The sequence below is a fragment of the Pelodiscus sinensis genome, chromosome 10 (assembly GCF_052426305.1).
Source record: "Pelodiscus sinensis isolate ZL-2025 chromosome 10, ASM5242630v1, whole genome shotgun sequence".
Classification (NCBI taxonomy): Eukaryota; Metazoa; Chordata; order Testudines; family Trionychidae; genus Pelodiscus; species Pelodiscus sinensis.
In genome coordinates this window covers 39,691,866-39,975,714 of record NC_143061.1, presented here as the reverse complement: position 1 = coordinate 39,975,714, position 283,849 = coordinate 39,691,866, and the positions used below count along the sequence as shown (strand labels likewise).

General features: G+C 43.5%; 1 protein-coding gene across 3 annotated transcripts; it reads left to right on the top strand.

Moving 5' to 3' along the window:
* Positions 1-51,709: 51,709 nt before the first annotated feature.
* LOC102450210 (uncharacterized) lies at positions 51,710-226,555 on the top strand. 3 transcript variants are annotated; one of them, XR_012906209.2, is made up of 4 exons: positions 51,710-51,990; positions 52,449-53,011; positions 109,027-109,094; positions 207,803-207,891. XR_012906209.2 is itself a non-coding variant. In XM_089780862.1 (4 exons), the coding sequence occupies exons 1-4, from the start codon at positions 137,801-137,803 to the stop codon at positions 224,854-224,856; spliced, it is 333 nt and encodes a 110-aa protein (XP_089636988.1). In that variant the 5' UTR covers positions 137,414-137,800; the 3' UTR covers positions 224,857-226,555. The 3 variants fall into 3 exon arrangements, 2 of the variants coding, with proteins under 2 accessions (XP_089636988.1, XP_089636987.1); XM_089780862.1 differs by lacking the exons at positions 51,710-51,990; positions 52,449-53,011; positions 109,027-109,094 and adding exons at positions 137,414-137,834; positions 219,425-219,596; positions 224,819-226,555; XM_089780861.1 differs by lacking the exons at positions 51,710-51,990; positions 52,449-53,011; positions 109,027-109,094 and adding exons at positions 183,085-183,298; positions 219,425-219,596; positions 224,819-226,555.
* The last annotated feature ends 57,294 nt before the right edge of the window (positions 226,556-283,849 follow it).

Here is a 283,849-nt window from a genome sequence, read left to right as displayed (position 1 = left end):
GTGGTATCTTGCTGCTGTAAAGCAGTAGCTCTGTTGTTCTTCATATTGAAATGCACCCATTCTCCCAATAGGTCTTTGGTCTCCATGGCCCTTTTAGGGCAGAATCACTAAATGCTAAGCTGTCCTGCTGAACAAGTGACTTGCTTGTTTTGACATTCATTGTGAGAGGTGACCAGACTCCTCCTGGTACACACTTGTATTCAAAACCTCGTTCAAAGATACGATTTTAAAAACTGATTTTTTTTTAAGTTTAAAACTGAGTCTAGATCATTTGACTTTAGCTACTGCAAGGCCTTAGGAAATCAATTAAACTATCTGCAGGAAGCTCTTTGGGTGATAAATTAAATAAATAGATGTGAAAGACTCATATTGTGAGAGCTAATCTACTTCTGGGTACTAAGAATGGACACAGAATATTTTATCCTTATGTAAAGCTTAATGTTTATGTGAGTATCATATTAAGGAAACTGCCAGGAGATGATGACAAACACATGATTAGAAAAATGGATACAAGCTGAATGGATGAATGGGCGCACAAAACTGGAAATCTATGTTCCAGTGAGCTATGGTGACAAAAGGTAAGGGGAAAAACCCAAGTGGCTTAAAAGCAATAAACCTGTCATTCAGGAAAAATATTGCAGATTTATTAAAATAAGGAATTCTGATAACCTGTGATGTGTGGGGGGGTGTCTGTGTGTCTCTCTCTCTCTCTCTCTTTACCTACAGTTAGACTGAAAACAATACCAGGGGTACAACTATGCAACTGTCTGTGAAGCATCTTAAGCCAGGAGTTGTGGGCCCGCCTGGGTAAGCCACTGGCAAGCCGCAAGATGCTTTGTTTATCTAAGCGTCCATAGACATGGAGTCTTGCAGCTCCCAATGGCTGTGATTCACTGTTTCCAGCCAGTCGGAGCTGTGGGATGCAGCGTGCCTGTGGATGCTTAGATAAACAAAACATATCACGGCCCGCCAGCAGCTTTTCTGGGCAGGCCTACTACCCAACTTTAAACCTCCCTTTCTTAGGCTTTGTCTACACTGAATTTAAAACCCAAGACCAGTAAGTCTTGGAGCTCAGTTTTACGGACTTGGGTTTGTGCGGCAGTGCTAAAAATAGCTTTGGAGCTGTTTTGTCTCAGGCTGGCATTTGAGCTCTGAAGCTCCAGGAAGAGCTCCAGCCCAAATTGCAATATCTACACAGCTGTTTTTAGCACTGTAGTCCAAGTCTGTAGGTCTAGGTTCTGAGACACACTGCTGCAGGCTTTAAAACTCAATGTGAACTTCTTCTTAGGATACATGTACATAGCAGCTGGAGGCTGTGTTTCTACTGCATCTGGGTAGGTGCTTGCCAGCTGAGGTAGACAGACCCACTAAAACAGCAGTGAAGCCAAGAGCAGCGTAAGTGTCAGCTTGGCCTAGCTGCTGGAGTATGTTCCTAAGGGCTCTAGGTGAATCTATGCTCAGGCAGTTTGCCCAAGTTGCCATAGTACCACTGCCAGTTCCTCTGTGATTTTGAGCACAGAAACATGAGCAGAGTCAGTGCATGTCTCCCTTCCAGAGCTGGAAATCATATGTTCCTATGCTTACATGAATCCAGACTAACTAGAGCTAATTAGTAGTTTTGAAAGCACTGGACACGTTCCCTTTATAATTGGTTGTAATGTTGTGGATTGGCCCCTTTCAGGCCAGAGGGTGGGGTCAACACTGCACTTAAACACCTGTGGCTGGCCTCTGTCATCTTGCTTGAGCTAAGAGACTGTTTCGTTGCGGTACAGCTATTTGGGTGTGGGCTGGAACCTGCATTCTAGGACCCTACAAGTGTCTGTCAGCCGTGGCAAGTTCTGAGAAAGGGAAGGCAGCATATTGTGTACTACTTCCTCTGTAATGAGCAGGTCCCTGGCAGGTGAAGGACTGCTTGCCTGCCTGCTGACCTCTTCTAGGGCTGGGTTTGACCTTTTCACCACAAAGTTAGCAGTAATTGGCCGACTAACATAGTGAACATTGGTGTAAATGGTAGGGTCTGAGGCTAAAATAGGAAAAGAACAAGAATTACTTGGACAAGTTGGATGTCTTCAAGTGGGAAGGCCCTGATGAAATACATTAGGATACTTAAGGAAGTGGCATTAGTGATTACCTTTGAGGATTTGTGGAGAATGGGAGACATCCCAGAGGACTAGAAAAAGGCAAATGTAGTACCACGGGCGGGAGGTTTGCAAAAAGTTGGCTTGTGTCCAGAATGCCCAGAGCCTGTACACCTCCCCCACTCATACCTCTCCTCCTCCCCCCTCCACCTTCCTAAGGCTCTGGGAGGGAGTTTAGGTACTGGATGTAAGCTCTGGGGTGGGGCAGTGAATTAGGAGGATGCAGAGTCGTAGAGGAAGCTTGAGTGCTGGAGGGGTGAGGGAAGGATCTCTGGGGGGAAGTTTGGGTGCAAGAGTGGGCATGGGATGCAGGCTCTGGGATGGAGATAAGGAATTAGGGTGCAGGGAGGCAGGGTTCCAGCTCTGGGAGGAAATGTGGGTGCAGGCTTGAATGAGGGGTGCATATTCTGGCCTAGGACAGGAGATGCATGAAGGGGTCCTGTGCGCAGGCTCTGGGAGAGAGTTTGGGGGCTCCAGGAGATGTGTGAGTTTGGGGGCAGGCAGCAGGGTGGAAGGAGGATGTAGGCTTTGGAGGGAGCAGGGTATGTGAAGGAGTGTGGGGGGAGAGCATTGGGGAGGTCACACTTACCTGGGACAGTGGCTCCTGGAGGGTGTCTGCGCACACTGCTGCCTGCCTGCCGCTCCTGGGCAATGTAAAATGCCCAAGGGCCCACACCATCAACACCAGCTGTTCAGCGGAGCCACAGCAGCTTCCTTCCAGGGAGGTGCAGACAGCTGCAAGTAGCTAGCAGCGGAAAACTGCTCTAGTCCTGTTATACTCCTGCTGGTGGTAGCAGGGATTTCTGGGATGTTTTTGGCCAGGGGATGCACAGGGGAGAGATTCTGAGATAGCCGGCGGGCCAGGAAATGCAGGGAGCGGGGAACCTACTGGATGGGCTGAAGAGCGACCCAGCCCTGAAATCTGTGGAGCCCAGCCCTGGACCAGGAATATTCCTGGTGTCGGGACAGCATGGGACCATAGAACTTGCCACCTATGTGCAGTACTTATTTATAAAAAGGAGAATAAAGACAACCCACGGGATTATAGATCAGTCAGTTCAACTTTGGTATCCAGATAATGGAGCAAATAATCAAACAACTGGTTTGTAAGCACCTAGAAGAAAATAGGGTAAGAAATAGTCAACGTTGATTTGTCAAGAACAAATCATGACAAACCACTCCAATATCCTTCTTTTACTGAGTAACAGGGCCATTGCCAGGAGGTAAGGTGGACAAAGGGGACAACAGCTATGGTGTTTGGTGATTAGTGTGGCTGTAGCCGCATCTGGAGCCTCAGCCTTTTAAATAGCCACTGGAGCACCGTAGTGTGGGCAGTACTGAGGGCTGGCTGCTTCCATCCCACCTCTTCTGCTTGAGGCCCCACTCCTTCCAGGAGCACAGAGCTCTCCCCCCCCTACCCTTGTCTGGGGTCTGCTGTGGCTGTCAGCTCCCCTGCAGACGAACAAACCTTGCGGATGAGGTGAGGCAGTAGATGTGATGTATCTCAACTTTAGTAAGCTTTTTGGTACTGTTTCACTTGCTCTTCTCATAAACAAACTAAAGCAAAACAGCCTAGATGAACTTAGTATAAGATGAGTGCACAATTGGTTGGAAAAGCCTCTTTAGAGATTAGTTATATATGGTTTACAATCAAGCTGGAGGGCAGATCCAGTGGGGTCCCGCAGAGATCTATCTTAGGTCCGGTTCTATGCGGTACGTGATTTGGATAATGACATAGAGCAGAGGTGGCCAACCCGTTACAGGCAAAGAGACAAAATAGTGGTGGACAGAGTGCAAAGAACTGAGGGGAAAAAAGTTGTCGAGGGAGGGGAGGGGGAAGGACATTGCCCTTTAAAATGAAAACTCCGGTTTGGCTTTTTGGCCACATCAGGCTCCCGCCAGCCAGTGCCATCTTGCCAGCGCCATTTTGCTTCACTGCACTGGATGGCTCCCCTGCACTCAGTAAACACAGGGAACTGTGGGCCGGGGGGCCTTTGTAGGAGTGCAGGGGTGGCTTTGCAAGCCACGGGGTACGCTTCGCTAACTGCACTTTCTGCGAAGAGCTGCAGGTTGGCCACCCTTGACATAGAGAATATTCTTACAAAATTGGTAGACAGTCCCAGCTGGGAGAGGTCGGAAGTGGTGTGAGGGCTGGATTAGGATTCAAAATTATCTGGAGAAATTATCTGAAATAAATAAGGTGAAAATCAAGAGGAACAAATGCAAAGCATTGCACTTCAGTTGGAGTAATCCATTGCACAACTACAAAATAGGAAATGACTGCCTAGGAATGAGAACTACAGAAAAGGCTCTTGAGGCAATAGTGAATCCCAAAAAGAATGAGTCAACTAGAGAATACAGTATTCAAAAAAATAAAGCACAAATCATTCTGGGGGAAATAGTAACAGGATGGGATGAGGGTTGTAAGCAAGATGCAATAGAAGTAAATCTCCCACTTTATTCAGTGCTGACAAAACTTTAACTAGAATACTCCATATCCGGTTCTGGGCACCATACTTCTGGTCCAACATGGACAAATTGGAGAGAGCCCAGAGGACAGCAACAAAAATAATTAAAAGTTCTAGGAAATGAGCTACCAGGCAAGACTGAAAAACTGGATTTGTTTAGTCTGGAGAAGAGAAGACTGAAGGAGGACATAACAGTTTTTAAGTATGTAAAAGGTTGCTATAAAGAGGATAAATTGTTCTCCTTACTCACTGAGAATAGAACAAGAATAATGGACTTAAATTGCAGCAAGGGAGAATTAGGTTAGACATTAGAGAAAACGTTCTAACCGTAAAGGGTGGTTAAAGACTGGAGCAAATTACCTAGGGATGTTGTGAAGTCTCTGTCATTGGAGGTTTTTATGAACAGGTTAGACAAACATCTGTCAGGGATGGGTTAGATCCTAGGCACCAACTCCATTGATGTTCCAGGGCTGGAGTGGAGCACCCATGGAAAGAATTAGTGGGTACTTAGCACCCACCAACAGCCAGCTCCCCCCTTCTTCCAAGTGCCTCTGTCTGCTAACAATCCCACCAATCAACTTCTCCCGCCCAATGCCTTCTGCCCACCACAATCAGCTGCTCAAGAGGGGGAGAGGGCATAACTGGGTGGGAACATATAGGGACAGTGTGGGGGCGTGGAAGAAGGCATCAGATGGGGATGAGACCTAGGGCAGAGTGGGGGGGTTGAGCTCCTTGGGGGCTCACAGGAAGCTAGCATTGTGGTTCAGATAATACTTAGTCTTGCCTCAGTGCAAGGGACTGAACCAGATGATTTACTGAGATTCCTTCCAGTCCAACATGCCTATGATTTCTGTGAATCTTAGTGAGATGAGGGTAGTCTTGTGTGTTCACTCTTCGTAGCTGAAGTTCTTTAGATTGTGCCCACATTAACGTTTCCTAACAGACCATTCTATATTATACGTGTCCACGTCTTCGTGCTGCCTCCAAAACCCAGCTCTCATAGCTCCATTTTTAGCTAAGGACATTCCACTTTATCAAAAGCCTACTTGGTCAGCTTTGGACTATGCCGACTCTAAGAAGTTCCCAGCCTGCATACACACACTAGCATTAACTTTCATCTGAGTTATCACGTTAAATTAGTAGTGACACCCTGGTAGCACACGCAGTGACTGTCAGTGCAGTTTAGGGGCCTTAAGTACAAACCCGTCTGAACACAGGGGATACATGTTTGGGCTGAGTAGCCCATGCTGCTGTAAGTGAACAAGCCCTATTTCGAACTACCTGTTGTTCTTCCTGCAATGAAGTTTAACAGGTAGTTCGAAAAAGGGCTTTATTTCAAACGCCCATTTCACTGCTGCGTGTAGACATGGACATATTCCGGGCTTGTAAATGTCAAAAAAGGCGCCTGGCCAGGCAGATACAAATCAAGCGTGGGATATTTAAATCCCAGGCTTGATTTGCAATTCCGAATACCTACATTTGCAGCCCTATTCCGAAATAGGCTGCAAGTGTAGACATACCCTAAGGCAGTGTTTCTTAAACTTTTTAAGACTGAGGAACACCAAACAATTTTTTTTTTTATAGGGAACACCAAGGATTTGGGCAGGCATTTGAACTCTCTTCTCTCCGTGTATAGTGACCATATTTTCTGAACCAAAATTAGGGACCCATTAGCCACACCCCCTGACCTCTGAACCACACCCCCTGACCTCTGTTAACCATGCCCTGATTCTCAGGGTCAATACAGACACATGACCAGAAGTAAAAAGTGTTGTGTGACCCCCTCTAAGAACTTTTCCCACCATCCTCCTACCAATAAGGATGAGTTTGACTCCCACTGAACCACCCCCCTCTCGTGCAACTATCCTGAAATTGCATTAACCCAATTTGTATCACATTAACTTGGGGAGGCGGGGGAGGGAGAGAAGAGGTTGGGGAAAGTTTTCCCTCTAAGATTTTCTTCCCATGAGCAAAATGAATTTTGTGTTGTGCACTAGTATTGAGTTCATGTGGCATGTTTGGATGTGCCACTGTGGCACCTAAGTTATTAATAAATATCTTATAAACCTCTACCTTTTCCCTGTGCTGCCATGTCTCCTCCCCTTACTCAGTCAGCTCCCCTGGTGCCTGCTGCCCCTCAACCCCTCACCCTCCTCTGCTGTTGTGACTCCTGCCTTTCTCACTGCCCCCCTGAACCTGCCCCTCTGCACCAGCCCTTCTCTTCCCCCTGTGCCCACTTCTTCAGTAGCCCCACTCTGATCATGTGTAGCTACCCCTCCTCATCTCCTCTCCTAACACCTCCCTCTACACACCTGCCCTGCCTCTCTCCTCTGGTGCTGATCCCTCCCCTGCAGGTGTCTGCCCTTCTGCTTCACACCCAGAATCCGCTGGCACCTACACCTTCCCTTATCCCTGCACCCTCCTGGTACCTCCTCCTTCCCTCGCTGCCCCTGCCCCTTGCCCTCTTTCTCCCTGATGCCTATCCCCTCACCACCCTGTACCCCAGTTTCTCTCATGCTTCTCTGTGCCCTCACACATGACTTGCTCCATCCCCTCCTTCCTCATGCCCACCCCTCCTTTCAACCCTTCTCCCAGCACCTCCTCCTCCCCTTCATTCCTCTTGCCCCCAATGCTCCTACCCTCTCCTCTCCCAGAATCACCCAGTCCCCTTCACACTCCCACCCACACTGACACCTCCCCTCCCTCCTCCTGCCCTTTTCCTCATTGTCTCCACTTGGCCCCCTGGCATTTGTCTCTCCTCCACCCTGTCCCTTGGTGCCTTCCCCTCTATTCTCCTGCCCTGTCTCCCTCCCCTCAGAACAAGTCCCTTCCTCTCCCCCCCCCCCCAGTTCTCTCCATGCCCCTCCAGTTTGCAGGGCTGGAGTCTGTCGTCAGGCCCCAGAAGTCCCTGCAGTCCTGGCCCCAGCTGCTTCCAGGGCAGGACAGCTTGCCGGGCCTAGAGCTGGGCTGCCCATGGTGCTAATTTTAGTGTAGTCCAGTGACTGCACCAGCTTTGACTCCCATTAGGAGAAGCATGCGCGGGGGGTGGGGGGAGAAACCCCCCTCCTTGCCAGACCTGGCTTGGGTGGGAAGGGGCCGGGGGAGAAAAGGCCACGTGCAGAGCACACCGGCAGAGCTCAAACGTACCCTCTGCAGTGCTCCAGCCAGGCTCTGCGCGTTCCCTGCCAGGACTCTGGCAGCAGCTCCCAGGAGTGGCTTGCCGGGTTTGACCACCAACCAGCGCCCCTCCCCCGCCGGCAGTGGTGGCGGCCACCCGTGGATGGAGAAGTCCGGGTTGGCGGCCACGCACGGCGGAGGCAGTCCCTCAGTGAGAGGGAGGCCATGTGGGAGGGAAAGGGATGGGGGGTTGCCGGATGGCAGCGTGTGCTGCATGTGAGCTCGGAGCTCTGGACACTGCACGCCACCGGCAACGGCCCTGGCTGCCTGCGCAAAGCACCAAGGGAGTCGCTTAGGTACTGGGTAGAGGTGGGGAGTTGTTGCTTCGCCGCACGAGCACTGGGTGTCTTTAAATCTGTGACTTTCCTGGGGAAAAAAGGGCCATATGGTCACCATATCTCTGGCACACAGTTGTGCCACGGAACACATTTTAAGAAACGCTGCTCTAAGCTGCCACAGGACTACTCATTTTTATAGCAACTAGAGGGCAGTCTAACCACTAACTCCACCAATTGAATTCTGGCATTCAGGTTGAACCTCTCTAGTTTCTCATTTACCTCTAAATGTCTTCTAAGAGCCTAGTAAGCAGTGGAAATGTTGGTAGGTAATGCTGCTAGACAAGGTTGACCTCCTGTGGTTCATCAAATTCTCTGGTTCCGCACCAGCTAGGTCCTGAGAGTGCCAGACAGAGAAGTCCAACCTGTAGTTGTATTTGCTCTACTGAGTCTAAGAAAGAAAAGCATTTTTGAATATATTAAAGATCTGTGCAATGCATCTCCCTTATAAACCACTTTTACAGCATGCACAGTTTATTGATCTTCATTAGCTGGCTTTCTATTATGTATTTCTTCCCTGCATTGATTACAGTGCAAAACCTCTCAGGGAGCAAGAACAATACGAGTCAAGAATCTGTTTGCAGACTAACCTTCACATTTACCACAGGAGAATTTTAATGATGATCTACATTGAGCAAATAGCCCAGTGCCCAGTCTATCTTTATCAGTCTTCTGTGTATTCTTTAGCTACCTACGTACGTAGGTTCATATTTCTATGATGTACAATGTGTACGAAGGATCATTTTACTTCCAGTCCAATTTCCACACAAACCTTCCTCTTTTTCTTCTATAATTTCTTGTTCTTTCATCCATCAGTAGCACTTTCAGTAAGTAGGTCAGAGAAAATGTGGTCATCTGATGTGAGAGCAAGCGTGAGTCAAATAACTGCACATAGTCTTACGTGAATCACATGTCTTGAGAAGCTTGCAGAAACAGACAGTGATATTTACCAGATGAGAGCAGTAGGATCCTTTGTAGGGCTTTTTTTCCCAAAAAACGGCACATGCTGCAAACTCCTCTGCTCTGATTATGTTGTTTGGATGGAACTGAGTGTATATTCTGTAGATATAAATTCCAGATTAGTGTGTTTGTGTAGCTGGGCAGACTTGTGCAGGAGAATTCAGTCGACAGATGCTGTATTCCATACATTAACTTTTAGTTGGTAATGTCATAATCAGGATTTGTTCTATTAAGGAGGAGCATCCTCCTCTTTCAGTGGTTCTCAATTCTTCCCAGCCAGCCCCCACACACCTTTTTTTTAACCTCAGATTCTGGGCAATAGAAAGAAACAAGAGCTGGCTTTGGATGGTGGATGGGAATTGTTTTGTGCTGAGTGGGAGACAGGGAGGAGAAGAGAGGTGCCAAATAGGGCTGACTAAGAAGCTTCTGGTGGAGAAAGAGCTACCTCTCTCTTTCCACACCTGAACAATGTTCAGCTGTGGGATAAGTGGTGCCTGTAGATGCTATGGAGCCTCTGTCTCCTGCTGTGTAGATGGAACAAGGAGAGGAAGGCAGGGAGGAAGAGCTGCATGTGGCCTGATTGTAGATTGGGAAGGGGTGGTGCATTAGCAGCAGGAGAACAAAAGGAGAGTGGAGCATCTTCATTAATGCTCATCTGGGTCTTAGTACCCATATGATTTTGCCACCATTTTCTGGTCAACCTGTGGAGTGTGGCTCCTTGCATCCCTGGTGGATCATGCTCTTGGAAGTGACAAACAGCTCTCTCCGAATGAATATTATCAGGGTAGGAGATTGCTCAGTCTCATTTCTTGCTCTTCTTCTGAAGGTGTTGACATACTTTGGACCAGTTCCCGTGATGTATTGAGCACCTCCCCCTTTCTTGCCGGGCAAAAGGAGCAGAGCATGGCGAGCACGTTACAGAGTCAGGCACATTGCTTGTCGCTGTTTTCACTCACAGTCTGAAGGGCCAATACTTACCATTCGCTCACATTTCCAACCATATCCCACTGTCCTAGTGAGTGTGTGTGGGAGGCAACCGCTGTTGCCACCTGTGCCAGGCCCTATAATCCCTCGAGCATCTCCTATCCATAGGACTGTTGAGGTGGCCACCACTGGTCCTGCCCCTTCCCCCAAAGCATGGGGCCTAGGCAACTACTCCAATTCGTCCTATGGATGGGATGGCTCCGCATACACAATGGAAATAATTATTTTTAACACAGAGGTTCTTCTCCTCAGCTTACTTTGTAGAGGCTGAAGAAAGGAAAACAGCCTTTACAATGCCAAGGAGCATGGAATGAAACAGGAAAAGCACAATGTTCATTTCCAAAGGAGTTCCTTTTTCATATAGTTTGAAGAAACAATCACACAGTGCTTTGGTCTTGTGCTGCAGGTCAACAGCTGCAGAGAGAGAGAGAGAGAGAGAGAGAACTTCCTTGGATACTATTGCTAGTTTCTGTTTGCCTGAGCTCAGAACACAATATCTGGCACAGCAGACATAAGCTGCAAAAGATTGGCTTATGTCTGCTGTGTAATTCTCAGGAGGAATGACTTATCTACCATACCCACGCACACACACAGGACTTTGGGGATGTTGGGGGTGCTCTAGAGTCATATACTTGGCATGCAAATCTATGTATTTGTACATTTCTCTCTAGCTCTGTGTGTGCGTGCATGGGGGGTTACCCTTACAGCTCTCACAAAAGCCACCTCTCAATTCATGACAGATATTGGAGCCAGTCATATGCCTTGGATTGAATTCACAGCTGGCCTAAATGTGACGTCAAGGCAGCTGCACTTGCTTACGTCAGTAATGTATTTTTTCTATTATCTAGACATTGGATCACGCTTAAAGTCCTAAACTGATTTGGGATAACTAAGAACTGCTATTCCCATCATTTTGTTTTTCTGATTTTTATTATTTTCATCTTGTTTACCCTCTATGCACTTTTCCAAAAAGCTCCAGTAATTCTTAACATAGCTTTATTATGCAGGTTTCAGAGAGGAAGCCATGTTGTCAGGTGCGTCTGCTGAAGTGGTTTTTCCCATAAGAGCTTATGCCCAAATAAATCTGTTAATCTGTCAGGTGTCACAGGGCTCCTCATTGTTGTTATTATGCAGGAAATTACATATGCTCATAATATTCCAACCAGCTGTGGTTTTCAGGTTCCTCCTGTGATTACATACACCAAGGACATGAAAAATCTGTTGTAGCCCGCAAAGTGGGAGATTCTAAAGTTTCCTGTTATAATTTTAACTAGGATAACAGAGCATCCTTTTTGAATGGCTGCATAATCATAGCAACAGGCAAGAGCCTCAATCTCCTGACCAGATTTGAAGATAACCTTTTTAAAGTTCAAAGAAATTTGATCCCTCCCCCTTTTTTTTTCATTTTTGCACCTTCTACAGTTTCAAGTTTTACCAAAGACTGGAACTGTGAATGCCTGAATAACTCAATACCATAAGAAATACTGGTTTTAAAGTATTAGTAATCTAACATTAAGATTTTTTGTTAGCGTGAGATTTTTCAGATCAATATCAGCTGTTCAATAAATTTGGGTTGGGACTTTCAAAGGAGACTAAGTTCTTAACTCCAATTTAGTCTAATCCCCTTGGAAAATCTACTCCTTGTTTTGTTTTAGGGTTTTTTTTGGGAGGGTGGGGGGTCATAATTCCTCACACAACAATTTAATGTTCATTACTGTATTGGTTACCATACCATTGTTTTTTTTCTTCAGCTAATGTTTTGCCATTGTTTGCCTTAATCATAATAATCTGACTACATGGCTTCAGACCATCTGATATTTCTCATCATCTCAATGATTTATAAACTGAATTTAGTTAATCTCTCTAATTTTGGAAGAATAGCACTCAGGGGCACATAGTACATCAAGTTCCATCTACAAATACTTTGTAATCTTTTTAATAATTTTCCATTACAATGACTATGTTTACTTAGTATCTGATTCTGCCACACACAATCATGCTGATTAATAAGCTACTATGTGACTCGCCTAATTACTTCAGTTGTACTAGCTGCATAGGAAGGTCCTACTCGACCTATTTTTAATGGGTAAGGGAAACTTAAGTGGTGCAGATTTTGTGCATGGATGTGAACTTCATGGTTCTAACATTCTACATGCTATGTAAAGATTAAAAATGAACAATAGTTAACACAACATTGAAATCATAAGCACGAGTATATTATTTATTTGAAAAACCTAAATAAAACCCAGCTGAAACTAGTCTAGTTCTGGTAGACATCAAGTATATGTCATTCTCAGAAGCATAATTAAATACGGGTTGAACCTCTCAAATCCGGGACTCTGGTCTGTCAACATCCATGGTCTGTCAACATCCATGGTCTTGCAGGATCATGGATATTACTGGGCCTGAGAGCCCCGGCTGGCCATGTTCAGAAGCGCAGCCCAGGCCAGGCTGGAGGTGGGGAGCACAACCCCAGCAGGGCCGGCATGGTGGGGAACACAGCTCTGGCCAGGGTTGGAAGCAGCAGAGCCAGCAGCTGGAAGTGCAGCCCTGGCCAGGGCTGGTGGTGGGAAGTGCAGCTCCAGCCGAGGCTGAAGGCAGTGGGGCTGGCTGTGTGGAGCGCAGCCCCAGCTAGAGCTTGACGTAGCGGGGCTGGCAACTGGGCACGCAGCCTGGACCGGCACTGTGTAGGATGCAGCCCTGGCCAGGGCTAGAGGCAGCATGGCCAGAGCCTGACGGGCTGGTGCAGTGGGAGGCTGAGGAAGTGGGGCAGGTGGCAGGGAGGGCAGCCCCGGCTGGGGGAAGAGCCTACAGCTAAGTAAGGAGCCTTGATCTCCCTTGGTCTGGAAGACTCCTTGGATTGGGATCACTTAGGTCCTGAGGGTGCCAGACCAGGGACGTCTGACCTGTAGTCCAAAATCTTCAAGAGGGCGTCCATTAACAATATTATTTAATCTCTAAAAGGAAATACATTTTAATGTCCCTAAGATAGCGAATGGGAACAATTTTTTGTGTTGTTACATGGGCCTCACTGTGTAGGCAAGTCCCTGGGATGAATGGTGTGCATGAAGTCCATGGTGTTCACCACTGGATGCATGATCATGATCATAAGAATAGTGGAGAAGAAGGGAGCTCCGGGTCACCAAGTCCAATCCACTGCCTCTCCTGTTACCTGGTACCATGTCTTCCTGAGGCAACATGAGAGTGGAAGACATGCAGGGTCCCATTCCCAAAATTTCTGCCAGAATTCACACCAGAATGAGGCCAGCAGCAGCCTGTTGGCAATGTGTGGGAGGCTAGGGATGGGAGCTACTTCCAGCCACAGGGAAAGGGTGGGAGGGATGACTTGGCACTTGTCTGCAAAGGCAGAGCTTGTCTATTCTTCTTTCCTTACCCCCCTCCCAGCCCTGTACTAGTAAAATAAAAGTTAATGTTTATTTACATCATTATTTGCTAAATAAAGACACAACACTTCACAATAGCTTTACACACAAATGAAAAATACGATCCACACAGAAACACAGTTTTGCCCCCAGTTTTCCTAGAAATGTGGTGAGGGAAAGAGGAGAGTAAATGTATCTTCGGGAAGCATAAGGGAAACTAGTAATGAAGACAGTAAATCAAGGAAGAGCAAATCCAGAACCACACAGCCATCCCTTGCACATCTGCTTTCCACTGAAATCTCTTCAAATCTCTCTTTAGATCTGCTGGCCCCTCCCGTTCCTTAATCCGTACTTACTGACCTCACAAGCCTCCCAAAAGAGTATTCTGTGATGACACTGATGTCACAGCTGGAACTTGAGATGACTGTAGTTCTGAGTAGGAACAGGCCAGCTCCTTCACAATAATAAACATCAGCTGTCCGAATAAATAACATTCCCAGTAAATTCTTGATGTTGGGGAAGATCAGAAATTAACAGCATGAAGGCTATTGTAAAGCCAATTCCCCAGGGAGATGAACAATCATAGAATACTAGAACTGGAAAGGACCTCGAGAGCTCTTCAAATCCAGTCCCCTACCCTCATGGCAGGACCAAGCACCATCTAGATTGGGGTGAGGAACCTTTTTTGGGTCGGGGCTGCACACAAATGAAAAACAAAAAACCCCACTCTTCATGCATGAGCTACCCAATGCTAGGGGGGAGCCCCAAGCCTTGGGGCCAGATTGAGGCAAGATGGGGGCTGCATCTGGCCCCCAGGCCTTAGATTTCCCACCCCTTCTTTAGATCATCCCTGATAGATGTCTATCTTACCTGCTCCTAAATAGCTCCAGTGATGGAAAGTCTACAACCTCCCTAGGCAATTTATTCCAGTGTTTAACCACCCTGACAGTTAGGAAGTTTTTCCTAATGTCCAACCTAAACCTCCCTTGCTGCAGTTTAAGCCCATTGCTTCTTGTCCTATCATTAGAGGTCAAGGCAAACAATTTTTCTCCCTCCTCCTTGTAACACCCTTGTAACAATGTGTTATTAGAGGAGGAAATCAATACCTAAATCTTTCTGAGGGTAAAATGATAAGTAGATTTGTATGTCCCAGGGTAATGATCTCAAGCCCTGGTGGTTTAGAAGCATGTCATTGTTAGGGCATGTCTGCACAGTAGGGCTTAATTCAAAATAAGCTCCCCAAATTGAGCTTCGTCAATTGTGTAGCTTATTTCAAAATTGGGCTCTTTTTCGAAATAGAGCACTCTTCCTACAACTTCCCTTAGGCTACATCTAGACTACAATGGTTTATCAGAAAAAGGTAAGCAAATTGCTCTCTGCAATTTACGTACCTTTTTCCGATAGTTTTTCCAGAAGAGGCTTTTCTGAAATTTGGCCGGTCTACACTGGACCAAATTTCTGAAAAACTTCCTCTTTTGGAAAAGCCCTTCTTCCTGTGAAAGGGGGAAGACAGGGCTTCCAAAAGAGCGCATCTGCTCTTCCTCAAACAAAAGTGGAAGAGCAGATGTGTTCCCTGGATGTGGCAGAGTTTTTCCCAGAAAAACCCTGTAGTCTAGACATAGCCTTACTCCTCATACAATGAGGTTTACAAGAGTCAGAGTAGGCAGTCCTCTAGCTTGACAGTATTTCAACATTATGTAGAAATAACTGCCTTCTGTGTAGACGTGGACTAAGTAAGGCTAGTTATTTCAAAATAATGTGGTGTGGACATACCCTTACTGAATCCCTGTAGTTGAGCATGTGACCATCTCAAATGAAATTATTTGAAAAGCGTAGGTTACAATCTGAGCATCTTTGTGCACTGCAGCTATAGTGGGGAGGGGGGGAGGAGGCGACGGGAGGTAGAGGGGTTAAAGAAATTTTTTTTCCACAATTAATGTTTTACTCTAGAAGGTGTACAAAGGAAGATATTTCTCATTTCTATTTAGTTTAAAACTCTGTGGGGGTTTTTCTTATCAGAAGCATTTTTAAGGATGAACACTTGGGACTACAGTTGCAAATACCCTCCATGTAGCCTGCTGTGTGCATGTGGTTTTAATTACACTTTAAATGTTATTTGAAGGGGTCATGCGCCTTCCTCTTGTTTGCTTTTGGTCTTGCTTTTAGTCTCAGTTAGTTGAGCACATACCGCACTATATCCAGTAAAAATCAGAAACACAATATGGGTTTACAGTCTCTAAGGAGTAATTTATTGTGATGCATGGGATTTGGTTACATGATTCAATCCAGTTTCATGCATCATGGATAAATATTTCTCCTTAACCTGTTCTGATTTGTTTTACTTTTAAGAACACCAGCAATGTACAATGTTTGTATACAGAGCCTGTCCTGATTTTACCTTCTATTAATTACTAAACTGTTCTCTGTCTGGTTGGAAATACACATCCCAATACTCACATCAGATCTAGATCACAAAGCTGTGATACATTTCCCCTTTCTGATTTTCAGCTTTTACTGCAGCATCTTTACCATCTATCCTAGGTGTTTCTGTGTCCCCCAACCCTTCCATTATCATAGTATTTACTAAGCACCTCACAATCTTTAATGTATTTTGTATCACAATGCCCGTGAGAAAGTAAGGCAGTGCAAGTATCCTAGTGTTACGGATGGGGAATTGAGGCAGAGGGACAAAGGGGCAAACCCTTCACAGTTCAAATTTAGCATAGCTCCAGTGAAGTCAAGTGCTAAGTGACATCACCAAAGTGACATAATGGAAGTCTGTGATGAAGATGGTGATTTGAACCCTGAGGTGCTTCTCTAACTACTGACTATCCTTCTCTTTGACGGTTCCTTTGCTTGAGAAGTGTAAGGTTTTTCTTAGCTGGTGGATAAATAATTTATTATTTGAAGCTTTATCTTCTGGCTGGATGGGGGCAATTCAGGGAGCTGGGTGATGAGTGGAACATGCCCCCAAAGGTTGCTTGGTTGTGTCTGGACCTTTTTTGTGTTGATTTTCCATGACTATGGCAGGAATGTTTGAAAAAATAGCAAATTGTCAATAGATATTGCTGAATATTTGGGTGCATCTACACAGTACCCTAAACTCAAATTTATTTTAAAACGCTTAATATGTTGTGGCTGAAGTCATTATCCTTATGGTAATTGCTGCTCCTGGAAGTGGATGGCAGAGAGAGGCAGAGCAAGGGGTCTCCACATGCCATTCTTGCCTGCAGACACCACTGCTACAGCTCCCATTGATCAATATCATGTAACCATGGCCAGTAGAAGTTGTGGGCTCAGTGCCTGTAGATGAGGGGCAGCACATGGAGCCATTGCTGTCCATGCCAGATGCTTTTAGGAGTGGCACAGGGCCAGGACCGAAGTAAGCCTGCTTTACCTCCACTGCTCCACCACCTGGAAGCTGTCTCCGTTAAATGATACCCAGCCAGACCCTGCTTCTTCAACCCGTCCCAACCCTGAACCTTCTCCTGCGCCCAGCCTCCTTTACTGCAGCTCTGTGGGTCACTCTCAGGCTTGCTTTCCTCAGCTTGCCAGGGGTCAGGCGGCTCTGTGCTTGTGCTGAGCCACCCCCACCTGAAATATTTCTGGCTCGCTCAGTCCCTCTCCCCAACATCCAGGCCTGGGAAGGGAGGGAGGAGGTGGCAGTGACAATACATGGGCGAGAAAGAGGATTCCTGGGTCTGCTCAGATGGTGCTTGGCTTGTACTGAGCATGCTCAGTAACACTGCTGAAGCCAGCTACCTTCCCTCTGCTCACCCCCACTATCATCAGTCATGGGTAGTCTCTGGGCGGAGGGAGGAAGGAGCTGCTTCTCCTGCCACATGAGGATCGCCACGCCAGGTAACTGCCTCTGTGCAGTGTGGCGCTTGCCTGTGAGAGCTTGCTTGGGGATAGAGTTGCCAACCTTCCTGGTTTTGACAGGTGTCTCCTGGAACTGAACTCAATCTCTGGGAGATTTTAGGCTGCTAAAAATCCACTGGCTCAGCAGGGCTAAGCCAGGCTCCCTGTTTGCTCTAGCCCTGCGCTGCTCGCAGAAGCAGCCGGCATGTCCCTGCAGCCTCTGTGGGGGGGAGGGGGCAGAAACAGGGGGAAAGGGGTCTCTGTGAGCTGCCCCACCCAGAGCACTGACCCCGCAGTTCCTTAGGTTAGGAACTGCAGCCAATGAGAGCTGCAGGGGCAGTGCCTGTAGGTGGGTGTAGTGCCTCCTTTCCCACCCATCAGGGGTTCAAGCATAGCCTGCCTTAGCCATTAATGGGGAGCTGTCCAAGGCAAGTGCCACATAGCTGGATTTGTCAACCTCTGCCCCATCCCTGAGAGCCTGCACCCATTTCCGTATGCCAGCCCTGAGCCCCTTTCCTGTACCCCAGCTCCCAGCACCCAAACTCTGCTCCAGCCTTCACACGCCCACCCCCTCTTCCAATCCAGCCCTTTGCCCCAATTCTGAGCCTTCCAAGAGCCAGCACAGAGCACCCACCCCTGCACCCCATCCCAGCCCTGAGCCCCTTCTGAGAATCAGCACCATGAACCCCCTCCTGCATCCCTACCCTGGGTCCAGCCCTGAGCCTCTCCCAGAGCCAACACTCTGCACACTTTCTCTCCCCTTTCACCTCTGCCCCAGCCCTGAGTCCCCTCATGCACCTCCAGACTCCTTCCCAGATTCCGCACTGTCCCATCATCCTCTGCACCGGAACCTACTCCTGCACCCCAACCCCTTGCCCCCACCCGGTGAAAGTGAGTAAGAGTGGAAGAGAGTTGATGGAGGGAGAGGGGATGGAGTGAGTGGAGCAGGGCCTCAGAGAAGGGGTAGGTCTCAGGCAGGGTCTTGGGGTAGAGGTAGGGAATGGGATGGAGCAAGGGTGTTTGGGTTTTGTGTGTGGTTAGACAGTTGGCAGTCCAAGCTGCGGAGGCAGCAATGACCCACACAGCAGGTAACCCTGGCAAGGTGGGGGAGAGCACAGCAGTGGCCCTGGCTAGGTTCAGGGCAGGGAGTCAGTGGGGAAGATGTTGGGAGCAGGTTCCTGTGCTCAGCCTGAGTTATGAGCATTACCTGGACCCCTATCCCAGCTGAGGGTCAACAAGGGAATGAAGGCTTTCGAATTAGGCTTTCTAACTAGGCTTTCCACGAGGAGTAACGGTAGTTCGAATTAGAAAGCCTAATTCGAACTATCTACTCCGTGCTGCGTGTAGCCGCAGGCACAGAGTCCGCACTAACAGGGATTTAAAAATGGCGGCGCCATTTAAATCCTGGGCTTCATTTGCAACTTCGAATGACTACATTAACCACCCTAGTTCGAACTAGGGCGGTAGTGTAGACACCCCATGAAAGGACTTAATACAACAAACTAAAGACTTATTACAATGCAAAAGGACTTAATACAAAATTAAAATAAAATTTTCCTTGAGAAAATGATTAATACAGAGATTAATGAGATTTACCTACAGTTGCATTGGTATGGAGGGAGCTGGGATGCCTGCTCTGGGGAAGGGGTGGTTGCATTGGAATGGGGGGTGCCTGGCTCTGGGGCAGAGGTGAGTGCATTGGGATTGGGAGCACTGGGGGACCTGGCTGAAGAGGAGGAGTGAGTGTATTGGGGTTACCTATAATTTTTTTAAAATAAAAGATACTTTATAACAAAAGGAAAAACTTAAACAATAGTCTGGTAGCACTTTTTTTTCTGACTTAGAAATAATAACAGATCCACAGTAATAAATTGTTGAGGGGGGGGGATGCAAATTTGGTCTTTGCCCCCGGGTGCATAACACTCTCGCTACACCTCTGCTCAGTTGTGTTGTGGTGTTTTTGCTCCTGATTTGTACATGGCAGGGTTTTGAAACAAAAGAATAACACATTTCTGGCTTGAATTGTCAGAGGAATGGCCAACTGTGCTAAGTGTGATTTGTGACCATTTTCATGAATCAATTAAATATTCAAAAGCAATAAATGGTTCTATGGGTAAATTTTCCAGGTTTTTGTATTGTTTTGCCAGCTCAGAGTAAGACCAAAGAAGCTGTATGTATGTTCTGATGACATGAACAAAAGCTCACACCTCTTTCTTTTTCCTTTTGGATCCAGATAGGAAGACTCTTCCAGATAAAAAACTAGGTCAAATTCTTATTTAAAGTGATCCAGATGTCTGACCTTAATGCATTGTTAGGTCAGAGGGAGGATAGACAGTCTCCCTCTTCAGTTGCAGAGTTTAATTGAACATTGCCTCGAATGCTCCAAGAGCCTCATTGGGTTGTTTAAGCTTTTTTCATTTATTTTCTCATCTTTATTCTCTGAGTCCCAAGCTGCCCCCTGTGATGAAGAACTGATGTAGAGGCCCTACAGTGATACATCTAAATGTTTTCGTCCCAACCCTGATTTAGTTATTTTTAAATGGTTTTAGTGTCTTTATATTGGCCAAAAAGCAATTCCTCTTCTACCCTGTTTTTGATTTAGACCAGAACTTAGGAACTCCATAACTACCAGCAACAGTCAGAGATAGAGTGAGTAAATATCACTTTGCCTTTTATTTACAGCACCTTCCATTCAGGGATCTCGGAGCGCTATATAAACCTTATTTAGTGAAGCCTTGCAAGGTTTCCACCCAGTTGATGAGAAAGCTGCAAAACAAAGAAAATAAAGCCAAACTTTGAACTGTAGCCTGTGATTCTGGGTGCCTCAGTTTTGGTGTGCCCAGCTTGACGCAGGTTGGTGCTTATATACTGCTTTGAGATCCTTGACAATGAAAGATGCTTATGCAAAGGGGAAAAAATATTTATTCACTGTGGTGCCAAACTAGTTCCTACAGCTAACAATAGGAGTCTTTCAATAGGCACCATTGGAACAGGCTCTAAGTTTCCACTTGCTGCTGGTATTTCACGGCACCTGAAATCAGAGGCTTCTTATGAAAATATTGAACCAAATGATTTGTGTGAATTCATACAGTTTGCCACTTCTAGAGTGTTACCCTGTTTCCAATGTGAGGATGTAGGGCTCCTAGAATTGGACCCATGGGTCCTGCTGTGGCCACAGCCACCCTCTGGCTCTACCAGTGACTGGAGACTTAGGAGCGCTGAGGCCTTAAGTGCCACTAAAATGCCACCCTCAGAGAGCTCATCAGGGTTGCTCCGGAGTTCCTGATTGGGCTGGGTACACCATTTAAGCTAGAGAGAGACACAGGAAGTTACCTGTTACATGGATCCTGAATTGTAGTTGCCACAGACCCTACCATCTGTTACCAGCTGCCTGGTCTGGTTCCTTCCATCAGCCTTGTTCCAGTCCCTGAATCCTATCGCACTGCTGTCTGACTGCTCTGGATTCAACTCTACTTTTTGACTGCTAAACACTGATCCTTGGCATTGGCTCATTTCCTGTCTGACTTTGGCTCTGACTTTCAGCTTTGATCCCTGGCCCTGATTAGGGGCTTACTCATTTGCCTCTTGTTTCAGAACACTGCACTAACCACCAGGCCAAACTGTTCATGTCCTGATCACTGTACTGATCTTCCACAGACCCTGACACCCAGTCCCCAGCATTAGTCACAAGCCACGTTGACGGCAAGAACAAAATATAACGGTTAGATGGCTGGTCACTTCTTCCTACTCCCTCAGGGTATGTCTACACTACAAAGTTAGTTCGAACTAACGGACGTTAGTTCGAACTAACTTTCCTAGGCGCTACACTAGCGCTCCGTTAGTTCGAACTTAATTCGAACTAACGGAGCGCTTAGTTCAAACTAGGTAAACCTCATTTTACGAGGATTAAGCCTAGTTCGAACTAGCTAGTTCGAATTAAGGGCTGTGTAGACCCTTAATTCGAACTAGTGGGAGGCTAAGGCTTCCCAGGTTTCCCTGGTGGCCACTCTGGCCAACACCAGGGAAACTCTATTGCCCCCCTCCCGGCCCCGGAGCCCTTAGAGGGCCACGGGCTGGCTACACAGTTTGTGCCAGTTGCAAGGCTGCAAGCACCCGTGCCAGCAGACCCTGCACCTGCCACACGATGAGCCAGCAACTCGATGACACCCAGCCCTCCACTGCTCCCCAGGACCAGCTTGGTGGCTCCCAGAAGCCTGCCCGGGGGCGCAAAAGGCGGGCGCCTGCTTGGTCAAGTGCAGAGATCGTGGACCTCATCGAGGTTTGGGGGGAAGCCTCCAATGTCCACGATCTCCGCACTAGCCACAGGAACGCGGCAGTCTACAGCTGCATGGCTGCCATCCTGGCCGCCAGGGGCCACCAGCGCAGCCGGGAGCAGGTCCGGTGCAAAATTAAGGACTTGCGGCAGTCCTACTCCCGGGCCTGCCAGCCAGGGGCCGACCCGGAGGCCTGCCCCCACTTCCACGCCCTGGACCGCCTCCTGGGGACTCATGCCATCCCTGCTCCCCGGGACGTGATTGACCCCGGGGCAGAGGGCCCGCTCCTGGAGACGGAGGAGGAGGAGGAGGACTCTGAGAGCCAGGAGCCTGCCGCCAGCCTGCCCAGGACCCGGGACCCCCGAGGCACCCCACAGAGCCACTCGCCTGTGTCGTCTGAGGCCGGGGAGGTGTCCACCTGTGAGTACCATCGTGTTCCCCTTATGTGTACGGGGGGGCTGGGGCGAGAGGGAGCCCCGGGACTGTGCGCCTGGGCCTTGCCCACCAAGGAGCAGCAGCTGGGGATCCTGCAGGGGCCCTGGCCTTGCAGAGGGGAGCTGGGTTTCACACACCTGGGCCCCTGGGGTAATTGACCGCTGGTCTTGTTGCACCACAGCTGCAGCACCTGGGCCTGCAGGGCGTACCACACCGCCTGCAGCAGCTGCCCGTGCCCGGGCAAGCAGGAGAGCCAGGAACGAGGAGGCGTACCAAAGGCGGCACCTCCGGTTCATGGACCACCAGCTCCGCACCCAGGACCACTGGGTCCAGGAGGACCTGAGGCTGCGCCGGAGGAGTCTGGAGGCCCTGGAGGAGCAAGGCCGTGCCCTGCGAGGCCACCTCCAGAGCCTGCTCGACAGCTTCCCATTTCCTCCTCCCCATGCTCCTCCTGCTCCCCCTGCTCCCCCTGCTCCTCCTGCTCCCGCTACTGCTTCCTCCACACCCCCTGTCCCTCCTGCCCCCCCCTCCACAACCATTTCCCACCGACGCCCCCAGACCCGCAGTGTGGCGAGACGGGAGAAGCAGCCGGACTCCCACCCCTGAGCTTTCCTTTCCCTTCCTCCCTTCCCTCCCCTTCCAGCTCCCTCGTCCCAGCTTTCCCCCTCCCCTCTCCCACCCTAATTTCTCCCTTCCACCACCCAGTTATGTGAAATAAACAGACATTTTTGTTTCAAAAACAGGTGTCTTTATTTTACAGTAGGTAGGGAGGGGAAAGGGGAAGGGGGGTAGGGTGGAAGAAGGCCCCAGTGGGGCATGCAGGGAGAGGTCAGTCCTCCTCCTCCACCAGGAAGCTCTCCCGCAGGGCTTCCTGGATCTGGACGGCCCCCCGCTGGGCTTCCCGGATGGCGGCGGTGTGGGGCTGACCGTAGTGTCCAGCCATGCGGTCAGCCTCAGCCATCCAGGCTGGCAGGAAAGCCTCCCCCTTTCGCTCACACAAATTGTGGAGCACACAACATGCTGCCACCACGGGAGGGATGTTGTGCTCGGCCAGGTCCAGATGGGTGAGAAGGCATCGAAAGCGGGCTTTCAGACGCCCGAAGGCCCCCTCCACCACGATGTGGGCCCTGGTCAGCCTGGCATTGAAGGCCTGGCGGGAGGGATTGAGGTGCCCCGTGTAGGGCTTCATGAGCCAGGGCTGCAGTGGGTAGGCGGCATCCCCCACCAGGCACACGGGCATGTCCACGTCCCCGACCCTGATGTGGCGGTCGGGGAAGAAGGTCCCGGCCTGCAGCCGCTGGCACACGGAGGAGTTGCGGTACACCCGGGAGTTGTGTGCTTTGCCAGACCAGCCCACATTAATGTCCATGAACTGGCCCCGGTGGTCACACATGGTCTGCAGGATCACGGAGAAGTACCCCTTGCGGTTCACGTAACTGGACGCCTGGTCTTCCGGGGCACGGATGGGGATGTGCGTCCCGTCGATGGCCCCACCGCAGTTGGGGAAGATGCGCCGAAGCCCCGGATAACGGCGTCCAGGTCGGCGAGGCGGACCACCCTGTGGAGCAGCACCCGGTTGATGGCCTTGACCACCTGCGGAGAGAGACACAGCAAAGCGCCAATCAGTGGGGCGCCCGGTGGCTGGGAGTGTTTGTGCCCTGGCAGTGCCCCGCGCCCCACTCCCGGAAGCAACCCCCCTGGCGGCGTGTAGCACGGCCGGGACAGCCCGACCCCTCCGGTGCAGGGCGCTTTCGCCTCCTCCCTCCCCTCCTTTGTCCCTGGGGCGGCCCATCCCCTCCTCGCAGCCCCCCTCCCCCGGCTCAGTGGCCGACGAGTGCCATACGTGCATGAGCACCGCTCTGACGGTGGATCTCCCCACGCCAAACTGGTTCCCGACGGATCGGTAGCTGTCCGGAGTGGAGAGCTTCCAGAGGGCGATGGCCACCCGCTTCTGGAGGGGGATGGCGGGCCTCATGCGAGTGTCCCTTCTGCGCAGGGCAGGGACGAGCCACTCGCAGAGCTCCAGGAAGGTGTCCCTCCTCATCCTGAAGTTCTGGGTCCACTGTCGGTCCTCCCAGCGCTCCAGGACGATGCGGTCCCACCAGTCGGTGCTGGTGTCCAGACACCAGATGCAGCGGGGCACGCCGGTGCCGGGGCGCCGCCGCGGCTCCTCCATGGCCCCCAGGGCGGCCAGGCAGAGAGGCAGGGGGCTGACGTTCACCAGGTGGAGCCAGGCAGCCTCGAGCCATTGCTGGCAGGCTTGAAGCAGCAAGTCCAGAAAGTGCACCAGAAGGTGCAGGGCGAGCTCTGGCTCCATGTTGCCACCTGCGGCGGCCCCCCCGAAGGGAAGCACCGACACAGACGGGCACAGAGACCAACGCTTTGCTGTCCCTCGGCGAGGTAGGCAAGCAAGGAGGAAAAGCTGAGAACCGGCTGTCCAGGGGGGTCCCTTTAAGCACGAGCCTCAGATAGCCTCAGACAGCAGCCATACAAAGCAACTACTGACCTGATGCTCTGCCAGAACCGGTTTCAGCTGCCCTTAAATGCCCCCCTGCGTCCAATCAGTGTGGCTAGTTTTTAGTTCTAGATGCGTTAGTTCAAATTAACTTAGTTCGAATTAACTAATTCGAACTAAGTTAGTTCGAATTAGCGCTGTAGTGTAGACGTACTCTCAGTGGTTTTCCATAGATTTTTCAGTTCTTTGGCTTATTGCTTTCTCTACCATGTTCCAGGCTAACATCTGGTTCTCTCTCTATATTACAAAGTGTGTCTGTCTGCGAGTCTGTTTGCTGAAGAACTCCTCCTAAATGGTAAGAGTTAGGGCCACCAAATTTGGTAGGCAGCTTCCTCTGAGCCTAACTTAAAGCAAGGACAGGGTTTGGTTGTGCTAGGAGAACCAGAAGCCCCAGGAAAAGGACAGTTTTCCATGACATGGAAATCAAGGGGCTTTTTTCAGAGGGATGTGATATGAGAGGGCTACTGGGGACAGGAAGCCGGCAGGGGAGAGCTATCCAGCAGAGTGTCCACTGGGGGCAGCTGCACCACCAAAGTAGTGGCCAGCAGGGCTAGGCCTCTACCATCTTGCCTGACCACCCACTGGTAAGTAGCCCCCCCTGCCCCAAACCCTTTCCCCCCTCCCGGCCCTTCACTAGAGAAGGGGAGAGAAAAGGGCCGTAGTAGCTAAGGGGCTGGAGAGGAGAGAATTGGCCTGTGCTGGATGGGCCCTCCTACCTCACGCCTCTCCTCATCCACCAACGCTCACTCTTATACTTTCCAGCCACAGACTAGACTCTGCAGGTTGCCGATCAGTGGAGCAGATAAGCGCCCCGCCCACCCCAAATAGTGCCGGGTAAGTTTGCTGTAAGGAAATTATGGCACAGGGCTGGGCATCTGGAGACCTAATCTCAGTTCTGCCACTGACTTCCTGTAGCTCTTGGATGTAACTCTCCATGCCACAATTGCTTTCTACACAGAATAGTATTAACAGGAATTGGATCATGTGGGTGTTCATTAATACTCTTGGAGTATCTCGAGGGCCTTTGACTAGAAGTTCTATATGAGTGTGTGTAAATTATTTGAATGCTAATTGTGGCTGCTAATTGTCCCTGTTTTGGACTCAGACTTTAGCATCTGGTCTCTGCCAAAGTGGGCTAACTGTATGGTAAATTGTAGCATAGCAAGGATTTCTGTGGACCCTCTGTGAAAAACTAGCAAATGTACCCAGCAGTGCTTGGGCTCCATGCAGAGGCCTGCGAGTGTGGTGGGTGCAGGAGTTAGGGAAGAGCTTGGTCCCTGCAGCTGGTCTGGGGGAGGGCCAGGCTCTGGGAGGTGGCCCCTGCCGGTAGCACCCTCCCAGCCCTGTATCTGATCTGGAAGGGGGAGGGGGAGCAGGCTACAGGGGCTGGCCCTTAGATCCACCTCTCCTCTGTCCCCCACACTGACCCTGTGGGGGGGGGGGGCTGGCCTCCAGCGGCCTCCCCACAGCCTGCAGGCTGTCTGCAGGGGGACTGGCTCTGGGTGCTGACCCCCAGCTTCTAGTGGCCCCACAAGGCCTGCAGCCTGTCCAGGACTGGACCATGGTTCCAGGCCTCTTCTCCAGGGAGGGGTGGGGCTAGGCGTGGGGCTCATTCTCTCCTTGGGGGAGGGGGTCTCCTGGTCAGGGCCTGGGGGTTATGGGATGGAGACTGGGGAAGGTCCAGGGGTGGCTCCATTGGCACTATTTGGGGTGGAGGGACACTTCCTGCTCTGTTGGCCACACTATGCAGAGTCCTGTCCGCAGCTGGCCAGTGATATATAGGTGCGACCCCCAGGGGTCACTCTGCAGTATAGCTGTCTCCTGCGCACGCTGCTCAGTAGTCACTGGCTGTGAGTATCGCGTCCCTCCTCTCGGCCCCCTCCCTTTCCATGTTCTGGAAGACAGGAGAGATGTCAAAGTGTAGGCGGGGGCGAGGATAAGCCTAGGCCATTTTAGCCATCAGGCTTTCTTGTGCAAGAAATTCATGTTGCCTGTCAACACTGGCCTCTTGCTCAAGAACAGTTGTGCAAGAGGGCTTATTCCTGAGCAGGAGCATCAGAGTTCGTGCACAAGAAGCACTGATTTCACACGTTAGAATGTCAGTGTTCTTGCGCAAGAACTCCCCGCCAGAGTAGATAGGCAGCAAGTTTTTGCCAAAATCTTGCCAATGTAGACACAGCCTGGCTATGTCTACACTGGCATGATTTTCCGGAAATGCTTTTAACGGAAAAGTTTTCCGTTAAAAGCATTTTCGGAAAAATTGCATCTAGATTGGCAAGATGCTTTTCCGCAAAAGCACTTTTTGCAGAAAAGCGTCCGTGGCCAATCTAGACGCGGTTTTCCGCAAAAAAGCCCCGATCGCCTTTTTCACGATCGGGGCTTTTTTGCTGAAAACAGTACTATGCTGTCTACACTGGTCCTTTTGCACAAAAGTCTTTCAGAAAAAGACTTTTGCCCGAACGGGAGCAGCATAGTTTTTTCAGAAAAGCACTGATGATTTTACATGAGATCGTCAGTGCTTTTCCGGAAATTCAAGCGGCCAGTGTAGACAACTGGCAAGTTTTTCTGCAAAAGCAGATGATTTTGTGGAAAAACTTGCCAGTCTAGACACAGCCCTTGGCTACGTCTAGACTGGCCCCTAATTCTGGAAAAGTCATGCAAAGCAGGTAAGTCAGAATAGGGGGATTTAAATATCCCCCGCGGGATTTAAATAAACATGTCCGCCGCTTTTTTTCAGGCTTGGGGAAAAGCCGGAAAAAAGCGTCTAGACTGGTGCGATCCTCCGGAATAAAGCCCTTTTCCGGAGGATCTCTTATTCCTACTTGAAAGTGTAGACTTGAAAAGGGCTTTATTCCGGAGGATCGCGCCAGTCTAGACGCTTTTTTCTGGCTTTTCCCCAAGCCGGAAAAAAAGCAGCGGACACGTTTATTTAAATCCTGCGGGGGATATTTAAATCCCCCACGGATTTCCCTATTCTGACTTACCTGCTTTGCATGACTTTTTCGGAATTAGGGGCCAGTCTAGACGTAGCCCTTGAGTGTAGGAAGGAAACATTTAATGAAACACAGAGAGAAGTCATACGGCATTAACTTAGGAAAATACCACAAACAGAGTTCATAACCCAAACATGAGCTAAGTCCCCCGCCCCCAGCTAAGAATCACCCGAAGTCCCAAAGTCTGACACCCCAAAAGTCTCTGTCCCTGGTCAATGCCACCCAGAGTCCAAAAGTTCACCCACAGGGTTTCACCTCCCAACCTGGGTAGAAATGGGGGTGGAGGGATAGATAGGGGGCATGTTAAGAGCCGCTCTAGTTGCCTGCCGCCGCTCCTACCAGCCGCGTCGCGCCACACCGCTGGTTTCCTGCCGCCGCTCCTCACCTGCTGCCGCTCCATGCCACGCTGCTGGTCACCACTCCGTGCCTGCCGCTGGTCGCCACTCCGCACCTGCTGCCGCTCCATGCTATGCTGCTGGTTGCCGCTCCTTGCTGGCTACAGTGGGTCTGGCTCCCAGCCAAACCAGTGATTTCAACTCTTTAGCCACCACCTGGACTGGCAAAAGATTCCAGGTGCCACTGGACTACTCATGGAGTCTGATTTAGGGCTGTCCTTAAAACAAAGGGGCTGTGTCTAAACTTGCAAGTTTTTCCGGAAAATCAGCTGCTTTTCCAGAAAAATTTGACAGCTGTCTACATTGGCCGCTTGAATTTCCGGAAAAGCACTGACAATCTCATGTAAGATTGTCAGTGCTTTTCCAGAAATACTATGCTGCTCCCATTTGGGCAAAAGTCTTTTTCCAAAAGACAGCACAGTACAGGCAGTCCCCGACTTACGCGGATCCGACTTATGTCGGATCCGCACTTACGAATGGGGCTTTCTCGCCCCGGAGGTCGAGGTGGCGGATTGCTACCTGCGAGCTCCGGGGCGAGAAAGCCCCATTCGTAAGCTGCTCCGGTGCCCCTGGTCTGCTGGAGACCATCTCCAGCAGACCAGGGGCACCGGGCGGGTTCCCGCGCTTCTGAGGCTTTGCCAGAGCAACCCAGCAGCACCCCAGCTGCTCTGCCCCAGGCGTCCCCAAGTCAGCTTCTGTTGAAACTGACCAGCGCTGACTACAGGAAGCCCGAGGCAGAGTTGCTCTGCCCCGGGCTTCCTGGAATCAGCTGCTGATCAGTTTCAGCAGCAGCTGACTTGGGGACGCCTGGGGTTCTTAAGTTGATTCTGTATGCAAGTCAGAACTGGCGGTCAGTTTCAGCAGAGGCTGAATCTGGACGCCAGTTCCGACTTACATACAGATTCAACTTAAGAACAAACCTACAGTCCCTATCTTGTACGTAACCCGGGGACTGCCTGTACTGTTTTCCGCAAAAAAGGGAGGCAGGGCTTTTTTGCAGAAAACTGCATCTAGATTGGCCACAGACACTTTTCCGCAAAAAGTGCTTTTGCAGAAAAGCATCCTGCCAATCTAGACGCGCTTTTCCAAAAATGCTTTTAACAGAAAAGTTTTCCATTAAAAGCATTTTCAGAAAATTATGCCAGTATAGACATAGCCAGGGGGAAAGGGACAGGTTGGGCCAGTCTTACTGCTCACACCTGGCACATGTGAAGCAAGCTGACTCAAGCCCTTTAACTCTTCCCCCCAGCTTAGTTCACTCAACTCTGGAAGGGGGGAAGCTTGTTCCTTGGAGACTTCTTACAATGATGGTGGTGTCTCTCCTGCAAGCACTGGTGGCATGTTTTACAGTTCCCACATTTAGGGGTAGCATGATTAGTGACCCCCACAACAGCCCCAAACGATTTACAATGCACCACATTCCATTCCAACACTGACCCTCCATCTGCCCTGGCTGAATTGGATTTACATAACCACACCTCAGATTCCTTCCCCCTCCTGGCATGAGCTGTATTTACATATCAACAGTTAACAGTTAATTATCTTGCACAGCTAAACAATTGTAGTGGGCACACCCACTCTAGGTCAGCTCTTTCCTTTTAGCTGGCTGATAGCAAACAGCAGTTTAGCCCCTGCTTACATATATATTAAAGTTTGACAGTTCCAGTCATGGAAAAATAATGAAGTAATATCAGGTTGGAATTTCCAACTTTCTCTGGTCTGTTCTATGTAACTGCTTTGTTTCACAGAACAGCCAGCTGTACAATACTTCAAGTCATGCTGTCATACGCACTGGCCACAGCTCTGGTAAACTTTTCCCAGTCAGCTGCAGAAAAGCCTCTGCCTCACACTTTTCCTAGAATGACTAATTCCTTTTTGTCCTTGTCTATAGGCTCTACTCATTTCCTGAAACACCAGGGAAATGTGGCTGAGAAATGTAAAGGCTCTGTTGCAATCTTCAGGGAATAAGGACAGATTCAAATGAAAAATAAACCTGAATAGGCAGGGGAGAGGAAAGGGAGCACAGACAAAATTTGTCCGCTTCTTTCTAAGAATGTTTTTATTGCCAACCCAAAGCAAATACAAATTGTGAGTCAGAGTTCCAAAAAAATAAATAAATTCAGATTTACAAATGAATATTGTTGGGGGTCCTTTCATTTGACATCTCATGTTGAAGCACTTTGGGGTCATGTTTTCAACTTTCCTCCCACACTCACTGGCTGTGTCTAGACTGGCAAGTTTTTCCAGAAAATCAGCAGCTTTTCCGGAAAAACTTGCCAGCTGTCTACACTGGCCACTTGAATCATCAGTGCTTTTCCGAAAAAACTATGCTGCTCCCGTTCGGGCAAAAGTCTTTTTCCGAAAGACTTTTGCCCAAAAGGGCCAGTGTAGACAGCATAGTACTGTTTTCCACAAAAAAACCCCAATCGCGAAAATGGTGATCGGGGCTTTTTTGCAGAAAAGCGCGTCTAGATTGGCCACGGACGCTTTTCTGCAAAAAGTGCTTTTGCGGAAAAGCTTTCTGCCAATCTAGACGCGCTTTTCCGAAAATGCTTTTAATGGAAAACGTTTCCGTTCAAAGCATTTTCAGAAATTCATGCCAGTGTAGACGTAACCCACGAGGGCTAGAAACAAAGTGTTTTTCTTTTATTTTTTTAAATGAAAACTGAGATTCTCAAGGCATAACTGGGTGCCAGCAACTGGGTCTTTAAGGAAAAAAAGCAAGGTGGTCTGCTGGTGTAGCTTGTCAGAGCTCCATGTCAATTTACACCAGCTAAAGATCAGCTCCCCAATATCATGCAACTCCCAGTTACATCATAAGACTGGGCAATGCTGGGGTTTATCAGGAGTATCTGTGAATTATTTCAGGTCTAATCCTGTATTCCATAGTCAGGCAAAACACCCACTAATTTCAGTGGCTATCTGCTTCTCTGCCAATACAGACTCAGGTACCTTGTTGCTTTCAGGAATACATGACTGGGCATTACTCAGCCGATCTCAAGGTCTCTTTTCCCACGGTATCAACTGATGTTTGCAGAAAGCACTGGGAATTTCAGCATAATTTCAGTGCTTCATCGGTGTGCTCCCCATACAGTGTAATTTCCTTCTGTAAAGCTTCTTGTCTTCCTTTTTGGGAAGGCAAAACTGCATATTCTAGGCAGATGGGGCCCGATTCTTTTCCCATATACACTAGTGCGAAGCAGAAAGCTACTATGTGTTATATAGATATACAAACTATTTTATATATTTTAAAAGAATTATTCTCTGTCATTTATGTTTATTTAACAACATCCTGTCTTTTTTGGGAACATCCTCAATCTTAATTTCATGGTAATTCTTTCAAAGCCATGGATTAGCTAGATCAAGGGGTTTGCAGTATATTTCTTTATTAATTAGAATGTCATCCATCACCCTGAACGTGACTTCTTTATACAATAACATCCAGATGTCCTCAGTTCCATGGTAATTTAATTTACATAGCGGCATGTGTTTCTATCCATTGCAGGTAACTATGACAACAGGCAGTCAAGCAAGCTCCAAGCTGGCCATTGTTAGGGATGTGATAGCTTAGTCCAATACAATCATTGTTGTTTTCTAAGTACAGGCAGTCCCGGGTTACGTACAAGATAGGGACTGTAGGTTTGTTCTTAAGTTGAATCTGTATGTAAGTCAGAACTGGCGTCCAGATTCAGCCGCTTCTGAAACTGACCAGCGGCTGACTACAGGAAGCCAGAGGCAGAGTTGCTCTTCCCCGGGCTTCCTGGAATCAGCCGCTGATCAGTTTCAACAGGCTGAATCTGGACGCCAGTTCCGACTTACATACAGATTCAACTTAAGAACCCCAGGCGTCCCCAAGTCAGCTGCTGCTGAAACTGATCAGCGGCTGATTCCAGGAAGCCCGGGGCAGAGCCCGGGGCAGAGACCAGCAGACCAGGGAGACGGGGAGCAAAGCCGCGGAACACGCGGGCAGCGGGACAGCCCAGACACGCCGCGGCTGTCCTGCTGCCAGCATCCTCTGGGCTTTGCTCCGTATCTCCCTGGTCTGCTGGGGGGGGGCTTCCCCCCCCCCAGCAGACCAGGGAGACGCGGAGCAGATTTTCTTGCCCCGGAGGATGCGGGCGGCTGGCGGCGGGATCGCGGCACATCTGGGTGTCCCGCCGCTCCCGTCCTCCGGGGCGAGAAAAACCCCGTTCGTAACTGCGGATCCGACATAAGTCGGATCCGCATAACTCAGGGACTGCCTGTACTGTAATATAGTCTGTGTCAATACTCTTCTAAAGGAATGACGAACCTATTTGGTTTTAAAAATCTTTTGCTTCTTAAATGCAGGGGACAAGCAAGTGAAAAAGTAACAATTAGCGGCCAAACTCTGCTTGTCTTAGTCAGAAGACTTTAATGGACTGTTCTTGTAAATAGAGCAGTATTTGACTTTAGGTTATATGCACAGTGTGCAGAGAGAAATTTGACATATTGCTAAGGACACATGATGGCAGGATACAGTCCTTTGGTAAATTCTTTTCCTAACTTTCATGAACCAACAACTAGAGAAACCATTCATGGGCGTATCAACCATAAAAGAGTGAATCAATATCCCGACTGTTACCTACATTGAACCTTTTTATAGGTTGCTTGCTGTCTTGTTCTCTTTGGAAAGAGGAAGAGATGTGAGATCTTTTTAACTTTGAAACTGCACCTATAACACCTTTCTATTGTGTGAAATCTTTAAAGCTGTTTGGGCTTGGGAAGGCAAATGGGCCTGAAGGCTTATTTACACAGGGAAATGTTACCAGTTATACTAATCCAGTTATATCAATATAGTTAAATCAGTATAGTTATACTTGTATTATAAAACTTCTTATAGAAGCCAAGGCAACCTGGGAATCAAACCCCTAGCTGGTAGTGTAGATGGAGCCTTATTCAAGTATAATAAAGGAGCCATTTTTCAGTTAGCTTTATGTTGCTTGGCAATGGGATTTAAGCTACAACAAAAAGCCTCTAGTACAGAGACATAAGAGTGTCTACATGGGTTAGTGGGCATGTGTGTGTGTGGGATGGAGTGGGGAATTTATACTGGTATAATAATACAGGTTTACATTTCCATCCTATCATAGTAAAAAAGACGAGGTAAAAATGGCACCTCCCTAATCAAAAGTTCTGCTTCCTCGGTAAAGTCAATGTCTCCTCTATTTACTTTACTTTAATTTTTTCCTGCACAGCAGTTACAAGGAAGAAAAATGGGTTGCTAGTTGACAACTAACGGGACATCTGCCTGTTGATTTCAGGGGGTGTTGGATCAAACATGGTCTGTTTATTTGCAGGTACAAATTTGGTTATTTACCAATTGGTAGCTTGCATACACCTGTCCTCTGTTTGCTCACAGTTACCTTATGTGAATAAATAGGTCCATAAATATCTGTATTAAATGCACATTTTGCTGCAGATTCAAAATGTGATTTATGGCCTTGACTTCTATGATTGCTTATTAACTTAACAAAGGAGGATGAGGAGCCCATGTACTTAAACATCCTCAAATGCAGTGGGAAGAGATGCTATTTGGCCAATGATTGCAGTGCATTAAGATTGAATTTTTCTAACCACCCAAACAAAAGAACAGCCATGCGGGAGAGGCTCATCCCTCTTTAATAGGCCCTGATGGATGGACAGGCCAAGTGGGAGAAATTAGAGACACCAGGTGACTTCACCTCTGAGCACAAAGAAATTGATTGCGCCATGTAGTAATGATTCCATCATCTATGGAGAGGGAGCTTTCTTCTACTTAGTGCGAATTCCCTCCTCCAAGGAGGGGTGGGTCTAGAAGAAAATCAGGATCTGCTGTGTATCCCAACCAGTGTGGGTCACTAGAAGGTCTTGCTTTCTTTGTGAGTTGGTTTCTGCTCCTGTAAGGCTATGTCTAGACTGCAGGCTTCTTTCGAAAGAGGCTCTTTCGAAAGCATCTTTCGAAAGAGCCTCTTTCGAAAGATCGCGTCTAGACTGCAGGCGGATCTTTCAAAAGAGCAATCCGCTTTTTCGAAAGAGAGCACCCAGCGAGTCTGGATGCTCTCTTTCGAAAGAGAGCACCCAGCGAGTTCTTCCTCGTAAATTGAGGTTTACCGCCATCGAAAGAAAAGCCGCGTTCTTTTGAAATAATTTCGAAAGAACGCGGCTTGAGTCTGGACGTAGGGGAAGTTTTTTCGGGAAAAGGCTACTTTTCCCGAAAAAAACCCTGAGTCTGGACACGGCCTAAGAGGAAAACCTATTTGACATGGCTTGTAGTGAAGCATAAATCCTGCATTTAATTGGTTTTAAAATCCTTTTATCTCTAATACTTTGTTACAGCTGCTAAGTATAAACACTTTCTCTGGCCAATATAACTGGCCACAGGCTCTTGAAGAGAGGATCAAGCAGCTGCCTGAACCTAAGATGGGTCTTTAGGTTTATAATTGGTTGGAATAAGCAGTTCTGAGAGTGGGAGACTTGCAAAATTCAATGCTTAGGCAGGTGTGAGCCTGACAGAATCTCACAATCCAGAGAGGGGACAGAGATGCAGCCATGCCTGTAACTATAACAGAGGGATGGACCCTGTAAGGTGTTGTCATATGGAATCTTACAGGTTCAAGCCCATTGTGCTCATTAGAAGTCAACGGAAATTTTCCTTAGTAAGGGTTTAAGATTTAAGCCCCATGGGACAGATTGTGAATGCCTTGCTTCCATTCGTGAACTATTACCTACATGAAATAACTTCTCTATGTTACCACTTTCCACTGGAATAAGAGGTCCTCAACTTGGCCCTGTTTTTGGGTGGCTGATTATCATGGCTTAAGACACCTTCCTCCCCTTAATCGATACACCTATCCTATCATATAAAAACACTATTTTTGGGTGAGACCTTGCTAGCTGCTGACTGCCTCCTGTGAGATATTGAACATTTTCAAGTTCTAATAGAGCCAATAAGTCCAATCCTACTTCCATGGATATAAATGGAAGCTTAGGTATTGATTTTAATGGGGGGAGGACTGAGCCAATGAGATTTAAGTGCCTGCAGTATCCCTTATATTAACTGATTCCCTGGTTCTTGACTTAGCAACGTTCTTTTTTGCCAGAATTCTATAGGTTCTATTAACAAAATATTTGTTTACCACAGAATCTCTAGCAGCTGTTATTCAAAATATACTGAAACAAAAAACAGGACTATGTAGCACTTTAAAGACTAACAAGATGGTTTATTAGGTGATGAGCTTTTGTGGGCCCATGAAAACCAGGGACCCACTTCCTCAGATCAAATAGTGGAAGAAAATTGTCACAACCATATATAACAAAGGATACAATTAAAAAAAATGAACACATATGAAAAGGACAAATCAAATTTCAGAACAGAAGGTGGATGGGGGGGAGGTAAATGTCTGTGAGCAAATGATATTAGAGTTGATAATTGGGGAAGCTATCTTTGTAATGGGTAAGATAATTAGAGTCTTTATTCAAACTTAGGTGTAAAGTGTCGAATTTAAGCATGAATGACAGTTCAGAGGATTCCCTTTCAAATGTAGTCTTAAAAAGCCTCTGGCAAGGAGTTCCACAGGTTGACTACATGCTGTGTGAAGAAGAACCTTCTTTTATTAGTTTTAAACCTGCTACCCATTAACTTCATTTAGTGTCCTCTAGTTTTTCTATTATGGGAACTAATAAATAACTTTTCTTTATTTGCCCTCTCTACACCACTCATGATTTTATATACCTCTAACATATCCCCCCTCAGGCTACTCTTTTCTAAACTGAAAAGTCCCAGTCGTTTTAACCTCTTTTCATATGGGACCAGGTCCAAACCCCTAATCATTTTAGTTGCCCTTTTCTGAACCCTTTCCAAGGCCAAAATATCTTTTTTGAGGTGAGGAGACCACATCTGTACACAGTATTCAAGATGTGGGCGTACCATAGTTTTATACAGGGGCAGTAAAATATTCTGTGTCTTATTTTCTGTCCTTTCTTAATAATTCCTAGCATCCTATTTGCCTTTTTGACTGCCGCTGCACACTGTGTGGAAGTTTTCAGAGAACTATCCACGATAACTCCAAGATCTCTTTCCTGATTTGTCGTAGCCAAATTAGCCCCCATCATACTGTACGTATAGTTGGGGTTATTTTTCCCAATTTGCTTTACTTTACACTTATCCACATTAAATTTCATTTGCCATTTTGTTGCCCAATCACTCAGTTTGGTGAGTTCTTTTTGAAGTTTACCACCTCACTGCTTACCCCTTTCTTCAGATCATTTATGAATAAGTTGAACAGGATTGGTCCCAGGACTGACCCTTGGGGGACACCACTAGTTACCCCCTCCATTCTGAAAATTTACCATTTATTCCTACCCTTTGTTTCCTGTCTTTTAACCAGATCTCAATCTATGAAAGGACCTTCCCTCTTATCCCATGACCATGTAATTTACACAAGAGCCTTTGGTGAGGGACCTTGTCAAAAGCTTTCTGAAAATCTAAGTATACTATATCTACTGGATCCCCCTTGTCCGCATGTTTGTTAACCCCTTCAGATAATTCTAATAGATTAGTAAGACATAATTTCCCTTTACAGAAACCATGTTGACTTTTGTCCAACAAATTATGTTCTTCTATGTGCCTCACAATTTTATTCTTTACTATTGTTTCGACTAATTTGCCTGGTACTGAAGTTAGACTTAGAGGTCTGTAATTGCCAGGATCGCCTCGAGAGCCCTTTTTAAATATTGGCTTATATTTAAGCCTTATTATTGTTTGTTCTCTGATTGGATGATTTATGTAAGCAGCCATCCCACCCGAACTGTTGATTTTACTATACAGTTCAAATTTTTCAGGAAATATCAACACTTACTCTCCACAAAATCCTACTCCATTGCCTCATTGTGGCTTGGAGGTGACTCTAGGCTCTGGAAGGCTATGCCAGTGGAGCATAAGCTCTGGCAGGTTCTACCAAGCAGGAAAAATTTCAAGTTTGGTCCTGGCAGTGGACTATGTGTCCACTGTCCAAGGGCCCACCTAGTGAAGTGCGGAGAGGTTCATCACCAGAAGGTTGGTCACCAGGCGATGATTTGGCCACAGCAACTATGAACACAATAATACAGCGTGACCTCCAGTCCTGTGCAGTTCTTCCTCGCTTCCACGGTGATGGTGATGGTGATGGTAATGGTGATGGTGATGGTGGTGGAATGGTGGATATGGAGGCAGAGGATGCCACAAGATGTAAAAAGAACAAGAGAAAGGCCTCCAGCACATTGGGTGGATCCTTTATGGAAGATTTATGGAAGGACACGGATGAGAACTGCATAAAACAGGATGGCATGGAAAAGTTGTGGTCTGCGTCGGTGGTGAGACTATTCACATCGATGAAATCACGGATCTTCCAAGTAAATATCAACATATATTTAACATTTTCTATTCACTAGGACTTCCTTGAAGCTTGAATATTCATATGTTCATAAACTTGGACACAGTAATATTCATGAACACTGCTCACATGCAAATTCTCTTTATAATACAAGTGAATATTAATTGAGCCTTTTACAAGTCTTTGTTCATCTCTAACACATCTCTGGAAATATTAAAGAACAATGTCCCAATCAGGAATAAATATCTGTCTCCAAATGCACTTCACTTGAAGAGACTCTTGTGAAACTGTAGAATCCCCTTTTCTTGCATCACTTCCTTTCACTGAATTTTTTTTGACTGTTGTGAAATAATAACACTTTCCTAGCATGTAGAGCAAAAAGATCACACACACTTCTGTGTTTCAGCAGTGTCTTGTTTACATTGAGTGGCTAATTACATGTTGTTAGCCAACAGATACAATTTGAGAACAAAATGTTCCATTGGATTAACAATATTCCATTGGATTAACTAATTCCATTGGATTAACAATATTATTGTTCAACTGCACAAGGACTGATGATTTCTTACCAAATTTTTCAGTGTAAACATCTGAGCCAGGGAAGCGTCTCTGTCCCTCAGAGAAACATTCTTGCTGCCAGAAGAGATCCAGACTTTGTAATACCTTTCTGATAGGGTTTTATTTATTCTTACAGCATAAAAATATGAATTTTTACAAATATTAGCTCATATTCCTTCCTTCTACTTGCATAGACCTGGTTTACATTAGAGAATTGTATCCGTATCACTCGCTATTTTTTGGTGGGGGGGATGACAAACATGGTGACAGCTTTCCATAATGGAGGGTATTTGAAGGCAGTGCAGAGGAGAGTGGGATGTCTACCCACAGTGCAATGTGGTTTTGGCCTTGTAACTTGACTGGTGGTTGTGTGAACTACAGTGTGCCAGGACAAGCATGTAAGAGTGAACTCACTCTGTCAAAATAGTTGTCAGTGGCACTTTGTTAGTTCAGCTTTTTGATTAGTCAAAGCCTGTATCTTGAAATTCTGCTACCAGTTGTCAGCTTCCCAGAGGGAGAAACTCACTCACCTTACTTGAAGGCAATATTTGTACTGTCATTCCCACCCAGCAATTCTGATGTAGGGGAATAGGCTTGACTTGATTATGGGAGTCCAATGGACTTTTACCTATGGAGGCAACTTGAGGCTATGCTGATTCAGGGTATGAGTAAAAGAACCTGTCTGTCACTTGGAGGAGGTGTGGATTGTCTTCAGTCCAGTATTTGGAATGTAGTGACACATTCTCTGCTCATTTACATTGTTGAAACCTGTGACCATTCCAGGCTGAGGCAGCATGCCCCCTTGTAGGTAGATACAGTGTTTCAGATGATCCATTACTTGTTTCCTTCCCCCGTCCACCATGCAGGGTATCAGCCTTGCTGGAGTGTCTCTTATTAATGGAAAAGCCAATACTGTACAGAAAATAAGACTTTCATCCTAATATCCCTGTGTACTCTATTTACTAATCTCCTCTTGTTGTCCATGGACCTGGTATGAAATCCTGGTGCCATGATAAAAAACCCAATGAATTCAATGGGGCCAAAATGTCAGCTTGGAGTTGGTAATTTGCTGTTTAAGACCCTTTTCACTGGCATGCAGAATTACAATACATATGTCTACGTCACCTTCTAAATTGGCGTAATTCATTTGCTCATCTATGTGCTCTCTTCTACACACCTGAATTTACTTACACACACATCCTTATTGTGGTCGTCAGTCTTTCTGCTGTTGGTGTTAATGCAGACTTTTGGGATAATGGAGAAAATTCTGAGGATTTTCTAATGCCAAAAATTAATGCAGTCCTTACACTCAATCACCTGAGCTACAAAATTATACACGCTGGTGTATTTATACCCGGGCTTGGAAAGGGCCACATACAAGAAAGACAGCAGAATCCTGATCTGTATTTACAATCACAAGTAGATAGAGGATATTAGTGTCGTTCGGACCTTAACGAATCATGGCATTTCCCTTGCCACAGCTGCAATAATTTGACTATCTCAAGAAAAAATCTTGGAGGAAATGTTACAAATGCATTTGATATGTCTGCCTTATGTTGAAGGAAAGCCCGAATGCCTCATATGTTGCAGAGATTGTTCAACATTTGTTATCTATGTGAAACTAACATCTGTTATGCTATTAAGGTCGTAGTGACCTGGGATGCTACACTGCGATTGCTATGAAACAACTTGAAGAGCTTTTTATTTTATAAACCATTTTGTCCAGGACTAAAAAAGAAAAGATAATGTAGCGAAATGCAACATGTTCATCTACTGCTATGTGTCATCCATACACCAACTGGGTGTGGTTCACTGTCCCATTTAGTGGCACTTATACCACTTACAGAGCAAAAGAATGAGGGTAGGTATAGACTGCAGTCCTTTGTCGGAAAAAGCTATGCAAATTGCACTCCACAATTTACGTAGCTTTTTCCAATAGCTTTTCTGCCATTGGCCCCATCTAGACAGGGCCAAATAGCAGAAGAGCTTCTTCTTTCGGAGAAGCCCTTATTCCTTATAGAATGAGGTATACAGGGCTCCCCGCAAGAGTGCGTTTGCTCTTCCTCAAAAAAAAAAAAAAAAAAAAAAGCAGAAGAGTAAACATGTTCTCTGGATACAGCAGAGTTTTTCTGGGATACCGGTATCCCGGAAAAACACGCCAGTCTAGACATACCCTGATTTTCTTCTACAGCTTTAGCTGAGAGCCATTTTCCTTTTAGCTCAAGCTGTAGAGGCTCATGCAGTAAACTCCGAGCTCCCAGGTTAGGTTCTGCCTATCAGTGTTACACATGCAACCTCAATGAATCAGTGGGATTTTGAGTGAAACTGAGAGAACACAATTTACCCTAACCATGCACCATTTTCTTCAGAGAGAGGACTGACTATTCCTCTCACGGCTTGGTTCAGTGGGGAGGGAGGTCAGGATGATGTTCCTGTTGAGCTGTTAGGTAGGGATGTGAACAACTAGTCGACTATCCAGTAAAGAAAGAAGCAGCAAGGGGGGAGGGAAGAGACGGGGTGCTTCAAAGTGCCACTTTGAAATGCCACGTGCAGCCTTGGGCCAGCTGGGAGTCCTCTGCTGGTCCAAATTGCATGGGCATTTCAAAGCAGCAGCACCACTTGGAGCCTGGGGTCTGTTACTGAATTGCCACGTGCAGCCTGGAGTCCCCACTGGCCCCGTGCTCCCCACAGCACTTTTGCATTTGAAGTGTAGCAACAGCCCTGTTTATTACACTTCAAAGGAGGAAGTGCCCTTATTGACTAATTGAATAGTTGATGTAGATTGCATCGACTGTTCTATTAGCCAAATAATCGAAATTTTACATCCCTACTATTAGGCACAGTTGCTTGTTGGTGCCCTTGGAGAGGGATTATGCTGGTTTGAGTATTTTCTTTTGCGAAGGTGTAACCCACACACCTTCTGAGTGTGGTGTACTGACTCTTCTAGTGGCACTGAGACCACTTAAAGAGAAAGTAATGTGTCTTCTCTACAGCTTTAGCTAAAAGCCAGCTAGCTTTTAGCTCATGAAGTAGTAAATCATGTACTAAGCTCCAGAGGTCTTAGTTCGTTTCTGTCTGTCAGTGTTACAAAGGCACCATGATGCCCTTATTAGAGTGGTTTATTTTGATTCTTGTGTAACACTCTGAGTCCTTCCACTAATATTATTATTGTTAATGACAGGAAATGTTTCCTATGTGTTAGGTATTTTAGATCCCAGATAGGTAGAAAATGAGGCAGAACACATACTCACTCTATGAAGAAAACACGCAGAGGGCCGTATGCTGTATTCTTTACACATCCTAAATTTACATTCATTTGAGTGGGAGTAAGACAGCATTGTACTAATTGGTCTAAAATATTGGCCTCTTCGCTGTTTCTTGTAACATGAAAACTGTAACTGAATTGGATGGCTTCAGTTGAAATCAAGCAACAACTGTCTCCTTGACTTAAGAGTATTCGATTTCCCCAGTGATTAATTTCCTGTCTTTTTTAAAACCTTCTTTGAAGTATTATAGGCCATGAGAATTCCCATTGTATCTTTGCCAGTAAAGTACAGTTCTAAAGCCACTGCATCCACTGTCCTTACGATATCATTTCATGGCTTGTGTGCAATACAACCGTATAAAGTGCATCACTCAGCTTTTCTTCTGTCTTTGTTACAAATGTTATTTCTGCAAAAATAATGCAAATAACCATGCCTGACTTCCACTGAACTAGCAGAAGTGAAAAGCAGAAGGAATAAGTGCGATTAGAATTGTAAATGAACGATGACAGCTTGTTTCTTTTTCAGCAAACAGGGACTTGTTTTGATTGAAGACAAAGTTGAGTTGTAGTCTAGCCTCAGCCTCAGGGCTTTTCTTCACTATGGGCTAAATTAGTTCTGCTGTTATCGATGCAGAAGGGTTGATTTAGGGGCTCTGTTGAAGCCATGGTGAGTCAATGGGAGAGCACTCTCCCGCCAACTTCAGTACTCTCCTTGACTTGGAGGCGGAGTTGTATCAATGGGAAAGTGTCTCCCAATGACATAACATTTTGTAAATGCCTCTAAGAGTTTATCTAAGCTATGTTGACTGACATTACATAACTTGCATAACTTTGATTAACTTACTTTGTTAATGTAGACAAGGCCTTGGTTTCAATTATCTATCTGGACAGCAATGCACTCATTCATTTCTGAGGCTGTGAATACTTTAACTTTCCTCACACATTCTCAAAGCTCTTGTCTCTGTCACGAAAGGGCTTAAGTAAGACTCAAATGTTTTGAGTAGTCTTTATTTCTTTCACTTGCTGAAACGCTGGCACAAGCTTTATTTCTGAGATCATTGTGGATCTTCAGAAGAACAAAAATGTAGAAAGCTGCAGCAAATGCTCATCATTTATGCTTAAGAGGATTCCTGAAAACTCCAAATATTTGTTCACATCTCATCTTCCACTACCTGATGGGAAAGAAGCTGTCTCCAGTGTCACATTGTCAAGTTGATTCTGACTGTCTTAGGTTTCACAGGACATGTGAATGTCTTATCATAAGGCACCTTTACATTGATGGAAGTAAACATTTTTACCAAACGCATGTCATTAAAAGAACATAAACTTATATTTTGTTTTTCTGCATGAGGTTGAAACAGAAAAAGTCCATCTCTAAAACTATCGGAAGATAGCAGCCATCTTAAATTCTTTTTTTGTAGAAAAATAACAATAAACTTGAGAAATTATGCTATTAAATCAGCATTTATAGGCATAATTAAATGTACAGTAATATCTGTAGTATTTTTCTATTCTATATATAGTGCAGCCAGTAAGGAAAATCAATCAATCCTTCCTCTCTCTCTCTCTCTCTCTCTCTCTCTCTCTCTCGCCCCCCCTTTTCTCCCCCCCCCCCCTTTACTTACATCCTCATTGCTATTGCGTACTTTTGAAAGAAAATCAAAAGAACACAAGGGTTTTTCCAATATTGGTAAATCTCATCCTACAAGGAAGAATGCCTTTTCTGAAAGAGCTCTTTTGGAAAAAGGCATTTGTGGATGCAGAAGAAGAGGCCTGCAGGAAAGTGCCCTGGTGGCCACTCCGTCCATAGTAATCACAGCTTACATGTGAGAGAGCATCCGATGGGTGTGGATGCTCTCTTTCAAAAAGCAGAAAGATTTTTCGATGCACTTTTGAAGTGTAGATGAAGAGATCTTCCAAAAAAACCTTTTTTCGAAAGAAGCTTGAAGTCTAGACTTTCTTTCTTTCTTGCCTGCCTGCCTGCCAGCCAGCCAGCATAATGCCATTAGCATGGTGTACTGGCCATGTCTACACTAGACTCACTTGTGCAATTTTTTACCACTACTGTACTATCTGTAAAAAAGATGATGTAGAATGCCACTGCCTTTTAAACTGCTAGGATGCCTAGAACTACCCTGAGCAGCATTAGAAGACTGGTAAAAATTCTACCAACTCCCTATTAGCTACCACCAATTAAGAATGATGGGTCCTAATTTTCCCTGCAAGGGCGAAGCCAAAGACACCAGAGTTCCAATCATCCCATGCTGATTTAGAACAGTGATAGGTAGTTCTAAACACTGCTTGTGAAATTATTTAAAATAAAATTACAGTTAAATAACAAAACAAGAAAACAAACCCAGTGTGGAAATTCAGGATGAATGTCAAACACTACTCCTCTATCAAACTAGTATGTTGCTTCCCTCCCTATTTCTATGCCTGAATAGTCTGTATGTACCTAGTACACTGTGAATATTATAATACAAAGACATTTTCAATATTGGGTTTTTTTAAAAGATGGAACACTTGAAGGCCCTTTTTATATATTTAAAATATATATTTTGACTTAGAAAACAGAGAGTCTATTGTATATTGCATGAATATCTCCATTGTTTCATCAGATCAGTATTAATGGTGCCATGAACACTGGGCTTGTAATATTTGCTGTTAGTGATGATGTTCGTCCATCGTGTTCGAAGAGGACCTTGACATCTAACGAGTTGTGGGCTGTCCACGGTGTGTCCGCAGATGGCTGATAAGGCCAATGCGGGCACGAAATGTTCTGCCACATGTCGGGCAGACATGTGCAGGCACCACTGTTACAGCGTTTGCAACTCTGGCTTTACGGAGTGCTCGCTTCTCTTGTGCTATGGTTGTCCTTCTGGCTTCAGATGTTTGACAGCCTTGGTGGATCAGCATGCGCCATGTCTATCGGTCTTGTGCCAGGGTCTCCCAGGAGGTGGTGTCGATTTCCAGGGACTTGAGAGAGGCTTTAAGCATGTCTTTGTATCTCCTAGTACTTCCCCCTTCCCTTTCTTTCACATCAATTTTAAAATGTTTGCTCAGAAAAGAAGTGTAATGCTATGCCCCTATATTTTTACAGAGATATGTTTTGAATATGAATATGCTTCACTCAGATATGCTTTCTGAAAAACAGGGTTAATAATTTATCATTCAAGAGCCTTTGATCCCCTAAATATGTCCATTCTATTTGTATGCATGTATCATTCTTGTTTGTGAAGTTAGAAATATGAAATACAAATCTGTTTTATTAATTTTAGGTCTTCTAGTGAAAGCCATTAATGGTACAGGCAGACCCCGAGTTATGCGGATCCGACTTATGTCGGATCCGCAGGTACGAACAGGGATTTTCTCGCCCGGGAGGACTGGAGCTGTGGGACGCCTGGTCCCGCCGCCCGGCTGCTCTCCGTCTCCCTGGTCTGCTGGGGGAGCCAGCAGACCAGGGAGACGCTGAGCAAAGCGGCGGAGGACCCGGGGCCCTACCCGCGGCCGCTTCCAGATCAGCTGGAAGCGCCGCGGGTCCGGCCGGGTCCTCCGTGGCTTTGCTCAGTGTCTCCCTGGTCTGCAGACCAGGGAGACGCTGAGCAAAGCGGCGGAGGACCCAAAGCCGGACCCGCGGTGCTTCCAGCTGATCTGGAAGCGCCGCGGGTCCGGCAGACCAGGGAGACGCTGAGCAAAGTCGCGGAGGACCCGGGCCGGACCGCGGCGCTGATCTGGAAGCACCGCAGTCTGGCCCGGGTCCTCCGCCACTTTGCTCCGCGTCTCCCTGGTCTGCTGGGGGGGGGGGGGGGAACGTAGCTAGTGCCCCCCCCAGCCGACCAGGGAGACGTGGAGCAAAGCCCGGGGCCTGTGCTAGAGCAGGTAGGGCGCTGCCGGTTGGTCCCACAGCACCGCTCCTTGGTGCTACTGGACCAACTCGGCAGCACCCCAGCTGCTCTGCCCCAGGAGTCCTGATTCAGCCGCTGCTGATCAGTTTCAGCAGTGGCTGAATCTGGACACCTGGGGCAGAGCAGCTGGGGTGCTGCTGGGTTGGTCCAGTAGCACCGAGGAGCGGCTGCGCTACTGGACCAACCCAGCAGCACCTGAGCTGCTCTGCCCCAGGCGTCCCCAAGTCAGCCGCTGCTGAAACTGACCAGCGGCTGACTACAGGAAGCCCGAGGCAGAGTTGCTCTGTCCCGGCTTCCTGGAATCAGCTGCTGATCAGTTTCAGCAGCAGCTGACTTGGGGACGCCTGGGGTTCTTAAGTTGAATCTGTATGTAAGTCGGAACTGGTGTCCAGATTCAGCCACTGTTGAAACTGATCAGTTTCAGCAGCGGCTGAATCTGGATGCCAGTTCCGACTTACATACAGATTCAACTTAAGAACAAACCTACAGTCCCTATCTTGTACGTAACCCGGGGACTGCCTGTATTTAGAAAATTAATAGTCCGGTGCTCAAGACAATGATCTGTAAATGGTTTGGTTTTCTGTAAACCCAAGCTGTGGTTGACCCTATAAAGACACTTGAAGGATTTTTCCTGAAATAATGGCAAAGGTGAAAAATATGATTTGTAACAGTTTCTCTTAGTGTATTAGGCTTAGCTGGTGTTTTTTGTTTATTTTAGATTAGAAAATTACTTTGATCTGTCTGTTTTCACTTGCAACCACTTAAATCCTACATTTTATATTTAATAAAATCACTTTTGTTTATTCTCAAACCCAGTGTAAATAGTTGTTGCCCAGGGCAGATTTGTGGCGGTGCATATTTTTCTCCAGGGGGCAGGTAGATGGGCTCAGTGGTATGATATCTGTGATCCATTCTGTGATGTACACCACACACAGACCAATATGAGTTGAGCTTGCTTTGGCAGCTCACATAATCAAGCCCTGGGTAATTATGTAACAGTTTTTCTGACTCATAAGCTCAGACACACAAACTCTGCACTGGGAGCATGGTGGGCTCCAAAGGGTTAAGCCTGTATTTTCCACTTGAGCTTGCAGCAATTTTTCTGGCTCTCTGGGGAAACTGCTTGCTGCAGATCACGTTGTACTGATAATGGATTCTATGTTTGTGCCATTCTCTTTCTCCACTCCTAACCTTTATTTTGAGTGTGGGTTCATGTTCAGCTGTCTCCTGGGCCTTGTTACAGCCTTTGTCATCAGATAGATACCTAATTACAGGGACACTGTGAGCCTTAGTGAATATCTGAGTCCCTGGATGAAGGGTATTTAAAGAAGAGCAAGGGCTTGTTGTTATTCTTAAACAGATGCCACTTCCATTCATGTTATTTATTGTCACAAAAGACTTAGCAGAACGTGAGTCCCTTTCCCAGACTAGCTGCTCAAGTCAATCGGGGTGTGTGTGTGTGCGTGACCTTTTCAATGTGTTATAATTTTGCTTGATTGGCTGGCCATCCCGCTCTTCTCCTTTGGTAGCCCTGGAAACCTCTGGGGATGGAAATAAGAGGGACATCAGACTGTTCCTAAACTAATTTGTGTAGACCGTGCTTGAAGTAAGGTTCTCCTCATGGCAAAGATGAGAGAAGATGGGTAGTTACTGGAGCAGGAGTCAACGCCTCTGTTTCCACACAAAAGTCTTTGATTTTTCCCATTTTTTTATTTTGAAATGGAACAAACAAAAAAATATGAAATTTTCCACAAACTGAAATTCTGAAAAAAATGTTTAGTGTTGATCCAAATTTTCATTGTCATTTAAATTTTATAGAATAAAGTTGAAATGACAAGTCATTTGGAAACAAAAGCTAAATGTTTCATGTCAACCTTAGGAAAAGGATTCATTCCAATTGCTTTCAAACAAAACTTCATCCAAACTAACATGACACTACTCACCGAGCACCCTCAATGCCCAGTGATCATTGTGGTGTAAATGCGCACTGTTTGTGTGATGGGAAAGAGAAATTCAGACAGCAAATTGTTCAGCCATCTCTAGAAATAACAGAACACAGAGCCATCACTGTCAACAAACAGAGTCCATTTCTACAATGTGCTGAAAGCATCCTGTCAAATGCACTTCACAGAGCAGGGACCATAATTCCTGCTGTATGACATAACCACAGCTCTGCCTTCATAGCAACAGTTGCTAATGAAACAGTCCTGTGTGATGCCTCTTTAGAGCAAGTCTCTGAAGTTCATACTCAGACCCAACTCCCACTGATATTAGTGCAATTTTGAATTCAATATACACTTTGTATTCAACAAATAACTCCAAGATGCTTCCTGTTTACCGTGGCTTGATCTTTGAAACCAAAGGCAAGGATCTAATTATTACTGTGTAAAAACTGAGGAAAGCACCCTAAGCTTGCCATTACTCAGCTGGAAGGACTTCTCCCTCCACTTACTCCTGCACTCTGATTGCTACGAAATCTACTGCTGTAGCCGACTTGTCCTCAGAACTCTTATCCACAAGTGCAGAAACAACATGGCCATCTAACACCTGACACCATCTTCACCATGTCACTCCACCTCACCTCAGTGTTCTTCTACCTCTCCTCTTAACTGTTTCAAAAGGGGACAGCAAAAATGGTTCATTTGAAAGTAAAGTCTATTTAATGTGGGGTCATCTGGTGTGACAGATGGGGGAATTTTGTGGGTAGCACAGCAGCCAATCCAAGTAACCATGGCTACAATGGCTTTCAAGAAGTGCCCATTAACTCATTATGTACATCAGTTCCCTTCTAAGCGTTCAAGGAGTTGCATAACTCTTTGGGCTGTGATACCTCCGCAGCTTTCTCATGCTCTGATTGGCTACAACAATGTACTCATTAGTATTGTACATAAAATTTCACCACATGGGGAAGCTACCACCACAAGTGGAACGGGAGGCTGCAGAACAGGTGCAACGGGGGAGCGCTACCTCCTGCGTGTTGTGGAGCTGAGCTCTATGCCATGTCTGTTAGTTCAGGGAGTGAAAGCTAGGTGTGATGGGGAAAGATTGGGGACTGGGCAGCTCGGAACCCAAGTCATTTAGGTGGAATAAGAGGCTAAAAGTATCTAAGTAGACAATTCTCTGCACTGGGTGTTTCAACATGTCCCTGGTTCATCTAAGGAGCTTGAGCAGTGACTGCAGAGGCTCTGAAGAGATGCTCTTCTTCTTGTCTCTGTGCCCCCAACCACCAGTTGGTTCCCTGCACAAAACCCATTTACTTGGGTTTTGTGGGCATGAGATTATGCTCTACTAGACTGTATTGCACTAGGTCAGATGTTAAAACTTGGATGCACTTTGTGTCTTCTGTCCAAGTCTGTTGAAGTCTTACATGCTCATCTGAGGGCAGAAAAATAAGACCCATGGGCCTTAGTGTGTTAAATTTTAACTTCCCACAGTCAGGTGGGAAGCCTATTGCAGCAGGATACCCTCTAGTTCTTTTGGCTAGGAGGGAGGTGGTTAATATATGAAGCTGACGGGCTGTATGTATACTACAAAGAAAAGTTGGAAAAAGTTGTAAATTGCAAAGACAGTAAACAACTAAGGATAGGAATAAATGGTAAGTTTTCAGAATGGAGAGAGGTAACTAGTGGTGTTCCCCAATGGTCTGTCCTGGGACCAATCCTATTTAGCTTACAGGCAGTCCCCGGGTTACTTACAAGATAGGGACTGTAGGTTTGTTCTTAAGTTGAATCTGGGCTGTCCGCTGCCCGCGTGCTCCGCGGCTTTGCTCTGCTTTGCTCCCCGTCTCCCTGGTCTCCAGACCAGGGGGACGGGGAGCAAAGCGGCAGAACACGCGGGCAGTGGACAGCCCAGACGCGTCTGGGCTGTCCGCTGCCCGCGTGCTCCGCTGCTTTGCTTCCTCTCCCTGGTCTGCTGGAGACCAGGGAGACGGGCCCCGTTCGTAACTGCGGATCTGACATAAGTCGGATCCGCGTAACTCAGGGACTGCCTGTATTTATAAATGATCTAGAGAAAGGGGTAAACAGTAAGGTGGCAAAATTTGCAGATGATATCACACTGCTCAAGATAATTAAGACCAAAGCAGACTGTGAAGAGCTTCAAAAAGATCTCACCAAACTAAGTGTTTTGGCAAAAAATGGCAAATGAAATTTAATGTTGATAAATGTAAAGTAATGCATATTGGAAAAAATAATTCCAACTATACGTACAATATAATGGGGACTAATTTGGCTTGGAAGCATTGTGGATAGTTCTCTGAAAACATCCACTCAGTGTGCAGCAGCAGTGAAAAAAGGAAAATAGAATGTTAGGAGCCATTAAAAAAGGAATAGAGAATAAGAGAGAAAATATCTTATTGCCTCTATATAAAATCATAGTACGTCCACATCTTGAATACTGAGCACAAATGTGGTTGCCTCGTCTCAAAAAGGACATATTGGCATTGGAAAAAGTTCAGAAAAGGGCAGCAAAAATGATTAGGGGTTTGGAATGGGAGAGATTAAAAGGAATTGGACTTTTAAGTTTAGAAAAGAGGAGACTAAGGGGGGATATGATAGAGGTCTATAAAATCATGACTGGTGTGGAAAAAGTGAATAAGGAAAAGTTATTTACTTATTCCCACAATATAAGAACTAGAGGTCACCAAATGAAATTAATAGGCAGCAAGTTTAAAACAAATAAAAGGAAGTTTTTCTCACTCAGCACACAGTCAACCTGTGGAACTCCTTGCCAGGGGATGTGGTGAAGGCTAGAACTTTAACAGGGTTCAAAAAAGAGCAAGATTGATTCATGGAGGTTAAAACCATTAATGGCTATTAGCCAGGATGGGTAGGAATGGTATCCCTAGCCTCTGTTTCTCTGGAAGTGGGTGACAGGGGAGGAATCACATGAGGATTACCTGCTTTGATCCCTCCCTCTGGGGCATCTGGGCAGACAAGTTACTGGGCTAGATGGACCTTTGGTCTGACCCAGTATGGCTGTTCTTATGTTCTTATGGACCACAATTTGCTTATCTTTTTACAGTTTTCTTTCAGAAAAAGCTTTTCCAAAATTTGTCGTGTCTACATGGTGCCAAATTTTGGAAAAATCTTTTTAGTCATATCCCTTCTTTCTCATACAATGAGGTTTACAGGGATGGTGAAAGAATGCGTCCACTTTTCCAAAAAAAAGTCAGAATAGCAGACGCATTCCTTAGACGTGGCATAGTTTTTTCGGGATACCAGAGGTATCCTGGAAAAGATTTGCAGTCTAGACGTAGCCAGGAATACCAAAGTAAATCCTCAAATATGACCAGACAGTTTGTGGTCCTGCACTGATATGAATGTAAGCCCACTCTTATGTTAGTGCTCTTTGCTCAGTAATCTGTAGGAAACAGGGAGGAAACATGCAGACTTGGCAAGGGGGTGGCTGCTGATAGATTTTGTCAAATGAAATCCCAGGAGACATTTGTCCAATATAAACATCTCCTGAGTGATCATATGGGAATGTGTGAGGAGAGGCTAAAATCAACATGCTAGGGAGCAGATGCTCTTTTCAAGGGGTGGCGAGGCAAGTCATTCCTGCTATCAATGGGCCTTATAGAAAAACGGAACCCAGCAAAGTAGAAAATGGACGGGGCTTGTTTTCTGCATTACTAGGGCTAACGAATTTCATTGCAGATCACTTTCCTTCACCATACTTTAGCATATCCACTTGTAAAATGGGTATAATAATATAAACCAACATCATGTAAGGATGCTGTAACACATTTGGAGCCTTTTGAAGGAATCCTCAATTTACTATGGAAAAGCTCAGAACCTATGAGGAAGGAAACTATAACAAGGGTAAAATATAGCCTGGAATGGAAGTGTCCTGTTACATAAGCATCCTTGAAGAGCTCTGCTATGGGAGACATTCACATAACATGCATGGGGCCTGCCTAACCAGGCTTTGGGGGTGGATGACATAGGGAGGTGAAATTTTCCCAAGATGCAGCATGGGCCTTCTGCTTCCTTGTACTGGAGCCTATGGTGGCATAATAATCTCTGGTTCCTTATGCCACTTATAGGAGATAGTGGTTAGGGTCAATTGATCAGTGAAATTGTAGATAGGTTCTGTGGACTTACTCGCTAGTCTGCACCCCACACTGGGCTACCAGGGGCTGCTGTGGAAACCTCTATGCACCCCAATTTTCATGGAAAGTTACAGTAGCAGCCTGTAATGACAGCCCAGCCATTGGTTTCAATGGTGCAGAGAGCCTTTCATAACATTTTGGATTTGGGGTGAATATCACCCTGTAACAGTGAGTATTGTTGGCTTTTTGGTCCGACTGGAAACTATCATTTATACACAAGGGTGTTGTACTGAGAGAGGTTTATTGAGGGTCCAAGATCTGATGCTCCTTTGCTTTGCCCCTTATGCAAAGTGAGAGCAAAGTATGTGGACGTCACCACCATTCCAATGTGGGAACCCTTCACTCTCCTTTTAAACAAGGTTTGGGGCACCAAAGAATCTGGGCCCACAGACTTAGAAAGCAGTAACTTTGCACATGGCTGCAGCGGGGCTTCTCCCCAGTGTACTATACAATGGTGAATGTGTTTTTCTGTATTTTATGATAAAGAGGAGTTAATGATTAACAGACTTTTCACTGCCTCCAGCAGCTTTTTGGTGTAACGGTTCAAATTTAGCACTTGGGGAAGGGGCGAGTGGTGGGATCAGATTTCTAACCTGAGAGGAAAAAGTAACTCTGAATTCCCAGCCCTTTTTCTTTTCACAGCTGTGAAGAGTTCAGCAGGATGAACTGCAATCCTTTGAGTTCATCTGTTGACTTCAACCCAAAACTATTATAAACTTTGCCTCCAGGACACGTGATGACACATTTCTTAAGAGACTATATATTCTAACTGCAGCAGAGCAAAGTGTTCAGAACACCCGGCATTTGGCAGAGGAAAGATCTCTTGAGCTTTGTGAAGTAAAGGATTATTTTCATAGTAACGTAAGTGTCTCACGTCCCTTTTCTTTCTCCCACACCATTCAATGCAATACCACTTCTAACATTCTTTTTCCTACTGCAAGGTTGGCAGCTAGCAGAATTGCCAGTTTCAGTAACATAAATGTGGCTAGTAGAGTATTTTCCACTTTTACTCCTAATGCTAAAATGTCCGCATTTGGGTTTTGTTATATGTTAAAGCTGTATTTGTTATCATTTAATGTTATGTGCTTTCTGTATAATACTCTCTGTACTGGAACTTTATTTCATTAGAAGATTAGATATTGCCCAAGTACTGCAGACTATGCAAACTTCCGTCTGTTTGGTTCGGCCAGCTTTTAAAAAACAACACACTGTGAGTGACAAAGAGCAGCCTGGGTTTTTAATTTGTGCGTGTCTATAGGGGGTTTGTTTTCAAACATCTGATCTGTCATTTGATATCTAACAAGCGCATTCTCCTCTAGGCTTAAAACTCTGGCAAAAGTGTGTGGATGCTGAAGATGGACCGTACAAACATAACCCTAACCACATTGGCTGCTGATCCCCAGACTCCAGAGATGAACAGTGGCAATGAATACTTCTACATTCTGATCGTCATGTCTTTCTATGGGATCTTCCTAATGGGAATAATGCTGGGCTACATGAAATCCAAGAGGAAAGAAGAGAAATCCAATCTGCTTCTGCTCTACAAAGATGAGGAAAAGCATTGGGAAGAAGCCATGAAACCTCTGCCAACTGTGTCCGGACTCAGGTCTATCCAGATCCCCATGATGCTAAGCGTGCTGCAAGAAAGTATGGTACCATCTCTGTCATGTGCTATCTGCTCCATGGAGGGAAGCAGTGTGAGCTCTGAGTCTTCCTCACCAGATATTCACTTCACCATTCAAGAGGAAGTGCTGGATGATGAGCTGGGGGAAGTGTCAGAAGCCCTTCTGCATGAAAGCAGCGAAGGGTCTTCAGAAAACATCCACAAGAATTCCTAGCACTTGCAGGTCTTTGAAAAGCAGCACCATCAACTAGCAAAAGAGTGAGTCAAATTAATGTTAAGATCTTGCAGTTTTACTTGCCTGCTCAATGAACTCTCAGTTGGCAGTTGTGCTCCAGAGCCTAATATGTTCTTGAAAGCTGGCAAAATGAGGAATTGAATACACAAACATCGGCGTGAAACTTAAAAATTAGGCAACCTGAATGCTGTTTTTACTGTAAGCGCTAAGAACACGGGGAATATTTTTCTGAGTAGGTAACTGTTATTGAAATGTTCTCTGCATATTTCAGAATTCTGCAAATGTCTGGGAAATGTTGAGAGAAGTTACTCAAGTGGAGGTGACTAGTTTTGAATCATCACTGTTAATGTCCATTCTCAGAGATATGTGACCTACTAGATGTATTTTTACTGTGTTTTCCTTGTATCAAGCCACAGAGAGTTCCAGTTTTACTTGAAGATGCCTCAGCGACTTCACATGACCAATTAGAAGTGCACATTTAGCAAAATAGATTTGATTGCAAAAGTCAGAGATCTTTCAGTGCAAAACAAGTTAAAAGAGCTTTGGTACAGACTGAAAGAGCTAGAAATGCTAGCTCTGCTCTGTTACACTGTATTGAAATAAATAGTCTTCCATGGTTTAACTCAGAGCAGAATTTTAACTACTAAGGGTGAAACTGTGGCCCCACTGAAGTCAATGGCTATATTCCCATTGACCTTAAGGGGGCTTAGATTTCACCCTAAGCATTCAGGGCAAAATTCTCCATTGGAACCAATGAAACTGTGTCTATTTGCATCATCAGAGAATTTGATCCTTACATTTTATTGAAACCAAAGTAGATAAACATCAGGCTGCATCATTTGCCTGCTCCCTTTTATTTCACTATTGGCTTGCATGTGGCACATGCTTTTCTCTATTGTGCTAAATATTTTTTTTAAACTACTATTGTAACACTTTTCCTCCTCAAAGGGCACTGTGGTTTTCCAAATGCTCATGCTATGCATTAGCTACTAATGTATGGTTAATGTTGTATCCAAGAATGATTATTTCAATTATGCATTAAATGTTAAAATAACATTATGTTTAGTTCTTACATCTAAGAGCAAAAGAAATGAAATCTTAAAAGCATTGCATGGGAATGTATTTATAAAATGCTCCTGCATATTTCCTATGTTAAAATAGCTCTGTGATTTATCCATTGGCATTAGCACTTGAGAGACATTTTGAAAAACATAAACATTGAACAGCAGAAATTAACTGAGGCTAAAGCCCTCTGCACTTCTGCTGTTTACCAGTGGGAGCTCTATTTTCCCTTTGAAGGGTTAATATAATGTGATAGGCTACACAGACATATCACTTCAGCCTTCTGATACATCAGGAGATTATTTGTAGTTGGAAAACACCTTATTGGTCACCAGGGGCCTGATCCAAAACCTCTTGAAGTCAGTGGTTTTCTTTCCATTGACTTCAGTGAGCTTTAGATCAGACCATATAAAGCTTTTGATAGATTTACGCCAAAGGGGGCTGTTTAAGTTTGAAAGAAGCCAAATTAAGTTTGGCACTTTGCCTGGAATCACTTGAATCCTGAAACTTTCCAATTGAGACTGACATGTGAGTTGTCACATTTTCCATTGCTTTCTCCTCAGACCTTTTATTTTAGTATAAATGTCTTTTGTAGCTGTAAAAATGATGTATATATACTTTATAGTACTGAGTTGTATATAATTGTCTTATGTATTTAAAGTTTATTGTTTCTGTTGGCACTAATTGTTATTTAAATAAAGAAACACCTTTCCTGGGAATGATGTTTGCTTACTACTCCAAACAGATGTCCCAGTAATGGGTCCTTTTCTTAGCTTCTTGTTTAACTGAGTCCCTATATCTAGAAGAAACAATGGACTGAACACAGAACTGGCAATCAGGCATTCTAAGTTCTATTTTTGACTCTGATATTGACTTAATCAACCCTTTCTGTCTGTACTTTTGACCTCCCACCCCCTATAAAAATGGAGTAGGAATTATGTACCTTCCTTTTGCAAAGAGCTTTCAATCTTGACATTGTGTATCTAAATAGAAATTTGTATTATTTATTACTATAGCTAATATCTCCAAACTAGGTAGGCAATTTTGGCTTAGAATACTTTTCTACAATATTTTACCACTCAGACTGAATTAACTTTGGCTTTAATGACTGGGGTTAGCTTTCTCTTTTGAACAGGAAAATTAAATGCCAACAGCTGTCATATTTTCAGCAGTATATTGTAACTGGAATGTTTGCTGCAAATTACAATCACTGCTCTAATGATTTGGGATGTGGTGGGGCCACTCCCATTCAATAGGACCGTAGCTCTACTGAAATCAGATGAGCTACTTGTGGAGTAAGGCGGCTGGCACAGTCTGGCCTTTTGAGATTGCTTCTCATGTATTTATCTTACAAAACCCATAGAAATTAGAGTGTTTTCACTACGACATCTTCTGATAAAGGCAGAGTTACAGGCTTCTGTACTGTGAATGCAGCCAGTACACTACTCTGAGCTAAGCATGTTATGAAATTGCTCACTCCACTAGCTAGGGCAGAGCAGAGTGCAATGGGGATACCCCCTTTGTAGCTCTTGCCCTTCAACTTCAGCATGTGAGGGAATGTTTCTTCTTCTATCCTACTCCACACAATCCTTGTGCTGTCTGGTACGGGGGAAGGGTCCTGGCTCAGGTCTTATTTCATTCACAGTTACAGCCAACAAGGGTGTAACTGCTGGGTGTGGTTCACTCTCCCATGTTGTGGCATTAGACCACTCACAGAGAGACAGGATGAGTGTACTCTACAGCTCTAACTGAGTCCCAGCTGGCTTTTTAGCTCAAGCTGTAGAAGTTCATGCATTAAGCTCCAGAGTTTCCAGATTTGGTTCCACCTGTCAGCATTACACTAGGCTCCTGTGGGGTGTTGATGGTCAAGGGAGGAAGTGTTGCTACCTTGGTGGGGTACACATTGTAGGCTTCCCTGGTTTAGCCCCATCTTTTATGTATTTGCTGGGTCACTGGGAGGGACAACTGGGGGGTAACTTGGCTAATGGACAATTTTTGGGGGGGCCAGAATCGATTTTTATAATTTGGCAAAAATCAGCAAACTGCTGGGTAGACATTTCCCTTTCCACTCAACATTCCGGAAGTCTGGTTTTGGGGGTTTATGCATTGTCCCAACTTCAGCAGAGGGTGTGTGCGTGCGTGTGTGTCAGGGTGGGGGGGAATTAGAAAGAATCTGACAGAGATCCCTGTAATGCAGTGGGCTGCCTGGGCACTGGTTCTGGCAATTCACATGGTATAGTGAGAGTGTTTGTGGCTCGCCTCACCTCATTTCTCCTCCAGCATGGAGGAGGGGAGTTAGTCATGACTCTGGATTCAAGTCAGGGTCCTTCCATAGGCCTGAGGGAGTAGGTTAGACCTGGCCATCATGTTCATCCTTAGGCTAATAGTGCATCAATTATAGGGGCCATAGGTATCAACTATGGGGGGAATTTGGGGAGGTTTCCCCTGTTAGATATGAGGTAGGTTCCAGCTTCCATATTTAATCATACTGCAGTGTCTGTGTCTCATTGCTTCTGTGGCCACATCAGTGAAGTGGATGAATGACTTCTGACAGCACTGGAGATAAGAATGAAAGAAAAAAAACATACACAGCTCAACTTTACACAACTAAAATCAGCTTTTCTCTGGGCTTAAATTGTGATACAATAAATTGAGAAATAAAATATATAGTATAAATATCTCTCTATCTGGGATCTCTTTACACTGAATCCAGCTAATAAGTGTGAAGGCTAATGTGATCGCTTTGACAAAGACCTGATAAACATGGGGGCTGTGTCTACACTGGCACCCTTTTCCGTAAAAGGGATGCTAATGAGACACTTCGGAATTGCAAATTCTGTGGGGGATTTAAATATCCCCCGCGGCATTTGCATGAACATGGCTGCCGCTTTTTTCCGGCTCAGGGTTTTGCCGGAAAAAAGCGCCAGTCTAGACGGGATCTTGTGGAAAATAAGCCCTTTTCTGGAAGATCCCTTATTCCTACTTGAAATTTGCAATTCCAACTGGTCTCATTAGCATCCCTTTTCCAGAAAGGGGTGCCAATGTAGACACAGCCCTAGAATTTTCCTGGTGCTGTGCATAACTAAAGGGAAAATATACTCTATAGTTTTACATGTATTTATGTCCTTTGTTTTTGGGCTTTGTCAAAATCAATACTTAGATTTGTTCAGGAAAACGCATCTAGCTTAAATACGTAATTGGCAATGACACAGAAAGCAAAGATGTTTCACAGACTGCCTGGTGACTTTAAGGTCACCATTCGTTATTATTTCAAAACAAAGGAGGCTGTGTTACTCATCTTCTCCGTGTAGTCACAGGCTGTTAGAGAGAGAGAAAAATCTGACTTGTGTTATATTCCTCAATGGTGTGGCTATTTCCCACAAGTGCATAGGGTCAGATTCATGGTTAATATGCCTTGGCTTGAAGATTGTGATAATAGCTTGTGATCTGACCAATTGTAGAAGTTTCTAGCTCAACACACCAGTTAATTATGTACTCCTGTCTCAAAAGAATACTTTAAATAGGCACACATCTCATGGCAGCACTGAATATTGTATATGTGCTGGAATAGCTAATGGTAGTCTCTTTGGCTACGTCTACACTGCAGGCTTCTTGCACAAGAACTTTTTGCAGAAGAGATCTTCCTCAAAAAGTTCTTGTGCAAGAGCGTGTCCACGCTGCTATGTGCTTTTGCACAAGAGAGTGTCCACATTGCCATGGAAGCTCTTGCACAAGAAACCTCTGTTGTTCATCCACACACTCCTTTTTGCACAAGAACACTTGTGCAAAAAGGCTTATTCCTCATAGAAAGAAGAATAACTCTTGAGCAAAAAGCCCTGTCTTCTGATGATTTACAGGCTTCCCCAACGGGCAACGTGATCAGCTCGGGATAGGTTGCAAGTCAGGGGCATCGTAACTGGAGCCTGCATTTACGACAGGCATTGTAAGCTGTTGTAAATGTGGGGTCAAGGACGTAAGTCGAGGGATTTTGGACCCTTCTGCACTTACGGAAAATGTCATAAACAGGGGGCTCATAAATCAGGCCATCGTAAAGCAGGGGCCTCCTGTACTGTACTTTTTCTTGCACAAAAATGCATTTGTGTGGACAATCCACAAGTTTTTGTGCAAAAACAGCCGTAACTCTGCAATGTAGATGTAGCCTTTGATGGAACCATAAACAGGGAACAAACAGTATGTGGTTTTTATTCATCAGTTAGCTCAGCAATCTCCTTTTCAATGAAATACAGCACATGTAGTTTTGTAATGCTCCTTGAGGGATGCTGGATCCTAAGGCCAATAATGGGTTACACTCACTCTTATAGGTAACTTTCTCATCTGTCACAAATACAACCTGTACAATTAAGGTGGAAATCCTGCCTTTGCCAATATAGAGAGCCCTGCCTACAGCAGAGCTGGTTGTGACTCTGAATTCAAGTAGGGCCCACAGCATGGGGAGCCAGGATGTTTTCAATCTACACAGGCTCCAAATACTTCCTGCACATCAGGAGTCCAGCTCCATGGGTACTTCCTGCTTCTAATTGCCATGGGGATATGAGGATAAAGCTATATGTTAATCAAGTCCCTTCTCCTACAGGCTGGGAAAGATGGAAACTGAGAAGGAGAAATGGTTACTATTATTTCTACTGGTAAATACATGGTACTCAGACGCAATGGTGATGGCAACCAACACCTGAGTGAATATATTATTCCAGAAAATTTGCTACACAGCCTCCCTCATACATATTTCTCTTGAAAGCATAACAAAGGCATCCTACCAGATACTTTCAATCAAGGGAAGGTATCATGACACTTTGCCTTTGTACAGAATCTTTAACCCAAGAATCTCAGAACATTTATACAAATGAAGGAAGGCCTGCTCTGAAGTAAGGGTTGTCATACGTAAGCAACATGGGGCACAGGACACCTCAGCAACATATGCAGTACAGGAGAATGAAACGAGAGACAGCTGGGCTGTACTGTGGCCCTCTGTTATGTCTTGCTCATACACACTATTTAGTTCCTCTGGTTACATCTGAAAGCTCTATACTTCCTCCAAGACTCCATGTTATTAGTCTAGACCTACATTATGCCTTGTAAGAAAGGCCAGCTCTTGGACTGGAGAGCCAGAAGAATGTCTAGAGTGATCCAAACTGTTGTTAATTTAAGCAGTGAGTGAATCCAGCCAATGGACATGTTAGTTAATTATTTTTTCTATTTTTTCATCTTCACATACCTCTGCATTTCCTTTTACACAAGGGCCAGAAACAATCCCATGATCAGTGTTTAATTAGTGCCAGGGGTAGCAAGGATTGAGCCCTGGCATCTTGAGGCTTGGCAGTTTATAGCTCTGGCTCTTCTAGGCTTGCTGCATCAGTTATCAAAGTAAAGCAAATGCTCAATTTTTAAAGCAATCTATTTCATTACAAATTAAGCACTGAGCAAGATCACCTTTTTCCTGGTCTTATGACCAAATAGGGTGGCCTGAGGGTTGCAAATGTCTCTCCAAGAGTTTTTCCACTTGTTCAAAGTTTCATAGGCTGTCATGTCAAAAGGAGAAGGGGACAGGCTCTGACCACTTTTAAGCACTGGTCACTTACCAAATCAGGACAGAGCCATCTGGAGGATTGCTCCAGCTGGGTGGTTTCAATGCCACTCTAGGGCAGCTGGGTCAAATTTTAATGAGTGATGCTGAACCTTCGCACATGGGGATGCAATGCCATAGAAATGTGGCCCATCTAGTTAGATAGAAGGATGGCTGAACTAAAGGATGTTGTGACCTAGTGTATGTTGGAGAGCAGAGGGATCACGGAGAACTTGGCTCTTGGTGGCATCAGCTCATACACAGTATAGGTAGGAGAGAGGGGAGACTCCTTGGTCAAGGAAAATCTGGTTGGTGGCAGTTAACTTACATTGGGCCTCTGCTGGAAGAGAAGGAGGGAACCAGCAGGGACCAGAACTTAGCAGATCCAGGTACAATTTAGTGCTCTGCTACAGACTTCCTGTGTCACTATAAGAAAGTCACCTTTTGTGCCTCCATTCCCCATCTGTAGAATGAGGACAATAACACTTTTCTACTTCAGAGAGGTTATAAGGATAAATACATTTCAGATTGTGAAGTGCTCAGATACCACAGTAATGCTGCCAGAAGATAGACAGACAGTCGCGCTCTATCTCTAAGAAAGAAATCTTTTTAATGGCTCTTTTACAGATGTTTGGTTATTGTGGATGTGAAGTCACAGTTGGGAGTTGCAGCTTTTTTTGATTACTATAAAAGCCAAATCTGGATAGATTTGATCACATCAAGTGCAACTGTAACCTGCACACTTACCAGTACGGTTCACTGCCTGATGTAGTGGCACTTAGACCACTAACAGCAAGAGATAAGAATGAGTGAGCTCTACAGCCTAAGCTGCTGGCCAGCTGGCTTTTAGCTCAAGCAGTAGAAACTTACACAAAGCTCTAGAAGTTCCAGGTTGAAATCTGCCTGGTGGTGGTTACACAATATAAGTAAGGTCTTTTCCTGTTGTCGGTGGCTAATTCCTCATTTTGTATTTTGTCTTTTTGTTCTGAGCGTAGAGAGCCACTGTTTGGCATATCTGTGATGGCTGTCTCCAGACTCCATCCCCAACTTGAATGATCTTTCACTTGGGCTTCTCAAGTCTGTTGCTCAGTACCAATGCATTTTAAAATCTCTCTCTTGCAGGTGTCTTGAAACCTAAGTTTTGGGTGTCCTCTCTGTCTTTGACCTTCCTTTAACTCCTTATATGAGATGATTTTAGGAAGTATTCCATCTTGCATCCTATACACATAACCTTACCAATGAAGACAGTTGTGTTTTGATAATAGCTGTCAGGCTGAAGATTTGGGCCCTTGTTAGCATTTCACTGGTGAAATTATATGCCAGGTGATGCCTGGAAAGGATCTCAGGCACCAGAGATGGAAGCTGTTGCGTGTCTTTTCTTGCCTGTTATATGAAATTCATGTCTCATTGCCACAAAGGAGGATGCTGACTATGCAGGCTTTATAAATCAAGATTTTAGTCTCTATCATAAGCTTCTTGTTCTTCCATGCTCATTTTGAGATACGACCAAAGTTGGTGGCTGCCTTCTGGATACATATGTCCAACTCCTCATCCAACGACAAGTTCTTGTTAATAGTAGCTCTCAGGTAACAAAATGAGTCCATGGCTTGGAGACTGTCTCTGAGGGCACATCTACACTACACAGAAGATCTACGCTGCTGTGATAAATCTTCAAGGGTTTGATTTAGCAGGTGTAACACAGACCTCATAGATCAAACTCAAAGGGTGCTTCCATCGGCACCAGTGGAGTAAGGAAAGCCAATGGGAGAATTTGGTCCTATTGGCCTTCTGCCGTGTGAACAGCAGAACTCCTGCCATGTAATTTATGTAGCTGGAGTTGTGTATCTTACTTCGACCTTCCCATGTAGTGCAGACCAAGGCTGAGTGTAATGGAAGGTGGCATTCTATGCCTTGCCCTATGATTCCTGTTTTTATGAATCTTGGAGGTGATTTGAGCTCCTGTTGGTGAACTTCATTCTGAGACACAAGAGCAGTGTCAACAGGGAATTCTCTCAGAGCAACTTTTTGGATCTTTGTCTTTGTTTTCAGTCTGGCAAGGTTGAACAGCTTGCCATCAGGTCACATACAAAGCTAAATACCATCTTCAACATTTTAAAATGCATAGCTCTAAAGTACTGACAAATATTCCAGACAGTGTTGGTGCCAAGATACATCCTTGTTTTAATCCTTTTTTATCTCTCAACTTTCACAGGAAATGCCTTTGAATTGCACTGTGATTTGCCTAGTGTCATAGACTATATTATGATGAGCACTTTTGGGGGGCATCCATTTTTTTAATCTTTGTACAGATTGGATCTAGTGACCATGTCAAACACTTCGGTCAGGTCAATGAAGGCAATAAAAAGTGGTTTCCCTTGCTCTCTACATTTCTCCAGTAGTAAACAAAGAGAGAATATCGTATCTACTGTAGATCTATCTACTGGAAATCCACATTGTGTCTCTGGGTTGACCCTTTCAGCAAGTACTTGAAGCTGGGTAAACATCACTCAAGTGAACAGTTTGCCAGAGATGTTGAAAACTGAAATGCCGCTGTAGTTGTTACAAACACTCCTGTCTCCTGTATTTTTGTAAATGGTAGTAATCTTTGCATCTCACATGTCTTGAGGAACTTTCTTCTTTCCAGCATTGAAGGAGAAGACTATATAGATGTAGTAAAAGAGTTGGTTTCCCAAATCTGAGTAGTTCTGCTGGAATACTGTCTCTTCCAGTTGCTTATCCAATAACCAGAGAATCTAAAGCTTTATCTAGCTCTTCAATGCTTGGATCTCTATTAAGCTCATTTAGTATATCAAACTTCAGTTATCAGCTATATTGTTATTAGTTAAGTACAGCTCTAATTAATATTCTACCCAATCCATCATCTGCTGTGATTTGTCTGTCAAGACATGACCATCTTTAGTTTTGACAGGAGCTTCTTTGGATATTTTTGGTCCAACAGCTATTTTAATGCCATCATACGTGATTGACAAATTTCTAGCCTCTGCTGCAGTTTGCACACTGTGGCACTGGTTTCTCCAGAACCCATTTGCACAGTTCCTTGAAGCTTTCTGCAGCAACCCTTTTGCTTTTCACAGCTTTTTTTTTTTTTTTTTTTTTTTTTTTTTTGAAGTAAAGGTGTTGTTTCTTCTTGGTATGTTTGCGTAAGCTTCTTTGTTTGCTTGAATGAATGGCTGCAAGTCCTGTTTGTAATGCTCAAATCAATCTTGCTTCCTGGGTTTTTTTTTTTTTAGGACCAAGTGTATTAAGCTTGATTTAATAATTATTTTTCTGCAGGTATCACCTTCAGCATTTTCTCTGTATCACCTTCAGCATTTTTAGGAGTGAGGGGTTTGTTATACTCTGCACACAGTTTAGGATCACATGTTTTCAGAACATTTATTCAAGTATAGTCTTTGTTCTTAGCTTTAGATATCCACTTCGGTTGTATTTTTACTCTGCTAATGATCAGTGCACTGCCTGTATCGTCATCTGCACTATGACAGGAACGAGTGTTGTTAGTACACACTGAAGATCGCTTCTTCAAGTCAGCACCATGTTGAGTTGGTGCAGGTGATGAGGTCTTGGATGCTGCCAGGATACTTTGTGTTGAGGTTTGCCACAAAAATAGGTCACTACAATTGCCAGGCTGAATCAGCTTATCTTGTCTGGGTATCAAATCCAATGTTTCCCAAAGATTGTTGTAGAAATGACCCTTAGGCTCAGGATCATTATTTAATGTGGGTGCACAAACATTAACTATACTGACTGAGCCACACAAAATATGGAGTTGCAATATAATAATCCTCTCACATTTACCTACTGGCATCTGTATTGTTCTCAAAACCATGCTCTTCACTGCAAAAATACTCCATGTTTTCCTTTCTAAAAGAATGCAACTTTTCCCCCTGATTGTACCTATATCAGCCAATCTAGGGTCCTGTAACCCTGCAATAGCAACATTAGCTTCAGCTCCTGATCAATTATAGCTGCATTTCTAATGAAATCTGTCTTTTCTCGGTCATCCATCATACCTGGGCACAGAGTCCTGTCCTTCCTAATTCCAAGTGTAAAAATACTGGTTGATTGTTTATAGTCTGCTTTTTGGATTTTGTCCTAGCCTCATATACCCAGTGAGACAGACAAAACATGGGGGGTCAGAATCCTTTTGGCTGGAGCTGCTCTGCCTTAGGTGGGTGATATCTGACCAAGGAAGTGTGATAACTTCTCCCACTGACTGGTGTTACCCCTAGTACTGTGCTCTACACCAGTAAAGTTGGTTTATCATTGGTGTTACCCCTAGTGCTGTGCTCTACACCAGTAAAGTTGGTTTATCATTGGTGTTACCCCTAGTGCTGTGCTCTACACCAGTAAAGTTGGTTTATCATTGGTAAACTGCTATTTCCTGTTTGTTTGTTCCTCCTGGAGTGAGCAACAAGATGGAATGCCTTCTATTAATAAATGGAGATAGCCTATCTTCTAGAGCTGGAAGGGACCTTGAAAGGTCATTGAGTCTAGTCCCCTGCTTTCACAGCAGGACCAAGTACCATCCCTGACAATTTTTGCCCCAAATTCCTAAATGGCCTCCTCAAGGATTGAGCTTACAACCCTGGGTTTAGCAGGCCAATGCTCAAACTACTGAGCTATCCCTCTCCATTTGTGATGCAGCCAGAATACTCTCAGCAAGTGCTGAGTCAGAAAAAAGTATGGAAAGCATGGACCAGACTCCCCCTCTCAGCTGTACAAGCAAACTCCAGAGGAAGGAAGGCTCTACATCTGGAGCAAGCGATGTTGCAGGGCTTGCCAGAAGATAGTTTATTAAACCTCACTGTCGACTGCCTTCAGGGCTCTACTCTTAGCCTTGCACCCTCTCTTGCTAGCCCACAAGGCAGTGGGGACAGATGCAGGCAGTACTGTGTGCTGCCATCCAATAGCAAGCTGAGCTTCACAGGAAAGCAAAGCCTGACCTACAGTCAGGGAAGAAATCACACATCCTGAAAAACCTTCAGCTGGTACAAATTCAACTCCTAACTGCACTGCCCACCACCACAGCTCTCCATGGGTCACAGGGCTCAGTTCAAGATGTGATGACATTCAAAGTCTCCCATGGGACTGGTTCCTGAATCCTCATTCCCATGGCAGCTCTATTCCACCGAAACAAGGAACGTGTCAATCAATAGATGGAGGTGTGGGAGGCAGAACTTTCACAAGAAGCTCTTGAATTCACTCCTGCATGAGGTAGGAATGGCCACCAACCTCACTCTGCTCGTATTGCTTCAGATTGCTTTCTGACAAAGGGGTGCTCTGTCCCATGTCTACACACAATGCTCATTCCACACACACAATGGCAAGCCAATCCAGCCATGTTTTCTCCAGTCTGGGAAGGAAAGAGCAGAAAGATACTGTTACTATTCTATTTTTAAATCTTTGGAGGTGCTTAGACACTATGGTGAATGAAGCCATATAAACAGTTAAACTGAAATAATGTTCCAAAATATTAGCCACACAGCCCCCAAACTCATTTTGTAATACCCAAGAAAGTACAGATGCTGTCTTCATGGATTATGACAGTCTCTCTCTTGAGACCTTAACAGGGCATTATTGCTGGCATTTATCACACATATACATAACCCTATAAAGTGACCCCTTGCCATTTTCTATCTCAGCAGCAGATGTAGTCTAATGATGCTGATAAATTGCAGTCCAGCCTGTCAGCAGGTTGGAGCTTGGCTGTTAATGTAATAATTGGCAGAGATGTCTCTCTACCAGGGCAGCAGTGGTAGGCAGAGTGAATGAGCATCCTTGCTGCTACACATCTCCACAAACACTGCTACATGATGTTTCTATGCAAGGTTAGTGAATAGCCCTGCTTTTTCTGCCTATACATGTACGGTACCAAAGGAGCCATCGCTACATACACAGGATTCTAAATTGAGCAATACTGTGAAATCTGTCACACAGCTGTTAGATTTGTTCAGCAGCAGTAGCGTTTTCTCTGCAGCTCCAGTGTGGCACATAGGTGTGTGTATATACTAACGGCACATAAATCATAGTCACTGAAGTGCTATTTTCTTAAGGAACATCCATCATATTTTGCCACTGAAGAAACAGCAACGTTATTGCTCTGAGACACTTGCTCTGCATTTTATTAACTGTTCTTAGCCCACTAGGATTACTGTAGATTGAGTCTTTCTATGAAATTTTATCTGGATTTAGCAAGTGGTGGATGGAATGAAAGATACAGAGGTTGAAGAGTAGAACTCTGTGTTTGCTGTGAGTTTTTGTTAACTGTCATTGAGAGTCACTACTGTATTAGCAAGTGATTCTTTAGACCATGGCCCAGTTTCCTGATTTGTGGGCATCTTGCTTGTGATGGCAAAGACGGTACTCAAATTTTTGCTCTTATCAATGAATTGTAGGTGAACATTAAGCACTTGCATGGACAATGGCCTGGTTTGTGCCCTGACCTGCTCTAAATTTGGTCTTACTCTTTTGATTGCCTGTATGCACCCATATCTCTGACTTGTTAAGGCCCAATGGTGAGATATGATGTGTGAAAGGCCCACAATGAGAGGGATGCAAATTATTAATGGAGGAAATTGAAAATGCTGTGGAATTCCTTCTGTTAGTGCAAAGGAGTCTTTCTATAGCCTCACTTGCATGATTCTTTATTTCTCCTGTAAATCATTTTCAATCCATAGAAGTGACAGGGCAGATCATAAGGTGGCTGGCCCCTTTAAGGGCAGCTAGGGCCCAGTCTATTCATGACAGGCTTCTTTAAGGAGATTGACTCCATCTTGGATCACCTGGAAGTATTTAACTGCCTACATGGATGGCTAGCAGCTAACTGGCTAACAAGCCCCCAGGCCTGAGAGAAGGCTACCAGAGCTCGGATGTAAAGACATGCTGCTAAACAGAGAGGAGGCTTCTAAGAAGAGGAGCTGTTAGAGAAAGACAGTTAGGCTCCATCTACACTCGCAGCTTCTTGCGCAAGTATGGCTCTTCTTGCGCAAGAATCCGCAGAGCGACCACACTGCTCGCCCGCTCTTGTGCAAGGAAATTTACAGTATGGAGTGGTAAGAGGGCTTCTTGTGCAAGAGTTATGCTCTTTTTTAACAGGTGTAAGCCCTCTTGCCCAGGAGCTCTTGTGCAAAAGGGCAGTGTGGATGCTCGGCAGGGATTTCTTGCGCAAGAAAGACCTATGGCTAAAATGACCATCAGAGCTTTCTTGCGCAAGAGAGCATCCACACTACCATAGGTGCTCTTGAGCAAAAACACAGCTTGCACATGTCAGTGTGGACATTTTCTTGCACAAGACCTCTTGCACAAGAACCCTTGCACAAGATGTGCTTGCACAAGAAGCCGCCAGTGTAGACACAGCCTTTGGGAAGAGCCTCTCTAAGCTCCCTAGCTTAGGTAGCTGCTGTAGACATAGTCTGTAAGGAGTGGCAGGCTACCAGGAGCCTTAGAAGCCTCTGTATTTGTTACAAATGGACACACAGTGGGACAAGGAGCTGGAATTTCCTGAGAGAAAACATGGCAGGAGTTGCTCTGTGGAAGGAACCTGGAGGCAGATGAAGATAGGAAGTGACTCTGAGAAACACCAGAATTTAGCTGATTAATATATGATCCCTGGGCTGGAAACCAGAGTACAGAGAGCACTCGTGTTCATCTACAGTCCCTCAAGAAAGAAGATGGAAAAGTGCACCTAATGTGAGGGCTGGTAGGACAAGGCCTCTTGGAGATATACCTATCTCATAGAGCTGGAAGGGACCTTGAGAAATCGACTCCAGTCCCCTGCCCTCATGGCAAGACCAAGTACCATCCCTGACAGATTTCTAAATGATTGAGCTCACAACCCTGAATTTAGCAGGCCAGTGCTCAAACCACTGAGCTACTTGAATCCAAGGTAAGGCTGGTGGCCTGAGAGAGATCACTAGACTTCAGTTTTTTGGTACGCTTAATTACCCCAGAAGGTGTTGAGACTATAAGCTATGTGGGCAGAACTGTGAGACAAGACAAACCAGGGCAGGCTTGGAGGAAGGGACTGCTAAGAGGTGCAGTCATAGAGGCTGCTGTTCTATGCCTGGCCAGGAGGGCATGCCCCATCTGGAGAGGGACCCCTACCCAGTGCATCTCAAAGGTGTGGAACTTTGGGATTATAAGTGTCCCATTATCAGGGAGGCTTGTGTGGCGTGTGTAGGAGTAAGGTAGAGACCTATGAATTTAGATGAAAATACTGGAGGCTTCCCCTCATATGTCCTTGATGCCTTTCCAAGCAACGATGCTTTCCTCTGATACTTCTGCTGAGTGCTTTGCTAATTTTAAGGTACAGTGAGTGACTGTTTCTCCTTTTGTGTGTCCTTGAGATGTCAAACTTCTCCTGAGCTGTCGGGCTAGAAATATTTCAGACCTTCACTTCTGTGAACAGAAGTGTTTCCTATTCCTTTAGCACTTCAAATACTGCAATCCCCCTACTCACTGAAGGAGTAGAGTGGGATTTATATACTTTCTGTGTAAGGTCATGCTGACGTGTGGTTAATATTAATTTTATAAGGGGCTGGAAGGCTCAAGGGCTTGATAAACTTCCTATCACCACATGGGATTCTGAATTTGCCAATTCTACTGCAAGTCACCAGTTCACCTGCAAAATCAGGCCAGGAGTAGTAACCATCTGTAGCAGCTTGGTGATCTATGTGACAATCAGTGATTTGAGTGTGGGTTCTGTTGGGTGGTGTCTGCAACTCTAGGACCAAGTGGGGCTAGTGACTGTCACCTCTAAAGTTGGTGGTGGTAAAGACCATTTCCTTTCTTAAGACATTCAGGAAAAGATGTCACCTCTGTCTCAATCCGCAATGGGAGCAGAAGCTTCCTGTAAGTCCGCTCTTGGTGACTGACCCTGTGGTGCGGCATCCCTGGTAGGTGGTCTCCAGTGCTGGGAGGAGGGAAGTCATTGGTTCCTCTCTACTGGGTGTATCAAACCTATAATTTAATCAGTTTAATGTAGATCACAAATTATAGCAGCTCCCAGGCTACAGCTGGGATGAGGCAGAGAATCAGGATTTGAATCCATTCTCTGACAGCCCCTCTTGATGCTGAGCTCAGTGGAAAACAGATGCTGCCAGTAATCTGCCCTTTCATCTCTACTGAGCCTGTCTTTTAGGGGCTGATCTTGTTCCCCCTGAAGTCAATGGAAAAGCCCCACTAGACTTAAACTCGTGCAGGATCAGACCCTAAGTAGGATTGCTATTCACACACAGCACTAGGGACTAGGGTTAGATGCCAGGAGGGCATCTCTTAATTAAGATCCATCCCCCCACATCTTTTAACTGCAGACTCTGAAAATATTCTTACTCTTTATTGCTACATGGAATTCAAGGAAGTTTCCATCTGGGAGATTAATGGCTTGTTGAAGAACAGTCAGGATTTAGGTCGTCATCGAGAGACCCATAAAATAAGCATGCAAAAAGTGTTATGAAAACAGAGTGTGGTCCCTGAACACGGAGCTGCATGCATTCCTTGCATCTGGAACCATATCTCTTTCCCATTAAAGCCATGCAGAATGTCAGCAGGAGTAATTATTTACAATGGAAATAAATTGGATCCCACATGATGTAATTTAGATTAAAGCACTGCTCTTGCACCCTTGCTGGGTTTTTTTTTTTTCCATGATAGCTTTTTCTGTGCTGCAAACATCATTGGGAACACGATAGTGGGAATCAGGAGCATTTCTTTTGGCATCATCAGCTATCCCTCGTGATCCAACTTGAAGCATTGCCTGGAAAATGATTAATTTCTACACTAATCTTCTCTGTCTGTGCTGGGCCACTGGCAACTTATTTCTTCAGACTTCTTCATGATGGGATTATGCTCAGGAATTCTTAAGCAGCAAAGATGACCCGTAGCTGCTGATGGGGACGAAGGAGGAGAGGGAGCTAGGAGAAAAGCAGAATGAGGGCAGTGGCTTCAACAGATGTTACTGGGCATGCTGTGTTCATGAGAGCATGATCAGTACAAACCCAGCAGTAAATCTGGGAAGAGGGTTGCATGTGACAAAATGTGTTGCCCTGCACCCCATGCAACTCCTCTGGCATAACCACTTGCCCTGTCAGAGGAGGAAACTGTTCCAGGTACACACTCGTGTTAATGGCTGTGAAGGCTTTGCAGATCTGCAGGGTGCTTGGAGAAAGACTGCGATGTGAACAGCTAGATTCATAGGGTACCATCTTTCTAGAACCCCTCAGATTTGAAGTGCGTTTTCACTGGTGCACCTGGCTGTCTTCACAAAATCTAAGCAAAAGGCCTCCTTGATACTTCTGTATGGAAGCCATTATTTTATAGTTGCAATGGACATGATTTTTAAGCAAGGTAAGTATAAAACATACAGTCTCTGTCACTAATTGCTTAAATCCTATAGCTGTATGTGCAAATGGCCACCTATAACAATTTGTCCACGTAGCTCCTGGAATAGAATATTTAAACAAAGTCAGATGAAAATCAAGTGCTCAGCTGATTCACACATCGTTTGCTTAGGAATCAGCTCCCTTGATTTAAGATATTTTTTTAAAGTCCTGAATATACATTAAGGATCGTTTTCATCCCAATGCATCGCCTGGTGCTCTCAGCAAAATACTCCCTTCCTTGCTCTGGATGCAGACCAGTGGGTTGCGTCTAGAGCGACATGACTTTGCGGAAATACTTTTAACAGAAAAGTTTTTCTGTTAAAAGTATTTCCGCAAAAGAGCGTCTAGATTGGCACGGATGCTTTTGCGCAAAGGATCCATGGCCAGCCTAGACGCGATTTTGCGCAAGAAAGCCCTGATTGCCATTTTAGCCATCGGGGCTTTTTTGCGCAAAACAGTTCTTCCCTGTCTACACTGGCCCTCTTGCACAAGTATTCTTGCACAAGAGGGCTTTTTCCCGAGTGGGAGCATGAAAGTATTTGTGCAAGAAGCACTGATTTTGTACATTACAAAATCAGTGCTCTTGTGTAAATTCAAGCGGCCAGTGTAGACAGCTGGCAACTTTTGCGCAAAATCTTGCCAGTCTAGATGCACCCCTGGTGTTTAGTATGTACAATAGAATTAAAAATTAAAGGAGTCATTCAAATACGCAAGACCCAGACCCTTGGCTCTGGATACTCGTTGCCCACTCCTATTACCATGCAGAGTCTGCTCACTACAAGAGCTGGATTGCCAGGGGCTCTTTCCACTAGGTGGAGTAGCAGAGCTTATCTTCCATCTAGATAGAGCTGACCAAATTTTTTTCAACAGAACAGTTTTTGGACCAGAGCCACAGCTTTATCAAAATAAAAACATGAAGCAAGAACATGCTAATTTCAACAAGATTCGTGCTGGAGAGACAAAAGAAGTCAAAGAAATGAAACAATCAGTTTAAACAATGTTGAACATCTTTTCAATGGGGGTAAAATCATTTAGTTTTGCCTTTGTTTCCATTAAATGCATTTTTACTCTAATATTGTTTTTTTCTTTTATCAGAATGAAACACTTCAGTGGTTTTAAAATGCTGCTTTTACAGTTACAAAGCAGCTTTTTTATTCTCTGGGGAAATTCAGCTTGTTCCAAGATGGAACAAAAACAAATTTCAAAATGTGGGAAATTCCCACAGAACAGAAATTTTGGTTTCTGACCAACTGTACAGATAGGCATTATTTCTTGGTTAAAGAGAGGGAATCTTCACTCAGCTAGTGAGCTGAGACATTACACTTGTCTCCTTCCATCCTCCTTCCCCAAACTCTGACTTCCATTGCAGTCCCTTGTAACAGTTTTGTGAATAGTTTGCTCAGCAGCCAATATCTATGTGAAATCAGGTTAGGGTTAACTTCAGTCATATTCTAAATAGCACAGAATCACAAAGAAGGTGTCATGTATCCAGAGAGATTCATAACCAGGTGTGCCAGACTCAGGGAAGGCTGTTAAGATCAGGGTAGAGACCCCAAACTGGTGCTATGTTCTAGAATTAGATTTCACCAACTTACGTGAAATGTATAACGTGTGAATTCCTAAAGCACTGTAACAGTCTTACCATGGAATCACACAGTCCCCTAGGCCAAGGATGGGAAACCTCAGGCACACAGCTGCATCCGGCTCATGGTTTGCCTGCATCTATCCCCCAAGGCCTAAGTTCCCCCCCCCCCAAGTATTGGGGAGCCCATGCTGGCACCACACCTGGTGCCCCACCGTAGGGCTGGACCACACAAATCTACTAGCCTGGGGAATATGAGGAATGCCTTTCTCCTTCTCAGCTGGAGGGACCACAACTGGTTGGTGTATTTGTTTTTGCTTCTCGCTTGTGATTTTTCTGTGGGGCAGTGGCCCCCAACCCAAAAAAGGTTCCCCACCCATACTGTAGGCATTCAATCCAGGCAAGCTGGATTTACTGATAGATGGTTGCTATACAGCAAAAATCACAAACGATTTAGGTTATTCCCAGTCCCAAAGGCTCAGTCACTTACTTCAGGTCAATTTGTGCCTTAGATTTTAGGTCAAGACAACACTTACAGCCAGTCCTATTATAAACTATCTAGGGATTTATTAATGAAGAAAACAAAGGAGTTGTTACAAGGTTAAAGCTTATGAGTGTTTATACAGTGACAGAAGTGTAGTAATCTGCCAGCTATGTCAGGCTGGCCTTGGGGATCTTAGTTTCTGTTTTGTAACCCTGGGTCTCACAGGGCTGGGGCATGTCTACCCTACCACCCTAGTTCGAACTAGGGTGGTTGATGTAGGCAACCGGAGTTGCAAATGAAGCCCGGGATTTGAATTTCCCGGGCTTCATTTGCATATTGCCGGGCGCTGCCATTTTTAAATGTCCGCTCGTTCGGACTCTGAGCCCGCGGCTACATGCGGCACGAACTAGGTAGTTCGGATTAGGCTTCCTATTCCGAACTACCGTTACTCCTCGTGGAATGTGGAACTCAAATCCCGGGCTTCATTTGCAACTCCGGTTGCCTACATTAACCACCCTAGTTCGAACTACGGTGGTAGTGTAGACATACCCCCAAAGAGCTAGGAGATGAGAATTTCTTGTCAGCTATATTTATTACCTTCTTCCAGGATTCAAGCTGATGAGTTGGACCCTTCTGCTGGTGGATTCTTCATGAGTGCAAAGGGACAATTAACAAAGACTTTGTACTGTGATGGCCATAAGGGCCCATTTAGTTTTGATAGTCCTGCAGTGGCTATAGACTGGTGCATCTCACCTGGCCCCAAGCTGCTGTGGTGAGAGAGGGCTGGGGTTGTCCTCTCTTCCCAGGGCAGCCTGCATACAGAACCCCTCATCCCCAGCCCCACCCAGAACAATTATTTAAATGAAGAAAACCAAAACTTATTTGAGCGAAAGACACAAGCAACACTGGGTAAATCTTCCCATACTAACATGCAGGTGAAATAGAGTGGGGCAGAAAGGGGTAGTGAGAAGGGCCACAGGTTGAAGAGGCAGAATACAGTCGGGGGGGCCACAGTCAGAGGAGGTAGGGATACAGTCAGAATACAGTCAGGAGGGGGTAGGGATATAGTCAGAAGAGTGGGGGCCACTTTCTCTGGCCCAGGGAACCTTAATTTGTTCCTGTCACTGTTGCATACCATAGCTACTGAGATTTTCAGAGCAGCTAGCAAAATATTTCTGATCCCCAAAAAACACAGGTACCTACCACCTAAGCTAAGGAGGAATCTCTCTTAAACTCAGGACAGTATAATGCCTATGACATGTAGGTGAGCAGTTCTAGTCTCATCCAAGGGAGAAGTGGGGCTGGTCAGAGACACAGACACACACTCTCCCCCCACATACACTTACCAGTTCATTTCAGTGCTGATTCTCAACCTTTCCAAGTTTCACCTCACTTTAAAACTACAGGCAACCTCCAACTTACGACCGTCCGACTTATGACCCCTCGCATGTACAACCATTTTTTTCATGCGAGATAGCTCCTAAAACTCCCCAATTTACACCTGCAGGTTGCATTTATGACAGCGTACGATGCAGACTCCACGCATCATCCCAAAACAGGAAACGCACAAGTCAGTCAGTTTCACCAGTCTGCAGCTACCACTTGAAGTGTATGCATCTCCACCACATTGGTCTTCACTTTTTAGTTATTTTTGTGCATTATTTGAACTAATTAATTTAGTTTTCCTCCATTTCCATGTCAATTTTGGTATTTTTAGGATATGAAATGGATTTCCAGGAATGGAACCGCCATTTATGACATTGTGTCTATGGGAAATAAGGGTTTGACTTACGATGATTTAACTTACGACGGTTCTGTAGGAACCAATTAGGTCGTAAGTGCGGGGGTCGCCTGTACTTGCTTACAGAATCACACAAAAATACAAGTGTCCCAGTAAACTATCACTGAAAAATTGTTTACTGTTCATTTTTACCATATAACTATAAAACAAATAAATTGGAATATAAATATTGTACTTACATTTCAATATAAAGTAAATAGAACAGTCTAAAAAAGTCATTATCGGTATGAAATTTTAGTTTGTATTCATTCCACTAGTGCAGGGGTCTGCAACCTATGGCTCTAGAGCAAAATATGTCTCTCAGTATGGAACCAACTATGGCCCATTTGTTATTCCCATACAACTTTTTAAATTAAAATGAAAAGTTAATTCAAATTTTTAATAAGGCATAATTACACATGACCAGAAGGTCTTTTTTTTTTTTTTTTGTCTATTTCACCTTTACTATTCATTTTACCATCCATCCTCTCCACTCATTGGAGGCCATGGATATTCTCTGTTTATTTGATTGGTCGAGAAATCTTTCCATCATCAGGGCTCGACAAACCGCTGAATCTACTCGCCTGTGGTGAGTAGATTTCAGCCGGTTGCGCAATGCACCCCATTCACCAGCGCTTCACGCACGCGCAGTGCCGGTCTGGCGCATGCGCAGTGCGGGGCTAGCGAGTAGCTCTCGCCGGGGTTTGTCAAACCCTGTCCATCATCATATGTGATGGTGCACTCTGTGGCCCTCTAATAGTAACAATAGTGAAGAGAAAGAGACTTGTATGCCTTTGTGGATAGGTCTGGATTGCCACACTGTCTCATTTGTAGAATGAGACTATCCTCAAACAAAAACAAAAAAATTCAATTTAGAGTGGCATTTCATGACAAAACATTCAGCCTTTGCTCTGAAATACCCTGAGGGTGCTGTGAGGAAAAAAAAGCCTGCCAGGACCTGCAGCGAAAAATGAACATTGGACAAAATAGCCTATTGGCATGATCAAAAAAAGGTAGGAGCTTAAACTCCACAAGTTTTGCAGGCTCATACAGCATTATTCGAGAGGAGAAGCCTTTCACTGACGTGGATTATGTGAAGGGACGCATGCTAAAAATTGGTCATGAACTATTTGATGAGTTTCACAACAAGGACAAAATCTTACAGAAAATTCAAGACATGACATTATCAGCAAAAACAGTTCATGACAGAGCTGTGAAAATGGCCCATCAAATCGACAAGGAACAAATGCACAATTTGAGTACAGCTACTTATGTTTGTTTGCTTTGGACGAGACAACTGACATGTGATGTTTATCAGTAGTGTATTCTGGGATGATATATTTCTGGAAATGCTGTGCATGAAGAAAGGATTGTGATATTACCAATGAAAAATTGAACAAGAGGCGAACACGTTCTTAAAACTGTGATGAACTTTGTAAACGAGAAAGAAAGATAGTTGGATAATCTTGTGTTGGTGTGTAAGGACGGTGCACCTAGTATGGTCGGCAAACACAGAGGATTCCTTACTCTTGTCAGAACAGCTGAATTGCCTGCTTTTGAACTTTCACTGCATTGTGCATCAGTGTGCGCAATCTTGTGGAACCGAATTCAGAAACATAATGGGACTGGTTGTTTAGATTCACACACATAGAGCATCCATTGAAGAACTGGATTTGACAGTCATTCCAGGTATCTCAGTCAGCTATTTGGAAAAGGAAATAGATTTCAAGGAGTCAGATATCTGGGTGGAAAAATTCAACAAGCTGAATTCTGATTTAGAATGCCTTGCTCGACAACATGCAGAATTGGCAAAACTCACAAATGGGCTGACATGAGGAAATTGGAGCATGATGATGATCTGATTCTGCAAACTTGGAAAGAACTTCCTGTCACATAAATACCATGCAGAATTTCAGGCTACGGCTACAATATATGCTTTGCCAAAAGAGGCAATGCAAATGAAGCATGGATTAGCATTTCCTTGTGCTTCGTTGGCATACTCCCTTTTTGTTCTGTTTTTATGCAAGGTTTTTTTTGCGCAAAACACCCTTTTTCCGCAAGATCCTTATGCCAATGTTTTTGCGCAAGGAGTTTTTGCGCAAAAACAAACAGTGCAGATGTTTCTTTTTTGCGCTAAAATCTCTTTTTGCCCAAGATCTTTATGCCAACTTGTATATTTTCAGTCATGCAAATAGGCATTCGTATACTGACCACTTGTTCTGAATTTTGATGTAGTTTGTCTCTTTGAAAAGGCTGCTGTCCCCCTGCATTAGTACTTGTTATATACCTGTTTTGTAAAACTAGGCAAATATTTAGATGACTCAACGTACCCGCTGGAAAACCTCTTTGTATTCTTAGGGGATCTGTGTACCCCTGGTTTAGAACAACTGCATTGTAATACGTATTTATAGTATAAAGGTCTAATATGCCAACCCATACTGAGGGGAACAAACTTGCCAAACATCATCATCTTCTTCTTCTTCATCATCATCATCAACCATGGGCTAGATGATGTTCTATCTGCGATCTCAATTTCTCTGTCAGTATCATCATCAGCACTTTGCCTAGATGATTCGTTAAGGCAATCATTCTATAGTTCTTGCACTCCATTATACTTCTTGTGTATTGTGACTAGCACAGATCTTGTCCATTCCTTAGGTGCCTTTCCTTCTTTCCACGCTCTATTACATAGTCAATGTATTTCCTGAATCATACTTTCTCCGCCGTATTTGATCATCTCTCTTGTGATCTTATCATTTCCCAGGGCTCTTGTTGTTCGTTAGTTGTTTCACTGCTCTTTCTACTACCTTCTTCAAAATATAAGTCTTGCTCTCAATGCACAGAGGTGATATCTCTTTCAATTCTTTGCTCACTCTATCTGAACACTCGGGTCCAACTGTACTTTGTTTGATGCCAGTTTGATGGCGATCAAAGACAAGAATGATATGGTGCTCAAGAACAAGGAGAAGTTTGTGCAGGGATGGTCAAGATATTGTGCCAATCACCTTGCAGTAACAGAAACCCCAATTCTCATGCAAAGGGAAAATTCTGGTATTTTGGAGCAAAAAAATTTGTTGTATCATGTGAAAAGGGTTTGCTTGATGTGCTTTTCAAACAAGTTTGGTACTGATAGAATATGTGACAGTTAAAAAGAAGCCTGAATCAAAGCTCTTGATCTAATATTTTCAACTTCAGTTGTGAGAGGGAATTCAGATCGTGAATCTGTATCTGAATTTGATAGCTGATTTTTATCTTTAGAATGGCCAGCACCAAAACCTAAGACTGGCACAGAGCAATGTGAAATTGGGATCAAGATTTGTTTTTTTAATCTTGGGTCCACTTGCAAATTTAGCTTCTATAAGAAAATATAAAAGAACTGAGCTTTCTGTCCTACTTTGTGCAACAGATCCATCTGAACAATACTAGCTGACCAATAAAGTGATGGGGCAGACAAGCATAACTATGTGACACAGAGCTTTGCTAAATATGCTGAGAAGCCCAAGTAATGCTAAGACCTTGCTTTCCAGAAGTCAGAGTTTGGCCTGAATTGCAGAGTCTTAGGTTTCTCACCCATTTCGGGCTTTCCAGCAATCTAATCTTTTATTCCTGTTCCACTAATGGTACTACAGTTATGATGTTCTTTAAATTAGCATGAAGAGCTTAGAACTTTGGGGTTTTGCATGTATTTCCTCATTTCCTCAGGTACCTCATTTCCTTTTGTATCGGAAAGTGTTAGTCATATTGAATAACTGACTGACTTGGTGGTGGAGGAACTTGCAGTGGTCTGCACAGTGAACCAGGAAATGGCATCCCTTTAGACTTACTTCAGACTAATGAAGTTCAGGAACTTCAGGAAAAGAGTGAGTCAAATGTACAAAAGGAACTGAGTCCTTTTGGGTCTAATGCTGATCTCATATTGATTTCACAACAGAGAGATCATACCGCAGGGGTTATGATACATGGCTTCTCCAAACAATGACTATACTATAGGTTGCTTATGTCTTGGGGTATGTCTACACTGCAATACTATTTTGAAATAACTAGCACTATTCCAAAATAACAGTCAGTGTCTATACAGCAGGCAGTTATTCCAAAATAGTGTCAAAATACTGTCAAGCTGGAGGACTTTTTACTCTGACTCCTATAACCCTCCTTGTATGAGGAATAAGAGAAGTCGGAGGAAGAGTGCTCTATTTTGAAATAAGATACACAATTGACATAAATCAAAATAAGCTACACAAATTGAGCTAAGCCCTGCAGTATAGATGCACCCTACTTTCAGGAGTTGCTTGTTGAGAGGTGACCGCATATTTGTAGAGAAAAGAATAAAGCTGGAATATTACACTGTTCTGGCTCTTCATGCTTGTGCGCAGAATAGCAGGATACTATAGGTAGGAGTGTATATCAGGGAAGCCCTCACCGAGGTCCTGTTTGTAGGGAGCATGCATCTGCAGCATCGGGATGGATGAAAAGGGTACTTGGCTCCAGAATGAAGCAAGGTTTTCAGAATGTATTTATTCTAAGATTACGCATATGGGGGCTGTTCTTGAAGGGTACTGAGCACTTCCATTGATGTTTTTGCTGAGCATTCACAATCAGGATCAGGATCATGGAGCCAGATCTGCCCTTACTTCCATGCAACTCTGTTAAAGCCCAGAGGAGGGGATACACTTGTATAGTGTCTAGCACATTGCAGCTCCTAAGTGCCAAATAATATTGATGGACTGATCACAGAATTTGGCTGTATTGTAGTGTCCTTGCAAATTCCGGTAGTGCTGTGTTTTGCTTTGATGCTGCTACCGTGGGGGATACGAATTATTGTTCATGTTACTTTCATAATGCAAGTGGAGCAATGAAGATAATTGGAAAGCTCCTAGTGTAGCTGTAAAGTGGATCCATTTCAGCTGTTGGCTGAGGCAGTGTTCACCCAGTGAGGTCCCTAAACAGGAATATGTTGGGTCCCTCACACTGTTCATCTACACACTAAAAATACTAACTGAATTATTCCCACAAACAAAAGAAACCACCCCATTGGTAAATCTGGGCTCCTTTGAGTTGCTCTGGACATGAAGCAATTGTTTAGACTACCTATGCCTAGTTCCGCTGTTGGTGGTTGGTTGCCTCTTAATTACACCAAAGTAGACACCATGGGATCTATAAAAATGTATGCACATCAGACAGATGTAAAAATAGCCGTTATTGCCACTAGATGAAGGCTGTGAATTGTTAAATACCTAATTAAAGGCTGCAAGTGTTACTGCAGATTTATAATACCCCAATATCACATCTAATGTTGCCAACAGTAATCCCCTCTTGGACTACGATGATGGAGTCTTTTGGTTTAGACAATCATCAAAAGAAATGTAAAAGTTGTAATATTTCCCACCGTTATTTTTAAACAATCTGCTAGTATGGGTCTACACTGCACCGTAACTCGAAATACGATGCGCACTTTGAGCTATGCAAATTGTATATCTTATTTTGATGCTATTTTGAAATAGCTTATTTTGTCATTTGGGGCTGTGTAGACCAGTGTTTCTTAAACTTTTTAAGACTGAGGAACACCAAACAAGAATTTTTTTTATGAGAAACACCAAAGATTTTTTGTTGATGGGGGGGAAAAAGGTTGGAGGGGGGGAGAAATGGGATCGGGGGGGAGGGGAGTTATTGAGGGAAAGGAAGGGTCGGGAAAGTTATTGACCAAAAAAAAAAAAAGTAGCCTGCCCCTTTAAGGGTGGCCATTTTGAATTCTGTTGTGCTCCGCGGCACACCGCCAACTGCCTCGTGCCACACCAGTTTGCCATGGAACACAGTTTAAGAAACACTGGTATAGACAGTACCAAATTTTGAGATAAAGCGCTATTCCAATACATCCCTTACTCTTCATAGAATGAGGTTTACAAGGATGTCAGAATAGTGAGCCTGAAATAATAGGCTTTCTGAGAAGATGCAGGATAGCTGTTTTGGCTATAGCATTGCAGTGTAGACATAGCATTGCAGTGGAAAGAACAATAAAGTGTCTGTGAGATTATCCGTGAATGGCTCTTACTGTTAGCTGAAGACTTCTTGTGTGTGACATATTAAAACAATTGGTCCTAATTTTGTAAGACCTCTGCATGAGGAATTTCCAGTGATTTGAATGGGAGTGTCCCTCAGAGGTGTATGTAACGAAATCTCTTCTGAGAATGTTCCTGTAAGTATCCTATTGGAATATAAACGTGTCCCATATTGGAATGACAATTGGAATATTCTTCTCTCTGGCTGTGGAGGAGGCAGGTGATAAAACTGGCAGTGAGATTATTGGTAGCTGTTGTAATTAAAGCAACTATTGCATAGTTCACTTGGAATGGGCTGACACATGGGACAGTGGAGTGAGTCTCAAGATACCTCAGTGCAACTCCCAGCTCTGTCACAAAGTCTGTGTGATCTTATATAAGTCTGACCTGTGGCTCAGTTCCCATCTGTAAAATAGGAATAGTTCTTTATTTCTAAGGGGCATGGATAAAACAATAGGAAAGGGGAGGGAGAAATAAGTGGTTTTTAAATTTCTAAAATGGAGTTAGCTAGCTAAGCACTAAGAAGTCTACTTAGCTCTCACTGCGTTTTCTTAGAAATAACTTAGACTAAGACCGTGTCTGCTAGTGTTCACCTACAAGCGACTGGTTTTATAGCTCTCTAGTTAGTTTTAAATATAATACTGTGTTGGGCCCTAATCTAGTATCACTGAAGTCAGATGGTGATTTTCTTCCATTGACTTCCATGAGGGTTTAATCAGGCTCTACAACAAAAAATGAACTAGAATTAAAAGTCAAGTGAAAGCTTCAGAAGGGATTTCACTTTCATAAGCACATCAATAGGCAATAATGGCTGTGGCTGTTTCTTTTATAGAAAGACTGCCCCATCTCATCAAAGATAATGTAAACTGTGGACTTCTAGGGAATTAAGTGGTTAAATTGCATCAGCTGTCAGCCTCGTGCCTTTTAACACCACCTGAAGCACATTATTCCCCAGAAAAGCTTGGCATGTTGGATCTTATTGCTTAATTATGTGTCACAAGTTCCAATTATGTTGCCAGTTGTTAAGCTTGTCAAGTCCTATTTTACTGCTAATGCTTATTTTGCTGTTCAGAAGTCCAAAGGGAGATGCACTGGGCTTGTCAAAGGAGTATCTTACCTTAGGCAAGTTGGTAATTTTAAATAAATCACTTGCTCTAATGTCTGAGAAACAGTTTTTCTGTTCAGACTGATACTTTGCACAAATACCCTCCAGCTTCTTTTAAATGTTTGATACCAACATACAGCAGCTTCTAAATGTTAATGTCCATCATTCTAGATTGTTCATGAAGGATATAATTAAGAGGTATAGAAGGTGTATTGTTTAAGAGCAGTGTTAATCAAAAGTAAGATTCTTCCACTGACTGAGATTATATTCAACTTTAATTATATTTATGATGCTCTGATTAGGTGCCCTTCTGTTTTGCTTTGTCGAAGGATGATATGATCTCTTCCCCTAGTCTCAAGGGTGAAACTTAGTTTTAATATATCAGTGACTTATGAAAAGGGCAACTCTGTCAGACGTTTTGTGACCTTTGCTTTAGGAGAATGTCATCCCTGATGATATTTCTGATCATTTTCTATGTTACTTGCTTCTTCCCAGTTTGATAAGTAACCATGACTACCAGTACTGGTCTTTAACGATACTAGTCATACCTTTAACAGCCTACCAATAAAAGGACAAACTTCAAGTGCATGATGAGTGCCCATGTATAGAGGCTGGAAAGTGGAACATTTAATTTAGGTTTTAGCACTTACGTTGGGATAACAGCTAGTGACAATCAGTCTGGGACCCTGTTGTACTAAGTATTGTACAAAGAAAATGACAGCCTCTGTTCCAAAGAGGTTACAGACTGAAAGATGAGACCTAACAAACAGATGAGACAAACAAGTGTGATCAGGCATAGGATTGGAAGGAGGCAGGGTGCTGAATAAGATCTGTCTGCTTAATTGGCCCACCGTGGTGTAACAAGGGCTCCAGAGTGATTATCATTCTTTAGAACACTTTGGATGATATTTATCAGCTCACCCTGGAAGCTTATAGTAAGAGGGACCTTATATGAGTCTCTTCTGTAAGAAGCATAAGCTGCAGCTCACAAAACAGATTCCACCACCTGGCCTTCATTTCTGTCCCCTGCCTTTCCTGCTTAAAGGTTGTTTCAGCTGACACTTATTTTCTGTTAGAGACTAGTTTCTTAAATTTCATTTCTGGATTGGTCCATCTGGTTTGGCAGCTGGCCTATTATATGGATGGACCCAATCATTTATGGGAGCACTCTTGAGAGTTCTGATGGTTATAACTTTCTCTTTCTTTTGTGGGTTTTTGTTTTTGATTAAGGCATCAGAGAGCCAAGACATTTGAGATGGAACAGAATAGAAAAAATTCCCAGAGAAAGTGCTGCTGTTGAGCTCTAGCTCTTGGACAATTTCAGGAAAAGGTTAAAGCTCATTGTGGGCTATAGTTTTGTTAGTTTTACTGTAGATCAAAGGGCATTTTTATTTTTATTTTTGGCCATCAGAACATTTGTCTCACTTATGCCAGAAAAGCTGGCATAACCTGAATTAGTTTTAGCTTTCAAATGCTCTTCAATTAGTACATACACAAGATCTTTAATTCTCCTCAATAACAGGTCCAGTTAGTTAATAACACAGCACCTTAAAATTCTAGAACTGTTAATCCCAAGAATTCCCAAAGTTTTACATAGTTCTGTGTACACAAGGATTATTCCAGAAGTTTCCTATAGAGTGGGACATGGTAGGCACTATTTAGCAGTAACACGGAAGACAGTTTGGAACAGGAGATGAAAAATACACTTCCCATGATGGGGGCATGGGACTGTAGGGGAGGCAGAATATAGTTATCCAAACTGGAACTTAGCTGGAACGTCAAGTTGATCACTAGTCCAACGTTGAATATTCACTCTGAATTTCAAACTCAAACCTTAAATTGAAGAGTCAGGACTCTTGAGCCCATGTGTATAAATCAAGACATGTTCTCAGAGTGAGGAAATCTATACACCTGTTTCCTCTGCCATCTGTTCCCCAAAAGGCAATATGCCTCCCACAGGACTCCTGGGGGGGAAGAGGAAGTGAATGTGTGTGAGGGGAGATGTCCTCAGAACTTGTTGGAAGGAAAGTGGTGGGTTTATGGCCAAGATCCACAAAGGTGCTTGGCCATGTAAGTCACAATTTTGGCTCCACTATGATCTACAGCAGTGGTCCCCAACACGGTGCCCGCGAGCGCCATGGCGCCCACGGGGGCATTTGCATGCGCCCGCCAGGTGCTTGGGGCTGGCCTGGCCCCGGGCACATGGCGCAGCACTTGCAGGGAGCGTCGCCCCGGGCGCGCGGCGCTTGCGGGGGGGAGCGCCGGCCCCAGGTGCACGGCGCTTGCGGGGGGGGGGAGGAGCGCTGGCCCCGGGCGTGCGGCGCTTGCGGGGGGGGGGCCCGGCCCCGGGCGCGTGGCTATGGGGGGCCCCAGCCCCAGGCATGCAGCTATGGGGGGGCGCCCCCGGTGCTCGGGGCTGGCCTGGCCCCGGGCACATGGCGCGGCGCTTGCGGGGAGTGCTGGCCCTGGGCGCGCGGCGCTTGCGGGTGGGGAGGAGTGCCGGCCCCGGGCGCGTGGCACTTGCGGGGGGGGGGGCCTGGCCCCGGGCGCGTGGCTATGGGGAGGACCGGCCCCGGGCGCATGGCTATGGGGGGGCCCCAGCCCCGGGCATGCGGCTATGGGGGGGCGCCCCCGGGCACGCAAGTGTCCCCTCCCCCTGCCAGAGGAGATTGGGTGCCAGAGGCAGGCTCTGGCTGAGAGGCACTTACTTAAGCATCTCCTCCTGGCCAGCAGCCCTGCAGCACTCCCAAGGCAAGCTGGGGTCCTTGCTGCTGCAGCCCCAGGACTGTTTGAAAATGCAGTCTGCTCCCTCCATCTTGCTCTCAGGTCCAGGAGTGGGGAGAGGCTTGTGCTGCCCAATCTCCCAGGCCAATCTCTCAGCTCCCTTTGGCCGGAAATAACCAACCAATAGGCTGGGAGAGAGATTCGCTGGGGTCAGTTCCTATTGGCCAGTTGTTTCTAGCCAATAGGAGCTGAGGATTGGGCTGTGGGTGGAAGATCACCTGAAGCTTCTCCCTCCCTCCAGAGTAGAGTCACACAGAGCAGTCCTGCACTTAAAACAGCAGCTGCTGCATGCCTGAGGGTCCCAGCAGGGTGGTCTGTGGGACAGATCCAGTGGTTTGGTGGGCCGGATTTGGCCTGCAAGAGGTAACTTTCCCATCCTTGCCCCAGAGCAATCCACGAACTGGGAGAAGATTGGCTTTTGCCTACCTGACTCACATGTGGGTCCCTGTTTGGTAGGTGTATCAGAGGTTGCCCACTTGCTTGGTCCCATTCAAACTCAAGTGGTGCCCAACTTATAACTTTTAAGCCAATATTAGAGGACTAACCTAGGCTGCTCAAGTCCCCCGTCTCTGCTGGAATTTGAGCAGAGAGGGTATCAGCATCTGAATGCTTTAGCCACTGAGATATGAGGGTTTCTCATGTGGAGGTTCTTCAATCTCACCTGTGCATAACATTAAAAGTGATTGGAGCAGGTGGACTGGACCCTGGGTCACCCATCTCCCAGGGCGTGCACTGGTGACTGGACTACTCGGCCTCTTTCTCTGGCCCAAGGACTAGTTCAGTGTTTATCCATAGTGGAACAATGAGAGGGCTATAGAGAGGGTCTACCGTCCCAGTTAGGTTTTGCAACATTAAAGATTGGCTGCAAAAGGAAGATAGTGGCCTGAGTTGAGAAATAGCAGCAGCTGCTATGGGCTCTTAGGAGGTATAGCTGTCAGTTCCACCTCCCATGCTGAGGTTGGCAGGGGGTCAGTGTGAGAAATGTTTCTGAACTGCTTCCATTGTGCATCATGCTGAGGTTTCCTTTGGAGGTCTCCCATACAAGCATTGATCCTGCTTAGCCTGGGAGGTCTGAGATCTAGGCAAAGGCCTGCTCCAGAGAAAATAGGAAATTGAATTGGAGCCAACGAGAAGTAGAATTTGTTTAAACAAACAACCAAACTCCCCACAGTTAACATGCTGGGAGTAATCTCTGTGTGGCTAAGCTGGAACCATTTTGGTTCTACTGTCTACAGTTACAGACTTTTATCTTGCATAAAAACAAACTTGACCAGTTAATCAAGATACCAAGATAGACCAAAGTATAGGTGCTGACTACCCCTCTAGCCAGGGGTTGTTCCACTCACCTTCCACCCCTGTCCTTATCTTCCTACCCCTCTCCCCCAATACACCCTGTCTCTGCTCCTTCCCCTCCCTCCTGGAGTGTCTTGAATGCTGCAAGTCAGCTGTTTGTGGCACTCAGGAACTGCTGGGAGTTTGCCAGCAGGGCTACCAGGGCATGAGAGGGATGCTGGAAGGAGGAGACAGAGGGGACAGCTTGCTGCACACCCACTAATTTTTTCGCATGGGTGCTCCTACCCCTGAGTATCCACAGTTGGTACTTATGGCTCAAAGTTCATCCCACCAGGCTGTCTTATACTTTAAAAAATTACTGCGTATGTCTATAGTTTGCAAATCGCTATATCTCTACTAAGCAGGAGTTTTTGTTCTTCCCAGAATAGAAAGTCCTGGTTCTAGTCCCATGCCATGAGGTATATGATCTTTTAAAGTACTGAGGTAGCTGAAAACAGCTTAATACCTGTCAATTGAATTTAAACACCTGTGAAACAGGATACATTTGCAAATACGGGGAAAGTATGTAATAAACTGGTTTTACATATATAAAAATGATGTTCCTTTCAGTTGCTGATTTATGGGGCAGACTCGGGACCTGGGATTACTGGCAGCTTGAGGATTCACCTTTTTATAAACAAGCAAAAGGAAAGGAATATTGATAGTAACTTTCATAACTGGAAAATCTCAAATGCAGTGGCAGAAGAGAGGAATTAAAAGTCTATAACTTCATTAACTATCACATGATCTTTCTAACTCAGTTTCTAGAGCAGTAGTCAGGAAAGTACCCTGATAACACTGGCACAACAACTATATATAACAAATATCTCCCAGTAATAACACAAAATTGCTTACAGATGTATCAAAAAGGAATCTGCTAGATTTCCAACTCCTTCCCCTTCTAGGCAACACTAATGGGATTAGTTTTAATAAAAGATATTGGCTATGATACAGATTATAAAAAAAATTATAGATGGGTGAGACCAGCTACACTGTAGGCCACAAATGACAATCGTTAACTTTACCTTACCTTAACAATCTAAGCCTGGATTGTGGTTAGTCCTACAAAGACATGTGACAATGCCATGTGGTGCTGGAATCCATCTTAAATTTTGTATTTTTCCACAGGAGTGTGAAGAATTCCTCCTCACAAATGCATACTCTTTTATGATCTAGAAAGAGGCTAGCCAATACAGGATATGCACCCAAGGCCACCCTCCCCCATTATGTGGCTGAAAAAAATGCTTTTATGCACATTAAAGCAGCTGTCTCAGTCATTAGTTGAAATGTAATGTTTGACATATGGAATATCCATCTCTATATGGAATACTCAATTGTCCTTCAGGTGAAAGGATTGAGTTACAGATAAACTATATGTGGGTGATATGGTAGCCACGCCATAGATAATTCTGTTTTACAGAGATTCCATTTTAACAGGAGCTTTATTTAAACTTTTTATTTTTACTTTACTGAACTTTTCATGGTGGTTTGATGGAAAAATAAATTGATACAGCAAATAAGCATATGCCATCCCTCGGGCAACTTCTCACTTGCGTGTCTCAATTTTATTATGTCCCTTTGACAAGAAATTTAAAACTCTGTCAGTCCAAGATTCCCTGTGAGGTGTAATCTTCACCAAGAAGAATGTTGTCCAGTGCTAAATATTCAAGTTATGAAAGACATTTAATTCAAACAGTTTTATTATCTTCTGAAATAACAAATCATTGAAGTGACTTAAATGAAAATTTAAAAAATGAAGAGCGGGGATTACCATACATTTTCTGGATTTGCAAGTCACAGATATGAAAATATGGTCCCAGATACCTTTCCATGGAAGAAAAAAACATGTTACTATGGCCAGAACTTTCAGAAGTGCTTAGCATCATAATTGGGGCTAGATTTTTTTTAAAAAGAGAGCTTTGGTCTCCTGTAGATACCAGAACAACTCTCCAGACATTCAAAAGAGCTTGACATTTTGAGCATTCACTGTCTAAAAATGTGGCCATAAATGTCACAAAGGGAGATGTTAAGGACTACTGAAAATGTCCTTTGCACAGAATGCAAGCATGCTGGCAGGAGCACTTACTGTGCATACACCCAAGAGAATCTGGCATTGCCCTAAATTGTGGAACTTTATGGGTTATTCTGAATAAGCCCATAAAGGGGTTCATGGATGTCCAGGGGATTGTGTAAATAGAGATTAAAATCTCTTCTGGAAGCTTCTGCCAATCTATTACTCTTACTTCCATAGCTGCAATGGCTCCATGGCAGCAGAAGTGGTGACTTCACAGGGCAAGAAGGAGGCAGCTGCGATGCTTCACCCCCCCCCCCCCCATAATTTTTATGGAAATGTGTTTTAATGTGAATATGCATAACTCAAATATGCTTTATGCAAACCAGGGCATGTGACTTATCATTGGAGAGCTCATAATCCCCTGAATGTGTATATCCTTATTCTAACTTCATATACAAGAAGTATAAGCCCATTTATATATCTAGATGTGCTAATGAAGATCGTTAGCAGTACTTATGGAACCTAATGGCCCAGTGCTCAAGGCAATAATCTGTGAATAGTCATGTTTTTCCTGTAATCCTGGATTATAATTGGTCCTACAAAGTCATGTTACCAAGCCACTTGGTGCTGGAACCCATCTTGGATTTTGTACTTTTCTACAGGGATAGAGAGAACAAAGACTTTCTGCCCTGGGTAAATTGTATATAAGGAATGGGAAACAAACAGTGATTCTCTTCAGCTGGCTTCATAGCTCCCCACCCTGAGAGATACATGAAAAGACCTAGAAATAAAAGCACTCTAAGGGCAAGGGTGGAGAGTAGATGCTAGACCATGGTTAGAAAAAAGATCACCCTGGCCTGAGAAGGACTTTACCCAAAATAAGAACTAGGGTGAAAAATTATGATTTGTAACAACTTCTCTTAATGTATTAGGCTTAGCTGATGAGTTTTGTTTTATCTTAACTAGTAACTTACTTTGATTTGTCTGTTACCATCCGCAGCCACTTAAATCCTACTTTCATACTTAATAAAATACTTTTGTTAATTATCAAACCCAATGTAAATAACTTTTATCTTTGTGAGGGGAGGGATGCGGGGGGTGGGTTGGGGACAACAGCTGTGCATCTCTCGTTCATTGATAAAGGGGGGTAAACATTCAATGATTTCACTCTGTATATACATTATGCATAGTGAGAGGTTTTGGGATTCTGGGGTTTTGGTCCCATTGGGGCTGTGCATCAGAGTGCTTCAAGTTCCTATGACTTAGCCTTCCCAGAATTGAGCTCTTCTCAGTGTTTGTATTGCTTTGCTGCTGGCAGTGACCCCAACTCTGTTCCTTTGCTGGGGGAAGACTAGAGCATCTTGTTTAGCAGGACAGCATGGTGATGTGCCCAGAGGGCAGATAGAGGCAGGTTCAGTGTTATGATCAGCCCATCAGGTAATAGTCTCAAGGGGATCTCTGTGACCGAACCCAACACAGCAGGATATGGGAAGGGGCTATCAAAATAGTGGTAATGTGCTGTGTGGCACAGAACCAACTTCTTTAGGGGCTTCAAGTGTGAGTTCATGCAAGGAGTGTTAAGAGCAGAGCTGGAGTTCTGCCATTTTCTAAAACCCTCCAGCCACTCACCCTGTGGTAGGAACCTGTACAGGGCATAGCTTCGTCAGGCAGTGGCTGTCAGATGCGTCTTTGCCCTCTCAGAACTTGAAGAAAACTGATTGCTCAGGCAAGAAATGTTATGAGTTTTAATTCCTTATTATTAGCCAAGCTCCTAGGTATTAAACAAAAATGCTTCTAGAATGTCTTCTCTTAAATGTCTAAGATATATAAAATTCGTAAGTTTCTTTTATATCTACGAATGACCCACATGGCCTAACTATGTAGTATTGCTATTTACAGGTCATGTGAACAATATATTGATAGGGCTACTTTATTTCATAGCTGTATCTGTATTTTTGTGTTGTTTGTTTTTAAATGGTGTGCAAAATTGCATAATGCTGACCTTTTGATGTGACTAGTGTCGGTATAATTTTTTTTAACTTGCATCTGTTTGACTTGTTCTGAGCTACAGAAAAACTATGTGGAACAGAAGCAAAACAGTAGCTTAGAATGGAAAAGTACAAAGTGTCTTAATAGGAGCAGAGAAACTACTGGCATAGATTCTGTTTTTAGGATTGCTCCAAAATAGAAAACTTTAGCATTTTTTCTCTGTTCTGTTGTTTTGGGGTTTGGATCAAGCTGTAGAATAGACTTCCTTATGTAAGACTGAAGTCAATAGGCATTGAGTCTGGCTCCTAGTCCACATGAAAAATGCTGGATTTGTGCTCTGGAAAACAATCCTTTATCTACAGAACGGCTGTGTCTACATTGGCAAGATTTTGTGCAAAATCAGCCGTTTTTGTGCAAAATTTTGCCAATGTAGTCTACACTGGCCACGAGTTTTTGTGCAAGAACACTGACGTTCTAATGTATGAAATCAGTGCTTCTTGCTCAAATACTCTGATGCTCCCGCTCAGGGATAAGTCCTCTTGCGAAAGTATTCTTGCACAGGCAATGTTAATTTCTTGTGCAAGAAAGCCCGATGTTTAAAATGGCCATCGGAGCTTTCTTGCACAAGAGAGCGTCTACACTGGCACAGATGCTTTTGCACAAAAGCACATGCCAGTGTAGATGTAGCCAACAAGTGTATCATGGCTGGTGTTGGTGCAAGTTTTCTTACACTAATAGACAGTATCCCGAACTAGAGGTTGGATGGTGATAGAAATGTAGCCGTGTTAGTCTGGGGTAGTTGAAGCAAAATGCAGGACAATGTAGCACTTTAAAGACTAACAAGATGGTTTATTAGATGATGAGCTTTCGTGGGCCAGACCCACTTCCTCAGATCAAATAGGTCTGGCCCACGAAAGCTCATCATCTAATAAACCATCTTGTTAGTCTTTAAAGTGCTACATTGTCCTGCATTTTGCTAGAGGTTGGATGGAATTTTATCTTCCATTTTTGCCCCCTCAGTCCTTGATCTGCTCACCAGGGTAACAGTGGTGGTTATGGTTTTGATACAATAATAGCATTTAATCATGACCAAATGGACTGGGCACCATTTCACTTCAAACTGATCTCTGTGGAACTGTAAGATGGAAACAGTTCATTTTTTCTTAAAACAGAGGAGCCGCTCTTGGGTCTGTTGAACTCATATTCCAATGCAGCATCCATAGGAGTAAAAGGGAAAAGAATAAAGATTGTTTGGCACATTGACTCTTACAGCTCTCTGGCTAGAGAAGACTGACAGTTTGTGGGCATTGTTGACAGTTGCTACATTTGGCCCTACATTTTGTGGAACCCTGTGTCATGTAAACTGTGTGGGAGTGTAGTAGTGTGGTCTCCCATCTCCAGACATAAAAAGAATTAAAGCTACCCTGGGAAATGTCTGAAGATAGGGGTCAACCATGCGAGGCTTTGTGGAAGCCAATCAGAGTGCAGGAGAGATGTATAAAAGAGATGGCTGGGTAGGCTGAGCACACTCTCTCTCTAGCTCTGAAGTGAGAAGGACCTAGTTGTCTGCTAGCTGAGGTACCACAGACAGAGCAGTGCTGGCAAAGGCAGGGTGAGCCAGAGATGCTCCAGCCTGAGTAGTCCTAGGCTGAGGTCTAGAGCAGTGGTCACTAACCTGTAAATCAGGATCTACTGGTAGATCCTGGAGCCTCTGACAGGTGATCCTGACTGGCATGGCCAGGAAGCTATCGAACGCTGGCCCTTCAGTTGCCCCTCCACCCACTGTCATGCTGCTCCTGCCCTCTGCCTTGGAGCTGCCCCCCAGAAGCCTCCTGTTTGCTGTGCAGAGTGTGGGAGAGAGAATAGGAGGAGTGTTGATGTCAGGGTGTTCCTCCTCCCCCCACTTCTGTACCCCACCTCCACACAAAGAGAAGGGGATGGAGGGAGCTTGGCAATGCAAATCTCTGTCACTCTCACACACTGTGTGTGTCTCTGTCATTTACACACACACACACACACACACACACACACACACACACACACACACACACACACACACACACACACACTGTCCTTCACTCTCATGTCCTGACCCAACATATATGTGGAGGGTTTTTGTTGTTGTTACTTTTAGTGCTTGCTAAGTGGGTTACTTTTGGTTTTGACTGGTCTGTGCATTTCATAATTTTCATTTCTCTCTTATGCTTAAATTTAATTCTTTGAGTAGTGAGATCTAAAATGCCTAACCTGTTGTGGCTGGAGTCATTATCCCTGTGGTAATTGCTGCTCTTGAATGTGGCTGGCATATCCCTGTGGCCCCTGAGAGAGGCAGATCAGGGGGTCTCCACGTGCTGTCCTTGCCTGCAGACACGGCTTCTGCAGCTCCCATTGATCAATAATGGAGAGCTGTGGACAGTAGAAGCTGTGGGCTCAGTGCCTGTAGATGGGGGGCAGCACATGGCACCATGGAGCCATTGCTGTACCTGCCAGCTGTTTTCAGGAGTGGTGCAGGGCCAGGGCAGGAGTAAGCCTGCCTTAACCCCACTGCTCCACCACCCAGAAGCCATCTCAGTTAAATGGTGCCCAGCCAGAGCCTGCTTCTTGAACCCCTGTCTCAGCCCTCAACCTCCTTCTGCTGCAACCTCCTGCCCCAGATGCGAGTCCCCCTGCACCCAAACTCTTTCCCAGAGCTTGCACCCTGAAATTACTCCTGGACCCCAGTGCCCCACTCTGGGCTAAGCCCAGAGCCCCTCCCACACTCCAAAGTCTTTGGCCCAAGACCAGAGCCTGCACCCCAATCTCCTACCCCAGCCTGGTGAAGGTGAATGAGGATGAGGGAGGAAGGAGAACAGAGTGAGCAGGATGAGGCCCCAGAGAAGGGGTGGGGGAAAAGCCGGGTTTGAGGTAGATCTTACATTGCACTTAAATTGAAAAAGTGATCATGTGGTTAAAAAGGTTGGAGACCGCTGGTCTAGAGTAATAGAGGCTTGAGGGGCACTGGGGCTGCAGGGAGGCAGCCAGGGCAGTCAGAGGCAGCAGGTTCACACCCCCTTGCCTATGATAAATGGCCATGTCAAACTGCACTTTGGCCCTGAGGCAGGGGCTAGATGATGACTGGCAGTAGGGTCACTGAGGCAAAGAGGGTATAGGGGATTGGAGAATTCTGAGGGGGAAGACCCCAGAGTGTGGGGCAGTACCTGGAGGGAAGGGTGCCAAGATCTGGGAGGGATGCTCTCAGGACCGTCTTTAGGATTTATGGTGCCCTAGGCGGGAGTATTAAACTGGTGCCCCTGACTTGCTCTTCCACCTCTATCCTCTCCACTTCCCTGAGACCCCAGCAGCCAATCCCCTCCCTCAGACTGTGCTGCAGGCAGCGCATTCGGCCCTCTCTAGGACCCAGCCCTGCTGTTACATGCTCCACTGCTTCCCATCATAGACGTGTGCAGCACATTTCATTAGGGTGTGAACCCAAAGAATTTTTTTAAAATGTACTCTTTGACCCCCGTTAGCCACACCCCTGACCCCCGTTAGCCACACACCCTGACCCCGATTAGCCACGCCTCTGGAGGCAACACTCTCGGAGCAAGATGGACACACGACTAAAAGTAAAAGGTGTCATGTGATTTCCCTCCCCCCAAGGACTTTTCCCACCATCCTCCTACCAATAGGGATTAGTTTGGCCCCCACCAATCCCCCCTCATGCAACTATCCTGCAATTGCATTAACCCAATGTGTGTGACATTAACTCAGGGGCAGAGAGGCTGGGGGAAGTGTTCCCTCTAAGAGTTTCCTCCCATGAGCAGAATGAATTTTGTGTTGTGCACCAATACTGAGTTCATGTGGCTTGTTTGGATGTGCCACTGTGGCACCCAAGGGTATGTCTACACTATCCTCCTAGTTGGAACTAGGAGGGTAATGTAGGCATACCGCACTTGCAAATGAAGCCCGGGATTTGAATTTCCCGGGCTTCATTTGCATAAGCGGGGAGCCGCCATTTTTAAAACCCCGCTGGTTTGAACCCCGTGCAGCGCGGCTACACGGGGCACGAACTAGGTAGTTCGAACTAGGCTTCCTAGTTCGAACTACCGTTACTCCTCATTTCACGAGGAGTAACGGTAGTTCGAACTAGGAAGCCTAGTTCGAACTACCTAGTTCGTGCCCCGTGTAGCCGTGCTGCACGGGGTTCGAACCAGCGGGGTTTTAAAAATGGCGGCTCCCCCCTTATGCAAATGAAGCCCGGGAAATTCAAATCCCGGGCTTCATTTGCAAGTGCGGTATGCATACATTACCCTCCTAGTTCGAACTAGCGGGGTAGTGTAGACATACCCCAAGTTATTAATAAATATCTTATAAACCTCTACCTTTTTCCTCTGCTGCCATGTCTCCTCCCCTTGCTCCATCAGCTCCCCTGGTGCCTGCTGCCCCCCAACCTCTCACCCTCCTCTGCTGTCCTGACTCCTGCCCTTCTCACTGCCCTCAACCTTCCTGAGACCTGCCCCACTCCACCAGTTCTTCTCTCCCCGCTGTGCCCACTCCTCCAGTAGCTCCACTCTGGACATGTGAGCTACCCCTCCTCATCCCCTCTCCTAACACCTCCCTTTACACACCTGCCCTGCCTCTCTCCTCTGATGCTGGTCCCTCCGCTGCAGGTGTCTGCCCTTCTGCTTTACCCCCAGAATCCCCTGGCACCTGCACCTTCCCTTAGCCCTGCACCCTCCTGGTGCCTCCCCCTTCCCTTACTGCCCCTGCCCCCTTTGCCCTCTTTTTCCCTGATGAGCACTGTACACCGACGAAGGACAGACCACCCAAGAATGCTCAGTGCAACACCCCTTTTGATTGTGCTAGGGTCCCATTTAATCACCTTGTGAGTGCATTTGGCACAGTCTGCCTCTGCTAAAGTCACTCCTTACCCGCTATCGCTGTGTAATTAACAGCCAGCAGCTGCCAACAGCAGAGGAGGGGGACCCGGGCCCACCCACTCTCCCAGGTCCCAGCCAAGGACCCTAAGACAGGGAGACAATCTCCCTGTGTTTAACGGTTGGGGGAGTTGCCCCTAAATGTGACTGTTCACGGACTCCACAACCCCGCCCTGGGCCCCTTCCTACGTCCACTGCTGGCCAACCTTCTCTTCTCAACTCCCAGCCCTGCTCGCCTTCTACGGCCCCCTCTTTGGCATGCCGGTCTTGTTTTTAAACTATTCCGCCACGCTGGCGGGTGACATCATCAACAGGTGTCTCCTGACCTGCTGGCACCCTGCTCTGCGCACCTGCACCGGCACCCCCTTTGGCCCCAGCCTCGCTCTGGCCCGGCAGCCTTTCTCCTGAGGCATTCCTGTTGCTCTCCCTGGCAGGTCCGCCTCCCGCTTGTGCCTCCCCAATCTCCGTTTCGGCGCAAGCCGCTCTCAGTGGCGTGGCTTGTACCTCCTCCCAGGGTGTTCCTCGCCGTTGCCCTGAGTGGGATGGGCTTACCCCATTACACCTGCCCTCTTACCACCCTCTGTCTCTGTTCCCCTAATGCCCCTGTGCCCTCACACATGCCTTGCTCCATCCCTGACTTCCTCATGCCATGTGCCAGACCTGGAGCTGGGCCACTCGGCGTTCGCAAACCCGGCCCATCACAAGATGACCGTCCCGCCTCTAGCCAGGCTCTCCTTCCCCACGCTCTGCTCGGCACATCTCCTTCCCCGAGCCATGGGTTGGCCATTTTTTAAAATGGCACCGCAACGTCACGCTGACGTTGCACCGCTCCCTCCAGCGTGCCGCGCGTGACCCCGCCACCAGCACAACCCCAGCTCCACTCGTCTGCTGCCATCTGGGTTGACAGCTTCCCTTCTCACAGCCTGATACCTTCTCCAGCTGGGGTCAGCTTGCTGGCCTCCTCGCCGGAGTCCCTCAGCCCAGCAGAGTGGTGCCCCAGAAAGAGTGGTGCCCTACACAACTGCGTACTCTGCATATGCCTAAGGATGGCCCTGGATGCTCCAATGCTGAGCAGAGCTAATTCCCAGAGTGCCCCGTAGGTGCTGCAGTGGTGAGTTGTGCCAGGTTACAGGGAGCCTAGACTCGGAAGTGACTGTGGGAAGAAGCATGTGTATCGAGAAGGGCTTTGCCACCCAGGAGAAGGGTGATTAGGATGTTTGGCATCCTAGAGGTGGGGCTAGTTAGACGAGGGTGTTCATCACTAAAAGAGCAGGCAGGCTTAATCTTCTGTGGCAGTGACTCGGTGTAGGTGGGAAGATCATAGGTATGTTCTGGGGGCAGATATCAATCTGTTAGACTGAAGCGTCAGGCTCTGTATGGCTGACCAGCAGATCTAAGGCCACCTTTAAGGAGTATTGTCTTTTCCTGTATCTCCATTTTAATAATAGCATATAGCACTTTTAAATCTAGAAACTGCAAAGTATTAACAATGTTCTATACAACAAACTATCAGCTGTATTTTTCCATCTGTAAAATAGGGATAATGAAGCACAGACTTCTGTGTGAGCTTGACAAAGTCACTCCCTGAACTACACTATGGAGTCAGGTCCACATAAGCCACCTTGTGTTGACCTAATTCTAAGGGCACGTCTATGCTGCACAAAATAAGCTATGCAATTTGAGCTATGAAAATTGCGCAGCTTATTTCGAGTGTATTTCAAAATAAACTGTTATTCCAAAACATCCCTTAATCCTCATGGAATGAGGTTTACAGGGACGTCAGAATAGCAAGCCTGTGATTTTGTAAGCTATTTCAAAATAACAGGCTTGTTTAAAAGACTCGGAATAGCTATCTCAGGATACCAAAAGTATCCCAAAATAGCACCGCTGTCTAGATGCACCCTAAGTATCTACACTAAAATTTTGCTCCTGCCAATGTAATTTGCCCATTACAGTGACTTCATTCCTCTTGTGCAGGTGGACTTATTGAATAATGTTGGTGTAGTTATACTGATAACAGTGTGAGTGTAGACACCTTGGTGTTTACATTGACTGTTGCTGGTTTTCAGAAACTGTCCCATAATGCCCTATGCTAACAGTTCAATTGGTGCAAGTACTCCTGGTGAGGAGACACACTGCTGAACAAGAAGTGAAGTGTAGACATGCACAAGCAATGCAATACTGAGGCAGCTGTATCCTGACATAAGTTAGGGTGACTTAATTGTGTAGATGTGTCCTTAGTCTCCATTTCCCACCTGTGAAATGGAGATAATAGCATTTCCCTCCCACAGATGTGACCAGGTACCCTAGAAATAGAAACCACCAAAATATCTTTGATAAGAAGCCAAGTTTAAAAATTGAACATACATCCTAGCCATATATGGATGGTGTTGTGCAAATGTGTGTTCCCTTCTCCCTTCAAGCCCTCTGTTCTGAACAGTTGCAGGCAAGATTCAATTTAACTTGACAAAACATGTCAGTGAATGGAATATATGTTCTCCAGCCTCCCCTGTGGGGAAACAAATGCCATTTTACTAAGTGGAAAGCTGTTTTGCTGGAAATAGAGCCTTTTAGATCTGATGAGGTTACATGACTTAATTATACATGTGGAGAAAATGATGCTTTTGAAGCACTATGCAGTGCAATCTGCTCTCTACGGAACCCTTTTAGCGTCACCTTTGTTTGAATGCCTGACATTGTTTTCCCTCAGGCTATGTCTACACTGCAGCAGTTTTCCGGAAAAATTACACTTACGTCTACATTGCTATTGCGGTCTTTCAACAAAGTCGTAAGAATAGAGGGGTTTTTCCGATGGCAGTAAACCTCCTTCTATGAGGAAGAAGCCTTTTTCCGAAAAAGGCATGTATGTACATAGAAGAGGGAGTTCTTTCGAAAGAAGAGGCCTCCAGGAAATAACACAGGTGCCCTAGTGGCCACTCCATCCATACTAATCACAACTTCAATGTGAGATAGAGTCCAATCAGTATGGACACTATCTTTTGAAAAAGCTCATCACTTTTTCCTTGTGCTCTTGCAGTGTGTACGCTCTCTTTCGAAATAAGCTTTTCTGGAAGATCTCTTCCGGAAAAGCTTCTTCCGAAAGAAGCCTGCAGTCTAGACATAGCCTGGGGGTGCGTCTAGACTGGCAAGATTTTGCGCAAAAGCAACTGCTTTTGCGCAAAAACTTGCCAGCTGTCTATACTGGCCGCTTGAATTTGTGCAAGCACACTGACTTTGTAATGTACAAAATCAGTGCTTCTTGTGCAAATACTTTCACGCTCCTGATCGGGAAAAAGCCCTCTTGCACAAGAATACTTGTGCAAGAGGGCCAGTGTAGACAGGGAAGAACTGTTTTGCGCAAAAGAGCCCCAATGGCTAAAATGGCGATCGGGGCTTTCTTGAGCAAAATCGCGTCTAGACTGGACACGGATGTTTTTGCGCAAAAGCACTTTTTGTGCAAAAGCATCCGTGCCAATCTAGATGCGCTGTTGCAGAAATACTTTTAACAGAAAACCTTTTCCGTTAAAAGTATTTCCGCAAAATCACGCCAGTCTAGGTGCAACCTCAGTGTTTGGGTCTCTGATGGGAAAAAAAGTCATTTGTGAGCATCCATTCATATTGACATGGAATGTGTCTTGTATTTGAGTGCTATATCTGGACAGTAAAGCATGTAAGTATAGCATGGCCACTAATAGCCATTCTACCTACTATGTTGATTGTGTTTATTCCTTGCATGCTCAATAGTTCATCACTATTGAAGAGATCCATTTCTATCCACTCTAGGCAATGGCTAGCATGCGTGCATAAAGGGCTCATTAAAATACCCAATAAACACTTCCTTAATTCATCTCTAGACAGGCAGAACCACTCTGATCTTAATGGTTGAAGAGAAAAAGAAATTCATATGTATTTTAAGAGAGCCATTCTGGTTACACTTTGGCATATAAAATGGAATTACTTCACTTGCTGTGCCACTAATATTTGTTGTTCTCCTAAAACATATTTATAAATACTTGTCCAAAAGTTATGTTAGAATGTGCTTATATGAAGAAAGTATCCAAATGAGAAATAAAAGGAGTAGTTTTCCCTTTTTATGTGAAATTTTTGTTTAGACCTTCTTTAATGTCACCTCAGATTTGGCTTTGATGGCCTAGGATATAACTGAATATTTACATTGCAACGTAATTCTACTTAGACACCAAAATATGCAGTCTTTACCAAATATGGTTGGAGTTTATTTTTAGGAAGAGGAACAATGCGTGAGAAAAATACTCATAAATAGGCATTTGCCTGGCAGTTTCAGGACAGGATGACTCCTTGTTTGTTAGGGAGCATGGCCCCCAAATGGGCATAGCTACAGTATTCTACATTCTTTTGATCATTTTCCTGGATACAATCTTACTAGGGCTCAGCCACAGTTAAATGCTGTAACTGGTCTTGACTCTTTTATATTGTACTCCATGTTGCTCTAATAAAGTCTTGACACCAAATCCACTTAGATGGATTCCTAGTGAGATTGGGTCTGATTTTTGAGGAATATTTGCCCTGTTTTCCTGTAAAGCCCTTGTAAGAACTCTGTCTTCAGACCAAGTGCCCCAAAATGACACAGTTGAATACCATATGGAAGAGATTTAAATTCATAGACTAAAATTATTTGTGCTCGGGTTAGAAACTCAAAGAACAGCTGTGAAAATGAACAACAGATGAGTAATTAGATTTACTGTCTCTGGGAATGGAAGCCAACAAACAGTTTGCATTTGCCAATGCACAAGATTTCATGCATGATTTTGATTAGAAATGCAACTTAGCCAATTCACAAGAATTTTTTTGTTGGGCTACCTTTCCAGACAGTTCAGAGATGGAGTGGGACTGTGCACAGCTTTACGGATTGTGTGTCAGATGTTTCCCTGGGTAGGCACCCAGGGAAAGGCTTATGCTGGGTTAGCTATTTATCAAGTGTCATGGTGAATTTGTCCCTTTTTGCTGCCCTTAGCCATATCTCAGGCTACATCTACATTGCAGGCTTCTTAGGCAAGAAGCTTTTTGTGGAAGAGATGTTCAGAAAAAACGTATTGTACAAGAGTGCATCCACACTGCAAAAGCACATTGGAAAAGTGATGCGCTTTTACGCAAGAGAGCGTCTAGACTGTATGGTCGCTCTCTCACAAGAAAGCTCTGATTGCCATTAACAGAATGGCCACCAGAGCACCTGTGCTTCTTTTGATAGGCTGTTTTTGTGCAAAAAAACCCCTCTATTTCCCGTCCCCACACAGCTTTTTGCGCAAGAGCTCTTGCACAAAAAAGAGTTATTCCTCGTAGAAAGAGGAATACCTACACCGCAAAACCCCCTCTGTTCTATCGATTCACTGTAAATATTCTTGTGCAAATCATGCTTGAGGTGTGGACACTACAAGTTTTTGCACAAAAATGGCTGTTTTGTGCAAAAACTCTTCAGTGCAGGTATAGCATAGCCCTTCTGAGGCTATCTGTGGCAGAAGCTCTGTAGTGAGAGAAACGAGCAGAAGAACCAACTTCAGAGGGCTTCTTCATGTGGCTGTACATAAGGAATTGTTCATTGAAAACCAAGCCCTTCTAAAAAATTCCTTTCAGCCCTAGAACTCACTTGATGCCAACTTGAAATGAGACTGTTACCCACTAGTAGAAAACTAATATACTGCTCCTCAGGCAAGAGTTGTCCACATAGAACTGTGAAGTCAAAAGTGATATACAAAATGACTACGTCTACACTGGCATGAATTTCCGAAAATGCTTTTAACGGAAAAGTTTTCCGTTAAAAGCATTTTCAGAAAAGAGCGTCTAGATTGGCAGGATGCTTTTCCGCAAAAGCACTTTTTGCGGAAAAGCGTCCGAGGCCAATCTAGATGCGGTTTTCCGCAAAAAAGCCCCGATCACCATTTTCATGATCGGGGCTTTTTTGCGGAAAACAGTACTATTCTGTTTACACTGGCCCTTTGGGCAAAAGTCTTTCGGAAAAAGACTTTTGCCCGAATGGGAGCAGCATAGTTTTTCCGGAAAAGCACTGATGATTTTACATGAGATCGTCAGTGCTTTTCCGGAAATTCAAGTGGCCAGTGTAGACAGCTGGCAAGTTTTTCCGGAAAAGCTGCTGATTTTCCGGAAAAACTTGCCAGTCTAGACGCAGCCAATGAGTGAATTGTGTAGAAGTGGAGTCTATTTGTATTCATTGATTAGCTCAAGAATATGGCTAAAAGTATGTTGGATCAGAGGAAGTGTTGAATTTAAAACTTGCACTAACTGTACTTTTTGTATTATGAAATACACTGTATGAGTCTCCTTTTACACAGCTCTCTGTTGGAACATGCAGAACCACAGAGAGAGAAAAAGAACCTTCTTTTCAATTACACAGAAGATGTGTTCAGACTAAAGCTTTGGGTTGGGGATACTCCCAAAGACCCATTGACTCACTGGTTTACTAGAATGAAGTAACTAAGGTACATGGTCCACCAGACTTCAAAGTAGCTGGCCTTTTCGGAAAGGAGAAAAAAAAAGCTAAATAAACAATTGTAGTCTTTGCCAGGAATAACCAGATTCAACTTTGATACAGACAGGCTGTGTCTTCATTGGCACCCTTTTCCGGAAAAGGGATGCTAATGAGACCAGTCGGAATTGCAAATGCCGTGGGGGATTTAAATATCCCCCATGGCATTTGCATGAACATGGCTGCTGCTTTTTTCCAGCTCGGGGCTTTGCCGGAGAAAAGCGCCAGTCTAGACGGGATCTTTCGGAAAATAAAGCCTTTTCCGGAAGATCCCTTATTCCTCTTAAATTCAGGAATAAGGGTGTGTCTAGACTACATGCCTCCTTCGACGGAGGCATGTAGATTAGCCAGATCGGAAGAGGGAAATGAAGCCGCGATTAAAATAATCGCGGCTTCATTTAAATTTAAATGGCTGCCCCGATCTGCCGATCAGCTGTTTGTCGGCAGATCGGGGGAGTCTGGACGCGATGCCCCGACAAAGAAGCCTTTCTTCATCGACACAGGTAAGCCTCGTGAAACCAGGTTTACCTGTGTCGATGAAGAAAGGCTTCTTTGTCGGGGCATCGCGTCCAGACTCCCCCGATCTGCCGACAAACAGCTGATCGGCAGATCGGGGCAGCCATTTAAATTTAAATGAAGCCGCGATTATTTTAATCGCGGCTTCATTTCCCTCTTCCGATCTGGCTAATCTACATGCCTCCGTCGAAGGAGGCATGTAGTCTAGACACACCCTAAGGGATCTTCCGGAAAAGGCTTTATTTTCTGAAAGATCTCGTCTAGACTGGCGCTTTTCTCCGGCAAAGCCCCGAGCCGGAAAAAAGCAGCAGCCATGTTCATGCAAATGCCATGGGCGATATTTAAATCCCCCGCGGCATTTGCAATTCTGACTGGTCTCATTAGCATCCCTTTTCCGGAAAAGGGTGCCAATGTAGACACAGCCACAATGTTGCAGCATTGAGGACTGCAGGTGCATTGCAAACCATTGTACAGAACCTTCAGGGGGTAACTGAATTAGTCTGTAACTGGAAAAACTTAAAAAACAACAAATAGCCTTGCAGCACCTTAGAGACTACCAAACATGTAGCTGGTATCATGAGCTTTCGTGGGCACAACCCACTTCTTCAAATGAATGGAGCTATTAACAGTCCAGGACACCACTCAGTGTGAGATCTGTTAATGTCTGGCAGCTGATAATGCTTTTCTTCCTTGTATGAAATTAGTTCATAATGGGGTGTTTATCTAGCCAATGAGCAAGATTAAATTAACTATAAAAACACTTCAATAAAATGCTCAATGATGTGGAAAACCCCTCTTCTACATTTGTAAGTTTGGGCTGTTTATGAAAGACTATTTATATTAGAATGAAGTTGCCATCATTTACTTAAAACCTAGTGTTAAGTTAAACAAATAAGCAATGTCTATTTACATCCAAAACTGTGAAATGGGCCAAACTGTCCGCACAATTAAAACTTTTGTTATGTGGCTCTTTTTTGAGATTGGATCTCACCTTGAGTGTTTTCACTGCAACAGAAATAAAATAAGCAATATTCTTTTTTTCACTGTGTCAGAAAAATGCTTCCATTGCCTGGGAGTTATAAGTACAATGAATAAACAATGAGATTGCTTTGCCATAAATTTCTGTCAGCCAGGCGGAAGATTTCTTCTCTTAAAAAGATGGGACACTGCACCTTCATAAAAATAAATGGAGATATCTAAGCCAGGCTAAATTGAAAGCTGAGAGGAAAGCCAGGGTTTTTGGACAATAACCTCAACCTGTACTTATTTTCAGCTCCAAATTAAAGCCTGTGTATCAATTCCTTTCAGCTGAGAAACTATCACTGTACTGATAATGAGTCAGAGTCTCAGTTCGTATAAATAAGCATAGCTTCACTAGAGCTAGGCAAATTTACACCATTTGAGGTTGGACCCAGACAAGCACTTTCAACTCCAAATGGTCTTAGAGGACTAAAAGTTTGACTTCTATAGGTGAAGCTGATAGGTCAGCATTCAAAACTCAAAAGTGTGGTGCATGTCTAGAGGGAAAAAATAAGCTTCTCTTTGACATTTACAATTTTCAACTCCTAAAGACTTTGAAAGAGCTTATGTGCAGTCATTCATAGGTTGAAACTTCTTCATTTAGGGGCCTGATCTTTGTACAATATAAGAAATTTTAATTCCCATTGATGTCAACGGGAATCGAAAGATAATACCTTGAAGTTACACTGCTCCTTAAAAAGCCATTCTCCATTAGATGCACTCTGACAATGTTATGTTACATCTGTTTGCAATAGATGGAAGCAAAACTGTTGGAAGGTCTTTTTCCCAGATCAATAGAAATGTCTGTTTGAATTCCTTGAAAAGTAGCAGAAAATATACTGCAACTTTTAATGAATGAGTCACATAGTATTTGCCTCTTTAAAAGCTAGCTGGCTTGATCCAAGAAGATCAAGTAGTATTGACTGTTCAGTACATAGATCTCTTCAGTAAGTAAACATTGAACTGCATATCTTCTAAACTTATTTGCACTTCAAATATAAATGTCCCAATCAAAAAAACAAAACAAAACAAACCTCCTTGATCAGATTAAATCGAACTGCTTGAAACCAAGTTGGCATATTCTCTAAATGGAATTCTAAGTCATTAGGAATTCTTTATGGTTCTGAGATGTTGACACAGCAATTGCTCATATTCATTATGTTAAGCAAAATAATGGGGAGAGTCTAACTATTGGAGCTGTAATCAAGGCAGCCTAACGGCTCAGGAAACTGGTTCAATACAGCTTAGGTTATAATAACCCAAAGTTATACAATGAGGCTGTCTAATTGTCTATGTGAACTGAGTTAGATGGTCTCATTCAGGGCTGAGCAGGTGGGTTAGGAGGAGAATTGGACTACCACACCTAGCATAAACTGACAAATGTGATGGGGCATCTTCCTCAGACTTAAAGGAGCTCTCCAGCTCCAGTTGGGAAGCTGGTTGCACCTGGAGGGAAGACGAAACCCAATTAAAGATCAATTTCTGTTAGGGATAAGTCTGGTGGCTACTGTACAGAGAGAACTTCCAGAAGAACAGGGAAAGGGAAGGAAAACTGTTACTCTTCTCTTAGTAATGTGGTGAGACCTGCAGGGTTGAAGAAAAGAGTTGACCTTAGGATCCTTTTCCTGAATAGAGAACTACTGGCAAAAAGCCTGGAGGGTCATAAAGAAGGCACTGGAGCAGTATTCCCTCTAATTTTCTCCATCCATGTACTGAATAAATGTTATGTGCACTACCAATAGAAACACATGTTACTGGTTGTGGACAGTTGTCGGTTCTCTGCCCATCAGCTGGGCTGCATCTGAATTTTTCTTGGGAGGCTACCCAAGTACTTAGCTTACAGGGAACATGGCACTGGAAAAGAGCAAGTTCTGGGAGTGAGCTTTGATTAAAGGGGCAGAATCTGGACTTCCAAGAAGAGAACTCTGGCAGATTTTCAGGTGAAGAATAGAGCACATAGGAAACTTAAGAGGAATGAAAATTTAAGACCAACAAAGGCAAAAGGAATTTTAAGCTTATATTGGTGGGGAACGAGGAGGGCCCTACAATGCTGGAGAGGTTCCTACACCATGCCCATTCATGAGAATCCAATGACAGAATGAGCACGGAGCCTGAACTTTCAGCTGTCCACCCAAATCTGGGGTTAAGTTCCTGCCTGTGCTGGAACTGGACTGTTTCATAGGCAATGCCAGTCTGACTCTTTCCTTTCTTTTCCATGAGACACTGATGAAAGACAGTGCGACACATTCACTCATACCCGCTCAGTTCTGGTCCTCATTTTTGGACAGCTCTAGAGCCTGATGTTCCCCTGTATTATTAATCCAATGGGCTTTCATTCCTCACCAATACATTTCTGGTTCATATGCATAGAAATGCACCAACTTCTGAAACTGAGATACTGTGAAAGATAAATGATCGTTACTCATTAAAACATAGTGGTTCAAAAGTGCATTACAATGGCATGAAGCAATGTGTTTCTAACTTAGCTGCTTAGAAAATAAAAGGGGTCCTGACTTTATTTTAAAAAAATAAATCCTTCAAGTGACATATCTCAGACCATAAAATGAATGCTCTAATATTTTGGATGATATTAACTGTAATTGGATATGTAAGGCACAAAATCCTTCCAATGTTTCTTAAACAATGTATTTAGTAGTTCAGGAAAAAATTATTAGAGAACAGATCCCGACAGAAATAAAATAAGTAGGCTGGAGTTGCTTCTGAGTTGTGTATTTGTACATTCTGAATTGCCTGATCACTTAGAATTACTTCAGAATCTATTAACTTTGAGCCATATTCTAGTGCCATTGAAGTTCATGCTGAAATTCCTATTAACTTCAACAAGATGAAGGCTTTGATTAAGGATTTCTACCACTGGGTGCCAGTCACACCCTGTTGAAAGTATACCAATGCAAGCCAGTAGCCTAGAACAGATACTTGAAACTAGGTAAATTGCACCTGTTAGGTGAATTGCTTTGCCTTTCTTCACTGACCGCTTATGCCTGTAACTGGGACAAATCCTGAGTGCAATTAAGTCCAAAGGACTTCAACCATTGAGATAGGTGTTTGACATGATGGCCAGGTGTATGGTCTTTTGTTATTTGCTCATGCTGTATAATGTTTCATGGTAGTCTTACTTCAAAACCTCAGCTACAATTAGAATAAAATGAAGAGTACCGGACAGAGGGAAATAAACATATGCAGGGAAGAGGATTTTTTTTCTGCTAAGGCTGAAGAGAGTGAAAGTCAAGACAAAAGAAGTCTGCCCCTCACTCTGGGAATAACAGAAGAGAAACATATTGTCATATCAGTGGCCATTCTATGTTTAGGATCAGAGTCTAGCCATGGATAGAAATAATAGTGAGTGAGAATGAGAGCTAGGCAAGAATTTTGTCCTGATACATCTAAACTTGGGAAGACCTTGGAATGCAAGAGGAAGCATTAGAAGCAAGAGGAACACCAAAGACAGGGTAAACCCATTACACAGTGAGGGAGAGAGCAATAACAGAAAATGTGGAAATGGCGGAAGTTCTTAATGACTTTTTCTTTGGTTTTTACCAAGAAGATCGGTGGTGACTGCATGTCTAACATACTGAATTTCCATGAAAATGAGATAGAATCAGAGGCTAAAATAGAGAAAGAACAAAGTAAAAGTTACTTAGGCAGATAATATTTTTTCAAGCCACTAGGGCCTGATGAAATGCACCCTAGAATACTCAAGGAGCTGACTGAGGAGATATCTGAGCCATTAATAATTATTTTTGAAAAGCCATGGAAGACGGGAGAAATTCTGGAAGACAGGCATTATATTTGCCTTTTTCCTATCTATAAAAAAGTGAAATAAGGACAATGTGGGGAATTACAGGCCAGTCGGCTTATCTTCTGTACCCAGAAAGATAATGGAGCAAATAATTAAGAAATTAACTTGCAAATTTCTAGAAGATAATAAGGTGATAAATGACAGTCAATATGGATTTGTTCAGAATAAATGATGTCAAACCAAACTGCTAGCTTTTTTTGACAGTGTAATAAATCTTATGGAGAGGGGGGTAAGCAGCAGATGTGATATATCTTGACTTCAATAAGACTGTTAATGCTATCTTGTAAATAAACTAAGGAAATGCAATCTAGAAGGATCTGCTATAAGGTTGGTGCACAAATGGTTGGATAACCATTCCCAGAAAGTTGTTATAAATGGTTCACAATCATGCTGGAAGGGTATAAGAAATGGAGTTCCACAGGGATCAGTTCTGGGTCTAGTTCTTTTCAATTTCTGCAACAATGATTCAGATAATGGCATAGAAAGTACACTTACCAGGCTTTCAGACAATAACAAACTGGGAGGGGTCACAAGTGCTTTGGTGGATCAGATTAAAGAAGAAAATAATCTAGACAAAGTGGAGAAATGGTCTGAAGTAAATAGGGTAAAATTCAATAAGGAAAAATCAAAGTATTCCACTTAGGGAACAATCAGTTGTACAAAATGGGAAATGACTACCTAGAATGGAGTACTATAGAAAGGGATCTAGGGGTCATAATAGACAACATGATAAATATGAGTTAACAGTGTAACACTGTTGCAAAAACAAACAAACAAAAAAACCCCATAAACATAATTCTAGGATGTATTAGCAGGAGTGCTGTAAGCAAGACACAAGATGTAATTCAACTGCTCTACTCTGCACTGGGCGCCGCATTTAAGAAAAGATATGGGAAAATTGGAGGTAGTCCAGAAGAGCAACGAAAATGACTGAAGACCTAGAAAATATGATCTATTAGAAGACTTACCTGGTGTTGCTCAGGTCCTTCAAAACGGAGCTGGCAGTGTGTGTGTAGGGGTGGGAAGGAGTTGCAGGAGTCAGGGCAGGGCTTTGAGGATGTGGGGGGAGCAGCGCAGTGGGATGGAGAGGTGTATGTGAGGGTGAGGGTTGGGATATGAGGGGCACAGTGTGGGGAGTCCCATCTGAAATGCCCCAGCCCTGCTGGCCACTCCTTTGGTGGCACTCTGTGAGATAGCTCTCCCCTGTGGCCACTCTAAGCATCACATCCCTCTGAACAGCCTCTCCCTCTCCATGTTATGGAAAACAGTCTCGTTCCTAGTGCCTCAGATGGAAGGGGCAATCCCCTCCATTTGGCCTGGAGGCAGGGGAGCATATAAAGTCTCCTCTCCACACCACCACCACACTGCCAGGGGCGCACGATGCCTAGAGTGAACTGCCAGCTCTTTTCAACAGCTGGCAGTTCCCTGTAGGTGCCACATACCCCTGGCGAGGAGAAGAGACCACAGCTGCTTTGAATAGCTGTCAGTTCCCTGGCAGGAGGAGGAGACTTTATACGCTCCTCTACTCCCAGGCCAACCAGGGCCTGGAGGTGCGGGGGTGTGCAAAGTCATTCGCTGTTCAGAGAGGCTGGCAGCTTCCTCTAGGTGTGGTGCAACACTGGCAGGGGGAGGGAGCCACCAGCCACTTTGAATAGCAAATAACTTCACGCACTCTCCCACCCCTAGGTCTCGATTGACGTGGGGGCAGGAGAGCTTCAGGGCAGGCTTTGGGCTGGGTCAAACAGCTTGGCCAACTGGATCCGGCCCATACCTTGCCCATCTCTGGTCTAAATGCTGCTTGGTCCTGCCATGAGTGCAGGGGACTGGACTAGATGTCTGTAATAAGGTTCAATCACAGGCCCCTCAACCTTTGGTCCCTCATGCACCCAGAGACTAGCCAGAGACCTCTTTTAGTGCAGCCACCCAGCCTCTTTATTGTCAGTGTCAGCTCCCACCACCTTTTGTTTGCAGCACTTTAGGCATGTCTCCTCAGAGTCCGCTTGCTGGCTGGGGACCACAGCCTTCTATTCCCTGGCTCCTCCATTATTCCCTTTCTGCCAGCCTTCTGTAGCGCCATGGCTAATGAGGCCAACAGCTGTTCCCCATTTGACCCTCAGGTTTGGGCTTGCTCAGCCAGCTCCAATTAACCTCTCCTGAGGGAGCTGGTGGGCTCTTTTCAGGCTTCCTAACCAGCAATCTGTCGCAATGACCTCTTGAGGTCCCTTCCAATCCTATGATTCTATGTTTATCTTGCCTGAGCCAATCTCCTCTAGTGAAACGTTTTGCTAAGAGGTTGGTAGAAGAGAACAAATGGCTAAAGTAGCAGTGTATGAGTGAAGCTTTTAATGGACATAACATTACATTTCACTTACTAATATGCTTCAGTCTAAGCAATAGGATTTCTCAACTGGGATGCGGCTTTGATCTCTAATCTGTCTGTGACATCTATTTTGCAGTTTGTTCCTTTTAAAGTCTGCTAAAAATCATTCAGGAAGGATAGTTTAAAATTAAATAGTTTAAAGCTTCATACTGATCAAAACCACCGAAGGGTTTTGAGATAGCTGCAAGAATTGCTTGTTTGCTCATTTGTTAATGTTGCATGAAGCATTTTTTTAGTGCTCTATTGCTTAGCAAGTAGAACTGGGTGAAGTTTCTTTGATCAAAACTCTTAACATTAATTTTTTGATAAATGGTTTTGGGTGGGAGTGAGGGAAAGGAAATTCTGAAAAATCCTGGGACAGACAATTACACTGTATACAATGTTTAATTTTTGACGTTTTCAAAGTTAAACATTTTGTTTTTTGCTTGAAATGACTAGAAATGTTTTTTTAAATGATCAATTGAAACAATATTTTGCTTTGGGACAAATGAAACCCTGGGACTGATGGTGTATCTTTTTTTATTATTATTAATCTTTCACTTGCCAGTACACTAAAATCTGTTATTCTCCAGTTCTGTTTACAAGTTCAGACAGACTATTTGGCATGATCCTGAAAACGCACAGGCATCAAAATAATCCAGTTCTGAGTTGAAAGGCAACTCATGTAAGTAAAGTTAACTTCAATAATTTTTTTCAGGACTGAGCTATCATAAACCTGCACTGCTAAGGTGAATGAGAACTTTTGCTATGAAGCCATCAAATGGGGTAGGTATAAATGTTGAGATTTGTAAGATGCAAAACTCCTTCCAAATAGTAGTTCATGTTGAAATGGGAATTTCAACCATACATTTATGTAGTTAACATTCTCCACTTATTTATATACTGTTGAATATCTGACTACCTGTATTACGGACCCTGACAGTTTCTGAATTTCCTGTATGCTGTATAGGAAAGGACTGTACTCAGGTATTCACAATCTACACTCAATTGCAATGTTTGTACAAGGGAAGCCTTGCAAGTTATCATTCTGAAGACTCATAATTTCCTGATCAATATTATCATAGCAAAATGGATGTGGTAGGATTACATGTGAAGTTCTAAACATAAGATGAGATCATGATTAAAAGTGTGTTTTCCACAGAAGTCAGGGAAGTGGCTAAAAGGTTGCTTCAGCCAGGTGTCAATACAGGCTGATGGACCATTACCTACTAAGTGGCCATTCTTTGGCAAGAAAGGGAACAGAGGCAAAAATCTACATCTTGGCAAAGAAACAATATGGAGTTTCCTCCCACACAGACTGTGTGTTGCCTGGCTCCCAGTTGAAAATATTTTTCAAGAGGGAGATTGAAACTAAAAGAAGCGACAAACACCCCAAAACAATATTTTTCTCTCTAAATATCCCACCCTCCTCAGCCCATAGACGCTCGGGGGTTTTCGCCTTCCTCTGTAGCATGGGGCATAGGTCACCTGCTGGTTTAAACTAGAGTAAAAGTTGAATATTTTGTAACTTGAAATCTTTAAACCATGGTCTGAGGACTTGAGTAACTCAGCTGGGGCTAGGAGACTATTACAGGAATGAGCGGGTGAGATTCTGAGTGTTTAAATTGAAGTGTCTGAGAAATTTCCATTTGGGATGGCAAGTTGTTTGCATGTTGTTCCCTCGAAGGACTAACTAACTGGATTAATATACTTAGGCCAGTACAGAATGTACATTTCCAGGGGAAAATCTGGAACTATGAGTGTATTGTGGTTACCCTGTGCTAATCTTTAAGGGTGAAAAGAGCCAAGAAACATAGCTGGGACTTCTGGAGGGTGTTTGTGCACAGTCCAGTTAGAGGCTACAGAAACAAGGTCATATAAAGGGCACCAAGTTTCAGGGAAAGGGTGACACAGCTGCTTATTGACCTTGATTGTTCCCTGGTATATCACAGGTATCTGTTGGAAAAATGCAGATTATTTCGAAATAACTCCCTGCCCTGGGCTACTTCTTACCCACCTCACGGCAGTCGGTGTCTTCCCCACTTTACTCCTCTGGGCTGGGAGCTTCTCTAGCTGTTCCTCACTGGCTGGCCTCCGTGGCACCATCCGTCTGCAGATCTTCCAGAGCTCTGGCAACAGCTCCTTCCTCTGTGATGCCTGGCCTTGACCGAGCTGCTCCACTGGCCTTTATACTGGTCCTCCAGTTGGAGCATGACCAGCAGGTCTGTGGGGTTGGGGCTCTCTCAGCCAGATAGCCCTGGTTGACTGCTTCAGGCCCAGTGTGGGGTTGGTACACTCCATCACACTCCCCTTCTTTTGAAATAGCAAGTGGAGCGTCCATACTACCAAGCCCGTTATTTTGAAATAAGGGACTGGTTATTTCGAAATAATAACTCCTGCTTTCCATGAAGAATAACACGTGTTTCAAAATCATTATTCTGAAATAGCAGTAGCATGGATGCGCTACTGCTGCTATTTCAAAATAACTACTCCCCAGAGTCATTCAAATTAATTACTCCCCAGTGCCTTCTGGGGCGCTAAATCGAGGTAGTGTGCCCACATTAAGGGAGCCTGCCTCAGATTAATTTTGAGGCTTCCTTGTAATGTAGACATGCTATTTCAACATAGTTATTTTGGGAGTTATTTCAAAATAAGTTATTCTGAAATAATTTCCTAGTGTAGATATGCCCTTACTTGGAACCATAGTAACTGTAATTACTATGTAAGGCTGGCATTAGAGATTTAAATCAAATAGTCCACCTACTTGCCAATGCAAGCTAGTCAATAGCTAGAGGAGCTCAAAAACCAGAGAAGTCACAATTACAATAACTGCTATAAATACCTATTTTCGGACTCATTCTAGAGGGTTACTCAAAACCAATATTGATCTAGAAATCCATTTATTTTATAGGCATGTTCACTAAAATGTTTTCTAAGCTATAGAGTGCTTTCTGCATTCAAGCATGTACATCTCCTAATATTAATGGAAGTTACTATATACTTGGACCGTTGAGTCAAGAACAATAATCTCATAAACTGTTTCTTCTGCTGTGCTGTGTCATAATTCATAATTTTATGTTGCATCTAAGCTCAGTGCCTCGGTTGGCATCACTCTTAGATCTGGTGTGTGCAGGGCCCACTTGTCCAGGTAATCGCTAGGTAGTTAATATTCAGCAGGGCCAATCATGTGCATGAGAATTTACAGCATCAGTCCCTTAAACAGGAAATCAGCCACAAATGCACTAGTAATATCCATCTACTCTTCAGGGAAACCCTTAAATGGAATGTTCCTGCAGTGTGTTCATCATGGGATGAAAAGCAGGTCTTTGAATTACATGTACCTTCCAGATAGCTGAAATGGGGACCAAGAGGAGGTCCCTAGTCCCAGTCCCAGTCCCAGTCAGATGTGAGATTAGATCCCACAAATCTTGATTTCCAAGCCCCTGCTCAAAGTACTGAACATTCTCATATATGATGTAACAGAAAAACATTTCATATAATTAGGATTCTGCCAAATTCACAACCATGAAAAATGTTTCACAGACACTGAAATCTGATCTTCTGTGAAATCAGGTCTTCTGTGTGCTTTTACCTAATACTATACAGGTATTACAGGGGAGGACAGTATTTCTCAAATTGAAGGTCTTGACCTAAAAGGGCATTGTAGGGGGGGGTCACAAGGTTATTTTGGTGGGGGTCACGATATTGCAAACCAGTGTTCCCTCTAAGCTGTGCGGCAGGAAGCCCTGAGACTCTGTCTGGGTGGGGCTGATTGATCACCTGTGAAGCTCTGTGCAGCTTAGAGGGAACACTGTTGCCAACCTTACTTCTGTGCTGTCTTCGGAGCTCAGTGACTGGAGAGTGGTGGCTGCTGACAGAGGGCCTAGTTCTGCAGGCAGCAATGCAACATGAGGGTGGCAATATCATACAATTCCATCCTTACTTCTGCACTGCTGTTGGTTGTGGCTTTGCCCTCAGAGCTGGGACTCCAGCCAGCAACTGCTGCTCTCTAGCTGCCCAGCTCTGAAGGCGGCAACACTGCCAACAGCAGCACAGATTAAGGGTAGCTGTACTGCAACTCCCTCTACAATATCTTTGTGACCCCTCTGAATGTCTTTTTGGATCAGGACCCCTACAACTACAACACTGTGAAATTTCAGATTTAAATAGATGAGATCATGAAACATACGATGTTTAAAATGACCATGACAATGGCCAAAATGGGCCATGAACTTGGTAGGGTCTTACACCATGTGTGTTAATATGAACACACCCATCCCATCTTCTTGGTAAGTAGAACTTTGCGAATGTTCCATGTGAGAACTTGAACATGGTCCTTCTGATGTGATCAGAAGTCTGCTTTCCCATGCCTAATCATCTGTTTCCTATGTAAATAACTCAGATTGCCAAAAGTATATTATTGGATTTCATAAGCCATTTGTGAGCCAAGGGAGAACACTTTGTTACCAGAAACACAAATTTTCCCATCATATTCATTTGACAGCTTCTACAGCAAAAGCTCAGAAATCCAATAATCCCCACCCCAACACACTTTAAAACGAGACATCACATACAATAAAACAAAATGGGAAAAAATAATTCCAGCCAAGGCTACTACTTCTTTGCCTCAATGCATTTTCAATTCATTTTAGAGCTAACACTGTGGTAGGGCTCATGGAGTAGTGCTCTAGTTAATCTGTGGGATTTGTACCTACTGTGTGTGTGTGCTGTGATCTGATACGAGACTCTTTTCTTACTCAGGTCGAGAGAAGTTTTGCCCAAGTAAAGGGTGAAAGGGTCCCCTCTCAGTCATAATGCACAATGCTCATGTCTTCTGTGACCATCTTGAGAAGCTTCTGTAGTAGAACTGCACTGACACAACCTTTGACTTTCATAGGTTCATGTTATTTTGTGCCATGAAAACTGGAACAGAGGAAAAGGAAATGGGTTACTCTATAGCAGGAGCAGCAGATATAATAGGCAGGGAAAGGCATTGCCTTTCCAAACCACCAACCTGGCCCCACTCAGACTTTGCCCCCAGAACACCTCTTGTCGGCGTACTGGGGGTGCAGTGTTGCTGCCCCTGAGTGCCCACCCTCCCCATGCTCTAGGGCTGGGGAGGCTGGGGCCACACACCCACTCACTCTCCCCATGATGTGGGGCCAGGGAGGCTTGGGCTACGTGCTCTCTGCCTTCCCTGTGCTCTGGAGTGGGGAGGCTTGGACCTTGTACCACCTACCCTTCTTGTGCTCTGAGGCTGGGGCCACATCTTCCTGAGGTGCTCTGGGTGGGAGGAGTTTGGCTCCTGTGGGAGTGGGGTTAGGGGCTTGTGTACCCCAGAACCTACCTTCACCCATTACCCGTGGAGTTTAAACACAAGTCCATAAACCAAAATCCCTGGTTTTTGAGAGAGATGTCTGTCTACACTTAAAAACAGAAAGACGTGGTTCTGGAGTCTGGACTAGAATCCAGGACAAGCACATCTGAGCTTTTGGAGGGTATGTTCAAAGAAGCTGGGAGTGTTTTCCAGAGTGAAGCTAGCTCTGAATTGGGTTATATGATCCAAAAATGTAACCCAATCACCCTCAACTTTTTAGATAAAAGATCGGGGAAACAAGAATATGAACTCTTGCTTGTTGTTCCTTCTCTTTCAACAGGCAGCTCAACTCTCAGCGTACCTCCTGCTGCTCCATAATAGTGAATATTAGAACTCTGTATGCTAAATAAAGGCAAACCTTTGAAACTACTTCCCTATGCCTCCATCTTTATTAAATAAAAGAGGGAACCGTGTATTTCACTGCTTTTCTTTATCTGGTCTTACAAATTAATAATTTTGAAAAGGAGGGGGAGGAAAGGAAACCAGTTTAGAAGATTCTTTTTTCTCTTGGTGGATCCAGACAACTCAAGACTAATTCCACAGTGAGAAAAACAACTTGTGAGGCTTTGTGCCTTTTCTCGTCAGCCTTAAATTATAAAATAGTAGCAGCAAATGCTTGCTCTCAGTCCTACTTCTCAGCTCCCAACTAAATCCCATTGAGAATAACTCACTGACTCAGGCTAGATCACTTCTGAATGCAACATCTCATAGTTTTTAGTCATGTCCTACTTTTCCACAATTTACAGCACATAGGCACAGAAATCAGATCAAGCCACTTAAAGTCACACACTAAGTGGCTCATTTTAAATGGGATCCCTGGAGGATACTTCTGTTTCCCAGACTTCTATAACCTCTAGACCACAATGCCTCCCTAGTACAATGCAGTCTGAGCATTCAATTATGGCTCTGGCTGTGGAGTGAGCTCCCTAGGTTCCCATATTTGTTGTGACTCAGAGTTTTTCGGTGTGGTTCTTATTGTGGTTGATCTTTTTATGGAACAGCACCACTAATATGGGGAGGGTTTGCAAGCAGTCTTCAAGGGCCTTGTTGGAGCTTCTGACAAACAGCTCACTGCAACTCCATTGGCTCTCATTTGAGCTACTTATCTAAGTAAAACATCACTTTGTATTGGGCAAGGGAGACTTGTATATGTTTAAACTTCAGTTCATTGATCAGTCACACAGCCAAAAAGAGTACTTGAGAACCTCCAAGGTAGTGAGTTTGAAAGTGATCACTGTACATACGTAGGTAAACTCTGACAGGACTTATTTGTACAGTACTGTTAGGATATGTCTACACTACAGCACTAATTCGAACTAACTTAATTTGAATTAGTTAATTCGAACTAAGCTAATTCGAACTAGTGCATCTAGACCTAAAAACTAGTTCGAAATAGCATTTTGCTAATTCGAACTAGCATGTCCACATTGAGTGGACCCTGAACTGAGGTTAAGGATAGCCGGAAGCAGTGCCGGCAGGGCATCGGGTTAGGACTTAGAGTGTGGAGCTGCTGTCTCAGGCTAGCCGAGGGCTGTGCTTAAAGGAACCCGACCCCCACCTCGGACAGACAGTTCTCAGGGGTTCCCCGCTCGCTTGTCTAACTCGATGAGGGACAGCAAAGCAGTCCTGGCTTGGAGTGCCCTGAATGCCCACATTCGGCACATCACAGCACTTGGCCATCTGCCCGGCTGCACTTGCCGCAGGCTGCCATCTGGGGGGGAGGATCAATCGGGGGGCTGCAGGAGAGCTTCCACCCCGAGGAGCCCACAGAACCACCCCAGTCCTCCCCATCGGGGGCTCGTACCCCATTCCTCCCTCACCTCCTTTCACTTACCCCTCCCTGACTCCCCTTCCTGATGTACAAAATAAAGGACACGTGTGTTCAAAAATAGAAACTCTATTGAACAAAATTCGGGGAGACTGGGAAAAGGAGGTGGGAGAGGGGAAGAGAGAGGGTGGGAGAGGGGAGGGCAACTAAAATGATCAGGGGTTTGGAACAGGTCCCATATGAAGAGAGGCTAAAGAGACTGGGACTTCTCAGCTTAGAAAAGAGGAGACTGAGGGGGGATATGATAGAGGTCTATAAAAGCACGAGTGGAGTGGAGAGGGTGCATAAAGAAAAGTTCTTCATTAGTTCCCATAATAGAAGGACTAGAGGACACCAAATAAAATGAATGGGTAGCAGGCTTCAAACTCATAACAGAAAGTTGTTCTTCACAAAGCAAATAGTAAACCTGTGGAACTCCTTGCTGCAGGAGGCTGTGAAGGCTAGAACTAGAACAGAGTTTAGAGAGAAGTTAGATAAATTCATGGAGGCTGGGTCCATGGAGTGGTATTAGCCAGGGGATAGAAATGGTGTCCCTGGCCTCTGTTTGTGGAAGGCTGGAGATGGCTGGCACGAGACAAATGGCTTGGTCATTGTCTTCGGTCCATCCCCTTCGGGGTAGCTGGTGTTGGCCACTGTCGGCAGACAGGATACTGGGCTAGATGGACCTTTGGTCTGACCCAGTACGGCCGTTCTAAGCTCAGGGATCAGGGTCAGGGGTCTCACTGGACCACCTTGATTTTCATGCAAACCTACTCCTGGGTGGCCAGGCTGGCAGCTATCCTGCCCTAGACGGCCACTTTCCTGTGCCTAGTGCGGAGGTCATGGATGAGGTCCACGATCTCCGCACTAGACCAGGTGGGTGCCCGCCTCTTGCGGCCCCAGGCAGGCTCCTGTGAGCCGCCAGTTTGGTCCCGCGAAGAGGCGGAGGGCTGGGTGGCAGAGGGTGGCTGGTTCGTGCCGTGCCAGGTGCAGGGTCTGCTGGCTGGGTGCTGGCAGGCTTGCACCTGGCACGGGCACCGTAGCCAGACCGTGCCCCTTTAAGGGCTCTGGGGCTGGGAGGGCGGCAGAAGAGTTTCCCTGGTGGTGCCCAGAGTGGCCACCAAGGAAAGCTGGGAAGGGCTAGCCTCCCACTGGTTCGAATTAAGTGGCTACACAGCCCTTAATTCGAACTACTTAATTCGAACTAGGCGTTAGTCCTCGTAGTATGAGGTTTACCTAGTTTGAATTAAGCGCTCCGCTAGTTCGAATTAAGTTCGAACTAGCAGTTTGTATGTGTCGCGCCTATCAAAGTTAATTCGAACTAACGTCTGTTAGTTCGAATTAACTTTGTAGTGTAGACATACCCTTATATCTGATCTCTGCTAGTTACCCTGGTGTAAATCTGTAACTATACCCTGGATCTATTACTGAATTCCGTGGGTTTGTTTTAGGACTTGGTCTCTTAGAAGAAGGGGAGTGCAAAGCATTTCCATTGACTTTGATAAGAAATCCATGGATTAGATACACAGGTGTAACAGAGCATAACTTTGCCCACAGATCACATTTCCTTCCCTGATCACTAATTTTCTATTTATCTACAGAAAATAGATGTGCATCTTAGATCATGTGCTATCATTTCTAATCTTCTGATAACCAAAGCCACCAGATGCTTACAATATCGTCCTTATTTTCTATGACAAGCATATTAAATGAGAAGATTCTTCATTGCTGTTTCCCCCCATATTGTGTGTTCTGAGATAGGCCAATCACTACTTCCTACAGATAAAATGTAGGTAATATATCCTGCCATGTTGGGTACAACACCCTTCTCTATATTATAGAGAAGGGTGTTGTACCTGGCTTCTTTCTATTTTTTCTCCCTTCATGTAGTACTGTCTCTGGATGTCTTCAGGCAGCATAAACCATATTGCTACATCAGAATGATCTTAAAAAAGATGCCCAACTGCTCCATTTCAAGTGCCCTTTAATGTGAAACAAGAACATGAGTTAATCCACTTAAGAATGTCCATCATTCAGCCACACAACATCTTGCTGAGGAATATGAATCTTGCTGTGCTGTCCAATCACAACTGCCCCCTCCTTAGTCCAGGTTGCCTACTTACCTAATTTTCATAATCTAGTTGTTCACCATCAAATATTTTGTTATCTCTCCCCTGTACTTGGACTCGGTGGACCATTACACTGCCAATAATTTCCTACATTCTAATCTGAAATAAACAGTCTGCTATAAATCATTAACACTAGAGCTAGTCAAAACTCAGGATTTGTGTTCCACAGGGAAAAATCCTAGAATTTTCTTTTCTCTCAAATTGTTAAAAACAAAAAACCCCACCCCACGATTCCCTGGAAAATTTTGTTCTAGAAATATTAATGTCCTTATCAGTGTTAGACATTGCATGTGGGGACAATAGTTCTGCTCGGGTCGGTTTAAGTACGCTGTTGACTCTGAGTCATAGGAAATGGCTGGAATGAAATATATTGATTCCAATTACTATCATTTTTTGGTGAAGTTGGACAAACGTAAAACTGCTGCCACTGTGAAGAAGCCATAGAAATCCAGGAATCATATTGCCCAGCAAACACTTGATCTTCTTGCCAAGCAGAGAGACATGGCAGCCAAGGGCAATACCAGCCTGGAGTATAAGTTCGTCTATAAAATGTTGAGAAAAAAGACGATAGATGATTATGAGCAGTATCGGCTTGCGAAAAAGCAAATGGCAGTTGAAGAGAAAACGAGTTTGCAAAGAACTCAATGTGAAATCCAGTTAAGCCAAACTCTTCCAAGCACGTTTGTTGACAAAAACAGTAGTAAAATGACAAACAGATGTGAAATGGAACAAATTTGCCTGTTCTTTTATAGTGAGCTATTTTCATCAGCAACAACAGTGGAGCCATTATACCTGGGCTCCGTCACCCCCGAACCTTATGTGCTCTGTGAAGAAGTGGCAGCAGCCCTTCAGAAGATGAAGTTGGGAAGAGCATCAGGTTTAGACCAAGTACACATAGAAAAACTTTGTGCAGAAGGTGATACACTTTTAAAGCACTTAGCGTGAGATTCTCAAGATGCATCAAAGAGGGGAGAATTCTGAAAGACTGAAAGAGATCTCAAACTATTCTTCTGCTGAAAAAAGGTGACTGAGACGACATTTGCAACTATCGACCCATCTGTCTGCTTTTTCATATTTATAAGGTCTTTATGAGAATGATCTCTGTCCATATTGAGGGTGTCCTCGAGGAAAACATGATAAGGGAACAGGCAGACTTTCATAGGGGATTCTCCACAGTGGACCATATTTTTGTGGTCACACAGATGTCCAAAAGGTTTAAAGAGTACAAGATCCCACTATGCTTGTTATTCATTTAAAAAAACCTTGGCTCAGTGGAACAAAATGCAGTTTTAAGTGCTCTCTTTTCACAGGGTGTTTCCCCTGTGTATGTTAGAATCATACAAGATTCCATGATGGACATAACTATGGAAATAATGCTTTTTGATGATCCCATGATCATCAAAGTTAAGCAAGGTGTAAAACAGGGTGACGTTTATTCACTGAAGTTGTTTGCCAATGTCCTGGAAGACGTCTTGTGGAAAACCAAAGTGAAAGATGAATTTCTGATTGATGGCGAGGTTCTTCAGTTGCTCCTTTTCACAGATGACATTGTCCTAATTGCTTCAAAATCCACATCACCTTCCTCAATGACATTCGTAAGAATGTGAAGGAGATTGGCCAGACCATCCATACTGGAAAAACGAAGTGGATGAAAAATGCACATTTTTCAGAGTAGGTCATGCAGTTGGATGGACAGACTGTCGAGCTGGTAGATGAATATGTATATATTGGAGAAGTGTTGCAGATGGACAATGTGTTGGGTCCAGAGTTGAGCAGGAGGTCGGGCTGGATTGCCTTTGAGAGTCTGCATAGTATTTTTGTACATCCTAAACTTTCCACCACCATGAAAGCTCATCTCTTTAATACCAGTATCTTTCCGGTAATGCTCTATGACTGTGAAAACCTGGAACATGACATTTATAGAAGAATTAAAGCTGCAAATCACCCAAAGAGCAATGGAAAGACACATGGTGGGTGTAAGTAGGCTACAGCATGTTACTATTGATGATCTGTGTGCAAGAAGTGGTGACAACAATATCATCCAAGTTATGTATGGTTGGATAAGGACATGGGATGGTCATGTAGCGAGACTGAGAGACAACAGATGCACAGCACTTATACTTCACTGGTATCCACGAAACATAAAAAGAACAAGAGGAAGGGCTCCAGGATGGTGGGTGGATCCTTTATGGAAGATTTATGGAAGGACATGGACAAGAACTGAACAAAACAGGACGGTGTGGAAAATTGCGATCTGCATTGGTGGTGAGACCATTCACATCGATGAAATCATGGATCTTCCAAGTAGCCCAAGGTTTATTAATGTACTTAATTTTGATTTTATATAATTATTTGTCATGTGACAGTAAAACAAAATCCATCAAGCTTGTTGAAACAAGGTACTTCTATAAAATCAATTAATTTATGTGAACATTTTTTTTACTTTTTTTGTTCAAAAATATTTTCTGATAGGAAAACTGTTCCATTAATTTTGACCTATTCTAATTAATATATTCCTCAGGAGATGTTGCTCCATATAACAGTAATAAACATAAAGTGGACAAGAGTCATAATTTGCTCATGATGGGGTTTCCTCTAACTTACACTATTGTACTAAGCTGTCACTTTTGTATCAGGTAGCAGGAGTGGGATGCACATTGATCGTGACATAGTTGTTGTCACTAATTAAAAAAAACAAAGCAGATGCAATTTCACCTCTACTTCTCTCCCACTCCATAGAAAAATAAAACTCTGCTGCAAGTAAGCACAGTCTTCAGAGGATGAAGGCATGTTCCAGTGTTTTAGTCTAGGCTCCTCTCCAGTTAAAGCTTCCTACTAGAGAATCATCATAACTTGAATCATTATTTCCCCCTGAGAGCTCTATTTTTCACTCGTTATCCTGCTGGGGCCTGGAATTCAATTAATCTGAATATAAACGTATATAAGTCATATCCTAAGGAAAGGATGTAGCAACAAAAGCTTCCTCTCAGGAACAATGTTTTTGAAGTCTTCGTCTGACCTAGTAAGGAGGATGATAGTGAGGAGTTGTTTATAGTACATTTTCTTTGAACTAAGAATTAGAACGTGGAAGAACTAAGCTTACAGCAAAGATATTGAATGCACTGTACAGTGCTAACTGGCAATGACTGAGATTAATGACCATTTAAAGATGGCTCCTATCCACCTTCATAATGAGTGATTTATAGGCTTCCCATTTTTAAAGTGACACAATGCTTGTAGTCATGTTGTTCCCAGGACAGAGACAAGATGTCTGAGAAGCTATTAAAATTGGAGCTTTGCCTTAGTAAATAAATAAGCACTATTGCCATGTGTTCTTGGGTAATTAAGAGTAAAAATTAGTGGATGATCATAACTGGGCAGCAAAGCTGCTCAAAGAGACATGACAAAACACTTTCCTAAGATTCCCTTCTCCTTCTCTTCCTCCAATTTTTGGAAAGGCCCATGGACTATGTGCTGGTTTGATACAATCAATTTGGGGTTTTTCATCAGGTCTGTGTCTAGACTGGCCAGTTTTTCCGGAAAATCAGCTGCTTTTCTGGAAAAAACTTGCCAGCTGTCTATACTGACCGCTTGAATTTCCACAAAAGCACTGACTTCCTATTGTAAGAAATCAGTGCTTCTTGCGGAAATACTATGCTGCTCCCATTCAGGCAAAAGTCCTTTTTACAGTGTAGACAGCTCAGATTTGTTTTTCGCAAAAAAGCCCTGATCGCGAAAATGGCAATAGGGGCTTTTTTTTGTGGAAAAGCGCGTCTAGATTGGCACGGACGCTTTTCCGCAAAAGCGGAGGCAATTCCCCAGAGTTGACGACAGGCGATGCTGTGGGGGCCATCGGAACCCCTACAATGGCAATAACACTATTTATTGTCCCAGAACATCATGTATAATTATAATATGTGCTATATTTCCCCCTTTTGTGCCCGGTTGGCATTTCTGCATGTTCTTTGTCAGTGCTTTAGTTACATTTGCATCAAGGTGACCAAGCCTGAGTAGCATTTATATATGACTGCCTCTAAAATTGTGTAAATCAAAAATCTGAGAAATTGGTAACAACACCAAGACTATCTATTTCCTTGTTAGTTGCTCACTTTGCTCTCTTCCCGTGAGCCTGCCATCATACACTCAGACTTCCTTCTATTTTATTAATACATTGACTATTGTTGTGCTACTTTGGCTACAGAGGAGTTCCCATGTACACAAGGATGTATGTTATAATACTGTAGGCATCTCTGTAGGGTGCTATCTGAAATACATGGCTGAACTTTCAGTTTACTCCATGCCAGAGGTGCAATAGTAGATTTTGGGAATAAAAGTGGGTGTCTCTGGCTGGAGTCCATGGTGGAAGTGAGTGTGTTGTACTTAGAGTAGCCGTCCTGCTAGCACTGCCTAGATGGCTAACATACATAGAACGCAAGGTTCATGTTAAGGATGTTAGGAGATGGGTTAATGACTAATTGCGACACTAGCCGCAAAGGAGAAAAACAGGCACATTGTCAGTATTATTCCAGGATACTTAAAGTACTAGTTCTGGTACCACTTACACCTGTGTAAATTTGGTGTAATTTCAATGAGTAAGTCTAGATTTACACTGCTGAGTGTAGACCCAGTATTGGGTCAAAATCTTGTTTATTGCTTCCCTAGGCAGACCCCAGTGAGGCAGGGGTGCAGACTGGAAGCATGGTGTCCCGGGGCATCTAACAAGTGGAACGCTAGGTTGTGTCAGGTCAGTGCAGAACATTTCTCCTTAACTTTCCTCTAAAAAAGAGCGGTGTTCTTTGACTAAGGCAGGTGAACAACTGTGTCAATGGCTACACCTTAACATATCTGTCCATGTCCCCTCAGGATTGATAAGCAGAGGACTGAGAAATGGATGTTTATTCCTCGTGCCTTTTGAGCATACACACTGAGGAGCAGTGTTAATTTAGGAAGACAGGGCATAACAATGCCGCCACACATCTGGTTTCCTCTCTCTGAGAGTGCTTAGCACCAGATGACAACGGGGTTTTTGGTATCTTCTTCTGAAGCAACTACTGAGGAATAACTTGCCTGCAGTTGAGGCTTCTCTGTGGTCTAATGGATCCACCAATTCTCCCACAGGCTTTCTGTTGCTGCTACTTAATTATTTATTCTTCAAATTCAGGATTGGTGCTTAGGGACCCAGTTATGGCTTTTCTATTTTCAGGGTCAGTCCTGGCTCTCACAGAGCTCAGAGGAGCCTGGAGGCAGCTTTATGTCATGCAACTAGAGGACCAAGACAGTGGATCTTCATTTTGGCAAGAAACCTAATCCATGGGGCACAGTGAGGGTTAGGGCTCAGGACTCTATCATAATGCATAAATACCAGCATCTGTAGCCAGATCACTGCCCTTTTCTATCACCTGAGTGGTGCTAGGAACCATAACAACCTGAAGAAAGTTCCCGAGTCCTGGAGCCGTCAGACAAAACTCTCAACCTGCTGCCCCATGTTGCATAATGAGAGGGATTCAGCTAGAATACCTTTGCTGACCCAAGCCCTGGCAGTATGGCACAGGAAGAGAACAATCCTCAGTTATGTTGAACCCAGGCAATTTAGAGCTGTTTAGGTCATAACCAAAACTTTAAATGGAGGCTGATGGGTAGCTAGTGGTGATCCTGATGCATCAGTATCATGTGTTCACAGTAAGATACACTGCTCAGTAAACAGTCACTCGGTTCTTCATTGACTTCAGTTACTGACCCCCTGGCTTTAAAATGTAGCCTCATGCAAAGCACACTGCAACTTGGAGGTTAAAGAAAGGAAAGCACAAGCAAGAGCCATCTGAAAGAAAAGGCTGCAGCTGCAGCTACCAAAGGCTGACTGGGTTATTGCTGCAATGTAACTGTTGAACACCACATTGGGTCTAAAAACACTCCTAAAACATGAACACTAGTAACTACACACTGGAAGCAGTAGTCATGTAGGGTATATCTACATTTGCACCCTCTTTTGAGAGAGGGATGCAAAGGAAGACATTTGAAATTGCAAATGAAACCAGGATTTAAATATCCCGTGCTTCATTTGCATAATCACGTTATGGCGCTATTTTGAAATCGCGCTATTTCGAAATAACAGATGCTGTTAAGATGCAGTTATTTCAAGAGAAAACCCTTCTCTCGAAATAATCTTTATTCCTCATACAATGAGGTTTACCAGTTATTTAGAGAGAAGGGTTTTCTCTCGAAATAACCTCATCTTAAAAACATCTGTTATTTTAAAATAGCGCCATAATGTGATTATGCAAATGAAGCATGGGATATTTAAATCCCGGCTTCATTTGCAATTTTGAATGTCTTCATTTGCATCCCTCTCTCGAAAGAGGGTGCAAGTGTAGACATACCCGTAGTCATCTCTGACTGCTTCCCCAAACCAATTATCACTTCACTCTGAGCTGAAGACAATCCCAGTTTGCTTTCATGCCTGCTAATTAGTTAGTAGCTGAGTTGCAGAACTGCACCATCCAAACTGAATAAGATGGAGATGTACATTTGAGTGTCATTAGGCCCCTGAAAATGCCTCTTTACTACCCTTCTGCTGGCTTGTATGCACGTGGAATAGGAAAGGTACAGAACAGCATCTTGCCAGGCTCACTTGAGTGCTCTTAAGGAAGAGCAGTGATTGGCCACACCTGTAAGACAAAATAATTAAGCCACTTAATTCATCAAAATTACACTGTGGAGATCAGGAAACTTTAGGAATTGCACTGAAAAGTCCTTAGAAATTCCTAAGAGAAAAGAGGAAGGGTAGGAGCAGTAATCTACCCCCATGGATATTTCACTGGACTGGCACAATTCCAGTGGTGTTAACCTGGCCTGTACAGCTGGTCAGGATTTCTGAGGGACTGCGTTTGGAGAATGCTGAGGTGCCAAAATCAAACCTTCTCGTTGATGCTGTTTGAAGCTGTGGCAGCGCAGAGGTGGGGTTCAAATGGAAGCCAGTTGTCCCAGGTTGGAGTTCTGAGGGCTTCCTGGCTCATTGTCATGACCACTCAAACCTTGCTGAAAATCCTTCTGTGCCAAGTCCATTACACAATCCTTGTGTAAGGATTTATCCCTGAACACAAAAAGCCAGTAGTTCAGTGTAGCACATTTAGACTCAGTATATCCCTGTTGTCTGATCTTGTTGCCACTGAAGTTAATAGGGAGCCATTAAAGAAGATTCCAGTTAGTTTCAGCAGAAGAGGGAACATACCCAAATTTACCACAGAAAGGGCAAACTAAAAATTCCTTTGATGAATATGCACTAAAGCATTGAGATGGAGAAATATGCCTTTTATAGTCCCAGGCTGAATAGGACATTATTATAAACACAGTGTAGCTAGTAGGAGAGGTGAAATCTCTCTTGTTTTTACAATTTTGCTTAAAGTGGTTGATTGCCGTGCTGCATACAGATTTGGAAAGGATAAACATAATGAACTGTGGAATGTAAGCCTGTGCAGTGAGGCCGATCCAGGCAGTTCTGATGAGTTTTCCCCAAAGTTCCACATGTGTGGATCTGGGGACTTAGTGCATGCCCATTTCTAACTTTAGTTTTTCCTCTCTTTATGTTAGAAAATTGTGTGGGGGCAGTTTATGGGATCTGCTGCTGACTTTGCCTTCATTTAATTTCCTTCAGATTAGCCCTGTGGGGCCAGATCTTAAAGGGCTTGGCTCCAATTTAGGCACCCAAATAAGTGGCTGGATTTTGAAAGGAACTTTCTTGTTGAATCTGGACCTCTTCTGAGAATCTGAGCATGAGACGCACAGGCAGGGCTGCTAAGTTCTAAGCTCATCAGATCTCAAAATTGGGGCTGGATTTTCAGAACATTTGAAAAAACCTGGGCTCTACATGATTTTTCATTCCATAGCTAGGAACAGAGAATGTGATGAAGCATACTGAAAGCAGCTCCTTTTAGATTCACCTTTTCAAAAGTAACCCTAGGATACAACCGCCAATGTGAAGTAAAGAGGAAGCAAACCGATCAATGTTCTTGCACAAGAGGCCAGTGTAGACAGGCAACATGAATTACTTGTGCAAGAAAGCCCTATGGTTAAAATGGCCATCAGAGCTTTCTTGTGCAAGAGAGCATCTACACTGGCATGGATGCTCTTGCACAAAAACACATGCCAGTGTAGATGCTCTCTTCTAGAAGAGTTTTTGTGCAAGATCATGCCAGTGTAGACATAGCCTAAATGTTTGGACCTGATCCTGTGAGGTGCACATTTTCCTCAACTCCCACTAGCTGAGGGTGCTCATTACATCACAGGACCACTCTTTCTATGAAGACTGTGGTTAGGAAGCACTGCATCATCACACCTAACTAGGGCTTCTAATTGAATTTGTAGAATGGATCTTATTAACTTACACTGGTTTGGAGCATGAGGTAACTGGAAATACTTCATTACATTCTGCTATATTTCTTAAACTCACAACATATCTGAACTATGCATCTTATTGCTTGCACAAAATGATGTATATGCTTGACATAAACACATGCAGCTTATTAGTCCTTTTTAATTCTGTACAATTTCATTAAAGAATTACTGTAAAAAAATCCTTGATGCCTAAAGATCCAAAGTCAGGTTGTTGCTTATCACTTTCCCTCAGACACTGCAGATATTCCTACTCTAGGACAACACTGGGATCCCGGCCGTGTTGTATAATCCCTTTTTCTGCAATGACGTTCAGTGAATTTGAACATTGGTTTTATCCAGTTTAATTGAGCTCATGCTGAAACTTTGAATCCTGTTTTGGATACTGCTGGTTTTACACAAAGCTTTAATGTGTTCAGCCTCAGTTAGTTAAGCTGCTGTAAAGCTATTTTAATTCTGAATTCTATTGTCAACAAGATCACAAATTGTGACTAGCTACCAACGTTTTCCTATTTCTTAAGAAAATATTTTTTTTTGGGGGGGGAGCAAAGTTTCTGTTGCTGACGTGGGTGCTATGTAACTAAGTAAGGACAAAATATTTCCTCCGTGTTTTTTTTTCTTGCTAAAGAAATGTTTTGAAAATATATCTTAGCTTCTAAAGATAATGAAACAGCCCCTAATAATATTTTTTACATCTTTTACCAAACAGCTGTTTAATTTAAGTGTGTCATAGTAGGCTTTATTTCAGCTACTAAACCCTCTGTAATGTGTAGTTCATTCCCAAGTCAATCTCCTACTAATTGGATTCAGCAGCTGTGTGCATTTATAATCCAGATCTGTGGAAAGATAGGGGTCTTGGACAACAGTGGACTTAAAATGGATTTAGCACCTTCTAACTCCTCTCTGCCAGTTCAAATCCTTTCTAGGTAATTTGTGATCAAATGCAGCTGTTATTTGTTGGCTATTCAAGGGCATGTGGCATTAGTGTGCAAAACTAATAACCTCAGTCTTGTTCCAAATGGAGATGCAATGATGATTTTGTGATGGTAGGTGCAATTGGAGCTATGTGGAACACTCCATTACTAGGCTCAGCAGAGGTTTAGGAATTAGCTACACAATAGGCAGAGCATGTGCATGGACACAGGGATTTGTCTGCACTGGAACTGAAAGTATATCTGGCAGGGGAAATTATATTGACAGTTACACTGTAGACGTATCCATAGAGATAAACCTCTCTTCCCCCATTTAATGGAACTCATCTTAGGTCAAGTGTAGGGTAGCTGGGATAGAAAATAAATAGAGATAACACATGTTAGCTCAAGTGGAGCTAACATGCTAAAATTTTTCGACAGATCCTATATTCCTCAAAAAATGAGATTTACAGGATCTGTCAAAAAAGGGTTTATTTTCAACAGATCCCTGTCTAGACTGCCGCTTTTTGTCAACAAAGCACCATGTAAAAAAAAAAAAGCGGCGGCCATGTTTATGCTAATGAAGCATGGGATATTTAAATCCCTGCTTCATTAGCAATTTTCATGTGCCTAATCTGCATCCCTCTGTTAACAGAAGGATGCCGTCTAGACATACCTTCTGTGTCTGTCTGTTCAAAAATTTCTCCTAAACATTAAGAGCTAGGTCCGCCAAATTAGATATGTAACTTCCTCTTATCATAACTTAAAGCAAGGTAGGGATTTGATTGTGCCAGGAAAACGGCATGTGCCTGAAATGAGATTGCTTTTCATCAAAACAGAAAAAGGAGGGCTCTTCTGTATAATGACCACATGGAGGCAGCAGGTGACATGGGATGGAAAGCGGGAAAAGTTATACTGTATAATGACCAAAGGAGGAAAGAAAATGACCAGAGATGGGGACTGGGACAGATATAACCCCATTGGTGCAGTAAGGGTCAAGGATGGAGAAAGGGACAGATATCTACTATATAAATGAGCTTCTCATAAAACCATACAGAATCACCAGTAGGTGAAAGGGGCTAGTTGGGGGTGTGCCCCCATCCGGGACTGCCCCAGCTGCAAATGTACCACCCTCCCAGGCACACTTTAGGGAAGGCAGGGGGGGCTGAAGCTCCACCCCCCACCCTCCATTCATGTAGGAACATTGCTGGCTGGTTCCCTTTGTCAGGGAGCTAGGGGAAAGTGCACATTTTGCTGAACTCCTCACTCTGGCTGGGAAGTTCAGGAGGCAGATGAACCTGCCCCAGCCGGGGGACATGCAACTCCAGCAGGTACAGCTGAGGGAGGGGTTCAATGGCCATGGAGAGGTACTTCTCACCTGGCCCAAAACTGCTGGGGCAGTCCTCTCTCCCTGAGGCAGCCTGCATACTGAGCCTCTCATACTCATCCCCACTCCAGAGCAATGCTTGATATGAAGCATGTATATTTGCATTTTATTTTCCAAAAAAAACAAAAATTAAAGACCCAAGTAACACTGGGTAAATCTTGTAGTGCAGGGGTGGCCAACCAGTTAGAGACTAAGAGCCAAAATAGCTGTAGATAGTAGTGCAAAGAGCCACATAGTACATATTTATATATCTATAAGGCATGTATTATATATTTTATTTTTATGAATCTATAACCCTAAGGCACCCCTAGCCTCCTTGCTCTAATGCAATGTACTCACCCCTCCCACAGAGCTAGGCATCCCCAGCTTCCCTGTTCTAATCCAATGCACCCACCTCCTCGCCCAGAGCCAGGCACCCTCAGCCCTGCTGCTGCTCTAACCCAATCCCGCCCCCCCCTTTTTCCCAGAGCCAGGCAACCCCAGATTATTTTATTAACACACCGAGTCTCACTGGAGCTGCCGCCGCAGCCACACTCTTTTCCCTCCAGGCACTGGGGCATGTGTGAAGAGTGGCCATGAACTGTCCAGGTGCACAGCTCCAAAAGACAGTTGAATGTTCCCTCGAAAGCAGGTGCTTCCACCTCCTCCCCAAATCCTGGACATTTTTTTGTATTTTAAAAAAGCTGGCCGAATGGCAATTTAACATGGGAAAATGAGGACATGTCCGGGAAAAACCGGACATATAATAACTCTAGGAGAGCGTCTAGGAGAGCCGCATTTCTATGAGCAAAGAGCTACATGCAGGTCAAGAGCCGGGGGTTGACCATCCCTGTTCTAGTGTGAGCTATAATGGACTTATTTTAGCCCTTGGAAAAGCTGCCATATTGACAAACTCAACTGAAGAGAACTTGCAAAGGGCAGCTTAGTTATTTCTACATACATATATAAGCCACAATAACATTTAATTATAAAGAATTAGAGGAAAAACTCTTAGTTGCAGGGTTTTCCTCTGCATAAGAATGTAATAGATAAAGTATAAAGAAAAAGCAAAAATAAATGTATATAACTGGAACACCTCTCACCATAAAGAAGTCCTTTGGTATGACACAAACAGCTACAGGAACAGTGGACAGGAAGAATCATGGCTTCAGAAGATAGCAGATATAATCCTGAAATGGTCTGCTTAAAAGCTGGGTGATGATTTATGCCTGAGAAGTTGGGGAGGAAAGGGGCATAGAAAGAATGAGCCTAATTCTCCTCTGTTTGATCCCAATGTACGCTGGCCTAATTACATTCCTCCTGGAGAAATGGAGCGCCTCACAGGGTTCGACCCCAGAACCAATCAGACCTGAATGTGGTTCAGGGGCTCCTACTTGACCAAATAAATTAACAACTAAAATTTAATGGAAGACAGAGGCTTTCTCCCACAGGGTCATAGTCTAATGCTATTGAATTTAATGGGAATTTTGCTCTTGACCTAAATAGGCTCAGGACGATCTATTGGGAGTAACACTCCTGAATTCACAGAGCTAACTTGGTGAAATCTAACTCTAACCTTTAAGGAAAGAGTAGGGAACTGCAAAAATGTTTTCGTTGTCCCATTGAGCACCATCCTGTCATTCTTGCCTTCTGACAACATCTCGGCTTGCGGTGTCTAGCTAGCAAACTGCATCTGCAAATAGCTCATGGTTGAGACGTGAGCAACTGAATGTGGAGGTCGCAGAGTATCAAGGGTACACTCAGAGCTGGGTGGGAAATGATTTTCCTGTCCCATGAACATTTGAATTTTAAAACTTTTTCCTGTCCTGCACTATGATGAAGTGAAGATCTTTAGATTTTTTTTTGAGAGACTGCTGCAGAATAGCCAAGAATTTTGTGATGAGAACATTCACCTCACAGGCGAGAGGCCAGAATCAGACCTCTTCTCTGAATCAGGCAAAGCATGTATTTGTACTGGGTTTCCACAACTGGGTTTCCACATGTGAGGTAAATGTTAACCACAAGGCTCCTGGCTACTCTTTGGGTGTGGGATGCCTGTGCTCTCCACATAAGAACATACTGGGTCAGACCAAAGGTCCATCTTGTCTAGTATTCTGTCTTCTGATAGTGGCCAATGCCAGATGCCCTAGAGGGAGTGAACAGAAGCAGGTGATCCGTCTCCTGTCATCCATTTCCAGCTCTGACAGGAACTAGGGACACCATTCCTACTCATACTGGCTAATAGCCATTGATGGAGCTAACCTCCATGAATTTATCTAGTTATTTTTTGAACCCTGATAAAGATCTGGTCTTCACAACATCCTCTGGCAAGAAGTTCCACAGATTGACTGTGCGCTACATGAAAAAATACGTCCTTTTCTTTGTTTTAAACCTGCTACTTATTAATTTCATTTGGTGACCCCCTACTTCTTATGTTATAGGAACAAGTAAGTTACTTTTGTTTATTTGTTACACACCAGTCATAATTTTATATTCCTCTATCATACACCCCCTTAGTTTCTTCTTTTCTACATTGAAAAGTCCCAGCCTTTTTAATCTCTTTTCATATGGGACCCATTCCAAACTCCTAATAATTTTTGTTTCCCTTTTCTCAACTTTTTCCAATGCCAATATATCTTTTTGGAGATGAGACCATATCTGTATGCAGTATTCAAGATGTGGGAGTACCATGGATTTATATAGAGGCAATAAGATATGCTCTCCACTCTTATTCTCTATCCCTTTTCAAATGATTCCTAACATTTTGTTTCCTGTTTTGGCTACTGCTGCACATTGAGTGGATGTTTTCAGGGAACTATCCACAATGACTCCAAGGTCTTTCTCTTGAGTAGTTGTAGCTAAATTAATCCCCATAATTTTGTATGTATAATTGGGATTAATTTTTCCCAATGTGCATTACTTTACATTTTATAGAATCCCAGTGCTGGAAGAGACCTCAGGAGGTCATCGAGTCAAGGCCCCTGCCCAAAACAACATTTAGCAACATAAAATGTCATTTGCTATTTTGTTGCTTTGTCACTTAGGGTATGTCTACACTACAAAGTTAATTCGAAATAACAGCAGTTATTTCGAATTAACTTTAATAGCGTCTACACAGGCAAACTGCTATTTGGAAATAAATTCGAAATAGTGGAGCCCTTATTTCGAATTTGGTAAACCTCATTCTACGAGGAGTAACACCAAATTCGAAATAGCTATTTTGAATTAAGTGCTGTGTAGAAAATTAATTCGTAATAGGGGGCCTCCAGCCCTTCCCAGGGAGCCCTGGTGGCCACTCTGAGCACAACCAGGAAAACTTACTCTCCTCTCCCCCAGACTCAGAGACATTAAAGGGGTAGACCCTGGCCACAGTGCCTGTGCCAGCTCCAAGCCTGCCAGCCCAGAGCCAGCAGTGGCCACCGGAGCCCCTGACCCAGTGGCACCAAAACATGAGCCAGTAAGCCACTGGCAGCCAGCCCTCAACAGCTCCCCAGAAGCAGTCTGCCAGCTCCCAGGAGCCTGACAGGGCCTGGAGAAAGAGGGCGCCTTCCTGGTCCAGGGTGGAGATCATGTACCTTATTCAGGTTTGGGGGAGGATGCCCCCAACGTCCATGATCTCCACACTAGATGGAGGAATGCGGCCGTCTATGGCAGGATAGCTGACAGCCTGGCCACTAAAGGCCTCTTCTTCCCCTTGCTTCCCCCTTCCAGCTTCCTCCTCCCAGGTTTCCCCCTCCCCTCTCCCACCCTCTCCCTTCCGCTCTTCCACCTCCTTTTCCCAGTCTCCCCAGAGGTTCATCCCTTCCCCCCAGTTTTGTTCAATAAATCCAGTTTCTATTTTTGAACATATATGTCTTTTATTTGAGATCAGGAAGGGGGGCTAGGGAGGGGTAAGTGGAAAGAGGTGAGGGAGGAATGGGGCATGAGCCCCCAGTGGAGAGGACCAGGGAGGCTCTGAGGGCTTCTCAGGGTAGACACTCTCCCTCAGGACCTCCTGGATCTTGACCGCCCCCCGATAGACCCCCTGGATGGCAGCCTGCAGAAAGTGCAGCCGGACTGATGGCAACGACCCCCCGAGACGCACTGGCATGCCCAGGGGCAGCTCTGGCTCCATGTGGCCGAGTGCTGTGGTGTCCTGAGTGCGGGGAACTCAGGGCACTCCAAGTCAGGACTGCTTTGCTGTCCCTCATCGAGGTAGACAAGCAAGTGGGGAACCCTGAGAACTGTTTGTCTGGGGTGGGGGTTGGGTCCCTTTAAGCACAGAGCTCAATTAGCGTCAGGCAGCAGCCCCACACACTAAGTCCTAACCTGATGCCCTGCTGGCACTAGTTCCGGCCAGCGTTAACTTCGGTTCTGGGTCCGCTCAGTGTGGACGTGCTATTTCAAAATAGCAAAATGCTATTTCAATATAGTTTTTGTGTATAGATGTGTTATTTTGAATTAGCTTCATTTGAATTAACTATTTCGAATTAAGTTAATTCTAAATAGTGCTGTAGTGTAGACATTCCCTGCGTGTTGTGAGATCTTCTTGAAGCTCTTCACAGTCTGTTTTGGTGTTAACTATCTTGAGCAGTTTAGTGTCATCTGCAAACTTTGCCACCTCACTGTTTCTCCAGATCATTTATAAATAGGTTGAATAGGATTGGTCTCAGTACAGACCCTTGGGAGACACCAATAGTTACCTCTCTCCATTCTGAAAACTTACCATTTATTCCTACCCTTTGTTTCCTGTCTTTTAACCAGTTATTAGTCCATGAGAGGACCTTCCCTCATCCCATGAAAATTTACTTTACTTAAAAGTCTTTAGTGAGGGACCTTGTCGAAGGCTTTCTGGAAATCTAAGTATACTATATTCACTGGATCCCCCTTGTCCATATGTTTATTGACCCCCTCAAAGAACTCTAGTAGATTAGTAAAGCGTGATTTCCCTTTACAGAAACCATGTTGACTTCCCCCCCCCCCAACAAATTATGCTCATTTATGTGCCTAACCATTTTATTCTTTACTATAGTCTCAACTAATTTGCCTGGTACTGATGTTAGAGTTACCAGTCTGTAATTGCCAGTATCACTGCTAAAGGCCTTTTTAAATATTGGCATCATGTGAACTGTCTTCCAGTCATTAGTTACGGAACCTGATTTAAAGGATAGCTTACAAACCACAGTTACTTGTTCTGCAATTTCATACTTGAGTTCTGTCAGAACTCTTGGGTGAATGCCATCTGGTCCTGGTGACTTGTTACTGTTAAGTTTATCAGTTTGTTCCAAAACCTTCTCTAATGAAACTCACTCTGGAACAGTTCCTCAGATTTGTCACCTAAAAAGAATGGCTCAGGTTTGGGAATCTCCCTAACATCCTCAGCCATGAAGACGTAAGAACAGAAATTCCATCCTACCCTTGTGAATCCTGGAAAACAACAGTTATTTGTGAAAAGTGACCTTATGCTGTTCTAATTTTTTGGTTCCACAGCTGTCAAACTTCATTGTACCATGACTCTCTTTTGACAACAAAAAATACTACATGACCCTAAGAAAGGGGACTGAAGCTTGAGCCCAAGCCAGAACTCCACTGCTCTGGGCACGGGTAGCAAGAGGGTGGAAGGGAGGCAAACCCAAAACCTGAGGACCATTCAAAAGTGGTCGCCTCCCACTTTGGGGTCCCAACTCACAGTTTGAGAACTACTATTCTGGTTCAAAGAATTAGCATTAACATAAGTAATTAAGTAACATTTATGGGGACTGCCAGAATACAGCATGATCTTGCCACTCTGCTTCCTGCTTGATTTTTATGCCACTCAGCGATTATCCCAGGCCAGGGAAATCCTCAAATGTCTAGGTACTGCAACCTTGAACCTCTTTTGTACTGTTGGAGCAAGGGAAAAGGAATGTGGAGGCTGAAGAGCTGGTCAATGACTTTCTCTCATTGCTTTATTCCCGTGGTCACCAACCAGTAGATCGCGATCTACCGGTAGATCTCAGGGGCTCTAAGAGTAGCTCTTGAGCCCTCTCTGAACTGTGCACCTGCGCAGTACATTTACATTAGATTTCCTCATGTAATGTAGGCGGGGCTTCAAGGAAGGGGCGGGGCAGTAGATCTTCGTCTGTTCTGAGACTTAAAAAGTGATCTTGGGTGTAAAAAGGTTGGAGACCACTGCATTCCAATAATAGCATGCTGCTTAAAAAAGATAACTTTATTTGTGAAGTAATTTTAGCAAGACAATATTTACATAAGACCTGAAGAAAATGTACTTGAGGAACTAAAGGACTGCTCTATGAATGGAATGCTAATCAGCTCACAAATACAATCTAGTTCTGCAACAATTTATATCAGTTAAACATTACCTCTTGTTAACAAAATATTTACACTTACAAGCAGCGTGAGTCAGTACATTACACCGCTAGTTTAAACTTACAGACAGTTCAGAATTTTTTCCCAATGTTCCTTGACATTTCCATCATGGAGTGTACAATCAGATGGAAATTAAAAATCTATAAATCAAATTCTTGCTCAAAATACCATTACTAATAACGAAGTTTATGCAACTGAGTTTCAGAGATTGCTAATAATATTGTCCCCATCTCATCCTGATAATATGTCAGTTAGATGGTGATGGAGTCTTTGCTACTAATACATATTTGAAAGTTCTCATTCCCCAATTTCCTCCATCACGAGCAGAGATTTCTTTATGTTTCGTAGAATCATAGTGATCAAAGGAAATTGTGCTAATCAACACACTTTCTGGCTCTGCCACTGGCCTGCTGTGTGATCTTGGGCAAGTCACTTCAACTGCTCTGGACCTCGGTTTCCCCATACATAAAATATAATATTGTGTGTCTGTATTGTGACAGAACTTTACTTATATGATCAGACACTAATTTTTCCATGGGATCCGTCAGTGTACAAGATGGGCAGTGGTTTGGGAATGAATGAGGACTCTGTGATGAAAGAAATTGTTGGTTGTAAATCGGGATGGGGAACCTCTGGCCTGTGGGCCACATACTGGTAATAGCAGACCAACAGATGCTTGGTTTACCTCAGTGTCCATAGGTATGGAGCCCCGCGGCTCCCTGTGACTATGGTTTACCATTTCCAGCCAATGGGAGCTGTAGGAAGCAATGGCCTGGCCTGCACCACTTCCTGACTCTCCTATTGGCCAGGAATGACAAACTTCAGTCTCAGGGACCTACAGGGCTTCATGCCTGCAGATGCTGAGGTAAACCAAGGCTACATCTAGACTGCAGGATTCTTTTGAAAGACGCTTTTCCGGAAGAGATCTTCTAAAAAAACTTCTTCCGAAAGAGAGTGCCAAAGCATGTAGACAACCCAAAGCATTCACAGTGTAGATGTACCCTAAATGTGTATGCCTGACTGCCTCTAGGTGCCAGCGCAAGCAATCTGTTATCTGATTTGCATACTTGCTGAGCACTCCCACCTGTAACTGAAGCCAGTTAAAATGAAGTGCTCTGAAAAACTAGGCCATAGGTTTGTTAAATCAGGCTCCCTAAATGCCCTTCTGATATTAATGTTTTGGTGCTTCAGCTCCTCATCTGTAAAATGGAGATCTCTCCCCTCTCCTGACACAGGTGTTGTGAAAATACATTGAGGGTTGTGAAGTACTTGGATGTTGCAGGAGTGAGCATCGTAGACAAGCCCATGAGGGAATGAATAATTCTGTAGGCAGGGCAGTATTTCGACAGTGAGCAGTAAGTAAGGCAGGCCCCCCAATGCTACATAGAGCGAGGGGAGTTAGGTGGAAGAAAGGTGCTTAGTCATTTGTTCTGGCTCAGGTGAGCTGCACTTGCCATCTCTTCCTGGGCTCTTTCCAAGCAACCGACCTAGACCCACACTCTGTCCTATGTGGAACTACATGGTGTAGCTCTCTTGGAGCCTGGCAATCCATTCTAAACACTGTCCTGCCAGGATTATAGTGAGAGCAGCGTTGTGCACCCCCGTATTCTCCTCAGGTGACAGGTTTTGCTCTCTCAACTCTTGCTGGGTGAAGCCCTGCAGTTTTACCCCTCTGGACACTGCTGGTTTCCAAGTGTGGTCATGCAAGAAGCCCAGCTCTCATGTTTGCCTAGAATGACCATATTTTCCGAAAGGGAGGGACTGGCTGGCCTGAACTGCTCTCCTGAGGCCTCCCTCCAGTGCAGAGCTGGCATTGCCACTCACTACCCCCTGCACACTCCCCTACACTCCATTAAAGGTCCCGTCCCATTTTTGGCAAAACTGTGGATTGGTCCAGTTTGCTCTTGTCAGGAGCATGCTCAGGAATTTAAATGACCTTTCTCTGCAGGGCACAGAAGTTTGCCCACTCACCCAACTCCAGAAAGAGCTCATTTGTCCCCTCCTCCCGCCACTTCTTGATCTTGATCTTCCCTGCCTCTGTGGCCCTGGCTGTGGTGTGGGAACATTTTTAAAAGCAGGGGTGCCAAGCCACCTCACCTCTGTCCACCCCCACCCCCAGCTGAGGCCAGCAACAGAAGTCCCTGGCATACGGGGCTCAAACCAGGACCCCAGCTCACATGACTGGCAGCGGAGCCCCCAGCATGTAGGGCAGCAGCCAGGAACCCAGAGCTCGGGGTTGGTGTAGGAGCCCCTGCTATGCAGGGTGGCACCTGGGATCCTGGATAAGAAGCCAGAAGCTTAGGAGTATTGCTGCACCCAGCTGCACCCCTAGTTCCCTTGCCTATGGACCCCTGGACCAGAAAGTTCAGGGCCCCTGACAATTATAGGGGCCTGTGTTCCTGCTTGCCCTCCCTTGCACACACCCCTGGATCTTGCCAACTGACCAATACTCAGTTTTGTCAAAGTCAAGACAGCAAAAGTCCCCCAAAAAGCCCCTCAAGTGTTAGTGACCATGGACCAGGCCCCAATCTAGACTCAATCTGCAGCTTTTTCTCCTGAGGCAGAAACACCCCTCTAGTCCTAAAAAAGGGACTGTCCCGGCCAGAACTGGACATATGGTCTCCATATGCAAGACTTTCCTTGGTGAGCTAGTGGCTAATTAAAATAACTTCAGACAGCTCCTTTCAAACAGATGTATTGTTGGTCGGGCTGATTCCTTTAGGCTGCCAGGTATGTGTGTGTGGGGGGGCGGGGAGGGTGTTAACATCAGGCCCACACATCTTGGGATTTCACTTCAGCTTATCACCTCTCTCAGTGCTCAAGTGAGCCCAGCTGTCTCAAGCATACCTTGCAGAGCACCTGCCTCAGTCCTCTTGCCTTTCTGCCTCAAATATGTATGAGGGAAGAAATAAACCCACACTGCAGTGATAAGGGTAATGGGAGCTGGAGAGCCCAATTTAGCCTATTCTGTGGCATGTGGAGGGGAGATGAGTAATTAAGGATTGGATTCAGCTAGGCCAGAAAGGGAGGCTAGAGAGAGGGGAGCTTATATGCTGGCCTACAGGATAGAAAACAAGAGACCTACCTGAGAAAGCACTTTATCAAGAGACTAGAAGTTACATAGGAAGACATGTCTTCAGGGAAATAGAACCAAGAAGGTAGCTCCATGGCAGATGTCTACCAACAGGCCAAAGTAGGAAGTAAGTCCTGCATTGTAAAAAAATTGATCCTAGTTGCATAGTGTTCCAGGGCTGGAACCAGGGGAGAGGGCACTCTGGATTCCCCCACCCTTAGAAGGGTGGTTTCTGCCTCAGGGGTAAAGACTGAGCCTAGATTAGGACTGGGTCTATGGTGACTGAAACGTGGAGGCTTTTGGGGGACTTTCCAGAAGGGATGTGGCTCTTATGGTGCAGGCCAGAGGGCTGAGTTACACAAAGGCTGAGAGATCACTGAGTGGTTTGAGTAGCTATTGACTGGGGATGTCAGAGACAGAAGGGCTGTTTCACCAAGACCAGCAATGAGGGAGAAATACCAGCTGGTGACAGACCCTGCTTCCCAGAAATACCAGCTGGTGAAAGAGAAGGTGCTTCCCTTTCCTTTTTCCTGTTGGGTGTGAGTTTTAGTGGCTTAGTGTTCTTTTGATCTTAGTTTTAGGCCCTGGAAAATTTAATAGGCCGGTTGCCCTTCTGGGGAAGAGCTGATAGGGAATTTTCCAGTGAGTAGCTTGCTCGTTATTTCTCGGAAGGATGTGTGGTACTCTTTCTAGATAAACCTTAGATCTTTTAGTTTTGCTTCCTACTCACTCCTCCCTGCCTCTTTTGATTTAACTTGCTGCAAGCAGAATAATATTTTTTTTAAAAAAAATCTAATAGTAAAGTCACACAGGTAAACTGAGGGACATATAACATTCCCAGGAAATATGTCATTTTCTACATCATGTAGCTAAAGACTATATCGTGCATACATGTTAAAAAGAGGCAAAATAAAGTTGGCAGGGGTAACCTCATTTCTGAGGCTTCATAATTCTTCTGTGCTTGACTTTGCAATCTTAACATTCTGTTTATATGCCCTTTGGTATACCAATGTGCTAGTTTTTTTTGTTTTTTGTTTTTTTTTTTTTAAATCAAACTAAAACTGAAATTTCTGGCCGTGGCTTTGAGGGGTATTAGTTTTCTATGTTGACTGGCCCATTTACTAAGAATAATTTGTATCGCTCCATGAGTTTCCTCATGTCTTACAGTGATAACTTTCACGAGAAGATAAGTATAGAGCTAGTCAGAATGTATAGTATAATATTGCATCCTACAACACAACTGTAGTTTCTCCTACCATCAAAAAAGGGCTTGATAGGGACAGAGAAAAGCCTTTGCGGAAAATCATGCCAGTCTAGACGTAGCCCACTGTGTATCAGGCTAAACTGGTGTGGATTGTGAATACCTGCTAATTGGGGGGTTGCATTTAAGTTCAAACTGTTATCATTTCTAACCTCTTAAGATCTTCAGTGGGATGAAAGAGATTTGACTGCTATATTCCTTAATGACGTCCTAGCAGAGGGTTGCATGTGAATACAGACTACTAATTTCTGTTATTACTTTAATGCTATGATCAAGTTGTATTTAACTCACCTGTTACATCAGGGATTTGTGGTAATGTGACTCGTATCATTCAAGATGACACTTGGGTCATGACCATTTGGTCCATCAGCTAATGGAACTCATCATCTGATTTTGCTGCACTCTTTTTCCAGACTTTCATCTCCCCTCAGTCCTGAATGGAGACACAGGTACAGACTGTGGCTAGAACAGGCCAGCTGGGGTAGGTCCAGGCTCTTCAGACTGTTCTCCCTTCAGCTTTGTGAAGAATCTCTAGTGTCTTCTGCAGAGCTCTTCCTGGGGGTAATGGCAGCCAGAGTGGGTCCCACGCTGCCAGGTGGGTGGAATCTCTGGAGTCTACAGGCAGTGTGGATCTCTGAGGCCATGTCTACGCTATGCAGAAGATCGGCGCTGCTGTGATCAATCTTCTGGGGTTCCATTTAGCGGGTCTAGTGAAGTCAAGACGTAAGGGAAGCTGATAGGAGCATTTGCTCCCATTGACACCCTCCCCCCCCACTGTGGATGCTAATTTGATATACCACTTCAGCTATGTTCATTACATAGCTGTAGTTGATGTTTCTTAATTTGGCTTCCCCTTTAGTGTAGACCAAGCCTGAGGGTATGCTAAATTTCAGGGCAAGTTCCAAAGCCTCCTATGGGAGTAGATCACTTTTGCTGATAGGGAAGATGGATGGATCTCTGAGAGAGAAATCCTTGTAGAGATTTCTTCCCAAAGGTTCTTCTATGGGAGGGGAAAGATCTGGAACCATATTGTTCATGGAATCAACAATGTTGAAGTAATATAGAATTACTCTAACTGGGACAGCTTTGTTGGGGGGGGGGGGAGGGGAGAAGGAGCTAGTGTTCTGTGGACAAAGAGACTGTCCTGGTAAATGATGTTGTGTTTTTTTTTTTTTAAAACCATCTTCAAGATTTTATGGTTTACTCTGTACAAGAAATGCACATGGCAGTTACTTTCTTTTAATCTTCATTTGTCAACTTGTGTACTGTACTAACTGACTGACATTCAGGATCTTGCACCTGCTGAATACTAGGCTACGTGCCTCTTGGTTCCCTGTCAGAGGCAGAAAACATATCTTTTACTAGACAAAAATACCTCCTATTGTAATGGAGTCGTGCCTGTCATTTCATGACCAGGTAAACGCTTCCCTGGGACATGATTCAGTGACGCTGCTCTGTTACTTAAATATGCCCTGATTGATTAATTGGTGGAAAAATAAAATGAGCCCAGCTCCTCAGCTGGTGTAACTCTGAACTCATTGGAGCAATACTTACTTTATTGATGAGGATCCAACACAAAATTAATTTATACAGCCTAAGTGGTGTGACCAAAATCTTGAGCCTAGTTCACTTTCTTTTTTGGGTGGAGAGAGACAACCTGAACCCTCAATCAAAGTTGATACCTTGGGTTGTATGAGGAATGCATAGTGGGCAAATAGGGAGAGTATTTTTCTATTAGTCCACATAATACTTCTGTAGCAGTGGTTATCGCTTTTGCCTACCATGAGAAAGGTCACTGGTTCAGGAACCAGACCAAAAAAAAAAAAAATGGGGCTCTTTCCATTTGTTGCTGGGAGTTATGAACAGAGACTGAACCACTGAGACATGAGTATCTAACTACAAAAGATGTACGCACGTCAGGAATTGAGATGTTTCTGCAATTATGTGGTAGAACAGATGTTTGGTTGAAATCTGTTTTAGCAAATCCCTGACTGGTACTTTGTCCAAATGGAGCCTACGAATGCAAGGTTTGGTGTACTATAAGTTAACACTAAGCTGTTGTTGTTGTTGTTGTTGTTTTTTAAAGAGTTTCCTTGGCCAGTTTCCAATGCGAGGGGGGGGGGGGGGGGCTCTCCCGGGAAGTGTGTGATCTGGGACTTGAAAGAAACTGCTCTGTTTTTTGGGGTGGACACAAGGCCATGTATCACTATCAAACTTGTCTCTCCAAACCTATGGGTAAAAAGATCCTATGAGATGGAAGGTTAGCTGCCCAGAAGAGGTGCAAGCTGATACAGAACAGCTAATCTGATCCTTCAGGCTTATGAAAAAAGGAAGGTCGAATAAGATAGTGGAAGTACATAATCACGAAAGGTTTTAGTCAAAATTTCATAAGGAAAAGCCCTATTGTTAAAACGGTCCCATTTTAGAGAAATTGCACCTGTACTCCCTCTGGGTCTAGCAAGGGTACCTGCTTGGGGCTCCTCAGTTGTCCCCTCACTTGGGTAGAAACACCTTTGTGTCTTCCTCCTGCCCATGCTTTTTCCCAGCATGCAGAATTCCCTTCCTACACTGAGAATTCTCCAGCCAGTAAGACTGCCTAGGCAGGCCTACTTTGCCTTCTCCTCATGGGCATCAAAGCAGTGTAGTTTTACCCAGGTATAAGTTACCACACAACTCTTTCCAAGCAAGCACATGTATTCTTAAGATGAAAGTGTTCTGAAACAATAGAAGAACCTACATTCACTGCCCCAGATGCAGCAAGGATTCAGGCCCGTGATCAGCCCATCAACCCCCACCAAGGTGTTTCTTCTGTTATCACAACTTTGTAACCGCTGTTGTCTAAGACCAAATGTACCCAGGCAGCTGAGATTTATTTTTGTATAGCTTGGACCTCTGATCTTGTAACAGGTGCTCAGCAGACAAAGACAGTCTTCCCAGGGAAAAGCTTGCAAAGGCTGAGTTCTGTGTAAGTGGAGGGTGTGAAGGGGGCACTGTGAGCTTCAAGTGAAATTAGGACTATCCTTTCCTACAGCTGGTATTAGTCATGTCTCCTCCCAGGGATATAGTCTTATAATAACACGTAAACATTTTGCATTTTAATATCAGGCACTCCAAAAATATTTAATCTTAATTCAGTCAGATTTATCCAGCATACTGACACCTCTACATAAGAATGGCCACACTGAGTCAAACCAATGGTCCATTAATCGCAGTACCCTGTCTTCTGACACATTGCCAATGCCAAGTGCTTCCAAGAGAATGAACAGAATAGGTAATCATCAAATGATCCATCTGTCTCAATACTTCTAGCTAAAACCAAGCAATATTTGCAAAATAAATGAGATCTTGATCTTGTGAGGTTCAAAGTCCTGTTTTGAACTGCAAATGCAAAACACAAACCACATCTATTTTCAAGTTTGAAAAAAAAACCCTGGGTAATATGTTTTCACTTTTGCACATCTCTGAACTTCCCTCAGCTTTCCATCCAAGAACAGAAATATGTCAGTTCATCCAGACTGACCAGAAATGGAAGAGATCTCCAAAAAGATCCTCACTTCTGTGTTGCAAATCTAAACATCTAGGTTTTTTAGTGACATATCTGACATGTTTGGGCACTTATCCAAATCCCAACTCTGAACCTTCTTGAGTTTAGCTCTTACTATTAAAAAATCAGTCTCAAAAGCAAAATGGGGCTTCCCTTCATTGTGCTGCCAATTTGTACTTCATTACGTGAAGGGATTGTAATATGTTTGAAAACAGGCAAAGGTAGGAACGTTAATTAATTGTTATCCTTGCCAAAGTAAAGTTGAGAACTTCAGATGTGCAGGAACAAAAAAAAGGTGTCTCTTCCTTTTATTCTCTCCCACACTTCATTGAATCCAGCAAAATTAGTGTAAGACTAAAAATGCATTCACTCTAAGTCTTGTAATGAGTTAGATGCATAAAAATATCCCTGTCAATGTGCCTAAAGCCAGTATGTCTTATTGGTTAGGGACAAAAGGGATTCATTAAGTTCAGCTACTGTCACAAAGACCATTTCTTGTGTTCCTTCCACAGTGTACTGGTACATGGACAAACAAAAGAATCAAATGATCAAACTAAGACTTATTAGTTGTTAATGTTTACCCAAAAGAAATCATTTAGTAGCTATTGCATGTCCCTGTATAAACTATAAAAATGTGCAGCCCAAAAAGGGGAAACTTAAGTTTGCTTTTGTTTTCTTTAAGCCTTCATTTGAAGTCTTAAAATCATGTTGTACTTCAGATGGAACTCTAAGCTAGAGCATAGTTACTGAATCTGTTATAATTCAATTTGGACCTGTTCACCATGGGTTAAATTCAATCCTGTCTGAAAGATAATTCATGCTGGAAGTGACATCAGCAATTTTATAAATATCTTTATAGTATATTGATGGACAGTGCTATTTTTTTTGCACTTGCACACTGCTAGGATAACTGTAGAATTGGCAGGGTCCTTGAAGTCATCTAGTCCTGTCCACTGCACTATGTGCACAATACATATGATTGGAATGGAAGGGTACAGCTTGCTTGCTCAGGAAGGATAGACAGGGAAAAAAGGGAGGAGGTGTTGCTTTATGTACACATTTGGACTGAGGTGGAGATGGATGTAGGAGATGGAAGCACTGAGTCTCTGGGTTAGGCTAAAAGGGGTAAAAAACAAGGGTGATGTCATGCTAGAAGTCTACTACAGGCCACCTACCCAGGTGGAAGAGGTGGATGAGGCTTTTTTTAAACATCTGACAAAATCATCCAAAGCCCAAGATTTGGTGGTAATGGGGGATTTCAACTATCCAGATATATGTTGGGAAAATAACACTGCGGGGCACAGACTATCCAATAAGTTCTTGGACTGCATTGGTGACAACTTTTTATTTCAGAAGGTTGAAAAAGCTATCGGGGGGGTGGGGGGGTGGGAGGGAGAGGGGAAGCTGTTCTAGATTTTATTTTAACAAACAGGGAGGAACTGGTTGAGAATTTGAAAGTGGAAGGCAGCTTGAATGAAAGTGACCATGAAATCATAGAGTACACAATTCTAAGGAAGGGTAGAAGGGAGAACAGAAAAATAGAGACAATGGATTTCAGGAAGGCAGATTTTGGTAAGCTCAGAGAACTGATAGGTAAGGTCACATGGTAATTACGACTGAGGGGAAAAACGACTGAGGAAAGTTGGCAGTTTTTCAAAGGGACATTGTTAAGGGCCCAAAAGTAAGCTATTCCACTGCGTAGGAAAGATAGAAAATATGGCAAAAGACGGCCTTGGTTTAACCATGAGATCTTGCATGATCTAAAAATAAAAAAGGAGTCCTATTAAATTGAAACTAGGACGAATTACAAAGGATAAATATAGGCAAACAACACAGGAATACAAGGGCAAGATTAGAAAGGCCAAGGCACAAAATGAGCTCAAACTAGCTACAGGAATAAAGGGAAACAAGAAGACTTTTTATAAATACATTAGAAGCAAGAGGAAGACCAAGGACAGGGTAGGTCCACTGCTCAGTGAGGAGAGAGAAACAGTAACAGGAAAGTTGGAAATGGCAGAGATGCTTAATGACTTCTCAGTGAAGACCGAAACAAAGAAGTCTGATGAAGGAATGACTAACATAGTGAATGCTAGTGGGAAGGGAGTAGGTTTAGAAGATCAAATAAAAAAAGAACAAGTTAAAAATCATTTAGAAAAGTTAGATGCCTGCAAGTCACCAGGGCCTGATGAAATGCATCCTAGAATACTCAAGGAGCTGATAGAGGAGGTATCTGAGCCTCTAGCTATCATTTTTGGAAAATCACTGGAGACAGGAGAGATTCCAGAAGACCGGAAAAGGGCAAATATAGTGTCTATCTATAAAAAAGGGAAATAACCCACGAAACTACAGACCAGTTAGTTTAACTCCTGTGTCAGGGAAGATAAAGGATCTAGTAATTAAGGAAATCATCTGCAAACACTTGGAAGGTGGTAAGGTGATAGGGAACAGCCAGCATGGATTTGTAAAGAATAAATCATGTCAAACCAATCTGATAGCTTACTTTGATAGGATAACGAGTCTTGTGGATAGGAAAGAAGCGGTGGACGTGGTATACCTAGACTGTTGTAAGGCATTTGCTATGGTCTCGCATAATACTCTTATCAATAAATTAGGCAAATACAACTTAGATGGGGCTACTATAAGGTGGGTGCATAACTGGCTGGATAACTGTACTCGGACAGTAGTTATTAATGGTTCTCAATCCTGCTGGAAAGGTATAACAAGTGGGGTTCTGCAGTGCTCTGTTCAATATCTTCCTCAACTATTTAAACATTGTCATAGAAAGTACACTTATTAAGTTTGCAGATGATACCAAGCTCGGAGGAGTTGCAACTGCTCTGGAGGATAGGGTCATAATTCAAAATGATCTGGACAAATTGGAGAAATGGTCTGAGGTAAACAGGATGAAGTATAATAAAGACAAATGCAAAGTACTCCACTAGGAAGGAACAATCAGTTCCCCACATACAAAATGGGAAGCAACTGTCTAGGAAGGAGTACAGCAGAAAAGGATCTAGGGGTTAGATTGGACCACAAGCTAAATGAGAGTCAGCAGTGTGATGCTGTTGCAAAAAAAGCAAACATGATTCTGGGATGCATTAACAGGTGTGTCGTGAGCAAGACACGAGAAGTCATTCTTCCGCTCTACTCTGCGCCGGTTAGGTCTCAGTTGGAGTATTGTGTCCAGTTCTGGGCACTGCATTTCAAGAACGATGTGGAGAAATTGGAGAGGGTCCAGGGAAGAGCAACAAAAATGATTAAAGGTCTAGAGAACATGACCTATGAAGGAAGGCTGAAAGAATTGGGATTCTTTAGTTTAGAAAAGAGAAGACTGAGGGGGACATGATAGCAGTTTTCAGGTATCTAAAATGGTGCCATAAGGAGGAGGGAGAGAACTTGTTCATCTTGGCCTCTGAGGGTAGAACAAGAAGCAATGGGCTTAAACTGCGGTAAGGGAGGTTTAGGTTGGACGTTAGGAAAAAGTTCCTAACTTTCAGGGTGGTTAAACACTGGAATAAATTGCCCACGGAGGTTGTGGAATCTCCATCTGTGGAGATATTTAAGAGTAGGTCAGATAAATATCTATTGGGGATGGTCTAGAGACAGTTCTTGGTCCTGCCATGAGGGCAGGGGACTGGACTTGATGACCTCTCGAGGTCCCTTTCAGTCCTAGTATTCTGTGGTTCTATGGCAGGGCCATATATTATTTAGAATCAGAGGGGTAGCCGTGTTAGTCTGAATCTGCACAAGTGGTGAGGAGTCCTGTGGTCCTGCATCTGACGAAGTGGGTCTTTGCCCACAAAAGCTTATGCTCCAACACTTCAGTTAGTCTATAAGGTGCCACAGGACTCCTCACCACTTCTGCATATTATATAGACCAGCGCTACTCATCTTTGGAAGCCCCACGGGCAACAGTGTTACTCACAACACATGCAGAGGGCTGCAACTTAATTGTGGTTGTATATACATGCAAATAGCTTCTTTCACACTGACCGGCATGAATACAAAGATTAAGGCAAGACTACACAACATGCAGGTCCCATTTAAGTCAGTTCTGCTGATATTCATAAAATGCAATAGTTACCCAATTTCCACCCCTATGACTGCACTTTTAATGTGGCCAGGAATCCCAGTGGAGGCCATGTTCAAAGGATCCCACCCGTGGGCCACATGGTGAGCCCTGCATAAACCCAAACCGCACTGCAGACTGCAAACAAACGGGCCATTGGCCACATGTTGAGTAGCCCTAATCTAGACAATTCCTCACAGATGTTTCTCTAACCTGCTCTTGACAATCTACAATGATGGAGATTTCACAATCCCATTTCTTCTTGTCTTATCAGAGATTAAGGAGAATATTTTTCTCCCTTCTTTTAACAATGTTATGTTGTTTCCCTCTCCTCTGTATTCTCTTTTGCAGATTAAACAAACCCATCTTTCTCCCAATCTTTCCTCATAGTTCATGTTTTTTAGCTCTACATTCATTTTTGTTGCTCTTCTCTGGACTAATTCCAATTTGCCCACATCTTTCCTGAAATGTGGCACCCACAACTGCCATAATGGTCCAGCTGAGGCCTTATCAGTGTGAAACAGAGCAGAAGAATTGCTTCTCCTATCTAGTTTGCAAACCAACCAACGGGTGTTGCAGGGATGGTGCTTGTGGGCACGGGCAGTACGTGGAGACCTGATGTCCCCTTTCCCCAAGGGCGATGCATGCAGAGATGTGCTTCCTTCGGCAGCCAGGTGATTTGAATGACATGTGGGGCCAGAGCAGGCTGATAGCCTGCCTGAATGCCCTAATGGACCACTAGTTAGGAGTCACCTACAGTAAGAAACTCATGGCTAGCCTGCCCCGACAGTCCCTCTTGTATCCAAACTTCCTTCCATACCCTGCCCCGCCTCCTGTACCCCAATCCCCTGCCCACAGCTCCCTTCTGCACCCAAACTCTGTCCCAGACCCTGTACCCACTGCATTAATATAGTAGAAAAATACGGCCTGTGACCACTTATCAAATTCTTGGGGTGGTCCCCTTGTGAAAATTTTTGCCCATCCCTGTTTTAAGGTAAAACTGTAAAATGTTATTCTGCCACTCTGTAATGTCATTTAAAGGTTCTGTTGCTTGGGATTTTTGGTACAAATTTGACTCCGTAGTTTTAAAAATGTCTTTGCTTTTGAAAAATTAAACTTAAATTTACCTCTGTGAAGGGTGATCTTGACATCTGATCCATATGTGACACACGTCCTACAGAAGTTTCTTTGATTCTGTAGTCTTGTGTATTATCATGTAGCATATATTACAGTCTCTTGCAAGCTAACAGAGTGTAACGTTTGCATCAAACAATTCAGCAGTTACAGTGATTAGGTTAATCTGTTTTCTGTAGCTTTAGACTTGTACTCTGCTCTGTCTTTTTGTTCTGGAGTCCTTTTCCATCTGAGGCAATATTTGCACTTTGTGGGAAAGGTTGGCTTAAGGTACACAACTCCAGCTTTGAAAATGACATAGTTGGAGATGACATATGACAAGCCAAGCTTGGAACCACCTCCATGTGGGAGGTGAAGAGGAGAAACACTCCCATCAATTTCTCTAACTTCTCACAACAGTGATGAGTAGTGGCGCCAATGGGGCTACCATCAGCATTCAATTTCACTAAATCAAACCCCGGAAGATCAAGCGCCAGAGCATCAATCCTCCAGTAAGTGGCCTGAGTCTCAATCCTCAAGAACCAGAATTCTTGGTTTGAGCAACTTCAGCGGACTGGCAGATTTTAAAAAGGTACAATCAGTACTGAGTAAGTATGAAACTTTATGGAGCCTTCAAAGATTTACCAAAACCAGTCTGTAATGAAGTCTTGATCATGTCCTGGCTTTGTAGAGAAGCACTTATGCACAAGTACCTCATGGCTACATCTAGACTGCATTGCTTTTCCGGGATACTTTCAGTATCCCGGAAAAGCAATGGCACATCCAAGGAATGCATCCACTTTTCAGAAATGTTTTTCAAAAAAGCAGATGCGCTCTTTCGCCATCCCAGTAAACCTTGTTCTATGAGGCATAAGGGATGTGTCGAAAGAGCACTTTTTTCTGAAATTTGGTGCTGTGTAGACACGCCAAATTTTGGAAAAGCCTCTTTTGAAAGTAAATTGCCTATCTTTTTCCAATTTGAATAGTGCAAATTACCTATTTGACACTGCAGTCTAGATACAGCCCATCTATGGACTTAAAAGAATAGGAGAGTAGGGAAGCTTATGAATTTAATCAGATCCTGCACCTGAGTAGGTATCTGGGAAGGGATCCAAAGAAATTAAAATAAAAGGCTTTTTAGGAGCCTACCAATATTTGCAAAGTGTTAAAATGGTATTGAAAATGTCAGTCAGTACTGCTTTGGCACGATGCACTTTCCAGCCCTATGGTTGGTGCAAGATTCATATTCATTTTATTTACACAGAGACATGTTAGAATGGCTCGTCTCCTGAAATGGCATTGACTTTCTCCTCTCTCTCTACCCTTGGAAAAAAAACTCTAGCTTTGCTCCAACATTTTTACACCGTGACCATAGCAGTTAAATTGAGGCTATAAATGCTCAATCAGCACTCTTTTCACCTCTTCTTTTTCTGCAACTTTTATTTGAATCCTTCTCAGCAGCCATGAATATGCCTTCCATTTTTTTTTTTACATTTCTGCTCCATCCTCCCAGTCTGTGAATCAGTTATACTCACTTCCATTCAGTTTCACTTTCTCTTGGAGAAAATATAAGCTACAGCTGCGGGATGACTGCAAAAGCAAATTTAAATGATCTTGAACTCAGACGAACTCCTCTAACTCAGAGACAGCAGAGAGGAGTGATATACAATTGGGGAGAGAAGATGTGGAGATGATATAATGGCCTGACAGGATATTATTCCTTATCGCATTTCTTCCCCATAATTCCAGCTGTTCTCTTCTGTCATCAAGGTCCTTGCTGTACCGTCCTTGTCTGCATGGGACGGTCCTTATACAAGTAGATGCATTCAACTGGACAGATCAACTTATGTAAGTATTGCTCACAGAAGTAATGGCTTCAGTCTTTCACTCTAATCCATTAATCAAATCTAGCATCTCCTATCACCATGCACTATAACTGCTGGAATCTCAGTTCCTGGCAGAAAAAGCACCTCTGGGCTTACATTTAAGTTCTCATAAGGAGAAGGCACACAAATTGGACCATAGCAGTATTAAAATGACTTTATTTTCTAAGGGCCAGAGTCGGAATCTTGAATATAAATGTCTTCAGAGGGGTAGCCAAGTTAGTCTGTAATTGGACAAAAGCTCATGATACCATCTACATTAGCCTGTTTGATTTTAATAGGACTATTTATGAAATAATGTGTAAGAATATTAGACTGTAGCCCAGACTCTGTTCTTGCTACTAAGCAATGTTAGCTATGCAGTCTAAAAACCCTTATGATAGACTTCCCTCACTTGCTTGAGAACCACCATGTTATGAATGACAAATGATATGGAGTATGAATTGAGATGATTTGAAGCTTCAAGTGTTACATGAAAAATGGGAAGACATGCCCTGGATCCCTTTACAAAGCTGTGTGACTTGAATACTCAGGGCATGTCTACACAGCAGGGCTAAACTTAAAATAAGCTACACAACTTGAGCTACACTAATTGCATAGCTTAAGTTGAAATAGCTCATTTAAACTTTGGCACTGTCTACACAGCAGTTGGGGGGAGAGAGTGCTCTCACAATGACTTCTCTTCCTCTTCGTACAATGAGGGCTGCAGGGTTCAGAGTAAGCAGTCCTCTAGCTCAACATTATTTCAATATTATGTCAAAATAACTGCTTGTGTATAGATGTGGACTGTTATTTTGGAATAACATCCATTATTCCGAAATAATGCTGCTGTGTAGATATGCCCCTGTGAGGTGAAGAGGGGAGGGGAGAAAAAAGTGGCATTGAAATAAATTTCATACTGCAGAGAATCTTTCATTGATCAGCATATCTATATATCATCTTGTAGTTCCCTATTGGTGGGCTTTTGACAGTGTTCTGCTATCCATCAGCTGGACTTTTACAAAATCATTTCACTAAAGGTGTTTTTTTTTCTGCCCTACCTGGCAATTATAATTTCCATTTATATTCATATATCCCTTTAATGTGAAGCATGTAGAAATCACCTCATCTATCATTGACCTGTAATTGGTGAAATACAGCATCCGTTTCACAGTGCACAGAAATACTACCTGTTCTAAACTGGTGCATAGTAGATAATACTTCACCGAATTAAATTAAGGTGCACAGAATAGCTCTTCACCTTGGACTGCATTTAGGGATGATAGATATGGTCCATCAAAGCTATTCTTGATGATAAAGAGTTTTTGACTAAACAATTTATTTTGCAAAATTTCTGTTTTTTCCGGCTCATGCATGGGTTCAGATGTCTTAGAGTTCCTGTCCTGTTCTCTTCACAGTGTTTCCATTGTATCCCCAATGTTTGCAAGGTCTGAAAGCCTCCCTTTATTTTTTGGCAGAACTTGTCTTAACTACCAATACAATTTCTTCCTCCAATTTAATTTCTGTTCCATTTTCTCAGGCTGCATTTGAATTTTAGCTATTAATTGTTTGTTATTATGTCAAATTCACTTAATAGAACCTTATGCCTCCCACCATTTTCATATGATTCATATCGAAATATACTGCATCTGGGCGTTACTTTTTTCACAGTAGTGCCTCACTATGTAGAAATCTTTTTCAAACCACATATTCGCCACTGAAAACACACTAAACAACCATCACTCACCTGATCCTCTTCTTTGGTATTTCTTTTGCCAAAACCAAATTTAACCACCACTCCTTCTCCCTGATTCCCTTCACCAGCATGGCAGTTTAAATCTTCACTGACTGGGTGTCATTTTTAACCATAACCTCTAACTCTGCCAGCTCCTTTCTAAAGCTCTCCTTCTTACCCATAGCTCATCTAGTTGCAGAGCATATGCTGACTTTACATTCAGGTTATGTCTACACTGAAGGCTTTTGCCAGAAGAGAGTATGCTAATGAAGCCCTCATTAGCATTTGTTGTGCTGTCATTTGCATATTTTCTGCCAATGCTTTTTGCGGAAGAGGTTTTTGCGCAAAAACAAGCAGTGTACATGGGTCCGTTTTGCACAAAAACCCCTTTTGCGAAAGATCCTTATGCCTCCTTTTTTGAGACATAAGGATATTGTGCAACAGGTGGGGTTTGTGCAAAATGGACCTGTCTACACTGCTTGTTTTTGCACAAAAACTTCTTGTGCAAAAAACATCAGCGGAAAATATGCAAATGACAGCACGACAAATGCCAATGAGTGCTTCATTAGCATACACTCTGCTGGCAAAAGCCTGCAGTGTAGACATAGCCACAGATCCCTGCTCTCTTTCATCAACCATGCAACTACCAAATTGTCGTCTCCTTCTTTCAACTCAAATGACAACATCAGCAAACTCTGAGCTCACGATTGTAGCTACACCAGTCATTTTCTTTTTTCCTCTAGACCAAAATTGTTTCATCCATCATTCTAAATTTTGTCTTTTGCCTCCACACCACCTAGCTTCCTGAAGACACAGTAGATGTATTTTTCCTTCTTGCCATTGCTTCAGTCACCTATCCTGATCTACTCCCAAGTGAGCCTATGTTCCAGGTGGCAATTCTCAGGGCTTAGCTAGCTTGTCACCAGTGCCTGGAAGGCAGTGTGCAGATTATCTCAAAGCAGTAGCATGTTTTAAATGAATCCATGTTACACCAAGAACCCAGGAATTAAATAGTGTGCTGGCCCTGCCCCACTTTGCTGACTCTGCAAGGGTTTTCATTTGTACTTTACTTTCCACTTGATCCATTGCCATCCAAAACTTCTGAGCCTGACCCACCCAAATTTGAGAATCATTTCCTGCTCTCAGGACTAAAGCTTCACTACCCTAAATGCTCCTCTGCCCCCTTAGCCATTGGCACTGCTTGGCTTGATCTTTTTTTTTTTTATGCTGCTGAACTGTCCCCACGCCTAACAGTCAATGAGGGAGAAGCCCAGATAGGGCTACAGCCAGGGTTTGCGGCTCATAGGAATTGAGGCCATAGGGGCCTTGCACAAACTTCTCCAGTACCTCTTGTTGCAGAAAGGATGCTATCACATTAAAAAGCAAAGCAAAGCTAAACACCATCCTTCTCTAAAGAACTGTCATGGAATTTGATTACAAGTAACATCTAAGATTATTGTAACTAAGAAGAAAAAATGTATTTTGTGCACTTCACAGCACCACGTAATCAATTCCACTATCACTTCATACATCTCATTCTGTGTCATGTTATCAGGGAAAGAAACAGCTGTTAAACATAAGAACATGCAATGTGGGCTGGAAACAGTTCCTGGATTGACTAGTATGGTGGTTAAATTGCCTAACGCTGCTATTCCCCTCCTACCACTCCCAGCCTGTATGCAACACTTCTCTAGCACTTCTAGCTCAAAGTAACCTTGGACTTTAGAAGCAGCTAGTAATCAGGGGTAAAATCCTAGCCCCATTGAAGTCAATGGCAAAAACTGCTTTTAGTGCAGCCAGGATCTCACCTCATGGCACTATACAGTGCTAGGGTTGGATATCTTCCCTTCTAAAATAAGCATTTAAAAACATTATAAAGGCCTAATCTCACATAAGCTAATCACTAATAAATAAATTTTAAACACCAACCAGATGCTTAATTCACACTGCACTAAAAACCAACACGATGGAAAATTCTTCAAATTACTGTCTACCCCAATAGATGCCGCATGCATGCATATAGATCAAGACTTCTGAAACTCAGTTCACATAAAAGGGGAAATATTATTTATTGCAGGTTCACATCAAAGCATATAACTTTGAGCAGCATTTGAGAAAGGAAAACAGATTCTTGAGAGAAGTGTTGACAGAGAAAATCTGCCCACAAGTGATGCTTATAAAATTATAATTAAGCCATGTATTCTTTACATGTGCTTTAGCCTCAGCCTTTTCCAGCCATAAGACCTAGGATGAATGACAATTTTTGCAGCTTGTTTGCCAAAAGTGCTACTTCACTGGAAGTGAAATTAATAACCACCAAATAGCCAAGGTATCTCTACACTTCATGGTTCCACAAATGGAGGCACCAAAATGTCATGTGGGGGGGGGAAAAAGCTGTTTTCACACTATTTTCTGTTTCTGGTCCTGGCCAATAGTGCCAGGAATCTGATGAAACCAGGCTATGCTCAGGCATTTCCGGGTCAGATTGCAGACTTTATTGGTCCTGACCACAATCTGAATTCTTCAATGTTTGTCTGAACAAACCCAGAACTGTGAACTTTTTCAGATTCACACATGAATACAATAAACTCACCTCTGGTAGATGTGAGTGAAGGGGACATAAAAGATGGGTGGGGGAGGACACACAACTGGAACCAAGTCAGGCATAAGAAGTGACCTGCTTTCTCTTGTCTTATACTTAGTTTGTAAGATCCTTGGTGCAGTGACCATTTTGTGTGTTTGTACACCACCTAGCACAATACGTTCCTGGTCAGTGTTCCTTCTACTTTTTTTTTATATCCACCTACAGCATGACTTGTTGCTGCATGCACCAATATGGAGGTGATGTGTCGCATAACAAAAATCATTCCACACATGGATGGGGTGGGGCTGAGGGGTGTGGGTGTAGGAGGGTCAGGCATAGGGCAGAGGGTTGGGGTGCAGGAGGGTGAGGGCTCTGGCTGAAGGTACAGGCTCTGGAGTGGGGCCAGGGATGAGCAATTCGGGGTGCAAGAGGGGGCCCAAGACTGAGGCAGAGGGCTGGGTCGCAGGCTGCCCTGGGGAGAAAGGACTCTCCCCAACCCTCTCTCACCACAGCAGCTCAGGGCCAAGTGAATGGCGCCTCTCCAAGCTAGGCTCGGTGGGGGAAGGGTTGCCTCTGTCTCAGCAACAGCAGCTCCATCTCTACCCCGGTCGCAGCCACTTTGGGGACTGGGAAGAGGCATCTCTCCCCACTGGAGCCCTGAGCCCCTGCAAGAGGTATAATGGGAAGCTGTGGCGTTTAGAGGGAATTTAGCTCCTGGTCAATGACTAGTGCTCCTAGGTGGTATCCTGATTCAAATAAATAGTAAAAACTGCAGACTGAGCCACGAACAGTATTTTAATATGCTATTTCTTTTAAAAACAAAAGGTTTCTAGTGCTGAGCTAACAGCTGCTATGAACATGTGGCCATAAAGGAAAACCCTTTGTGGTAGTTTTGAAGGACTGCTGCTACCAAAGCCTGAATTAGTTGCAGGGATGCTTGGTAAGCTTATTAGCATGGGTGTAGTTTCTGGTTTGTCTAATATTTTTATCCTATGAATAAATAACTGGGCATAGAAAGAGCTGGGAGGTAGCTTAACTGGGCAGGCAGTTACAGTGTTCATCTCTAACAAAGCACACAAGCAACTTTAAGTGCAGCTTTTAGCTTGAAGAGTGCGGTAAATCGTGAGTGTGCAGGGCATGTACCTCAATCCTCAAGAGTCACTGTTGAAACTCCAGCCCAATTCCTTATAAAAAATATGTAACTAAGTAACTTGAAAATCGACTTCATCTGTAGGGAACTTGAGCTGCAAATGTTGCAAGCAGAAAGATTAAGAAAGCAATTATTAAAGACAACTCCTGTCATACCAGTTCTTAACATGAACAATTTGACAAATGAACAACACTGGTGGAAATCATTTTGTATGTGTCCGTGCCTGTATACATGTTCTCTGTAAGAGCTAGCTCTATTTAAATGGAGGGTACATTATTTTCCAAACTGATTCTTCTGCATTTGGCTGCCACACAAGAAGTGCACTATTTTGTTCCAACAGGCAGGGTTATGCAGAGGAGGAGGAGGACTATTAGGCATGGATAGGAGCCAATAGCTGTAGTCAAGTCTTTATCCCAATAGTTCATCTTTTAAAAACAAGGATATGAAAATGGGGCTTTTTATTTATGTGCACTGGCAGGCTTACAAATGAGATACTGCAGGCTGCTTCTCTCCCTAGTGCTGACAATTGATCGGGTCTATCAGACAACACTACATGTTTTAATCATGTTAATAGTTTTACCACAAATGGGAGAGCAGCATATTTAATGTATAAAGTGATATATTGTCAGAGCAGAAGCTCAGAAGCTAAAGAATTACCACAATTGAGTATTTCTACTCAGCATATCAGACTGCTCTCTTTCAGAATCAGTAAAAGATAGTGACATAATCCGTCATCCAACTCCTGTGGGAGTTGTCTTCAGCCAGATATGTGGCTTGAGTTCTGTCACTGCAAGACTGGTAAATATAAAACCGGTATAGGGACATGAGGGTGATCAAACAATGCTATTCATACAGCTAGGGAGCCTTGGGGAAAGCCTGCTCTGTGGGCACATTCATTTTACATAGTGCATATGGAGGAGGACAGTCATAACAAATTGCTAAGATTCCTGTGAGTGTTCTGGAGAGATTAGAATCCTCCCTGGGATATGGGCATGAGGAGGAGGTGGAGAAAGGAATCTGTGGGAGAACATTAGAAAGAGCAGAAGAGGTTAGGTCAGACTTTGAAAGGAGGAAAGTTACAAGAGTTAGAATAACTGAAGAGATATCATGGTTGTTCAGAAGTTGGCAGAGGCCCAGGATTACTTGGGGGAGAGGAGAAGTCTGAGTCAGATGAGGAATAAGGCATATTTGAGGAAAAAAGAGAAATAAGACTGAAAGAATGTTACTTATAGATCAAAGCTGCTGCAAAGCTGTTTGCTCTCATAAGCTACACAGGGTGAGGCCTGCTCCGTATGGATGATCTCCAAAGGAAAATCCAGGCCGTGCTGGTGTTGAGGAGAAGGTGTTACTTCCCTCTCAGTCAGTATTCAATGAAAGCCTTCCTAGGGATCCATAGATTCTAAGGGCAGAACAAATCATTGTGATGATCTGTTCTGTATGACATAGGTCATAGAACTTCCCCTACAATCATTCCTAAAGCAAATGTCTTGGGGGTAGAGGGAGGAAGTAAGGGGTCAAAGAATCTGCAGGTAAAAGAATGAAGTGAAACTGGCTGTCCGGTCAGTTTGTTCAGTAAAGAGCCCATGCCTCTGTTTTGCACTGAGAACAGGAACTATGTCTAGGAGATGATTGGGGGAAATGGCTCCCTCCCTCTCCCCACCTTTCTGGAAATGGGAATTCTGCCTAATGGGAATTATAGTTCAAGCCACACTACATCTCCCATGATGCATGTCTCCCTTCTTGTTGGGTCACTGGTACATGTCAATAGGAGAGGGTGTCTAAGAAGGACCCACCCCAGGGGAGAGAATGAGGAAATAAAGTACTTGAACTACCACTCCTATTTGGCACCATGCCTGTGTTAACAAACCAACAATATTTTCAGTAGAAAATGTATTCACTGTAAAATGTTTGGCAGGGACAAGCCACTCTTGTGGTGTTTTTCCTGTAGGGCTAAGACCTTTTGGAGTGTTGATTTTGTCTCTTTGTAAAGCACTTTGCATTCCCATGGAACAACAGAAGTAATAATGAAGCTGTGATCATTCTACCCTCCGTTTGTAGATCTTCCCCAAGCTGTCATTGCATGTACTAACAAAATATCAAAACTTCCATGCTGTGTGAGGGAGTGAAAATGTACTCCTCAAAAGTGTGCGAATTGTAAAACACTTGCCTTGCTAGCCCACATTCAGCAACCAGCAGCAGCTCCTGGCTGGTTTCAGAATTTCAAAAATATCAGCAAAAAATAACACCTTTAATTGAGAAGCTTCAGCACCTAAGTCTTACATCATGTAGGCATGTTTAGCACAGAATAGCTGCATATTGACAGGATTGATACCCATATTTGCAGAAGAAGCTACTGCTTAAATGTAGTGCCTTAGACCACTTGGCTATTGTAAGAGCCCATGACTTGATGTGATTGCTAATGCTCAGCTTCTGGATGTGATCCTGAAATCGTTATTCAATGGAATAGTCGTTATGCAGATAGTCCTAGTGGGACCACTCAGATGAACAAAAATTACTCACATGGTTACAGGGTTGTGTGATTGGCCCCAGATGAAGGAGAGTGAAATTAGTTCTTTGAAGGCTGTTCAGAAAACACAAACCACTTCAATTAAGTACATTTAATGAATATCTTCATAGCAAATTAAATAATTGCACAAAAAAATAAGAGGAGCAATCCATAACAAGGACATAGTCTTGTCCCTGGACAAAAGAAACATATTTATTAGTTCTCAATGCAGGAAGGGGAAAGCTATATAGTTTAAAAAAAGACAACCATTGAAATCCAATTTGAATGTTCAGAACAGAATTTGATCAATACAATTATTAATCCCACCTACTACAAATTTTCTGCTCCAGTGAATAAAAATGTCACTCTCAATTGCAATAATCTCAATTCCTTTTGGAAATATCTTTTCATACTGCAGGGTTTTCAGTCTGTCAAAGAGAAAATGAGACACAGCTAATAAGTTCCATTTATAGGAAAATCTCCTTGTTGCACTGAAATGTTTGCCCCAAGTCCCATCTGTGGAGTGGACTGGGACTTGAGATGTGGTTTCCCAGCTCTGCCATTGGCCAGCTGGGTGACCGTGGACAGCTTGCAGCTCTGCTCCAAGCCTCAGTTTCCTGCCCTGTAAACTGGAGATAATGATTCTCGCCCACTTTGTTAATGGCTTTGAAATCAATGGATTACAAATTCTATACGAGCGCTAGGTAGTGATATGATTACTATGGGGAATTAGATGCACACATTCTAATACTACAACAGTTTCAGACCCAAAGGGCAAATCCTGATCTTATTTGCATACTTCCAAAAAGTTAGTCATGCAAGTAAAACAATCGCCATGAACAGCAATGAAAATGTGCCCCTTTGGTTTTTAAAGCTGTGATGAAGTAATTACTCTGTGTAAGGTAGCATCAGTGATTATGGGGACTCCCAGATCTTAATTCATCTTGTGTGTGATGTGCACTTGCTCACTTTACAAAGCCAGAAGATAAAATCAAAATGGTGCTGTTCGGACATGGGAAAGTCTAACAAGTCAGATTCTGCTACTCATTGGTTTGACACCATTGATTTAAACTAAAAGTTTATAGACTTGATTACAAAAATTGCTACAACAGTGGTTTGGATCTTGTAGGAGTATTTCACTCACCAGTGCCCTTCTCAGAACATACACACTGAACTTGTGACTCCATGAAACTTTTTGAATGCATGTGTTTCCACATCTGTTGAAAACATATTTAGTGATCATGTTCATTGGCATCGGCCATGGTCTTTTCAGTTACAATTAGAGGTGGGTTCAAGAACCAAATATTTACATACGTCTGAGAGGCTTGGATGGGGGCGGGTGCTGCTTTTGGACCAACTGTAGCTGAAGTAAAGCTCATTATTGGCTGTTACTTCTCTAAGATGGTATTTGCATTTGGTTTGGTCTGTAATTTGTTTTGAGTAATTGGTAGCTGGTTTGTTCTCCTGAAAGCTAACAGTGGCATAGATACAATCAGTGTCAATTATTTAGGAGAAACAGGTTGGAATATGCACTATGCTTTCTTCAGCAGCTACTACCAACACTCGCACTAAAAAACAGGATTCTGGAACTTGATGGCTGGAGTCACAGTCCCTCTTGTGGCTCGGTGGGATAAATCTCTCTCTAACATCCATGCAAGATGTTGTCTGGGAATTAACTGATAGAAGAAAAATAAAGTAGTTTACATTTTAAACATCCTTTAACCTACAACCCCAAATCATTCCTTCTTTATTTAGATTTCTCTTTTTAAAGCAAGCGAATAAAATCCCCAATTGACGTGGGGAAACATGCTCAATTTTCTAAAAGAGAAGGTTCAAACCAAAGCACTGAATTAAAACCCCATTATGTTATTGGGTAGGTTTGAATCTGGATCTGAACTTTGTGGATAGACCTATACTATCTTGCACCAGACCAAAACCATAGATTCAATAAGTCTTGCCTTTTGAATCAAAATTAGACTTGGATCTTAACTTTATATCCATCGACGTTCTAGAGCCATAGAGGGACAATTCCTATTCACACTCAGACAGTGCTATTTAACTATTCCTCCCTTGGCCACTGTCTAATTGCAGCTGCCATTGAAACAAGGGGAAGTTATTATAGCACAACATTCAACAGAGAAACTGACTAGAAAGAAAATTTTGTCAAACTTGCAGCTGAGTATGCTTCTCTTAACAACCATGAGTACTATATGAAACTCTTTATGTAACACTTTCATGTTTAGTACTGAGGTGTGCTTAGGGGAGTGACTATCCACATTGTATGTGACATGTTTAATGTTCTCAATGCTAATTACGTAACACAAATTACGTAATTTCATCAAGATTCTGTTAGAAATACAGGTTGTTTACTCTTTTTCTTAACAACTGACTACTTCTATGGATCATCTAAAGTTTATTGCTATGATTTTTCAGGATTTCCAAGTGTCTAACAATATGCACTATGACCACCTGTGTGTTTTATTTTAATTTATTTTTACTCAGAATTTCTTTCTCCCTATTTCTCCTTTTCATACCTTGACCAGTGGTCCTCAGAAATGGTTCTTTTTGCTTTGGAGAAGAAGCTCTGGGCAACTACAGACTTCTCATACTTCTTACTCATAGTTATGCCACTGTGAGTGAGGCTACGTCTTCACTGCTTGTAAACCTCATTTTTTGAGGAATAAGGGCTCTTGCACAAAAAGGGTTTTTTTTTTTTCTGACAAATGCCCCTGTCTACACAAGGCTTTTTATCACACAAACCTCTTCTGCAAAAAGGATTGGAAGAAGATATGCAAATGAGAGTACAAGTTATACAAATGAACACTCCATTCGCACTTCCTGTTCTGCAAAACACCCTCAGTGTAGACATAGCCTAAGTGTTTTCTTCTCAAAAGTCCATCATACTTCAGGATAATGAAAGCCACTGGCTCTATTTCTTTATTAGAAGAGCCACTTCATCAACTGATGACATCATCCTCTGCTACCATGTTGTCACGGCTCACAAGTCGTGCCATACTTGGCCTGTCTGTCCTTGGGTGGAACCCCCCTCTAGTGCGATAGCCCCTTCTCGGGGAGTCTACTCTCTCCTGGACCCTCTGACCCTCTGCCTCATGGTTGATGCCTTCAGCACTTCTGTCTCTGCCATGAGTCCCCATGGGAGTGGGAGGTCAACTCTTACTTGATTCCATTTTGAACTGGCAAAAAAACCCTCTATATTGACTGGTAAGAAACATTAATTTTTCAAAATATCTTAAGCATCTGATTTGTTTTGATACATTAAAAATATGGCTCTTCTGATGTTAGTTTTGTATTTACTGTGCCAGGAATTTTTCTTGTGGGTCCTATCACTTCTCAGGACCTTTCTAAATCCCTAGGTTTAGCTTTTGTTTTTCTCAATAGAGATGCTTTTGATTTTCATCTTGTTGTAGAGTTATGCACTTAGGGCCTCATACTATTGATTATGGAAGCAAATAGGGAGCCTCTCTTGGATTTCAACGTGTTTTCATCAGGCTCTTAAAGGTCCAGAAATGTGAAAGCTTCATTTTAATGGTCAATCAGCCATCTGAATAAGTGCTTAAAAATGTAGTCTTTTTTTACATGATCACAAGTTGTGTTGCATAGGTGTATCCGTGTATCATGTGATGGTGTTTGAGAAATAAGGTTGCATTGGTAAAGAATGTCATAATGCTTGTGGGAATGAGGCAGAGTTGAGTATGAACACATATTAACAGTCTTCTATATATTAAATTCCAAAGTGAGGAAGAGATACTACACATTCTACTATACAGTTGAGAAAGTTTGTCTGTCCATTTGTTCAAGAACTCCTAAATGGTAGGACCTAGGATCACCAAATTCAGTATACAGATTCTTCTTAACCTAACCCTTACCTTGCTTTAAAGTTATTTATGCCAGAAATGTGGGATGTGCCTGGAATGGGATTGCTTCTCATACAGAAAAGAAATAGAATCACGAGGCAGGTAAAAGCCTCCCGCTCCCAATCTGGAATTGCTCCAGCCGCAAGGCTCCCAGCCCCTAGACATCTTATAGGAAGAGTGGGAAGGGGAAGGGGGACTGACGATTCCCTCCCCAATTCTTAGGGGAGTATTGCTGGCTGTTCCCTTTCATCAGGGAGTGAGGGGAAAGTGCACAGTTTGCTACTTTCCTCACTCTGGATGGGGAGCTCAGGGGGCAGACCAATCTGGACCTGCCCTGGACTGGGAGCATGCATCCCTCCCCCCACTATGCCTTCTGGAACTTCAGTGAGCATAGAGAGGAGCTTCTCATCTGGCCAGAAGCTGCAGCAGTAAGAGAGGGCTGGGATAGTCTTCTCTTCCCGGGACAGCCTGAATATTGAACTCCTCCTCATCCCCAGCCCCACCCCAGAGCTATGATATAATCATAGAATACTAGGACTGGAAGGGACCTCCAAAGGGCATCAAGTCCAGTCCCCTGCCCTCATGGCAGGACCAAATACTGTCCAGACCATCCCTGATAGACATTTATCTAACCTACTCTTAAATATCTCCAGAGATGGGGATTCCACAACCTCCCTGGGCAATTTTTATTCCTGTGTTTGACTACCCTGACAGTTAGGAACTTTTTCCTAATGTCCAACCTAAACCTCCCTTGCTGCAGTTTAAGCCCATTGCTGCTTGTTTTATCCTCAGAAGCCAAGATGAACAAGTTTTCTCCCTCCTCCTTATGACACCCTTTTAGATACCTGAAAAAGGCTATCATGTCCCCGCTCAGTCTTCTCTCTTCTAAACTAAACAAACCCAATTCTTTCAGCCTTCCTTCATAGGCCATATTTTCTAGACCTTTAATCATTCTTGTTGCTCTTCCCTGGACCCTCTCCAATTTCTCCACATCTTTCTTGAAATGCGGTGCCCAGAACTGGACACAGTACTCCAACTGAGGCCTAACCAATGTAGAGTAGAGTGGAAGAATGACTTCTTGTGTCTTGCTCACAACACACCTGTTAATGCATCCCAGAATCATGTTTGCTTTTTTTGCCACAAAGTCACACTGCTGACTCATATTCAGCTGGTGGTTCACTATAACCCCTAGATCCCTTTCTGCCGTACTCCTTCCTAGACAGTTGCTTCCCATTCTGTATGTGTGAAACTGATTGTTCCTTCCTAGTGGAGCACTTTGCATTTATCTTTAATAAACTTCATCCTGTTTACCTCAGACCATTTCTCCAATTTGTCCAGATCATTTTGAATTATGACCCTATCCTTCAAAGCAGTTGCAACTGCTCCCAGCTTGGTATTTTCCGCAAACTCAATAAGCGTACTATTTGACAACTAAATATTTGACAACTAAATATTTTCACTGTGGGCAATGCCAGGAAACTGCCACTTTTCTCCTTTGGTATGCCGTGGAGAGCATCTTCCCAAATTCTCCCTCTCATTTAATCCACTGTCGTGATGCTAGTGCTACCGAGCAACTCATGGTATTTGCTGACCTCCTGCACTTCTAATCCTTTCTCTTGGAGATTGAAATGGCTTTTCCTGATGATACTATGTGATGGCTCAGAGTACATGCCTCTCTGAAGCTGTAGGGTGACCCTCTGCACTAACAGATGTGAAGGCACAGAGTCTTTCACTGATGAGAGCTTGTTTCAGTATCAAGAGTATCTGAGGATTAGTTACGTTAGTCCCTTCATGCTATTTGGACCCTAACTATTTAATATAATCAATTCCAAATACCTTTCATATCCAAATCACAAGAATGCCATGATCAGCCCATCACTGTGTGCAGAGAAAGAGACTATTTTCCTGCAATTGCACCGTAGCCTGTTGATTTTTAGTAATAAATTTAGGATCATTTCTCCTTCTCTTCTTCCCCCCCCCCCCTTTCTATTTGACTTGCTAAAGGTGAGAAGTTACGGGCTTGTTATATAAATTGAGTCTATAGCTTGCATTGTGGAAAAGGTCAGGTAAGATTATCATAATGATTCTTCCTAGCCTTTAAATCTATGGACTCAAAATTATGTCAGCTCTGACTTACATAAAGTCATGGCATTTTTCCATACACAGGAGCAACTTTGTTTTTCATCTGTCTTCATTAAGTTTATTTTGTTCTTTCCAGTTAACATTTCCAAGCATCTTTGGAGGGAGGGGGAAGGGAGCATTCTCTGCGTGTGTCCGTTGTGACCATCTGTTCTCAGGATACAACATGTGTGCTAGATAACAGATTTTTGAAAGCAGAATACACAAAAAGTCACTGTAGCTGCAGCACAGGAATCAAAGTAATTATGAAATCAGAAACAGTATAAAATCATCTGCTGAATTTCCCCAAATGTTCCGGTTTCTACAGAACAACTAGGGAATGTAGTGTTATTTTTTTTGGTGCTTCTACAGGTTGGACTTCTCTGGTCTGGCAGCCTCAGGACCAACAGGTCCCAAACAAAGGAGTTTGCTAGACCAAGGAAGGTCAGGCCTCTGAGATCTTCAAAGGGGTGGGTGGGTGCTAAACTCCCTTCTGGGCTCTCCTTCCCGTCTCTGTGGACTCCACTGCCTCTGACCCATCAGCCCCGCAGGCTCCACTGTTGCTGGACCTGTGGGCTTTGCTGTCACTGGCCCTACCTGCCTTGCAAGCTACACTGCCCCACGTCTGCCAACCCTGCAGGCTGAAGGCCCGCCAGACTGGCTCCACTCCTGGTCCCTAGCGCCTCTGCCACTGGGGCTCTCTGGTCCAGGGACTCTCTAGTTCAGCAACATCCGTGGTCCTGACAGACCCCAGATGTTTCTGGACACGAGAATCTCCGCTCAGAGAGGTTCAACCTGTATTGGAAAATCATACCGTAATCCAAACCAGTGCCTCACACCGCAAGCACCTATAAAGCAAAATAATATCTTGGTGCATTTTTAAATCAAGAATCCTGACTAAAATACTTAGTTTTCCATGTAGAATATATTTTGTTCCTAATTTGCAAAACTTTTAACAGCGCAGGGGTCATCCTGACCTAGTACATGTGGAGATCAAAATGGTTTTGAATTCTTCCTGCTCCTTTAATTTCTGCAGCATGTTGTAAGAAGCATCCCAATGCCCTGATTTAAGTATCTTCAATTGGAACAACACTGATGGAAGATTCAATGTATTTGTTGTAATTACCAAACTGGCAGTTGACTCATGTTGCCAGAAGGAAGGTAATGTTTCAGCATGATTCTGGTAAAGGGTCTCTTCAGTGGTGTTGTTAATTGGGCTGTCACAGTTAGGATGGAGAGATCAGGTCATAACCTTAGCTGCTCAGGAAACACGTTTCATTTCCTGAACAATTTTCAAGTAATTGTCCCTTGTATAAAGGGCAAATTGTTATTTTATATAAAACAGTAGAATAAAGGGATAAAGAAGGGACAGAGTCTCTTCTGGAAACTTCAGTGTTCATGGAACTTACCAAATATACTTGTGGCAATTGAAGTTTCAGTTACTCTTGCTACCTTTCTAGCTCGGGGATGCTCACTTAGGCTGGGTCTAAGTGAGGTAAAAAAACCAGTGAGTTAGGATTAGGGCTGATGGAAAGTTTTCAATTTCTAGCATTTAGATGATATTCCACTACTTGGGGAAAAAATAAGAAATTTTTTATTAAAATGTCAATGAAAATATTTCACTTTTTTCCCCCCCCTTTTGATCAACTGTTGAGGTGTTTGACAAAAGGGGAAAAATTGCAACAATTCACAACTTCCTCCTGCTTTTTCTGGACCATCTCTAGTTAGGCTTTTAAGTAAGCAAATAGCTAATATAATCCAAATGTAGTAAGTTATGGCATTATATTTACTAGCATGTTTGTGGTTTTCAGATCTTTGCATTTTTCTTCATTTGTCTTACTCTATTTCCGACTGCTATTAATGAACCAGTGAAAAAGATCCATTCATTGGTAGCCTTAGGCAGAGTTAGGAAAGGAGATTTATAAAATAAGATTTAGATTGGTGGCAAGCAAAACTTATTTTATTTTCATAAAAAGATCTACAGTACATTGTATTTTGTGGTGGGTTGATTATAGACTTTAAGGTCAGAAGGGACCATTATGATCATCTAGTCTGACCCCCTGCACAGTGCAGGCCACAGAATCTCACCCACCCCTCCTAGAATAATCCTCTCACCTATATCTCAGATATTGAAGCCTTCAAATACTTAGAAGACCCCAAGATGCAGAGAATCCTCCAACTGTGATCTGTACCCCATGCTACAGAGGAAGGCAAAAAACCTCCAGGGTCTCTGCCGATCTACCCTGGAGGAAAATTCCTTCCCGACCCCAAATATGGCAATCAGCTGAATCCTGAGCATGTGGGCAAGACTCACCAGCCAGACACCCAGAAAGTTCTCTATAGTAACTCCTATCATCCCTCCATTGACCTATTTCCCACTGATAATGAATGGTCAATTAGTTACCAAGATCATGTTATCTCATCAAACCATCCCCTTCAGAAACCCATCTAGTTTAATCTTGAAACCAGATAGATCTTTTGCCCCCACTACTTCCCTTGGAAGGCCGTTCCCTTGGAAGGCCATTCCAGAACCTCACTCCTAATGGTTCGAAACCTTCGTCTAATCTCAAGTCTAAACTTCCTACTAGCCAGCTTATATCCATTTGTTCTTGTGTCCACATTGGTATTAAGATTAAATAATTCCTCTCCCTCCCTGGTATTTATCCCTCTAATATATTTAAAGAGTGCAATCATGTCCCCCCTCAGCTTTCTTTTGGTTAAGGTAAACAAGCCAAGCTCCTTGAGTCTCCTTTCATAAGACAGGTTTTCCATTCCTCAGATCATCCTAGTGGCCCTTCTTTGTACCTGTTCCAGTTTGAATTCATCCTTCTTAAACATGGGAGACCAGAACTGCACACAGTATTCCAAATGGGGTCTCACCAATGCCTTGTATAATGGCACTAACACCTCCTTATCCCTACTGGAAATACCTCGCCTAATATATCCCAAGACCGTATTAGCCTTTTTCACGGCCATGTCACAATGGCGGCTCATAGTCATCCTATAATCAACCAGGACTCCAAGGTCCTTCTCCTCCTCCGTTACTTCCAACTGATGTGTCCCCAGCTTATAACTAAAATTCTTGTTATTAATCCCTAAATGCATAACCTTACACTTCTCACTATTAAATTTCATCCTATTGCTATCACTCCAATTTACAAGATCATCCAGATCTTCCTGTATGATATCCCGATCCTTTTCTGAACTGGCAATAGCTCCCAACTTTGTGTCATCCACAAATTTTATCAGGACACTTCCACTTTTGGTGCCAAGATCAGCGATAAAAAGATTAAATAAAATTGGCCCCAAAACTGATCCCTGAGGAACTCTGCTAGTAACCTTCCTCCAACCTGACAGTTCACCTTTCAATATGACCCACTGTAGTCTCCCTTTAACCAGTTGCTTATCCACCTCTCAACTTTCATGTTAATCCCTATCTTTTCCAATTTAACCAAGAATTCCCCATGTGGTACTGTGTCAAATGCCTTACTAAAGTCAAGGTAGATTAGATCCACTGCATTTCCTTTATCTAAAAAAATCTGTTACTTTCTCAAAAAAGGAGATCAGGTTGGTTTGGCATGATCTACCTTTTATAAAACCATGTTGTAATTTGTCCCAATTGCCATTAGCCTCAATGTTTCTAACTACTTTCTCCTTCAAAATTTTTTCCAGGATCTTACATACTACAGATGTCAAACTAACAGGCCTATAGTTACCCGGGTCGCTTTTTTCCCTTTCTTAAAAATAATAGGAACTATATTAGCAATTCTCCAGTCAAATGGTACAACCCCTGAGTTTAGAGATTTATTAAAAAATTTTGTTAATGGACTTGCAAGTTCATGTGCCAGTTCCTTTAATATTCTTGGATGAAGATTATCTGGGCCCCCGATTTACTCCCGTTAAGCTGTTCAAGTTTGGCTTTTACCTCGGATATGGTAATATCTACCTCCATATCCTTAGTCCCATTTGTTATGTTACCATTATCCCTAAGCTCTTCATTAGCCTCGTTAAAGAATGAAGCAAAGTATTTGTTTAGATATTGGGATATTTCTAGATTATTCTTAACCTCCACTCCATCCTTAGTAATTAGCGGTCCTACTTCTTTTTTGTTTTGTTTTTTCCTATTTATATGGCTATAAAACCTTTTACTAATGGTTTTAATTCCCTTTGCAAGGTCCAACTCTGCCTGACTTTTAGCCTCTCTCTTTTGTCCCTACATGCTCTAACCTCAATAAGGTAGCTTTCTTTACTGATTCCTCCCATTTTCCACTCCTTATATGCTTTCTGCTCTTTCTTAATCACCTCTCTGAGATGCTTGGTCTAACACACCTGCCTGTAAATTTTTTCCCTTTTCTTGGGATACAGGCTTCTGACAGCTTCTGCAACTTTAACTTAAAATAATTCCAGGCCTCCTCCACCTCAAGATCCATAATTTCTTTAGTCCAATCAACTTCCCTAACTAATTTCCTTAATTTATTAAAGTTAGACCTTTTGAAATCAAAAACCCTAGTCTCAGATTTATTTTCATTTATCCTTCCATTTAATTTGAACTGAATTAGCTCATGATCACTAGAGCCAAGGTTGTCTCCTACAACCATTTCATTTTTGAGGTCCTCGCTACTCACCAAAACCAAATCTAAAATAGCATCCCCCCTTGTTGGTTCAACAACTACTTGATGAAGGAATTCATCAGCTATCACATCTAGGAAAATCTGAGCCCTATTATTATTACTAGCACTTGTTCTCCAGTCTATATCTGGAAAGTTGAAATCTCCCATGATTACGCAGTTTCCATGAGTATTTTCCATGATTAGATAGGAATCAGGGGTTGAAACAATTTTACCCAACCCCACCCCAAATGTTAACCCAACTTGGAATGTTTTTAGTATTTTCTCTATGAGAAGCGAGTTGAACATTTAAAGCCAGCTTTTTGTGCTTGGGGGAAGTCTGTGCCACCGGGTAGAAGACTCCCTCCTTCCCATCCATCCACCGCCACAAACTAGACAGACAAAAACGAATGCCCTCAGGAAGGACCAATAGACACAAAGGTCAATCACTAGAACAAAGGTGAATGCTGATTTGCTATCACATGTTATCGTGTAGTGCTGTTACATAGTCTTCCAAGATCTTTTCCTTAATATGTGAGCAAATGTTCAGTTCTGATATATGCTGTGTTATACTTCCCCTCCTCCTTCTTCCCCCTTCCAGCTCCCTCCTCTCAGGTTTCCCCCTCCCCTCTTCCACCCTCTGTCTTCCCCTCTCCCACTTCCTTTTCCCAGTCTCTCCAGAAGTTAATCCCCCCTCCCAGTTTTGTTAAAGAGTTTCTATTTTTGAACACACGTGTCCTTTATTTTTTACATCAGAAAGGGGGGCTAGGGAGGGGTAAGTGGAAGGAGGTGAGGGAGGAATGGGGCATGGGCCCCTGATGGGGAGGACTTGGGTGGCTCTGTGGGCTCCTTGGGGTGGAAGCTCTCCTGCGGGGCCTCCTGGATCCTGACAGCCCCCCGATTGGCCCCCCCGGATGGCAGCCTGCGGCAAGTGCAGCCGGGCTGATGGCCAAGTGCTGTGATGTGCCGAGTGAGGGCACTCAGGGCACTCCAAGTCAGGACTGCTTTGCTGTCGTTCATTGAGGTAGACAAGCAAGCAGGGAACCCTGAGAACTGTCTGTCCGGGGTGAGAGTCGGGTCCCTTTAAGTACAGCCCTCAGCTAGCCTGAGGCAGCAGTTCCACACTCTAAGTCCTAACCTGATGCCCGGCCAGCCTTAACTTCGGTTTAGGGTCCACTCAATGTGGACATGCTATTTCGAATTAGCAAAATGCTAATTCGAATTAGTTTTTAGGTCTAGATGCACTAATTCGAATTAGCTTATATCAAATTAACTAATTATGTAGTGTAGACATACCCCCAGAGTGTTACTTTCTTGCCCAAAGAGTATTAGTCCAATCTGAGTTCTTGACATCCTAAAAAATTCAATTTAAGTTTTCATTACCTTCTTGCAATTTTTGTAATGAGAATAATCTCAGCTATTTTGCCTTATGGGCTTAGTGGGTGAGCTAACATTTTTTTTCTCAATTTATTCATCCTTTAGAACATATTTTCTTGGCCATAAACATGAGCAAAATTTCTGTCTGACAGGCCAAATCAAAGCCAGACATCACCAGTTATGCTTGAGCGTCCATCTGATCAGCATGCAAACCACTGTGTAAATTGATAGTTAGCTTCTCAGGTTCATAAAGACTCTCTTCTGCCTGAAACTAGCTAGTTTCAAAAAGCACTCTTGGCTGCTAATGAGATTTGGATTTTATTCTTTAATGGCCTCAACTTCCACATGCTTTCTGAAAAAATCTGAAGTTTCACCTAAGCTTCAACCTGATAATGTTCAATTGAAAGGTGTTTGGATGAGGTCCTGGACAAAGCTCTACAGCCTGAAGCAGCTAGACAGCATGGCCAGGCCTTTTGATTCAGTGCATACCTAATCCTATGGAGGAGTAACGCAGGTTGCCCTTTTGGGAAAGAGCAGTCAGGAGCACTGCTGAGTCCTGCTTCCTATCCTTCTGTTATCCCAACAGTAAACAAAACAGCAAATATCTACGCCTTCTCCCCATCCCACCATGCCCCTCAGAGGAACAAAGAACAGATTTTTGTGATTAATGTGATAAAAGCTGAACTGGATTCTGACTTGAAGAAACCCTTGTAGAGGGTATAACAAAACACTGTTTGTATGGTTATCTCTCTGTCTGAAAGAGTTGCTGAGAATAAAATGCCCTGAAACGACAGGGCATGATCTCCTAGGGTATGTCTACACTGCCACCCTAGTTTGAACTAGGGTGACTAATGTAGGCATTCAAACTTGCAAATGAAGCCCGGGATTTAAATATCCTGCAATGAGGAGTAACTGTAGTTTGAATTAGGGGCTTTAATTTGAACTACCTAGTCCGTGCCGCGTGTAGCCGCGGGCAGGTAGTTCGAACTACGGGCATTTAAAAATGACGGCGCCTGGGAACATGCAAATAAAGCCCAGGATATTTAAATCCCGGGCTTCATTTGCAAGTTTGAATGTCTACGTTTGAATGTTCGAACTAGGGTGGCAGTGTAGACATACCCCTACTCTCTTTTAGAATTTTATGGCAGGTTGTATTTGACTGAAGTTTGATGTTTTCATGGAAATGCAGGAGGCAAACTTGCCTGCTGCTATGAGTATGTCTAGCTTCACAATTGCAGAAACTTCTCTTCTCTCTGCCCTCTGTATAGGGTCAAATTCTGCCATTGGCTGAGTAGCTCCAGAAAGGCTCTGAAAGTTAGTTACCTTTCATTCTTGCTATTTCATTCTGTACTTTTCACTTCTTTAGTGTTCTACAGTTAAATTTTGCATTTCCTGTTGTTGTTTTTTTCCATGGGAGAACTGGTTCATTGCCATGGAATAGCCATTGGTAGTCAGCTGTAAAGTTTTTTCCCCTAGAATAACCCAGGGTATAGACATTTCCTGTATTGCTGGGGAATGCTTACATTTCTTTGCTATCTATCTCCTTGCCCTTCATAGAACTCCATGGATTCCCCAGTTTAACCTTTACCATGAAGGTCACAGATTCAGGTTAGCAGAAGTCACCATTTGGGAATTTGATTGGCTTTATGCTATGGCCTGTGATTGATTTGGATGCTAGTCTATAAAATGGGTGTCTATTCAAGCAGCACATCAACATACAAATAGTCTCATAGAGCTCATTGTTGGTGGTGCAGAGATAAATTCATGGGTTTCTCTGGGCATGTCCACACTAGGAAATTATTTCAAAATAAGTATTTGGGGAGGTATTTTGAAATAATTTATTTTGAAATAGCATGTCCATGCTACAGGGAAGCCTTAAAATTAGTCTGAGGCAGACATTCTACCTCAACTTAGAGTACCAGGAAGCACTGGGGAGTAATTACTCCCCAGAGTCATTCAAAGCAGTTATTTCAAAATAGCACCAAGTGAGCAGCTAAAACACTAATACTATTCTGAGGTAACTATTTTAAAATGAGCATTATTCCTTGTGGAAAGTAGAAATTATTAATTAGGAATAACCTGCCCATTATTTTTAAATAACGAGCTTGGTAGTGTGGATGCTCCACTTGTTGTTTGGAAATAAGGGCTCTGGCTTTGTCTAGACTGCATTCCTCTCGAAAGATTCTTTTTGGGGGAAAAAAAAAACTTTTTTTTTTTTTTTTTGAAAGAACCCTTACTCCTGAAAAAATGAGGTTTAAAGGTTCTTTAAAAAAGAGGGGGTTTTGTTTTTGTTTTTCAAAAGAACCCTATCTAGACTGCGGGTTTGTTTGTTTTTCAAAAAAACCTTTTTCGAAAAAGTACTTAGATGTGATTATGCAAATGAAGCATGAGATTTGTAAATTCACGCTTCATTTGCATTTTTGATGTCTATCATTTGCATTTCTCTTTTGAGAGAGGAATGCACTCTAGATGTAGCCTCTGTGTCTCAAGGAAGGTTTTTCTAACACATGAATAGAACTAAGCAAAGCTGTTAGAGTATCATTAAATTGGCCAAGAATGAAAATAAGTCAGTGTCTTCCTTATAAGCCCCCATGACTGTTGCAAAAGGGAGATCTAATTCTGCCACTGCTCAAAGGTAGCAAAGCTGGTGAAGTTCAATGTGCATAGCAAGAAGCTAAGTACCCTGATGCTGTCCAATCTCTGAATCTTTCCTGTATGGTGTGAGGTCTTTGAATGCAGAATTTAGCATTCTGTGTTGGGAAAGGTAAACAAATAGCTCCCATTTGAAGTTGCCACATGAGCTAAAGGTAGGATTTGGACCAGAATTATTATTTTTTAATTGAGGTAACTATTGCAAAATTATTTGTGACACATCTTTCTCTTTCTCACATGAGAGACAGTCAGGAGAAATGTTATTCATTTAAGCCTTGGTTATTGCAGCTGAACTTTGTTACATTGTTTCTAGGGGGTTGCACTCCCTGCTTATTAAGCTCACTGACCCCCCCCCCCTTCTCACGGGGGGAGGCAACCCTGGCTCCCCCGTCTCCCTCAGCCACACCTGCCCTCCTTCTGCAGTCTAACCCTAACCCTGCCCTCACTCGCCGCTGAGGCTACTCCAGGTTCAGACCTCTCCTCCCCGGCCACCGGTGGGGGTTGGGCCGAGCTGAAGCTACCAGCCAGGTTTGGGCCAGGCTGAAGCTTCATGCAGCCAGGCTTGGCCTTCTCCTGCCGCGGGCCTCCAAGCACGGGGGAGGAGGGAGGCCGCATGGCTTGCAGATCCCCCGAGCACAGGGGAAGGCAGAGGGAGGGGCTGAGGGACACACAGAAATGCATGACGTCACTCTGTCCTCCTGCAGGAAAAGTTTTTTTTTTTATATTATATATATCTCAAGCTATATATTGTTATATTTGGTGTTCATACAACCCCATCACATGGGCAGCAAATGCTTGAATGTTAAATGGTCCTGCATTGAATTTCACCCATATCTACTATGGATGCAATACACATTGAGAAATAATTGCCTTGTGGGACTAAAAATGTAACTAAGTTTATCCTGCCCTTTGAGGAAGACATCATTTTCCCCATTGAAATTACCCCCATATTAATCCCTAGGACAAATGGTATTAAAACGGGGGGGGGGGGGGGGGATTAGTCCAGCTGAGACTGTGATCTCTCTAACAGTTATTTCTAAAGGCAGGATTCATTTTCTCTGTGACTGGTGTTGCTATGGAATTCAGCTGTGTGCCACTTGAAGGTCATGCACACAGTTGCACATGTGCTTCAGTGATTTAATGAAATGTATACAGAGTTTTACTGAGGCAGCTTCAGATTTATTGAGTGTCTGTGTGCAGTGTGCTTGGCACTGTCTAAACATCAGGGAGGACTTGGTCCCTGCTCCCAGAGAGTTACAATCTGCCTTAGCAGAGCAAGTCAGACAGAAATTTAGTGTTTCTGAGAAGAAATTTCTTTTTATCTTTTTTTAAGCTGCCAAACACTTTCCTGCCTACTTCCATCCCCCAGCAATTCGAAGTCTTAGCAGAGTGAAGTACAATTAACATTTCAATGGGATCAACATTTTCTGGTGCAATTAGGTTTGGTTGCTATACATCAAGCATTAGAAAGGGGAGTATCTGGGTTCCAGACCCCAATTCTGCTACTCCTTTACAATCTTGTTAGATCTAGAGTCATGGGATGACTGGTCCCTCTAAGGAAATTCAAGGCCCAGTCTACTCATGACGGGTTTCTTTCAGGAGTCAGTCTCCATCTTGGTCCACTTGTAAGTAATTAATTGCCTGTGTACGTGACTGGCAGCTCTCTGGGAACTTGGACCTGATAAAATGCTACAAGAGCTCAACTAGAGGGATATGGGTGCTCCTACAAAGAAGAGACTTCCAAGAAAAGAAACCTAGAGCAGGATTGATGAAAGAGCTGCAGTGGTCCCAGCCTCCCAGGACCTGTATGCTGCCAGTGAGCCTCAAGGGATCCTGCCTCTGCCACAAAGTGTCAGAACATCCAGGGAGAAAGCATCCTGGGATGGCTTTGTCAGATGAAGACAGTAAATGGCCCAGGGAAACAAAAGTGCGTCTGAAGGAACAGATGTTAGCTGCTTAATGCAGAATTCTTTGGCCAGAACCCACAGTATAGGGAAGGTCTGGGTTCCCCCTACCAATCCTGAAGGGAAAGGATGCAAATCCTTCCCTAACACAAGGAGAGAGCAAGCACTATTAAGCCCAGTCAGACTGAAGGTGTGGTTTAAGGCAATTGGACGATTTCTTCATTGGACCCTTTATTACCTTGGAAGGGATGGAGACTATAAGCAAAATGAGGGGTCAGCCTGAGTGCTGAGTCTTGAAATGGGGCAAACTTCTGCCTAGAAGAGACTGCTTCCCCATGCCTGGCCATGAAGGAGTGCACTGGTTGGTGAATTACCCCTGCACGCTTAGCCTACAATTAGTGGCTACGTCTACACTGGCATGATTTTGCGCAAATACTTTTAACGCAAAAGTTTGTGTTAAAGTATTTTGTTTAAGAGAGCATCTACACTGGCATGTGCCTTTGTGCAAGAGATGTGCTTTTGCGCAAAAGCACCCGTGCCAGTGTAGATGCTCTCTTGTGCAAGAAAGTTCCGATGGCCATTTTAGCAATTGGGCTTTCTTGCGCAAGAAATTAACATTGCCTGTCTACACTGGCCTCTTGCACAAGAATAGTTGCACAAGAGGGCTTATCCCTGAGCAGGAGCGTCAGAGTATTTGCGCAAGAAGCACTGATTTCCTACATTAGAATGTCAGTGTTCTTGCGCAAGTACTCACGGCCAGTGTAGACAGGCGGCAAGATTTTTGTGCAAAAGGGGCCGATTTTGCACAAAAGCGGCCGCTTTTGAGCAAAATCTTGCCAATGTAGACACAACCAATAGGTTTTCTGGTAAAGCTATACTGACAACTTTCTGACTGGAGATAGCTTGCGCTAGCCAAAAAATCTTTTTCTGCTAGAGTTTGGTGGAGAGTCAGCGTGTGCCAGCATAAAAGCATGTCACCATGCTGGCATAGGTTGAACCATTGTGGTCCAGCAACATCTGTGGTCTGGTATGATTTTAGTTAGTTAGTTGTCTGCTTATTGTGGGTGTGGGCAAGTTTCCTGTGGTCCCATAAAGTTTGTTTACAGCTGCCAGTTCTGGCTCTCAGTGTTCTATGCTGTTATTTAGCTCCTAAATTACCCCTAAATGTCTTCTAAGAGACCGGCAAGCAGCAAAAGTGCTGGTAATGCTGCTAAATGTAAGCATGGTTTTTAGGCTTTATATTATTTCCTTGTGTCAATACACTAAACAACACTAACACTTTGTTATGAAGAGAGCTGATAAGCTTTGGCTAGGCATAGGCTAATGCATCACCTCAGTCATACCATATTAAGCAGCATTGCAAGTGCAGTTCCATTTATTCACCTGAGAAATAGAGAGACCCACTCACCACAATACTGACCTTCCATGGTTGGGCACCAGGCTACAGAGGTTCAACCTATATTAACACTGCCCTCACATGAATATGTTTGATGTATTATAGAAAGACACAAAAAAAATCACAACTTTCCTCCCTTGCTCTCTGAATCAATATAGATATGTGAGAAAAAATGCCTACTGTAGCTTTGCCTGACTTTCCTTTGAATTCTTATAATTGTTTCATTCGAGCTTGGTAGCCTAGAGGAAATAAGTTGATGGAAAAGTGTGTACAGTATATACTGCTGAATCACCATCAGTGGAGTTACTGGCATAAGGCCCTGACTGTCAAACAAATTTTGCAAGCAGTTCCATTGATTTTAGTGTTAATCATGTGTGTATCTCTGTGCGGGTTCAGAATTTGTTGCTCAGTAGAAGTGCCGGACTGATAGTTCTGATGACTAAAGTCCTCTAGTAATACAGCCGTATATGTGTTTATATAATAGAACTAGTCCAATGAACTATTCTGGTGACAGGACACAATGTTCTTACAATAGCTTGCAACAACTAGCACAAGATGTTACAAATCTATATTTTGTTAGAGGAATGTGTGTAGATATATTGTGTGTGTTATACCCTCTCTCATAAGCACACAAACTCATCCTCTAAACCCAGTGCAGAGTCAGGCCGATTCCATAAACATTTATAATCTTGCTGAAAGATTAGGGTTATGTTCTTTACTAAATTGTGCTCTGAGCACCCCACGCATGACTTGTTATGACTAGTATTTATTGGGCAGGGGAGCTGCTTGGCATTGCTTTATGCTGATCCCTCATTGGGCATGCCTTACTTAGGTCTTTCAGTGTCTCGCTGTTACGCACATGCCAGCAAATGCTAGAGCTTACAGCCACGGTTCTCAAGCAGAGATCCAGGGCCATCTGGTGGGTCACGAGCAGGTTTCAGGGAGTTGCCAAGCAGGGTCTGGCATTAGACTCGCTGAAGCCCAGAGCAGAAAGACAAAGCTGTGCCCCACAGTGCTGAAGTCTGGGGTCCCAAGCCTGCTACATGGGGCTCAAGCCTCAGCATTTTAGCTTTGTGGGCTCCCCCTGCGGCACGTGGGGACCATAGATAAATGCCCTGCTTGCTACTCTCTAATACTGGTCCTGGTTTTTATGTACAAAAAAACAACCCCAGTTGTTGTGGCCCAGATGGGCCATGGAGTTTTCTTCTTCATGCTTTTGAGCCTATCTGGTGGTTTCTACATGGTGTTGAGAGGGACTTCATATAAGCAGATCTGCTACTTAGCATGTGAAACATACTAACTTATCTGCACTATTGGGGTTTCAACGTGTTTAGAAAATAACTTCTTGAAAATACAAAATATGCGTGCATAAATTGTTTGATAAAGTTAGATCTGCTGAGGGATTACTTGCCTCTAGGTTTGGGTCTAAGACACACAGTTCAGTTCGGGATCTGAAATCACTCCCAGACTTTAGGTCTGTTTGTGTTTGGGTCTAGTTTGTGTATTTTGATCTAGTGTAGGAGGAGCCAGCTCAAACTGACATCTGGCTCTGGGTTCAGATTCTTAACACCCTACTCCCTCCCACTACTAACCCCTCTCAGAATATTTTCAGGAGTTTCAATGCAGAGTTTTGGGGGTTTTTCCCTTGAGTCATTTGTAGCATTGTTTATATTGCTGCATGAACTCTAGAGCAAGTAGCCCCCACATTTACCACCTTTAAACAGCAATTGAAACATCTGCCACTTTTCATTAATAGCCTGATTTCTTCAGAGAAACAGAACAACCTGAACTGAAGACACGAATCTATTCAAACGTAAGTGATCCCAGGCCCGATCCCAGTTTCCTTTATTTTGATCACTAATTTACCCATTTTCCAGAAATAGTTGGTCATTATTACTCAGGGTAAGCCTATGCTCCAAACCAACAACAAAACAGAAACCAGAATGCAGCAGGAGTTTAGGATCTCTGGTTTAACTGTTCCCGTTCAGGCTGGACTCGGGGCTCTGAGATCCTCCCCACTGCTCGGCTTTTGGAACTCCAACCCATGGTGGGAATATTTGCACCACTATCTTTAGCTCTGTAGAATGCACTAAATCAAGTGTCCTAGTCTCTGAGGCTCTCTGCCTTGGTTGTGGGATGGTTTTGGCACAGAGGTACCCTCAGAAGCCCTTATGTTTGTTAGTTCAGATAGGCTGTGATTCTTTCTATTGATGCAGTCAACTTCTTCCCACTCTGGCTTTTGTGGCATATACAGGTCAGGTAAAAAGGTCACCCTGGCAACAAATGGAAAGAATCCATGATACAGATAACCTGGCTAAGGGCGTGATGGATTGTAAGACTCCTGTGTCTGTCTAAGCCTCACACCCGTGCAGTTGCTGTGGTGTGGAAGAGTGAAATGTAGAAACACACTTTCAGAAAACCTCCCCATGCTCATATCTTACTGCAGTGTCACATCCTATAGTTTGTTCCAAATTCTATTTTCGCTCATGCTCAAGTGAGTCTCTTGCCTTCACATGACTGTAAAGCATGTATGGGTATGTCTACACTACAAAGGTTTTTTTTTGAAAAACAGCTGTTTTTTCCAAAAAAAAAAAAAAAAACCCTCAAGGTCTATGCTGCAATCATATTATTTAAAAAAAAAATCAAAAGAACAGAGGGTTTTTACCAACACTGGTAAACCTCTTTCTCCAAGGAAGAATGCCTTTTCTGAAAGAGCTCTTTTGGAAAAAGGCGTGTGGGGACAGGGAAGAGGAAGTTCTTCTGGAAGAAGAGGAAAAAGCACAGGTGCCCTGGTGGCCATTCCACCCATAGTAATCACAGCTTACATGCATGATAGCATCCATTCAGTGTGGCCGCTATCTGTCAAAAAAGCAGATCCCTTTTTAGATGCTCTTTGGCAGTGTGGACGCTCTCTTTCAGAGGAAGATTTTGTGGAAGATCTCTTCTGGAAAAGCTTCTTCCAAAAGAAGCCTGTAGTCTAGACATAGCCTATATGGGGGAAAGGAGAGGGCACAGCTGAATATCCCCAGTGGAAATGCAGGAGGCACAGTGTCTCCCTAGCTCTAGTATGCAGGGTGCACCATCCCTTTGCATGGTGCAGCTTAATCTTTTTCCAGTGTGCCTGAGGAGCACTGGGAGGCAAGGAACACTGCATCACCACATCCCAGGCCCTTTGACAAGCTGTATGTCTCCTCCCCCCCCCCCCCCCCCACCCCCACACCATGCACTGGTTCTGCCAACATTCCTGGTCATTTCACAGGTGGCATTAGGTGGGGATGGTTCCATGTGCCTACTCTAAGCCCAGGCACCATCTGACTCTAATGACATTTCTCAGCATTCGTGTTGGTCCAGTTTTAGAGATGCAAAGCTGTCACTGTGCTTTGTAAAAGCAACAAATGGTCTGGTAGCACTTTCGACTACAGAACATGTAGATGGTATCGTGATCTTTTGTGGGCACAGTAATTTATGCTGAAATGTAAAATTATAGAGAAAAACAGACAAAAATAGGAGAGCAGGTGTCTCCCAGCTGTAGTAAGGACAAGATGTCTATCAGGAGCCTGTTAAGGATTTTAAGAGCATGGCACATTTTTACAAAGCTTGCAATACATCCTAAAAACTGATTTGCATTGACTGATTGCTGCCTGACAGCTCTGACTTGTTTTGGTCCTAGCTTAGGTGGAATTCAAGGTGCAGGGTAGAGAGGAGTATTTCTTGATGAAAAAAGAATGACACAATTTCAAAAAAGAACTGTTGATATAAAAAGGTAAATCACACAATGACTGAATTATATTTACATCAGAAATCCTTGCTGCAGGGGAAACTCTGTTGGACTTGCATAAAGTATAGGTAGGGTCTGATTCTGCTCTCACATTAGTGGAAAAAACCAATGTAACTGGAGTTACCCTCATGCAAATCAGACCCTCTGTTTAGTATTTACAATGTGAAGTATAGTAATGGAAAACAAATGCAGCTGGTAGTAGCTCCTCTCCCCTCCCTCTTGCAGGAAGGCTGCTGCTAGCCATGCTCTGTGTGAACCCTGGCAAGCATCTGGGGAGAGGGCTCTCTAAACTTCTTGTGACCCTCTGTGACCCTCCCCTCACATGTTGCCTTGAAGATGTGGCACCAGGTACCAGAAGAGGTGGGTCCATCCTGGGGGCCCAGACAGGCATGAAAGGAAGAGAGGGTTGGGTCAGGTTGACCATTCATCCCCATCCCCGGGTGAGAGAGGTAGGGTGTGTGGGGGTGTGTGTGTGTGTGTGTCACTTCTCCGCATGCAAACCTTACAGAGAAAAAGGTAAATAAACTCCAGCTATGCAGTGTTTCTTTTTAACGGGGGCTCAGTGTACTTGATGTTAGTTTGAATGTTTGTACTGACCAGTTCTGATTTATTGCCATTGAACTTGCTTGAATACAAATAATTTTACCAGTTGTCCTGTATTCAGCATAGGGAGATATGATTACCCTAACAAGAATAGTTTCTCTTTAATGGTATGTCAGATCCCTAGAGTTCCCCCTTCTGGTCACTGCCGATAAAAGGAAGTGCAGGAAAAAGTAAAAACATGAGTATGAATGTATTACTAAAAGGCATGTTCTTTTCAAAACTGATTAGTGAACATCAAATTGCTAGTTATCCACAATTCCAATATTAAAATATATTAAGCAACAGGAATCTATGTAATGAGTCTAATTAGTTCAGCCTATCCTTGTTCTAAGAGATGGAGGGAATTCAAAGTTAATGATGGATGCTCAAAAAATGTGGATCTGGAGTTGAAAAACCCACTTAACAGTTCCAATGTGGTATTTATCCTACATAAAGATCAAACTTGCTTTTCACTGAATTTTATTTCAATTTCTTTTTTTAAAAGTGCTCTAACTCTGTCAGAGCAATCGGAATGGATTTATAGTACTGCAGCCTGGCAGGGGAAATCTTGACCTTTTAAAGGTACAAAAGACAAGAAAGCACATTTATAACATTTCTCCTACCTGTTCGTAGTGAATATACCACCCTGTTAATCTGAAACTTATCCAAACTGTATGAACCTCTTTAGACTGCTGCAATCTCATTGGGTCAGACTTTTGGTGGCATTTAAGCAGATACTGCTCTAGTTAGACTACATTTTAATGCTTTTCAGCCCTCCTTTGCATTGTCCTTTAAGAACTGAATATTTGCTCAAACTTGGCAAGGCATATATTTTAAATGAAAGGTTAGTGAGTGAAGAGAAGACTTCTTTGGGTTTTCAAAGGACTTTTGAAAAGGAAGCTGCTAAATTATTACCAAATAGCTCAAGCTGCCAAATCTAGATTAAGTGCAGGATTTCATGCAACGCAAACTTGGTTTGGCGCACTGCACCTTTAGCAGAGCTAAGTGAAAGCAACCATGGCAGACTCAGGCCCCCTAGAATGAACAAGCCAAAATAATAGAAATGGACACTAAAAATATGGCTTGTCTTTGTACGAATCAGAGTACTGGGGTGGGTGCTTCTCATGTCATTTTCACAGCACTTTCCTAGGAGAGGGATTTAGCAGAGCTTTTGGGGTGTGTTCTCTTTGAACTTCTGTGGTGAAGCATCATGTCACAATGAAAGAAATGGCAATGAGAGCCCATGGAGGGGGGCATGCAAAACATCATCCACTGTGGGCCTGCTGACCTGCTTTGGCAGATACATAGATTAAGTGGGATGAATCTGTCTCTGCAGACCACAGCTTTTTAAATCATGTTCACTCACATGGAATCAGCAGAAGAACAATACTATTAACGTTGCACAAATCAAAACAAAATGAATCTACTCTGTTGGGACTCATCCACATAGCTAAAGAGTTAAATAATTTAAAATTCACAAGCAGGCTTTTGAATCTTCTAGACTCATGTCCTTTCCTGAATAGAATTCCAGTGCATACCTGTGGGAGTTCTGCACAAAGAAAGAGAGCAAAATACCAGTCGCTAGTCTTTGTGAAGATGTGAGGGCACGATTTTGCCGATGGTGACTTGCTGACAAGTTCAACAATAATTTTAAGAGAGGTTTTTATGACTCTGCCAGGGTTGGTCAGCCATGAGCTGTCACTTAGGTTGATTTCAATAGACCTATTGAAATACTTAAGTGGATAAGTAAACAGCAAAATATTCCTTGCATGAGGGACTATGATAGCAGTAGTTTAATAATGAAAAAAATGTATTTTGATAACATTTTTCCTCCACAGAAAATCAATGCAGAGATATTTTCCAAATGAAATTGTGCTAGCAGGCAAAATAATTTCCTCTGTGTATGTTTTTTTTTAAAAAAAGCCAAGGCCCAGAAATATCACTCAAATATCCTTTAAAGAACATATCTTCTTCTTGGCTTAGCTAGCCAGCCGTAGCAATTGTTCACGAAGCCTGGCTAGCCTGAGAGTCCAATATCAGAACAGATTTGGTGAACCCACCAAGAACGTATCTATTACTTTAAAAAAATATTATTTGCTTGGTTGCCAGACAATTGAAAGGAAGGATTTTCCTCAACCTATTAGTTAAAGGACCCTTTTACTTCTTTGCTCATCCTCCGCACAAGATAAGAGACACACTGAGAAGCAGAGTATTACCATAGGGTATGTCTACACTACCACCCTAGTTCAAACTAGGGTGGTAATGTAGGCAACCGGAATAGCAAATGAAGCCCGGGATTTGAATTTCCCGGGCTTCATTTGCATAAAGCCGGGCGCTGCCATTTTTAAATGTCCGCTAGTGCGGACTCCGTGCGGCGCGGCTACACGCGGCACGGAGTCCGCACTAGCGGACATTTAAAAATGGCGGCACCCGGCGTTATGCAAATGAAGCCCGGGAAATTCAAATCCCGGGCTTCATTTGCAATTCCGGTTGCCTACATTACCACCCTAGTTCGAACTAGGGTGGTAGTGTAGACATACCCATAAGGACAAGCCATCTTGCTTTGGAGCTCTCAAACCTCTAAAAGAGAACTGTCCTGCTTTCCAGCTGAGCAATGTAATGCGTGGAACTCTGCTTCTAACTACGTCTAATCTCTTATTTATTTTCTGTTATGTAAATAATCCCAACCAAATAAACCTTCATCCAATTTAGACATTGGAGCAAGATGGATAAGCTAGAATTAATTGAACCCCAAAGAGATACTGGACTGACTAGATTTTTCAAAAATGGGGCTAGTGGTTTTGGGCTGCACCAATCTTATCTCCGACATGGAACAACTGAAAAAGGGCATGATTTTCAAGGGTTGGGTGCCCTCGCACTCTCACTAAATCTGCTCTTCTTTAAGGCGGCTCAAGACACCCACAAATCACTGATCACTTTTGAAAGCCTAAATCTCCTCTCCCATACTGATGTAAATTGGGAATCCCTCCACTGAACACCGGTGCAGAACTAACAAATGAGAGGAGAATCAAGACAGTTGGGGGGGGGGGGGGGCAGGAGATGCTCTGTCATTTGTCAGTTTAAGAAGGACAAGTGTACTCAAAGGAAAAGATTTCCTCGGGATCTCATTGCTATTACTGTTGGGATCACTGGTGTTGAGAGTTTATGACTTGTCAACCCATAGTCTGGGTGCACATTTGCTTTACTACTTGCAGTCAGGTGTGTTATAGCCATAATAAACCAAGGACAGTTTGTGAATTATGTAATAAAGAGAAAAATCTTTCTGCACCCTGACTACTGCTCAGCAAATACAGACCATATAAAGTGTGATTTCAGAGGCAGTTATCCTAAGGCAGCTACCCCTGATGAATGCAGAGTGAGAAAAGGAACCAGAGAAGCTCAACAGTACAGAGAAAAGTCCATGTGCATGGATACAATAGATCTAAAAGTAACTACTTCTGCTTCAGCCCCTTGAAAGGTAAATAGCAATTTTGCCTCAACAGCAAAGACAAGATTATTATAACTGATGACACCCTTTTGTACCAATTATCAACTCAATACATTTGCTTTAAAATGGCTCTTTCCTTATTGACTCTGGTCCCCACCCTTCACTACAGAACCTCCTACTTCCAACACAGTCTTCAGAATACACCACAGTCTATTGGTTTCAGTATGTTACCCATTTACCTAACAGCTGGAGTGGCAAGTTCCTCCTTTGTCTGTCCCCAGACCTGTTTTCCTTCCCTGTAGTGCCTAGCTCACTCCATGTCAGCTTGCTAGCAATGCTGCCCCCACATCTCCCCTTACTTTGTTGTTTGAATCTGTTCAGCTCTGAGAAAGCTATATCCACCAGTGTCACCCTCCTTCAGTGATTGTCAGGCCCCTCTCACTCTGTTTCTAAGCTTCTTATTCCTCTCCTTTGTGCTCCTTCAGCCTTTATTTTATAGAATCATAGCTGCGTAGTACTGGACCTCAAGAAGTTATCTAATCCACCTCCCCCAACCGGGTAGGGTTAAGTATACCTAGACCATCCCTGGCAGATGTTTGTCTAACCTGTTCTTAAATCCCATCAGTGATCGGGATTCTACGACTTACCTAGGCAACCTGTTCCACAGCATCAGTGTCCTTAAAATTAGAAAGATTATCCTAATATATAACTAAATCTCCCTTGCGGAAGTATAAGCCTATTACATGGACACAGAGGACAATTGACCATAGTTCTCTTTCAAACAGTATTTTATGGTTTTGAAGACTATTATCATGTCTCCCCGACCTTCTCTTCTCAGAATGAAACATGCCATTCTCTTCAACTGTCCATAGAGTTCATGGTTTCTAAACATTTTAGCACTGTTGCTAAATGTTCCAATTTTTTCACATCTTTCTGAAATATGCAGACCAGAACTGGACATTTTAGTCCAGCTGAGGCCTCACCAGTACCAAATACACTACACAATATTTCTTTTACACAATATTTTCATTAATAAATTCCAGAATCGCACTTGCTTCTTTAACAACTGTATTACACTGTTGGCTTATCTTCATTTTGTGATCCACTATAATCCCCAGATCCTTTTCTGCAATACTGCTTCCTAGCTAGTTTTTCCCACTTTGTGTTTGTGCATTTAGATTTTTTTTTCCCCCCTTCCGAAGTGTAATGCTTGTCTTTCTCAAATTTAATCTTGTTGATTTCAGGCCAACTCTCCAATTTATCAAGGTCATTTGAATTCCAATCCTATTTTTCAAAATGCTAGCAACTTCTGCCAGCTTGGTGTCATGTCGAAATTTTAAGTGGATTCTCTACTCCATCATCCAAGTTATTAATGAAAATACCAGACTCTGGATAGAACCCCTTCTCACAGCTAATCACTCTCTCAAACCTGATACATCCTCTCTGCTCTTGACATCCTGTATCATATTTATTGCACTACTCACTGTAATGACCGCTGTGCCAATCTTCCAGAGCAATTTTCTAAATGTAATAGATACCACAAAGTTATCTCAAACAGTACAATATTTAGTAGGCTCTGTACAGCAAAAATTCACTATATCAGGGAAACTTCACAGCCTGCATCAGTTTGGCTATTGTAGGGCTTAATACTAATTCAGAAAACAAAATCAGGTCACTTACCACTTCTCCCCCAAAGAATATCAGGGGACATGTGGTTTGGAGACTGCAGTCAGTGTTTCCCTCCTTCCCCGACATGGGGAGGTATGGGTTGGTGTGACAGCATAAGCATTGACCCATTGTTTGTCACCAGTGCCTGCTCTGTTCATCCCCAACTCTGAATCTATGCTTTGTGCTCCCACAAATTTTACCCCAGGGGAGCAAAAATCCATGATCCACAAGCAGTTGCAGGCTCTCTTCTTCTTTCCCCTCCCTGCTGTTCCATGGAAAGCTGGGCTTATACAAGAAATGCCATGGTCACTATGCTCAGGGTACCTTATCCAGGGAAAGAATATCAGGGGCTGACAATCCTCCTTCAGCAGATCACTAGCCATGGGGAACACCCAGGTCTGCTGAGAAGGGTCTGCTATTGCAGAGTTCCAGGCTTCAGCCTGCTACCATGCAGTTTCAGCTACAACATTTTAATCATTGTCCATGCATGCTGAGACCAAGATTTGACCCCATATACAGCCCCTGAGCCATGCATGGCATAATAAATGGCTGAAGTCAGTGTGAGGCCATTTGTGTATAATTGCTCAAAAGACATTCTACTTTCAATTTCAGAAATATGTCATTACAGTTAGAAATGGGTAGTTAAATCTTACCTCCTAAGGAGAAGACAGACTTGGACCAAGTCATATTGTTTTCTTTTGTGCACATTGCTTCTGTCAGCCCCTCAGCACTTACACTTCTTACTTACATTGTCCAAAATGTGTAGCTCTAATCTAGTATTTTTGGGCTGTCTAAATTCCTTTACCCTTGACCCCCAACTTGTTTAAAACTCTTAAACTAATTCTGGGAAATCCAGAGCAACTGAAAGCTTCCAGCCCCAATATTCTAGATGGAGCAAGCATGTCACATTTTATTAAATTCTCCCTTGACAAACACCAAGTGCACATCTAATACTGGGACTAAAACAGAAATAAAGGCAATTGATCATATTCAAGTCCGTTAAGCAGCCCTCATATATAAATTTCCTGGTGGTCTCATCAGGATCATGATAGTGGGCAAATGTCTGTTTTATCATAGTACGTATATTAATCTGTGTAATTAGAAGAACATTGGAAGTGTTAGAGAAGATGCCGGAGATGGTGATCTTTATGGGCATGTTAGCCAAGATTCAGTTATTAATGAATGATTGTATGGGTGACTGAGTCTGGCTGGATTGCTCTTAATCTAGCCTGGGAGTGCTGGTGAGGCTTTCCTTTGTTACATAGCAGTCACCCTACATATTGTCGCTTGCACCATAAATTCCATAGTCACATTGATTTATCTGTTCTGATTAAGCCCTGTTCTTGAAATTGTAAATGTGCATAATGTATTTGGCAGAAGGCCATGTGGAGGGGATATAGGCTATTTCACCATGCTTGGGAGAAGCGGGAGCAGGATGGAAAAAGAAATAGAGGTGACTGATTACCTGAGTGCATGGCCAAGCACACTCAACCTATAAGCACCCCAATGCGGATATTTATCCAACTTTGTCTCATGCCTATTAAGCTCTTCAATAGATGAGGATATCTTTGCACAAGGAGGTATCGTAGGCTAAAAATGTATCTATTTATAGCCATGACACTCTGGGTTTGGAACATTAAGTCAACCTTGTAAACATTCAGATGTTCTGCAGTACTCTTCTTGGTATATTGATATAAGGAGTCCAGTGAAATGGGAGTGAGGTTGGTTTGAAGTATGTGTTACAAATGTTATTTGTTAAAACGTTAGCCCCTTTTTGGGTAGAAAATTGTTCATAAACTGATTCTGCTTTTCTTGAGCATTTGTTGACCATGGATTCATGCTCATGAACTCTTTGCTTGATTGCTATTTGGGAACCATCTGGGGTTGGTCCTTGAGCCCTATGATGGTATGTCTTGCTTCTTAACTGGATGACTGAAACTTCTTGTTTAGTTTAAAGAAATGAAAAGAAAATAGAGCTCATTCTGTTGGCTAGCACTTGTGAAATTTCTGGGCTCTGCAGGTGTATTCTCAAATACCTATTAGTTGTTCCAATACTTGTGACTGACTTTACAACATGGAAACATGGTGACCCAAACTCAGCCCTTTGCTGTGTGAACAGGTTATTTTAATGTTCAACCAGCTCTAACTGGGTTTGCAGCAGTAAAGGTTAGGGAAGAGAATTCATTACAGTGAAAGAATTCAGGCTGTGCTCATATAAGCCTTCAACATGCTTTTCTTTTCTCTTTTTAGCCACTGTGCTATATTCATGAGTTTAATAAATTTTAAACTTTAGAGAGAATCAAAGGAAAGTAGTTTCTGTCACTGAATCAAAAGTTTAAACAGGCTGATTTCTCTCCCAACCTCTGACCCTTAATTTTCTTCTTGTTCATGGCCAGCGAGGGAAGGCTGCCTAAATTTATTGGCTATATTGGCTCATTTAGTTAGCAGTGGATATCTCACCCACGCACCAACTGACTTTGGATTTCCTCCAGTACAGGAGATGTCAACTATAACACATCCCTATTAATAATTAACAGAATTCCTGCTGGGACTGGCTATACAATTTCCTTTGCTTTTCAACATCAAATCTCTCCACTGTGAAACAGCTAATTTATTTTAATCAAGTGTGTCACAGTCTCTGTCCTTGATGACTGGACCCCGCTTCTTTTCAACACCTGCCTTCGGACACACTGTGAAACCTTTAAGGCAGTTGGTATTCAGATTTCAGTGGTTCAGGAGCCAAATTAGCAATCAACATTACTAAAAGAACCACCATAGTGTGAATGAATTGTGTAATTTACAACAGTACTATATATTCATTTTTAGTTTTTATATATATTATTCTCATGGCAAAAATGACTGACCAAGTAATATTTTGTCAGAGGCAATTGGTTAATAACATAGTAACAAGAACCTAAAAGGTTGTTATAAGGAGGAAAGGAAACTTATTCTTCTTAACCTCTGATGATAGGACAAGAAGCAATGGGCTTAAATTGCCACACGGGAGGTTTAGGTTGGACATGAGGAAAAACTTCCTACCTGTCAGGGTGGTTAAGCACTGAAATAATGCCTAAGGAAGTTGTGGAATCTCCCTCCTTGGAGATTTTTTAAGAGCAGGCTAGATAAACATCTGTCAGGGATGATCTAGATGGTGCCTGGTCCTGCCATGAGTGCAGGGACTGGATTTGGTGACTTCTTGAAGTTCCTTCCAGTTCTAGTGTTCTATGATACTATAGCATCCTAATTTGGTGAATAGGTTAGAGTGCAAACACAATGCTAAAAAGAACTCCCAGAGAAATATTAAAGAGCCGCTTGTGGGTCCTGAGCCACAGTCACTTATGGAATGCTTGAAGTCCTACACTGGTAATGCAGGTCTCTTTTCCCCCCTACAAACAAAGGGAATTCTTTAGCACTAGGGCTGCATTTCAAATACACTTTTCTGTGTGTTTGGGCTAGTGAAGACTAACTGAGTCACCCCTAATCAACAAGTTTTGATCACTCACCTTCCTGTGTGCTGAAAGCGTTTATTCTTGAGCCACAGAGAGATTTTAGCTACAGATCCAAATTGTGGCTGGTCCTACATGAGTAAATCCCAGAATTTATAGGGCACAAAGAGCTTCTCCCATCCCACTCTAGTACAAAGGTGATCCTCTGCTCCAGTTGTTCTGTCAGCACACGAGGATTGTCAGGGATAACTGGTGCCTGTGGGTGGCATATGGCACACTCCATTAGCAATTAATAAGTTGTCCAGGGCATAAGGGAGCGGTGCACCTCCCGAGTTCTACCGCAAATCTCCTTGGAGGACTGTGCATGTTTCTCAACACCTAAAGTCAGCCATGTTCTGCATTTCTTCTGCACCTCTTAGCATAGCAAGGAACTTTGCGATACTGAGCGTGGGACCTTTGTGGGGAAGGCGGGGTAGGTTTGGGGAGAGTGATCAATACCAGGAACCCCAATTAAGGCTTGATGACTATAAAATGTCCCTTCCCTAGCTCTGCCTTCTTGACAACTTTGTGGGCCCCTACCACCAAGTTGCAGAAGAGCTTTTTCATGCTTCTGTCCACATCAACATAATCCTTGAGGGGAATAGTTTAGGTTGGTGCAGTGTCCCATTTGAAAAAAAAAATATACCTAGGGCCTTCTGGGCCTCTGAGTTCCATTTCTCAATCAGAATGAGATTTCACACAATACATTCAAAAGCCCTAAAGCTCTCTCCTGGGTTGAGATCTTGCGTTCTGAGTTTCATCTCAGGGTGTCTGTTTCTGGCTAACATTAAAGCCTGTGGCTGACCGTTCGAAAGGCTAACAGAGCGCATGGCAGGAACCAAGCGATTCTAATACCTGGACTTGCCCAGCAGGGCAACATGGTAAAAGTAACAAATCCTAGTAGAATTCAACCCTTGATCCATTTAAAAAAAAAAAAAGTCAGCAGGTTGGGTGAATAAGTTGTCTGTTCAAACTCACTTGGCAAAAGGGACGTTTGTTATGACTCCTTTCTTACACCTGAGCTCTGAAGTCTCAGTGCTCCCTAAAGAATACCTCGGTGTATATTAAAAGGAGTTAGGGGGAGGAAAAAGTTTTATGTTCAGAACAGACCTCTGTCTGTCAAACATTATTTTGTTTTAATAGGGAGATGTTTGAAATAATTTTCCTTTTATAAATGAATCACATTGTGTCACTATATTGTGAAATTAGATGTTTGGGGGACTTGTTTATTTCCTTAGTGGAGAAAAATCTCATTTCCCTTGCTTGAAGCCTTAACCTTTAGTAACCAGTGAAATAGCTTTGCTGGTTACAGCACTGTCCCGTCAAGGTGACTGGCACTTTCATTCCTATTTACACATTTTGATTTGACTCCAGCTCATGTCTCAAATTAGATCATACACTGTGGCCAGGTCTACATTTCCGGGGAAAATTGATGCAAGATACGCAGCTCCAGCTAGGTGAATTGTGTAGCTAGAGTCAACATACCTTGCATCAGTTTTTCTGGGGCTGCCCTACAGCAGAGGCTGATGGGAGAAACTCTCCAGTAGATTTCCCTTACTCCTTGTGACAGTGGTCTCTGGGGGGCGCTCTCAGCATTCAATTCAGCAGGTCTTTACTAGACCCACTAAATCAAACCCCAGAAGATCAATCACCAGAATGACGATACTCCAGTAAGTGGAGGTGTGGCTTAAGTTGTAAAAGGCACATGACCTTTGCATCTGAGGAATTTCAGTTACACTACTGGTAGGGCTGAGAATAGGATAATCACAATATATTTGCTTGCACCTGTAGAGAGAGACTGAACAAAGACAGTTCCCACTTTTCTTCCCAGTAATGTTTTAGATTTAGTTTTTCTTTTAAAGTAGCAATTAGCTATTCTGTGGCTCACCAGTAATCATTTACATTTTTGTAATTCAGGGAAATACCACAAAGAACAAATGTAAAAACTTCGTGATAGGACTGTGTATGTGTGATTCAGTGACTGCATCCGTTTTGTATTAAAATTGCTCTCCGTGTTGGGAAGGCTATGAAAAGGCCAGCAGATTTCATAGAAAAGTCAAGATGCAGTGCAGAGAAAACAGGGCTTTGATAGTTAAATGGCAATAAAGGCCCTATTCACCTCTTCAAGATACTGTTCATATTAGGGATGAACTAAGCCAACAGAGTTGAGATTTTTGCCAATCCAGCTTGGTGAGTTCGCTGGGTAGTACTTACAGGTATACACTATGGAAGCACTCAGACTCCAGCCACTCCACAGTCTGTCAGATCTTGCAGGCTAAGCAAGCAGCCTGGGTAAGCACTTTGCTATATATGGGATATGCATACTTGTTGTAGGGATAACATATTTATCATTTATTAGTTGCATGCAAAGCTTTCTAAAGGTGATTTAAGAGGTGCCAGTAGACAGCTTAGCAGATGGTACCGATCCCCCAGCATCCGCATTGAACAAGTAGCCCAACGTTTTTTTTAAAGATGCATTCTGTGGCACCAACAGCTGCATTTGATGTGAGATGTACAAGTAGATATCCTAACTGCTGGCAAAGATCCCATGGAGCTTTTCATGACAGCAAGGATCTCAGTATCCTAGCCAGATTCCATTTACATTCTGCCCGTGGAAAAAATACAAACCCCACTGTCCCCTTCTGGTCCCAGCTGGATAATCTTCTGAATATCCTACCTTATTAGCACTCCAGATGCTGTGTTTCACATCAGACATTTCTGTTGCTGTGCAAGTGGGCCCAATTCCATGCCCATGGAAATGCAATCGATTTGCCATGGAATTCAGTGAGCCCAGTTCATTGTTGCAGTGCAAAGGGACCACACAACAGCTTCATGGCCTCCCTGCCTTATTCCCTGGGGAATGCCCCCTGCGCAGAAGACCTTCCCCACTAAGGTACAGAGCCAGCTCTGCTAGTCCTGAATGTTCTGGGAGAATCCTTGGGGCTATGATGCAAGGCACATTCTTGGGCATACACAGAAGAGGAGGAAGGGAATGTTGCTGTGATGGTCCTGTGCCCTTGTTATCGCTCCGCAGCTGAATATCCCATAGGGCAACTAGGCATCAGTTACCAAACCCCTTAAGACTTCTGTAATCTGCTTCAGGGCCAAATTGGCCTCCGGGACAAAATGGACACCAAGTTCCACCTCAGGCTTTCATGACGCTTTGCGCCAGCGCAGAGATGAATGAGTGCAGAAATTATCACATCTAGGGGTGCTTCCTTCTACTGTCTCGGGATTTTATATGTCTAGTCTGATAGCAAACCTTGCCGGAATACCTCTCACCAGCATCTTTAAAGGTACACTTTCCAAAAACCATCTTGCGCTAGCTCATAGCAATTGGTGGAGAATTCTACAAGAAAAACAGCAAGAAGTTACTTTCCTTACTAGCCCTTACCATAAGCAGTGCTGTGAACTAGGAGGCCAGGATGGATGACCCCACACTAATAGATACTAAATGGCATCAGTGCCTGCCTCTTGTCTCCAAGGCTTTTGCATAGTTAAAATTGTACTTTCACCTTAAAGGATCCCGAAGACTATATACACATAACAGCAATTTAAAACTATTTCTATGGCAGAGATGACACAAGGATAGTACAACAGGGTACACTAGAGTCTATAATCTGCCTGAAATGAGGATGGGATCCAATTCTAGCCTAGCCTAGCCTATGACTGCAGGACTAGGTCTCTGAAAATTCAGCAAACCTGGCTTGTGCTCTGCACATCCCTGATCCTTTCTTCTGCCAATAGAAACCCCCCAAGACAATGAGAATCCCCAAAACCTAAAATCTTTGGGGGCAGGGGGTGAATCCTGAACTTCCTTCCCCATTTTTGGTCCATTGATCTCTCCTCTATTTGATGTACAAACAGAGCAGCATATAGGGGCCAGAATACACTAAGGTATCCTTTACCCAAATTTATGCGTTTGTGTTTTGCTAGACATAAATAATTTCAGAGATTATCATTTTAGAAACCTTAAATCATACAGCTGCATAATGCAGAGATTATTATTCCATTTGCTTTCCCTCTCTGAATTCCTTACTATATATTACATTGAATTGGGAACTTTGCTTATGCAGTTTATTATTTTGAGCTGCATTATATAGCCATCTTTATGGTTTCTTTGTAATGTCTGCTTAGCCTGAGTGTCTGAAATCACAGCTGCCCGCTAAAGCGTCTTAGTTTAACTGATAAAAGCTTTACATTCCCAGGGCTTTGTGTATATTCCATTTTTGTGCAACAGACATCCCATCTGCAGTGAAATCATAGGTCAGCACTTTTCAATGTTTATAATCACTATTTACATTTTATATAAGAATGGAAGGTCTTTTGGAGGTATAAACCCTGGATTCTGTTACTGGTTCTCTCAGACTTTGTATCTGATTAAAAGTCTGTAATTTAATTTTTTAATGCCTCATTTTCCTTATTTTCAACAAGGCAAATAATGAAATGTAACACATGTAAGATTGGATATCCAAGATGGAAGATACTTAAGTTCCAAAATACCTTTAATTATTTTTCCAAAAGAGACCCGTGATCACAGGAAAATATAGCCACTTCTGAGGCATACAATTCCAGTCTTGCCAAATTGGCCACAGTGTATATCCCAATTTGACAAGACCAATGTGCCCAGAGATAATGGCCAACAAATTCACTTCTCTAAGGAACAAGCCTCAAAGTCTTCCCTTTATTTAGGCACAGTAGGTAATATTACAACCTTGATAAGTTCCACTGATAGTCCCCAGGCTGCTGTTCTGTTAAGACTGAATGGAACACTGGTTCTTAATACTCTTGAATATACTAAGTAAAATAGTATGTAAATGATGCGCTGATATTTTTCACATACTGTCTTATTACACTCAGTCAATTACAGTCACTGTTTTCAATTAGCACGTTCTTTAGAATTATTTTCCTGAGAAGAAAGTGTTCAAAAATGAGTGCCCCATGGACAGGCCCCTAAATCTACACGTAGACACTTAAAATAGTGGCATGATTATGAAGAATGCAAAGTACCCACCATTTCCATTGACTTCATAAAAATAGGTGCTCACACCCACATAAATCAGCACAAATCAGTCCATGAATCATTTAGAAATCATTTTCTTCCAAAGTTATCTTGGAACAGCTGTGTTATCTGTCACTGTTCCTGCCTCCATGTCCTGAGAGTCCAGAAATGTTTGTCTAGTTTTTTACTCTCTCATGATAGCAAGGAAAGATGCTATGCTGATGATGCAGATTCTATGCTGGTAATGCAGCCACCCCCACCTAATTAGCAATTCTGGGATCTGCTGTTCATAGAATCATAGAATAGGAAGAGACCTCAGGAGGTCATCGAGTCCAACCCCCTGCTAAAAGCAGGTCCAATCCCAGCTAAATCATCCCAGCCACGTTGTTGCTCTGCCATAAGGGTACATCTAGGAGAGGTTGCTGTCTCTTCCACTGAAGAGATTTCAGCTTGACTGTCCCTAGCATCTACCTCTTTCTTTGGGGCAGGAACCGTGTTTTGGTTTGTGTTTGCATGACTGCTAGGGTACATCTAGACTACATGGCTCTGTCGACGGAGACATGTAAAATAGTTTACTCGGCATAGTCAATGAAGCGGGGATTTAAATAATCCCCGCTTCCTTAAAATAAAAATGGCTGCTGTGCTGTGCCGACGATCAGCTGATCTGGCACAGCATGGCAGTCTAGACACGGTACGGTCGACAAAGGCTTCCTTTGTCGACCACACCGTGTCTGGACTGCTGAGCTGTGCCGGATCCACTGATAGTTGGCACAGCGTGGCAGCTATTTTTATTTTAATGAAGCGGGGATTATTTAAATCCCCGCTTCATTGACTATGCCGAGTAAACTATTTTACATGTCTCCGTCGACAGAGCCATGTAGTCTAGAGGTAGCCCTTAAGTCCATTTCAGAAAGCATGGGGGGGGGGCCTTCATCACACCTGAGTATTGGGGAGCTGTTATTCCTTCTTCAGCAGTGGCTCACACAGGGCCGGCCCACAACATTTTGGCACATGAGGCAGGGAGCTCAAATGATTCCCCCATGCCACCTTTTTCTTCTGCCTGACTGTTATGTCTCTTGTGCCCCCCTTCCTCCAGCACAGCACTCCACCATCTTGTGCATCTAGAGCAGAGAGAATACATATGCACCAGCAGCAGACACAATTTTCTACACTCTGGGTCCTAGTGGCATCCCCTCCTCCCCCCGCCTCCTCCACATACACAGTCTGGCACCTGAGGCAGCTGCCTCAGTTCACCTCATGGTAAGGCCAGCCCTGGGCTCACATCCTCCTAATAGAACAGATTCCTGCAGCCATTAATCAGGGTTGGATGTATGTCTTACATGCCTCTAAGTTCAGCATCTTTAGCACCTCATTCCCTGCCTACAGCTGATCTTTGTATTTTCCATAAAAAATGAAACTTTTAACCCAGTTTTAGGTGTCCTTAGAACTCTGGTGTCCCTAGGCATATGACTACTTTGCCAAAATTGGAAATCCAGCTCTGCCAACAGTTCAAGTTGCTGCCTCTTCCTGGTGTCTTTCTAGAATGCAAGCACAAGACAATATTTTAGCGTAAATCTTCCAGATTGGGAGGCTGCTACTTCTGTGCCCCAGAAGTGGGTGTATTATCTATATATAAAGTCTGTCAACCACTTTGGGATTCTTCAGGATGAAAGTTGATAAACACTACATTCACAACTAGCATACTTTACTAACATCCTGTGATAAGCACCCTCTTTCCAAGTCCCTAGTAGCTATAGGTCATAGATGTTTTCATAAACTGAGAAATAGTGCTTCTTAGAAAACAACTTTTTTTTTTCTTCAGATGGTAGATAATTAATATGGACAGATTCTGGCAGGAAATACCAGGGGAAGAAGAAAATTCATTTCCTTCTATGTACTTTTTTGCTCCTCTTTCTGTGTGAGGGGGTTTAGCCTTCTTGAATAGAGAGAAAATAAACCTTTTCGTGTCTTTTAAGATCAGTGCAGAACTGGAGGGTGGAGTGCAGTGGAGACAGTCCCTCCTCCTACCTCCTTCTCCCTCCCCCAAGAAAAAAATGTTTTAAGGCAAACAGAATCAGAAAATGTTGAGAACCTTTGGTGAACTGAAAAAAGTCCATTTCATATATGTTCCAGTGCAGGAATTTGAACACGAGTTTTTCACATTCCAGACAAGTGCCTTTAATGATGCATTAATACCCGTACATATGATTTTTTAAATGGGAAGACCATTAAAGTGTGGCAAACTCTCTCCGGGAGCTGCTGAAGCTGAAGACCTAGTGGTATGAAACAATCTTTATGAACGTCATTAGCTTCCGTAGATTGCCATTGACATTTTTTGTACCTTTGTTAAGCTTTATGTATTTAATAATACATCATTGCAGGGTTTCTGCTGCCTGCTCTGCCAAAAGAGACTTTGGCAATGTCTACAGTCAGGGTGCTGCAGAGTAGGGGTGCTGAGAACCACTTGAATCAAATTGTAAACCCTGAATGCAATGGAAACCACTATAAACCAGGGGGTGCGGGAGCATCCCTAGTTCCAATACCTATGTCTATACCACAAGCACTACAGGAGCCCTCCAGTCGAGGTGGTGTCCAAGGATGTGGTTACTGCCACATACTAGCAGCCAGAGGTGAGTGTGAAACGAGGACCAATGAAAGAGAACCATTCAAAGTGCAACTGCCCTGACTCTCAGAGATACTCCTCTCCTTTTACAATCCATGCTCCACTAATCCCCTGTGCCCTAGCCAATGGGATTATGGTTATTGGGGGGAGGGATAACACCTTCTCTTCCACCACCTTCTGTCAAATTCACAAATAGTTTTGGATCAACCAGAACTACATTTTTTTTCATTGAATATGCGATTTGTCCAAAAGCTGTTGCCCAATTCTACCGAGGACCTCTCCGCCTGCACTGGCCCTTCATGTCCTTTTCTACCAGATTCCAGTTGACTCGTTAGGTGGTGTAAGTGTGAGGAAAAGCCACACAGCCAGGTAGACACTCACACTAGTTGTTGGCCGTCCATGCTTGATCTGTGAAATGGACAAGAAAGCCAGGCTGTCCCCAGGAGTGAGTGGGGGACTCCAGCTATCATCAGGCTGTGCCCACCAGGCTTCCCGCTCCTGGCTCTCCCCTCTCCCCTCCCCCACCACCACCCCCACCACCAGAAGTCCAGTTGTACTGCAGCTGGGAGCCTCCATGTTGGTATTTCTACACAATTTAGAAAGAAAGTGGAGGCCAAAATGGCTGCAAGAATGATTTCCCTTCGTTATTTTTTTAATATGAACCTTTGAGCTTGCTTTACCATCCAGGGATGTTCTTGTTAAGACTATATGCATCACCTCTGCTCAGAATGGCTGATCCCAGCTATGTTGTTTTTACTGAGATGTCTAGGATTTGACAGGTAGCAGATAGATAATATAGTCCTGTCTCTCAAGGCTATCTCTAGCTCACGCTCTAGTATAGTGAGCAGCCGATATTGTTGTTGTAAACAAGTGGACTGCAGACTGCGTAATGTTCTGCACCGATTGCCTTCCTGATGAATATAAGCTCCACTGGCAGATCTCAGGAGAGGCAGCAATTGCTACAAAGCCACAAAGCAATATGAAGAACTACAAAACAGCAGCATAATTTTTTCTGTGCAAATTTCCTTGAAGTCATTGCAATAATACTTTTGTTGATCAAGTGTGAAAACCTGTTACCTTGCACATCTTATCTCTGCTAAATTCAACATTCCGCTCCAAAGAATACATTCAACCTAAAAAAAACCCATACCTGTATGGACTTTTTTAACCTGTGATTGTTAAAAGCAATATCTGTGATGACTTTATAAAAAAGATTAGGGGAGAATATCTGTGTCTTTCATTGTTTTTCTTCTGCACAGGAAAGCAGTATGGGATCAATTTTTTTTCTTTCCTTTGGATAATGATTTAATTTATTCAATGTAGTTAGTACACATGAACCTCTGTGTTCCGGGTGTCCCTAACATGGGAACACCCATGCTATGAACCCTGGCAGGCAGAGCAGGAAGTGGCTCTGCATGCTCCTAACCCCCCGCCCCTCACCCTACCCCACCCCACCCCCGCTCAGCTGGGGTAGCAGCAGTTCAGAGAAGTACTTCCCCGAGGCTTTCCCCTGAGGCATCGCAATAACATTTTCAGTGTTGTTACTTCAGATTTTGAATTTTTTTTCCTACCAAAAGGTTATTTCCCCATGGAAGAAACTCTGTTTGTTGACCAGCTCTAACTTACAATACACAGAAATGAGAAGTTAACTGGCAGATCTTGCGCTTTTAATGTAAGTTCTCCAGTAACTTAAACCGAAAAGCACAATCGGTGAACTACCTTCCTACTTAAACCTGTGACGCTCTGTTCTCAGAAAACAGCCATCAATCATGGTAGTAAAAATTAATAACAGTGCATATTCTTGTCCTTGGAGAGCAGGGGCAACAGAACTGGACTTTTTTTGTTAATTAAAAATGTTAGAAAACAAATCGAAAATGTCAAATAATTATATATTTTAAAAGTCCCATTTGAACCATTTTCAGACAAATTAGAAGCTGACAAGGTTATCTCCTGAAGTGTTCACAATTATTTATTTTGAATTTTCATGTGCTGGATGATTGCTTTGTTTGTATATCGGTAGGGCTGTTTCTGTGCTATGTTTTAAGGAGAAAAAATAATCTATCCTAAATTTGTGTATATGTGGTCAGCCATCTCGTATGAATCTGAGAGCATGGCTTCTTAAAAAGGAGGCGGGCATGACTCCGTGCTAGAGTTTTGGTGATACAGAAGAATATTAAAAATGTATTACAGAATAGCCTATCGCTTGTGTTACCGAAACTATAATAGATGAAAGGCTGAGAAGGGTAAATTTTAAAAGTGTACAATAATTTGTGGTGCTAGATGGAAGGATAACAGTTTTCTGTGAACACATCTTGGTGATCACAGTATAACTCATTTCCAACCCTCATACTGTCAGGCAAGATTGCAGACAAACCAGGAAGAGAAAGGAGAGTCAGCTGTATCAGAAAGATCACCAGCTGGACTGGTATCCAAAGGAAAGTGGAAGCTTCATAACACTGTTGTGACTGTAAAAAATAGAAGCTTGATGGCATTTGAAGAGAGAGATTATTCAATATACTGTACAATCATTTTGAACATAACACACTTTTTTTTTTACTTGCCGAGGCAAATTATGCTGGATGAATTGTGTGTGGAAACCGGAAGGCCTGGTTGAGACACCATTGGAAAATATGACCCATACATTGCTTTTTAAGTTGTGCTGTGTATTTCTTTTATTTACTTTTACGTGTATTGACTCAGATAAGTGCCCATCTGTGGTGAGGAAGATGCCACAAAGGCAGAAGAAGGGTTAGGGCAGTCTTGGAGAAGCTGAAGAGAATCCAGGTCAATTAGAAAAGGGCTTATTGGGAGAACCAATCAAAAGAAGGCTTGCTGAGGCAACCCATGTGTAAAAGGTACTTAGCAGAGTAGAAGAAGAGTGGAGAAGAAAGATTGGCTGTCAAGGAGACACTGCAATGCTGGGCTGAGTAGCAGAGCACTGTGGGGAACTCTTGACTGACCCTGGTGAGAACTGAGGCCCAGAGAGAAGGTGTTATGGCTTCAAGGGAAGTGGTCTGGGGAAAGTAGGCAGTGGGAATAGGAGACGGGGTAGTAAGTAGCTGCTAGTTATAGGGCGCTGGGCCAGGATTCAGAGTAGCAATGGGAATTGGCCTCTTTAGCACTGGTCCTTCCTATGGTAATGTAACACACCCGTCTCTGCATGTGTGTATATATCCTTGCCAAAATGATGATTCCATGCATCTGGCGAAGTGGCCTCCAGCCAATTAAACCTTATGCCCAAATAAATGTGTTAGTCTTTAAAGAGCCATAGGAGTCCTCTATGTTTTAGCAAAATTCTAATATGGCTATCCCTCTGAAATTTGCCTTCCTAGGCAATCATTTCCCATTTTGTCTGCATACAACTGATTGCTCCTTCCTAAATGAAGTACTTTGCATTTGTCCTAATTGAATTCCGTCCTGTTTACTGTAGATCATTTCTGAGTTTGTCTAGAGCCCTCTCCCACCTTCCCAGCTTTGTATTGTTCACAAACTTTATAAGCATACTCTCTATCTGTTTGTGACTGTTCAGGATTGGAAGTGAAGTGATAACCAGAAAAAAGAGAACTCATGGGAAAATGGTTCCCAGTGTGCACCAAACTGGACATTTATGGCAATCATCATGTTAAACTACATGGTAAATCTTTAAAAGTATACCAATGCACGGTCAGTATCACACTCCTATTGGCACTAGAAGACAACATGGCAATAAGATGTTTAAAGAGGCAATTATATTGAATTCCAACGTATGCATCTTTTGTCTAAAACCTTTGCATTTAAGTGATTTTTTTTAATGTACTTATGAAAATAGCTGGAGTGAGAAACCTGGAAAGTTATGTTTTCTGTTTAGCCATTCTAGGACATTACAAAACTGGTCATTAACTGCTTATTCTGCAGAAGGTTTAAACTATAAGTAAAAGGGTTTACAACTATTACCAATTTCCTGAGATATAGTGGATTTCCTTCAACTGTATAAGGCTGCATTTTGGAAAATAGTGTACTAAGGGTGGAATTCCGGAAAGCATCTGAGCCACTTAGTCATTTAGGATCTTTTGAATATCTCACCTAATGAATCATCCCTCAGTTACCACAACTGTTGTTTTTTTATCTTTGCCTAATCTGGGAGGAATAATGGAATAGACATTATGCAAAAAACTTCCTTCCATATTGCCATGATCTATTGTACATGTATATGCCTGAGGCACCTTAACATAAAGCATTTATGACTGTATCTGTAGATACATTCAGTTAAGTTACAGTTGTGAATTTCAAGGCTGAAAATACAGCAAGTCTTTGCATTCTGGAATTGCAAATGTCTACTTGGTGAGAGACAGCAAATTACTAAAATTATAAAACAGTTTCCAACATGCAACATGTACTAAAATACCTAAAAACTCAAAGAAAATATTATTTTTGTCATTAAAGAAATCTAGAGAGCTAGTAAGCTCTATACCAGGTCAGTTTATTCTCTGAAATAACTTGCAATGCTGGCAACAATTCCTCTACAGTTCTGACATATCAGTAAGGAAAATAATATAACTACATGTCTTACATGTCAGTAAGGAAGAAATATAACTTTGCTAATAATATCTATCTCTAGTATAGAGCTTTAAATTTTCAAAGGATTAAAGTAACTTTTAGTCTAGATTAAGCTAAACAAGATGTTCTCCAGGGAGGGACTCTTAAAGATGGTTGTTAATTTTTAGCAATGACTAAAACAAGCAACTGCTGACATGTTTTTCTTTTACTAAAACACTTGAGTTGGTTTTATCTCCTTAGACATTCCTTTTGCAGATGCAGAAAATGAAGGAAGTGAAAATGAGGATGAATCAGCACCTTCTAATATTTCCCTGGTTCAAAGCTATAAAAGATGCTGAAAAAACTGGGGGTTGAGAAAATCAATGTAAATGTAAACAGTGTCTGACAGAAAGTTAAGAATATCATATCACACATTTCTGTGGTAGGAGAAACAAATCCAGTGAAATGTAGACCTTTACTAGTGAGCAAAAAGCAACAAATGGTACATTATGTAGTTGTTGGAATAAAAATGAAGCTCTGGGAAACAAGTCATATAATAACTTTCAGCTGTGTTAGGCCTCTCACATGATGTTTCTAATTAATGGAAATGTGTTGCACAGTTTAAGCTATTTTCCATTAAGTTTAAGGATGTATTTTTACCCATTAGGCTCTCAGATTCCTCAATGATGGGTATTAATGCAAAACACTGAGACAGATAAATTAAATGCATGAACTAAAATACCTACTCATATTGATCTCTGAAAAACATGGAGAATCTGAGAATATGAAAGGATGTGAGAGAGGAGAATATTTGTTACAGGTCTTTATAAAAGAGACATAGGTTCTCAGTTTTCATGGTTCAGTTTATAGACTCATCACCAGCTAGAATTTAGAGAAATTGCCACCAACCCACATCCACTTACTAATAGTATTCAGTTTCTTTCTGTCCTTTCCTAGGCTGTGTCTAGATTACATCTCTCTTTTGACAGAGGGATGTAAATTAGGCACTTTGACATTGCAGAGGAAGCCGGAATTTGAATTTCTTATACTTCATTTGCATAATCATGTAATGGCGCTCTTTCGAAAAAGCACCATGTTGAAAGTGAAACTGCGGTCTAGACGTGGTTCTTTCAAAAAGGGAAGGATTTGACATGTTTGGTTTTGCTCAAAAGATTTTTTTTCCCCCAAAAGTTGTAACTCTTGGGGAGAGGGGACCAATTTCCGATAACTAATACAGAACAAATGACAAAAAAACAACAAATAGTTTGGTAGCACTTTGTAGTCTAACAAAACATATAGGTGGGGGTATGGGCACAGCCTACTTCTTCAGATGACTAGAGTTTTTACTGAAAAAGTGGGCTGTGCCCATGAAAGCTCATAATATAATGCATGGAGACATGCCATCTCATAGAGCTGAAAGGGACCTTGAGAGGTCATCAAGTCCATTCCCCTGTGCTCACAGCAGGACCAAGTACCATCCCTGACAGATTTGCACCAGATCCCTAAATGGCCCCCTTAAGGATTGAGCTCATACCTTTAGGCTTAGTAGGCCAATGCTCAAACCACTGAGCTATCCAGCCCTCTCTCTATATACCAGCTATCTGTTTTGTTAGTCTGTACAGGATAAATTACAAACAAAAAAAGTTCTGGTAGACTAACTCAGCTACCCCCTGAGGCTTCTAATACAGCACAGCTGGGCACCTTATTTCTAAGATGCATATAGCATTGGCCAATGTTGAAGACATGAGAAACAGGCTAACTGGGCTAGTGCAGTGTTTCCCAAACTATGGGCCATAGCCCGGTACCGGACTGCAGGAAAAAAAATACCGGGCCTCAGCGTGGTTGCCAGGGTGTTCTGGGCTCCCAGAGTGCCCATGTGGCACCGGGTCCGCCAAGCCTTTGGCCGGCCTGGGCATAACCTGCAGCCCGATGTTCCGGCTCCCGGCAGAGGCGTAGCTAGGGGAGGTCGGGAGCAGGGAGGGGAAGAGGAGGAGGAGGAGGAGGAGGGGAGAGCCGGCCACCAGAAGCAGCACTGGACAGAGGAGTCAGGGCAAGATTTGGGGCAGGGGGCAGCTGGCGGAAGCGGGGCTGGCCAGGAGATCGGGAGGAGGAGTAGGGGAGAAGCGGCTGCCGGAAGCAGGGCTTGCCTGGGGCATCAAAACTGGCCGGGAGAGACTGGGGGTGGGAAAGAAGCGGCAGCCGGAAGCAGGGCTGGACGCGGGCAGCGGGGCTGGCCAAGGGAGATTGGGAGGAGAAGCGGGGGAGAACTGGCTGTCCGGGAGGGGTATGGGGAAAGTGAGGCTGGCCAGAGGCGCAGCAGAGGGCAACGGGGGGGAGGGGGTAGCAGGACTGACCCGGCCATATGTAGATCTTGGGGTGCTGCTCTCCCCCTGCAAAGCATGAGTGAGTCCAGCCTGGGGTTTCTATTGTGCCCCCCCCCTTGAGTAGTTGTGAACTGTCTGGCTCATGGACACACTCATGCAGCCTGAGCACATTTAGCAGCCAGGCAGTTCAAAACTACAAACTGATACATCTAGTAATAATAAAACGTACCTAATGAGAAAATACCAGACATGTTATTTGTCTGGTATTTTCTCAGTTTGTTTTTTATGTGTTTATATTTTGGGGCTGCAAAAACAGTACTGGAGAAAAAGGGTTCCAACTAAAGTAAAAAGTTTGGGAAACCCTGGTCTAACCAGCTTTCTGTCTCTTACATACCATTTATCCAATCCATATTCTTTAACTTGCTGGCAAGAATATTGTGGGTGACCATATCAAAGCTTTGCTAAAGCTGGCACTGGGGGCTTTGGGAGGACCAGAAACAACTTATTTGAATACAGGCAGTCCCTAGGTTACATGGATCCGACTTACATCGGATCCCTACTTACAAACGGGGTGAGGCAACCCCGCACTAGCTGCTTCCCCTCAGCAAACCAAGGAGACGCGAAGCTAGTGCCCCCCCCCCCCACCCAGCAGACCAGGGAGACGCAGAGCAGCTTTTCTCAGCAGACACCTCAGCTTGAGAATAAAGGACTGAGGGAAGTGAGGTGTGGGAGAATAAAACTGAGCTCTGGAGAAATGTTTGGCTAGAGTTTCCCCTATAAGATGTACCAGTTCCGACTTACATACAAATTCAACTTAAGAACAAACCTACAGTCCCTATCTTGTACATAACCCGGGGACTGCCTGTATTCATCATTTGATTAATGAATATGCAAATATGAAAATGAATGTTACTGATCCTCCAAAAGTTTGTGAATGGATTTACTGGTCCTCGTGTCAAAAAGTTTGGGAACCCCTGGGCTAGTGATTTGCTCTGATGTGACAATTCCAGTGATCATCTCAACCACCAAATCCCTTATATTATTCCTGCAGAGTAGAGAAGGAGGGTGACCAAAAACAAGTGTGAAAAATTGGGCACTTTTTTTTTGACAGAGCAGGAGTGGGATAGTTGTGTATAAGTCAAAGCCCCCAATATCTGGTCACCCCCAAGTAGGACATTTTCCATAACATTCCCCATTAACAAATGAAGCTAAGCTCATTTGATTCTGTAAAAGATTCAAGGACAAGCCATGCTAAGTGTTTATTTCATCACTCAGCTATTATTGAATCTGGCACTAAAATGTTTTAGCTTAGAAACTTTGAAAAATGGTCTGTGTTGCACATTTCTTACCAAAAGTGGGCATTAATAATGAACAGTAGATAAAATCTGAAGAACTACACAAGATGTCATCTGTCTTCTTGCCAGCTATTGTGCTGGATAATAGAGAGCTGCTTTAGAAGAGACAGATGAGATGATTTAGCAGAGACAGCTTGATTCTTATTGTTGTCATTCACACCAATTTAGAAAACTGTGTTGGATCACAGGGAAATATTTTGGTGATATAAAAATGCAGATGGGGAGAATAATGTAACTTAATATTTGGAGCAAGTGCAAGAATATAGACAAGGCATTTCTCAACAGGATGAAATCACTTCAGAGCTTGAATTCCAGCCTGGATCCTGCAAATGCTTGTGAAACGGTCAGCAGAGTACGCAAGATGGATATAATCCAGTGCAAATATAATGGAGGTTACCCACAGAGGTGCAACTAGCATTGTCTTCCGCACTAAGCGGAAGTAAGACTTAAGACTCAGGCTTCCTTGCTTTCAAGACTGCAGAGTAAGGAGAGAGGTGAAGGGAGAAAATGGGTGTGTCTAAAGAGATGGGTTAATGCAAGTCTTACGGTTGCCCTACCTGGAACACTCTCCAGTTTTAGACTATGGTAGAACAGCCCCTGCAACCAGAGCAGCCGCCCCCAGAGCAGCACCAGCCGCTGCAGCAGCCACAGAGACAAAGCCAGGCAAGGGAGTCACCAGACTGGGACTGACTGCCGGAGCCACACACACAGGACAGCGCAGGGCTCCGGTGGTGCTAGGAAGTGGCCCAGGACGGAGGATTGCCCTCCAGGAGCTCATCGTGTTCCGGCTGGCATCCCCGCCGAACTGGCAGCGAGAGCATTCGCTGCCAACAGGGCCCTGAGCCGCCTCCCAGTGGAGTGGTCCCGCTACCTCCCCACACCACCATAATCCAGCTCCCTAGAGTTTGGGGGGAGGGGGAGAAATCAGGCTAGAAAACTGTCTCCACCCTGAGGAGTGGGGCTGTGTTTGTGACTAGGCTCTAGGAGCCATAATTACCCTACTAGGGGTGGACTAGGTTTGGGACTAGGCTGCAGAGGTTGTATTAACCCTAATAGGGGTGCAGTGGACTAGTGGCTAGCCCAAGAGGCCGTACTAACCCTAATAGGGGGTGGATTGGATTTTGTGACTAAGCCCGAGCGGCCATATTAATCCTAATAGGGAGTGAATCTGATTTGGGCACAAAGCTCGGAAGGCTGAGCCAGCCCTGACATCAGGGACTGTACCCAACAGGGAACGACTAGGGGTGCCCTGGGCACCAGGAGACCCTCTGACACTGCCCCCTTTCCTGGCATCTCCCATCTGTGCTCTGACTCCAGGTTTCCAGTTAAATCTAGTCTTCTTTGCTTCAGGGACCACACAGGGAGACAGCTCACAAGTCACAGGTACACTGGATGCTGCTTAGGGATTTCCCTACACCTTACCCCTGAATTTCCCCAATTCCCCTCTCCCCCTCCCCCTTTTGCCCCCCTTCCTCTGCTCCCATTGTCAATTAGTTAGTGTTGCCAATTTAGTCACTGATTGGACATTTGAATTGAAATTGAAATGTTAATACACACTTAAAAAGCACATAATATGTATGCTAAAATACTTGTATGGAAAAAGCATAATAGATTTGAAAAGTCTGAACAAAGACTTGTGTCTTCATGCAGCTGTTTTTCATGATAAAGTTGGAGCTATCGCTTCAGCAATGTCAGCCAACCTAATAATTTCCAATTATGATTTGTAAGCAAAGTATGAATGAGCTCTCCCTGACCGCTCAAGATGAGCTGGTAGGTAGGGGGAAAGGCTTCAGAACCAGACTATATTTGCATGAACTCACCTACTCTGCCTAAGTAGGCAGTAGATCACTATACTGCCCAAGTGATCAGTTTTGGGTGGTGGTGTTCAGTATTGTTATCTGCAGGTAGAAGAACTGCACTTAGCCTGTCCTGATTAACCCCTACAGCTTAATTTCTGCCAGGACTGAGACCTGGCACATCTAGGGTTGTCAGTTTATAGCTTTGGAACCTCTGGGCTTGTCACAATTGTTATGTGACTTAAAAATTAAACATTGGTCACCCTGAACTGGCATTGGCCACTGTCAGCAGACAGGATATTGGGCTATATGGACCTTTGGTCTGACCCACTATGGCCAGTCTTATGTTCTTATGTTAACTGCATTTGCTAAGCAGGAGGTTTGGATGCCAGATGGGGGGAGAGAGGAGGACAGATGTTTTACTTGATGTGTCCTCTGCCTAAAAGCCACAGGCACTATTTGTCCTGCCTTCCTCCCCTGTTTAAACACAGAGCTGATTAGGTTCCATAAACAGTCTTTTGCTTTAAGTGACCACTAGAGCCGAAATCACTGATAACAGGGTCTAAGTGCTTAGACCTAATGCAAGAGGAAGTTTCTATGGTAGTCACTGCTGACCCAGCCTGCACACATTGTGAGGTTCCCTCCCAGAGCTGAAATCGCTGATGCCTGGTGGAACCTCAAGAGACCCACTTGCAGAGGTCACAGTGGCAGGAGGCAACAGAAGGTGACAGCACAGGGCCATTGGTGATGGAGTGGTGATTTGAATGGTAGCACGGCAAACCATAGTGCCCAGAATGAGCATATGGAGTGAATGGTGAGCGCCTGGAAGAATGAGCCAGGTGAGAAAGCATCTCTGAACTCTGGGTCTTCACTGATCGGGGCAACTCCTAGAGGGAGGCAGTGGAGGGAGATGTCAGAGTTACATTAATGGAATGTTATTTTATGAGACAATGTTTTAGTGACTTTGCTACAGATTGCTAGATTTGTGATTGGGAAACTTTATATAACTATACATTTCCTGATAAGCTCAGACTTTTAAAATCTATTTGCCATGGTCATTATCTCCCTTATTGCTATCTTGAGAAGTCATTATCTTGTGGAGTTTCTGTGCTAAATATTTAATTATATTATAATTAATTTTTACATAAGAGCGGTTACACTGGGTCAGAGCAATGATCCGTCTAGGTCAGTATTCTGTCTTCTGACTGTGGCCAAGGCTATGTTCTTTAAAGGGAATAAACAGAACAGGGCAATTATCAAGTGATCCATCCCCTATCATCCACTCCAAGCCTCTTGTGAACAGAGGAAAGGGATGTTCAGAGCATGGTGTTGCATTTTTGCCCCAGTTGCTAATAATCATTGATGGACCTTTCTGCTGGGAACTAATCTAGCTCTTTTTTGAGCTCTGTTATAGCCTTGGCCTTCACAGTATCCCTAGCATAAAGTTCTACAGGTTGGCTGTTGTGTGAAGAAATACTTCCTTTTGTTTGTTTTTAAAACTGCTGCCTATTAATTGAATTGAATGACCCCTAGTTTTTGTGTTATGGAAAGGAATAAATAACACTTCCTTATTGATTTTTCTCTACACCAGTCAAGATTTTATAGATCTCAGTCCTCCCTTAGGTGTCTTTTTTTTCAAACTGAACATTCCCAGTCTTTTAAATATTTCTTTGTTTGGAATCTGTTCTATGGCCTAACCGTTATATTTGTTTTCTATATGTTTTCCAATGCTAATAATTTTTTTTTTTTTTTTTTTTTTTTTTAAGATGGGACAACCAGAACTGCATGCAACATTCAAGATGTGGGGGTGCCTAGTTGTGAAAACAAAGTGGTGTGTGTTCCAGGCTCTACTCTGGTAAGAAGGAGCCTCTGCTGCAGGGAGAGGAGGCATGGCACACAGTGTGTTCCCAACATGGCTCCTACCAGCTCCTGGGACACTCCAGTAGGCTGGTGTGCTGTGCTAAGCAGCAGGCAGCTAGGCAGGTTAAAGGGGCCAATTAGGGGTGCACTGTAGGCATGTGTATCTCCAGCCAGGCCCTGGTGGGCATCCATACCCCAACCTGTGCTGCCTCTCTCTTGCCACACTGGCTGGATACCAGGCAGTGCCGGAACAGGAGCAGCATGGGGCAGGGACCCATCTACCACCCAGGTAATCCATCTGTGACCAGGACTGCCCCAGACCATCTTTAGCTGCCAGTCTGAGATTGCCTGAGCTTTCCCCTCCATACTCCCTCTGAAACACACGCACACGTGCAGAGCCATAGGGACCTAAGAACCCTAACATCCTCAGCCTCCTGTCCTTGAGACATGCCCCCCATTGGGTGGGGGGTTGTGATATAACAGTACCTGTAAGAAATTTAAATTACTTTCACCTCTGGCATACCATGGTTTTATATAATAAAAGTGGAGGAGCTTGGTTTGTCAGACCAATCAGCAAAGCCAGTGCTGACCACCTATGTGAAAAGGCGGCAGAAACACCAAGCCTCTGGACTGCATCGATATGCAGAAAACTTTATAAGCCAGTGTGATGGGGCGGTGCAGACCGCCGAGGCTAGCCCTGACCCTGCACTCGGGCGCCGGACGGCTCAGGCATACAGGGCAGGAGGCTCCCTGGCGGGTGCATCGAAGAAGTGGCTGGGGGACCGGAACGCATTTGCTGGTGTCCCTGGAAAGGGGTGCTGGCTTCAAAAGGCAGCTCCCAACTGGGAGCTGGGTGGGAGGAAGCGGGACCAGGACCGGGACTGGGTGGCCGAGGGGGGTAGCCGCCCCAGACCAGCTTGGAGGGGAGCGGAGCCACGGGATGGAGTCTCCAGGACCAGACCGGATCCGACGGAGCAACAGAGACAGTGGCAAGGGATCGGTTCGCCAGGACGGGGTGAGGATAACAGCCAGACCTGGCAGGGATGATTGGTGGCCAGCCGGAGAGGAGGAAGCAGCCCAGAACAGGACCAATGAGGACCCGGGGACCAGTGAGTTGCAGCAATAGCCCCCCCGGTCAGGCAGGATGTCTGAGACACCTGTTCTTAAGGTCCTGGTCTGGGACCTGGAGAGAGGGAGGGCCCAGGTCCCCCTCCGCTCTCGGCCAGTGCCAGAGCGACAACTCAGGCTTTTACCGCGGGAAGGACTCGGCGGCCCCCAGAAGGGGAGCCCCTGATGGGAGAGCTAAACCCCGAGCGAGGAATGACGCATGACAGCCAGTCACTGTCAAAGCCAATTTTGGAAGTACTTAATGAGGCTGTTAAAGAATGCTGGAGACACAGCTCAGTTTATGAAAACATCATACTTTCTATTTAATCAAGAGATACCACACACTGAAAACTGGAGGCTAATGTTTGGTATGTTGTCACTCGGTAATCCTAAAAGTGGACACTGATTCCAACCAAGTCTGGCAAATGCTCATTACTTTTCTGCAAGAAACTCAACTGACTGTTAGAAGCGCATGGTGCAAGAGTGAAAGACTCAGCAGTTGAAAAAGTGAAGAACTTTTTCATCCCACTCAGAAAATGTGCATACATGGCTGATGAATGCACCAATGCAAATCGGTGTCTAGCATAAGGCTGGAGGATGCATTTCTAGATGGTCAGGTTATAGAAGATGAATCGGCTGCATCTGTGACATCCCACATCTTAGAAAAGTTAAATTCTTTATCAATTGAATGCCAAAGAGATGGCTGCTTATGGACCTGGTGGAATACAAGCTTTGCTCAGAGAAAAGTGTAACCCTAATCTCTCCTGTACACACTGAAGAGGCCATAGACTTGCCCTTGTATGAACTTCAGAATCTTCAAAAGATATTTGAAAAGCCATTATGTTTGTTATAGCTTCTTTTTTTCATCAAGAGTCCAAAAAGACTTAATATCTTGGAAAGAATAGAAGATATATGGGGTCTAAAGTTAACATTAGTCTAATCTGGGGAAACCTGTTGCATTTCAATGAAAGATCTTTGACTATCATCTTAAAATTACGTCAACCATTATTATTGGCTTTAGAAAGTGTCTACCAAGATGGGATGGATCTAAGGAGTGAGGTGGGTGGACTACTTTTGCTCTAAAGTTCAGAGAAGACACTTGCTGTTCTCTCTCGCTCTCACTCATACTAATCTACCGTTGAAACTACTTGAGTACAATGCCTCCAAGCATCTGCAACAAAGACTTCAGTTCAGAAGCTAACTAATTAAGGCATGTAGTGAAGAGGACAAGGAGTGTAAGTTAAGCCAGGTGAAAGAGTACACTGACTTGATTCTTACAAACCTACACAGCAACTTCTGGATTCTACTCAACCTCTGTGTAGATTTTACAGATGCCTGTTTTGTAAAACACCAAGACTGTGTCTAGACTGGCCAGTTTTTCCAGAAAATCAGCCGCTTTTCCGGAAAAACTTGCCAGCTGTCTACACTGGCCACTTGAATTTCCGCAAAAGCACTGACTTCCTACTGTAAGAAATCAGTGCTTCTTGCGGAAATACTATTCTGCTCCCTTTCAGGCAAAAGTCCCTTTTGTGTAGACAGCTCAGATTTGTTTTCTGCAAAAAAGGCCCGATTGCAAAAATGGCGATCGGGCCTTTTTTGCGGAAAAGCACGTCTAGATTGGCACGGATGCTTTTCCGTAAAAAGTGTTTTTGCGGAAAAGCATCCGTGCCAATCTAGACGATCTGTTCTGAAAAAGCTGTTAACAGAAAACTTTTCCGTTAAAAGCATTTCTGGAAAATCATGCCAATCTAGACGCAGCCCAATAGTTGAGTGAAGTGAGGCACTACCAACAATGGGGCTGCCATGTGATAGGACAGAATAGAGAATTTGAACATGTAGTGGACTATCATATGATGAATTAATGAAGATTTGACTTCAGCTTCCTTATCATCACTAGTGGTTTGACCCAGTCTCTGTGCTGCTTCCTGGGCTGAAAGAAATAGGAATTCATCTCTTGAGTGGGGGGCTGAGGGAAGGTCTGCTTCTACTGTTATTCCTGGTCTTAAAAGATACAGTTGAGTGGTCTTTTTCCTCATGGAATAAAATGTTGTGTTCTGAAAGAAGTTGCCTCCTGTCTCACCAGCATATCATGAAGGACTGGAAGCACCAGACACATGAGAAGCACCAAGATGAATACAGTGCATTTAAGGAATTTGTTAACAAAACTGGGAAAAGCTACAAGAAACCAAGATGAGAACTGTCCCTAGGAGAGCACAGGGCTTGGGTCACAGTCCTCCCAGTGCCCCAGGACAACTCCCCTGCCCCCGCAGCAGGCCCTACCCTGCCTCTACTCCACCCCGCTCAACTCCTTCCTGCCCCTGCTCTGCCCTCACCTTGCCCCTTCCCTGAGAGATTACCAGGGTGCCTGGCAGGGAGCAGCACTGGGAGTCGATCCCCACCCCCGCACTCATCATGGCAGCAGGAACCGGAGCAACCCAGCAGCCTGCTCTGTTCTACCCTGTTGCGCTCTCCCAGGCCACTGCACTTCACCTCTCCACAGAGGCGGGAGGCAGAGACCCCTGTGGCAGGGGTGCTCTGCTTCCCGCTGCTGTGGTGATGCAGACTGCTGCAGGCTAGGAGAGGGCATCAGGGCAGGGCATGGTGGAGCAGGCTGCCAAGTCATTCTGGCACTTGCCGCTGTGGTGAGTAGAGGAGCGACGCTTGCTTGCACCCTGTGCCAGTACCCCTGGTAATTCCTCAGCCTGCCCTGGGCCTTATCCACAGGATGACTGAGGAGGCTGCCACGGGGCCTCAGGTAGCCGCCCTGAACTATCCTATGGACAAGAATGTAGATGTAGTATTTCATGGTAAGCTTGCCTTGCCAACTTTAATTTGTGTGATGATTTTAAAACATGAGTTAAAAGTAATAAAATGGTTGTAAAACATTTTTTACTGTGGTGCCTTATAGTCCACCTTTGTTCTCATGGTCCTGCCCCTTCTTAGCACTCACTCCCCTGTGTATTCAGACACACGTGCCATAATTTCAGTTCCTGGGGGAAACACTCTAATGTTTCAGACTGGCTGTGTTACAGACTGACAGCAGAAGACACAGACTGAATGCTTCTTTACAGTGACAACTAGTGTGCACGTATAATCTACACACCTTCTGAGTGTGGTGCACTGTCCCATCTAGTGGCACCAAGATTACTACCAGTGTGTGTCTAGACTGGCAAGATTTTGCACAAAAGCAGACGCTTTTGCTCAAAAACTTGCCAGCTGTCTACACTGGCTGCTTGAATTTGCCCAAGAACACTGACTTTGTAATGTACAAAATCAGTGCCTCTTGCGCAAATATTTTCACTCTCCCGCTCGGGAAAAAGCCCTTTTGTGCAAGAATACTTGCTCAAGAGGGCCAGTGTAGATAGGGAAGAACTGTTTTGCGCAAAAAATCCCCGATGGTTAAAATGGCGATCGGGGCTTTCTTTCGCAAAATCGCATCTAGACTGGCCACGGATGCTTTTGCACAAAAGTACTTTTTGCGCAAAAGCATCCATGCCAAACTAGACGCACTTTTGTGGAAATACTTTTAACAGAAAAGTATTTCCGCAAAATCATGCCAGTCTAGATGCAGCCTCAGAGTATAAGGAGTCTGCTGTTTAGCCTTAGCTACCAGCCACCTTACTTTTAGCACATGTGGCAGAGGTTCATGTTCTAAACTCCAGAGGTCCCAGTTTCAATTCTGCCTGTCAGTGTTACACCACAGGACTAAGAGGACACTTACAACATTTAATGGTACTTTGTAATTTTAACACAATATTCAGTACACCACAAGTAGGAGTAATTCCATGCTTTTTCTACATGGATATTTAGTTTATGGCAAGGTGGTGTATAAATCTATCCTGCACTAGCCTACCATGCATTTTGATCTATTCCTCTTCAAAGTGGGGGAGATTTCCATACTTGGGGAATGAGTTAATTCTACTTGTGAAGGTGCTATGAATTCTGTATTCCTCCATATTCCAGCAATACAATGTACTTGTAATAGTCCATTTTTGAATAATCTTTGTTCTAACTGTCATGTTTACTTAGAGAGAAAACATGAGTTTTATTGCTAAATATATTTGATCTGAATTTGGCGGACTGCATTACTACTGCAGGAGTTATATTTTAACCAGAAATCCCACGCAGTCAATCAAAGTAAGAGAAACTCAGTAAGCAGCATTTGCCCTTAGCACTTATTTTAAAAAAAACACACAATGAATGCTGGTTAAAAGCCACAGTCAATATTTTCAAGACAAGTTTAAAAGCTCTCTTTAAAGAGGCCCACATTTACAGCTTACTATTGATTGAATTACAGTTTAGGAAAGTACTGTGAAGCTATGATAAATTTAATCTTCAATATGCTTCTAAACTTCCTAGACTATTTTGAACTCTTAAAACCATGGCTTAGAAAAAGAGAAGAAGGAAATACTGCAATTCACGCAAATGCCAAACTGCACACTTATTTTCACAATACTAAACAGTAGCATATGTTACAAATTTAGGGGAAGTATAATTTTTGACTGTATAAAGAGTTGAATATGAATTTATGAATTTATCCTAGATAGAATCAATCTTACAAGTTGAAGTCCTTATACAGTGCCATGTATAAGGACTTCAACTTGAAAGATTGACTCTATCTAGGATAAATTCATATCCAACTCCTTATACAGTCAAAAATTATAAGTAATATCCCTCTTCACAATACTATAATTAATGACCATATACAATTTCTTCCTAAATCTTTTTTGTGATAGAATTATTTCCTAAATTTTGTGAAAATCACTTTGGCCATTTTTCTTCCAGAATGTTTTATGTTTGTGTTTTCTGTTTTCAGTGACCTTTGGTATGTGGACTGAAGTCACATGAGAATAACTACTATCTAAAGCTGAGACGTACTTCTCTATAATATAGACATTTCAAACATGCAAATTACTTTTTATTGTGTAATCATGTCTCGTGTGATGAGTTTCTACTCTGTTAAATCCTTTACTTTGCAATCACCATTCCCAGCAATCCACACAGTAGAAATCACTGTGCTTATTTTAGAAGAGTCTTTTGTGTATTCTATATTCAGCTTCACTAAAGTAGAGTAGAAGTTCCTTATCCTGTAAAAATCTTTTAGATTTATTCAGAACATCACAACACCATCTTCTGCTGTAGAACACCACATATCTCCATTGACTTTAGTGTGACTTTACTATTCTATAGCCATCTCCTATCATGGACCACTTACCTAATGTTTTAAGTAGGAATGTATCATGCTGTTCACAAACACAGTAGAGCCGTGGTCACCAACCAGTAGATCGCGATCTACCAGTGGATCTCGGAGGCTCTAAGAGTAGCTCTTGAGCCCTCTCTGAACTGTGCGCCTGTGCAGTACATTTACATTAGATTTCCTCATTTGAGGAGCAGCTACTCACCAAGCAACAGCACAGGTGAGTAGCTGTGAGGAATGGTGGGAATTTTTTTTAAAGTAGCAGTATAAGGATTGGGGATAGCAAGTGATGGAGAGGAGGAGAAGAGAGGGGGCGGGGCTTCAAGGAAGGGGCGGGGAAGTAGATCTTGGCTTGGTCTGTCATTTAAAAAGTGATCTTGGGTGTAAAAAGGTTGGAGACCACTGCAGTAGAGGATCTTGGTAAATTAAAAAATACTATGTAAAATATATTTGATTAATAGGTAATAAAACTTTCCACATAACCACCTAGATTGGTTCCTTGACAGGTCACTTAAGTTACACTTCAGTGTATCTCATCCTTACTTTATTTCAATTTTTGCCTACAAAGCTAAGTAACAGTCTTGGTATAATCCTGCCCACATCAAAGGCAAAACATCTAGTGACTAAATGGGAACAGCCTGATGCCTAAATCTGTGATGATTGCCATGAAAATATTAGACTTGAATTCCTTAACTTTGATGGAAAATGTTTAGGGAGAGCTTCAAAGTCTTTTGAAATCAAAGGAAAATTTTCCCTTGAAAGACCTGAGTCCTGCTGATGTAACAGAAAACTCGTATTTATTTCTGGACAAAGAATTTTCAGATATAATTGGTTCTTTATCCAAGTAAAGTTTAACAATAGTGAAGTATTTTGTCAATGCAGATGTTGTTGCATGCATCGCTTACATCTGTGCCCTTGCAATGTGGTTGTTATAGCAACAGGCTAATCTATTATACAGGTTTTATTCCTATGCCACAGCTTGTAGCACCTATAAATAATTAGCTATTTGCAACAGTATGGTAAAAAAACAAACTATAGAATCAACATCTTTAACCACCATGCTACCTGATAATGGATAGAAAGATTACTAATTCAACCTAGTGCATGAATTAGAGGTATTGTTATTGGCCCCTTTAGTATTTGAGGAGTTCTCTCTACAAAGCATAGGGAATTATTTCAATTTCCCTCACCAAAAGAGACTCCAATCTGATTAATGTGCATGCAAATGATTTGATTCTAAGAACATACTTTGCTGGTAATTTTCAAAATCTGTTCACAATTGTAGCTGCTGAGAATTTGAAAATCTGGTGTTTGTATGTTTTATTTGAATACTTATATCCATGTAGTTCTGAGCCTGTTTTGCAGAATGTGTTTCCAGCACAAGTTAGAATTAGAAATGCAATGTCATGAAACAAATTACTTGTGGCATTTTATGGTGGGTCTCTTTTGTAAAACAAAATAAACAAAACTATTCAGAAATAACATTGTTAGATGAATTTCAACACAAGAACCAACCACAGCCCCAAACTGGGGTTTCTAGCTCTGAGGATGCAATTAACTCCAAAATCAGTTATCCCCTCTTCACTATTCACTTTGTATGGCTAGTTTTGTTGCCTCAAAATGGGAATCATTGGTTTCTTTACAAGCAAAGGGTTTGTGAAAACCTGGAACAACCTAGCTATAGAAAAACTAAGGGTATGTCTACACTACAAAGTTAATTCGAACTAATGGATGTTAGTTAGAATTAACTTTCATAGGCGCTACACTAGCGCTCCGCTAGTTCGAACTTAATTCGAACTAGCGGAGCGCTTAGTTCGAACTAGGTAAACCTCATTCTACAAGGACTAAGCCTAGTTCGAACTTACTAGTTTGAATTAAGGGGTGTGTAGCCCCTTAATTCGAACTAGTGGGAGGCTAGCCCTTCCCAGGTTTCCCTGGTGGCCACTCTGGCCAACACCAGGGAAACTCTATTGCCCCCCTCCCGGCCCCAGACCCCTTAAAGGGGCACGGGCTGGCTATGGTGCCTGTGCCAGGTGCAAGCCTGCCAGCACCCAGCTAGCAGACCCTGCACCTGGCACAGCTCGAGCCAGCCACCCGATGCCCCCCAGCCCTTCCCCTCTTCCCAGGACCAGGCTGGCGGCTCCCGGGAGCTTGCCCAGGACCGTAAGAGGCGGGCACCAGCCTGGTCTAGTGCGGACATCGTGGACCTCGTCCACGACCTCCGCACTAGGCACAGGAAAGTGACCGTCTAGGGCAGGAGAGCTGCCAGCCTGGCCACCCAGGAGCAGGTGTGCATGAAAATCAAGGTGGTCCACTGAGACTCCCGACCCTGAGCCCTGAGCTTAGAATGGCTGTACTGGGTCAGACCAAAGGTCCATCTAGCCCAGTAGCCTGTCTGCCGACAGCGGCCATCCCTAGGGACCCTGGTGGGGATGGACTGAAGACAGTGACCAAGCTATTTGTCTCGTGCCATCCATCTCCAGCCTTCCACAAACTTTGGGCAGGGACACCACTCCTACCCCCTGGCTAATACCACTCCATGGACCCAACCTCCATGTATTGATCTAACTTCTCTTTAAACTTTGTTCTAGTTCTAGCCTTCACAGCCTCCTGCAGCAAGGAGTTCCACAGGTTGACTCTTTGCTTTGTGAAGAACAACTTTCTGTTACTAGTTTGAAGCCTGCTACCCATTCCTTTCCTTTGGGCCGTGTCCAGACTCAGGGTTTTTTTCGGGAAAAGTAGCCTTTTCCCGAAAAAACTTCCCCTGCGTCCAGACTCAAGCCGCGTTCTTTCGAAATTATTTCGAAAGAACGCGGTTTTTCTTTCGATGGCGGTAAACCTCGTTTCACGAGGAAGAACGCCTTCCTTCGAAAGTTCCTCTTTTGAAAGAAGGCGTTCTTCAATGTAAAGAGGCCGTCTTCGAAAGAGAGCATCCAGACTCGCTGGGTGCTCTCTTTCAAAAAAGCGGATTTCTCTTTCGAAAGATCCGCCTGCAGTCTAGACGCGATCTTTTGAAAGAGGCTCTTTCGAAAGATGCTTTCAAAAGAGCCTCTTTCGAAAGAAGCCTGCAGTCTAGACATAGCCTTGGTGTCCTCTAGTCCTTCTATTATGGGAACTAATGAAGAACTTTTATTGATGCACCCTCTCCACCCCACTCATGCTTTTATAGAACTCTATCCTATCCCCCCTCAGTCTCCTCTTTTCTAAACTGAAAAGTCCCAGTCTCTTTAGCCTCTCTTCATATGGGACCTGTTCCAAACCTCTGATCATTTTAGTTGCCCTCCCCTCTCCCACCCTCTCTCTTCCCCTCTCCCACCTCCTTTTCCCAGTCTCCCCGAGTTTTGTTCAATAAAGAGAGATTCTATTTTTGACCACACGTTTTCTTTATTTTGTACATCAGGAAGGGGGGCTAGGGAAGGGTAAGTGGAAGGATGTGAGGGAGGAATGGGGTACGAGCCCCCAAGGGGGAGGACTGGGCTGGCTCTGCGGGCTTCTGGGGGTGGAAGCTCTCCTGCAGGCCCCCAATTGCCCCCTCTCCCCAGATAGCAGCCTGCGGCAAGTGCAGCCGGTCTGATGGCCGAGTGCTGTGATGTGCGCAGCGTGGGCACTCAGGGCACTCCAAGACAGGACTGCTTTGCAAGCGGGGCACCCGTGAGAACTGTCTGTCCGGGGTGGGGGTCGGGTCCTTTTAAGCACAGCCCTCGGCTAGTCTGAGGCAGCAACTCCACGCTCTAAGTCCTCATCTGATGCCCTGCCAGCACTGCTTCCGGCCATCCTTAACCCCGGTTCAGGGTCCACTTCATGTGGACATGCTAGTTCTAATTAGCAAAACGCTAATTCCAACTAGTTTTTTAGTCTGGATGCGTTAGTTCGAATTAGCTTAGTTCAAATGAACTAATTCGAACTAAGTTAGTTCGAATTAGCGCTGTAGTGTAGACATACCCTTACAGACTAACTCGGCTATCACCTGAAGCTATTAAAGAGGTACCTTTGCCACAGAATCACAGAATAATAGAACTGGAAGTGATCTTGAAAGGTCATCAAGTCTAGTCCTCTGCACTCATGGTAGTACCCAGCGCCATCTAGACCGTTCCTGAAAGGTGTTTGTCTAACCTGCTCTTTAAAATCTCCAATGAGGGAGATTCCACAATCTCCCTAAGCAATTTATTTCAGTGCTTAACCACCGTGACAGTTAGGATGCTTTTCTTAATGTCCAACCTAAACCTCTCTTGCTGCAATTTAAACCCATTGATCCTTGCCCTATTATCAGAGGTTAAAGAGAATAATTTATCACATATTTTAAGCCTTCTTTAGTTTTCAGACTTCTCTCATAGGTAATGTTTTCTAGGCCTTTAATCATTTTTGTTGCTCTTCTCTGGACTTCACAAATTTATCCACATCTTTCCTGTAATGTGGTGCCTAGACTTGGAAACAATATTCCAGTTGAGGTCCGTCTAACCCATGCAGAGTAGAGCAGAAGAATTACTTCTTGCCATACTCCTGTTAATCCATCCCAAAATCATATTTGCTTTTTTTGCAACACTCACACCATCGACTCATATATAGCCTGTGGTCCACTATGACCCCTAGATCCCTATCTACAGCTCCTCTTCCCAGATAATCATTTCCCATTTTGTATTTGTGTAATTGATTCTTCCTCCCTAACTTTGCATTTGTATTTATTGATTTTCATCCTATGGACCTCCAACCATTTCTCCAGTCTGTCCAGATCATTTTGAATATTAATCCCATCTTCAAAGCACTTGCAACCCCTCCCAGCTTGGTTTTGTCTGCAAACATTATGTGTATTTTCTATGCCATTATCTAAGTCATTGATGAAGATATTGAACAGAACTGATCCCAAAACTGATCCCTGTGAACTCAGCTTATGTCCTTCCAGAGTGACTCTAAACTATTGGTAACTACTCTCTGGGAATGGTTATCCAACCAGTTATGTACCCAACTAATAGTAGCTCTATCTTGGTTGTATTCAGGCCCGGCCCTTGTGTAAGGCAAGTGAGGCGATTGCCTTGAGCCCCACACATACAGGGCTCCACACTGCCCTGCTCCCAGCCCCACCCACCCACCCACCCACCCTGCCCTGGGGCCTGCACACTGTTTGGCCAGGCCTGGTTGTATTTTCCTAGTTTGTTAATGAGAAGGTGATGTGAGACTGTATCAAAGCTTTGTTATACTAATGCATGGCAACTTTTTAACTTTACAGAAAATACTCAAGATGGACTTCATTTACTCCACCTGGCACACAGTTGGAATTTGTACCCTCTTCGCTACTCGGTACAATTGCATTGTAGGAAGAAATTTTATCTATGAAAGGACAAGATATGATACTGTTCCCCCTCCCTCTCAAGGCTTCTTCCAGAGAAGAAAGTTGAAGTGTAAGTAGGAGATCTGGTGCCATGACCCCTATTGTTCCTCCTCCATCTGAGGATAAAGCAGAACTTTTGTTCATTTTCTTTTAGGAGTGAGAGTATCCTTCAGCCATTTGCTCACTGTACCACTTCTGTACCAGTCTCTTCTGAACCTAATTTCCATTTAAAGAGGAGCTTGACAATTTTATTTAAAGACAAATGAACCTGTGTTCAGTATAACCAATGAGTTTGACTGAAGTATTCTTAAGACAATCACTGTATTATGTGCACTTCGATAAGCCATGTGTTCTTCTCTAAGGGTATGTCTACACTACCCTCCTATTTCCACGAGGAGTAACGGTAGTTTGAACTAGGAAGTCTAGTTCGAACTACCTAGTTCGTGCCGCGTGTAGCCGCGCGGCATGGGGTTCGAACAAGCGGGGATTTAAAAATGGCGGCGCCCTGCTTATGCAAATGAAGCCCGGGAAATTCAAATCCCGGGCTTCATTTGCAATTGCGGTATGCCTACATTACCCCGCTAGTTCGAACTAGTGGGGTAGTATAGACATATCCTTAAAGGGCAAAAAAATGTAAAGGGTATCTTGCAGGGTAGAGAGGATGGGAACTGGGATGGGTGGGCTGCCTAGATGGATTGTGAAGAATATATTGTTGAATAATCTGTAAACAGGTTGTATTTTATCACCCATGGGGGCTCTTCAGTCATCTTTGGCATGGTTCTCTCCTCATGCTGTGCAATTCATCCAGCACAGTACACCCTCTTACAGAACGTCTACACTGAAGTCTTGGCTTCTTCCCATTTTTTTCTTTTGAGACCTTTTAATAATTTTTCTGGCAAAACTTAAATTTGAAACATGCCTCTGACTATTGTTTTGTACAACAACTTCATATAGTTTTTGTGATGACTTTTTTCCTCAGCATCCCTTGTCTGTAAGTGAAACATTAAAAGCCATGTCTACCCTAGCAAGCTTAAGGCAGCACAGATGCACTGCTGTAGCATTGCATATATAGCTGCTCTATTCTGATGGGAGAGGTCTCCCATCCGTGTAACAAAACCATCTCCATGAGCAGTGGTAGCTACATTGGGAGGTGAAGCTCTCCTATGCCATAGTGCTGTGCATGGTACCACTTATGCTCCATCATACTCTCACTGCAAAATGTGTCATTCCTGCAAGTGCCCCCCGAGTGACATTAGTTTTGTGAAAAGAACTGGTAGAATACACCAAGTCTAACTTTTAGAATTTTAATTCTTATTGCATTGTATCAGTGCCCCATGATAAAACATTTCTTTTCTAAAGGTCTGAACCAAAGCCCATTGTAGTCAATGGATCAAGCCCTGAATGAAAATGGGGAACAGTATGGAAAGGGATAGGTTTTTCAAAAACAGTCTATGCATTAAGATGTGGCATGTCTATATCTGCCTGCTCAATTAATATATTTGTATATGAACATCAGATAATGGTGCATGCAAATGGCTAGTTGTCTAAATATTTTTCTATGTAAACATGTGATTTGCATGTCCAGTTGTGATAACTGAGCACACAAAGTGAAATTACATCTAAATTTTTATGCAGACACCTCAAACTTTGCTTTTTGAAACTGTGGTCCTGAGTTTCTTTCCCATTGCCGTCCTTGTTACTGAACAATATTAATCTGCAATAAAATAATTGAAATTGGTGCATATTAATTTTTTCATTGAACAGCGATAGATGCTGCATTTCTTCAGGGAACTTGCTAAGCAAAAATGTTCTAATACTCCTCCATATTGTTCCAGAAAATTAATATAGGATCTATATATCTAATTCTAGTAGGAATTTATACTAGTTAGTCTAGCACAATGTGTGCAGTATATTTCAGTAAGAGGACTGCAAAACAAAAGAATGACATGAATTTGGAGAGTTCTACCTCATTAGTGTCATTTCCCATAATTATATCTATCAATCGTTATATCTGCAGTCAAGGGTTTTATTTTTATGACAACCAGATCTCCCAAGACAATCAGCTTGTTAGGGTAAGCCTGAATTGATATAAAATAGGAGCATATTTTTCTTCTTTCCACTTCACTTCTGTAAAACAATTATTTTTTAAATAAACCTCCTGAACACTAGGTATACTCTTTCAATCACTCTGTACAAATTGGTACCATAACCCTTTGGAAACTTCTCTATTAATGTGAAAAGCAAGCCTTTGAAACTCAGAAAATATAATTGTGCAATTTGAGTTTTCATTCCAAATATGTATCTGTTCAGCTCAATCATATTATCTCTCAACAGTGCAATTTTCTGTTTTTATAAATATTTCTTTCTCTGGACTTGTCTATACAGTGGGCTAATGGGCTCCACGGTTTCTAAAATGTGCTAATATGTTGCACATTAATTGGTCTGTGTAGTCCATGTTGGTGCTCTTTAACATAGAGCAGTTTGAAAAAGGACTATGTTAAACATACTGGAGAACTTTTAATGCTTATCAGCAGCAGGGGCAGATGACCGTTTTGCGGGGCCCCAGGCAGCATAATTCCGCGGGGCCCCCCCTTTGCTACGGCGCACGCGCAGTGACGCCATGCACATGCGCGGGGCTTTTTGAAGCGCGGGGCCCGGGGCGGCCGCTCCATTCGCTCTGCCCTATATCCGCCCCTGACCAGCAGGTTCTATGCAAACCACTTAATATGCAACATTAGTGCTCTTTGGAAATTACACCTTCTTTACTCTACCATGTAGACAAATCTTGTGTGGTTTTCTTTTTTTGCTTTTGCAGTTTTCTGTGTTTAATTAGTTAAGCACAATACATTATTCACATATAGCTTATTATCCCAATAAAGGGCTAAATTCAGTGCTGAAGTAGATGGATGCAGGCCTATTGAAGTCATTCATTTGGCTTGTTGAACCCACTTATGTGAGTGGTGAAATTGACTCTGTAGCCATGTGAATGGTTCAGAGAGAGACTACCAAATGGTTCAAAGATGTTACAGTGAGAAAATGACCACAACTCTTACTATAGGTAGTTACAGTGGGAGATAGGGAGGGAGCTAGTGAGAAGTGACTTTCCTAGTGCCACTGGAATATCCTCTCCGTACAAGTGAGCAGGAAGGAATGGATATAGCCTGTGCCCCACTTTCCCCAGTATTCTGGCCAATATGCATCAATAGACTAGGCACAATGTGCTTTCCTCATCAGACCAAAGGGGCTCTAAGGGCACATCTACATAGCAGGGCCAAATCCAAAATAAACTACATAACTTGAGCTATGCAAGTTGTTTAGCTTAAGTTGAAATAGCTTATTTCAGCTTTTGGCGCTGTCTACACAGCAGGAAGTCCAAGTTAGAGCACTCTTCCTCCCACTTCCCTTACGCCTCATAAAATGAGGGTTACAGGAGTTGGAGTAAGAACTCCTCCGGCTCGCCATTATTTCGACATTATGTCAAAATAACGGCTTGCTGTGTAGATACAGACTGTGTTGTTTCAGAATAACATTAGCTATTCCGAAATAATGCTGCTGTGTAGACAAAGCCTAAGTGAGTTACAGTCTGACTCCAGATCTGCTCGTGAGACAGTGAAAAACATGCAGGCTGATTTGTGAGGAAGCCATGACTTAGCTTGAAGGAATGAGAATTTATTTAGCCACAACAGAGGTAAAAAATCAAACAGTCTAGTAGAACTGATCGTTGCTTCTCCTTTTACAGAGCCTTCTGCATCGCCTGTTCTGTCACACTAATTGTGGTGGAAAAAAATGTCTATAATGAGTCACTAGAGGGAGCTCACGAATCCCATGAATGTAATAAGGACCTATAGATATGGATGAAGAAAAAGAATTTGAATTGCATTATAAGGCTATAAATTATATTTTCCTGCTCATATTAACTTCCTTTGTACTTTCATGCCAAAGTTGTAAGAACATTAGTGCTGATTTATGATGTTTGTCATTGAGCAGAGCAAGGCTATCAGAAATGTTCCCAGTTTGCTATTATAACAAATTCATTAGGCCAAATTCTGATCTGAGTTATACAAACAACCACAAGCCTCATGAAGTCACTGCAGCTACAGATGTGGATAATGGCTGGCAGAGTTTGACTCATGTCACAATTTTATATGATAACAATGTTTATTTTTTCAGAACTTCACTGGGAAGAACTCCATGAAACAAGCATATGCAGAAAAGCCCAGAGCTATAATATAAACAGTGCACTCTTGAAAACTGATGTTGATTTTTAAAGCTATTTAAAATCCCTATTAAACAAAGATGAAATCCTGAGCCTGTTACAAGCAATGGCTAAACTCCCATTTACTTTCACAGGGCCAAGATGTCACTCAAAGCTTTTATTTTTGTTCTACTTCTTTAATAATGGTGGTTAGACTCATAGACTCACAGATCAGCAGGGACCATTATAATAATCTAATCTGACCTCCTGAACATTGCAGGCCACAGAACCTTATCCACCGATGCTTGAAATAGCCTGTCCTCTGGCTGAGTTATTGAAGTCCTCAAATCATGGTTTAAAGAATTCAAATTACAGAGATTTCAAAACTTACACTAGTTTAAACCTGCAGTTGAACCATGTTCTATGCTGCCGATGAAGGCAAAAATAACCTTGCATCTTTGTCTATCTGACACAGGGAAAATTCTTTCTCCATCCCAAATACGTTGTTCAGTTAGGGTATGTCTACACAGCAGCATTATTTTGGAATAACTGCCATTATTTCGAAATAACAAAGTGTGCATCTACACAGAAAAATGTTATTTCTCAATAATGTTGAGATGGGGGGCTTCTTATTCTGACTCCTGTAACCCTCATTTCTTAAAGAGTAAGGGAAGTTAGAGGAAGAGTGTTCTTTCTTCGACTTCCTGTTGTGTAGACAGCGCCAAAGCTGAATTAAGCTATTTTTACTTCAACTACCCAGTTGATTTAGCTGGAGTTGCATATCTTAATTCGACTTTTGCCCTGCTGTATAGATATGCCCTCAGATACTAAGCATCTGGGCTGATACCAGAAGTAGAAGGAAAAGCTCATTGAAGTTAGTGGAAAGAGTCCCATTGACTTCCTAGGGCTTTGGACTAAGCAATAAACTACAGGGCTTGTTTGCTTATGAGTTGACTCCATTACAATAAGCTTATTACTAGTTTCCTCCAGTAAACCAGTAGCCATCACAGAAAACTCTATTGCAGTGACAGAGCTGTAATTCCAAATATCAAATATTGAAGAAGGCTTTTTAATTCTTTCATTTCCTCTCATTGCAGCTGCCACACAACCCAGGAGCTCAGCTAAAAGATGTTGAAGAAATACACCCTGGATAAAGTCAAACAAAAACTATTATTTTTAGTTTGCCATTATGTGCTTTTTTAAACACGGTGTCCCTTTTATATCATTGTCAGCCGACGGTCAGGGCAGTGTGTGTGGGTGTGTCTCCTAAGTCTTTAGCTGCTAAGACACGAAGTCTCGTCACAGCGGGCAGCCCAGAAGGCTGAAAGGAGCCCCGAGAGTTTAACGTCCGTGACTTTACTGCTAGGACCGAGGTCCCATCGCAGAGGGTAGCCAAACAGGCTAACAGACACCCCAGTGTGTAGGAAGAGCTTATTACCCTTCAGATGTTAGCTGCTAGAACACGGGGGGGAGAGGGGAAGTTCCTTCGCAGCGGGCAGCCCAGGAAAGGCTGAGAAGTGCCCCAGTGGACCCTGTCACCTAGGAGTGACACAGATCCAAATGCCCAAGCTCTTCCTATAACTGTCCCTTTAGACCGGCTGAAGTTCTTTTAAATTGTGCTTGGTTCTGTTACAGCAACTGAAGGAGTCAGGTTAAAGCTTAAACAGTTACTATTTTATTGTTACAGGGTAAACTTAGTTGTTAAATGCTACTGCTGTGTTACAGATAACACAGCCACTACAAAGGACAGGACAGAAATTACACTAAGAAGTCACTTACAGGTACCATGAAACCCTTTTGGTTCTCTGAGCTCTTATTAAATGCATGCAAAATAGACAACTAGCAGGTATATATTCTCACCCCTGAGTTCCAGACTTGGCGTGGCCAGCGTATTTCTCTCAATCTCTCGGGAAGAAGTAGGACGAGGTTGGGCGTCCCACAGACCTCGGGAGACAATTAATACCTGCCAGCAGGTATAGATGATTGGAGATCAAATGGGGTGGGCTACTGAACCTCTTTTTATACCTCTTGGGTCATGTAGGCTTCTTCCTGGTCTCAAGTGGCCAATTAGGAAAAATGGCTTTGAACACCAAGTTTCCCACGAAGGGTGCAAAGCATAATTCACACCTGGGAAGATGCAGACAATGGGCACCTCTGGTATGTGATGGGTGAAGATTCCTTTCCTGAGACAGTGCAGGCGTGTCAATTACTGGTACTAGCCATCAGGGCGACTGGAGGCCCCGGGTCGTCAGCTAGCCCATTTACTGTCTGGTTTCTGTTTATGGTAGAGTCAGGGACAGGCAGCACACCTGCGTTCCCAGGGTATCAAAGGCTGACTGCCTTTCTCTTGCTCTCCGGGGGGGGGGGGGGAACAAGATGGGGTTCGTGTAAAACAAAATGGGGTTTGTGTCTGGCTACAATCATCCTAGAGACCTATACAAGTGTGGTTCCCATCTTTAGTGACGAGTGGTATTATTAGGGCTGGACCAAGTTCAGGGATCACTGAAGTTCAGCAGATTCAAGTGACAGAACTCTTCCCTGTGCTCTCTGCATACCAGGGACAGAGTTCTTTTGAGCTAGTCTCACAACCTGCTGCCTTTACAATGCAAATGTTGCCATTGCAAAGATATGCCCAGTCCTAGTTCAGCATGTCAGGTGAAAATGCAGACATGAGACACACACCTGATACACTGTGCGAAAGGTGCATCTTCTAAGAACAATTTTCACCAGAAGTGGGAATTGCATTCTTGTCTTTTAAAGATGTATGGGTCTGTCTACACTGCCACCCTAGTTCGAACTAGGATCGCTAATGTAGGCATTCGAACCTGCAAATGAAGTCTGGGATTTAAATATCCCGGGCTTCATTTGCATGTTCCCGGGCGCCACCATTTTTAAATGCCCCGTAGTTTGAACTACCTGCCCGCGGCTACACGCAGCATGGACTAGGCAGTTCGAATTAAAGCTCCTAATTCAAACTACCGTTATTCCTCCTGCAAAGAGGTTTAACGGTAGTTCGAATTAGGAGCTTTAATTAGAGCTACCTAGTCTATGCCGCGTGTAGCCATGGGCAGGTAGTTCAAACTACGGGGCATTTAAAAACAGCGGCGCCTGGGAAAAGAAAATGAAGCCCGGGATATTTAAATCCTGGGTTTCATTTGCAAGTTCGAATGCCTATATTAGCCACCCTAGTTCGAACTATGGTGACAGTGTAGACATACCCTATGGGACATGTGGACCAGTAGACATCACCTCCCAGTGAAATCATCTCATAAAGATTATTATGTTAAACAATGCATCTCCCTTAGAGGTGCTATGGTCTTGCATTAAATTTCTTGTCATGGCCTAGGTCCTTGGAAAGCCTCTTTAAATTAATGGCTGTAATAGTCCTCGAAAGACGTAATATTGCCTTTCAACGTCTCCATGGAAACAAGGACTAGAAAACCAAAGAGCCACAGAGGCTCTGGTTCCAGCGTTGCTAGTATTACACTGTCCTATCTGAGGAGTCTCGTGTGTGCGGTAGTTTAGCTCTATGCCATGCAGAATGAATATAGCACTGACTGATTCCATCCTCTCACATTGGCAGTAGGAGTGTTATGGAAGCCTGCACAGACTCCATGCCTGTGAAGCTGGGGTCTGGATTTGTATAAGCAGTCAGAGAAGAAAGGACTTCACAGTGTGGGACACCATGGCATTTTATACCATCGTCAGGCAGCAGTGACTGAGCTTAACTGTTGGAGGAGAAATTACAGAACTGGGCTTGAATTCACAAAGTGCTATGTTGATGGAATTTTTAGCCTTGTTCGAATGTCAGGTGATCCGCTTGTAGATATTAGCATTCCCCCAAGCGGCACCTTATGTCTTGATTTCCCGCACCTTAGCAACAATTATAACGATCGAGCCAACCTTTTAAAACTGACATTCATGATCTCAATCTGATTGTAAAAGATGTGGCAAAGACAAATGCCAGGGATATTTGCGTGTGTGTGTGTGTGTGTGTGTGTGTGTGTGTGTGTGTGTGTGTGTGTGTGTGTGTGGGGAGGGATGACATTTATCAGATGAATTAGAATTTGAAATGCAATAATTTCCCTGTCTTTTTCCAGTTTTCAACTGTTTGTGTAGAGTAGCTTCCTGTCCCAAACATTACAAATGATATGGCCTTTCACATTTAATAACAACCATGCCATTAATATAGAACATCTTGTGCTTTTCTGGTTAATACGTTCCACATATTTACAAGTATAGTTTGAGGTGGAAGTTTATTAATCCTAAAATGTTGCCAGTTCTCCAAATTAAATTAAAGCAAGTCAACATTTTATGCCAAACAGGATCTCCTGAGACAACACTAAAATGTATGCCTTTTTTCTACACATGGATGAAAACTTTGACCTTAATTAGAAGGAATATATGTCTTAAAAGGACAAACAGTGCTTCCATCATTCCCAGTGAGATATAAATGTTTCATTTCAAAATTTTGAATTGTTTTGTTCTGACTTTTTACTTTAAAGCAACATTTTGAGTTCAAATATGACCACATTTTTAAAAACTTACAAAAAGAGTGAAAAAAACCACCTGAAAATGGTCAATAGAAATTTAAAAAAATGTGAAGCAAAAAGTTTCAAGTCAACCAAAATGATCTGAAAACCCCAGACTTTCATTGCGTGTCAATCCAAAAAGTTTGACTTCATTATAAATTATTTTTTCTATGCAGTAATCATTTTTTTGAAAAGAGCTGGCGTTGGTTTGAATAGGATTTTTTCTGTGTGTGTTTTTTTTGTTAAATCATTAAATTGCAAAATCCCATAATTTGCTCAGCTCTAACTGGCACTTCAGAGATTATATATTTGGCCCTCTGCATTTATGTTGGAGTTGTGTTTAACTGGGGCAAAATGCTTGGTTTTGTGATTTCTCTATGCATTTTCAAGTACTTTAATTGCCATCTCTCCCAATTAAATTAAATCAACTCAACATTTTTTAGTTTGCTTCTTAATCTGCATAATAAAATACTTTCCTAAATCAAGCAACACTCTTCCAATTCCGAAGGGGAAGCAGAGGAACAAAGAGTTTCATGCAGTGGAATTGCAGATTGCCTGAGGGGGGAAAAAATGGCAGTGCTCTGAACAGACAAAGACAATCTCAAAGGATGCAATGTTCATTTAAGTACTGTCACATTTGAGTGAACCTGAACCATGAGACGCATTTGTATTTCAGCAGGGTGCTCTTTTATTTTGTTTCTGTTCATCTCGTAACCTCTTCGCTCTGAACTGAGCATTTGACTTGTGGCTTTTAAAACATAGCTCAGGGGCTCCCATAAAACAAGCAAAATCTTGCTCCAGTTTCAGTTGATTTGTTTTTCTCCACTGAAATTTAGACATCTGAAAATTGTGGGAAATTATGAGCAGGAACGTCATGTAGTGTTACTCCTTACTGGCTTTTATTGTATGCATATTTTTAAATCTTTTTTTGTTAACAAGAAGCTACAAAAATAATCATTTAGCATGCTACGTGCCAAGTATTTGAACAGTGATGAGGCTAATACTAACATAGCTCATATAATCAAAACCCTTTTTTGCCTCTGGAGTCCTCTGCTGGAGTTTGCCAATATCACCTGGGGCAGAACCTTGCTGCATTTGGCTAGACTATAGTATTTCATAATTGGCCAGGTGCTTTGTTGGAGCTTTTTGCCTTCCTTTGCAATAACCAATATAGACTAAATGAGCCTTTTGTTCTTTTTCACTATGGCAGTCTGTGATGGAATACACCCCTGTATTCTCATCCTGTAAACTATTATACAAATGTATCCCTTGTGAGGTATGCTTTGAAAAACCAAAACGGGTAATTCATAGTATCTTGATAAAATATGCTTGGCAACATTGTCTGAGACATTATTACAGAAACCTGGTGGGATGGGACGCATGATTGGAATGTTGGTATGGAAGGGTACGGCTTGCTCAGGAAGGACTGACAGGGAAAAAAGGGAGGAGGGGTTGCCTTGTATATTAAAAATGTACACACTTGGACTGAAGTGGAGATGAACGTAGGAGATAGCTGTGTAGAGAGTCTCTGGGTTAAGCTAAAAGGGGTAAAAAATGAGGGTGATATCATGCTAGGAGTCTACTACAGGCCACCTAGCCAGGTGGAAGAGGTGGATGAGGCCTTTTTTAAACAATTAACAAAACTATCCAAAGCCCAAGATTTGGTGGTGATGGGGGACTTCAACTATCCAGACATATGTTGGGAAACTAACACAGCGGGGCACAGGCTATCCAATAAGTTTCTGGACTGCATTGGAGACAACTTTCTGTTTCAGAAGGTTGAAAAAGCTACCAGAGGAGAAGCTGTTCTGGATTTGGTTTTAACAAATAGGGAGGAACTAGTTGAGAACTTGAAAGTGGAAGACAGTATAGGGGACAGTGATCATGAAATAATAGAGTTCATGATCTTAAGGAAAGGTAGAAGGGAGACCAGCACAATTGAGGTAATGGATTTCAGGAAGGCAGATTTTGATAAGCTCAGGGAACTTGTAGGTAAGGTCCCATAGGAAGCAAGACTGAAGGGAAAAACAACTGAGGAGAGTTGGAAGTATTTCAAAGGGACGTTGTTAAGGGCCCAAAAGCAAACAATTCCGCTGTGTAGGAAAGATAGAAAATATGGCAAAAGACCAGCTTGGCTTAACAAGGAGATCTTGCATGATCTCAAAATAAAAAGGAGTCATATAAAAAATGGAAACTAGGACAAATAACAAAGGATGAATATAGGCAAGCAACACGGGAATGCAGGGGCAAGATTAGAAAGGCAAAGGCACAAAATGAGATCAAGCTAGCTACAGGCATAAAGGGAAACAAGAAGACCTTTTATAAATACATTAAAAGCACGAGGAAGACCAAGGACAGGGTAGGCCCACTGGTTAGTGAGGAGGGAGAAGCAGTAACAGGAAACTTGGAAATGGCGGAGATGCTCAATGACTTCTTTGTTTCGGTCTTCACCGAGAAGTCTGGAGGTGTGCCTAACGTAGTGAATACAAGCAGAGAGAGGGTAAGTTTAGAAGATAGGATACACAAAGAACAAGTTAAAAATCACTTAGGAAAGTTAGATGTCATCAAGTCACCAGGTCCTGATGAAATGCATCCCAGGATACTCAAGGAGCTGATAGAGGAGGTATCTGAGCCGTTAGCTATGATCTTTGAAAAATCATGGCAGACAGGGGAGATTCCAGAAGACTGGAAAAGGGCAAATATTGTGCCCATCTATAAAAAGGGGAATAAGAACGACCCAGGAAACTACAGACCGGTCAGTTTAACGTCTGTCCCTGGGAAGATAATGGAGCAGGTAATTAAGGAAATCATATGCAAACACTTGGAAGGTAATAAAGTGATAGGGAATAGCCAGCATGGGTTTGTGAAGAACAAGTCATGCCAAACTAATCTGATAGCTTTATTTGATAGGATAATGAGCCTTGTGGATAAGGGAGAAGCGGTGGATGTCATATACCTAGACCTTAGTAAGGCATTTGATACGGTCTCGCATGATATTCTTATTGATAAACTAGGCAAATATAACTTGGATAGGGCCACGATAAGGTGGGTGCATAATTGGCTGGATAACCGTAGTCAGAGAGTTGTTGTTAACGGTGCTAAATCCTGCTGGAAAGGGATAACAAGTGGAGTTCCGCAAGGGTCTGTTTTGGGACCCGTACTGTTCAATATCTTCATCAATGATGTAGATATTGGGATAGAGTACGCTTATTAAGTTTGCAGATGATACCAAACTGGGAGGGGTTGCAACTTCTTTGGAGGATAGGGACATAATTCAAAATGACCTTAGCAAGTTAGAGAAATGGTCAGAGGTAAACAGGATGAGGTTTAATAGAGAGAAATGCAAAGTGCTCCACTTAGGAAGGAACAATCAGTTCCATACATACAAGATGGGAAGCGACTGTCTAGGAAGGAGCATGGCAGAAAGGGATCTATGGGTCATAGTGGACCACAAGTTGAATATGAGTCAACAGTGTGATGCTGTTTCAAAAAAAGCAAATATGATTCTAGGTTGTATCAACAGGTGTGTTGTAAGCAAAACTCGTGAAGTCATTCTGCCGCTCTACTCTGCACTAGTTAGGCCTCAACTGGAGTATTGTGTCCAGTTCTGGGCGCCACATTTCAAGAAAGATGTGGAGAAATTGGAAAAGTTACAGAGAAGAGCAACAAGAATGATTAAAGGTTTAGAGAACGTGACCTATGAAGCCAGGCTTCATGAACTGGGCTTGTTTAGTTTGGAAAAAAGAAGATTAAGGGGGGACATGATAGCGGTTTTCAAATATCTAAAAGGGTGTCACAAGGAGGAAGGAGAAAATTTGTTCCTCTTGGTTTCTGAGGACAGGACAAGGAGTAATGGGCTTAAAGTGCAGCAGGGGAGGTTTAGATTGGACATTAGGAAAAAATTCCTAACTGTCAGGGTATGTCTACGCTACCCCGCTAGTTCGAACTAGCGGGGTAGTGTAGACATACCCTCAGGGTGGTCAAATATTGGAATAAATTGCCAAGGGAGGTGGTGGAATCTCCCCCTCTGGAGATATTTAAGAACAGGTTAGATAGACATCTGTCAGGGATGGTGTAGATGGAGCTTGGTCCTGCCTTGAGGTCAGGGGGCTGGACTTGATGACCTCTCGAGGTCCCTTCCAGTCCTATTATTCTATGATTCTATGATTATAATATTCCCCAGTATGTGTTATTAACACTTATTCCAAGCTTCTAATCCACAGTCCTGATCAGGCAAAAGTCAACATATGGGTCTGTCCCAAACAAATGCCTTAATTTGCATTTAAGCAGTAAATCGAGCAGAAGGGAAAACAAAGGCAGCTCATACAGGCAGGGGGAAAAACCACCCTCAGCAGAGAACATCCTTCCACATACTGTTTGGCTGGTCCACACTCAAGGGGAAAGGTGACTTAAGATACGCAACTCCAGCTATGTTAATTACATAGCTGGAGTCAACTTATCTTAAATTGTGTTTTTGCACCCACAATACAGTGGGAGGTCAAAGGGAGCAAACATTCCAATTGACTTCCCTTTCTCCTTGTGCAGAGCAGGATTACCGATGTTGATGGGGGTGCCCTCTCAGTTCGAATTAGTGGGTCTTCAACTATATCCTCTCATTTGAACCCCAGAAGATTGACTGCAGCTGCGTCGATGTTATGCATAGTGTAGACAAGGACTTTGTCTCCTGGTTCTTAGCTGGCCACTATAGAAGGAAGAGCAAGGGACCCTCCCATCTCATTCTCTGCACCTGAGAAGACACAAGGAACAATTGTTGGACTCTGGGGGAGAGGTCCTGAAGAGTTTTTGGTCAATAATCTTGCTGGAAGCATGTAGTGAAAAATTTTGCTTGACTCTACTATAGTTTGCTAAATGAGGAACTAGAACACAATGGCTACGTCTAGACTGGCATGATTTTCCACAAATGCTTTTAACGGAAAAGTTTTCCGTTAAAAGCATTTGCGGAAAAGAGCGTCTAGATTGGCACGGACGCTTTTCCGCAAAAGCACTTTTTGCAGAAAAGAATCCATGGCCAATCTAGACACGCTTTTGTGCAAAAAAGCCCCGATTGCCATTTTCATGATTGGGGCTTTCTTGCGCAAAACAAATCTGAGCTGTCTACACTGGCCCTTTTGCGCAAAAGGACTTTTGCCTGAACAAGAGCAGCATAGTATTTCTGCAAGAAGCACTCATTTCTTACATGAGATCGTCAGTGTTCTTGCGGAAATTCAAGCGGCCAGTGTGGACAGCTGGCAAGTTGCTTTTGCGGAAAAACTTGACAGTCTAGATGCTGCCAATATGTATTTTTCTTGTAACCATTTTTTACTTTTATGTCTCATTACTTGAACTCACTTAAAAAATTCTCTTTGTAGTTAATAAAGTTGTTTTATTGTTTATCTAACCCAGCATGTTTTAACTGAAGTGTCTGAGTATTATTAGCTTATCTTAAATGGAGTATGTTAGTCCTTTAAAGGAATAACAGACTTAATGTATTTAGACAGTCTAGGAGAGGGCTGGACAGTACAAAGCATATGTTTCAGGGAGAAAGTCTAGGAGTAGGTTTGTGTTGGGCTCATCCTAAGAACATAAGAACGGCTGTACTGGGTCAGACCAATGGCCCACCAAGCTCAGTATCGTGTCTGCTGAAAGTGGTCACTACCAGATGCCCCAGACGGAGGATTCACAACAGGTAATCCTCACGTGATCCCTCCCCTGTCATCCACCTCCAGAGAAACAGAGGCTAGGGACACCAATCCTACCCATCCTTGCTAATAGCCATAGATGGACCTAACTTCCATTAATCTAGCTACTCTTTTTTGAACCTTGTTTAAGTCCTAGCCTTTACCACATCCTCTGGCAAGGAGTTTCTATAATATAACAAGGCTGTGACTAGAAGGCTACAATCATACCAACACATCTGGGAGTGACTTGCATGCTGGTGGCTGTTTGGGAACAGTCCAGGTTGGAGGCTGCAACACCAAGGCATTGCAGGATGTGCCCGGTTACATAGTAGGGGTTACACAGACCCAGTGGTCTGGGCTGTGCCCACTGAACTGAAGCAGCTTTTTAAGCATTCTTGAAAGTACTATAGTCAAGCAGCTTACAAAGCTCCCAAACTCAGTAAGAGTTGAGAAAATTGCTGCTGTGTTTCAATGGATTTTTCCTTCATTAAATGTTTTGCTCTAATTATGTGGCATCTCTTCTCATGTAGCTCTGCCCATCCATGACCATTGGGACATGTCTACACGAGGAAACTATTTTGAAATAACTCCCAAAATAAGAGTTTCAAAATAGTGTGTCCACACTACCGGAAGCCTCGAAATTAATCCAAGGCGGGCTCTGTTAATGTGAACACGCCACCTTGACTTAGAGCCCCAGGGAGCACTGGGGAGTAATTACTTCAAATGACTCTCGGGAGTAGATATTTTGAAATAGCAGCGCCGTAGTGTCCACACTACTGCAATTTCAATATAACTAATTCAAAATTGGCATTATTCCTCAGGGTAAACAGGCGTTATTATTTTGATAATAATAAACCTAGACATCCTTGAACTGGGAGAAAGGTGCTACATCAAGGATCTATCTGAAATTGTGTGACAAGCCTGAACTAAGAATAAAGATGACAGGAAAAAACACATCAATGGTAAAATAAGAAAGGGGCTTTTATTTATTTAGAGATAAACTAGGAAATTTGGGTGTGTCTAGACTACAGGGTTTTGTCGACTAAACTATACCTGCATCTACACTGTTGCTGAGTTCTGTCGACATAATGTCGACAGAACTCAGCAGTTTTGCCGACAGCTGTAAATTTCATTCTACAAGGAATAACACCTTTTGTCGACAGAAGGCGTTATTGCATCTACACTATCCTTTGCGTCTACACTGTCATGTAGTTGTAGTCTAGACGCTCTTTGTTGACAGAAGCTTTGTCGACAGTATCTGTCGACAAAATTTCTGTCAACAAAAGCCTGTAGTCTAGACTTACCCTTAGACTAGACTAGCAAACTACAAACCAAATAACTCTGAAAGACAAAGATTGAGATTTGGAGGTCTAGTTCTCAAGTCCACATTTTGGCACCTAAATAATTAGACTTAATTTCTTTGAACACCAAGCAATTCCCATTTCATTTAGATACCCAGGGTCTGATACTCTGTCTTTGTATCTTATGCAGTCATTTACCCCCATGCAAAGAGGATGGGAAACACCACTAAAAATACCTTGCTTTGCTTCAAATGAATACATAGGGCAATATGCTGGTCTTTGTTTTTGAAAATACATACAGTTGATATATTGGCTGTACTATCTGTGTCACTTTTGACAAGTTCACTGACTAGTACAGATACATGATGATTAGATCAAATGCAAACAATAGAAAGGAACTAAAAACAGTTAGTAAAAGGATAAATTCCATAGAAATAGCCCACAAAAATCATGAGTTATTCCACTGAAATAGTGGAGGTATTGCAAACCTGGACTTGTCTCAATGGAGAAATTGATTGGAATAAGTATTGTGGAATAAGCTATTCTGTAAGGTCTGGTCTACACTAAAGGGGAAAGTAGACTTAAGATATGCGACTCTAGCTACAGTAATTACATAGCTGGAGCTGATGTATTTTAAATCATGTTTTTGGGCAATTCACACAGGAGGAGGTTGATGCTCCTGTCAACGTCCCTTACTCCTCATGATGAACAGGAGTACCGACACCAACAGGGGCACCCTCTCAGTTTGAATTAGTGGGTCTTCACTAGACCCTCTAATTCAGTGGTTCTCAAACTTTTTGGCCTGTGACCCACCTGGATCAATGCAAACCTTTCGGAGGACCATCAGCTACTAATGGAAACTTGCTGTTAATTATAAAATTATGCCCGAGCCCTTTTGCTAGTGCTTCAGGTAGGGAGAACAGTTTAATTTAACCAGTAAGAAAGGAAATATTAATTGAAATTATTAAACAGATTAAGCGCTTTAACTTTCTCATGTTTGTTTATCAAACTTCATTTAAAATAAAGTACAGGCAGTCCCCGAGTTACGCGGATCCGACTTACGTCAGATCCGCAGTTACGAACGGGGCACTTCCTCTCCCTGGTCTCGAGCAGACCAGGGAGAGGAAGCAAAGCGGCGGCGGAACGCGCGGCCAGCTGACAGCCCAGACGTGTCTGGGCTGTCAGCTGGCCACGTGTTCCGCCGCTCTGCTGTGCTCCGCTCTGCTCCCCCTCCCCCTGATCTGCAGGGGGGGGGAGCAGAGCGGAGCACGCGGCCAGCTGACAGCCCAGATGCGTCTGGGCTGTCAGCTGGCCGCGCGATCTGCCGCTCTGCTCTGCTCTGCTCCGCTCTGCTCCCCCTCCCCCTGGTCTGCAAACCATGGGGGGGGGGGAAGCAGAGCGGAGCACGCGGCCAGCTGACAGCCCAGACGCGTCTGGGCTGTCAGCTGGCCGCGCGTTCCGCCGCTCTGCTCTACTCTGCTCCCCCTCCCCCTGGTCTGCAGACCTGGGGGACGGGGAGCAGAGCAGAGCAAAGCCGCGGAGCCCGAGGGCAGCAGGATAGCCACGGCGCGTCTGGGCTGTCCCGCTGCCCGCGTGTTCCGTCGCTTTGCTCCCCGTCCCCCTGGTCTGCAGACCAGGGGGACGGGGAGCAAAGCAGAGCAAAGCCACGGAGCCCGAGGGCAGCAGGATAGCCACGGCGCGTCTGGGCTGTCCCGCTGCCCCCGTGCTCCGCGGCTTTGCTCCGGACGCCTGTGGTACAGCAGCTGGGGCGCTGCCGGTTGGTCCCGTAGCGCCGCTCTGGGTGCCACTGGACCAACCCAGCAGCACCCCAGCTGCTCTGCCCCAGGTGTCCCCTAGTCAGCAGCTGCTGAAAATGACCAGTGGCTGACTACAGGAAGCCCCTGCCCCGGGCTTCCTGGAATCAGCCGCTGATCAGTTTCAGCAGCAGCTGACTTGGGGATGCCTGGGGTTCTTAAGTTGAATCTGTATGTAAGTCAGAACTGGCGTCCAGATTCAGCCACTGTTGAAACTGATCAATTTCAGCAGCGGCTGAATCTGGACGCCAGTTCCGACTTACATACAGATTCAACTTAAGAACAAACCTACAGTCCCTATCTTGTACGTAACCCGGGGACTGCCTGTAAAAACATTAATTTATGGCCAACACAAAAAGGTTTCAACGTTGTCTTTCTTTATGGCAGGGGTGGGGAACCTTTTTTGGGTCTCGAGCCACTGACCCACAGAAAAATCAGTTGGGGACCACACAAGTGAGAAGGAAAAAAAAATAAAAAACCAGCCTTCCATCCTCACCACTCCACCCTCACTGATGTGGCCCACAACTGAGATACCTCACTCCCCTGGCTCTCCTGCTCAATGGGGGGAGGAAGGAGGGACAAGGAGGACTGAGTTTCAAGGCTTCCCTTAAGCTAGATTAACTCTTCAGGGGTTCCAGGCTTAGTGGATTTTGTGGAGTGGGGCCAAAAATGAGGGGTTCAGTGTGCAGGACAGGGCTACTGATGATTGGGATAGGGATGGAGGTACAAGATCTGGGTGGGAAGTAGGGTGTAAAGACTGGGATAGGGTGTCTAGCCAGGGGGGAGGGTGCAGGAGCAACAGAGGGTGCAGGAGCAGGCTGGGGGTAGGGTGTCTGATCGGAGAGGGGGGAATGTAGGAGTGAGGTAGAGATGTGGAATAATAGCTTATTCCAGAATAGCTATCCTGATCAATTTCCCCACTCCTTACAGTGACGTAACCTGGGAGCAGAATTTAGCCCTGCAAGTAGAACAGATACAAAGCACTCATCTGACCTTAGCAGATAGAAATCATACATAAACGTTTCCTGGTTATTACGGACAGTCACACAAATATGTTTACTATCCTACAGAGAAAATTGAAAAATCTAATCAGACTGCCACCTTTGGAAAGAAGAAAATGGTATGATGCAACAAAATGCTTTGATAAATGATAAATGTGTTTCTTTTATTCTCGTTTCTGCTCTTTTTTCCCCCCAACTACCTTTTGCATGAAGAAAGGAAAAAAGCAAAAAGCATATTTTACGTACTAGATGATACTGCATCATAAATTTACGTATTCAGTACCCTGCAGTAACACAATTACCTGTTTATAATTCCTATATAGGTAAAAAATATGCAAGTGAACACACACACACACACACACACACAAAATCCATATATCATTTTTGTGACTGTCCTAAAATTCCTTTCCAAAAGAAACAAAGCCTTTTTATGCATAAAGTTACATTCTCTCCATATATTAGAAAGGATGATTATCAAGCTATCTGTAGCTGAGTTCTGGCCTGACAATAATTAACACTTGCAGGGAAGCCTTATTTCTTGAAAGCCAGAAGAAGGGAAGTAAACAGACTATTAGATTGAAAAGAAGACAGAACGTCTGACCCAGCTATAACAAGAGAGAGAATTCACAGGGAACCATTTACTATGAGCAAGATTAATGATGAACAAAATAAATTAGGAATGGAGAGACGAGGTTAGAACTAGGTCCAGCATAGACAATGCATGGACATTATGTTGCACAGGGATTGACTTCTGCAGAATAACCAGTCCAATCCAAAAAAATGTTGTGTGGCATGACAAATGCATATAGATGTGTAAATGTATGTAAAAAGAGAGTATTTCCTTTTAACTTTGGGCCTCTGATATAGTCTGCATTCATCTCCCTGCATGTGAGTCCAATAACTCAGTGTTGCAGTGCTCTATGTCAAATAAAGGAACCCAAATGATAAAATCTGGAGTTGAACTGTGTGTTTAGGATCTCAGAGAACTAGATGAAGTGTTCTCCCAGAACTAGCTGTTTTGGATAAGCTGCGTAGAAAAGTAATGTAGAGAATCTCAACACTTTTCTATTTCTAAGGCATCCACAGTCTTAGTGCTTAGGGACTAAAGCTTGTTGCAGTGACTTTGACAGAACCATACTGCATTAGAATATGTGGTTAGGTTGAAATTGAAATATTTTGCAAAAGTAAGTAGATTTTTGCCACAATTTAGTTTAAGGAGAAAAACCAAAACCTTTGTGTCCTGTTTTAGGAATAAAGGTTTGTCTGTTTGTTTTTCTTCAGTGGAAAGGACTTTTTGTTTCAACTTTCTAAAAGTTTGAATAATAAATTTTGGAAAGTCATAATCTAAATTAAATATTTCTGATTTGTTGAAATTAAATATCTTGATGGACCCAAAATGAAACTTTTGTGGGGTGGGATTTTCTTTTTTGGAGAATATTTTTAGTTTTTGTTCTGATTTGGAGTGAAGCCAAATTTCCAAATCTTTATATACCCCAAAATGGAACTTCAGTTCTTCACACAGGTTTATTAAGCACCAAACAACCTTTATGAAGAAAGTTAATAGTTTTAAAAAAGAAAGATACCACTCTCCTTCCCCAGTTGTGTGTGGATTGGGAAAAGGCTGTGTCATAAGAATGACCCTACTGGGTCATGCCAAAAGTCTATCTAGCCCAGCATTGTGTCTTCTGACAGTTCTCTGGAAAGAACTACCATAAGTTCGCCATGCATTGTGGGAAAACATACCTCCTTTTGTTTATTTTAGAACTGCTGACTATTACTTTCATTTGGTGACTCCCTAATCATTTTGTCACTTAGGGTACTTCAATTGTATAGCTTAAGTCGAAATAGCTTAACTTGGCTTTTGGCGCTGCCTACATAACAAGAAGTCAAAGGAAGAACACTCTTCCTTTAACTTCCCTTACTCCCTGTGAAATGAGGGTTACAGGAATCAGAGTAGGAAATCCTCCAGGTCACCATTATTTCAGAATAATGGCTTGCTGTGTAGACTCACACTTTGTTATTTTAGAATATCAGGGTATGTCTACACTACCCCGCTAGTTCGAACTAGCGGGGTAATGTAGGCATATCGCACTTGCAAATGAAGCCCGGGATTTGAATTTCCCGGGCTTCATTTGCATAAACTGGGCACCGCCATTTTTAAATCCCTGCTCGTTCGAACCCCGTGCCGCGCGGCTACACGCGGCACGAACTAGGTAGTTCGGACTAGACTTCCTAGTCCGAACTAAAATTACTCCTTGTGGAATGAGGAGTAACGGTAGTTCGGACTAGGAAGCCTAGTCCGAACTACCTAGTTCGTGCCGCGTGTAGCCGTGCGGCACGGGGTTCGAACGAGCAGGGATTTAAAAATGCCCCAGTTTATGCAAATGAAGCCCGGGAAATTCAAATCCCGGGCTTCATTTGCAAGTGCGGTATGCCTACATTACCCCGCTAGTTCAAACTAGGAGGGTAGTGTAGATATACCCTCAGTTATTCCAAAATAACACTGCTGTGTAAACATAGCCTTTGATACTTTTTACTTAATAGCTGACAGTGTTACAGTAAAATACAAGATCAAATGTAGAGCATAGAATGAATAGTTAGCACATATTCTAAAGGGACCTTTCAAGTGGTCCATTAACAGCCCTAGGACAAAAGGGGGGTTAGTGGGTTACAGATTGTTGTGATAAGCCGTAAATCCAGTGTCTTTATTAAAACCATGATTTTTAGTGTCAAGCAAAGTTATGAATTTAAGCCTCTAGGCTCATCTTTTGGATATGTTGTGCAGCTTTCCTTTGAGAATGAGGACTGACAGTTGCAATATAAAGCTTTGTCTAGACTAATGAGGTTCTCAACAGAATCATGAGAAGAGCAGGCATTTGCAGCACACCCAGGAGATGTTTGTATCAGTCTTCATTCACTACTTATGAGGCACGCTGCTGATTCCCGTACTCGTGAATTTTGTGTAGCGTTCAACCCCCCCAGAGAGAGGAAAATGCAGTAGTTTGACTTAGGGGGTGATAAAATAAGGAGTTCCTAGATCCTCAGATTAGATCTTTGTCCTCTACCTACTGTAGGCTGTTCTCTGCACATCTCTGTATGCTTTTGAATCGGATAAAGATAATTAATGTCCATTCTGCAGCTAAGGGATCTGACTTACTTTTCCAGTGTCTTCATATAATTATTTTCACTATTATTAATGTTCATTTAATCCTTATTTTGGACCTGATCCAAAGTTTATTGAAATTAATAAGATAATTCCTATTAAACTTGTGGGTTTTGGATTGGGGCCTTTATTTAGTAGACCGGGCTTCATTTTGTCCTATAATTCCCGGATGGCTGAAGAAAGCTGAAAATTCTATCCAATTATGGGACTGAGAAATTTCTCCAAAAATCCCTCCCCTGGACAGAAAGCCTCACAGACAAAAAGCAAAACAAGCAAAGAAAACAAAGTTACTCACCTTAGTGCAGTAACTGTCATTCTTTGAGATATGTGTCCCCATGGGTGCTCCACGGTAGGTGCTGGGCTTGCCCCAGTGCTGCAGTATGGAGATTTTCACAGCAGAAGTTGGACGGACCATGCACGTGTAGAGGGCATCTCATGGTATTCACACTCTTTCACGCCACTCGGTCCAGTTCTAGCCAGTTCCTCGAACCTGTCTCGGGTTCTGGGAAATAAAAGGACACAGACTCCGAAGCAGGGAGGTGGGCAGGTAGTGGAGGACCCACAGGAACACATATTTTGAAGAATGACAGCTACTGCACCAAGGTGAGTAACTTCATTATCTTCTTCGAGTGATTTCCCTGTAGGTGCTCCACTGTAGGTGTCTGCACAGCAGTATCCCTCCGTATGTAGGGAGGTAGGGTTTGGAGCCCCTTATTTATTGGCAGACGAAAGGACTGCAGCTGCTACGGAATTAACAGGCAGCCATCTACACTGGATGGCATAGTGCCTAACGAAGGTATGATAGGAGGCCCAAGTGGCTGCCCTACAGATATCTGCAAGGGGAATACCTCTGAGAAAGGTAGTAGAAGCTGACATGGCCCTAGTGGAGTGGGCTCTAGGGAGTTCTGGAAGAGGTATTTTGCATATGGCATAGCACTGGGTTATGCAGGAGACAATGATGTTAGCTATTCTTTGGGAGGAAAGAGGCTCCCCCCTTGACCACTATGCCAGGGAAAGGAGGAGTCGGTCAGTCCCCCTAAAAGGTTTAGGGGTCTATATAAAATGCTAGAGACCTGCGTACATCTAGAGTGTGAAGAGCTGCTTCCTGGGGTGTGTGGCTTGTGGTAGTAGGAAGGCAATATAATAGGCTCATTAATGTGGAATTCAGAACAGACCTTGGGAATGAAGGCTGGGTGGAGTCTGATGACCCAGTCCTTCTGGAAAATGGTATATGGGGGTACCGCCATCGATGCAGATATCTTGCTAGCTCTACGGGCCGAGGTGATGGCGAAAAGAAATATTAATTTCCTTGTTAAAACCTGATGAGGTATTGTGGCTAACGGCTCAAATGGTGGGGCCGTGAGAGTTCATAGGACTAAGTCCAAGCTCCATAGTGGGGTAGGTGCCCAAAGGAGGGGGGGTCAAATTCATTAGTCCCCTGAGAAACCTTTTTGTGAGGGGGTGAGCAAACACAGAAAAACCCTCAATTGGATGCCAAAAAGCTGCCATTGCCACGAGATAGACTTTAAGTGATGCTAAGGCTCAACCTCCTTGCACTGAAGGTACGCGGCCACTACTGAGAGCGTCTTTGTAAACACCCTGGGGGAAGCAGAGAGTACGAATGGTAGGACGTGGTATTGGAAGTGGTCTTCGCCAACAGTGAATTGGAGAAACTGTCTGTGCACGGGATGGATCGTAACATGAAAATATGCATCCTGTAGGTCAAGAGCAGCAAACCAATCATTCTGATCCAGGGATTGAATAATTATCGATGCCAAGGTTACCATCTTGAAACATTGTTTTCGGAGATATTTGTTTAGTTACTTGAGCTCCAATATTGGTCTCCTTCCCTCGGTTTTCTCCTGCACCTGGATATAATGGGACTAAAACCCTTTCTCTCTAATGTGGTCTAGTACCCTTTTCACCGCACTGATCTCTAGTAGATGGTTGATCTCAGTGCGGAGTAAATCTTTGTGAGAGGGGTCCCTGAAGAGGGGCGGGTTTGGTGGGGTTGTAGGAGGGATGGATAGGAAGGGTATGGCATAACCAAATTGGATTATCTCCAGAACCCATTTGTCGCTGGTGATATCTGCCCATCGGTCATAAAATGAGCACAGGCGATGATGAAACAAATGGGTGGTAACGAATGGTTGATGAGTTAGTGAGACTGGTTGCTTGCTCCCGATCAAGCAGTCAAACCTGCTGTCTGGCGTTGGGTTTATTTTGGGGCAATTATTTTGGTTGCAGCATCTAGGAGGCCAGTGACATTGGTGCAACTGGTCAAAGGACCAGTGCTGTTGCTGCCACCGCAGTCTGATGTGGGTGTAGTCGTAGTGCCTCTGGAAGGGATTGTAGCACCTTCTCCTATAAGGTGGGGTATACATCCCCAGCGTTCAGAGAGTTAACCTGGAGTCTTTACTCGAATGCAGAACCGTGTCAGTCTTTTCCGCAAACAGGTTATCTTTCTCAAAAGGTTAGTCTTCTACTTTTGCTTGCAGGTCTTTGGGGAGTGCGGTGGACTGAAGGTGGACTGCGGTCCGGCCACCTACTGCTACGAAAATCTTCGTACTGCGGCACCGGGGCAAGCCCAGCACCTACAGTGGAGCACCCATGGGGACATCACTCGAAGAAGAACTAATCAAATTGCTTTTCTGCCAGAGAAGGGAGAATCGGAGGTTGCCAACTTTCTGTTTATAGAAAAAGGAACACCACTGCCAGGCCTAGCCCTGCCACTTCTGAGACTGTGCTCTTTCCCCATGTGTTTCCTAAGGCCTCACTCCCTGCTCACTCCAGCCCCTTCCCCAATCCTCTTTCACCCCTGCTCATTTTTACCAGGTTGGGGCAGGTGGTTGGGGCATGGGAGAGGGTGAGGTCTCCAGGTAGGAGTGTAGGCTCTGGGTGGGAACAAGGAGGAAAGTGTTTGGGGTACAAGAGGGGGCTCTGGGCTGGGGTTGGGGGTTGGATTGTGGGAAGGAGTTTGGGTGTGGAAGAGGGCTCAGGGGCGTGGGAGGGGTTGAAGTGAAGCTTCCTGGAGGGAGTTTGGTTTCAGGAAAGGGCTGGGTCCAGGGGGTTTGGAGTATGGGAGGGGGCTCAGGCATTTGAGGTGTGGGAGGGGGTGAGGGATGTGGATTCCATGCAGTGCTAACTTCAAGCAGCTCTCAGAAATACCTGACTCTAGAACCAGCCAGGCAGCTCCTCCTGCTGCCTATGCCTGAAGGCACTGCTTCCACAATTCCCATTGGCCAGGAACCACAACCAATGAGAGCTCTGGAGTCAGCACTGAGGGTGACAACTATGGACTGAGGCAGAGCATGGAGCCCCTGCAGCCATCGTGAACCTAGAAGCTGGGTGGACATGCTGGCTGCTTCTTGGAGCTGTGCGCATCCAGCCATTCAGATACTATTCTGATGAAAGTCATGGAAGCTCGTAAGTAGAAATCTGCTACCCCTTCAGAATATTCTGAGCATTGTGCACATGTAGTTTTAAGATGCACAGTTTTATTTGGCACCAAATAAAAGCAAACAGAAAATTATAGGGTCGGTTGACTGGTTTTCAGTGCAAAATATGCTGTTGTGATGAATTTGGCCCACCTCTTTCCCAGAAAATAAATACAAATTCTGCAAAGCTCCATAACTTTTGCCACTTTCAAAATTTTGCTGTTCAAACTGTTGCTGTTAAATGAACTTCTGCAAACTCTAAAATCAATTATGGTTCATCAGTTTCTCGGATCCTTTATGTAAATCTGTGCACTCCACACATGAGCTCAATCTATTTATAACCGAGTGCTGCTGCTTTTGTGCTTGAATTATAAAATTAGGTAACTGAGAGCAATTAGCTAACAAATTAGCCAAAGGCTTTTTACCTCTAGAGCTATGAATTAGATTTTCTCTTCAATAGAACAAGTGAAAATCATTTTGGTCTGTAAATGATATGGAAGAAAATAATTTTGGTGATCTTCTGGCAGGTCACTTAGAAACATTTATGATGTCCTCAGATGATGAGTTGAGACTAATTGGCAGGCTTTGCTCAAAAGGGCTCAGGGTGAAGAAGCTGATCAAATGCTATCAGCTCACTCTCCAGAGAGCTGTATTCTTAGTGCTAATCTTTTCACTGGTATTAAATACATTAACATGGTTTTCAGCAGATTTTTGGGGTCAAATGTAACTCCATTGACATGAATGCCTGAAACAATACCAACCTCTGATTTGGGAATCCACAAACTCACTGTTTTGTGGGTGGGATCCAATTTGCATTGAGGCTGGTGGGCATCTTAATAGTGTTTGTCCTACATCAAAGTCAAATGCTGCGCACCTCTCCAATGCTCAGTTTCAACTTGGTCATCAGCAGTTCAGGGCAGAGAATTTTCATCCCAGAGTTAACAATAAAGTAGGTAGTAGGGATGTTAAATATAGTTTAATCAACTAACTGACTAATCGATGAATTTTCCATCGACTAGTTGATTAGTTGATAAGCAGGGGAGCCGCAGCAGGGTTAGCTCCCGGTCCTGACAGCTAACCCCGCTGTGACTCTGCCTTTAAATGTATTAAAAGCCAGCTGGCTCTTAATACATTTGAAAGGCTGAAGTGCAACAGGGGGAACCCAGCATTGGCTCGCTCCAGGTCTCCTCTGCTGAACTTCTGATTTTTAAATGTATTAAGAGCCTGCAGGCACTTAATACATTTAAAAGGCTGGTGCGCAACAGGGGCAGAGAGGACCCAGCGCAAGCTGGGCCAACTGATTCCCAGCTCAGCTGATTCCTGGGTCAGCTGATTCCCGGCCCCCCCTGCTGCGCTTCAGTCTTTTAAATGTATTAAGGGTGGGCAGGCTCTTAATATATTTAAAAGACAGAGTCTGGGACTGGGCACAAGCCAGGAATCAGGTGATTCCCAACTCATGCCCAGTCCCCGCTACACCCCTAACTCCTGTGGAGCCAGTGCTGGGAGGAACCAGCTTTTAAGCTGGCTCTCCCCAGCACCGGCTCCTGCTCCCTCCCCCCGTCCCCGGTTGCTTCTAGAGGTGAAGCAACTGGTCAAGAAACTAGTTGACTAGTTGTTTACATCCCTAGTAGGTACTGGAAGAAGAAATGATGCCAAGTTGATCTCTCAGAAGGGTATAATTCAGTGTTGAGCAAGTATTTTTAGGTGGGCTTAGCACTGAGGTCGTGACATAGGGTCATGCATTATTTTCTACGTAGAAATCTTTTCACTTTTTTCTGTTTGTTTTAATCCTTCTGACTTGTGCTATGTTGTCTGGATACAGTCTCTAACAAACTTTATAATCAATTCTTCTCCTTTCTTGCAACCAACCATGGTTGTCACTCCAAATGGAGTTTTATTTTACATCTACAATTTTTTCCAGGGCTCTGAGTCCATAATGTTGCTGCCACAGATGGCAAGCATAGTCTTATAAACCAAAGAAAGAAATTGCCATAATAAAAAAGCCAAGAAAGAAGAGCAGTGCTTTGAAATATTAATTTATTAAAATATTTTGAACTGCCATCTGGAAAGGTGTAAAGAGGCTTTTCTCTTTCAGTCTGAAGACAATGGCAAATCAGGGTGAAAGAACATTGTTTTCATTCATGTTTGTTGATGATTCATTCTTTTCCCCCATCATCTTAGAATATGATTGAGAATTCTTTGCTATCTTATTCCCCAGAGCTATGTGGGGGTTGACTTTAAATTCTACTATGTGACATAAAGCAACGCTGAAGAAATGGCACCCTTAATTTAAAAGCACCCTGGAGAGTCCTGATCTTCCTGTCCTAATAAATGTACCTGTTCATTGCAGCAGCTAGGCTGTGAATGATATACGTATTTCCACATGAGCCTAGATACCGTGTACATCTCTAATTCCTAGTGATTTCTTACTAATTTAAGGTTAAGTATGTGCATTAGTGCCTTGCTGAATCAGGACCTGTTTGCATAATAGAATTGGGAACAAATGTATGGTACCTTCTAGTAGGGGAAAATATAAGATGTCTTAGAGTGAATTAAAATATTTATCCAGATGTTCTATGGTTTCCAAAGAGCTATTACAATTGTAGGAAAAAAATAACTTACTGAAAATGCCTAACATATCATTGCCTGTTGAAACCAGCTTTTTCTCTTTTCCCAAGAGAGAAGTATCTAGCACTGAAACTGTTACTAAGAGACAGTGAGCCACATTCTGATTATGTCAGGACAATTCTACGAGCCAGAGGATTCTATCTCTGGAGCCCTGCAAATCTGCAGATATCTGCTTTATATCCACAAGTATCCACATCCACGGATGTGGATGCAGATGTCAGAGGCTCATTTTTGTGAATATGGATGCAGATACAAATTTTATATCTAGAATCCAGTAAATTTGTGAATATCCACTTTATATCAATGAATATACGCATCCGCTGAGCTGGATGTGGATAACTGTGGTTCATTTTTATGGATACAGATGTGGATATAGATACAAATGTTGTATCCGGGCATGGCTCTCTCTCATTCCCTGGAAAACAATGCAAATTGCTCTGTCACCGCAGAGTAACTAAGATCAGAATCTGACTTCCTGTTATTGTGTAAGGCTGTGTCTTTTTCTAGAAGTGATCTAAATTAAAGTTCTTTCCTAACTATACTGCTGATACAATCTTCACCTTGAAAAATAAGTGATGTTGCAATTTCCTTCTACAAATGGTCTGAGAGATAACCCCAGATCCAAACAATCCCTAACTCTAAATATTGTGGCTCTGTCTTGCTTCCAGAGTTTTATTAACTTTTAATGACTTTACAAGTATTTTATTCACTGTGCGGTTTCCAGAGGATCTTGCTTGATTAAGGCAAAGGACTAGTAGTCAGGAGATCAATTTTCAGTTTCTAGCTCTGACACATATTTCCTGTGTACTTACTCTCTTTTTTTCCTTCTATTAAAAACTGAATAACACTTTTTGGCTATCTTGGCTTTTGTGATTGCAAGCTTTTTTGGGGGAGAAGCGGGGGGAAGGTGGCTCTTGCAAACCATAGTGGGTAGCGTTGGACATAAAGGGGCTCTGATCTTAGTTGGATCTACTGATATAAATAACTAATAATAATCATACAACTGAAAGTGAAAACAGAATTCATTCCTTATCATTTGAGTATTTCATTTTTAAAAATAATAAATAAAAATTAAATCATGTTCATAATCTATAGTGCCTCTAACCTTCTCTGTGCCTGGGCACCTCTTCCTGGAACAGTTATTTTTATTAGCCCTTTATGGCTGCTTAAATTGTCTTGTATTGTTCAATAAACCCCACAAAAGTACTTTTTCTGTGGTTACTCAGAGAAACCATTCCATTATGTGACAGCCCTACAAACTCCATTTTAACCACATAATTTCCCTTCACTCTGCAGCATCCGGTTACTTCTGCCTACCCACTATCTGAAGAGGTAAATCAGCATTAAAATATTATTCTTCCTGGTCTCACTGAGGCCAGCTCCCACTGAAGCAAATTGGAAAACACCAACTGACTTCCTCGTGAGCCAGATTGGGTCTGTTAAGTATTGTTAGGAAAGGCACACTAACAGAATAGAATTTATTAAATATAGGGCCTGATCTGGAATGGTGGTATAATGCCTTTGTCTCAGAAGAGTGTTTGCCCTGGAACCTGCTGTATCTAATCACCAGCGGGTTATACAGATTCAAATAAACACAAACTTACTTTCAAATTTAACAGACATATATATATATATATATTGTAAAACACAACAGGTAAAACGCTACAGTCAATAGCCATGAATCAATACTGAACAACTCCAATCCCTCTCTCTCTGATATAACAGGAGATAGCAAAGATAACCGTAGTGGAATACTGTCTTCAGTCAGAGGTCCAATGGAACAGGAACAGGCGCTCAGGACTTTCTACCCTGTGGCTATAGACAGCTGTATGGGAGGAACTCTGAGGTGTCCGTAGGCATATAAGTCTCTGCGATGTTAGAGCAGGTGAGTTGGCAAGGTAAACAAACAGTTCTGTCTTTTTGCTCAATCCCCACCTTCGCGAAAACAAAGCTGCTCGGTGATCATGAAGCTAATCCGGTACTGCAGAGGGCCTTCGCCACAGCAAACAGGCCTCACTTTGTGTGGTTGAGGTCCAATGATGTGGGGCTCAGGTAGCTATGGACTCACTGTGTTGGGCAGTTGCCACAACGGTGGGTCCAAGCACCCTGGTGGTGGCAGTGGGATGAAGTCTATCTGTAACTTGAGATGGTCCCGGCCTTCGCCACAGCTCCCAGGTTCAGCAAGCAACTCTCCTCCATGGTGTGATGAAGAACTACCAACATAATCCTCTCAGGAATTAGTGTATTTATGAGTTCAAAGGCAGGAAAACAGCTAGAGTCCCGTGTGTAGAAAAGTAGAATGACGTGTGCAAAGACTACATGCCTTGTGCAGATTTCCGTGCCACGTGCACATAATTGGTGCCATGTGCACAACCACAGTGCTGTGTCAAAAGGCATTTTGGCAGCAAAGTCTTTGTCACTCATGACGGGTTCCATTTTGAATTCCCACTCAAAACCCTGACTCAATTTTTTATTTTACCAACTATGTCTTAACAGTATAAAGGACTTATTGGATCTTCTACATATTCAGAGCAGGATGCTTTGAATTGGCTGCTCTTCATATTTCTGAACTCTGAAATCCTTTCTGAACTTTTTCTTGCCAGACCCTGGTTCCCTGAATTCACTTTAAGGAGGGATGTTGCTATGGTTTGGATAACTTGCCTAGGACTTGGGAAACCTGGCAACAAGTCCTTCTTCTGCTACAGACTTTGTGACCTTGGACAACCAATTGCCTCTCTGTGCCTTGGTGTCTCCTCTGTAAAATGATGATAATACACTGCTGTACCTCTCTGGGGTATTGTGAGGATGAATACATTAAACATTGTGAATGGCTTGGATGCTATGATGGTGGATACAGTATATGTGCTAAAGAGGCTTTTTTCTTAACTAAGTTCAGTATATGTTTTCTTGAATTCACTAATAATCTAATGAGAGTGGGCCAGCATCTCATCCAGTGTTAGCCAGCATCACTTTGTTGATTTTAATGAGCATTTGGTCTGCTAAGCTTTACACATACCTCTGTAATTGGTATACAAAAGAGGGGACTACAGCTCCTATGAATCCCATCCCTATTGTATGTTCCCTTGCTCCTGAGTCAGCAGGGACTCTGTTCCCCATTGCATTTCCTCTTCCCTTGGCCAGGTAAGGGGAAAGGTCCTGAACCAGAATGTGGCTGGCATGGGTGCCATTTATGGGGGCTACGGGGGTGGTAGAAACCACTCCCAAATCTGAATATCTGCACTCATACTTGAGGTCTGCTTAAAGCTGCATGCCCTGACTCCAAAGGCAGCTCTTAACTACAACAGAGTTTGAGCTGCTTGCAGCTTTGCCTTTTGGAGCTGAGAGTTTGTTATAAAAGGAGAGAGGGAGGTGATTAAGAATAACAAAAGACTAGTCATTCTAGTAATTAAGGAATCATTAAATCATCGTGAAAACATTGCCAGGCACATAAAAGATAGGGGAGAAAAAGAGTAGCAATGAGTGTTGTGCTGCTGGGATTTGAATTTGGACCAGAACTTTTAAGCGTGTGTCTAGACTGCACCATAACTTGAAATAAGATACACAATTTGCATTTTATTTCAATGCTATTTTGAAATAGCTTATTTTGTCATTTGGTACTGTCTACACAGTGCCAAGTTTCAAAATTAGGTGATATTCCAAAACGTCTCTTGTTCCTTGTAGAATGAGGTTTACCGAGATATTGGAATAGTGAGCCTGAAATAATGGGCTTGCTGTGAAGACATGGCATAGCTATTTCGGGATACTCCGGTACCCCGAAATAGTATTGCAGGATTGATATATCTCTAAATGTTTTTTAAAAAGGGGTAAATAATGAAGTGGCAAAATTTGCAGATACTATAAAATTACTCAAAATAGTTAAATAAAAAGCTGACTGAAAAGAATTACAAAGGGATCTCATAAAACTGCATGATTGGGCAACACAAGGCGAATGGAATTCAGTGTTGAGAAATGCAAAGTAATGCACATGGAAAAATATAACCCCAACTATACACACAAAAATAATGGGATCTAAAATAGCTGTTACCATTCAAGAAAGAGATCTTGGAATCATTTGGATAGTTCCCTGAAAACATCTTCTCAATATGAAGTGGCAGTCTAAAAACTAAAAACCTAACCAAATATTGGGAATCATTAGGAAAGGAATAGATAATAGGACAGAAAATATCATAGTACCTCTATATAAAGTGATGGTATGCCCAAATCTTGAATACTGTATGCAGATTTGGTCACCCCATCTTCAAAAAGATATACTGGATTTGAAATAACTACAGAAAGGGCAACAGAAATAATTAGGGGATGATGAACAGCTTTCATATGAAGAAATATTAAAAGATTAGGACTTTTCAGCTTGGAAATGAAATGACTAACGGCTGGGGGATATGTTAGAGGTGTAGAAAATCATGAATGGTATGGAACAATAGAATAAGGAAACGTTATTTATTCCTTTACTAACATAACACAAGAATTAAATTCAATTTACAGACAGCAGATTTAAAACAAATTATTTCTTCATAGTCAACCTGTGGAACTCTTTGCCAGAAGATGGTGGAAAGGCCCAAACTATAACAGGGTTCCATTAAGCACAAAATACTTAAGGGGGGACATGATAGCGGTTTTCAAATATCTAAAAGGGTGTCACAAGGAGGAAGGCGAAAATTTGTTCCTCTTGGTTTCTGAGGACAGGACAAGGAGTAATGGGCTTAAAGTGCAGCAGGGGAGGTTTAGATTGGACATTAGGAAAAAATTCCTAACTGTCAGGGTGGTCAAATATTGGAATAAATTGCCAAGGGAGGTGGTGGAATCTCCCTCTCTGGAGATATTTAAGAACAGGTTAGATAGACATCTGTCAGGCATGGTGTAGACAGAGCTTGATCCTGCCTTGAGGGCGGGGGGCTGGACTCGATGACCTCCAGGTCCCTTCCAGTTCTATGATTCTATGATTCTATGAAAATAAGTTCAAGGAGGATAGGTCCATCAATAGCTACTAGCCAAAACGGGAACAGTGTCCCTACCTTTCTGTTGCCAGAAGCTGGGAATGGGAGACAGGAGATGGGTCATTTGATGAATGCTTCTTCTGTTGATGCCTTCTGAAGCACCTATCATTGGCCACAGTTGGAAGACAGGATACTGGGCTAGATGGACCACTGGTCTGACCAGTTTGGCCATTCTGATATTACATAGATTGGGTGACCATATTTTACACAGCAAAAATTGGAACACATGAGCTGACAAAGGTGTCGGTAGGGCAGTGAGTAAGGGGGTGGAGTGCAGGGTCTCGATGGAGGCAATGAGTGAGTGGGCTGAGGGTGTGGGGTGTTGGCAGGGTGGTGAGTGAGCGGGCTGGGGTTGCAAGGTCTCAACAGGGTGGAGAGTGCATGGGCTGTGGGAGGGCTACTTGCTTTTGTGCCACTTTCAGGCATTGCCTCCCAATGCTCCCATTGGGCAGATTCCAGGCACTGCTGCTTTTCTTCCCCTGTCTGGGGCAACAGCCTCACAGGGGCACGCTTCTGGCCAATGGGAGCAAAGGGGAAAGCCTCCAGGAAACGTGGCCCTGCCAGGCTGTTCCCAGGGCTGGCCTTACCATGAGGAGAATTGAGGCAGCTGCCTCAGGTGCCAGACTGCGGGAGGGCGGGGGTGCTACTAGAACCCAGAGTGTAGAAAATTGTGTCTGCTGCTGGTGCATATGTATTCTCTCTGCAGTGCCATGAGAGGAGTAGACCAGGAAGAAGACAGAATTGAGACCTTTCAAAGTTTTGGCCCAAGCGAGGATGCATGGGGGCATCATTTGAGCTCCCTGCCTCAGGTGCCAGAATGTTGTGGGCCGACCCTGGCTGTTCCCCCCAGCCAGGAGAATGGAAACAGCTGTGCACGGAGCCATTTCTGGCTTTACTTCTTCCCCACAAGCCAGATCTGGTGGGGAGCCTCGAGGTCCTCCCCACCCCCGAAATATTGGAATTTCCAAGACATTGCAGTGCTTTATGGGACAACAGGATAAAGTATTTTAAATTGGGACTGTCACACAAAATCCAGGATGTATTGTTGGTGTATACATAGAGCTGAAATGTATCTGACCCCTGCTGTAACCCACTTGACTTGACACCACTCCCTTTCAGAGCTGAGACAGAGCCCAGGAGTCCTGACAGTCTCTCTCTGTCTCTCTGTCTCTCTCTCTCTCTGCAGTTAGTAAGAAAGTAAAATTTTATATATTAAAATTTTAAAGCTAATCAGTGTCCCTTAAGTGACTTTCTATAAGATGTCAGAACCAGTGTTCCCGCTAAGATTTTCCATCCTCGGGTGGGTTGAATTTTCTTTTGGGAGGGTTGAAATTTCTTAGGTGCAACACCAAGATTGAAGTAGTGAGTGGATGTGCACCCACCAGTACAAACAAAAACCACACAGATAAATATATATATTAAATAGTCCATCTCTTAAAAGAAGAGATAATTAACAAGGAGCAATGATTATTTAATATGAAATCAAATAAAAAGAAAATTAACATTACCCTTGGCTGAAGAAGTGGGTTGTATCCATGAAAGCTAATGATACTATTTATATATTTTGTTAGTCTACGGTGCTACAGGACCATTGTTGTTTTTTTAAGGTTGGTTGTTTTTTTTTTAGACTAACACGGCTACTCCTCTGAGACCTTGGCGTACATGTATCATCCTTTCTAACAGACAGATGCATGTTTCAAAGATCTTGCAAATAAGGTTTCATCCTACAAAACAGCTAGCATCACACCTAGTATTTGCTACTCCTGACTCAGCAAAGCCAGCACTCTACCAGATATCAAAGATCTGGCCTTAATGCAATACAGTTTGCCACGTATTAATTAGTAACACCGGATTTTTTTAAAAATCATTAAGATCAGATATCTGCAACACTCGAAAAAATTCTGTTAAGAGAATCTTTCTCTTACCTTAAGATGAGCAATCATTTTGATGGGGGGGGCCACTCCAAGAATTTGGTAAGTGATTGAGGGCTACCCACTTCCATTATGTTAATGGAGGTGGTGTGCTGGTCTGGGATGGAGGCTGGGTGCAGAAGGGAGATTGGGGTGCGGGATCTGGGAGGGAGTTTGGGTGAAGTAGGAGATCATGATCTGGGGTAATGGACTGGGGTGAGGAGGGGATTCAGGGGCCAGGAGGCGGTTGTGACTGGAGCAGGAGTGCAGGAGGGGGTGAAGGGATTTAGGCTGTGATCAGGGATAGAGGATTGGGGTGCAAGGTCTGAGAGGGGGTTGTGAGCTGAGGAGGGATGTAGGAAGGGATGCAGTGTCTGGGAGGGTGTATCGGGGCTGGAGCAGGGGTGCAGAGTGTTTGGGTTACATGGGATGGGAGGGCAGAGGAGGGACAAAGGTTTGGGGGAGGAAGGGAGGAGCTGGGGTGCCAGAGATAGACTCTGTCTGGGAGACGTTACCTGGCTTTCAGCCTAGCAGGTTCCTTAGCCAGGGTCCCTGCCTTCCAGCCCCTGTACGTGCTCAGGGGAGCTGCAAGAGCCATGTTGATTACCTGATGATTACCTATTCTGTTCATTCCTTCTGGAGCACTTGCTTTGGCCACTGTTTGGAAGACAGGATACTGGGCTTGGTGGGACTTTGGCTTGACCCAGTAGGGTTGTTATGTTTTTGCTTTTCCAGAGACTGGAAATGTAGAGGACAGTCCAGAACCAGGTTTGAAGTGTCCTGACTTTCAGCTGGACTGCCTCAGAGACCCCGACATTGGGGTCATTTTGCACTGAAACTATTTAATCTTCTATACCTAGGGTATTTGTATCATTTCCCCTTCTGCCATCTCTAGTAAAAACCTTTCCCTTCTCCATGTTTTGAATGGCTATTGGGAACCACTAGGGGTAGCACCTACATGGCCTAACAGCTTACATCCTAGACATGGTATCCCAGGGCCTTGGGGTACAAAGTAAACCCAACAATTACACCATTTTTGGTCAAGCCAATGAACAAAGTATGAGATCCTTGTGCAGAAGCTCCCTCCTCTCCCGTCCACTCTTCTTAGGAGCTCAGCACATTAAGGCTACGTCTAGACTACGTGGAAGTTTCAAAAGAGGATTTCACTTTTGAAAGCGAGTAGAGCTTTCAAAAGTGAAAGTAGTCAGGATGCATTTTTTCAGCAATCCTCCCCCCCCCCCCCCCGCCTTTTTTTTTGAAAAGCTGCTCTTCCTCAAAAAATGAGGTTTACGCAACTTTTCAAAAAAGGGAGGGGTTGCCAAAAAAACCGTGTCACGACTACTTTCACTTTCAAAAGCTTTGCTTTCAAAAGTGAGATTGGAAGAAGATATTCCCATGGAATTTGCATATCCTCTTTCAAAACTTCAGCATAGTCTAGACGAGCCCTAGATGATAGTGGGCTGAGTGCTATTTCAACAGTGTGCTGTAAATTATAAACATTATAAATTGGATGCTCTTGGCTATTATGAGTTCCCGGATTTGTTAGTTCTTGAAAAGCCCAAGGGAGGGGAAAAGTTGAACACTGAACTAATTTATCACTCAGAAAAGATGGTACCACTGAGCTACAACAAAGTTCTCTTTGGAAATTACATTACAAATTACATTCTCAGTCTGTAGGCTGAACCGTACTGGGCAGAGAATCCATAAAATATTTTAATGTGAAGAGCTGTCAGTTCTTTAATGGCTAAATTAACAGTAAAATGATAAACAGTCAAACATACAATAAAAGGTTATCAGATGCCAGCCTGGCTCTTTAAGGTGAGACCCAACTGTGAAGTGATTTTTGTGCTTTTAGTTTTCATCATTTTAGACATCTTTCACCTAGACAGCCTACAGGTCAAGAGCTGGCTTAAAGAACAGCATGAGGTTGGAGAGAGCAGTCCTTTGATTGCTTATTGGTCAGAGGAGCAGCATACTAATACACAGCTCAGCTAGTGTTTGTGTTACTTCACTCCACTTGACAGTAGTTTGCTAAATAGATGATTGGTATGGTATTTTTACTAAGATTAGACTTGGGTTTGATTTTATTTTTCCTGTATTTATTTCAATTTCTAAAATAAAGAATGGGGGGAAAGGTTCAATTCTGTCAGCCTGTCTCACGAAAACAAAAAGTCAGACAGTCAGACTGCCTGCCTAACAAAATCCACCAGGACAACAAGAGGAATAGAATAAACAGTGATATGAAACATTAGCTACCAAATAGCCCAGACGTACCAATCCCAGGACATGTTGCAAAGCCCTTCCCAGGCGAATGGAGATGATGGAAGTTTAGCGAGAACACAGCTCTGAGGCACAGCAGGAATCTCACTGTTGATTCTACTCCTCTCGTTGTCCTGGTAGATTTTGTTAAGCAGGTGCAGTTTGACTGTCTGACTTTTTGATTATTATTATTTTTGCATGAGACCTCCTGACAGAATTGAACCTTCCCCCCATCCTTTATTTTAGTAAAAACATTATAATCAATCATCTATTTGGCAAACTACTGTCAAGTGGCTTTAAGTAACACAAACACCAGCTCGGCTGTTTATTATTATGCTGCTTCAATAAGTAATCAAAGGACTCCTCACACAAATACTTAGAATTCTCCATGTGTGGCCCATGTCGCTGTAGGATGAGAGAACTTTGGGTCAGATATTTAAAGGTATTTAGGTGCCTAAAGATGCAAAGAAGTTCCCAATCCCATCAGGGCAGTCAACAGACTTCACTGGGTCCTAGGCAAAGTGGCGGCAGCTCTGGGCCCCCAAAAGGGGCGGGTCCTTGAACGGAAGGCCTGGATCTGGGGTCTAGCCTCTCCCAACCAGTCCATCAGTGCTGCCTGGCATGTGCTGCCCAGGGCTTCAGCAGCAATTTAAAGAGCCCAGGACTCTGGCCACAGCCAGTAGCCCCAAGCTCTTTTAAATCGACAGGCCCTGGGGCAGCTTCCCCCTCTCCCTGTTGGCAGACCTGAATCACATTGAGATTAATGAAAGTTAGGATCATAGGTGCCTTTGAAAAATCCCATTCGATGCCTATCTGCTAAATACTTTTAAGAATTGGCTCCAGTCGCTTCCTAGTTCCAACAGCCTCTATAATAGCATCATTTTCTTCAGCATAAACAAAGGCTGGTGTTACCTAGGATGCAAGTAGAAGACACAAGGGATTATGTCAGAATTCAAAGCCAAATTAATTCTCTTAATTGATCCTAAATGGAACTGCATAGGCCCCTGCTGGTATAAAATACTTGGGAACTGCTCTTGCCCCTGGCATGGCAAGTCTGATTTCTCATCTTTATTCTCTAGGTCATCATTTATTTCTTAAGGGGAAATATGCTTTTTTGTGTTTATCTCTTAAATATTCTGTATTTTATAGTCAGATTTATTTTAAACAACAGACACCTTTGCAATTCATAGCTGGTATATTTTCTTTTCCTATAAACTTTCTATGAATATTTTCAATCACATCTCCTATTTGTGTGGGTGTGTGCGTATCTTTGTTTGAAAGTCAATAAATATTTATTTCAAAGCTGTTAAGCCCATCATTGTAAAGGGCTAAAATCATTAGACTGAATAAGTTTTACCCTTTGATGGATATTTCAAATTTCAAAATATTTTCCAGATTAGAACTATACAACAAATCGTATTTATAAGAGTGTGCCTCTCTCCATGGTGTTAAAGTGTTTGAATTCTAACACACATTCTCTGTGGTCAAGATTTGCGCTTATAGCCACATGCATATGTTTGTTAATTTTGTGAAAGGAGCTTGTTTTTGAATAATACTGAAAACAACAAGACACCAAAAGTGCTCTTTTCCTATTTGTTATATGATAAATAGGGTCTGAATCTGAAACTCTTACTGACAGGTAATGCTTATATTGAATTGGATGAGGCTTCTATGTAAACACTATTCCTTGCAAGCCCTGTACTCACAATTAATTAAGGGCTGATGTTGTCAGGGTAGCAAAGTAAAGATGTGTGGAGATGCAGCCCAGACTGGCTGTACTCATCTTCTGGATGATTATTCCACAGACAACAGGTCTAATGAGAAAGCGGATAGAGAGGATTTAATAGGAGAAATGTGCGGGTTTACATGTGAGTCATCTCATAACCACTGGTACCAATGAATTCAATGCTTGGCATGTTTATGACTTTCTGGATGAATCAGAGGATAGTAATACAATTTTCTAAGTTTTCTGCTTGCAAAAATATTTAGGACCTGGTCCTCCTGACATCCTTACTCACTTTCAGTAGTGGCTTACCCCAGACTGAAATTCCAAGGAACAACACACTATCGCTCTAAGTGCATCAAAAGCCAATATTCAAGTAGGAAGGATGAGACATAATCCCAAATGAACCAATGATTCTAGAAAAATAAGAAACTATTCCTTGAGCCTTGACCCATGTTATTATGGTCTTGAAATGTATATTTTCCCTTTTTGTGTTTCCTTTCCTAGAGCTTGTCATGCCAAAATACTGCACCCCCAAGGTAATTCTTAGAACTGTGCAGAGAATGGAAATTCTGTTTCATGTGAGAGCCCGAATTTCTTTTCGTTGCAATTAGGAGTGAAACCTAACAATGGTGAAATGCTTCAAAAGAAAATCAAATTATTCTATGTGATAAAATCATTTCAACATTGTTTTAATTTTGACTTCTTTGTTTTATACTACAATATAATACAAAATACAACATATTTCAAAATGAGAACTCCTTTTGAAAAGGTTGAAATTGTCAGAATCCCCCCCTTCCCACTATCCCCTGAAATGAAATTTGGGTGAAATTAACATGATTTGGGGAAGTATTTTTATTTAGATGCGACTGTATTCTCCAACAGAAAACGTTTGTGATTTTTTTACAACCACCTCTAGTACTGTTCTTTCTGTGTTGCTTACAGAACAATGCAGGAGCCTTGAGAGGTTTGGAAACATCAGAGAGGCTACAAAGAACCATCCAGACTGAATGCCAACTCAGTTTCCTGGGGTTTCCCCCACAGTCATTCAGTTGGTACCAAAGGAACGAATCTGCAGCCTTCACTACTAACTCACTAAAGCTTGATTTACACTAGCAATTTGTCAGTATAACAACGCAGCTCAGTGTGTAGAAAATCCACACCACTGAGCAAGACAGTTTCAGTGACCTAACCACTGGGGTAGAACATGTTTGATGTAACTTCTGCAGCTCAGAGAAGAAAAGTACCTACTCCAATGGGAGAAACTCTCCTGCATCAGCATAGGTAGCATATAAGTGATGGCAAGCCCTGAGTGGAGCAGGATGCAGTCCTAAATATAACACTAGATGGAGACTAAATGAGGGTATGTCTACACTACAATGTTAGTTCGAACTAATGGACGTTAGTTCGAACTAACATTCATAGGCGCTACACTAGCGCTCCGCTAGTTCGAATTTGAATCGAACTAGCAGAGCGCTTAGTTCGAACTAGGTAATCCTCATTCCACGAGGATTAAGCCTAGTTCAAACTTACTAGTTCAAATTAAGGGGTGTGTAGCCCCTTAATTCAAACTAGTGGGAGGCTAGCCCTCCCCAGGTTTCCCTGGTGGCCACTCTGGCCAACACCAGGTAAACTCTATGCCCCCCTCCCGGCCCCGGACCCCTTAAAGGGGCACGGGCTGGCTACGGTGCCCGTGCCAGGTGCAAGCCTGCCAGCACCCAGCCAGCAGAACCAGCACCTGGCACGGCACAGAGCCACCCACCCGATGTCCCCCAGCCCACCCCCTCTTCCCGGGACCAGGCTGGCGGCTCCCGGGAGCTTGCCTGGGACCGCAAGAGGCGGGCACCTTCCTGGGCTAGTGCGGACATCGTGGATCTCCGCACTAGGCACAGGAAAGTGGCCGGCTAGGGCAGGAGAGCTGCCAGCCTGGCCACCCAGGAGCAGGTGTGCATGAAAATCAAGGGGGTCCACTGAGACCCCCGACCCTGAGCCCTGAGCTTACAATGGCCATCCTGGGTCAGACCAAAGGTCCATCTAGCCCAGTAGCCTGTCTGCTGACAGCGGCCAACCCTAAGGACCCTGGAGGGGATGGACCGAAGACAGTGACCAAGCCATTTGTCTCGTGCCATCCCTCTCCAGCCTTCCACAAACTTTGGGCAGGGACACCACTCCTACCCCCTGGCTAAGACTACTCCATTGACCCAACCTCCATGACTTGATCTCACTTCCCTTTAAACTCTGTTCTAGTTGTAGCCTTCACAGCCTCCTGCAGCAAGGAGTTCCACAGGTTAACTATTTGCTTTGTCAAGAAGAACAACTTTCTCTTACTAGTTTCAAGCCTGCTACCCATTCCTTTCCTTTGGTGTCCTCTAGTCCTTCTTTATGGGAACTCAGGAAGAACTTTTCTGAATGCACCCTCTCCACCCAACCCCTGCTTTTAGAGACCTCTATCCTGTCCCCGCTCCATCTCCTCTTTTCTAAGCTGAACAGTCCCAGTCTCTGTAGCCTCTCTTCATCTGGGACCTGTTCCCAACCCCTGATCATGTTAGTTGCCCTCCCCTCTCCCAACCTTTCTCTTCCCCTCTCCCACCTCCTTTTCCCAGTCTCCCCCAGTTTTGTTCAATAAAGACAGAGTCAATGTTGGAAGAAACGTTATCTTTATTTTGTACATCAAGAAGAAGGGGGGCTAGGGAAGGGTAAGTGGAAGGAGGTGAGGGAGGAATGGGGTACGAGCCCCCGATGGGGAGGACTGGGCTGGCTCTGCGGGCTTCTGGGGGTGGAAGCTCTCCTGCAGCCCCCCGATTGCCCCCTCTCCCCAGATGGCAGCCTGCGGCAAGTGCAGCCGGGCTGATGGCCGAGTGCTATGATGTGCCCAGTGTGGGTACTCCGGGCAATCCAAGCCAGGACTGCTTTGCAAGCGGGGCACCCCTGAGAACTGTCTGTCCGGGGTGGGGGTTGGGACCCTTTAAGCGCAGCCCTCGGCTAGCCTGACACAGCAGCTCCACGCTCTAAGTCCTCCTCTGTTGCCCTGCTGGCACTGCTTCCGGCCATCCTTAACCCCGGTTCAGGGTCCACTTAATGTGGACATGCTAGTTCGAATTAGCAAAACACTAATTTGAACTAGTTTTTAGTTCTAGATGCGTTAGTTCAAATTAGCTTAGTTCGAATTAACTAATACAGATACTCTGTAGTGTAGACATACCCTAACTGAGTACTCCAGATGATATAAATAACCTAAGGTTGCCAAATTTCTAATTTCTGAAAACTGGACCCTCCTGAACCCACTCTTTCCCCCTAGCCCCCACTCCTGCCAATATCTGCAAGGTGCTAGTTCTGCTCCATTTCTTCCCCCAGCCCTCACCCTCCTAAGCCTCTTCCCTCAAGGCCCCCTCACACTTGCTCCTATCCTTTGCTTGAGTTTCTTCCCTCCCCTCCCTTTTCTGCCTCCACTCCCCCCCCCCCCCCTTCCTCCCCACCTGCCTATAGTAACCAGACCTTTGGTATCCAGTCAGTACACGTGACTGGATATTGTTAGGTCTCCTTTTTAATCCAAGTTTCCAGTCAAAATCCAAACATCTCATTTCCATTAGCAGCTGCTGGAAATAAACCACTGTGAATGTATTTTGCTAGAAATATGTGTTAAATGACAACACTACAAGATAGGAGAGACAGAGGCATCCTCACTTGCTACTACCACCCTGAGATGGCAGAACAGATAACAGCAAGGAGTTAAGAACAGATCATCTAGAATTGCTACACCATGAACTACACAGGTTCATTGCCATGTTATCCCATGATAATCTGTTTGTTCAGTTGAGGAATACTGAGTGTGTACCTTCATCTAATTGATGTATTTGTCCGTTAACCCTGTCTCCAAAGGAAGACCCACTTATGATACTACAAGGTGCTGACCGGCAGGTTACAGAGCCTGCATTCTTTGTGCTAAATTCTGAATGCCCCATGCAAACACACAGAAGTAGGGAAGAAGGCATAAGGGAGGGTATATCTCTCTACCCTTGATTTTACTTGTTAATGGGCTTTCTCCCTGAACTCATCTCTCTAACATAGCAGCAGAACACACACATTAAAGGATTTCTCTCCACCACACTTCTGCTTAGAAGGAGAAGAGAAGTTAAGTGTCTGGTCCACTGTCACAGGGGAAGATCATGGCAAGGATAGGAACTGAACTAGAATTCCCAAACCCCAATACATTGCCTCTCAAATCTTCAAAAGCCAGCAACAGTATAGACCTAGCATTTACCAGAGCTCTAGGTTACATAGACAACTGATATATCTGATGTTGTTGCTAGGATCCAACATGTGCTACCAAGCTGTGACCAGAATCTTACCCTTCTCTGCACACCAGGATGTCCATTGACATAGGGTATTCAAAACTGGCAAAGGTGGATGGTAGGTTGTTCCTCCCCCGCTCCCCCATCCACCCAAAAGCAGCTGTCAGCTGTCCTGAACCATCCCGTCTGCATCCTTCCTACGTAGGCACAATGATACCAGAGACCTCTGCTCCCCTCTGTCTTTCTTCCTGCCTCTCTTCTTATAACTCCTCAGTGTGCTGGATACAAAAGACAGAGAATATCACTGATATTTATTTCAAACTTGGTATGGTTGCAAGAATTTCCCTCTGGTGAATTGTGTATGGATTTGGGCCATTTGCACTAAATGAGGGTGATGTCAAAGGACCGTTGAGTAGTTTGCAAACACAAGATGTTTTGTTGCTCCCCACCACTTCTTCCATAAACACCTGTTCTCTGTGTAATAAGATAAGAGACTGGGTGCTTCTCTCAGCTCATCACACTCTGTGCTGAGGTGATGAGCCTGCCTTTTTACATCTGTTTGCTGCTCTTGTTGCTGTGCTTCTCTGTTACTAAGGCAGGTTACTATGGCAAAAGACCCACCAAGTCAGTATGGATTACATAGAGTAAATGTTCAAAACAGATGAACTTGATATATCAGCAGCTGGCTTCTGCAAATGGAATCAGGTGGATTGAAAGGAGGGTTACACCTTTAGAAAACACAGTGGGGAGTGATGTTCTGTCTGCAAAGGCAATTGTTATTTTTGATAGCTTTTTAATATCTGTAGTTTCTAGTCATTAAGGGTACGTCTAGATTACAGGATTTGTTGACAGAAGTTTTGTCGACAGATACTGTCAACAAAGCTTCTGTCAACAAAGAGCGTCATGACAGTGTAGACGCAAAGGACAGTGTAGATGCAATAATGCCTTCTGTCGACAGAACTCTGTCGACAAAAGGCGTTATTCCTCGTAGAATGAGGTTTATCACCATCGACAAAACTGCTGAGTTCTGTCGACATTATGTCTCCAGAACTCAGCAGCAGCGTAGACGCAAGTATAGTTTTGTCGACAAAAGTGGACTTTTGTCGACAAAACCATGTAGTCTAGACACCCTAAGAGTGTCATCTTGCAAGGAACTGAATGGCTCCAAAGCATCCTTTAGTGACATTGACTTTTTAGTGACATTGACTTCAGTGACCATTGAAAAAAATTCACCTGTCTTCATGGCCTTATCTATTCATCTTCTTAAAATGCACTCTCCACCAGAATATCCGAGCACCATCCCTTAATGCTTTAAGTAATGTGATTGTATTATCTATCGCATACTGCTTGTTCTTGTAGTCTTTTCTCGGGGTCAGAAGTGTGTGCATTAGAAATGTCTTGTTTGTTAGGAGCTGTTCTTTTGGGTTGTTTTTTGGGGGGAGGAGAAGAAGGAGGAGGGGCTTTTTATTTTTGTTTTAAATATGTTTACATTACAGAAGGCAAGGTCAGAGAAATGCACCTTGAACATGGAATGGAAAGTGGTTGGTGTGTGATGGTCCTTAGTTTCTGGGGGAATTGATGTCATGATCTTGGACTGTTCCAGGAAAGTACTGTCTCTTGTACAGATGAGATTTATCCTTATTGTAGTAGATTTGTCAATCATGGTCTTTGCACTAGAGCTGTCGGTAATCTTTTAGATATGCTGGGCCTTCGCACCATGAAGAGCCTTGAAGACAAAGACCAAGACTTGATTTGAAATTCTGTGGGAAGACATTCTAGAGAGCAGATGCCAATTTGGATGATCTTTTGGTAGTCTGTGTTTCTGAGGAGATGTACTGCAGAGTTTTATACTAGCTGAAATTTTCACTGAACTGAAGGCTTCATGCCCAGGCTCATCACATTTCTGTCATCCAGCTGAGACATGACAAAATCATGAGGCCAGGTCATTATCTGCCAAGATAGAGGGAAGCTTCCTAGCAAACCAGAGATGATAGGAAGTGTGGGTGCTGGTATATAAAAGCTCAGCATCAGCAAGGAACACAGGAGTATCCCTAAACTACAGACCAAATTGACAAATTATTTCTGCAACTCTTCAACATTCTTTCCTCTGCCCACCAGCACCACCTCTGGTGGATCATGCTTAGATTCAGATTCAGCCAGCTGTTCTTCTACGTGAGCTGATTTGATCAAAGTTCTGGGCCACCTTGTTATAGTGTGGCCAGGCCCTATCAGAGCAGGGGCCAGGAGGACCATTTGGCCCAGGCCTCAGGAGACAAAGGGGCCTCAAATTTTGACATTTTTCTACCCAGTCATTTCCATTTATTATACACCTTGCAGTAATAACACAGACAACAAAAGAAGCTAAATAGCCCTGCAAAAATTTGATTTAAATCATTGTGGGACCTTGGGCCTTTACCAATTTTTTGGTCACATCTGAGTTTTCATCTGTGTGACTGGAGAATGGAGTAGTTTCTGTAATTAGAGATCCTATGTTATTAAATGTGATTTACGGGCCTTGCATAGTTTAGACGTTTAGAAAATCATGAATTCTGTTACTGTAAAGTGATTTTGCTTGGTCTGAGGGTGAGTTTTACCTTTACATTAGGGCTGTGTCTAGACTGGCAAGTTTTTCCGCAAAATCATCTGCTTTTGCGGAAAAACTTGCCAGCCGTCTACACTGGCCACTTGAATTTCCGGAAAAGCACTGACGATCTCATGTAAGATCGTCAGTGCTTTTCCGGAAATACTATGCTGCTCCCGTTCGGGCAAAAGTCTTTTTCCGAAAGACTTTTGCGCAAAAGGGCCAGTGTAAACAGCACAGTACTGTTTTCCGCAAAAAAGCCCCGATCGCGAAAATGGCGATCGGAGCTTTTTTGCGGAAAAACGTGTCTAGATTGGCCACGGATGCTTTTCCGCAAAAAAAAAAAAGTGCTTTTGCCAATCTAGACGTGCTTTTCCGAAAATGCTTTTAACGGAAAAGTTTTCCGTTAAAAGCATTTTCGGAAAATCCTGCCAGTGTAGATGTAGCCTAGATGTTTATCTCTGCATAGGAGATTTTTGTATTCCTATTTCTTCTTATATGTTGTTGTATACAAAAAGCATATGAGTCAATCCAGAAGTATACATCTAAATTTGAATGCATTTTACTGTTATCCATGTGGATGAAGCAGCTAAAAACGATCTATGAAATTAATTTTGTAATTGAAGCATGCGATGCTATACTAGATGTTGAGAGGGATAACACTGAACAACTTCTTAAAGATATTCAAAAGATTTGTGATCAAGGGGATGCAATACTTTCTGAGTCCAAATCAGTAGCAAAGGGTATTGACATTTCATCTGAGTTTTCCACCAATCACAGCCTAACATCTCCAGCAGCTGAAAAGTTTCAACAAAGGTACAACAATTAAATTTCAAGAGATCTCTGTGCCGAGATCATCTTCCTGAAACATATACATTCCGCCAACTTTAAACTGGGCTGCAAGCCAACAGAAGTGCTTCAAAAAATATTTGATCTCGGCCTGTCGACGGTATTTCCTAATATCACAATTGCATTATGTATTTTTGTCAGTCTCCCTGCATCAGTGGCTTCACGTGAATGCACATTCAATGCACATTCAATGCACATTCAAATTTAAAACAAGTAAAGAACTATCTTCATTCTACAATAGGACAAGGGTGTTTGAATGAGCTTGCAATGCTTACCATTAACAGTGATGTTACATGTAAATTAGATTTTTCTTCAATTATAAATGAGTTTGCACACAACAAAGCCAGAAAAGCATTCCTAAAATGAAGAGTTTTGCTTGCAGTGGAATCTCACAATTAAAGTCTCAGATGTTCATTTTCATATATTCTTTTGTTTTAGTATGACCCTGTGGACAAGAAGTTAGATATGTCGGGGACCTGGCCCTGGGGCTGGGCTGCGGCCTATAAACTTAAAGTGTCCAGGGCCTCTGTCATTCTCTGAGAAGGCAAGTGTGTGGCTATATGTGGGGAAGAATAATTAGAGCTATGTATGAGTCATCTGCCTATCACTGATATTTTAGTCCAGGTCATCTGACCCATTCACCAAGTGATTACATCTGCTCAACCCTCTTCTGGTCATGTGTCAAACTTCAATTAGATGTTATATTATAATCAGAGAGCATCGTACCCCTCAAAATCCCGGTAGGCACACCTTTGGGGAGGAGTCTGCACGGCCTTCTCTGGCTTGACATGAGTTCTGGCTTAGAATCAGGGCCCTGTTGAGTCTGGTGCTAGCAAGCATGCAGGCCTCAGGCTGAAGCAAGTATGTGGAAAAATAACCTTTTGCCCTTTGTCATGGGGTAAAGGCTTGACCATAAACTGCTTAAAGTGCTGAAACTGCTAAATTTGTGATCTCGGTCATTGGGCGAGGTCTACTAATAAGTTGCTTAAAGCACTGAAATCGTTAAAGTATATACCATTAAAAACAAGCATGATCAAAATTTCCAAAATTATTATGACGTGGCTTATAGAAATAGGGGCAACACAACGGGCACACACCCTGTGTTTTACGAAAGTGCTAACCCCAAAAGGCATAAACAACTTAGGATAATGGCGTAAATTAAAGATTGAACAATTAATGTTAAGAAAGTGAGTAGCGTATGGAAGGTATTGGAATAAAGAAATACGTATGGCTGGAACACCACATGGCAACAAGGTGTGAAGCAACCGAGTCTTGTCTTGGATAAAGGATGCCTCTGCACGCATGTGCTTTGGGAGGGAGGAATAGAGTGGACCTGCAACTCTGTTTACATAACCACGAGTTTGGGGCCTGTTCATCCACATCACGCAGTCTAGGACATCTCTGCTCATGGAAAGGAATGAGACCACGACCTTCTGTCTGGAGATTGTTGAGGATCAAGGGTGAACTGTAAGTGAATTAGGCTTGAATATTGTAATATCGCTAGTTTTGCACTAACTGTTTTGCGTTATAGGTATCTTAGGCTAACCCTTTTAAAAATCTATATTACATAAAACTATATTACATAATAATAAGTTAGCCTATAATGAATCATAGCTGAAGTCTGTATTGTGATTTGTGCTGTGTTTATCTGTCTTACACTACTTATGGGAATTGTATTGACCCTTTTATTTGCAAAGTTCTTTGGTTATTGTAATTGCTTGAACTTTCAATAAAATAGGAAAGTGGTTAATTTTAAATCTCTCTCACTGGTCTTCCTGTACCTCTGAATCTAAAAATATATTGAAAGGACCATCACATGACAACCATGTAGCAAGTCATACCACGTGTACATTATTACCATAACCTTTTCTGCAGCCCCCCAGCATTCATTCCTTCAGTACGTCAGGGAGCATTTTTTAGATGTACCACAGTAGAATGAATACAGGTGAGGTGAAGCTGTATTGGGCAACCATGGCATCATTCAGATGAATCACTGTGAATGTGCTGTTTTTACTTGTTTATTCACAGTAGCACATTCTCTGAGTTAGATGCTCTCCAAACACTTAAAAAGGACAGTCCTTGCTCTGAGGAGCTAGTCATTGAAAGACAAAAAAAAATACAGATTGGGAAAGGGAAATATAAACTGCCCAGTGTTATACAAGTTTACTTAAGTCAGTCACTGTAGGCAACACCAGAAAAGTGGGTCTTTAAGAAGGACTCAAATGTGACAGGGCAGGTGCCCTGCTAATGAGCTCAAGGAGATCATACCCGGTATGGAGGCTTGTGAGGAGGAAAACAGGGAGGTGATGCTATGAGAATCTGACAGACCAACTGATGTTATTGGGAGTGCTCTAGGAGTAGGAGTGCTGTGTTGTAAGATTTCTGCTTTCAGAAGAATGATTTTGAAGTCTGATGTTCCTAATATAATCCAACAATGAAAAATATGGTCTCTAAGTAACGTTCCTTGTTTTATCAGGTATTTTATTAGGCCGTGTTTGTTCAAATTTAGGCTTGGCATAAACACAGGCAATGGCCCTGTTAGCCTCTTCAGAAAGAAACCAAACCCTGAATAGGCTTAGCTCTTAGACCCCCTCATACAGGGCTTCCCAGATCAGGATCCATCATTTCACTGTGATGTGATGTCCTGTAAACTCATTCTTTTGCATACCAACCAATGGTGCTGCTAATTTAATATTCCCTTTCCCCCCAACCATTTTTCATGGAGTTAGACTTGTGTTGCCACCATTCTTGCAAGAAACAGTTTAGGCATCTGTATCCAAGAAAGGGGTCCCTGGCTGTGTACCCTAGACAGAGATGGGTCCCTTCTTCCAGCCCAGATTTGGTTGCTTCTGTGAACAGAGTAGGGCTTAATATACTTCTTTCATCAGTATCTGTTCTTGGCTACATTAGGCAGCTCCCTGCCAACTGTGCCAGCTTTTGTGGATTCCATTCTTCGGCTACATCTACACTACAGCCCGGATTGATGCTCTGAGATCGATCCACTGGTGGTCAATTTAGCAGGTCCCGTGAAGACATGCCAAATAGATCACAGATCACTCTTTGATTGATGTTGTTACTCTACCCGGGATGAGAAGAGTAAGGGAAGTCATTGGGAGAGTTTTTCCCATTGCTTTCCCATGTTAGAGACTCCATGATAACTCAGCTTAAGGTACATCAATTCCAGCTACATTATTCACGTAACTGGAGTTGCGTAGCGTAAGTTGATTTTCTGCTGTAGCGTAGATGTAGTCTCAGGTGCTTAACACTCCCGATGCATTGAATAGGGAGACTACACACTTAATTTAGGGCTTGCAGATTCCACTGAATGGATTGACACCTAAATATGAGGTGTTGCAACACCTACGTGCCTCAGTCAGTTTGGAAAATAAGATACTACAATGCCTAACTAATGTAGTATAGTGATAGAGATGTAGCCGTGTTAGTCTGGTGTAGCTGAAACAAAATACAGGACTATGTAGCACTTTAAAGACTAACAAGATGGTTTATTAGATGATGAGCTTTCGTGGGCCAGACCCACTTCCTCAGATCCTGGATCTTGGATCTTGTTAGTCTTTAAAGTGCTACATAGTCCTGTATTTTGTTTTAACTAATGTAGTGATAGAGTGCAATACATAAATACTTTAGGCCTTAGTCTATCTACCAACCTAACAGGCTGTTGTTTTATGGCAGCTATTTTTGGTAGTGGCCTAAAAACACAGAAGAGACTGATTTAGCTTCTTAAATGAAAACATCAAGTCAATTCATCTAAATGATGGCGAAGGTTTGGAGGAGAGGGAATTTCTGACAAAGTATCCTTTTTTAAAGCGACAATAAACCACCACTACTTAGATAACTACTACTTAGACCCATTCCATGGTGGTAGAGTCTGCCACCTAAAGCTGTGCTTGATGGGTTATTTCAATGACTTTTCATTGAGCAGCTTCCTATATGCTTATTGTACAGGCAGTCCCCGACTTACGTGGATCCGACTTACGTCGGATCCCTAGATACGAACGGGGTGAGGCAACTCCCGCACATGCGCAGCAGCATTCCCGGGGCTCACTCACCTGGGTCCTAGAATCCTCCTCCTCCTCGGGCCGGCTCCGACTGGGGTCCTGCAGAGCTGCCGGGCAGAGGAAAAGTGCCTCCCCACGCCCGCTGCCCCCCCCACCCCCCTGCCAGCAACAGGCTGCCCCCTCCCCTGAGCAACAGGCTGCCGAACAGCAGACAAAAGCAGCCTCTCTGCCCCTCCTCCCCTCTATACATGCCGGGCTCCCGGAGCGCAGCAGCATCCCCAGGGCTCGCTCACCTGGGTCCTAGAATCCACCTCCTCCTCCCCTTCGGCCGGCTCCAACTGGCCTCTGCCTGCAGCAGCTGGCCACAGGGACAGGGATCCCGCAGAGCTGCCGGGCAGAGGAAAAGTGCCTCCCCACGCCCGCTGCCCCCCCCCCCCGCGGCCTCGCAGCCTGCACGCCCCCCCCCCCCCAGCAACAGGCTGCCCCGCCTCCTTCCTCCAGCAACAGGCTGCCCCCTCCCCCGAGCAACAGGCTGCTGAACAGCAGACAAAAGCAGCCTCTCCGCCCCTCCTCCCCCTATACATGCTGGGCTCCCTGGGCAAACAAAGACTCCACCAAAACAAACAAAGTGCTGGCCTCATTGTGTTAGCAAAAAAAGGACCCTCCTCCTAGAACCCTGGGTGGTGTGTGGAAATAAAGCTATTAGCTCAAAGCATGGTGCAGAGCTGTTTGGTATTTGATGAGTTACTCCTTTAGTCCTGAGTTTGTCACAGGGACAGAAATAGATGTGAAATCTTCTGAACAGGGGAACAGACAGCAAAACAAACATTAGAGGGGAGTTAACCTTTCCCTATGCTATCCAAAACTAAAAAAAAATGTTTGGCTAGAGTTTCCCCTACAATATGTACCAGTTCCGACTTACATACAAATTCAACTTAAGAACAAACCTACAGTCCCTATCTTGTACGTAACCCGGGGACTGCCTGTATTATCATTTTTACAGGCATTATTCATAATTTGAAAAAAGTTGGCAGAGTTGTGATGAAATATCTGTAGAGACTTATTTTCCTATTGGATAATATTCCAAAAGTGGCATAAATCCCCTTCAGTTAAACAAGTATTCCAAATGTCACCATTGTTTGCATTAGAGCTCTCACTGTAACAATGATCTAAGTTCGTGCTGTGCAGAAGACTCAACAAACAGCCTGAAGATTTATCATTTGGTGAAAACTACCTCATTATCTCTAGCAGTAAATGCCTTTCATAAATAATCTTGTGTGCTCTGGTTGCAAATAATGTTGCATACAGCCTAATGAAATATAATTGCTAAATATGATTCTAAGTGCTCTACTGTCTGATTTGCTTTCCCTCACAAACCCTCCTCCAAACCCATCAATGTTTCGCTTTCTTCATTGTTTAGCAAGTCTAAGGAGTTTGTATCTGTCAAGATGTTTTTTCTGAACTGTAAATTCATAGATTTCATCACAAGGGACTGTGGTCATCTTGTCTGACCTCCTGTATAACACAGGGCATAGATCTTGTCCAAACAATTCCTAGAGCAGATCTCTTGGGACAACATTCAGTCCTAATCTAAACATAGCCAGCAACGGAGACTCCACCATGGCCCCTAATAAAATGCCCCAATGGTTAATTACTGTCACTATTAAAAATGTGCACCTAAAGTCTGTATTTGTCTAGCTTCAACTTCCTGCTATTGTTGTACCTTTCTCTGCTAGACTCATGAGCCCATTATTAAAGATTTGTTCTTTAATAAGAACAGACTGGAATTAAGACACCATTAAATATCTCTTTATTAAGCAAAATAGATGTCTGTAACTAAACCATGTTTTCTAATCCTTTCTGGTTGCTGTTTTGTAAACCTCCTCCAATACATCAACATCCTTCTTGAATCATGGGCACCAAACTAAACAAAGTGCACCAGCAGCAGTTGCACTAGTACTCTCCTTTCCTGCTCCAGATTCCCCCCTATTTGTGCATCCAAGGATTGCATGTGCTCTTTGGGCCACAGCATCACACTCGCAGCCCATGCTCAGCTGATGATCTGCTTTGACCATCACATCTTTCTCAGAGACATTGTTTCCCAGGACAGAATCCCCCATCATGTAAGCATTCTTTGTGCCTAGAGATAAACATTTACATTTAGTTGTATAAAATGTGGATTGTTTGCTTGTACCCAGTTTGCCAAGCAATCCAGATTGCTCTATCGGGATGCATCTACACAGCGCCCTAAACTCAAAATATTTTACACAATTGTGCTATGCAACTTGCGCATCTTGTTTAGATTTTATTTTGAAACAGTGCCAAATTTTGAAATAACGCACTATTTTGAGACATCCCTTAACACTCATGGAACGAGGGTTACTGAGATGCCAAAACTGCAAGCCCGTTATTTCGAAAAATATTTTGAAATAATGGATGGCTTGTTAAGACATGGGGTAACTATTTCGGGATACCTCCAGTATCCCGAAATAGCTGTGCAGTGTAGACCTGCCCTCAGTGATCTGTCCACTTCTGTATTTGCCCCTTCCACATTCTTTATAACATCTGCACACTTATTTAGGGGTGTTTTTTCTAATTCACATCTAATATTCTGAGCTACTTTTAATGAATTGGACCTACAGGATTTAATTTCCCCTCATGCGGTCTACATTAGATAGGCAGATAGCTATGTAAAAATTGATCACCATGGCAGAAAAATCCCTTTCAGCATCAGGACTAGGAGACACACACACACGCACACCAGACAGAAAAAGCAAAGCAGATGAATGCTGATAATGAAATTGGAAATTGAATGACAGTTTACACCACCATTTCCCCTGAGTTCTCTCAGTAATTTCCTTGTGACTGACTAATGGAGCAGCAGCAGCTGTTGCTGCTGCTGCCAACAGGAACTGATATCCTATCAGGACTGATGAGTCACCAGCCTGACTCTTTGCATTCATTTGAAAATGTCAAGAAATTAAAGAGGAATCATTATATTTCTGGGATGCTAACTATACACCGGTGACTTAAAATCTCATCATATTTTTAACCCCTTTTTCAAATGAATACAGAGTGCTGCTTTTTTTTGGACAGCTAATTATATCTGCCACGCTGTTATTTCAGTGCATTTAACGATCCTAATTATCCTAAACTCTCATTTTGTGACTATAAGCATCCAGTTACCACTAGGTTTCATTTTTTCCAAAATAGTGAGATTTTTTTTTACTCATCTGTTATATATATGCGAGAGAGTTTGTCTGTGTGTATGGTGTCTGTCTGTCTGTTCAAGAACCCCTCCTAAATGATAAAAGGTAGAACCACCAAATTTGGCAGGCAGCTTCCTCTTTTCATAACTTAAAGCAAGGTGAGGGTTTGATTGTGCCAGGAAAATGAGATATGTCTAGAATAGGATTGCTTCTCAGAAAACCATACAGAAAAGAGACAGAAACATCAGGTAGATGAAAGAGTCTGCCTGGGGGTGCACCGTTCCCCCCCCTGCACCTGTCTAGGACTTCCCAGCCCTGAGACTCCCACCCCACTCCAGGCACTCCTCCCCCAGCTGTGCATGCTGGAGCTGCAGTGGCCATGGAGAGGTGCTTCTCACCTGGCTCCAGGCTGCTGTGGTGAATGAGGGCTGGGGTAGTCCTCCCTCCCTAGGGTGGCTTGTATACTGAACCCCTCATCCCCAGCTCCACCCCAGAGCAATGATTTAAATGAAGCACGTACATTTTCATTTTATTTTCCAACAACCAAAAACGAATCGAGTTAAGGAGAGTTCTGTATATTTGTCAAAATCAATATCCCAACCTATCTCAAAATGGGCTTTTCACAGGCTACAATTTAAAAAAACATACCAGCACCTCTGTTTGGTTTTGTACACTCCATAGGCCTCCCTGGGATAATCTTATGAGCTTCTTGGCTGATGCTAAGTGCTATGGGCAGCCAGCAAGTTCCTTGTGCTTCCAAGCAGAGACCATAAGCATGATATAAACTCTTAAGGAGACAGGTAAGGAAGTATTCTCAAATGCACTGTACAGCACATATAAATCCATGCTGCTTTTAGGCTATGTTGTTGCAGCCCCAACTTTGGCTTGATTCTGCTGGTTCAGGGTATTTGTCTTGTCTCTTTTTACAGGGAAAGATGGGCTGGAGGAGGTTGGGTTTCTGCTGCTCCCTTCTCTGGAGGTGTAACAGAGGAAACTGCTCTAGCTTATGGCTGGGAATCCACAGGACCCTTCCAGGTGAATTTGTCTGGGGGAAGTAATGAATAAGTGCATTTGCAGGCCCCTAGCCATGCCCTTCTCCAGCAAATGTGTCACACTTTTGGGGCTGCTGTGGCTGGATTAGCTAAAACAGTAGTTGGAGGTGATTTGTACAGCTACAGATTCATTGTGTTTAGACTTTCTGCTGCTGGGTACCTGGAGCCTGAGTTTCTCTGACTGAAGCCTGCATGTCAGAGTGGTGAATCTGGCCCCAGGTCTCCATACCTCGTCAGAGTGAATGGGAGTATATTGGCCTGACTAGTGCTGGCCCTTCTAGTGCTAGAAACAACAAAGAATCCACTGTGTAACTCTGCAGGCAGGGATGTGGCAAGTGGAAGAATTAACATCTGCCCCAACACCATAAAAATTTGAGTTACTTTCTATTAAGAAACAGTGAGGAGTCCTGTGGTACCTTAAAGACTACAATTTATTTGGGCAAAAGCTTTCCTGGGTAAAACCCATTTCATCGGGTGTTGCATCTGACAAAGTGGTTTTTACCCACAAATGCTTATTCCCAAATAAACTTTAGTTTTTAAGGTGATACAGGACTCCTCACTTTTTTGCAGATACAAATGAACACAGCTACCCCTCTGTGACTTATCTATTAAGACTTTCCCTCTGCAATGAACAGTTGGCTCACTTTGCAATGCTCATCTCAAAACAGATGCACAAATGAGTCGCCTGGTAAGCTTGTGGAAGGGGAGATATGCACTCCCTTTCCTTATGGTGGTCTCTAACCCAATCACTGGGTTATGAGCCTTCACATCACAAACTCAGACCTGACACTGATAGAAAGGAAGTACCTTTCTCACTCACATCTTTCATCCTGCCAGAGAATGGCCACTTGGGCTATGTCTACACTACAATGGTCTATCGGACAATGGTCTATCTTTTCCCGATAGTTTTTTCAGAAGAGGCTTTTCCCAAATTTGGACCGTCTATACTGAGCCAAATTTCAGCAAAACCTCCTATTTTGGAAGAGCTCTTCTTCCTCGTGGGAGAAGGAAGACAGGGCTTCCAAAATTGTGCGTCTGTTCTGCCGCAAAAAAAAGCGGAAGAGCAGATGCGTTCCCTGGATGCGGACAACTTTTTCCGGGTACAGACTGTCACAGTGACTAGCCAAGATAACCATAGCAAGAAGAGAGTAGCAGTAAGGACATCTTGCTGGTGTGTCAGAGAAATCTACACAAAAAGGTTGTAGCAGTAACATGGGGTTTCAAGTATACACAGAAGAGTCTTGATGGAGGAGAATTCATGTTGGGGCAGCAGGGAAGGCTTGTGGTAAAGGAAGGGAAGTTTGGCAACAAGTAGCATGCATGAGGGGAAAAATTCAATGGCTCTTTCTGGGAAATATTAGATAAGTGTAAAAACTACAATAATACTTTTTCTGTCATCTCAGAAAAGATATTGCAAAGACTCCAAAGTAAAAGGGGTGGGGAGAAACTCCCTTAAAAAACACGTGGCAGTAGATCTTTAAAGATAACAAAATAAACAGGTCTTATATCTTCTCACCTGATGAACTATCCTAAGTCCATTCTGTTTTTCCTAAAGGAATACTGTGACTGCAAATGAGTCCAAGGCCATTAGTCATTTGCTTGCACTTTATTAAGCAAAGTGGCCTAAAGTCACAGTTCCAAGAAGACAACAGCTGTTCCTTACTTGTCAGAAATTCAGCTTTGGGTATTGTGTTGATCAGGGCATTTAAGTAACTGGATGGATAGAATTTAGGATTATAAGGCTGCTGCTTTTCCCCCCCTTTTGTTGGTGGTGGTGGTGTTGTTTTAACCCATAATGCAAAGATTTTAAGGTTTTCAGGGCCAACTTATTGATAATTTAGAAATGTCAATACAAGAAATTACATAAGGAATTCAAAATATATGTTTGATATATGTTCAGTAGCTGATCTGCTAGGAAAATACGATAGCATAAAGCTGAATATGCACTGTACTTTCATCCCTTCAGCCTCTTACAATGGTATTTGAGGAGGATTGCAAATTTTCCAGTGCCTGGTAATGGGTTGTGGATTTTTTTCAACTCTAGTTCGGATCCAATACTTTTAGTCAGTGAACAAAAACTCTTGCCAGCTTCTATCTGTCCAGTGACTATGTTCAAAATGTTCTCTGCCCAGTTTCTTTTGGGTAAGTGTCCACATCATTACTGATGCTCATTGACATCCTTGGCAATCTCAGTAGAGGTTAGTAGTCAAATGACAATAGACAATGGACTGTCCTTAGAAGTAATTCCTCCAGAGGCCAAGCAAAACAAATCATGTGAGGCTTTGCTTGCTTTGCATCTATTCAGTGGTAAAGGGAGGCTTTGATTCTTAAACTTAGGCACCTGATTAATCTCTTCCCTTTCTTTAAGTTATTTGCTGGATGGAGGCCTCTGTTTCCACCAGCACAATGTGAAAGGTTGAGACATTTTAAAGGTTACTTGTTGTTTTATATCATGAAAAAGTGGTAAAACAGAAGTCACTTCACACAGAAGATTTGGTTAAGTCACATTTGTACCTGACTGGTTGTTTGCTGTTTTCTACATCACTTCTCACAGGGCGAGGTTGCTCAACATTTCTGAAAATCAGGCCCCTTTCAGGCTTCTCAAGCAAACCACCTCAAAATCTCAGATGATTTCAAAATTTAGGGCACATAGTCTCACTAGTTCCTTGTGGAGTCTTTTTTGTGTATTCTGCTCCTGCCCTTGGTTAAACTGCAATGACCTTGGTGCAGGCATTACTCATCTTCGTCTTCTTCAGTTAGGCTATGACTAGACTGCAAGCCTCTTTCGAAAGAGGCTCTTTCGAAAGATACTTTCGAAAGAGCCTCTTTCGAAAGAGAGCGTCTAGACTGCACGTTGAACTTTCGAAAAAGCGGCTTGCTTTTTCGAAAGAAAGCATCCAGTGAGTCTGGATGCTCTCTTTCGAAGAAGCCCTATTTACATTCAAGAATGCCTTCTTTCGAAAGCGGAACTTTCGAAAGAAGGTGTTCTTCCTCGTAAATTGAGGTTTACCGCCATCGAAAGAAAAGCCGCGTTCTTTCGATTTAATTTCGAAAGAACGCGGCTGCAGTCTAGACGCAGGTGAGGTTTTTTCGAAAAAAGGCTACTTTTTTCGAAAAAAACCCTGAGTCTGGACACAGCCTTACAGGCACACTCCTGATATTTAACAACAAAAGTAATAAAATGATGATTTGTTTTTCAAGAGTACTGCAACAGCAAGTTAGAATCAAGAACATAAAATTCCTAATGGAAACAATAATACAGCCCTATGATTAATTTATCTTCTGAGCTGTTGCTAACATACATTTGAGAAAACTAAAGCATTTTCAGATCCACTAAAGAACCTCTCTGTAACCAAAAGGAATTGTTTTCATTAAAGCACTGTAGCTAATTGCTATCTCAACACTTCAATATCTGTACTATCTGTGCCAATACTATACTATGTGTGCCTGCGAATACCATTAACTGTCTTGTTGTCCTTTTAGTACTTTCTAAAATGGACTGAAAAACATACCGCAATAAGAGGAAGGCCTCAGTAATTCACTCACTAAATTGAACTGCATTCTCCAAATGAGCTATCAAGTGACCCCTGTTCATCGAGCCATGTAAAATGGCTAGGTATGTAAAATTACAGCAGGTAACGGGAATGAGCTGAGTTAATATGCATTAACAGTCACATATTTTAGAACACCAACTAAGGATTTTTACAAATGGAACAGCATGGATCGTTGTACTTCCTGAATGCTGGAGGCACTTGTCTTCTACCTTCTAGTTTTACTACACACCTCTCCAGGATAGTCATCTCACAATAACTGTGATTTCCCTTCTGGCTTTGTCTACACTGCTGGCTTTTGCCAGCAGAGAGTATGCAAATGAAGCACTGATTAGCATTTTGTCACACTTCATTTGCATAATCTATTTGAGGTGTTTTTGCACAAGGCGTTTTTGCGCAAAAAGGAAACGTCCACACTGCTTGTTTTTGTGTAAAAAAACCTTTGCGCAAAACCAGCTTGAATAGATTATGCAAATGAAGTGTGACAAAATGCTAATCAGTGCTTCAATTTGCATACTCTCTGTCGGCAAAAGCCAGCAGTGTAGACGTACTCTGTGTTTTGTAGGAAATCTTCTAATAATCCTTTAAAGAAAAAGTTTCCTGTAAATCTGTGGCAGGGGCTCAGATGCTCCTATAAATCTCTTCAGAAGAAGAGTTATAGCCTGTTCCCTGCCTCACATGTGAATAAGGGGCAGGGGCAAGACAGAAGGGGTCTCTCTATTTCACTTGCAAGCAAACAGGCAGACTACGTCTACAGTGTACAGCAGTGAACTGGCATATAGACCTGTCTAATGTGGCTCTATGTGCCTGGGGGAATGTGGCCCACTGGAAAAGATATGCCCAGCCTTTCTGACAACTAGCATGTAGCCTGTGATCCGCCGTAAGGGCCAGAGTTCCTTGTAAGCTGGGCGCTTGTGCAGCTGCTCAGGAGAAATTCAAATGCCACCCAGCAAAGTGCCCACTGCTAGGCTTTGTGTTTCTGTTGTTGGTGCTCATTCAAACCTACCTTGGTGCACCTCAAAAATGTATTCTGCACATGGGCAGAAAAGAATAGAGGGAACATTGATAAGGGGGCTAGTTAGCAGCAAGTGAGAAGAGCAGTAAAGGGAGCATCTTATTCTCATTGCAGGATTTAGCACTACCCTGCGATTGTAGCACACAACTCTTATACACATAAGTAAGAGATGCACGTGTGTAGCCAATGGAACAATTCAGCCTAAAATGTTTACATACAATAAGTAATAAAACATTTGTGACTTAAAGATTCATATTGTGCCTCCTGTGAAATATTTTTAAGCAGTTTTTGAAAGTGGGAAAGTGATAATTATTTGTGCCTTTTTTTCCCTCCCTCAATTCACTCCTTCAGACCTATATTTTTCATGGCACTTTCTCAGCAAAGATATTTTCACGCCCACTCAACATCTGATCCATTGCCCCAGTTTGATGACATGTGTTACTCTAAATTACAGTCCCAGCCCACAAGAGTTTGCAATCTAAGTTGCTAATGTGCATTGCCAGCGAAATGCCACTCTTGCACGTATGTGCATCCATCGAAGCAACAAAATACATGAGAATAGAATTTGACCCCATATAAATAGTTCTTAAACATCAGCAAGTGATTTTCTTTAAAAAAAAAATCTGACACAGGGCCAGATTCACAGTAACTGAAGTCAGTAAAGCTGCAGCAATTTATATTAGCACAGAATTATGTACAATGGCTACAAATAAAATTCTACAGAAAGAAAAACACTAATTACATTGAAGCTAATGTTTTCAGAGTTCCTTGGGATCTATCAGTTCTTAATAGCTTTGACATTCAAGCCATTTTAATACAGATGTCTAAGTACAGATTTAGGTGCCTGATTTTAGCCACCCAAGGTTGAAAATTTTGACCAAGATACATAATATTGAGATATTGCTAATAGATTTATTTGGTCTCATCTAGCACCTTTCATCAGAGATACTGAGTGCTTTGCAAATGGTATTTTGTTAAGTCACGCAAAATCCATGTGACTTAGGTAAGATGAGAAACTGCTAAATTGCTTTTAGTGGCTTTCCCATCATAACATGGTAAATCAATGATGGAGAGGAGAAAAGAATGTGCATCACCTGATCCTCAATCAATTTCTCTAAACACTAAAAGACTTATTTCTCTGTCTCATCTAACTGAATGCATGCATGAAGCTGGATTTGACCTGTTATGATAGAAATGTCAAAGAAATGTGCGAAAAGATGCAGCAGCAGAAGTCCCATTAAATAAAGTCTGTGAGTACAATATTTCATTTACGCTATTATCAATCATTATGTCAATTATCAATAATATTAAATTGTATATTTTCAGTTATGCAGTGGGAATTCTTATATAGCTCTTTGTTGACCACGTGTTCTGAATTTTGATGCAGTTTGGTTCTTTGGTTTAAAAAAAATGCTGACCCCTGGAATAGATAATAAGACAGAAAATATAATATTGCCTCTATATAAAGTCATGGTACGCCCCGATCTTGAATACTGTATGCACCCCATCTTCAAAAAGATATAGTGGATTTGGAAAAGGCACAGTAAGGGAAACAGAAATGATTAGGGGTAAGGAACAGCTTCCATATGACGAGAGATTAACAACACTGGGACTTTTCAGCTTGGAAAAGAAATGACTATAGGATGGGGGATATATTAGAGTTCTAGAAAATCATGAATGGTGTGGAACAATAGAATAAGGAAATGTTATTTACTCCTTCACTAATAACACAGTAATTAAATTGAAATTATAGATAGCAGGTTTAAAACAAATTATTTCTTCACAGTGAAACTCTTTGCAGGAGATGGTAGAAAGGCCCAAACTGTAACAGGTTTCCAGTAAGCACAAAATAAGTTCAAGGAGGATAGGTTCATCATTGGCTACTAGCCAGAAGAGGCAAAATGGTAACAGTGTCCCTAGCTTCTGTTTGCCAGAAGCTGGGAATGGGTGACAGGGGATGGGTCACCTGGGGTGTGTCTAGACTACAGGGATTTTTTGAAAAAAGTGGCCTTTTTTTGAAAAATCTTTACCTGCGTCTAGACTGCTGCTACGTTCTGTCAACAATAAATCAAAAGAACGCAGTGGTTTTGTCGACTGTGGAAAACCTCGTTTTACAAGGAATAACACCTTTTTTCGAAAGTGCTCTGTCGAAAAATGGCGCTATGTAATGCAAACTGTGCTTTTTCGAAAGAGAGCATCCAGACTGAGCGGGTGCTCTCTTTTGAAAAAGCGGCTTGCTTTTTCAAAAGTACTGATTGTAGTCTAGACTTTCTTTTTCGAAAGAGGCTTTTTCTAAAGTATCTTTCGAAAAAGCCTCTTTTGAAAAAGGCGTGTAGTCTAGATGTAGCCCTGATTAATGCTTCTTCTGTTGATGCCTTCTGAAGCACCTGGTATTGGCCACTGTTGGAAGACAGGATTCTGGGCTAGATGGACCATTAGTCTGACCCAGTATGGCCGTTCTGATCTTTATAGAGCTGAAATGTAAACTGCCCCCTGCTGTAACCCACTAGACCCCACTCCTCTTCCAGAGATGAGATAGAACCTAGAAGTCCTGACAGTCTCTCTCTCTCTCTCTCTCTCTCTCTCTCTCTCTCTCTTTCTCTGCAATTAGTAAGAAAGTAAGACCAGTGACCCTAAGTGACTTGCCACAAGATGTCAGAATATGTTAGTGCTAGAGCTGAGTGGGGCTAATATTTATTTAAAATTTTTCTTTCTTTAGATACAGTGCTCCTGTCAGCTAATTGCTAAGTTATCTGCCAAAAAAAATAGAATTGTCCAGTGTTTTAGTAGCCTTAGAAAGAGGTGATATGTGTATGGGGAGGGTGAATGGAATTAGTTAACCCCTCCCCCCCATATGCTGCTTGGCTTGTACTGAACATGCTCAGTAACACTTCTGAAGCCGCTTGTCCTCATCTGCCCCGCCCCCCTCACCTCCATGCTCACACTCTCTTCCCCCTCCCATCAGGCATGCACAGGCCTTGGGAGACACACTAATCCTTGCTCATAGACAATACCCCCAGTCTGAAGCAAATACTCACCAGTAGCCATAGAAGCACCAACCCGGGAACCTATCCCTAAAGTAAACCCCATTGCTAACTCTGTCAACTCTATTTTTACAAGTGACACCATCACAGGACCTAACCACATCAGGTAGGATGCCCTACCAAAATGTGAAATGGCGCCCCTGCCAGAGGATCAATCTTCTCACTAATTTAGAGATGCCCCAAAAGAGAGAAAACTGCCTTTGTAGCAAGATAACCATTCTAAGCCCTTATTCAGTCCTAATTTGATCATTTTAAATTTTCAGATGAATTGCAGATCTACTATTTATCTTTGTAATCTGGTTTTGAAGTTTTTTGTAGAAAGATGGCTACTTTAAAATCTGCTATTGAATGTCCAGGGAGGTTGAAGTGTTCTTTTAATGGCTTTTGTATGTTACATTGCTCAATATCTGATTTTTGTCCATTTATTCTTTGGTATAGAGATTGTCTGGTTTGGCCAATGTACATGGCCGAGGGGCATTGGTGGGACTTGATGGCATATAGCACATTAGTAGATGTGTAGGTGGATGAGCCCCTAATTGTGTGCCTGATGTGGTTAGGTCCTGTGATGGTGTCACTTGTAAAAATATGTGCACAGAGTTGGCAATGGGGTTTGTTTCAGGGTTAGGTTACTGTTTCTGTGGCTACTGGTGAGAATTTGCTTCAGGTTGGGGGGATTGTCTGTAGGCAAGGATTAGTGTCTCTCCCAAGTTCAGTGAGAGTGAGGGATTGTTTTCCAGGATAGATTGTAAATTATCACTGATGCGGTAGAGGAGTTTTAGCTTGGGGCTGAAGGTGAATGATAGCCAAGGGTGTTCGGTTATATTACTTGTTGGATCTGTCTTGTAGTAGGTGACTTCTAGGTACTTCTCTGGCTCTGTCAATCTATTTCTTCACTTCCCCAGGTGAATATTAATATTAATTAATATTGTTTGAACAGTGTGTTTTAGTGCCTCTGAACACCTATTAGAGATTGTTAAATAAACTAATTCTCCCTTCATTTGCTTTAAAATGAAAAAAGACAACATAAAATAACAAAATATAGCTCTGACTTTCTATTCTTAGTATATGTAAAAGGACAAATAATAATAATTTGATAGCCAAGTGCATGAGCACTGTCCTTCCTTTCTACTTCTCTCGTTGCAGCCTGTGAAGAAGCCTGCAACAAAAAGGTGCCCTCCTCCCTCCCCAAAACAGAGGCAGGTGCTAAAGTTTACTCTGGAGTGTACCCGTTCCATCGAAGATGGCATCATGGATGCAACCAACTTCAAGCATTTCTTGCAGGAACACATCAAAGTGAATGGAAAAGCTGGCAATCTGGGTGGCGGTGTGGTGACCATTGAAAGAATTAAGAGCAAAATCATTGTAATTTCAGAGGTTCCATTTTCCAATGGAGCTACACTGCACCATAGCTCAATATAAACTACACAATTTGAGCTATTTCAATTTCGAACTAGCTTATTTTAAACTTTGGCTATGTCTACACAGCATTAATTTCAAAATAAATTGTTATTCCAAAATTTATTTCAAAATAAAATGTTATTCCATTTCACTCCTCGTGAAATGAGGTTTACAGGGACATCAGAATAGTGAGCCCATTATATTCCTTTGCACCATCCTTTGTGGGTGATGAATCTGAGGAACTGTCTTGGATTGAAGTGACATTAGAGGAGGTTTTGGAACAAATAGAAAAACTTAATGTTAACAAATCTCCGGGACCGGATGACATTCATCCAAGGGTTCTAAAAGAACTCAAATGGGAAATTGCTGAGCTATTATCTGTGGTTTGTAACCTATCCTTTAAATTGGCTTCCATACCTAATGACTGGAAGGTAGCCAACGTGACACCAATATTTAAAAAGGGCTCTAGAGGCGATCCCGGCAATTACAGACTGGTAAGTCTAACTTCAGTACCAGGCAAGTTAGTAGAAACAATAGTAAAGAATAAAATTGTGAAGCATGTAGAAGAACATAATTTGTTGGACAAAAGTCAACATGGCTTCTGTAAAGGGAAATCCTGTCTTACTAATCTGTTAGGGTATGTCTACACTACCGACTACA

Excerpts from the sequence above, each read along its gene's own strand:
- LOC102450210 (XM_089780861.1), top strand. The coding sequence starts at position 183,190 with ATGCAGAGTGAGAAAAGGAACCAGAGAAGCTCAACAGTACAGAGAAAA. Across the intron at positions 183,299-207,802 it reads CTGCTTCAGCCCCTTGAAAG|ATGGGACAACCAGAACTGCA; the intron begins GTAAATAGCAAT and ends TTTTTTTTTAAG. Across the intron at positions 219,597-224,818 it reads CCAGAGAAGAAAGTTGAAGT|CTGCCACACAACCCAGGAGC; the intron begins GTAAGTAGGAGA and ends CTCTCATTGCAG.